Source organism: Balaenoptera acutorostrata, chromosome 9 (assembly GCF_949987535.1).
Source record: "Balaenoptera acutorostrata chromosome 9, mBalAcu1.1, whole genome shotgun sequence".
NCBI lineage: Eukaryota > Metazoa > Chordata > Mammalia > Artiodactyla > Balaenopteridae > Balaenoptera > Balaenoptera acutorostrata.
The window spans coordinates 93,541,543-93,770,991 of NC_080072.1; the positions used below are offsets into that span (position 1 = coordinate 93,541,543).

At 38.2% G+C, this 229,449-nt stretch overlaps 3 protein-coding genes and 1 pseudogene across 4 annotated transcripts; 1 reads left to right on the plus strand and 3 right to left on the minus strand.

Moving 5' to 3' along the window:
• Positions 1 to 1,125: 1,125 nt before the first annotated feature.
• ACAT1 (acetyl-CoA acetyltransferase 1) lies at positions 1,126 to 23,398 on the minus strand. Of its 2 annotated transcripts, none has more exons than XM_057552507.1 (12): positions 23,244 to 23,398; positions 13,970 to 14,017; positions 12,784 to 12,901; positions 12,408 to 12,503; positions 12,100 to 12,200; positions 8,620 to 8,763; positions 7,715 to 7,865; positions 6,712 to 6,819; positions 4,895 to 5,008; positions 3,967 to 4,031; positions 2,115 to 2,272; positions 1,126 to 1,575 (listed from the first exon to the last, which is right to left on the minus strand). In XM_057552507.1, exons 1-12 carry the CDS (start codon positions 23,313 to 23,315, stop codon positions 1,455 to 1,457), a joined length of 1,296 nt encoding a protein of 431 aa, XP_057408490.1. In that variant the 5' UTR covers positions 23,316 to 23,398; the 3' UTR covers positions 1,126 to 1,454. The 2 variants fall into 2 exon arrangements, with proteins under 2 accessions (XP_057408490.1, XP_007173054.1); XM_007172992.3 differs by having other exon boundaries at positions 6,712 to 6,807; positions 23,244 to 23,397.
• A 9,652-nt stretch (positions 23,399 to 33,050) lies between these two features.
• Positions 33,051 to 132,901, minus strand: CUL5 (cullin 5). Its single transcript, XM_057552908.1, has 19 exons — positions 132,442 to 132,901; positions 112,879 to 112,988; positions 96,535 to 96,634; positions 88,362 to 88,538; positions 85,972 to 86,113; positions 84,416 to 84,561; positions 84,253 to 84,333; positions 64,275 to 64,368; positions 62,748 to 62,878; positions 62,385 to 62,492; positions 59,380 to 59,444; positions 47,784 to 47,916; positions 46,605 to 46,736; positions 43,373 to 43,496; positions 42,892 to 43,067; positions 42,164 to 42,325; positions 41,286 to 41,404; positions 40,541 to 40,664; positions 33,051 to 36,657 (listed from the first exon to the last, which is right to left on the minus strand). Exons 1-19 carry the CDS (start codon positions 132,463 to 132,465, stop codon positions 36,463 to 36,465), a joined length of 2,343 nt encoding a protein of 780 aa, XP_057408891.1. The 5' UTR covers positions 132,466 to 132,901; the 3' UTR covers positions 33,051 to 36,462.
• On the minus strand, positions 103,065 to 104,620 carry LOC130708839 (mitofusin-1-like; annotated as a pseudogene).
• Positions 132,902 to 172,825: 39,924 nt separating the features above from the next.
• Positions 172,826 to 175,936, plus strand: LOC130708910 (centrosomal protein of 78 kDa-like). The gene is made up of 4 exons (XM_057553308.1): positions 172,826 to 172,942; positions 174,100 to 174,271; positions 175,539 to 175,871; positions 175,931 to 175,936. Exons 1-4 carry the CDS (start codon positions 172,854 to 172,856, stop codon positions 175,934 to 175,936), a joined length of 600 nt encoding a protein of 199 aa, XP_057409291.1. The 5' UTR covers positions 172,826 to 172,853.
• Positions 175,937 to 229,449: the final 53,513 nt, after the last annotated feature.

The window sequence follows — 229,449 nt, forward strand, 5'->3', positions numbered from 1 at the left end:
AATACCATTTACTTGTTGGTTCTATGTCTTTTCTTTTTCTCTCTTCATTTTCTCCCAGATTTGTTTTCCAGATGACTGACTTTTGGATTCATTGTTAATTCTGCTTATCTTCAATGAAGTATTCTAAATATTTTGGGTTGGATTTTTTTTTTCCCATGTATTTTACCCAGTTCCTATTACAGTTAGGGCAGATATTTATCTGAGACTGAGAAGCCAAACATGGTGAGTTAAGAACTTGGGCTCTGGAGTAAGACTGCCTGGAACTGAATCCATCTCAGCTACTCATGAGGTATTTGACCTTGAGAATTTATGTTATCACTCCATGCCTCAATTTCCTTATTTTTATAGGAGGGATAATAATGGTACCTACCCTATTGAGTTTTTGTGAGGATTAAAGGAGTTAATACAAATAAAGCCACTAGGACAGTACTTAGCACATAATGAGCTGCAAAAGGGAGCTGTAATTACTATACAGATATTTTTGAAAGTAATCTTTGCATCTTAAGAACAATTTTTTTCCATGTTATCTTTTTTTTTCCTTCAAAGATAAGGATTCACTGAATAATTCACTGAATTATTTGCCATGAGATACACGTAATACCACTTTTCTGTCCCCTCTACTCCCCAACTATTGTCAACATCAACTTGAACAGAACGTTTCCCTTCTCAGAGGTTGGTGTGCATAGTCCCTGCCTACAGTGTGTTTTTTTTCTAGATGAGATGCAACTCAAGATGCTTGTGCTGCATTTTCTTCTGCTTAAGAACAGGCATTGTGGCATAATGAAAGTGGCGATCCCTTCCCTTCAGAAATCCATTCAGTTGAGCAGTTTAGTTTCCACCTTCTTTCCCACTCTCTGTGCTACTGTAGAAATTCAGAGCAAAAATCCTAACCCCCACCCCCAAACAAATTCTGAATGATGAGGTTATGAGAAATTGCACCCACTTCAGACCTGAGCACATGGGTTCCTCCTGTTTCTAGCAACACTACAGTCTTTAGCTTCTTGACTAATGATTTGAGGCATTCCTAGTTTGCACAGAATAACTGCTCTTAACTTTGAAGGGTCTATTAAATCTAAATTAGTGATTGATTGATAGATAACATTCACTTAATCTTTAACAGTCCTCAAAAATGTAAATTAAGATTTATTCTCTAAAATGAAAGCTTCTAGCTACTTATAAGTCACTAATATTGCACAGTGGTATTTTAAACAGTACAGCCTTATAACAAAAAATGTGTTCAAGATTAGAAAAAATGTAAAGTAGAAGGAAAAATTACTGTGTAATCTCAAAAGGTTTGGGGATTTGATTTTTCATCTTATTTTTTAAAAAAGAGTTGAAAATAATAAAAAGTGAAACATTATTTTCATACAAGCTGACCCAGGGTAATCAGTCATCCTGATTACAGCAGGCCTTTCTGGCTACATAGGGTTGTAGCCTTAGACAACAGAAGTTGTCTACAGCTTTTGGATCAGCATGGCAGAAGCACCTCCTCCTCCGTTGCAAATACTGGCAAGACCATATTCTCCTTGCTTCAAGGCATGAGCCAAATGGACGACAATCCTGGCTCCAGACATCCTAGGATTAAGAAAGCATTTTGGTACTTTAATGGTTTATAGACTGTATGAATAACCAAATTAGCCATTACTTATAGCTGAATTTAACTACTTTACTTTAACTTGGGAGACTTGTTTCAAGAAGGGTTACAGCTTTTGTTTGTTTGTTTGTTTTTGGCCGCACTGAGCGGCACGCAGGACCTTAGTTTCCCGACCAGGGATCGAACCCATGCCCCCTGCAGTGGAAGCGTGGAGTCCTAACCACTGGCCCACCAGGGAAGCCCCAAGAATGGTTACAGCTTAAAAAGCCCAAGCATAGATTTTACTCTTAAATTATCTTCTTCAACATAAAACAATATTAGTTTTCAAGGAACAGATGTGATAGATCTGTGTTCAATGGGGATCCTATCAGAAATGGTATTTGCCTTATGAAGGATGGGTGGGAAGAAAAACTGTTACACCAATAGTAACAAGAATTATCATGAAGCAGATTAAGTTTTGATAGGAATATACAAAGGCAGCCATTAACCTAGGTATATTTTTCTTTATAATTTTACCTACCCAATCGGATGTCCAAGAGAAACAGCTCCTCCATTGACATTCACTTTTTGGGGATCAATCTCTAGCATTTTAATGTTTGCTAGTACGACCACACTAAAGGCTTCATTTATTTCCCACATTGTAATATCTTCTTTTTTCAATCCTGCATCTTTAAGAACCTAAATTTTTAAAAATATAGATTATGTTCAGATAATTAAGTCAAAACTTATTTTCATTATCTTCTTGAAATTCTGCAATTTTCATTTATATTATTTCCCTTTGATGTAATACATAAATATGGAGTTTCTTAGTTTCCAGGAGGAAGGGCCCTTTTATTTTCTGATTTTAATTTCTCATCTTTTTGTTTTTGTTTTTGTTTTTGTTTTGGGGGCTGCACGGCATGCAGGATCTTAGTTCCCTGACCAAGGATCGAACCCGTGCCCCCTGCAGTGGAAGTGTGGAATCCTAACCACTTGACTGCCAGGGAATGCCCTAATTTCTCATCTTATTGCATTGTAATCAAAGACTTGTTTGCATTATCGTATTTCTATTTTGGAGAGAGAAAACTTGATTTTCTTGAACATTCCATGGATAACTGAAAAAAACGTACTCTTTATTTAGGGGTACATAGTTGATACATATTCTTAAGATCTACTTTACTGATTATATGTTGCTTAGTTCTAGATTCTTTATCTATCAAATGAAAGAGGTATATTAGTCTCTACTAATTTTTCATTGCATCCCCTAGAGTTTCTGCTTTATAAAAGTTGCTGTGGGGTTATCTGGGGCACAGTTATTCAGAGCTATCGTATTTTCATTGTAAATGATTTATTAAAGTCTTATTATATGATCTTTTGTTTTGATAGTTCCTCAGCTATTGCAGGAGGGTGTTTATCTTTAGAAATTTTTTTGTTGTGAGCAACAATAAAATTAACATGAAACTTTTGTTCCTCCTTGCTCTCTTCCTCCAGCAGGCTCAGGTAGCTTTCTAAGCTGTACAGCTCAAACAGCTTCCTCTAGTTCCAACACCATGAGACAAAACATGGTACCTAACTATAGCCACTTTTCTAGCTCTCAGAATCTAGCTGAGAAATGTTTATCACCCTTCCTTTCCAATGTGATGCACATTCACTTTCAGAAGTTGTATAACTGTGTTGCTTTCTGAGATCTGCCACCTCTGGACAGATCATCACTCCCTGTTGTTTCTGATCCTTCTCTATCCTTATTCCCCACTGATTTTTTTTTTTTTTTTTTTTTTTTAATCTGGGTGCCACCCTCAGACATTCTCTCTCAGGGTGAGGCCCTCTACTTCTGAAAGGGAACATTTGCTGGAGTCTTCTGAGATCCCTTAACCCCTAAACCAACACAACACTGTCTCCCTTCCTGGGACCCCTTAGTAACTTCCCGCAAAGACTCAGACTGACAATTGGAGCAGATAGGTCCTCTCCATCTCCAGTTTTACTCTCAGACCAGCTCCCAGGAGTTCCCTTTCAGGATTGAAGACTGCTCCTTCTAGTAATGAATATTTGCTTTGAATTCTAGAACCCTGGACCCTCAGCATTCCCTTCTTTTCTCTGCTGCACCATCCTCCCACTTTGCGGTTGCCATTCCAGGTGTGTGAATTCCACACAAGGAATTCAATCATGTAGTTTTTTTCTGCTCCACTGAAAATACAGTTTGTGGGTTGCCCCTTTACTTTTGTTGTTGTTATCCTTGTTGCTCTCTAATTGTTATCAGGAGAAGTGAGAAGATTTGAAACTAAGCTACCTCTATGCTTTGGCAGATGAATAACATGTAAAATCTAAAACATGACTTGGTATAAGCAAAACCAGAAATTGGCACAATGAGTTATGGTCTGTTATTCTGTTCTCACCTTAGGTACAGCATATGCAGGTGCAACTGGAAAATCAACAGGTTCTACAGCAGCATCAGCAAATGCTTTATTAAAAAAAAAAGGTCATTAAAATCTTTTTACAAGCACCCAAAACTATATCTAACAACTTATACAATATGCAAAAATGCAAGTTTCCTACACCTTTTAGTGTATTTAAATGTATCTGTACCTTTTCTAAGATTCTGCACTTTACAAGATTATACCAGTCATCTAAGCCATTGACTTTCACAGATAGGGAGTTAGGGGGAACTGCCTCCAGGGACACTGACATTATCTAGAGATATTTTTGGTTGTTGCACAGGTGGAATGCCACTTATTGTAGTATCTAGTGGGTAGAAGCCAAGCTGCTAAACATCTTACAATGCATAGAATAGCCCCATACAACACAATTATTTGTTGTGAAATGTCAATGGTGCTGAGGTTAAGAAACCATGATCTAAACAAAATGGTATCTGTTCAACTATTTATGAAGAAGGCAAGGCAGATTTTACAGCTAAAAAGTCTTAAGGAGACTGAGGACATGCCAAGACCACACAGTTAATAATAAATGCCAGTACAATTAGATTTTTTGTATCTCTATACTCCCAAGCCCATATTCTTTTTATTCTACCTGGCTACCTTTCCCCACAGTGCCAGGGGAAAACATGTACCCTGTAGTCTCCCACACATCATCCAGGATAGGGAAAGATTTTTAAAAGCTTTCTCTTATACAAAGCAAATCCTAACGAAAATACTGAAGGAGGTTCTATCTCAATTAAAACATGTACTAGTTAAATTCTGTCACAAAGTACAACCTACAGACAGAAATAGCCAACTTCAATATTACGTATAATATTACCGACAAAGAACCTCAATTTCAGGAAGAATATAGGGGTTTAGGAATAAACAAGTTCAGAACATTTTCTACCTGCTATTCTTGCCAGTGGTTTAACACTGAGCCTCTTGGCTGCATCTGCAGTCATCAGAACCACAGCAGCTGCTCCATCATTCAGTGTGCTGGCATTGGCAGCTGTTACTGTACCTGAAAGTATCAATGAGCATGACGTCAGAACATTCTTTCACATTGAATTCGTTTGGATCAATTTAACAAATTTCTACAGAATACTGCCTGGGTTGCTAGATGCATGAAGATATGGATGGAGATAATTCCTGCCCTCAGGAAAATACACATAATTAAATGTGTATGTGTATAACACAATTAATGTCAGTATACCTTTTTATGTTAGATTTTTTTTTTAATATATTTTTATTTATTTGGCTTCGCCGGGTCTTAGTTCCTGCCCCGTGTGGGATCTTCGTTGTGGCATGTGGGATCTAGTTCCCAGACCAGGGATCGAACCCGGGCCCCCAGCATTGGGAGCGTGGAGTCTTAACCACTGGACCACCAGGGATGTCCCCTTATGTTAGTTTTTTGTAACAGTTACCTCAAAAGGCATGCGTGATGGCACTGGGTAAATGCTGGTTCATAATTCCTCAAAGATAAGGACCACTTCATATTTTTCCTAACACTAAGTCTTTGCTTATTCACAGTAGAGCAGGCACTCATTATATATTTTGCAAATCAGTGTCAAAATCAGATAGTTCTTCTTCTCTACAATCACTTGAAGTTAAATGAATACTAAAAGTCACTAAACTGTACATTTTAAATAGGAGAATTTTATGGTATGCAAATTATATGTCAATTAAGCTGTTTTCTTTTAAATACCAATGAAGACCCTAAAATAGACTGCTGCTAAAATTATAAAAATATACTTTTGCAATATAAATTTTTTTTTCTTTTTTTGGCTGAGCTGTGAGGCTTGTGGGATCTTAGTTCCCCGACCAGGGATCAAACCCGTGCCCCCGCTGCGGAAGCACGGAGTCCTAACCACTGGACCATCGGGGAATTCCCTGCAATATAAATTTTTATATGATGCTTTAATAAAAAAGATTGATCCACTCCTACAGTTAGTATTGAGAAATTCAATCAAAAAAAGGAAAAAAGTTATTTCAGATTATTATCGCAGCTGTATACAGCCAATTTTAAAAGCAGAACTGACCTTTTTTCCTCAAAGGATTTAGTAACCTGGGATCCCATTTACACTAACATTCAACATTTATTTGTTGAGAACCAGGCACTAGAGATATAACAATGAAAAACAGCTATCAGCTTAGTCCTCCAGAGGCTTACAGATATTTAACATAATATGTAAACTTGACTTTCATATCACGAAAAACTTTCAAGATGAAGTGCATATGAAAAACTGTTCTACATCATTCTACAACCTGTTCCAGAGGCTTTATATATTTAAAGTATTAACTGTTTATATGAAGTAAATAACTAATAAAAACCTACTGTATAGCACAGGGAACTCTACACCTCAATACTCTGTAATGACCTATACGGGAATAGAATCTAAAAATGAGTGGATATATGTATATGCATAACTGATTCACTTTGCTGTACTGCAGAAACTAACAACATTGTAAATCAACTACACTCCAATAAAAATTAATAATAAAAAATAAGTTCAGACACGCAAAGAAAATATTAACTGTTAAGCAATTTTAAATATACTTTGGATAAATATCATATGTTTTGTTAACTTCACTTGAGCCTGATATATTGAAAATGTTAAATACCATCTAGTTGTTTTCTAGAATTTTTAAAAATCCTTAGGCAGTTCTAAGACGAGACATAGTATACTGACTCTTTTTTCTTATGCTTCATTTCTTAATACTAACCATTTTCTTTCTGGAAAACCGTCTTCAGCTTTGGAACTCTGCTGAAATCAACACGTTTATATTCTTCATCTTCTTTCACCACTACATCTGGTTTACCTAAAACAAAATCTTTTAAATTAAGTAATCTTAGCAGTGAAGATAATAATTAGTTGCTCAGTAAGAAACGGTACACAAGGTGCCTGGTAGTCTGTGCTTCCCTGTATGCCCACATACCTTAAACCATCCCAAGTAAATTCCACTCAAGAATCTACCATCAATAATTTCTGTTAGTGTCTTAAAGAAGAGTTTATTAAGTAGCCTGATGCAATTTAAATCTTCTGTTCAGCCACATCCCATTCTCCTCTCTCAGCCTCCTTCTATGATCACAGACCTCATTCTTCTAACCCCAGGGGTAGATGTCCAACCTAGGCTGGATAAGTTTTGGTACACCATCATTCTCATCACAGTAACTATTTCTAGAATCGAAATGTAACCTAAACCAAATTAATTGAGTCTTTACTGTGGATTCATTTTGCTGCAATTGGTGAGGAGGTCTCTTTCCTTTGTGACTGAGAGCCCTACAGATGTGACCCTGGAGATGGAGGCAGCACCACAGGAAGGCTGAGACAATAAAGAACAAAAGCAGCATGGAAAAGCCGAGACAGCACGCCCTAATGGTACTGACTACCCACTCCCAATCCCTGAAGTTCCCAGAGCTGACTGGTTGCTGCTGTACATCTTTCAGTTCTGGGACGAATCCCCAAGTGGCCTTCTAATAAATCCCCCCTTTTCACTTAACTTAGTGTGTTCTCTGTTGCTATATTAGAAGGAATTATATTAGAAATTAAATTATTTTAGAAATTAAATATTACCTCTGAATTAGCAACATTTCCCTTTATTAACCATAAGCAGCAGTGTCAGTGTCCTCAGTTGAAATTAACAAAGATAAAAATGTACTAAAACTTAAACATAAAATATTTAGCAACACGTAAAATCTACTAAAAATTAAAATCTATCCTTCAACCTTTTACTGTAATTGTGACAGGAACAACTTCATTTCCAAATTTTCCAGCTTCCCATGCTGCTTTACTTCTGGTATAGGAGTTAATAGCATAAGTATCCTGTTCATCTCGTGCAATATTCAGCTTCTTTGCAGTATTTTCAGCACAGTTGCCCTGATAGAAGTTGGAAGTTTTAAAAAACTAATTAACTTTGCATAACATAAAATAGTGGTTAGCAGTTAAATTTATTTTCTTAAAATATACTTCTTTCTGTACCAGGTAATTTTTTTACTCATGTCTCATCGTCAAATACTTGAATTAGCCCAGAAGTTGCTATTTTGAAGACAAATAATTAAACACCTATGGAATCCATTATTTAAAGTTAGAAAATGCCCTATTTCAGTATGGGGCAATTTATTCAACAATTGAGCCAAGTTGATGCAATGAGCTTAGAAAAACATTTTCCTAAAATGAATGGCTCAATCAACATTTATATCCTTCAGTTCAGTTTCTGAGCTATATATATTGGGCTTTCCTGGTGGTGCAGTGGTTACGAATCCACCTGCCAATGCAGGGGACATGGGTTTGATCCCTGGTCCAGGAAGATCCCACATGCTGTGGAGCAACAAAGCCCGTGCACCACAACTACTGAGCCTGCGCCCTAGAGCCCGCGAGCCACAACTACTGAAGACCGCGGACCTAGAGCCTGTGCTCCACAACAAGAGAAGCCACCGCAATGAGAAGCACGCACACTGCAATGAAGAGTAGCCCCCGCTCGCCACAACTAGAGAAAGCCCACATGCAGCAACAAAGACCCAAAGCAGCCAAAAATAAATAAATTAAATAAAAATAAATTAAATATATATATATTTTAAATCAAGCAGTATTTTATATACATGGCATTTCTCCATTAAAAAGCAACAATTACCATATGAATTTTATTGTAGACATCAGTTAGCCCATCTTTTACAATCAAATCTTCAAGCTTTATACCACCATATGGTGTTGCTCCTCTGTTCATTACGTAGGGAACATTGGACATGCTCTCCATCCCACCTGCCACCATCACATCCTGCTCAGCAACACACAAAAACCCAATGTCAATTCAAGTAGTACTGTTGACTTCTGAACACCACCAGGATTAGGAACGTCAATGCTCCACACACTTGAAAATCTGTGTATAACTTCACAGTCGGCCCTCCCTATCCATGGTTCTACATCCACAGATTCAACTGTAGTACGTGTTTATTGAAAAAAATTTGCACATTAAGTGGACCCAGGCAGTTCAAATCCATGTTCAAGGGTCAACTGTAGTTGCAAACCCATTATACCCTTTACACAGCTACAACAAACAAGTATTCTACATGGACTTTATTAAACATTTGCTATACAGTCACTATAGGAAGTACCCTCTTGACACTGGTAAAAGGAAATGGTCTGAAACGTGTAATGATAATTAAGATCAGAATCAGACATTAATAAGAATGCCAGGAATCTTTAATGTAGAACCATCTTCTGAAATTCTTCTAACCTTTCATTTCACTGACACTGCCAAAAACGTAATCTCAGTTCTCGGAAATAATCCTACTTCCTTGATTGTGATCCTCCCAATCAACTCTTCCCAGATAGTTATAGTAATTTTCTACTTGATCATCTGATATGCAGCCTGTCCTTCCACCAAGTGTCATCTACACTCATCTGAGTCATTCTGGCTAGACTGTAAGTCTGGTCATTCCACTCCTTACAGGACTCACCAGCATAGCACATAAGGCCCTTTACAATCTGACTTCTCGTTCCCTTTCCAGTCTCATGCCTGGACCTACACCTGAGGTCATACTGAACTGTTTAAATATCTTCAAAGAGATTTCCCTGGCGGTCCAGTGGTTAAGACTCTGCACTTCCACTGCAGGGGGCACGGGTTCAATCCCTGGTCGGGGTACTAAGATCCCACATGCCGCGCAGTGCAGCCAAAAAGAAAAAAAGAAAATCAAGGTCTTCAAAGATACCGTGCTAATTCACACCACCTCTGCACTTCTGACCTATCCACCAACGTGTAAAACACCTACATTTCCTTTAAAACTAATCAAAACACAGCCACTTCATGCTTTCCCTGACCACGTATTTCTATCCCTTTTTGGAACAGTTTCCCTTCCTTCTTTTGTGTTCCTCAATTACTGTGCATTGCTTTTATTAATAATATTACACTGTACTGTAGCTATATTTATGTGTCAAATCTTCTCACCAAACTAAGCTCCTTTGAGGCCAGAAACCCTTGTCATATCTATTTTTATGTCATTAGTGCCTGGCATATATAGTAGAAGTTTAATAAGTATTAATCAACTAACCTGTAATTACAGATTAACAAAAGAAATTCATTTGCATTATAAGGGCTAATTTTTAAAAATAGTTTAATATAAAACATTAATGTAAATATAAAATTAAAGCCAATATTATATTCTCACAGTCTTTAATCAAGAATAAAGACAAACAGAAGTTCTATACCAAAGAAACCTAAATATCTTGCCTGTTTTCAAATATGGAGAGTCTCAAATAGCTCTCATATAAGTTTTATTCTGTTATCCTGAAATACTGAGTATTTTCTGGGGATGATGGCAATAATAAGTGGCAGAAATTAAGTTATCAATTATTCTATAGAATATAATAAAATTGACCATTTTCCAAAATCAGATAATATTCAAAATAAGGCAATTCCTAGTATTCCTCTAAGTCAAATAATTTTATACATGCACAAATGAATCAAAGAACACTAACTGAAAGCATTTGCTAGAGAACCACAAAAAAATCAACTGAGACAAAATTTTCCTTGTCATTCAAACCGTTCTGAAACATCTAAACAATCTCATGACCGTTTGACAAGGGTTTGGTAATACCTGATGTCAGTGTTACCTTGTGTATAGGCAAACAAGCTCTCACAAGCTTTGGAAAATGTGTAACTGGTATAACTTTCATGGAAAGCATTTGAAAATATCAAAATTTTTAAATCTCTGACTCCAAAAATCTCCTCTTAGGAATTTTTCCAAAAGACAGACTTGCACACAATGACATTTTTTAATGCTTTGTTCACCAATCTCCAGTGAACGTCCACATAGTAGATCCTCAACTAATGATGGGCAAAACTAGGATTTGAAATTAGTCTGGCTCCAGACTTTTTGTTCTTGACCACTACACTATACCGCGTAGTACAGTGAATTAACAAGAGTTGATTTAAGTATTTATAAGTACACAAAGATATATGCATAGGGGTACTGTCTGCAGCATTATTTAAAATAGTGAAGAACTGGAGACAATCTAGATGTCCATTCAATAAGGACCCATAAGTATATTATAGTTGTTCAGTTCAATAGAGTACTATCTTATGTGCTGATACAGAATAATCTCCAAGACATTACATGGGGCACAGAGTTTAAGAAACTTCCCCAAAGTTTCTCTGCTCTTAGGTGGCAGAATACACAAAAAAGTGATGAATAAGTCAGAGATTCAAAGTGGGGCAAGAAGAAAGAAGATTGTTCATTTTATACTTTTCTATATCATCTCAGTTTTTAGCATGTGTATCAGGTATCACTCTTTTTTTTCTCTTTGGCTTGCCTTACAACTGGAAACAAAGCAAGGGAGGAGTAACAGCAAGGGTATGCATAATTATGATTCTTGTACATGTAAGAAATAATCTGCAAACACCTCACAACTGATTTTTACCTTTTACCTTGGTGTGTTATAGGCTGGAATGCACTAGACAGGGATAGGGACACCTGTTTTCTAATTTTACCCCTGTAACTAACTGTGTTTGTAGTCCTCTCAACCTCTTTCCTCAACTGAAAAAATGGCTTGGATCTGATAAACTCTTAGGTCTACGAGTCCAGGTCTAGCCTCCTAACATCCAGCATATATTTGCTGAGCAGCCTATCTCTTGCTCAGTCTCAGGTAAAGACAAGATCACAATCATCAAGGCCAACAGAAAGCCTGCACAATTTTACAGCTGAACCTGAACATAAGGAACTATAAATTAGTCATCAATTCTGGGCTCAATCAACGATTTGATTCCCAGGGTCAGCACCTTATTCTCATTTATGATAAAAACCCTTCTCATTCTAGCACAGACAAAATTTACAGTGTCTTAAATCAACCAGAATCTCTAAGTAAAGGGGCACCCAAAGACTAAAACGTCCTGGCTGAAAACTACTTTTTAATACTAGACACTTGAGCTATCATTTTGACCTCGACTTCAAATGGAATTGGCAAATCCAGACACTCCTGAGTGTCTGAAACAACACAGCAACTGCACTTATGAGAAAGAATCTCACTTCTAGAGTACGAATATGCTTAGATTTTCAGTGTTTTTTAGCACTGCATATTATTTTAGTTATAAAAGGGAAAAGAAGGTACTTCTTACCTGATGTCCACACATAAGATTCTGAGAGGCCATCATGATGGCTTTCATTCCTGAGGCACAAACTTTGTTTACAGTGGTACACGGAGTAGAAATAGGTAAGCCTAAAACCAATATAAATCATACTTTTGAAAAACAAAGATATTCTTCAAATAAACTGTAATAAAATAGAGCATGTTAAACTATAACCTGCAACATCTCTTCTGCCAATATAAGTCTATTATGCATTTAACATTTTATTTAAGCTGAAATGACTTCCATTTTGCCACGTCAAACATTTAAGTGTAAAAGCAAAAATGTAGTCCTAATACCTGCACCCAGTACTGCTTGCCTTGTAGGGGCTTGTCCTTCACCTCCTTGTAGAACATTACCCATGTATGCTTCTTTCACTTCTTCTTTTGGAATCCCTTTTTTAAAAAATCAAAAAGACATTTCCATATTTCATTCAATTTAATAATTAGTAATTACCTAGTAAAGTACATGACATTATATAGCAGGAATGGTTTCTTTTTCTTGTCAGTTTTGAGCTTCATTCGTAACATTATAGTACAAGGACTTCTTTTCAAGGGAATTCAGAAATGTAGGCATTAATTCGTTTCTAAGTGTTACATATATAGTAAGTGCAAAATAAACATTTGTTCCATTGAATCACTGCCCCTCAACACAAAAAGTAAAGCAACTACTAACCTGCCTTTTCAATGGCTTCCTGAATTGCAATGGAACCAAGTTTAGTGGCTGGCAGAGAGGAAAGGCTGCCTAGAAAGGATCCAATGGGTGTTCTTGCAGCACTTACTATGACCACTTCCTGGCAAGACAGAAGATGGTAAAAATTATTATATTTAAATATTTTACCCACATCATCTTTCATAAATGAACAATTCATAGATATATTATCCAAGAAACAGACTTTTTATGAATGACTAATTACCCATCAAAGATGAAAATAATATTAGAACAGCACTAAAATCAGTTCAATGCTGGTACTTTATGATTTAAGACCTAATAGAAAACCTAAGAGAAACCAGTTCTAAAATAGGCATAGACCAGAAGCTTAAGGTTCAATTCTATCCCTTAGTCAAAATTTAAGAAATGATCAGTTTACCCTTGCTAACTGCATAAAAAGCCCTAATTAAAGGGCTTCCTTACTGAAGGGAAACTCTGGTCTAGGGTCAAGACCTGTATGTTAGTGGGGGCCATACCACTTAACTAGGACACAGCCAGAGCCATAATTTCTTAAACTATTAATAAGACAATATAAAATTTAAGAAAAAGTAAATAAAAGTTCTCTTAAATATTGCAAAACACTATTTTAACAATTCTCTCCTTACGCTTGCCTTCTACATGCTCTTAGATAAATACATACATACATACATACATAAATCCTCATAGATAATAAGAGAACCATTCCCTAGATTCTGGTCGAGGCTATTACTAAGTCTTTTTAGGAACCGTTATGAAACAAAAGGAGGACCCCTCAGGAAGCACTAGGTGACCAGGTGATGGTCCTTCCTGTCTAATCCCCAGTCTCCTTCAGCCCCTTTCTTCGAGTATCTTCCATGTGGCCTCTGCAATGTACCAACACAATATAATGGGGGTCCCCAAAAGTAAAGGAAGAACATTGCCTAGTTTTAGAGAAGGTTGTTTACCACAGACAATGATTGGGGAAGAAGCAGAAATTATGCAGGGCGCTAGACTGAAATTTTTTATGGTAATTTGGGAGTTTGACTTAATATTTCAATAATTAGCTATTCCTAACCACTGAATCATCCCAAGCTGACCCTCATCTATACATGCTTTAGAATATGCATTTTTAATAGACTACATTTCCTTTAAATTCTTGAAATTTTAAAGCACAATTTAAATTTATACTTACATTCAAAGTGGGTTTTGATACATAACTTCGTTCCACATATCTTATTTCCTGTAATATAAATATTTGTTATGATGTAAAAAATATTAATCTACATCACTTTATGCTTCTCAGTAACGGGATTATGGTAATTTCTTTTTGCTGCATTATACTTTAATTTCCAAATTTTCCTGTTTGCATATATCACTGTTACAATTTTTTAAATTACTACTTTTGTAATATTCTCGTCTGATTAACTGTTCATTGGAAATGTATGTTTTAACTTCTGATGAATTTATCATCTTAAAATTTCTAAGCCTTTTTAAGTATAAGCTTTATAAAATATAATTTTAAGTTAAATCTAAGTTCTAAATTAAGTAAGCCCAAATTGGGCTGCTGCTTATATAACCTACTTACACTGAAGGATTCTAGCATATTATCTGTGACCCAACTCCGAATTAAAATTTCCTACTTGTAGTAAACATGCCAGTCATTGCCTCTCCAGCTACACCCCTTTCTCCAAAGGGTCTGGAAGGGACAGCCCTAAGTACCTACAAGGTGATTCCCATCCTCCTCCCACTGGCCAGAGCTGACAGGACCAAAAATGGAATGGACTTTGAACCAAGCTAGCACTCTGAGAGACCCGATCAACTGGATGATGATGGGCACTTGAAGTGAAAGGCCCAAGGGGCTGGAGTTAGTCAGCAACACCATGTAAAAGCAGAGGTTACAGCAAAGAGAAAAGCCACAAGTAAGCAGAGAAGCAAAGGAATGGAACATATACACTCAGAAAAGGAAGAAAAGACCATGCCCCACTACAAGAGACAAAAGATAACATAGTTAGTGATTTTCTAGTTAGGGTTCCAGCAAGGCCAGCTTTACTTTATTTCCTAACCTTGGATGTCCAAGAGCTTGCCTATTGTATATCTTCAAAAAAGCCCCTTTCTACTTAGCTAGTGTGAAATGGGATGTTGTTCCTTGCAATCAAAGGGCCTTTTCTAAACCACTTTAAAGTCTCTGGTTCTGTTTAGTTGAAGGTTCCCTGGTTTCTCCACTTTGCCCTGGATCCCATTCCAGTTGCCTTTTCAAAGATGCCACATCTTCCGTTATCCCTTCCCTCGCCCCAACATCATTCATCCCCTTTACTCCTGGATTATGCCGTAAGCACAGTAATAGGCTTCCTCCCACCTGAAAGAATTAAAAACAAACTTCTCTTAACCCAGACTCCCATTGAGCTTTCGCCTCATTTCTTAGCTCCTCTGTACAAGAGAAGTTCTCCAACAAGTTACCTACTATTTGTTTCCTTGTCCTCACCGCCTACTTACTGTTCAACCCCACCAAATCTGGCTTTTATCTATCCTACTGTTGGCTCTGAGCAAGATCAACAATGTCTGGATAGCAAAATCCAATAAAGATTTCACTATACTCATCTCATCCTCTCAGCAACCTGGGACTCACTTTTCTTCTTGGGGAAACACGCACAGTGGTTAAGAGCCTGGGCTTACTAGCTGAGTATTCTTGAGCATTAAGTTTTCTAAAATACTCTCCACAAGTTGTTGTGAGAATGAAATGAGGTAATATGTGTAAACCACTACACAAACCCTCCCTTTTCTTGGCTTCCATTTTAACACAATCTTATAGTCTCCCTCTTATCTCTCTAGTTATTTTTCTCAGTCTTCTTTGCTGTTTCATCCTCCCCTTCCCAATCTCTAAGTGCTGGAATGTCCCAGGGCTTTGTTCCAGACCCCTTTTAATTTTCCATCTTCACTGTCTCCTTAATCATATCTAGCCCCACAGCTTTAAACAGCAATTATGTCCTGGTGATTTCCAAATTTCTATCTCCAGCCTTGACCTCCAGACTCATATATCCAAGTGCCAACTTGATAGCCTGAATTTAATGTCCAACTCATGTCTCTCAATTTCCACCCTAGAACACTAGTTTTTTTTTTTTTTAATGGTGGGAATGTGGTTTATTAAGCTGTGCCTTAGTACAGGCTCTGAGGTTTGCCCATGGTGCTTTTAATGTACAAAATGTTCTGCCAATTTTTCTTTTTTTCTTTTTTTTATAAATTTATTTATTTATTTTTGGCTGCATTGGGTTTTGGTTGCTGCATGCGGGTTTTCTCTAGTTGCGGCGAGCAGGGGCTACTCTTCGTTGCGGTGCGCGTGCTTCTCATTGCAGTGGCTTCTCTTGTTGTGGAGCATGGGCTCTAGGCGCGCAGGCTTCAGTAGTTGTGGCGCACGGGCTTAGCTGCTCTGCAGCATGTGGGATCTTCCAGGACCAGGGCTCAAACCAGTGTCCCCTGCATTGGCAGGCGGATTCTTAACCACTGTGCCACCAGGGAAGTCCCTCCCCTCTTGTTTTAAGACCCAGTGTGAGGGTCTGTCCAGCCACGCCTGCCTGGAGCAGGGGGTCTGAACTACCCGGGCACTTCAGTGCCGCAAGTGCCTGGCCATCTCAGGCTCAACCAGAGCCTGAAGGGAGGAGACGGACACAGGGACGCTGAGGGTTGGTGGGATGAGAATGGTGCCAACCTGGCAGTGTCCAAGAAGCATTTGTCCTTCTGAGGGTCACAGTTCTTCAGGCTGATCTGAAGCTCCACCATCTCCAAAAACTTCCGGGGCTTGCGCTGGCTCCCATGCAGGACTTCCCGTACCGCCTCGTAGAGGGTGTCACGGGAGACTTTGCTGCTCATGGTGCCTCACGCCGTGATAAACCGGAAAAGTAGAACACTAGTTTCTTTCCAGCATTTCCCTCAAGACATCACGTCACAATCTGCCCAGGTGCTAAGCCAAAATCTTAGGACTCACCCTCCATCTCTGCCTAATACCTAGAGATACTCTATCACAGGTACTGTCAATACTGAGTCTAAAATATACCTAAATTCTTCCACTTTGCTTCATCTGCACTACTGCCACCTAGTCCCAGCCACCATCTCTTGCTACTGTAACAGCCTTTTACTTCATTTCCTGCATCCCCAACTTCCCTTCTTCAGTCCATCCGGTTTTTAAAACGTAAATCAGGGAGTTCCCTGGTGGTCCGATGGTTAGGAGTTGGTGCTTTCACTGCAGTGGCCCAGGTTCAATCCTTGGTGGGGAACTGAGATCCCAGTGGGACTGAGATCCCACAAGCTGCATGGCGCGGCCAAAAAAAACACAAAAAAACAAAAACAACCCCCCCCCACACACACACAAATGTAAATCAGATCACATCGCTCCCCTGATTAAAATCCTTTGATGGCTTTCCATTGTTCTTTGAATGATATCCACAGTCTTTCCCTTATCCTACAAGTTCCTGGCTCCTGGAACTGGAGCTCCTGATGATCTGGATGGTATGATCTGGCTCCTAATGTTCTTTCCTTTTTTTGTCTTCTTTTCTAATGTTCTTTCCAAACTCATGCCACTCTTGCTCTGTGCCAGCCACACCAGCCTCCTCTTTGTTCTGAACCCATTCCCACCTCAAGCTCTTTGCAGTGTGCCTCTGCCAGTAACAGTCTTTCCCCAGCTTGCCTTGGCTGATTCATTTTTGTTCTTCAAGTCTCAGCTCAAATGATACAACCCCATAGTGCTTCTCCCTGCCTATTTAAAGTTGGCTTCTATTTCAACGTGATTATTTCCTTCAAAGCACCTCTCACACTGTGTAAATACAGAGTTCACATATTTAATCTCTCTCTCTCCATACAAAGCAAGCTTCTGAGAGCAGTCCTGTCTTTCCCCCTTCCCTTCCTCCTCCTTTCTCGTTCACTGCTACATCCTTGTCACTTGGCATAGTGCCTAGAGCTCATTAAATATCCCAGGAATGACAAAATTATAGTAGGATCAAGACACTGAACATAATGTGTGATAAATATGTGATAAATGAACACAACTAGTTAAGTTTTATTTGCATATCACAATCATCTTTCAAGGACAGCTCAGCTGCCCCAAGAACTCTAGAGACCACCCTTGACAATGCAGGCAGAGGTAGACACTCCAACCTTAGCTTCTGCAGCACACTGTGCACTCTATTTGTCCCAAACACATAATTCTGTAACCCTCACTGGCCTGTCTCCCCACTAGACTGTAAGTTTCAAGAAGAGACTGATTTTATTTATTTTTTATCCCAATGATGGCAAGAAACGCTAAACAAATGAACAAAGTATGGTGCTTACTAGCAGCTCTGAAAAACATTTCAGGTAGGGTAAATATATTCTGAAGCCAACAAAATGGGATAATGAGCTACAGAGTGAGGGCCTATTTTACATGGGATGTTCCACAGAGGGCTCTCTGGAGATGTCACTGGAGCTGAGAAACTGGATATTAAAGAGTCAGCCTGGGGGGACTTCCCTGGTGGCGCAGTGGTTAAGAATCCGCCTGCCAATGCAGGGGACATGGGTTCAATCCCTGGTCCAGGAAGATCCCACATGCCGCGTAGCTACTAAGCCCATGTGCCACAACTACTGAGCCTGCGCTCTAGAGCCCACAAGCCACAACTAACTGAACCTGCGTGCTGCAACTACTGAAGCCCACGCACCTAGAGCCCATGCTCCGCAACAAGAGAAACCACAGCAATAAGAAGCCCACGCACCGCAACGAAGAGAAGCCCCCGCTTGCTGCAACTAGAGAAAGCCCACGTGCAGCCACGAAGGCACAACACAGCCAAAATAAACAAATTAAAAAAAAAAAAAAAAAAGAGTCAGCCTGGGGAAGATCTAGGGAAAAGAGCATTTGATGCATTGGGAAGAACTAGGACAAAGGCCTTGAATTAGAAACAAACTTGGCACGTGCTAAGTATAGAAAGTGGAACCGTATAGCGGGAGCCACATACTCAGGAGAACACAGTCTGAGGTGAGACTAAAGAAGCAAGCAGGGACCAAAGAGGCCATGAGAAGGACTCTGGATTCTAGTCTGTGCAATGAGAAGCCACTGAAGGCTTTTCTATTATAAAAAGACCACTCTGGCTAAAGTATAGAGAACTGATTGTAGGAGCAGGAGTAGAAAAAGGGAAGGAGACCAGGCAAGAGCTCATGTGGCTAGTGCTAGGGAGGTCACAAGAGGGGTGGATACAAACAGATGTATATGGAATATGTTTTAGATATAGAACCAGCCAGTGGGTGGATATTAGTATTCTTATTTTACAGGTAAGGAAACTAAAGCACAGGCAGGTCAATTAACCTGCCCAGAGTCACAGAGCCAATATGGGGCAGAGCTGGGATTTCAAATCCAAGCAGTCTCACTCTATTATACATATATATAGTTTACATATTATACATATATATACATATTATATATTATGCATATTATATATTTGTTATACATATTATATATTTTATTTAAAATAGTAATAAAATTTAGGAAGCTGAGGCAACTGCTCTTTCCAAAGTACTGCATTATTTTTGAGTAACTAATGATTTGCTTATGGTATTCTTAACTAATCAAGCGTGTCATCAGTGATACTAATTTTTCATTAATTCTGTTCACAGGAGACAAATTCATGAGAACTATCCATATGCCAAAATAACTAAAAATCAGTAAAATGAATTAGAAATTGAGCCATTATCAAGGAAACATTTTGAGAAAACAGATTAATCATTTAAAAAATTCTTCAACTTCTTAGAGGATTTAGCAGTTAGTACTCAAAATACCTTGTGTTTATGCATATTATTGTCTGTATGAGGAAGCAAAGTTCCCTTACATAAAACTGATATCCCAAATCTGTATTTCTTCAGGTCTTTATAAAGTTCTCCAAGTATTAAACAGTTATGCTAATTTCAATCAACACTTTTCATTTTATGTATATGTTCATTTTATGTATTTCATTTATATAATTCCCTTGTTAAAATCTTATATAAACACTGTTATATTAAATTTTTACATTGTTGAATGCTCCCTCTGTTATGGGTTGAATTGTGTGCCCCACCCAAAAGAAGTCCTAACCCCCAGCACCTTAGAATGTAATTTTATTTGTAAATGTGGTCCTTACAGAAGTAATCAAGTCAAAACAAGTTCATTAGGGTGGGCCCTAATCCAATATGACTGATGTCCTTATAAGAAGGGGAAATTTGAACACAGAGACAGACACAGGGAAGGGAAGGGAAGACACAGGGAGATTGCCATGTGCAGATGGAGGACTGGAGTGATGCATCTACAAACCAAGGGACTCAGATTGCCAGCAAACCACAAGAAGCTCCGAAGAGGCAAGGAAGGATTTCCCTACAGGATTCAGCAGGGTCCTGCCAACACTTGATTTCGGACTTTCTAGCCTCCAGAACTGTGCAACATTTCTGTTGTTTTAAGGTGCCCGATATGTGGTATTTTCTTACAATGGCCCAAGGAAACTAATACACCCTCCTTCTTGGAAATCTCCCCTCCCTTGGCTTTCAGGTGACACTACATTCCTCTGGTTTTCTTCCACAACACCATCCTCTCTTTTCATTCACCTTCACGGGTTCCCACTCGTTCTGCCTGTCCTGAAATACTGTGTCTCCCAAAGGCCCTGTACAAAGCCCTCTTCTCTCCTCTGTCTACACACTTGCTGTAGCTGGGCTCATCAATGCCTTTGGAACTCCTCTCTCAGCCATTCACAGCCAATCAGTCATTAAGTTCAACAGATTCTATCTCCATGCTATCTCTTGAATCTATCCATTTCTCTCTGTGTTTACTGCCAATCAGATCACTGTCACCACTTACTTGCTTACCAAAACATTCTGTTCTTTTTTTCTGTATAAGAAAGGCCTGAGAACTGAGGTTCAAAACTCCGAAGGGTGAAAGGGAATGGGAAGGGAACGCAAAAACCATGAGTGTCCATGAGGATTCAACCAGGAAAATAAAAACCATTCTATGTGAAACAGAATTTAATGCAGAGAATTAAATGCACAGGTGAGGGACTTCCCTGGTGGCACAGTGGTTAAGAATCCACCTGCCAATGAAGGGGACACAGGCTGGATCCCTGGTCCACGAAGATCCCACATGCCGCGGAGCAACTAAGCCCGTGAGCCACAACTACTGACCCTGCGCTCTAAAGCCCGCACGCCTGGAGCCCGTGCTCCACAACAAGAGAAGCCATCGCAATGAGAAGCCCACGCACTGCAACAAAGAGTAGCCCCCGCTCGACACAACTAGAGAAAGCCCACGCGCAGCAACGAGGACCCAACACAGCCATAAATAAATAAATAAATAAATAAATAAATTTTAAAATAAATAAATAAATGTACAGGTGACAGAAGAGCTGAGAACAGGAGACAGCAGCACAGAGATTAGCAACAGGAAGCCACTAGCATGCTCAGGCTGTTAAGACAAAGGGAAGAAGCAGGGTTACCAAAGCCAAGGGGTCAGGGTCACCTGGCAGAAGCAAGAACCAAAGGACTGGCAGACATTGTCAGAAACACAATCTAAGGCAGAGAGAGGGAAAAAATAATTATCCTGACTTCTCCCTTCTTATCTCCCAATCTTCCACCAGTTTCTGAACCCAGCCAGAAGCCAGATGATGCCGGCACCTGCAAGGGTCGGCCTCACAGCAACATAGAAAGAGAAGAGGAGATGAATCTGGGAACAAACAGGCTCAGGACTGGCACAATGCAGGATTTTTTTTTTTTTTTTAATCTGAGTATTAAAGGAAAATTATCTTGGTTCAAAATAGCAAGACAGGACTTTAAAGGAGGGAATGGTCAAAAGTGTCAAATACAATATAAACAAAAGTCAAGAAGAAGAAGAAAAAATACAGGAAAAGAAAATCACTGGTATTCTTCTGTTGAGCAGTACAGAAATCTAACTGCAGAGGTTTAAAGAGAAATGGATGTAAACTAAGGTGACGAGGAGGACTACTCTTTTGACCATAAGAAAAAAGCAATTCCAGCTGGAAAGCAACAAGCTCTGATAAAGTCCATAAAGGTTTCTTGACCGTAAGGGAGACCTGTGTGTATCTGAAGGCAAAAGAGAAAAAGCCAGTTTAATGGGTTAGAGATCAAGTTCCATTCCACAAAATGGCACTGAATATTGAAAACCTGTTAAAACAAACAGATTTCCATGGTTCATTAAATGACCACTTAATTCAAGTAACAACCAATACGACTAATTCCTAGAGTTCAATTAAATGAACACCACAAATCATATGCTACATAACCTACAACTTCATTTTTCTCATCAGCAACAATTGTGTTTGACTTTAAGCTCCTAGTTAAACTATAAATTAAGAGGGTTCTGCACTTGGTTTATGTTTTGTTTTGTTTTTTACAAAATTAGAGTACTTATTTCACCTAATTCACTAGTAAATGTTGGTTGAAACTCAGGATGACCCAAGTACATTTTTGTGATTTCCGACACACTAACAAATATGCTAAGAACTCATGTTTCCTGGAAACCCACTCCTCCTGACTCTTCCTTTTCCCTTGGCCCCCACCCTCACTCTGCATTTGTCAAGTTCTACACTTATTCTTTCACAATCTCTTGCATAGCGCTCCTCCCTTTCAGCTCCTACTTGCCAGCACACCAGTCAAGTTACATCACACCTAACAGACAATAGTTTTTTCCCCACTTCAATGCTCCTATACCTGTAATTATGACAAGAGCAAAAATATCAACGGTCCTCACTGACTTAAGTCAAATCCAAACCCTTACAATATTACTGGATTTCAAACTTTATTACTCCAAGCAAACTGGAAAAGTCACGTTTCACCAACCACACCCTGAACTTCTCTACCTACTCCTTAGCTTTTGCCAGACCCTAAACATGTGGTGCAAGCTAGCTTGCTTTGACGTACGGAAAATAGTAGATTCCTTCAAGGCTGTCTCTCCTGTGTTCCCTAAACACAACAGCCAGAGAAGAAACACGGCTCTGGACGCCCTTAATACGTAAGCGTTACTCATCAAGAAAGTGAGTAGCCATTTATTTTCCCTGATAGGTTTGAAGTTGCTCCGAGTCGGTACATCTTTTTATTATCACCCTGTAAGCCCATAATGATTACCTATTGCATGGAATCAAAATCTCTTGACAATAACGCTCACAAACATGCTTTAAAGAAAAGCTCGGAAACAGTTTTACGGGTCTTCCCTACCCGTCGGGCAAGGTCAGAACCAAGCCCGCACCTTTCTGCCTGTCAAATTACCTGCCGCATTTGACACACTAGAAAGCAATTATCACGATCCGGGAGGGCCCCTGAGAACGGAAATGCCCTGTACGAGCCGGCAAGTCTGAGCGCGTGTCTTTCGGGGCGTGGGTCCCGCCGGGGGCTTCCTCAAGCCTGCACTTAGGGCTCCTTCCGGCCGCGAGGCCGCAGGCAGAAGACTTTCGAGGCGAGTCCCGAGTCCCAGTCCCTCTCACCTGCATCCGCCTCCGAAGCAGGGGGCTGCGCCCGCGGGCGCCAACGCGCAGAAGGGCCGCCAGCACAGCCATGGTGGCCGAGCGCGGAGCGGACAGTTACCAGCGGAGAGAAGGGATCGCCAAAGGCGGGTCCCTGACCCCGCTTCACCCGCCGACCCGGCCGCCTCCTCCAATAGCAGCCTCGGGCCGCGACGGCCGCCGGCCATTGGCCGGCAGAAGAGGAGGGGCGGGGCGGAGCCTGGCGCTGGGACGCCCGAGCGGCGCGTGGCAGGAGGCGCTGGCTTAGAAGCCAGCTGATAAGGTGCCAGGTCCCCTTTCCACTACTTCTGACCTTCTGAGACCAGTGGTTTATGTGTAACCTGGGCCTTTTCTGTTCACCGGGCCAGCTTCTCTCACTTAATACCCAGAAAGCACAAAGGAAATTCATGAAAATATTTTCAAGCAATCCAGTTAGCTTTTCATTTATGATGAGATAATTTTGCAATTGTTTCTTAGTAGGATGAAGAAGAGGAATAGGAAACATTAATGCCTAACTTTGAACAATTAATAAAATTATATTAACCTTCACAAAAACTCCATGAATTAGATGCTATTATTATCCACCCCTTAACTAATGAGATAACTGAGCTACAAAGAAGTTAACTTATTTTTCCATGATTGCATGGAAAGTGGTAGAGCTGGGGTCTGAACTGATAGCATTACATGGCATTGCTTTCCTGTACCTATTTCCAGAGAATGATGTGTTAGGTATGATTATTCTCACATTTTGGGAACCCATTGCTTAATTTAGGATCTTCAGCTGGAGACAGCAAATTTTTGTGACTTTGTAACATTGTTTTCGTTTATATTTATTTTATTTATTTATTTAATTTTTTTCTATTTCTTTAATTTTGCTTGTTGTTGTTGTTTTGGCTTTTTTTTGCCCAAATGGCTTGTGGGATTTTGTTCCCCAACAGATATTGAACCCAGGCCCACAGCAGTGAAAGTGCGGAGTCCTAACCGCTGGACCACCAGGGAATTCCCTATACTTACTTTATACAGAAGATAGGAGTGACAACATACAAAGTGAGCACTTTAACCCTACTTACTCCAAGCCAAACCCAGGTTTTTCCTAAAGTAAAATCCCCACCCTTAATTATGTTTTGTAACAAGTGGGAGATTGTATTTTTCAAAGTTGGCCACACCAAAAGTTAGTGTTGGGCTGCACCCCAGCAGGACTTCAAAGCTTGTAATTGCCCAGCCTCAAGATGGAAAGAATCCACAGTTAGCGACAGAGACATCAATGGTTCATTGGATAGGGGATCTTACTTACACCCAAGAGGGTCCTGGAGAGACACACCATGGTGGGCAGCAGGTGGCAAGCTGGCAGTGGCAACAGTCTTCCCTACCGGAAGAAGAGGGAATTGTTATGGGGGAATTGATATCAGGTTGGCTCATCAGTTACCAGGGAAACCAGCAGAGGAGCACAACCCTCACTGCCCCTTTGATAAACCATCTTTGTGGAGCTGTTCTGATTTAAAGATTACAACACTCACTAGCTGGGGCCAGGGCAAGTATGTAGGCATTTACTGATCAGGCTCTACGATTAAGAGGTAAGGTCAGTCAGGTGAGTAGGGTATAGGTGAAGCAGGGTCTGGTTGAGGGATGTACAGAGAGCAAGAGAACAGCCATCTTGGGTGGCCTAATCATACAATTAGCCTACCCTACAAGCTCTTCTTTCAATATGACTCATGCTCACTCCTCCAACCAGAGGTGGGGTTGGTGTTCCCTCCCCTTGAATCTGACTGCCCTGACCGTGGAGTATCACAGAAGTGAGGTATGTGACCTCCCAGGCTAGGTCTAGCTAGAAATATGGATTAAAAAAAGCTCTCTGGGGCTTCCCTGGTGGTGCAGTGGTTGAGAGTCTGCCTGCTAGTGCAGGGGACGTGGGTTCGCACCCTGGTCTGGGAGGATCCCACATGCCGTGGAGCAGCTAGGCCCCGTGAGCCACAACTGCTGAGCCTGTGCGTCTGGAGCCTGTGCTCCGCAACAAGAGAGGCCACAATAGTGAGAGGCCCGCGCACTGCGATGAAAAGTGGCCCCCGCTTGCCGCAACAACAGAAAGCCCTAGCACAGAAACGAAGACCCAACATAGCAATCAATCAATCAATCAATCAAATCTTTAAAAAAAAAAAAAAAAAAAGCTCTCTGATGATTTCCAGTCCCAGCCTTCAACCTTCCCAGCTGAGACCCCAGACATCATGGAGCAGAGACCAGCCATCCCTTCCTGTGCCCTGTCTGAATTCATGATCCACAGAAACAAGAGAAAATAAATGGCTATTGTTTTAAGCCACTATGTTTTGGGGTCATTTTTACACAGCAATAGATAAATACAGCACCCCTATCTTTACTTTCCCAATCACCGTAGGTTGGTCCCTTACAGTGGTGTGTAATACCTTCACCTACCAGATCCTCTATAATCAATAGGTCACCAAGTCCTGCCTCCTTCCTTTGAACGTCACACTCAAGCCTTCTCTCTTGCTGACCCTACTGTAGGCCAAGCACAAACCTTTTCGTACCTACTGCTTTAATGGCTGTGAAAGGAAATCATTACAATGTGTACCAGTGCTGAAATTGTGTTTGTGTGTGTGTGTGTGTTTGTGCATGTGTGTGAAATGTACAAGATACATCAGATCTTTATCTGAAAAATTTAAAGAAATAACTGAGAAAATTAAACAGCTAGTCTGGCCTAATAAACAGAGGCCAAGCAGAGGCCACCTAACTACACTAGGTGAACAAACAGCAAAAGATGACTGGTTATAATAATAGGTCCTTACATAGTTCTTAGTATGGGGCATTTCTTTCACTGTTTAATTCTTTTAATCCTCACAAAACCCCAATGAATTAGGGAGCTCTGTTACTCATATTTTATAGATGAGGAAACTTAGATTCCTTAAATTGTCTAAGGTCACAGAGCAAGTAATTAGTGACAGAGCTACAATTTGAACCCAGGCTGTCTGGTTGCCAGAACTAGGCTCTTAACCTCTACACTAGTTTTGCCTTAGGAGAGACTTGCCTTAGAAGCACAGGGGTCAGCTTTGGACAATTCTGCTGTCAAAAGCACTATCAGGAAATATTGTCACTATGTTGGACAGGATGACTTCTAGAGAAGTTGGGAGAGAAGGAGAGCAAATTTACTCCTGAGCTACAGCAGATAGCTTCCCTTCAAACTAAAATTCAGAAAAATAAGAAGGCCAAAATGTAGTTAATCATTTAAGAATCTAGGAATTTGAAAAGTCAAGGTTTTTTTTAAGAAAATAGGGAAATTCACTGCAACAAGAATAATTGTAGCACTTGAGTGGCTTACACTTAGACTCCTAAATAAATAAAATCTAACTCTGATCTTTATTTACATTTATCCAAAAAATTTAATTAGGAACCCATTCAGGATTAAAGCATAGAATTGGGAGTTAGGGCAAAGAGGTAATTGTTGACGGTATTAAATAGATGAAATTACCCAAAGAGTCTACAGAGAAAGAAACTTGGGGAACACCTGCATTTAGGTGGAGGAAGAGGCCTCACCAAAGTAGATGGAGCAAGAATTATAAAAAGAAAGGTAGCAGAGAATCAGATTATGCTGTGAGCTGTGTCATGCTGCACCCTCCGCCTCCACTTCTTTATACATCTGTGATAATCCCCATTCACACCCTGGATGTGAAGCCATAAGCACCCCGAGGGGAAGCAGAACCAAAGCAAACAGACAACAGGACACTGAACTTTTTATTCCAGAATTCTAAAGTCACAGTTCAGGTAAAAGACACCAAATATTTGAAGTCCATTTTTCCTACCCCTACCCAATACTAGTTAAGTAGAACTCAGGGGAGAAAGGCTAGAGCTGGAGGGGAAGCCAGAGGATCAGCCTCTGAGGAGTGTCCCTGATCTCTGTCTCCTCCTGCAGCCCAGCCACAGGGGAATGTGACATTAGAATCATCCCCTCTACACACACACACACACACACACACACAGGATAAATTCAGTGGTATGAGGGAGAGTAGATCTCAGTTCCCTGATTCAAACCAGCTTGTCTGAAAAGGTAGCCCACCTGAGCACTCGAGGATAAATGGAAGATTGCTTAGGGTGCTTGGATATGAGGAGCCTAAGGTAGCCTCACAGAAAGTCCCCATGACCCAAAGAGCCCCCCATGGGTGGGCTAAATGGGTGATTTTCCTGTTACACCTGTGAAGAGTACAGAAGTCAGCTGAACGGGAGCTGGTGATCCTCAAGAGGCTCCACTGTTGGGAAACTGGGCCTCACCATACAAGTCATACAGGCGTTACCATGCTGGATATGAGGCAGACCAGGACGATGTGATACCCAGAGTAGAAGGGGTGAGGGGAACAATCCTGAAAGGGACAAACATTTAACTTAAAATGTATGAAAAGATAACTGAATTTGACTGAGTTTAGGTGAAAATGACTAGATTAAAATTTCTTCCAGGAGATAGAAATGAAGTGCTTGAATAAAAAAAAAGATTAAGTCCAGTTTAGAGAGAATTTAAAGCTTCTTTTTTTTTTTTTTTTTGCATATCTGAATTTGTAGCTTCAAGTCATCATTCCTATCACATTAGGTAACATAGTGTCTGAACACAGAGTCATTAATGAAGACTACATCTTTCGAAATGTACCTCATCTTAGATTCTAAGTTAACTACATTTGTTAGAGACCTAGCCAATAAGTGTAAATGGAGTCTTATGTCTTGGAAAGTATACTATCAGTATTGACAAAATAAACTTTTTGGCCTCTTCCTCTTTATAAATGTCCATAACTATAGTCATAAGCCCCAGAGTGCTTTTCTAAAAGTATAAGTTAGTTTTAGGAACATTAGAATAATATTTTCATAGCAGGGAACAAAGTGGAAAATAAACAATTTCCTTAAGAGTTTAGAAAAAATGCATGTATTAGATTCACAATACAAGGATATTTGTTATTCACTTCTAATTAAATTCCTCTATAACAAGTAACTTCTATCATAGTTAGTCTGTTGGAATAACTCATTGTACTAGGTTGACTAGTGTCCCCCACAAATCCTGCCTGTGAATGACTCTATTTGGAAATAGGGTTTTTGCAGATGCAATCAAGTTAAGATGAGGTCATACTGAATTAGGGTGGGCCCTAAACTAAATACAATGACTGGTGTCCTTATAACAAGAAAGGACACACACAGTGAGAGGGCCATGTGGAGGAGGCAGAGACTGGAGAGATGCACCTACAAAAAATGAACCACCAAGGAATTCCAACAACCACCAGAAGCTAGGAGAGAAGCATGGAATAGATTCTCCCTTAGACCCTACAGAAGGTACCAACCCTGCCAACACCTGGATTTCAGACTTCTAGCCTCCAGAACTGTGAGAGAATAAATTTCTGTTTGTGGTACTTTGTTATGGCAGCCATAGGAAACTAATGTACACATCCTGAGTAAAATTACATACGTCATTTCCTTATGTTTTCTAATTATATACCCCACAAAACATCTCCTTTCTTGAAATCCTGGGAAGGACAGTGTCAAGAGCTTCTTTAGCAGACATTTAGAAATGTTTGTACCCCATTGTTGAAATAATTTTCCAAGCCCAGGGTGAAGCTCCTCCTGCGTCGGGTGCCATGTCAGCAAACTGAAACTCAGATAATTTTCATGTCCCCGTAAATGCTTCACTTGACCAGAAATAGAGTATATCAAACCAGCCAATTCCCAACTGCCAAGAATTTTTAATAACTTCTTTGTTCTAAGTAAGGTCAGATATGCAACCTTAGACAATTAACTTAAACCAAATACTCTTTCCTTATTCCCTGATTGACCTGCTAGCCTTATAAGGAAGTCCCTGACCTCCAAGCCAATTATGCTGTTTCCACTTTGCCACTTCTAAAGCTCTATAAAACTCGCTCTTGCCCCAAATCCCTCAGCAAGAGTGCTCCGCTGCTTGTAAGGCACTGTACTCCCCCAAATCCATGGGGAGTACAAGTTTTCCCTTGAATAAAGGATATCAAACTCGTTATTAAATTGTCCTGTTTTTGTCATCTGACAACATGTATTCAACAAGAAAATGATTACAGTAGGACGATGGCGCAACAGGAGAGTTCCTAAAAATAACTTTCATATGATTTATCTTGGGGTTTAGAACAAAAAGACACAAAAGAAGATATTTTAGGAAGTTCTTAATGAGTGTAAGACAGAAGTCCTACTTGTCCCACGAATGACTTTTGGGCTTGTTACATGTTCCTCCACCTTTAGGAGGTCTGCTCAACAGTGGCTCCCAAGCCTTTCAATTCAATTTTACAAGTAGTGGGCCCCTAACTGAGCAAGGAACTGCACTAAAAAATGTGGGAAATTTTTTAAATGATGAAAGTCCTTTTCCTGCTTTTATGTTTTAGATTTGGAGTGGCTCCTCAGCCACAGGCTAAAAGGAATGACCCAATTCACATCTGCTGCTGTCTTAGGCCTCAGACATTGAGGTATGAGCTCAATTAAGAGAAAAATTAGAGCTAGGCCAGTGGTCCAGAAATGCCACAGATTTAAAGCAAACATAATCTTACTGACCACTACTTATCACTCAGTACATTTAGTCTACTTCCAAACGTAGGCTAAGAAGCAACCCAACAGCTAGTCCCTACCTACTTCACCTGGTACAAGCATACTATGAAATGTTCTTATTCATTCAGTGAACACAGAAGTAAAGGCGAACAAAGGTCAGATTCTAGAGATAATACATACCTAGAATCAATAATGTGGTGTGGGGAGGGGTCAATAGACAGTCAAATGAAGGTTGCTAACCTGGAAGATGGAGATAGTTAAGTGGAGCAAGTCTGTGATGGATGATGAGATGTTCAAGAAATACCTGGAAATTCATGTTGATCTTGAGAGCAGTTGCAGACAGTCTGGAGCATCAACATGCAGATGGTGGTTGAAGCCACAGAGGGAGATAAAATTACCCAGGAAGAGTATGTAGCTCAGCAAGAGTAGAAATGGAGATGAAATCCTGGGATGTGCAGGCAGAGGAAGAGCCAGAGAATGAGACTGAGAAAACTAAGAGAGATAAGTGTGGGACCAGGAAAGAATGGTATCTTTGAAGCCAAGAGATGAACCAAATTCAATAACCAGGAGTGTTCAAGGTGCAAATGCTGTAAGGAGGTCAAGTAAGAGGAAGATTGAAAATGAGCCTTCTGATTAAGCAATAGGAGGTCACTGATGACCTTGGCAAGAGGACCAGTGGGGACATAAGCCAATGAGTACTAAGCAGAAGAAACAGAGACAGACTGTGGACTATTCTTTCAAGATGTTTAGCAGAAAATGGAGGAAGGAGGAAAACAAGGTCATAACTTGACCAAGGTAGGGGAAGGCATTTTTTTAAGGATGGCGGATACTTGAATATGGTTGTAAGCCAGTGGTTCTCAAACTTCGGTGCGTCAGCATCACCTGGAAGGCTTATTAAAATTCAGATCGCTGAACCCCCCCGAAGACTTTCTGAATCAGTAGGTCTGGGGTGGAGCTCAAGAACTTGCATTTCCAACAAGTTCTCGAGTGATGATAATGCTGCTGGTCTGTGGACCAAAACTTTGAGAACCCCCGTTGGAGGCTAAGGAGGAAATAACTAATAAAAGGATGTTTGGAAGATATAGGAAATGTAGGTATTTTGGAGCAAAACACAGAAGCAGAAGGAATTCAGTGAAAAGATTAAAAAAAACAGTTGGCCTCGAGTAAGAAGTGAGGCAGCCCTTCCTCTGAGATAGGTAGGCAGATGAAAATGGGCACTGTTAGAGGTAAAGTTTAGCGGTAGAGAAAGCAAGTTATGAAAGTGCATGCCTGAAAGCTTTATTTTATTTTCTCTGCTTATATTCCCAAAGTAAGGTCATCTGCTGAGAATGGAGGAGGTAAGGTAGAGTAGGGGGAAAGAAAATTACACACTTAGCAGCCATAGGAAAAGGGCCTTGTAAAGGTAGTCCCAAGCCCCACCCTTTCTTAGAGGTATGATAATTGTGGTCTCTTAACAGGAGTGTTAATTTTCAAACCTGGCTTGTTGCAAAGTTGGCTCTTTCCTCTCTGCCTTCCTGGTTCCCACTGCTACCCTTCAACCATCAACCACTGTCAAAGAAACATCTAAGTAGTATCAGTCTGCTTCAGCAACCACAATAATAATAAAATATTGCATTTATCATTAATGAAAATAGCAAACCCCAATAACACCCAGGGAAGTCTCCTGTCATTCTTTAGATAAAAACAGCCAAAAACTAGTATAGATCTAAGTTTGGATCAGCACTTGTGACATCAGGCTGCTACCAATTCAGAGAGCAGGCTGCTACGTACTCTCTTTACCCGCTGTGGGATCTCACTCTCAAAGGTTTTTAATCTTGAGTGTTGGAATACTTAAAATTTATACACAGAATTGTTCGTATGTTTATATGCATGTCTTTTTCTTTAATCAGATGCTCATAGAAGTCTGTAACTCCTCAACAGTCTAAGACCCCTGTTCCAGACTGTCCATTGGTTAAAACAGAAGTTTAGTGACATGCAAAGTCCGTATTTGATTTTACAGTCTAGAACAGGCAATTAGAAAATAAACTCTTCCCATTTAAAACAAAGTGTTAAACTCTACTCTGTTCTCAGGCACACACGCCTCATTCATTCGATCCACACTTGAATGCCTTCTGTGTGCCAGACACGTTTCTTTTTGCATTCAGTTTTAGCAGGACTGGATTCAACCTTGGATATTTAGGGGATTCTCTTTGAGAAAAATAATATAAATCACAAATACAAAACTCTAAGGGCCCCTCCCAGCGCCTTGGGAGACATGTGCAAGTAAGGGGCCCAGAAGCTTCTGCCTAAGTTTCTATGCCTAACCTGTTTCTAGGTTCTGGGGAATCTTAAACTGAGGCCACACTTTTCTCTGCCTTCATTTCCAAGTCAATTTCCCCCCACTCCCAAATCCCAGAAAGTCCAAGGTTGATTTTAGGGTCATTATGAAGTGCTAAAGACTGAATGTCTGTCTCTCTCCAAAAATCATATGTTGAAACCTAATCGCCAATGTGATGTTATTGGGAAGTGTGGCCTTTACTTGGGGAGGTAATTAGGTCACGAGAGTGGAGCCCTTGTGAATGGGATTAGTGCCTTTATAAAGGAGACCCAGAGCTCTCTAAACCCTCTTTCTGCCATGTGAGGACACAGTGAGAAGTCAGCAGTCTGCAAACTGAAAGAGGTTCCTCACCAGAACCAACCATGCTGGCACTCTGATCTCAGACTTTGAGCCTGCAGAACTATGAGAAATAAATTTCTGTTGGTTTATAAGTCATGCAGTCTATGGTACTGTGTTACAACCACCAAGACTAAGGCACAGTCCATCTTCATAACCTTATTACAACTATCTCTAGCTTTGAAATTTAAATATTCACAAACTTCCAAAAATATACAAAACATGAAATAATTTGTTTTATACTTTTTACTTTTGTCTGATATAAAATTTAAATTTTGGTTATGACATGACCTATCTAAATGGATGAATGAATGCATTAATCACTTTCAGGTTTGAAAATTCTGACCTCTTCCAGGCATGATAGCCCTATGCCATCATCAATGGAAAAGCTACATTCCTGTTAGCTTTCATTTTGAACTAGATTTTGAAATTTAAAAGAAGTAAGTGGGTTACTTTTTGTATTTCTGATTCCTAAGGCTGGCTAAGATTTACTATTTCACAATTAAATATATAAATATACCTATTATAAAAATTTTAACTAAACTCTTAGAAACTATTTTACAGTAGAACATCAACATTTTCTTGATAGGTGAAAGCTTTTATATTACATTTTTATTTTGCAAGAAAATAAATTATACAACTTAAAAAATAAAATCCAAAAATTAAGCAGTTCATCAAAATATTTCAGCCTACTGCATACAGAAACTGCTACCATTTAAAATTGTACAGCATTATCATCTCAGTATGTAGTGGCACACATTCAAAACTGTATATACGAGGATAGATTACAACTTAGGAACTCAAATTTGTTCAACACTCCAGACAACATATATAGTGTAGATGACAGGAAAGCTCTCATTGTAATGTTTATTTCACAAACATGACATTGGAAGAGTTTATAAGATAGCATCCCAGTCATTTACATGAAAATAGAAAAAACAAGCTTGAGTTTAAGATAGCAAATCTTTCTGGAAAACTAGCAAAACTTTCACCCAAATTGAATTTTTAAAATTTACCCTTTGAGCAGGGCCAATGACATCCTACTGCAAATAATACAAAATACTTTTAAACTGCTCCGGTCATAGTTTGTATTAAATTTAATAAAAGGTAAAAATAAGAAAGCTAACATTTCATTTTTGGAAATTTTAACATTTATGCACAAAATAAGAGAAAGAGACTTAAAGTTTGCCAGAATGCAGGGACCCCTCCAATAAATGTAAAAATTGGAAGACTTCAGAATTTATTTCAAGATACTCATTAAATCATTAGAACAGTAATACTCTAAATATTTAACTCATTGTAAGCATTAAAATTGTTCTGTATTTTCACTTTGTAAGTTTTGTTTCATATCTACTTACTCTGGCAATGAGATGGCAATAAAGGTTAACATTTTCAAGATGGCTCCACCTTTATATTAGAAGATGAATGTTCAAATCTTAACCTCTGAAGTGTCCTATTGCCATACTGCTCATGAAAAAAATATATGCATATATATGTATATATTTTTCCCCTTAACTATGTCAGAGTTCATCCCTGCTCAGATAGCACTAATTTTAAGTGCACATTAGAGAAAAGGGACTTAGTAATAAAGGATACTAACTGTGATTCTGTATCTTTAGCAAATTGCTGGTAGTTTTTTTCCAGATCCTTTTTTTTTTAAATTAGCAAATCTGTTGTCAAAATATATCTAAAGAAAATTCAACAATGGTATAGGCACCTTGTCAACTAAATGGTTTTCATAAACACCAAAAAGTAGTCAGATAAACTTTTCTATACATAATGAACAAAATGATGAAAAATGTAAGTCTACAGTATTTGTTGCTGTTCTATTCCCCAAAATACAACTAGGACATAATTAGCAATTTAAAAATTTATAAAATTTAATAGAAAACTTTGCTATGGATTTAGAGTTACCCACTTTTGCATTAAATTTGCCTTTATAAATCAAAACATCATGGCTCTCATTTTTAAATGACTAAAAAGATTAGAAATTCCAAAAAAAGTTCTGAGAACTATTCTGGTTTAAAACAACAATAAATCTTAAACTTTAAGAAATGGCCTGTAATTTTTCCTTCCATTGCTTCCTCCTTTGGCGCTCCTGTATCGGACAAGCAAATATGCCAATACCAAACTATTTGTTAAACGTAAGGGCCACAATTATTACCAAATTATCAGTTCTTAAAAATTTTGAATTTACCCATTGTTAACAGTCATCTAATTAGAGAAAACAGTGAGTGCTAATTTAGTTTAACCTTCACAATATGCTTGGTCTAATAACTCACATATGCTACCTTAGAGCTCAAATGTAAGATTTTAAATTAGAAACAAAATTCCAATTTCCTATGAGTTTCAGAATAGGCCTTTGACTACAGCCAGCAAAACCTTAAATGTTTTAAATTTGCTGTCCTTCAACAGGCAGCTCACAAAGTCTCTTGGGATTGGGGACAGATTCCATGAAATGCTCTTAAAAGCACTCTGTAATAATACTGTACGCCTTTCAACACTCTGGCACTCCATTTCCTACTATCATCAAAATAATTTAAAATATTACTTAATATCAAATAAAATATAAAATAATTTGCAAGAAAATTTGAAATGTGCACCACAATGAATAAAATCCATGTTGAGCCATTCTTTCCCAATGGGGAGTAAGTTTTTCTCTTTTAAGTTGTTCATGTCCTCAAGTCCTAAAATCTCCATTACTCTGGGTATTCAGTTGCCAGCAACTAGTAAGTTGCTACTTTGGATTGACTAAAAGGAACAAGGTAAGTGTTGACTTCTGAACATTTTTTAAATGTTTACTTTTAAAATATATAAATATATATGTACATATATTTGGCAAGTATACTGCTCATATTAAGATTGTAACAATTTTGCTTATGCTTTTCAGGTCTATGTTGTGGTTTTTCTCTTCCTCCTAGGTGACTGATACTTAATTATTACTTTTTAAAACAGAATGTGTTCCTTTCCAGAAACCTGAGGTTATAAATCCCTAATCATGAGACTTTAAAATGTCAAAATATTTCTATGCTACAGATTAAGAGGTCAGTTACATAACTGTATTATATTAAAGCAGGAGATTTGTCTTGTTTTTAATAAATTTGAATATGGCATAATAAATATTAAGTATATAAATATTAAGTGTCTTAGTAAACACTTAATATGCTTGTTTTGCTGTTTTGACTCTGCAATCGACCTACCTATCTCCATACATTTTTTAAAACAATTAAAATAATAATTAATATGAGCTTCACTTTTTCAAAACAAGCTCTCTTAGCCATGTAAGATTTGAAAAACTGTTCATCATTTAACAATAAACAACTAAGACAGTAGTCTCCTGCTTAAAAGAAAGCCAACATTTTTTAGTTGGAAAAATTTAATACCATTTTTAAGTCACCACTAAAATCCAGTTCCTATACTGAAGCAGTGTTTGAACATATAATTTGATACTATTATAAACTTATCTTTTCACCTATATCTGCCCTGTCCCAATGTTGTGTAGACCAGCTCACTCTTTTGCTCAAAAGAAACCAAGAGTGCTATTTCTAGTTTTAATTGCATTTTTTAAAACAAACGTTAACAGCATTTTTCAGCACACAAACATCTGAAGATCCTTCCTTGTGCAAGTACATTTTTGTAAGAGAGGAAAAAAAGAAAAAGAAAGAAAAAAAAAAGCAACAAGAACCCCACTTTCACCCTTCCCAACTGTATTTCTTCCGGTGGGTATAAATCAGATTTTTAAAAGTTCATAATGGGCTCTTCATGAATGCAAGTTTCTCCACAAAACGGCATGCTGTTAAAACAGAGTGTGCAACATGAAGGGAATGCCACCATGCTAACTAATGTGATTGGCAAAATATAGTTGTTTTGTTAGGTAAGGCAGAGATTTTAATATTTATGTAATCAAAGTCCAAATAAACCTTCCTCTAGCACAAACTGCAAGAACTTTCTGCCCAAGCACTCCAAAATTTGGGTTCTTAATATTGTCCATGATATTCAAAATTATGCCATATATATGAAAGTGTTGATATCAGATTCATCTCTTCTGATGTATTTGTGCTCTATTAGCCATTCTATTTGCTCTTTTATCATTTTCTTTTGTGGCAAGAACATGTTTTTCAAAATTTCTACTAATTCAGTCTGCAGCTGAGCATTACTAATTTTCTTTCTCATCTTCATTATTTGTATGATAGCTTCCTAAAAGAAAAAATAAAAATGAAAAATTATTTTAAGTAAAACAAAACAAAAAATGACTTTTAATGTATTTTATCTTCTATCCAATACCTATCCAAATGATTAGCAATCACTAGATTAATCTTGAGACCAGTATCTTTTTTTCACTCTGAAAAATAAAATCTGCATACTATGGAGATTTTAAAAAATGAGGAAAAACAAAATTACCCATAACTTCCCTGCTGAAAAGAAAATCACACTTAAGGTTTTGGTGTATTTCCTTTCATTCCTTCGTATCCACACTATGTACATTTAAAAAGTTTATTTTACCTGTGAACACAACATGTATATAACCTGGTATTGTGTTAAGAATCAACTATCAACTAAGATACAACAAACCCCTTACACATACTTTTTCCCTTGTATTCACAGTTACTTCTTTGTATAGCAGTAGAGGCCAGTTGCTGTCTGTTTCAAAAATTAATAATTACTATTCTTTAAAAATTTATCAGATTAATAAACTGTACTTGTTATAAGTATCTTCAGTTTGTACTGACTCAATTAAATGGTTTTAACTTTCTGTAGGAGTAAGCACTTTTCATCTAAATCAATTTTATCAATAGCTTCCTTGATGATTTCTTTAATTACTATTATTCTTTTAATAAGGAAAATTAGAAAATTACTACATATTTTCTCTTTTGCCTTTTCCAGTACAAGGTGTCTGCTTAGTCAACAAAAGGCATTCATCTGCCTTAGTGGAAGTTAGAATTCATTATAAAAGAAATGTGAAAACAAAAAAGGAATCAATATTTGCTTTTTAACATTGAAAATGGAGTTTGGCTACAAGGCAATAAGGCTTGGGAGTCAGGTACTACTCAGTATGAGAAAAGTATACCTTCAACTTCCCCTGTACAGATATGAGGATTCCTACACTGCCACTAGGAGGTCAGGTGAATTACTCCCAATGTCAGTATGTCCAGATCCAGGCTCTTGATCACAGGGGTTTATGTCAAGGGTCCAGAAAGAAAGAAGGAAGATGGAAAAAGTATGTCCCCCTACAGGCACTTGTACATTACAGAAACCAGTAAGTAGGAGAGAAACAACTGTAAATATTCCAATTTCTCCTATTCTAGCTTTGGTAGAGGTGAAGATGGCTGTGTTAGAGATGTTAAGAGAAAAACAGAGGAGTTCTGGCCCTGGCCCCAATTTAATAGGTTGGAGGTCACTTGAAAAGTGGCATGATATGATGGAAGTAATTTGCCCTCCTGAATTTCTCTCAGTTCCCATATGATGCAGATAGAGTTTAGAGCCAATGGACCTGCCACAGGGCCTTCAGTGTCAGGAGAGGGCGATCCTGTAACAGCAGATGACAACAGCGTGCCATGTAGGCCAAGGGCCACAAAGAAGACGTAGCAGAGGCTCAGAGGGCTCAAGAGCTCAGTAAGAGCCGAGGACAGGCAGCCAGAACAGGAAAGAGGCCACGTGGTCCTTACCCACTGGAAAAAGAAGAAACCATAGTTCATCTGCTACAGACATCAGCAATAGATAGCAATAGAAAGTCAAATTCCCATAGGTGACAGATAAAGCACTCTAGAGATGACAGATAAAGCACTCTAGAGCTGACAAGACCAAAAACCCAGAACACTGTTACAACTGTATAGATAGGACAATCCCTTCACTGTCACTATGAAGTCAAGTGAATTTCTCTCAACCTCAATACATGCAGATGCCATCTGTGAAAACAGCAAAGAACAGGGATGGGTGGAGTAGAATCAGGGAGAAATAAGAAAGTCTGAGCATTACCTAAAGGGATAGCTTGGATTAGCGGATTGAGCATAATTATGAATCAGTTTTAGACAAAACAAAAAAACTTCATTTTCTTTGCACATCTTATAGTATGACTATACCTGCCCATTCTACTTCATATCTCAACTCTAATCCATCTGTATTTATCCTGCTGTAGCCATAAACTAAGACTATATCATGCTTTTTCCTCCCAGAAGTAAAATTTTCCAAAATCTCTTATTGAATAATACATTCTCTTTTCATGGGCCATGGAAATTATTTCCTTTATTGCAAAGTTCATCTACACTTACATAGGAGGTTTAATTCTGAGCTATTTTCTTCTATTAATCTGTATGTTATGCTATTTTATTTTTGTAGATATTTTAATAAGTTTTAATATTTGGCAAGGCAAGTTCCACCACCATTAACACCTTATTTTTTTAAGGTTCTCAATCACTCTCATCTATTTGTTCTTTCTGATAAAACTGAGACTCAATTTTTAAAATTCCAAAAATATTCCTAGTTGAATTTTTATATGAAATTCAGTAGACTTGTTACTAGTATGGGAAGTTATTCAGCCTTATCATTAAAAAATATGGTATTTCGGACTTCCCTGGTGGCACAGTGGTTAAGAATCCATCTGCCAATGCAGGGGACACAGGTTTGATCCCTGGTCCGGGACGATCCCACATGCTACGGAGCAACTAAGCCTGTGCACCACAACTACTGAGCCTGCGCTCTAGAGCCTGTGAGCCACAATTACTGAGCCCACACGCCGCAACTACTGAAGCCCGTGCGCTCTAGGACCCACGTGCCGCAACTACTGAGCCCGTGTGCTGCAGCTACTGAAGCCCGTGCGCCTAAAGCCTGTGCTCCACAACAAGAGAAGCCACCACAATGAGAAGCCCGTGCCCTGCAACAAAGAGTAGCCCCCGCTCATCGCAACTAGAGAAAGCCCACACACAGCAACAAAGACCCAAAGCAGCCAAAAAAAAAAAAAACAACAAATGGTAATTCATGTTAAAAAGAAGCCAGATACAAAGAGTACACTGTCTGATTCCATGTATATGAAGACCGAGAACAGGCAAAACAAAGCAATGGTGATAGGAATCAGGTGGGTTGAAGAGGGAGATTGGCTGAATGGAGACATGGGGAAATTACTGGAGTGATAGAAATGTTCTGTATTTTAATTGAGGTGATGGTCACACAGGTATACACATTTAGCAAAACACACTGAAAACTATGAAATATGTATTCTATTTTATGTAAGTTATACCTCAATTAAAAAATTCAGTAAGAAAAAAAGGAACATGATCTTTCTATTTATTCAAATCTCCTTTTGAATCTCTCAGGCAAAGCCCCCTCTCTTCATACAGGTCTAACACACTGCTTTTTAAAGAAATGCCTGTGAATTCTATGGTTTTTTCTTTTATTTTCTTAAATTTATTTATTTATTTGTTTATTGCTAAATAGAAAAGCATTTGATTTTTATTTATCTTTTCTCTGTTCCTTTATCATATTATATGATCTACAAGTAGTGAAAAATTTTAATCTTTTCTTCTTTTTTGTTTCATGCTTGATTGCACTGGCCAATAGTTTCAAACAATATTAAATGAAAACAGTAAAAGTGGGACAACTTGCTTTTAATAAGACTATTTCTAAAGTTAAAACAGTCATACATTAGTTTGCAATAGGTATTCTTTATCATGTTCAGAAGGTATAATCCTAGTTTTAAAATATGTTTTTTAAAGTGTCCCTAATTTCCCATTACAATGGAATTAGAAGTGTTAAAATTAAATTTTAAATACTCAATCCTAGAATCGTACTTGTTGTTGATATACATTTATTCTCTTTGACATGCAGTCAGAGAAGTCTAACCTAAAACCAAGGTTTTGCCCAACCAACAGAACCTACCAGAGACCACCAAGTCATATAGACATCTCTTTGAGCAACTAAGAGAATGTTACTAATACAATTTTTAAATTTCAGTAAATTGAAAATTAGCTCTTCTGTATGAAAAGTCTGAGTACCTACATTCCTTTAATTTTAAAAAAAGATTTGAAGATTAAAAAAACAGCAACAGTTTTTCAAAATTTAGACATTCTGTCTTAATATTACAAACCTGGGTTCTCAGTATTCTTAGTTGAACTATTCCTTCATTCTCTTCTTCTCTCATCCTTTCTGTAGTGAGCTGCAAGCGTCCAATCAAGTTGATTTTACCCCTTTTCTGAACTTTTGCATTTTTTCTATAAAAAACATTAAATCAAATAGTTTACAGTGAAAGCCCTTTTAAACATCATATTATAGCAACAATGTCTAAGAGAAAATACTTAGAAATAGTCTAAAAATTAATATCCAACACTGTTTAAGGGAAAAGTAACAAATAACCAACATGGAGCTTTATTAAAATGAACCCTATGATTTCCCTCAAACATGATAAAAGCTCTGTTAATAAGTGTGACTATGCTCCCTGTAATAACAAAGTTAATATAATTTATATTGCCATGAAAGTGATTAGATAATTGAAGATATGTGGGTTGTAATTCAACATTATCTTCTAACTGGATCTAAAGGAAACAGTACTCTGTGTGGATAAAGCTGCTTTAGGGTGCAAAAGGATGTTTAGTTTAAAGATGAAAAGCAATATAGTATGTCAGACACCAAAATGTATCCATGAAAAATATGTAAAGAAATAATAAACATCTCTAGTTCATTAATATGTTCAATAAACTAAATGGCATAAATCTAAAGTGATGACAGCATACAGATGTTTTAAATATCATGTAAGGAAAATTATTTTGCTAAAAATAAAACATTAAAATTCAAACAAGGTATTTTTATTTTAGATCAATCAACATAAACCTTACATTAAACTGAACTCCTGGTTCACTGAGAAGAGGGTACCTTCTGTAAAGTCTTTGGGTGAGTTGACTTGAGGTTCATACAATAAAACTTGCCGTTTGAGCTTTGGAAAAGCTACTAAAGACTATGAAGAGTAAAGAGAAAACAATTAGCTTCTATAAACACTATGGAACACCAAGATCAATTCTACAACATGACCAATATAGGTGAGAAAAAATTATGAGCACAAATTCATAATTCAAAGTTTTATTTGGTACTTCCATGAATATACCAATGTAAATGCATAATGAGGAAAGAGAATGAGGAGAAAAGAGTTGGTTATGAGGAAGCAATAAATGCTCTCTTTACAATAAGACAACCAAAAAAACCAGAACAACAACAAACTAGAGGGATTGGTCATATATGACCACAGCAAACATCACTGCCGGTTATAAATCAGCTGTTTCTCTCTAGGTAATAATTTATTTTGGAACTTTTAACAGGCATATGGAGTAGGAGGTAAAATGTAGTTTTGAACAGGAGGCTAATAAGTACATTTTACAGGGCCTCAAAAGGACCAAAGTCTTCTTATTCTTAGAATTTTGGTTATCATAAAAATCTTTGAACACATTTTCAATATGAAATCTTTGGTCATGCTCTTCACAGGCAACATTTAAATACCAACTCAATCTCTTTCTTTCTCTCTCTCTTGCCATTCTCTGTCTTAGTAACTTGCTTATTTTCAATTTTTTTTTCCGTAAATACCTCACTAGTGTATTTTTCTTGCTTAAAAGTCATTTGAGTATTATGAATTCATAAATTTATTATAACACAAGCCAACACATGTTTCCTGCTATGTGAGAGGATGCAATGTTAAAAACAAAAAACATAAAAACAAACCAACCCATAAAGTCCTTCTAAGCTCAGCATCAGGGAGTTCAGTTGCAAGTTTTAGATTTTCAAAGCTGATTTTCTCTCTGGGTCTTTGGTTCCATGCAAACAATACAGCCAGCTGAAATGTTGTTACCTCCAAATCATATTGACCTACTTCATTCTTAAACGTTATCTATAATAGATAAAATAGTTAAAAAAATAAGAATCTCTTCGTGATGATTACCATCTATCTACTATAATATCTCTTATATGAGATTATATACAAAAAGACTGCGAGTTGTCTTTCAATATCCATTCTTCCTTTCTTACATGGTAATAAAAATTTTAGCAGACTTTAATGACTGTCCAGAATAAAGGCTCACCTCCCAGCTTTCCTGAGCAAAAATGTGGCCATGTGACTAAGTTCTGGCCAATGAGATTTGAGTGGAATTAATGGGGGAAACTTCTAGAAGTTGCTGTTCAAGGAAGCTATACCCTCACATCTTTCCCTTCCTGTTGGGCTGGAAGACAGACATAGTGAGAGGATCATATTGGATTCTGCAGGCAAGGGAATACCTTAAGGATGGTGCTGTAACCAGAAGTCTATGTCCCTAACAACTTCATGGAACAGATCTACTATACCTGCTCAAACTTTCACTTGTGAGAGAAGGAAAGATCTATCTTGTTTAAACAAATCTTATTTGGAGTCCTGCTACTTTCAGCCAAACCAATATCTGAACTAACACACCATCTACTTACAATTCCATTTGACATGAGATGATGCCAATGTAATTTTCTACCACTATGGTTTTTTTTGTAGAATTCTTCTACTTCGGGTATCAAATCCTCCAGTTCAGTAGGAAGTGAGACAAAGACTTTTTCAGAGCTTCTTGACCAGGCACCAGCATTCAGAATTTTTATATTAACTGAATCAGCTATAGGAAAGTATATCAGAAAATATAAAGCAAATAATCTTGACAATGGGTAAAATTCAAAATACATACACAGAGGATAAGCTTTGGTGAAAAATAAGACTCTAAAGATTTTGTTAAAAGTGTCTTTCTGTTTCAAAATAAGAATTAGTAAATCTAAATTCTGTTTTGTAGGATATTTTCAAGGAATGTGGACTTTGAAACATCTTTGTCTCTATTACTGCTTAGTTTTATTTTTAATTCACTAGAAAACAAAGATATTCTTTTGTAAAATGTTTAAAAAAATGTATGTAATTATAAAGTAATACCTGGTAAAGCCAATTTATTATTTTTGTGCATTTCCTTAAAAGCTTGGTTCAAATCTTCAGATACTTTAATGTCCTGAAACATTCTAGCAAGCTTGTTTACATAATCTGCTGGCATACCAACTTCCTATGAAAACCAAAGACAGAAGAAGTAATAAATAATATATAATCTGATATAGTATTAGGAAAAATTTTAATGGAAAACTAAGTTTTAGATGCTTTAATACAAAATTCTTCTTCTCTCTTATATTTATAGAATGTTTATATCTAATACCTATTAAATTTGATTCTTAGAACCTAAACAGAATATACAGGCAATCCTGGTTTTCTGTGCATGATTCCAATATCCATGAATTTCAGTTACCACAGTATAGTTAAAGAACACCAGTACCCCAACAACACTATTCAACTTTCAATTACCATTATATATTAAACGTGAGTTATGCATAAAGCACAAATTTCACTTCTAGCTCCTCAATCTACAAATCACAAACAAATAACAGAGCACATCATATCAGTGACCAATCACAATATTTCTTTCAAAATCTGTTAGTCATCTGTTTATTCAATTCACCCACAGACAGCAAAGCATGTAGCTTTGTTGCATCCATGTCTTCCACTGATAAATCCACATGACATTTTACAAAAACGGATAACTGAAAGAGGTAATTGGTCAAGAAAGATGATAAAAGTACACCAAAAAAAAAAAAAAAAAAGAAGAAAAGGAAAGGAAAGGAAAGAAAAGGAAGGGAGGGAGAGAGGCAGGCAGACAGGCAGGCAGGCAGGCAGGAAGGAAGGGAATAATGTTGGAAATGAAAATAAAATAGAACACAAATGGAGTTTCTGAAGAAAGAGCTAACTGTGGTTGTAATGTTTGTTGATAATGCCAATGCTGAAGAGTCTAAATATGCAGGTACAAGGAACTTAATGAAGGCAAATTATCAACATAAATGAGAAAAGTGGTAGTGACAAAAAAATTAAGAAGAGGAAGTGATGCCAGCAAAAACTTCCATGACTTTGAAAGACCAAAAGACAAAAGTTTGGAAGCTGATCCAAACTTACAGAGTATAACTCTTCTAAGTATACAAAAGGTGCTCACTAAGTAACTTGTAAGTTACATGACAAGAAGGCAAGTACTAGTCAAACTACTCTTCATTTTAGTAACAGCGTTACTGAGATATAAATCACATACCTCAAAATTTGCCCTTTTAAAGTGTACAATTAATCAGGTTTCAGTATATTTACAGAGTTATGCAACCATCACCACTAACTTTAGAACATTTTCATCATCCCCAAAAGAAACTCCATACTTACTAGCAGTCACTCCCCATGTTCCCCCACTCCTCCATTCCTGAAAACCATTAATTTATTTTTTGTCTCTACAGATTTGGCTACTGTGGACACTTTGTATTAGGGAATCATACAGTATGTGGTCTAACTGGCTTCTTTGCTTATTAGCATAATATTTTCAAAGTACATCTATATTGTTGCATATATCAGCACTTCATTTATTTTTATTACCAAAAATATTCCATTATATGAATAAACCATATTTTATCTATTTATCAGCTGACTGACCTTCTGGGTTCTTTTCACTATTCAGCTATTATGAATAATGCTGCTGTGAACATTCATGTACAGTTTTTTGTGTGCTCATATGTTTTCACTTCTCTTGAGTGGAATTACCTAGGAGTAGAATTGCCAGGTCAACTCTATGTTTAACTTTTTGAGGAACCGTCAGTTTTCCAAAGTGGCTGCACCATTTTATATTCCTACCAGCAATGCATGAGGGTTCCAATTTCTCCTCTTCCTCACCAACATCTGTTATTGTCTGAATTTTCAGCTATCCCAGTGGTTTTAATTTGCATTTCCCTAATAACTAATGATGTTGAGCATCTTTGCATACACTTATTGGACATTTATATATCTTTTGTGAAGAAATGTCTATTCTAATTCTTTGCCCATTTTTAACTGAGTTGTCTTTACTGTTGAGTTGTAAGAGTTCTTTAAATATTCTAGATACAATATCAGACATGTGAATTGCAATAGCAGTTTTTTCAAAGAAATACAACACTTTAAATCTGAAAGTTTATGTTTTAAATTACAGTGTACTAAATACATATTAATTTTACTAATTTTTTCTTTCTCCTATATACTTGTAACAGATAATAAGAGGTTTTTAATATTTTGACAAAAATTTCGAAGTCACAAAACAGTAATTTTCCCCAGTGACTGTTAATATTAAGATCACCTGCACAGTAATTTTTACTATCCCAACTACCAGACAAAACAGCACTATCTGCAAATCTTTAATTTGAAATACACATATAAATGAAAAAAATATATATAAAATACATATAAGGCTTCCCTGGTGGCGCAGTGGTTGGGGGGTCTGCCTGCCAGTGCAGGGGACACGGGTTCGAGCCCTGGTCCGGGAGGATCCCACATGCCGTGGAGCAACTGGGCCCGTGAGCCACAATTACTGAGCCTGCGCGTCTGGAGCCTGTGCTCCGCGGCAGGGGGGGGGGCCGCAATAGTGAGAGGCCCGCGCACCATGATGAAGAGTGGCCCCCACTTGCCGCAACTGGAGAGGGCCCTCGCGCAGAAACGAGGACCCAACACAGCCATAAATAAATAAATTAAACCTTATTTAAAAAAAAAAAAACATATAATTATACACATTATAATAGATGTTTTATCATATATTAATGTAATATTGTATATAATACCATATGTATAAATGAAAGACATATTCATTTGTTATACTAATATAACTCAAATTCCATTAAAATGGACTGAAAGGAACAGACTTAAAATATTTTAACATGGGAATTTAGCCATAATTAGCATTGATTAAACTAAATAAGCCATCACCTTTTACCTATGGGTTCTTTTTCCTTAATCGATGTACTTATTTACCAACATCTCTATGGCTAAATATTTAGTACTAAAAACATCTTAAAAATGAAACGATTTGTCCGTTAGTTAAGGTCAGTTCAAATGAGAGTGGAGATACAAAAGAGTGAAACAACAGAAGCAAAGCAAGAGCAAAGGTGCTTCACCAGAAGTCTTCATTAAGAAAATATACTTTATTTTATATAATTGATGCTATATTCTTCTAAAATGTTCCATATTTCTTCAATATTAACAGTATCACCAAAATGCATTACTTAAGCACACATATGAACCATGTGCTATTTTAAGAAAACCAAATATTTTTTAAAATTTTACTTACTCTTAGCCACTCTACCATATTCTCTTCAATTTCACTATCAGCAGAGATGTCTAATATAAGACGTCGTGTCAAATGAGCTTTGTGATATCTCATAAAAACGTCTTTGTTTTGTACATATTTAAGTACCAAGAGCTGTACAGAAAAAAAAGTTACTTTCAATTTACATACACTCTTAGCCATCCTTCTCATTTAGACCTTTCTACATCCCCAATTGTCAAAATTCAGAAATTTATATAAGCAAATACAGACAGAGGCTTACTAAATTGCCCATCTCTGAAAAATAACCAGTCCTGAAATACTACAATACTTTAATACTTTAGAAGTTAGCAAATTTGAGACTGTAACCAAATAACCTTTTAGTTCTTAAAAACATTAATTTTTGAGATTTTATATAAAATGTGATAAAACTTTACGTGAAAATCAGTGGTTCCTCCCCATTTTTTTCTTCTACATTTCTTCTTCACTTTATTCTGACACTAATCTTCTCTCTAACCACCCCCCACCCCACCCCCCACCCCACCCTCCGCTTCGCTGGCTGCACCATGCAGCTTATGGGATCTTAGTTCCCTGACCAGGGATTGAACCTGGGCCCAGCAGTGAAAGCAGTCTTAACCACTGGACTGCCATGGAATTCCCCCCTCTAACCCTCTTTGTCTATACTTTCTCTGTATCTTTACTTACTAATTTTTTCCTCTTTGATGTGATGTCTTTGGCTTATATCATATAATAACAAGCAGAGACAAATAAATATGAAAGCAACTAACTTTTTATCTACACTCATTTATCCCTGGCTATCTATTTTGGGCTCTCACAAAAAGAAAAAAGTGAAAAACTCCTGGTCTCTCTAGTATCATTCCAAATACCACCAGCTAGCTCCATTTTCCCTTTTTTTGTCCTTTAATACGAGCTAGAATTTAATTGACTTTTAAAAATAATCAAGAAAGGGGAAGAATTAAATACTATTTCCCTTCTGGCAGCTACAGAATAAAAATTTTCAGTAAGAAAAATAACTGCTCTATAGAGATCTTGCACTGGTGAAATTTCATAATATTAGCTGCTTAGAGATATACGTTAAAAAAAAAAAAAAAAAAACAACTGAGGCTATCACAGAAAGCCTTATAAGCAAAACACAAATTCAAAGATAATATAAAAATTTCAAGTTAAAAAAAATTTATGTACCACTTCTTTAAGCTTTGCTTCAATCTCTTCAGAGGTTAGTTTTTTGCTTAATGGCGTTTTTCTTAGCAACATGTCACAGTAATTGGCAAGCAGCTCAGGGCATTTTGATTCAGGCTGAGTTTTTAATCCCACCCTAAAAAACAAATTAAAAGCAGTTGATGAAAATGATTGAATCTGCAAGTATTTTTTCTAAAGCCAATTTTTCACAGATTTCTTATGTTGTATAGATCCAATGGGACTAGGGTAAGCAAGTCTACATCTAGGGTGCGTAGTTTAAGGAGGCACTCACTCTTAGGTTCCCATAAGTGCACTTGGAGAACACTGAGAGTGAGACCTCCTTGTATTTTGTAACCTACGTGCCACCTTGCCTCACTCTAGTGGCAGCTTTGCCAATGATCTTTAAAAGATTTTATTAAGATGCTTCTAAAATAGTTTTGAAAAACTGTGTACATCCTTGCATATTTATAAGTTAACATTTAAAACTTTTTTTTTAAAGCGCTCAGTGTTCGATTTATTTGCAAGATGCTACACAAGTAGCATTCTCCCCTGTTTTTGACGATCTGATTCAGAACATCAATCAATATATGTTAAAACTGTTACTTCACTCTGAGACATATCCAATGTAACCTAAATTTCACAGTGATATGATATATATCATCCTCCATTAAAAAAACTGTAAACAAACTTTCCTTAAACAATGAATTTACATCTCTATTTCACTTTCCTAACAAAATTTTAAAACGAGTGTATTGTATTTTATGTTTGAAAGTCTTTCATTTATTCTTTATCCTACTTTTCTAAACTATATATGTAAATAAATTTAAATTCAACATTTTAAAACTTCGTATGTATAGATAAAATTCAACTGTTATCAGAAATGAGTTGTCCAAATTATTATAAGTACATGACTTAACAAAACAACATAATTATATTGTGTGTGTATATAAAACATATGCATATGCAAAATTTTGTCTATGAGGTGGATGAAACTTTTTTTCCCCTCCCAATTATGAATTCAGGATATCATCAATTTTACTTCTACTTTTTGTATTTATAAATTTATGTCTTTTCCCTAAAAAAATCTTATTCACATTAAGTTAACAGACAGGACTAGAAGAAGCTTTTCTTATAATGTTACTCAATTCACTAAGCACCTCCTGAGTTATTTGCTAAAAAACACATACTGATCTAACAAAAAAGTTATTTTTTAATAATGGATCAAATTAGCTATCAATTGTGTTGAAAGCAAATAATTAGAAACCATTTTGCAAAAGGATATAATATCTAGTCATTAGAAATTCATTTTCTGTACAACAATACCAATTATTTCAAAATATTCCTTTCTTACACAACTTGGAGGCATTTTACAATTCAAGGCACATACCATAGTAAGAATGAAGAGAGATATGCCTTTCTTTACAAAATAGGGAAGAGTAATTCTGGAAAGGAGAAGTGAAAGGAGAAACTGCAATACTTCCACCAGAGGGCTCAATTTCAGAAAAAAGTAGATGTGGAAGTTGAGGATTTAGAAAGTGATTTCCTTAAAAGTATCTACACTGGCATTCTCTTGGGAATTCTTTCTGTGTATCTTGAGGTAGATATAGCAAGTATAAAGACCACTAACTTACTTCATAAGAATCTATCCATCTCCTCCAATCTATTCACATTGCCAATGCCTAGTTTCTGTATGAACTGCTGTAATAACTGCAGTGGTCTATCTCCCTTCCTCCAATTCAACAGGTTGAGAAGACAGTTTTCAGTCTTTTATTGTTGTTTCTTTGGTATTGTGTCATTCCCCCGATCTCTGGCTTTTTGTGTTTTGCTTTGTTTTTTTCCAGTTTTTAGCTGTTTTACTATGATGTACCTAGGAATGATTTAATTTGTAGTTATCATGCTTGAGATTCAAAGAATTGCTTGAATACAAAAGTTGGCATCTTTTGGCAATCTGAAAAAATTCTGGTCAATAGCTCATACCTCCTTTTCCTTTCTCTATGATTCCAATTACATATCGCTATAGATATATTACCTTTTCTCAGGTAACAATTTCTACCTATTTGTCTATTAATATGTATTATTTACTCATTATTATTCATGATCTATTTAAGATTCTTACTGAGATATAATTCACATACCATACAATTTATCCATTTGAAGTGTGCAATTCAATGTTTCTTTAAAGTATATTCACAAGGTTGTACAACTATCATCAAAATAAAATTTTAAACATTTTCATTACCCCAAAAACAAACCCCATACTCATTAGTAGTCAAATCTCATTTTCCAGCTATCCCTCCCTCCCAGCCCCTGGTTATAACTAATCTACTTTCTGTCTCTATGGATTTCCTTATTCTGGACATCTCATATAAATGGAAGCATACAATATGTGACCTTTTGTGACTGGTATCGTTTACTCAGCATAATGTTTTTATGATTCATCCGGATCATAGCACATATCCATTCATTCCTTCAAAAAATATTATCCTTTTATCATGGTCAAAAGATTTAGCATATTAGCCATTTTAAGTGTACAATTCAGTGGCCTTAAGTACATTCACAATGTTCTGCAAATATCATCACTATCTATGTCCAGAACTTTTTCATTATCCCAAACAGAAACCCTATACTCATTAAACAATAACCTTCCATTCCCTCCTATCCCCAGTTCCTGGTAACGTCTATCCTACTTTTCTGTATCAATAAATTTGCCTATCCTAGATACCTCATATAAGTGGAATCATAAAAAATTTGTCCTTTTGTGTCTGGCTTATTTCACGTCTCAAGGTTTCACTCATGTTGTAGCATGTATCAGAATTTCTTTCCTTTTATGACTAAATAAAATTCCATTGCATAGATATACCACATTTTGCTTACCCATTCATCAGATAATGGACATTTGGGTTGTTTCCATTTTTTGGCTATTAAGAATAATGCTGCTATGAACATTTATGTACAAGTTTTTGAGTAGATATATGTTTTCATTTCTTTTGGGTATATACCCAGGAGTGGAGCTGATGGGTCACATGTTAACTTTACGTTAAACTTCTTGAGGAACTACAAAATTGTTACCACAGTAGCTGTGTACCAAGTATAATGATCCCAATCTCTCTCCGCATCTTCACCAACACTTGTTAATGTCTTTTTAATTTTAGCCATCCTAGTGGGCGTGAGTGGTATATCACTGTGGTTAAGCTGTTAATCTTAATTATTTTAAAGTCCTTATCTGCTAACTCCAATAGTGGGATCACCTGAGAGTCTGCTTCTGAAATTATTTTTCTCTTAGTTGACCATAAATTTCTCTGCCATCACAGGACTAGTAATGTTGTACTGAATACTATGCACTGCATATAAAAGAATCATGAAGGGGGAGAGGGATAAATTAGGAGTTTGGGATTAACATATACACACTATTATATATAAGACAGATAACCAACAAGGATCTACTGTATAGCACAGGGAACTATACTCAATATTTTGTAATAATCTACAAGAAAAAACAATCTGAAAAAAAAATACATGTATAACTTAATCACTTTGCTGTACACCTGAAATTAACACAACATGCTAAATTAACTGTACTTCAATTAAAAAAAAAAAAAGAAGAATCACAGAGGCACCAGACAATGTTTATCTTCCATTAAGAATGTGTGTTCACCCTTTGTTCTGCTATGGCAGAGGCTGATCACTTTAATCCAATCAAACTATTTTGGTTTAAGGATGGGTTGTAGTTTTGTTAAGAATCAGTCTACCTCTGGTTACCCACTGAATCTAAGGAATGTCCCTCCTGGGCTTTCAATTGAGAGCCTAGTGAGTTTTGTCATTCCAGTCCTGTGTGACCACCAAAAGCTCTACTGTCCCCCAGCAGTACTGCTCAGCCTGAGCGAAACCTAGATTCTCAGTTACTTCTTTTCAGGGAAACACAGCTACAAAGCATCAGCTAACTTCTGAAAGGTTCTCTCTCATTTCTATAACTTTCAAATATTTTGTTCTAGTTGCTTCTGTAGCTCTTTGATAATATTAAAATGACTATTTCCTAAATTTACCTGATTTTCCTGATTGTTCTCAGTGGAAGCACTGGCTCACCATGAACTACTATATTCCTCCTCAGGAGTGAGTCTCCCAAATAACCTGGATGATACCAGCAGCTTTATTCTTCTAGAACATTACCTCTACCACCTCCAATAGCCACAACACTCATGTCTACTGCCTGAATCATCTAGTAATACTCATTTTATTCCACAGAAATTTTCTACTTAATCTGGAGCTAAAGACAGGACCTGGTCACCTTAGAATAAAAAAAATAAAGAGAAAGTAATCCCCACTTCTGGGAATTTAGACTGTAGAAACAGATATAAAATGGCAAATGTACAATATTATTCACTGGAGCACTATTATTAGTAATAGCAAAGTATCAGAAAATACTTAGTGTAGAAATAAAGGATCAATTAAATAAACTATGCTATATGTACCAGACATAACACCATGCTGCTATTAAGAATAACAAAGCTATGAAAAAAACTACAGCTAACATACTAATCAGGAACAAGACAAGGATGTCAACATTCACCACTGCTGTTCATCACTGTGCTAGAAGTTCTATCTAGAGCTAGAAGTTCTAGTTAGAGCAATTAGACAAGAAAAATAAAAACATCCAAATTGCAAAGAAGGAAGTAAAAGTGTCTCTATTCACAGATGTCATGACCTTCTATATACAAAGTATTAAAGAATCCACAGAAAAGCTACTAAAGCCAATGACTGAATTTATTAGCAAAGTTGCAGGGTACAAGATCAACACACAAGAATCAGTTGTGTTTTCATACGCCAGCAATGAACAATCCAAAAGGAAATTATATAAACAATTTCATTTATAATAACATCCAAAAGAAAAACATACCTAGAAATAAACTTAACCAAGGACATGAAAGCCCAAGCAGAGTAAAAGAGCCATCCTTGCAGGGTTGCAGCTTTGCATGGGGTGTCAAAGCCACTAGAAAGCCCTAGCATCCAGGCATCAAAGACCAAACAGGTAAGGGGTGTGCTGACATGAAGGAGTGGCCAGGTATGGAGTATGAGAGAAGAGACCAAATAGGTAAGGAGGGTGCCCATGCAAGGAGAAGGCACAATGGGAGGCATTAAGGCTCCAGTTGGATGAGGAAGGCATTCATGTAGGGGGTGGCCCAGTCTGGGGAGTCAGAGCCTCAGCAGGGTGAGGAATGCATTCACAAAGAAACAAGGCAAGGTATTGTAGTTGTAAATGCATATGTGTACCTTTAGTTTGTCCACTGAGAGGCTCTAGGACCAGTGACACCACAATAGCAATGAATACACCTAGCACCAGACTTTGTCCACTAAATACCAACGTCCACTAAAAGCAACGAGAGCTTTGTGAAAAAATGGCTGACCCTGAGGCTAGGCAAGGGAAAGTACAAAATGAATCTGTAAATCCTCACATCCCAAAAAGAAAGAAGAATTTACTGTAAAAAGGACCCAGAAACCAGCTCCCACTAGTGAAATCTAGGATAATCTAAAAATCAAAACAAAGAATAAAAGTAAATTATGGGAGTTCCCTGGTGGTCTAGTGGTTAGGATTTGGTGCTTTCACTGCTGTGGCCCGGGGTTCAATCCCTGGTCGGGGAACTGAGATCCTGTAATCCATGCAGCACAGCAACCCACACCCCCCCACCAAAAAGAAAAGTAAATTATAACCCATTGAATAAAAATAGTAAACTATGAGTTCATACTGAGATGATAAATCAATGTACGAATTGAAAATTTAATGAGCAATGATGGGATCTTTACATAGTTTTAAAGTACCTGTCAAAAAATACTTAATTACAAAAAGAAAAAGAATTGAGTGGAGAAGTCTGGCATACACCAACTTAATCAGGTGATCAACCTAAACAAAATCAGTACTGGCATAAATCAAAATCATGTACCCTCCCTCAGATAAGATGCAACGAGGGAAGTCCCTGGTGGTCCAGGGGTTATGACTCCACACTTTCACTGCTGAGGACCCAGGTTCAATCCCTGGTCGGAGAACTAGGATCCAGCAAGCCATGTGGCGCAGCCAAAAAAAAGATTCAATGAGAAAAATAAACTTTCACTTCTGCCAAAGATGCAAACCTGAATCTAATCATAAAAAACATCAGATTAACTCACACTAAGGGACATCCTACAAAATAATTGGACTGTAATCTTCAAAATGTCAAGGTAATGAGAGTCAAAGGAGAGATAGTTCCACACCAAAGAAAAAGGAATATAAGAACTAAATGCAAAAAAAAAAAAAAAAAAAAAAAAGAACTAAATGCAACACATGATTCTGCAATGGATCCTTCTGCTATAAAAAATACAACGTGGTCAATAAATTTAAAGGGATCTGCGGAGTAGATGGTTATTATGCATCAAAGACAATTTTCTGACTTTGATAGTTGTATTGTGATTATATTTGTAGAAAATATACACTAGTGTACTTGGAATAATGAGCAACTTACTCTCAAATGGTTCCAGAAAAAAAAGTTTTAATGTATTTCCAAAGAGAAAAGGATAATAAACTTACAACTATATGTACGTTATTTTGACAACTGAGAAGAAAAGATTCCTTGTAAAGCACCACTTAACCAAAACTACAACTAGATTAAATTTAAAAATTTGAAATGCCTGTGTCTATTAAAGGAATCAAACTTGTGATCAGTATCTGCCCATAGAGAAAACTCCCGACCCAAATGGTTTTACTAATGAATTCTACCAAACATTTAAGGAAGAAGTAATGTCAATTAAACTAATTCTTTTAAAACATACAAAAGGAGGGAATAACTCTCCATACTTTTTGAGGCCAGCATAATCCTGAAACCAGAAAAGGACAAAGATATCGAAAAAATGAAAACTGTACAAGGCACAAAGGCCAGAAAGAAAGTGGTAAATCCACAAATATAGACAAAAAATATTTAACAAAACACTGGCAAATTAAGTCCAGGAATATATAAAAAGAATAATACAGCACGACCAAGTAGAATTTATCCCAAGAATTCAACCTTGGTTAAATGTTTTCTTAAAAAAAATCTATGTATCCTGAAGAAGAAAAATGGAGCTGAAGGAATCAGGCTCCCTGACTTCAGACTATATTACAAAGCTACAGTCATCAAAACAGTCTGGTACTGGCACAAAAACAGAAATATAGATCCATTGAGCAGGATAGAAAGCCCAGAAATAAACCCATGCACCTATGGTCAATCAATCCATGACAAAGTAGGCAAGAATATACCATGGAGGAAAGAAAGTCTCTTCAATAAATGGTGCTGGGAAAACTGGACAGCTACATGTAAAAAAATGAAATTAGAACACTCTCTAACATCATACACAAAAATAAACTCCAAATGGATTAAAGACCTAAATGTAAGACTGGACACTATAAAACTCTTAGAGGAAAACACAGGCAGAACACTGTTTGACATAAATTGCAGCAGTATCTTTTTTGGATCTACCTTGTAGAGTAATGAAAATAAAAACAAAAATAAACAAATGGGACCTAATTAAACTTAAAAACTTTTGCATAGCAAAGGAAACCATAAACAAAATGAAAAGACAATCCACAGAATGGGAGAAAATATTTGCAAATGAAGTGACTTGACAAGGGATTAATCTCTAAAATATACAAACAGCTCAGGAAGCTCAATATCAAAAAAAACCCAAACAACCCAATCAAAGAATGGGCAGAAGATCTAACTAGACATTTCTCCAAAAAAGACATACAGATGGCCAAAAACACATGAAAAAATGCTCAACATCACTAATTTTTAGAGAAATGCAAATCAAAAATACAATGTCACCAGTTAGAATGGTCATCATCCAAAAGTCTACAATACAAAAATACAAAATACAAATACAAAAATACAATATACCAGTCAGAATGGCCATCATCAAAAAGTCTACAAACAATAAATACTGGAGAGGGTGTGGAGAAAAGGGAACCCTCTTGCACTGTTGGTGGGAATGTAAATTGATACAACCACTATGGAGAACAGTATTGGAGGTTCCTTAAAAAACTAAAAATAGAGCTACCACATGACCCAGCAATCCCACTCCTGGGCATATGTCCAGAGAAAACTATAATTTGAAAAGATACATGCACCCCAATGTTAATTGCAGCACTATTTACAATAGCCAGGACATGGAAGAAACCTAAATGTCCATCAAAAGGGGAATGGATAAAGAATATGTGGTACATATATACAATGGAATATTACTCAACCATAAAAAAGAATGAAATAATGCCATTTGCAGCAACATGGATGGACCTAGAAATTATATTAAGTGAAGTAAGTCAGACAAATATTATATGATATCACTTATATGTGAAATCTAAAAAAAATTAAACAAACATTTACAAAACAAAGAGACTCACAGACTTCAAAAACAAACTTATGGTTATGAACGGGGAAACGTGTGTGTGGGGGGGGATAAATCAGGTGTTTGGGATTAACATATACACACTACCATATATAAAAAAAATCATCAACAAAGACCAACTCTACAGCACAGGGAACTCTACTCAATATTCTGTAATAACCTAAATGGGAAAAAAGTCTGAAAAAGAATGGATATATGTATAACTTAATCACTTTGCTGTACACCTGAAACTAACACAACGTTGTAAATCAACTATACTCCAATATAAAATAAAAATTAAAAAGCAGAACTGAGGTTTCCCTCAGGTTTCTTTCTGAGAAGAAATTCTGCCCAAAGATGTATAATCAATTCTTGCCCAAGAATTTCCAGCCTGCTAGCCTGCCCTACAAACTTTGGATTTGCCAGCCCCCACAATTACATAAGCCAATTCCTTTAAATAAATCTCTCTTCTATCTCCCCACTCCCCTCCCCCAAATCAATGTATTTCACCACATCAAAAGAATAAGGAAGAAAAACCTTCTGGTCATTTCAACACAGAAAAAGCATTTAATAAGTCAACACCCATTCATTATCAAACTTTCAGCAAATTAGGAATAAAAAACAACCCAATTAAAGGCATCTATGAAAAACCCTCACCTAACTTTGTACTTAATGACAAAATATTAAGGCTTTTCCCCTAAGCTTGCCAAAAAAGGCAAGGATGCCCACTCTCACTTCTGTTCAACACTGTACTTATGATCCTAGCCAGTGCATCAATCCAGAAAAAGAAATAACTGGTATAAAGATGAGAAAGGAAGAAATAAAGCTGCCTTATTCAAAGATTACATGATTTTTTACATAGAAAATCTTAAGAAATCTAAAAAAGAACTACTAGAACTAATAACTTTAACAAGGTAACAGGGGGTAAGATCAATATACAAAAATCAACCATATTTTTATATACTAGTAAAATACCAGAATATCAAAAGCACTCAAGGGAAAAAAAGAACAAAGTTATACCAGCTGACTTAAAGACTTACTGCAGAACTATATTAATCATGGCTGTTTGTAACGGCCAAAGGATACCCATTTAATTCAATGGAATAGAATAGAAAGTCCAGAAAAACATACATATTTTTAAGTCACTTGATTTTTCACAAAAGACACCAAAGCAGCCCAGTGGGGAATGGGAAGTATTTCCAACAAATGGTGATGAAACCACTTGCTATCCATACAGAAAAGAAAAAAATGAAATTTAATCCCTAACTTACACTATATGCAAATATCAATTTAAGGTGGCTCTTAAATGTAAATATGAAAGCTAAAAATTATAAAGCTTCTAGAAGAAAACAGAAGGTTATCTTCTTGTCCTAGTGTCAGAGGTAGACAAAGGTTTCCTAGACAAAACATAGAAAGCAAAATCCACAAAAGAAAAGCATATATCTTACAAAGGACCTACATACAGAATATATAAGAACTCACAGCTCACTAATAAAAAGGAACAACCCAATAGAAAAAAAACAGGCAAAAAATCTGAACACTGTTTAAAGAAAAATATAAGAGTACCAAAAATACCAAAAAAGTGTTCAATATCAATAGACATGAGGGAAATGGGAATCAAAACTATACTGAGATACTACTACATACATCCAGAATGACTAAAATTAAAATGACAACACTAAACACTGGCAAGAACGAGGATTAAGTGGTATTCTCATACTTTGCTGGTGGGAGTGTAAAACAGTACAACCACTTTGGAAAGCAAACCACTGTGATACAAAAAACATGGATAAATCTTAAAAACACTATGCTGAGTTGAAAAAAGCTGTACACAAAAAGTACATATTGTATGAATTCCATTTATATGCAGTCCTAGATCAGGCAAAACTAACCTATGTTGAAATAATCAGAACAATAGTTGCCTTCTGGAAGGAGGTGGGACTGACTGGAAATAGACATGAGGTAATTAAATTCTCAAGGATGATGAAGATATTGTGTATCTTAATAGGGATGTAGGCATTTGTCAAATCTCACAGAATTATACACCTAAGATTTATGGATATGACTGTAGGTAAATTTTATCTCAAAACAAACACAAAATTCAATTAACGACTGCATGCTAAAGTGTTTAGGGAGCAAAGTTTACTGATTCTTGCAACTTCTTTTGAAATGCATTTAAAAGTTGACTGATGGATGTATAGGGAGATACATATAAATATACATATACATATAAATATACATATACATATAAAGATACATATACATATAAATAAAGCAACAGAGTGACTTTACTCTTCAGTTTGAAAATTTTCATTAAAAAATGCTGGGAGTAGAGGAGAATAAGTAAGACCTTTATGTATTCATATGAAGAGATCTCCAAGAGGTAGTGTTATATGTTTCATATTTATAAAGAGAACACAATAAATGCCCTTCTAAACAATGCCAATAAAACCGTATGACCCAAGTGTCTTCCACTGTGACGGCACTCAAATAACTTACACGGTTCAAAAAAGTACAAAATGAAAATGATTAAAAAAAGAAACAACAACAAAGCCCTGAACAATTACTTTTCCTTCTTGAGAAATGCTATTTTCGAATATTTTAGCTTTGTGTATAAAATTTATTTAAAATTAAGAAAGAAGATTTTTCCAATTAACCTTTAGCACTACTTAGTACAACTCTGAAGATACTATAACTAACTCAGATTAATATTTCATTAACTTTTCATTTTCAGATTTTCTGTAATAGTAGTAGCACAAATAAATCCATCTTACTTGAGATGAGATCTCACCAATGAGAGATCAACTAAAAAAATAAACACATAAAAATTTACATTAAAATTGATTTCCCTTAAAATCATTACAGTGAATAGAGTCATATTTAATGCTTTTGTAGGTTATAAAATAACTTTGGTGAATAACAAGGAGGGAAAAACAAGTAGAGATTCAAAAAGATTAAGAACAGAACGTTTTTTTACTGAAAAAAATAAGGTCAACATTCTTTGCTCATAAGAGGAGATAATATAAAATTTAAAATCAAGACAGAATTTTTAATAATCAAAGGCAGCAAAAATCATAAAAGTTAAAAAAATGAAAACAAACCTGATAGGATTAGGGAAACAGGGCACTTTGCATATCCAATAACATATAATACACTCCAAAAAATTTAAGAATTTTAATGTAAGCATTTTAAACATATGATTTAAAAAACTTACCCTTTCTGCTTCAAAGGTAATTCAAGTTTAAATATGGTAGCATCATTAACAACTGCTTTATATGCCTGAAAATAATATAAAATAAGATACGAACATTATTTTTAATACTTAAAATAGTTAATTATAATTCTAAAAATACATAAAATACAAATTAGTTTTTATTTTTAATGATGTATCTGGCCTGACAGAATTTTTCAAGTCAATGATTTCAACATACTCTTTCTCATGTTATGATTATCATTATTCTCAAGTGAGGTCTTAATGCTGCCTGACAACCATAACATTTTCTCTTGTCCACACATTCTCCTAGAAAACATTTTCATACCACCTCCTTTCTCTTCAAACCTCCAATATTTCCTCTCCCATGCATACTCTCAGCTGATGATGTGGTTTCCTATTTCATTGAGAAAACCGAAGTAATCAGAATTCCCTCCTTTTTCTCCTGTATCATCAATTTTCCCCCCCTCCATTATTTCTACAGCCTCAATATGCATACATATTATTCTTTAAATCTTAAAAATTCTCTTTTGGCTTTGTCCACCTTCAGCTACTGCCCCATATTTCTCTCTCTTTAAGCTAAACTCCTAGAAGAATTATCTAACTCACTGTCGCTAATTTCTCTACTACCATTCTTATTTGAAACTGTTCTAAACAGGCTTTCACACTACTACTCCAACAAATCATTCTTGTCAAAGTCACTCACAACCTTCATGTTGCTGAAGACAATGGTTAATCCCCATCTTATCTGACCTATCAGCAGCATTTTAAAACAGCAGATCATGCCCTCCTCCTGCAAAGTGCTTTTTCCACTTGTTTTCTAGCACAGCACTCTCCTGGTCATTCCACTCCTTCTCCTCTCTCCTCAGGAAAGATGGCTGGTTCCTCATCGTTCTGATAACTAACTTTTAAATGCCCCAGACCAGTCCTTGGATCTCCTCTCTTTGCTATCTTCACTCTTACTTTGGAGATCATAGCCACTGTCAGTGCTTTAAAAACCATCTATATGCTGAAGCTCCCAGATTTATTTTTGCAGGCCCATCCCCTCCCTTAAGCTCCAGATTTGATGTTGCCATATGGATGTTTAATAAGCATTTCAAAGTTAACTTGTTCAGAACTGAGTTCCTAATCTCTCTTCAACCATCTCCCCAAAACCTGCTTCTCCCAAAGTCTTCATCTTCCCTCATCTCAGCAAGCATATACTTCTAATTGATCAGAACAAAAATCTGAGTGTCATCCTTGACTGATCTCTTTCTATCACATTCCGCATCTGATTCCATTAGCAAGTCCTGTATAGCCTATTTTTACAATATAATCAAAATCCAACCACTTTTGACTACCTCCACCTACTATCGTTCTGAGCAGAGCTTCCATAATTACTTAACTGAATTACTTAAATAGATTCTTAACCCATTTCCTTGCTTCCTCTCTTGCCCCCTTCAGTCTATTCTTTTTGCAGCAGGCAGGTGATCCTGATAAAATGTAAGTCAGATCCTGTCATTTGATTCAAGATCTTTCTATGACTTTCTATCCTACTCAGAGTAGAAATGAAACTCCTTACCATGGCTCAGTCTTAACATGATCCAGCCTCCTGTTATCTCAGACTACTTATCTCTGATCTCCTACTATTCTCCCCCTCACTCAATCCACTCTGGCCACAATGATCTCTTTCTTCTCTGGTTCTGGAACATGACAGGTATAATCCTGCCTTAGAGCCTTTGCATTTGCTCTCCCCTCAGGCTAGAGTATTATTCCCTCAGAGAGCCACATGACTTATTCCTTATCAACTTCAATCTTGATTTGAATGTCACCTCATATAAAGCCTTTGCAGGCCACTCACTTTATTATTTCAAATGACCTCATTACCTCCATACTCCCTTAACCCTTTTCCTACTTTATCTACCTATGTACCTACCTACCTACCTTTCTTTCTATCCATTTATTTATCTAAAGGTAGACAGACAGTAATTTTTAAAAAATGCTACTGGAGAAAGTTCATTGTGTTTTTAGAGTCTAGAAAATAATTTCACTTGGGAAGTAAGGAAAGGTAGTTGAAGAGGGGGAAAAACTAATGGTAATTCTAGTGATAGGTTTATGATATTAAAAAAGATACGGGGCTTCCCTGGTGGTGAAGTGGTTAAGAATCTGCCTGCCAATGCAGGGGACACGGGTTCGAGCCCTGCTCCGGGAAGATCCCACATGCCGTGGAGCAACTAAGCCCGTGCACCACAACTACTGAGCCTGTGCTCTACAGCCCGTGAGCCACAACTACTGAGCCCTCACACCACAACTACTGAAGCCCGCACGCCTAGAGCCCATGCTCTGCAACAAGAGAAGCCACCTCAAGGAGAAGCCGGCACACCACAACGAAGAGTAGCCCCCGCTCACAGCAACTAGAGAAAGCCCACGTGCAGCAATGAAGACCCAATGCAGCCAAAATTAAATAAATAAATAAATAATAAAATAAAAAAATAAATTTATTTTTTAAAAACTAAAATAAAAAATAAAAAGATAATGACTCTAAGGATAATACTGTTTCATTATCATTATCCTAGACTATAATGATGGGAAAGAAGGTATGGAAAGCAAGGATAAATGTGATATAACTCTCACAAGAGCCCTATGAAAGGAAACAGGACAGAGAAATCAACTCTGCTTGGGATAGGATGTGGGGGGAGGCAGAGTATCAAGGAAATTCCAGGAGAAGTATACTTTGAGCTGAGTCTTAAAGGAAGGATGAATAAGAATTCAATAATCAATAATATTCAAAAACAGGAAAACATTCTTGAAAAATTAAGAGAGCAACTTTCTAGCTAAATTCTGGTTCACAAGCATACCCAATGCTTACAAAAGCATAGAAGAAACCAAATATAATATGGTTGCCCTCCACTGACGAAAAATCAGAGTTGCTAGGTTTTTTAGTTTGTAATTTAATAGCATAATGATGCAAGTTTCTTATTAAAATTAAATTATGACAACATACAGTGTTAACATACAGGAATATATACCTTGTCTCTTGCAGTAAGAAATCGTGGATCATCTTGAAAAGCTTCTTTGACAAGTCTACTAAATCTATTAAACAGTGTAAGTAACTGCTCAACATATTTCTCAGAGTCCTAAAAATAAAGTGTTTTATATTAAATTGAGTTTAAAAAAAAATACAAAAAATGAGAAAATATAAACATAATTTTTATAACACACTATAGCTTTAAAATTTGGGAACTTTTCTGAAATATTTTTTTCTTATTAAGAAAGGTGTTCCAACATTACTGTTTTGCCATCAATTTAAAATACCCAATTTTAAATACACTATCCTGCATTTACAAAATAACTTTGATATATATCTATCATTGTCATTGAGGAGAACTTACAGTAGTAATAGTTTCAGCAGCTGCTACCATATCTGCCAGGCCTGCACTGATGATATGTTCCTCCAAGTCTTTCAACATTGGCTCTATCCCATTAGGAACTTTGTCCATTAATGAAAACATCAAATGTAATTCTGAAATGACAGAACACACCCATGCAATCATTTCATCCATCAGAACAGACTTTCTCTTTGATTTGTATCATGGATCTAGAATGCCTATGATAATAAGAGTGTGGGGAAATATTAGCTGGAAGTTGATAGCTTTACTAGTATTCTGTGGGTGCAATTAGTTTAGGAGTTGTTATAGTAAGTACTATAACTTCCTGATCTACAATCTCAGTCTGACAAATATTATTTTTAAAAGAAACTCTAATTAAAGTGATCACACACTACAAAACCCAACTCCTCTTAAAAGGTGAGTCATTTGACCTTCAATGCAATAGAATATATTTATTCTAAGAAATACAAAAGTTTACACAGAAAATTAGTTACATTTCGTAAAGTATATGTAATATTAAATACACAATACACAGTCACATCACTAAGGGGTAAAATAATGTCCTCAGATTGTCCAGAGTAACAAGGTAATATACAACTGTATTCATAAAGAATTTTTCAGTTTACAAAAAGCACTTTCTTCTATTATCCCATTTAATTGACCTTCACAATAATCTTACCTCACAGAATGGTTACCACTAGATAAATCCTTTTGAAGGGAGTCCACCTTGGATCAGACATAACTCTACTTAGTTTGGCATACAGAAATTCAAATATTTCGTTTATGCCAAATGAGAAACTTGCTTTTACTCCAAAATACTTCTGAAGAGTGTATAGACTTAAGTGAACTGAAATACATACTTGAAAGACAACTAGAGATTAAATAGGACCTTGCAATTTTATGCAGTGAAATCTAGAGAGTAATACATCAAAATGTTAAAAGTGGTTGTCTCTGAGTAGTAAGGATATGGGTAATTTTTACTGTATTCTTTTTGGTATTAATGTACTTGCTACCTCCCAAAACAGAACTTTATCATATTTAAGTAATAAAAAAATAACATTTAAGTAATAAAAAATACACTTCAGAAATCTTAAATTATAAGATATTTGGGGGGAGAGGGATGAAGACTACCAACATAGAGTGTTTTATTACTTTTTAAAAATATTTGCCACAAGGTTCCACACAAAAGTCAAAATACCTAGTTCTATCCTATACCATATGTTTACCATTTAAATTAGCCTTTAAAAGCAGCATCCTACTTTTGAGAACAAACTGAAATTCGCATGTGAGCGCACACAAACATACTGATACCTAAGGGGGAGAAATGCTTAAAACATAAGTTTATAAAGAAGATTTTCTTTACAGTGTTTCTAAATATGCTAAATATTTTTATCATTTTCTTTACGCAGTTTGCCATAACAAAAATACCTATGTATAAAAGAATGATCTAACAGCAATTTATTAAAAGTGATGTGCTTCAAAGATATCCTCTTAAAAGAGTATGAGAACTTTATGTGATGTTTTACCTACTTTCAGTTTCATTTCGCTTGATCATGCCTTGGCACTCTGCTAAGATAGTCTCTTTAAAGGATGTCACCAGGGCATTTACACAGCATTCCATGAGCTGAAATACATCAAACATTGGTCAAGGCTATTATAAGCACAAATAAGGCACAAATCTATTCCACTCCATTTTGCTTCATAGTTCCATAAAACCACAATGTTCAACAACAGCAAAAAACTAAGAATACTGAAAGTAGATTTTACTTACCTTTACTAGAGGATTGTTGAAGATGGATACTCTTATTTTAGTTTACCAAAGCATACTTCCCCCTAAGGAAAAGGCTATAGAACTTAGGTTCTCTTTAGAAATTTTAATGAAAGTCCCCAACAAGGGGAGGAAAAAAACCTTTTTAATGTACAAAACAAACTGAAAAACTAAACTTCAATGAACTCTTATCTGGAGAGAACCTGTGTTGGAATTAGATTCTAAAATGCTAGAAGTATGAACATCCACTCAACACATAGTAGGTTTCATTGCTGTGAGCACCAAAGAAGTGTTAGGATACAAAGAAGAATAAGCTATAACCTCTGCTTTGGAGAAGATCACTGTCTTATTGAGGGTGGGGAGGGAAGCAAACTTTAATAAATACAACTCAGTTAAGTGGCAAAACACACACACACACGAACAGAAACAAACCAAGGAACTACTATTTTTTTCTGGGTAGTTAAAAAGGTCTCATCCACAAGATGAAATCTAAATTGGATCTTGAAAAGTAAGTACAAATCTTAAAATGGATTGGGTATTCTAAGAAAAAGAAGCTGAATATGAAGAGGCAGTGGGAGAGAAAGCTAGAAAGGTAGACTGGAGCCAGATTATGAATGAAAATCTATGGTTTGGGATTTTACTCTATAGGTAGGGAAGGTTTTAAACAGAAGATAAATGTAATGAGCTTCTATTCCCCCACCAAGTCATTTTTAAAAGGACAGTCTAACGTCAGCAAGGTAGGTGGTACTGAGTGGTGGTAGGGAGAATGGCAAACATGGCTGTTGAAAGATTCCAAGTAAGATGGTCAGGGTCTAATGTTCTGGCTGGCTCCATTCCATCACTGCTCCTTCGTGTCATATATTTACTCTCCTTGCAGGTATCAAAATGAACAGGTTGTGATTACTAACACAAGGTACACTAAGGCTGATATCTCTCTTCTGAAAAACAGATCATCTGTCTGTATTAAGGAAGGGAATTGTGTGTGCCTTAAAAGTTCTTTGCTAAAAATTCCTCTTGGAATTGACATAATGTTGTTAAATTACTAAAGTTAAATTTAGGTAATGGAGATTCATTATATCGCTGTTTCCACTTATTAAAATGTTAAAAAATTTTCCATAATAAAAGGGTTTTTTTCAGGTCCCTCCCTCTTTGAGAATTACACTAATGACTTTAAAGTCCATGTATGTCAATTTCTGTCCTAAGAAAAACAACATACATATGAAGTGGTTGAGAAATTTCTGCCAAGGTGGGAAGCTCTGCCCCAATTACTGAGTAATCTCATTCTATACCAGCTCTGGAATATGCACAATGGAACACTCCCACCTTTGACAGAGAATAGGTAAATCTAACTATATACAACTAATGAAGAAAAAAGAGGAAGTGCAATCAGATTACGCTCTGTTTTCTAAAATAAGCTCTATTTTCTGTTTTCTAAAAGAATCTCTGTTTTCTGTTTCACTGAAAATTTACACTTGAACATAATCTAGTTCAGGAGTAGTCCAAATTTTGCAGACTCCAAAAATCGTGTGTCTTGTGTTTCAAACTGTTGTGAAATGTTTTAATGGCTGTGACCAGCTTTTTTTTTTTTAATATAGAACAGAACAAAAAAAAAAATCAGAGTGCATCACATATAAAAACAATGAATATTATTTCATAACACTGTTTCAGCTATGAGCAAATAAACAAAGCATATACTAAGTCACAATAAAAAATGTATTTCTTATTGTGGGTTACAATGAGGATTTAAAGGAGAGACTAGGGAGGCTAGATGTCCAGTGGTTAGGACTCGGGCTCTCACTGCCATGGGTCTCGGTTCAATCCCTGGTCAGAGAACCAAGATCCTGCAAGCCACGTGGTGCGACCAAAAAAATAACATAACATAACATAACATAAACGAGAGGCTAAATTGACAAGATAGTTGAAGTAAACTGAGCAGAATTTGGTAACTGCTTAGATGAAAGGAGTTAGGGATATAAAGGTTACTGAAGCACTTTCTAGCTTGAAAGGTTAAACAAGTTATTATAATAACAAATATCTTTTAATGAGCACCTACTCTGTACGAAGCATTGTGCTAAATGCTTTACATACATTATCTGATTAACCCATATGTCATTTAACTCATGAAAACCTTATGAAGCAGATATATAACATATGAGGAAACAAGCTCAGAGAGGCTAAGTAACTTACAAATGTTACACAATTAGTTCATAAGGTCTTGAGCTGTAATGAGGCCAGGTATGTGACTCCAAGCCTACAACTTTTGATACTACATTAAGAGAGCAAGTATATACTTAGTAATGGCTATGTGCTCAGAAACGAGTTAAGTGTTGTAAGGAATAGAGAAGATAAAACATGGTTTATATACTCAATGCTCTTACAATCCAGTTGGGGATATTTAACTATAGTGTATCTAAAATGTGTGCATACTTCATACATAACAGAGGTATATGAAAAGTCCAATTTCACCAATAAAGCAAAGAGATGGAAATAAACACATTATTACGACACTATAAATAAACTTCACAAGGACACAGACTGTGTTCCATCCAGCTATATATTCATGCACTCAACACATTCGGTGCTTGATAAATAACACAACAAAGTAGCCTATAATCTGCTACTAAATCAAGTTGTAGAAACAATTGGTACAGTGGGAATTCAAATAACAGGAAATGGATGAAGGCTAGAGTATTTGGGGAGACTCGCAAGATGGGCTTTAAGAATTCTGAAGGATTTGAATAGGCAGAAAAGAAGAAAAGTAAAACATTACTTAAAAGAATGAATCCAAGAAAAAAACGAATAGATGAGGTAGATGAATAAGGAAATATTCCTTATTGGGTAGAATGACTCTTACTGGACAGTATTAAGTTAGAAAAATAAGTTATGGCCAAATTATGAAGGGCCTTGAAAATCAGAGATAGGAAATCAAGATACTATGGTTTTTTGAATAAAGAAGTAAAATAATGAAAGAGTAGCCTCAACTCACAAAAGAAGAAATACAAATGGTCCATAATAAGAATAAAGTAGTGGAAAATCCAATGTTCTTAATGATAGGAACTAGCAGATGGATATTCCCTTGAATTAAACTATTAATGTCAATCCTAAAAAAATAAAAAAATAAAAATAAATAAAGATGCCCAGCCTCATTAGCAATTTTTTTTTTTGGGGCTGCGCCATGCAGCATGTGGGATCTTAGTTCCCCAACGAGCGATCGAACCCACGCTCTTGCATTGGAAGCGCAGTCTTAACCACTGGACTGCCAGGGAAGTCCCCTAGTAATTTTTAAATGCACATTAAAAAATCTTTTAAAATCTATGATACTGGGAAATTGGCAAAATTAATAGACTGAAAAAACCCAGATCAGCAAAGATAAACAGGCATATTGTTAATGGGAATCAGAATTACAACATTTCTGAAAATCAGTTTGGTGTTATATAGCAATCTGTAAAAGGTGCATACCCTTTGCTTCAGCAATCTCATTTCCAGGAAATTCCATTCCAAGAGAATGCCACATGTAAGAAAGATGTATGCATAAAGATGTTAAAAATATATCAGGATATAAGATATAAAGATATAAGCATGTAAATACATTCCAGGAAGTACTATTTATTAAAAAAACCATAATAATAACAAATAATAATGAAAATTCCCATCATTAGAGAAGCAGTTAGGTATATTATAGTACATACATATGATGAAATATATACAGGCATTAAAAATAATGTTATAATATAGAAGTGTTTAGAGTAAAAATGTACATCATAACATCTTTAAATGCTAGAGGAAAGAAAGAAAGAGAGAAAAGAAAGAAGAGGTGGAATTCCCTGGCAGTCCAGTGGTTAGGACTTGGCATTTTCACTGCCAGGGCCTGGGTTCAATCCCTAATCAGGGAACTAAGACCCTGCAAGCTGCACAGCTCGGCCAAAAAAAAAAAATTTTTTTTTTTAATTTAAAAAAAATAAAGAAAGAAGAGAAGGAAAGGGAAGGGAAGGATAGGAGAGGAAGAAAGGGAAAAAAGGAAAGAAAAGAAAAAAAGGATCAACCAAGCAAGTATGACAAAATGATGATCACTTGAATCTGCTGGCTAGGTTTGGAGGGTGGGGTTCATTACACTATTTTCTCTACTTCTGAAAATATTTGAAAAGTTTCATAACAAATATTTTTTAAAAAAATAAAGAGAAGAATCATGGTATAGATCCCTGTGTACTGAAAATCCTTTAGAAAACTATTTTATGTAGGCAAAAAGAAGAAAGGGAGGTTGCTTGATAGAGTTCTCTCCTTATCTCCAAAGAGTCTTGTCTTAACAAGAGGGTCAGTTTCTTGAGGGCAGGGACCATGTTATTCCTCTTTTGTATTTTTCTCCCCATCATTTACCAAAGTTCTACATACAGAGTCAACCCTGAGTATATATATTTATTATTTGAAAAATACATCTTGAATGGAAAGGATAGTGATAAACCATCTCTCTCACCTTGTATTCCCTTTCTGTCTCCTTTTGCTAGCTTCCGTGAAGAAAAAAACTTTTTGCCATATGTCATCAACTCCTGTATTTTGCCTGAGATGAGCACAACTTCTAAATCCATAGCAATCTCCCCAGAGGTCTGCAAGGTGAAACACTTTAACTATCAATGTGCTTGATGTTTTACCTTCCTTTATAGCAAAACTCTTCAAGGATGATGCCTGCCATAAAACACAGCAGGCACTCAGTATTTGTTGAATGAATGAATGCATAGCTCTGTGAAGATGAGAAAGGTGGGATAACGCAGGCTAACTGATGTACTAGAGTCTTTTTTTAGTGGTATTCAATTTGCACAATTAATGCTACTTCACTGAAGTTTAATAAAAACAATAGGAACAGATCTGATTTTTGTTAGTTATGTAATTCCCTATAAGTAATAATTTGCTTTTCCCTTAGCTATAAAATAGAGGAGTTGAATTAAAAATCATCCTAGATTACTCCACCTTAAGATTCTACTTTATCATTATCAGGTCTTTAACCATACAAGGATATGTGTATGTATTCAAGGATTCATTCATTCCATGTGTGGTAGGCTATTCTCAAAATTAACTTTTGTTTTTTTTTTTTTAAAGGTTTTTTTAAACCTTTATAACCAGTGCTTCTTGCTTCATTTCTCAACTAGTTACACAAGTAACTCTACATAGACCAATGGAGTCAGTTAGACTCACCTTGACTTTTTAAATACCACCCTTAATATACTTAAATACTCAAGGTTAACAAGTACTTTACTTACTTTAATGTTAACAACTTATGACTTTTGACCTTGTTGCTAATTCCATTTTTTATCAATATTTTGCACAGGTAGTAAAATAGTGTCTATCTGAGAATCAGTAAGCAACTTCTGTGAACCACAGCCCTAACAGTAAAAACTACCATGCCAGGCACAGCATTTAAATGTTTTGATATAGTAGTTCATCAAACACAAGTGGGTATTACCCCACTTTACAGTTAGGAAAACAAGGATTACAAAGGTTGAAGAACTTGCCAAAGGGCACACAGCTGGTAAAATGACAATGGAATTCAAATCCTCATCTTCTTCCAACATGTATGTCCCTAACCAGTGTAATACACTGCCTCCCTATCAGAGCTCTGGTCAATGAGAAGAAATGAAGACTTGCCATCACCATTTCACTCTCTATTCCATTATTCCACTGTATAAACAATCCATTTTATTCTAGTGTTACTTTGAAGATAGGAACCCGTTCTATCTTCTTATCCCCACTAGCACAAGGCCTGACATAGTTTAGGTGCATAATAAATAATAAATGACTGCCTTCAGGTAAAACCAAGCTATACAGGACTATCACCTAAAATACTAATAGCCAGAGAAAAAAAATTTTAAGTAATTTTGTTTTATATTTTTTCTCATTCTTTTCTTACGGTTATGTGTCACTTTTCTGTCAATAATGCCTCTTCAAGCAGCACAGCACTGAAGCCTCTTACCCGGTTTTAATAAAATACAGTGCTCATCTGCTAGAGGCCCATCCAGTGATAACCAAGCTCATTAGAATTGTGTTGGGGCTAAGCTGGATCTGGGTGGGGCTAAGTTGTTCTCCTATAAGTAGAAGTTGAAGACTGGGCCTGTCAGACATCTAATGCAATGCAGCTGCTCAGAACTCTTGGCCTAACTTACTCTTTAAGTTCTCCACTGAACTGCAAGTAGCTAAAGTTGCTAAAAGGGTTATCTTCTGGATGAGTCAAGTATTACTATATCATACCTACTACAAACACATTGACAACTCAAGCATGCTTGCACATGTGTACAAAGACACACACACAAAGCATTTGATCCAAGTTTGGGCACTCAACCCAAGCTAGGCCAATTAGAGCTAGGCTAATTAAAACCGGTGGGACAAGACTCCTCTCAGGTCACAAACTGGAGGGACAAACTGGCAGCATTCATGGTCCTGACTTCAATTTAACACAGGTTCATTGGTGACTCAGATACCATGAGCAGTATCACTATAGATGATATAAATTTCCAAAAGTGAAAAAAATTTAAGATTCCAAACAAAAAATATATTTTCATTGCTCAATTTACACAATAATATACCTAGAAAATGAAGTGTATTACTAATATCATGCAAAACTGTTTTGGTTTAAAAGTAAAATGAAATTAAATTCTAGACTCAGATAACTAAGTGTAAACAAGATTTTCATTTACATGAGTGGCCAGTGGGACCACTGAATATTATTTTTGGGATATGGGCTAATTCTTATTTATGTGGGACAGTCTGAGCACTGTGAGACATGTAGCATTCCTGGATTACATTCACTAAAAATCAATCACTGTGACAACCAAAAAAAAAAAAAAAGCCTCCACAAATTTCTATAACACTCGCTGGAGGTAGATACTCTCTTCATTGAAAATCTCTGACCTAGAGATTTCAGTTCAAAATATCAATATATTAGCCTATCTAAACAACTCACAGCATAACTCACTTTTCTTCGATTCATCTCTATTAGAATCTGCTGTACTGACGACAAGCAAATTCACATGAAAGTTGAATTAGGATAAATCAATAAAAGGATCCTAAAAATATTGTGATTACAGGCTAAACCAAACATTTAAACATTTTACGTATAAAAAACAGAAACATCTTGAGAGTAACTTTTATTGGCTATATAGTATATGTCAAAATCCCTTTGGGGTATAAATTTTTATCCATTAAAAATGGGACTTTGGGACTTCCCTGGAGGTCCAGTTGTTAAGACTCCACACTTCCATTGCAGGGGGCACGGGTTCAATCCCTGGTTGGGGAACTAGGATCCCACATGCTGCACAGTGTGGCCAAAAAAAAAAGGCAGGGAGACTTTCTGTTCTATCCTAAAATGAAAGAATACTATTATGTTAGGAACTCTGTTAATGTGATTTCCTGAATTAGTTCAACGGAGGAAAATGCCACATGATCATCTCCATTGATGCTTCCCAAATAATAAAGGCATTCTTCACAATATTCTTTATTTTTTTACATTTTATTTTGATTTTAGCCTTACATAAAAGTTGTAAAAATAGAGTTCCTATATATCCATCACCCTATTTCCCATAATGGTAACTTTTTACGTAACTACAGCACAACTATCAAAACCATGAAAATAATATTCGTACGATATTAATTAACTACAGACCTTATTAGAAATTCACCAGTTTTTCCTATTCCAGGATGCTATCTACAAACCCAGATTACATTTTGTTGTTAGTTTTCCTAGTCTCCTCCAATCTGTGACAATTTCTTGGTCCATGTGTGTGTGTTATGATCTTGACACATTAATTTTTATTGGCATATAGCTGCTTTACAATGTTCTGTTAGTTTCTACTGTACAGCAAAATGAATCAGCTATACATATACATATATTCCCTCTTTTTTTGGATTTCCTTCCCATTTAGGTCACCACAGTGCATTAAGTAGAGTTCCCTGTGCTATACAATATGTTCTCATTAGTTATCTATTTTATACACAGTATCAATAGTGTATATGTCAATCCCAATCTCCCAGTTCCTCCCATCCTCCTCTTTCCCTCTTGGTATCCATGCATCAGTTCTCTACCTCTGTGTCTCTATTTCTGCTTTGCAAATAGATTTCATCTATACCATTTTTCTAGATTCCACATATGTGCGTTAATATACGATATTTGTTTTTCTGACTTAGTTCACTCTGTACGACAGTCTCTAGGTCCATTCACGTCTCTACAAATGACCCAATTTCATTCCTTTTTATGGCTGAGTAATAGTCCATTGTATACACGTACCACATCTTCTTTACCCGTTCCTCTGTTGATGGACATTTAGGTTGCTTCAATGTCTTGGCTATTGTAAATAGTGCTGCTGAGAACACAGGGGTGCATGTGTCTTTTTGAATTATGGTTTTCCCAGGGTATATGCCCAGTAGTGGGATTGCTGGGTCATATGATAATTCTATTTTTAGTTTTTTAAGGAACCCCCATACTGTTTTCCATTTACATGGCTGTATCAATTTACATTCCTACCAACAGTGCATGAGGGGTCCCTTTTCTCCACATGCTCTCCAGCATTTGTTTGTAGATTTTTTGATGATGGCCATTCTGACCTGTATGAGGTGATACCTCATCCTAGCTTTGATTTGCATTTCTCTACTAATTCGTGATGTTGAGCATCTTTCCACGTGCCATCTGTATGTTTTTTGGAGAAATTTCTATTTAGGTCTTCTGCCCATTTTTTGATTAGGTCGTTTTTTTGATATTGAGCTGCTTGTATATTTTGGAGATTAATCCTTTGTCAGTTGCTTTGTTTGCAAATATTTTCTCCCATTCTGAAGGTTGTCTCTTTGTCTTGTTTATGCTTTCCTTTGTTGTGCAAAAGCTTTTAATTAGGTCCCATTTGTTTATTTTTGTTTTTATTTCCTTTACTCTAGGAGGTGGGTCAAAAAAGATCTCACTGCGATTTATGTCAGTGTTCTGTCTATGTTTTCCTTTAAGAGTTTTATACTGTCTGGCTTTACATTTAGGTCTTTAATCCATTTTGAGTTTATTTTTGTGTGTGGTGTTAGGGAATGTTCTAATTTCATTCCTTTACATGTCCAGTTTTCCCAGTACCACTTACTGAAGAGGCTGTCTTTTCTCCATTGTATTATATATTTTTGCCTCCTTTGTCATAGATTAGGTGACCATAGGTGTGTGGGTTTGTATCTGGGCTTTATATCCTGCTCCATGGATCTATATTTCTGTTTTTGTGCCAGTAACATACTGTCTTGATTACTGTAGCTTTGTAGTATAGTCTGAGGTCAGGGAGCCTGATTCCTCCAGCTCCGTTTTTCTTTCTCAAGATTGCTTTGGGGGCTTCCCTGGTGGCGCAGTGGTTGAGAGTCTGCCTGCCAATGCAGGGGACACGGGTTCGAGCCCTGGTCTGGGAAGATCCCACGTACCGCGGAGCAACTGGGCCCGTGAGCCACAATTACTGAGCCTGCGCGTCTGGAGCCTGTGCTCCGCAACAAGAGAGGCCACGATAGTGAGAGGCCCGCGCACCGCGATGAAGAGTGGCCCCTGCTCCCCACAACTAGAGAAAGCCCTCGCACAGAAACGAAGACCCAACACAGCCATAAATAAATAAGTAAAATTTAAAAAAAAAAAATTAAAAAAAAAAAAAAAGATTGCTTTGGCTATTCGGGGTCTTTTGTGTTTCCACACAAATTGTAAAATTTTTTGTTCTAGTTCTGTGAAAAATGCCATTGGTAATTTGATAGGGATTGCACTGAATCTGTAGATTGCTTTGGGTAGTATAGTCATTTTCACAATATTAATTCTTCCAATCCAAGAACTTGGTGTATCTCGCCATCTGTTTGTGTCATTTTGGTTTCTTTCATCAGTATCCTACAGTTTTCTGTGTACAGGTCTTTTGCCTCCTTAGGTAGGATCTTGACACTTGTAAAGAAATGTAGCCAGTTATTTTGTAGACTGCCCCCAAAATAGGGATTGTCTAAAATTTTCTCATTAGAATAACAGTATTAATTTTTGACAAGAATACAACAGAAATGATTTTGTACTCTTCTTAGTGTATCATATCAAGGGGTACATAATATCAATACATCCTATTACTGGTTATGTTAACCTTGATCACTTGATTAAGAGAAGTGTTTTTTGGGTTTCTCCATCATAGTAACTATTTTTCCCTTACCAAATATCTTGAGGAAGATACTCTGAAACTGTCAATTCTACCTCAAACCTTTGGCCACTGATTTTAGTATCTATTAGTGGAGCTTGTCTGCAACAACTATTAGTGTGATTGTATCTAATAGTGATCGTCAATTTCCCTCCACATTTTTAGAGAATTCTTCTCTAAAAATCTGAACATTTTTCATGTTTGATGGCCAGTATTAAGTATATATCTGTATCTTTATTCCAACTTTTTTCTACCAGATATTTATCATTTTTTGTTCCTCAATTTTTAAAAGTTCTTTATATAGTAGAACTTTATATAGTAGGGATATTAGGCTTTTGTCTGTGACATATATTTCAAATACTTTTTCCCAGGTTGTGAGCTGATTTTTAACTTTGCTGATTGTGCTTTTTGCAACTACATTTTTTTTAATTTTTAAATTTTAATTTATTTTTTATTAAGGTATAATTGCCATATAACATTAGTTTAAGGTGTGCAACATAATAGATAATTGTATACATTGTGAATTAAGTCACCACAATTAAGTCCAGTTAACATACATACATAATTACATACATAGTTAAAAATTTTATTTTCTTATGATGAGAACTTCTAAGATTGCAATTTTTTTAGTGTATAGTCACATTTGTCAGTCTTTTCTTTTACTGACTCTGAACTTTGAGTCATAACAAAAAACCTCTCTCTACGCCAAAGTTAAAGAGAAATTCTTCTAGTACTTGTATGATTCCATTTTTAACACTTAGATCCCTGATCTATTTGGGGTTTATTTTTCTGAATAGTGTAAAATACAGATCGAAAGATCTTTTTCCAAGTATCTGCTGAGTCGTCCCATCACCATCTTTACTGCCACTGATTTGACATCCAACCTTTGTCATATATAATTCTGGACTTGCTATTCCATTCCACTAGTCCACTATCTATTCATGTGTCAATATCACACTATTTTTTTTTAAATTTATGTATTTTTTATTAAAATCAATTCATAGTTGATTTAAAACATTGTATTACTTTCAGATAGGTGTACAGTTAGTTAGGTATACAGCATAGTGATTCAGTATTTTTGCAGATTATACTCCATTATAGTTATTATAAGGTAATAGGTATAATTCCCTGCACTATACAGTATATCCTTGTTGCTTATCTATTTTATATACAGTAGTTTGTATCTGTTAATCCCATACCCCTAATTTATCTCTCCCCTCTTCCCTTACCCCTTTGGTAACCACAAGTTTGCTTCCTATATCTGTGACTGTTTCTGTTTTATATATTTGTATCATTTAGATTCCACATGTAAGTGATACCATACTGTGCATGTCTTTCTCTGATTCATTTCATTAAGCATAATAATCTCTAGGTCCATCCATGTTGCTGCAAATGGCAATATTTCATTCTTTTTTTATGGCTGAGTAATATTCCATTGTGTGTGTGTTTGTGTGTGTGTGAACACATACACCCCACATCTTAATCCAATCATCTGTTGATGGGTACATGGGTGGCTTCCATGTCTTGGCTATTGCAAATAGCACTGCTATGAACATTGGGGTGCATGTACCCTTTTGAATGAAGAGTTTTCGTCTTTTCCAGATCTATAACCAGGAGTGGGATTGCTGGATAGTATAGTAACTCTATTTTCAGTTTTTTAAGGAACCTCCATACTGTTCTCCATTGTGGCTGCACTAACTTGCATTCCCAACAACAGTGTACGAGAGTACCCTTTTCTCCACATCCTCTCCAACAGTTGTTATTTGTGAACTTTTTGATTATAGCCATTCTGACAGGTGTGAGGTGGTTCATCAGTGTAATTTTGATTTGCATTTCTCTAATAATTAGCAATGTTGAACATCTTTTCATATGCCTTTTAGCCATCTCTATGTCTTCTTTGGAGAAATGTCTATTCAGGTCTTCTGCCCATTTTTTGATTGGGTTTTTTTTTTCTGATATTGAGTTTTATGAGCTGTTACATTTTGTATATTAACAAATCCTTGTTAATCCCTGTCGGCTGCATCATTTGCAAATATTTTCTCCCAGATTGTTTTCATTTTCTTGATGGTTTCCTTTGCTGTGCAAAAGCTTTTAAGTTTAATTAGGCCCCATTTGTTTATTTTTGCTTTCATTTCTTTTGCCTTGGGAGACTCATCCAAGAAAATATTGCTACAATTTATGACAAAGTGTCCTGAATATATTCTCTTCTAGGAGTTTTATGGTTTCAGGTCTTACATTTATGATTTTGAATTACTTTGAACTTATTTTTGTGTATGTGTGAGGGAATGTTCTAATCTCATTGTTTTACACATGGCTATATAGTTTCCCCAGACACCACTTGTTGAAGAGAGTGTCGGATTGCTTTGGCAATTCAGGGTCTTTTGTGGTTCCATATAAATTTTAGGATTATTTGTTCTAGTTCTGTGAAAAATGTCACGGGTATTTTGAATAGGGATTGCAGTAAATCTGTAGATTGCTTTGGGTAGTATGGCCATTTTCAAAATATTAATTCTTCCAATCCAAGCAAGCATGGGATATCATTCCGCTTCTTTGAATCATGTTCAATTTCCTTCATCAATGGTTTATAGTTTTCAGAGTATATGTCTTTAATCTCCTTGGTTAAGTTTATTCCTAGGTATTTACATTTTTTGATGTAATTTTAAATGAGATTGGTTTTTACATTCTCTGGTATTTCATTATTAGTGTATAGAAACTGAACAGAAATAGAAGTACATTAATCTTGTATTCTGCAACTCTGCTGAATTCATTTCTTAGTTCTAATAGTTTTGGGGCGAAGACATTATGGTTCTCTGTTACAGAGTATCATGCCATCTGCAAATAGTGACAATTTTACCTCTTCCCTTTAAATTTGGATACCTTTTCTTTTTCTTGTCTTACTGCTCTGGCTAGGACTTCCAATACTAGGTTAAATAGAAGCAGCTAGAATGGGCATCCTTATCTTGTTCCTGAATTTAGTGGGTAACCTTTCAGCTTTTCACCATGGAGTACTATGCTGACTGTGGGTCTGCTGTAAGTGGCCTTTGTTATGTTCCCTCTATACCCACTTTGATAAGAGTTTTTACTATGAACAGATGTTGAATTTTTTCAAATGCTTTTTCTGCATCTATTGAGATGATACCGTGATTTTTATCTTTCCTTTCTTTAATGTGGTGTATTACACTGATTTGCATATGCTGAATCATCCTTGTGACCCTGAAATAAATCCAATTTGATCACGGTGTATGATCCTTTTTACATATTGTTGTATGCGATTTGCTAATATTTTGTTGAGGATTTTTGCATTTGTATTCATGAAAGATATTAGCCTCAAATTTTCTTTTCTTGTAGTGTCTTTGTTTGCTATTGGTATTAGGCCTCATAGAATGAATCTGAGAGTGTTCCCTCCACTTCAATTGATTTATTTTTTTATCTCTGTGGTATCAGTTGTTCTTTCTCCTCTTTCATTTCTTATTTTGTTTATTCGGATCCTATCGGTTTCTTCTTTGTGAGCCTGGCTAAAGATTTATCAATTTTGCTTATCTTTTCAAAAAAACCAGCTCTTGGTTTTAATAATCTTTTCTTTTGGTTTTTTTTAATCTTTATTTTTTTGCTCTATGATCTTTATATTTCTTTCCTTCTCCTGACTTTAGGCTTTGTTTGCTCTTCTTTTTCTATTTCTCTTAGGTGGTAGGTTAGGTTGAGATTTTTCTTGTTTTCTTGAGGAAGGCCTGAAGTTGCTATGAATGTCCCTCTTAGAACTGCTTTTGCTGCATCCCATAGATTTTGGAAAGCGATGTTTCCATTTTCATTTGTCCAGAGGTATTTTCTGATTTCCTCTTTGAGTTTCATCATTGACTCACTGGATTTTTAGCAGCATGTTGTTTAGTCTCCACATGTTTGTTATTTATCCACTTTTCTTTCTATGATTGATTTCTAGTTTCACATTGTTGTGATTAGAAAAAACTCTTGATGTAATTTCTATCCTCTTAAATTTGGTAAGTCTTGTTTTGTGACCTAGTATGTGACCTATCCTGGAAAGTGTTCCATGTGCACTTGAAAAGAATGTTTATTCTGCCCTTTTTTTTGGATGGAATGTCCCGTTGATAACAATTAAATCCAACTCATCTATTCTGCCATTCAGGATCTCTGCTGCCTTACTGTCTGTCTGGATGACATGTCCACTGATGTCAGTGGGGTCCTACTATTACTGTATTAACTGTCAATTTCTCCCTTTATATCTGTATTTACTTTATACTTAGGTGTTCCTGGATTGGGTGTACATATGTTAACAAGTATAATATCCTCTTCTTGTATCAATTCCTTTATCATAATATACTGCCCTTCTTTGTCATTCATCACGGCCTTTAATTTTTTCTGAAATGAGTATTGCTACCCCTGCTTTCTTGTCGTTTCTGTTTGCATGAAATAACTTATCCCATACCTACTTTCAGTCTGTGTGTCCTTCATCCTAAAGGGAGTCTCTTGTAGCCAGCATACTTAAGGGTCTTGTTTTTTTATCCAATTAGCCTCCCTATGTCTTTTTTTTTTTTTTAATTTATTTATGGCTGTGTTGGGTCTTCGTTGCTGCGCACGGGGTTTCTCTAGTTGCAGTGAGCAGGGGCTACTCTTCGTTGCGGTGTGAGGGCTTCTCATTGCAGTGGCTTCTCTTGTTGCAGAGCATGGGCTCTAGGCACACAGGCTTCAGTAGTTGTGGCACATGGGCTTAGCTGCTCCACAGCATGTGGGATCCTACTGGACCAGAGCTCAAACCCATGTCCCCTGCACCAGCAGGCAGATTATTAACCACTGCGCCACCAGGGAAATCCCATCCCTCCCTATGTCTTTTATGTCTTTTGATCAGTGCATTTAGTCCACTGACATATAAAGTAATTATTGGTATGTGTTTACTTATGGCCCTTTTATTACCTGTTTTACAGTTGTTCTTGTAGTTCTTCTCTGTTCATTTCATCTTCTTTTTGTTTCTTCTATTGTAATACCACACCACTTAATTACAGAGAATTTATATAGTATGTTTTAATGTCTGGTAGGGCTAGTTCTCTTCAAAGTTTTTATTTTCCAGTGCTTTCCTGGCCATTCTTACATGTTTATTTTTCCACATGAACTTATTTTCAACTTGTCTAATTTCAATAAACAGTTGTTGGTATTTTTATTGGAATTACAGGGAATATATAAATTAATTTAGAGAAGAACTGGTATCTGTATCTTTCAAGTCATAGAATTTAAGAATAAGAGATATCTTTCCATTTTTTCAAGTCTACATCTGTGTCTTTGGAGTGCCTAAAACTTTTCCTCTTACAGGTTTCACACATTTCTTACTAGATTTTTCCCAAGTATTTAATTTTCTTTGTTGCTACTATAAGTAAGGTTTACCCTAACTTTATATCCTCTGTTTATTATTTGTGTATATGAAGACTGATATTTGTATGTTAATTTTATATCCTGCCACTTTCCTGAATTACTTTACTGTTTGAGTTTTATCATCGACTGTGGAGTTTTCCAGACAAAGTACTATCATATCACCTCTAAAATGAGACAGTTTTCCTTTCAGCTTACCCATTCTATGCCTCTACTTGATTTCTGTAGTTTAACTGCATGGGCTAATACTTCTAATGTGCTGTTCAACAGAAGTAGAAATAGTGGGTGTCCTTGCCTTGTTTATGATCTTCATGGAAATGCCTCTAATGATTCTCCATAAAATAAGATGGCTTTAGGGCTAAGGTAGATAATTCCTGATAATATTCTTAATAAAAGAAAAATAAGTGAGTACTTTCTTAGCATCATAAAATGCATACATCATGCCAGAAAGAAGCATCATGCTTAATGGTGCTTTAGAAGCACCATTTAGAAGCACTCCTATCAAACATTGAAAGAAGACAAGGATCCCCAATATTATTAACATTTTTCTAAAATAAACCATTAACAGATTTAATCAACTGAAGGAAATAAGAGATATTAATATTAGAAAGAAAGATATAATCAGATGTTTAGAATACCCAAAAGAACAAAATAAAACTCATAAACAAGGAAGGAATTCAGTAAGCTGCTAAGCACTATATGAACATTACTTGAAATGTATATTTCGCCTTTATTAGGCCTGGCCTCACAACTGGGTACTACTTAGGTGAGACTTGCTCTATTATACAGAACACTGGCCCAGAAATTTGTTTTCCTACGATACTGAAAAGTAATCAGGTTTAGAAGATTAAGATCAAGACTTACAACATTCAAAAAAGGTAAGTGATAAATCGTAATAATTTCCTAATTTTCAGAGAAAACACAAATGTCGAAAATGTACATAATTTAAGATTAAATTCTGGTGTGCATCATTGTGTAGCCCCATATGAGCTGATAGGTAACTGTCTTCCACTAGTAATAGCCTAATAGGTAAGTACAGATGAAAACTAGTATCAATAAAGCATTAAGATATAGCATAGCATGTTCTGATGGCTGATAATTCCTGTAAGACAGAATTTAGGGCAGTAAGTCTGCTCTGAATAATTTTCAATTATGGAAGTGACTTTTCTTAGTAACTATTCAAATAATACTGTTCATACTTTATGCATATTAAATTAGAACCCCAGACTTGGTGATTTTTTGGTTTACTGTTCCTTCCATTACAACATACTTCACTTTAACACACCATTTCTCTTTGGAAACAGAAACTGTAAATTAACAAATATATAACAAATATTATGTACATAGTATAATGGCCTTAGCTCAGTAAGGTATATAATACAGTAATGTATCTGCATTAAGCCTTAAATTACCAATGTTACAGTTAATTCTATAGTTTTCATACTTAATGTCTTCTCTGCACCAAATTTTGCTGTACAAACTATATAGTGGTCACTGATTAATATTAATCTATATTCTTAAGAGATAGTAAAGTGATAACCTTTGCAAAAAAATATGGTAATAATACTTTGGAGGGAGCATGATGGAAGGTTTCTTACTTGCTGATAATTCTTTTTCTGGTAATTTCACAGGTATGTTCACTTTGTGATAACTCACTTATACTTGAGATTTTTGTACACTTTTCTGTATATATGTTATACTTCAATCAAAATAGTTGATTTAAGAAAAATAAGCAGACAATCAAAACCAACCATACAAACAGACCTCTTACTTCCCCAATAAAGCACAATTTCTTTGCAAGCACATTATATTGCACTTAGGGTCTTTGTTGAAACAAAACAAAAACTTATCTTTAAACTCTAGAATCATTCAGCTTGGTAAGATGTTCACACTTGGTATCCATGGAAGAGCAAATTCACATCTTCTATTTCAAGTTTTTCCCAAAATGTGTGTGTGTATTTTAAAGGAGAAAGGGAGACTTAACTGTTCTATACAAGTTTTCATGTGTATTTGTTTATCTCTACCTTTCTCATTCTTTTTCTTGCTCTCTCCTATTCACTGTATTAGTTGGACCTCTATAGTTGAATTTCTTTAAGTTTACTAAAAATATGACACAACTAAGATGTATAAAATAGAGTATAAGAATAGAAGAACAGGGGCTTCCCTGGTGGCGCAGTGGTTGAGAATCTGCCTGCCAATGCAGGGGACACGGGTTCGAGCCCTGGTCTGGGAAGATCCCACATGCCACGGAGCAACTGGGCCCGTGAGCCACAATTACTGAGCCTGCGCATCTGGAGCCTGTGCTCCACAACAAGAGAAGCCGCGATGGTGAGAGGCCCGCGCACCGCGATGAAGAGTGGTCCCCACTTGCCGCAACTAGAGAAAGCCCTCGCACCGAAACGAAGACTCAACACAGTCATAAATAAATAAATAAATAAATAAATAAAAGAACGTGAATTTCTTAAAAAAAAAAAAAAAGAATAGAAGAACAACTCTATCTTACAAACTTACAACATCCCCATCCAGGTGGTACAGGCACACCAATCAACTCAAAATATTCAAATCCCTCTAACTAAACTCATCTTTCTCCCTCACTACAAAGATTTATTCTTATACCTGATCTTCCCGCAGCAGCACAATTCTCCCAAGCCAAAACCTTAGAAACTCTGTTGACTCAATTCTCTCCAATATCAGCCCCATGCATATTACAATGTTCCACCTCTGGGAAGTCTGTCTCTACCCTCTCTTTCCATTCCCACTGCTATAACCCTATCTGGCACTCCTAATACCTTGCTTGAATTATTGCAAAAGCCTCCCACTTCCTATTCCAAGCTATTCCCCACTCCAATTTTTAAAAATTTATTTATTTGGCTGTGCTGGTCTTAGTTGCGGCACGCAGGATCTTCAGTTGTGGCATGAGTGATCTAGTTCCCTGACCAGGGATCGAACCCAGGCCCCATGCATTGGGAGCACAGAGTCTTAGCCACTGGACCACCAGGGAAGTCCCCCCAATTCCAATTAATCTTTCATACTGACACTAGATTAATTTTTCTGATGGATAAGTTTGAGCGTAGCATTATTTGTTTAAAAAATATTCAATGGCCTCCCTACCTTCTGAATGAAGTTCAAGTCTGGCTTTAAATCTCTATAGAGAACTTCTATAAGCAACCACTAAATTTGCCCCCTTCTCTGGCCAATATCAGAGTTATTTGAAAGAGGATATATACTGCACATAATAAAAAGCAAAACAAACAAAAAAGGGAAAAAAGACCCAACTCAGTCCAATTTCTGAACAGATAAACATGACTATCACTCACGATGGAAGAAGCCAAAGAAAAATCAGAAGTAAGAAAAAAAGAAATCCCATCCATAGTTGAAAAATGTCTGGTTGTAAGCAAACTGGAATGTTACTTCTTTGAATGTGAATCTAAATCTAGTTTGTATGTTCCAAAGATTGAAAGGAACTGGAAGAAATATTATTGCTATATTTGAGCAATTTCTAACACTCTATCTAAACTTGATTCTTAAATTCCTTAACAAAGCACACTAAGGTCGTCATCCATGTAAAAGAAAACACCAGAATAGACACTGTAGCATGGCTACTACCTCTGATCATTTCTTTCTTTTAATGAGGAACTTACAACATAAAATAAATAAAAACTATTTAAAAGACTGATGCTCTCTTATCAAGTAATTAATATTTTATCTCACGACAAGAAAAGTTTGAAAACACCCTCCCATAACAAGAAGAAATATCCCCTAGTAGTAATGGTTTGGTGCTCATTCATTCAGTGTTTGCAGCCACTATTTTACAGAATGTAATTCCCATCAATATTGAGAATCAACTGTATCTCTCAGGAGCATACTTTACTTGATACCTGAAAATCCCTAATATGGTTAACTTTAGGTAGGCACAAAACATAATAGGAGATTGATTAAAAATTAAGTACATTAAATATAGAAAAGTCTAGAGCAGGGATGGCAAACAGATTTTATCTTGCACATTAGCTCTGAAGAACAAGGAGTTCCGAGTAAGATGCCTTCTGAAGTTGTGCTTTGGTTCACTGGGAACGAGTACTAAAATCAGTTAGTAATATTGGTCACAGAAGTGAGAAAGGATAAATAATGTTACTTGCTTCATGAATATACCACCCCTGGGCCACTGTACTTCAAATAATCTCAAAGAATAAACAATTACAAAATTACTTACTGCTTCAACAGAGTTACATTCTCGCCTTGTTTCTAAATAACGTAGGGCTCGTTTTTCTTCTTCTTTTAATTTAGCATCTGCCTGTCCAGAAGCAAAATAGCAATCATTTTAAGAAAATCAAGAAAATAGCTCAAATTACCACATATACTAAGTTCTCACTTACATATTTCATATAATTCTGTACACCATTTTGTTGTAAATACGAGGGTGCCTGTGTTCTATAAAATCTCTCTGTTGAATCCAAGTATGCCTTCTCAAAATTGTCCCTATAAATTTGAAGCTTATCCTCTGGATTAGAACAAAGGTTAACTGAAAAACAGAAAATAAAATTTTACTCTAATTATGATTCAAATCAGTATTTTGAGTACAATAAATAAAATAACAAATATTGAGGAGTTATGTTCAAGGAACTGTGACAATGCTCAAGAGAACATAAAGCCATAAACGACAAAATCCTTCTCTGTAAGAAACTTAAAAAGATAACAATACAGAGTAGTAAAGTGACAAATAGTATAGATAACATGAACTATTTTATTTTTGAATAGGAAAGGGACTGACTTCAAACTGGATGACCAAGAAACCATTCACAGAAAAGATGGGATTTGAACTGAGTCTTTAGGAACAAAGTAGGATTTACACTGATTAGTAAAGGAAGTAAATATTCAGAAGTAGAACAACACAAGATCAAATTGAGGTATAACAATGCGGTTGTCTGCGTGGATTGTAAGGTTAATAGAAGATAAGGTAGAATAGTAAGTTAGGAATGGTTATGGAGTACCTCAAATCTCTGGCTAAGTAACCTGAATTTAGCATGGCCTACCACTAAATGGGTAAGAAAAACACCAATAAAATTATACTTAAAAATTAATCTTGTGAAAGTATAAGGGCTAAATGATAGCAATAACATCACTATAAGAAGACTGTTTCAAAAGTCTAGAAGTGGAATTCAAAGAAGTCTTAACTGGTGGCAGCTGAAATAAAAAGGAATAAATTTCAGGGACATGGCTAATGAGAATCTAGACTTGATACCTAAAGAAACATAACGGCAATGGAGAAAGCAAGTCAAAGATAAATAAAGGTTCATTTATATAAAACTTTCTTATCGGCAACTATTTTGTGTCAGGCATTCTATGTCCAGTAAAGATACAGTGTCAAGTACACAGTTAAATACACTGAAGTATTATGACAGGGAAGCACAGGTACTATGAAGCACCTAACCTACTCTGGGAATTAGGAAAGGCCTCCACGAGGACACAGAGGATGAGGATGAGTTAGCAAATAAAAGAGGAGGAAAAGTATTCTGGTCAGAGGAAACAGCACATTTGATTGAATGAAAAATGAGAGTATCACTATCAGACACTGAAAAGTTTAGAAATTCCAGAATGTACACATGGAATTAACTGATGTCCTAAAAATATAAGTACAAAACCAGTTACCTTTCATAAGCTAGAGACTCAAATCTACATTTCTCTAATATAGGTTGCTAAAAAGATTCACTAGCCAAGCAATGAGTGAAATGGAGAAAATAAATATTAACCACACGAATATGAACTTTTGTAGTTTTCATTAAAACAGAGTATCTTTTGTGTACTCTTAATTTCATGTGGCACTAAAAGTAGATGTGACTATATTCTAATAAACATAACTTTGATACTACTATTCTATAACTGTCTTAATTTCCATGAAAAGGAAATTTGATCATAAAGGTTCAGAACATACCATAGGATTCTCTTACTCCAATGACAAGCTGAGAATCAAAAGCTTCTCCTAATCTTTCAGCATGTACCAGCTTCATTGCACTATCTTGAAGTCTGTTCTTTATATTTGAAAAGATTGACTCATTCCATGTATCAAGCATGAGCTAGGAAAAAAAGAAGAAAATATACCATCATTTCAATTATTAATATACCAAGTACCATAAATATACATAAAAACTTTTAAGTACAAATGCTAAAAAAGGAAATTCTTAGACCTACATTCACTTGAATACTACAGGAAAGCAACATATTTATTTATTTATTTATGTATTTTTATTTTTGGCTGCTTTGGGTCTTCATTGTTGCACGCAGGCTTTCTCTAGTTGTGGTGAGCGGGGGTTACTCTTCATTGCGGTGTGTGGGCTTCTCATTGCGGTGGCTTCTCTTGTTGCAGAGCACGGGCCGGGCGCACTGGGCCTCAGTAGTTGCAGCATGCGGGCTCAGTAGTTGCAGCACTCAGGCCCTAGAGCACAAGGGCTTCAGCAGTTGCGGTGCATGGGCTCAGCAGTTGCGGCACGTGAGCTCTAGGGTGCGCAGGCTTCAGTAGTTGTGGGACGCAGACTCAGTAGTTATGGCTTGTGGGCTCTAGAGTGCAGTCTCAGTAGTTGTGGTGCAAGGGCTTAGTTGCTCTGTGGCAGGTGGGATTTTCCCGGACCAGGGATCAACCCGTGTCCCCTGCACTGGCAGGTGGATTCTTAAGCACCGTGCCACCAAGGAAGTCCCAGGAAAGCAGTATATTTAAATTTGGTAACTATCATGTGGTATAAATACTGACAAAAGAACAAGTGTTTCAGAATCAAACACAAATGGATTTGAATTCCAGCTGTTACTTATTTGCCTGCTTTCTCATCTGTAAAATAGTGAAAGTAACAGTACAAATTTCAAGTGGTTGTTGTAAAAATTAAATATGGTAATACATGGAAAATGTTGCTTTCCCTATAGTTCCAAGGTTGTATTTCAGAGATACTGATGTGTGTTTCGGATGGTCATATGCATGTTTGTACAAATATGATAAATGTGAAAAGGACCAAATAAAAATATGTTTGATAATGAATCTCAAGAAGAAAAGAATATACAAATCCACCCTATGGATGTTCTGTTTAAATGATGAAAATGGCATATACATATTCATGAATATGCTGTCAGCATTAGTACAAATTTTAAGGCTGGGAAGGGGCAACAAGGTCCAGGCCACTATTTATTTATTTTTTTAATTTTAATTAATTTATTTATTTATTTATTTTTGGCTGTGTTGGGTCTTCGTTTCTGTGCGAGGGCTTTCTCCAGTTGCGGCGAGCGGGGGCCACTCTTCATTGCGGTGCGCGGGCCTCTCACTGTCGTGGCCTCTCCCATTGCGGAGCACAGGCTCCAGACGCGCAGGCTCAGTAGTTGTGGCTCACGGGCCTAGTTGCTCCGTGGCATGTGGGATCTTCCCAGACCAGGGCTCGAACCCATGTCCCCTGCATTGGCAGGCAGATTCTCAACCACTGCGCCACCAGGGAAGTCCCAGGCCACTATTTAAATGCCTGAGCTGACTGCTAGAACCATCACAGCAAGCAGCGAGCTGTTCAAAGTTCAAACAGCATTTTTTACTTTTCAAATCTGTGGTTCCATTTGATTCTCACAAGTAGAAATACATTTGTGTGTATGTATGTGTGTGTGTGTGTGTGTGTATATATATATATATATATACATATATATATATACACATATTTATGAATATGAAAAATGAGGACAGCAAGGTTAGGGCATTATTGACTGAAGAACTGAAAGGGAAACCTGGGACTCTTCAATTTCAGAGCTGAGTTCTTTCCATTAATTCATGAGTTGTTACTGGGCACAGAGCTTTTAACTAGAAACTATGCAAAATATGAAAATAAACATGGTACATACTGAGTTTATAATAACTAGAATTAAGTAAAAAAAATGATAAAGATGACAGCAGTTTAGCCACAATTAAACACAAAGATACCAGAAGGTAACCTAATAAGGAAAGACTTTTTGAACAGAAAAAAAGTAATTGAATTTACAGAAAGGTAAAAGTACAGAGAAAGAATAATGAAATAAAATTATGAAGATAAAACTAGGAAAAGGAGAAAGTGAAAAGGAAAAGCAAACGAGGCAGTGTTTGAAGACACAGATTTACAGCTTAAGACCACATAAAAGATGAAAGAGAACTGAAGCTACAAAAAGACGAAAGAAAACTAATATTATTCAATAAAACCCGGCAAAAGCTGAAAAGGAATTTATATGTGAAGTAGAAAAACCCATTTCAGTGTAAATTTCTTTCGAAAGTCTTCAACTCACCCTATTTCTGAAGAACATTAAGGAAAAATGGGAAAACTGACTTACCTTTCGAACAATACTGTCTTCTACATTTGATTTTTTATTGCTGCCCTGTTTACCCATTAAAGTAATCTCTAGCTGACAGAAAGGCTTCGGTAAAATATCACACTGCGTAAAGAATTTTCGCCATTCAACAATATAAGCTTTTAGCAAAGCTGTATCATCTTGATGGCTCAGTACTCGCTGAAAAAAAAAAAAGAATCATACCAATTTTAAATAAATACAGGTGCTTTAAAGAATAATGGAACATATTCATGCCATAAATTTAAAATATTTTATTTACTGTATAACCTATATTATACCCAAAAGAAATTAAAACATATATAATCAAAGAGAAATTAAAACTTGTTCACACAGCCTTACTGTAATGAACATTTCACAATATATACATATATCGAATCACCATGTTGTACACCTGAAACCAATAAAATGTTATATGTCAACTATACTTCAATTTTAAAAAACCCTATATCCTTTAGCTGTTACTCTCCTACCCTCCTCCCTTCCTAGTTCTCCCCTCCCTGCTCAGACCTAAGCAACCACTAATCTATTTTCTGTGTCTATGTATCTGCCTATTCTGGACTTTCATATGAATGAGATTACATAATATGTAGACTTTTATGACTGACTCCTTTTATATGGCACAGTTTTTCAGGGCTCGTCCAAGTTGTAGTATATGTCAGTACTTTATTCTGTTTTATTGCTAAATACTATTCCATTTTATGGACATACCACACTTTTTTAATCTGTTTGTCCACTGATGAACATTTGGGTCATTTCCACCTTTGGCTATCATGAATAATGCTGCTATAAACATCTGTGTAAACATGTGCACACTCACCAAGAAGGGGACACAAATAACTAAAATCAAAGATAAAAGAGGAGACATTACAACTGATACCACAGATATACAAAGGATCATGAGAGACTACTACAAACAATTAAACACCAACAAATCTGACAATCTATAAGAAATGGATAAACTCCTGGAAACATATAATCAACCAAAACTCAATGGTGAAGGAAAAAAAAATCTGATAGACAGATTACTGGTAAGTTATCAAGACTGAATTCATAATCAAAAAATTCCCAACAAATGAAAGTCCAGGATCAGATGGCTTCACTGGTGAATCTTACCAAACATTTAAAGCAGAACTAATACCAATCCTTCTTAAACTCTTCCAAAAAACAGGGAACACTTCCAAACTCATTTTATAAGGTTAGCATTACCCTGATACCAAAATCAGACAAGGATGCCACAAAAAAAGAAAATTACAAGCCAGAATCCCTAATGAATGCAGCTGCAAAAATTCTGAAAAAAAAAAATACTAGCAAGCCAAATTCTACAGCACATTAAAAGGATCATACACCATGATCAAGAGGGATTTACTCCAGGGATGCAAGGATGGGTCAACATTCACTAATTAATCAGTGTGATACACCACATTAACAGAATGACTAAAAATCATATGATCATCTCCATAGATGCAGAAAAAGGATTTGACAAAATGCAATATCTATTTATGATTAAGAACTCTCAAAAATGTAGGTATAGAGGGAATGTATCCCAATGTAATAAAGGCCATATATGACAAGCTCACAGCTAACATCATATTCAATGGTGAAAAGCTGAAAGCTTTTCTTCTAAGATCTGGATTAAGACAAGGATGCCTACTCTCACCACTCCTATTCAAAACAGTACTTGAAATCTTGTCCAGAGCAATTAGGCAAGAAAAAGAAATAAAAGGCACCCAAATTGGAAAGAAAGGAATAAAACTGTCACTATTTGCAGATGACATGATATTATATACAGAAAAACACTAAAGACTCCACCAAAAAATAACAAATGAATTAAGTAAAGTTGCAGGATAGAAAAATCAATATACAAAAATCTGTTGAGATTCTATACACTAATAACAAACTACCAAAAAGAGAAATTAGGGGGAAAAAATCTTGTTTAAAATCACATCAAAAAGAATAAAATACCTAAGAATAAATTTAACTATGGAGGTGAAAGACCTACACTGAAACACTGATGAAAGAAACTGAATAAGACACAAACAAATGAAAAGATACTCTGTGCTCACAGACTGTTACAATGCTATTGTTAAAATGTCCACACTGGGACTTCCCTGGTGGTCCAGTGGGTAAGACTCCACGCTCCCAATGCAGGGGGCCCAGGTTCGATCCCTGGTCGGGGAACTAGATCCCGCATGTATGCCACAACTAAGAGTTTGCATGCCACAACTAAGAAGTCCACACGTCACAACGAAGATCCCGCATGCCGAAACTAAGATCCAGGGCAGCCAAAATAAATATAAATAAATAAATAAATAAATAAATAAAATGTCCCCACTACTCAAAGTAGTACAGATTCAGTGCAATCCCTATCAAAATTCCAATGACATTTTTCACAGAAATAGAACCAAGAATCCTAAAATTTGTATGGAACCATAAAAGACCCCGCATAGCCAAAGCAGTCTTGAGAAATAAGAACAAAGCTGGAGGCATCATGCTTCCTGATTTCAAATTATATTACAAAGCTAGTAATCAAAACAGTATGGTATTGGCATAAAAACAGACCACACGGGCTTCCCTGGTGGCGCAGTGGTTGGCAGTCTGCCTGCCAACGCAGGGGACACGGGTTCGAGCCCTGGTCTGGGAAGATCCCACATGCCGTGGAGCAACTAAGCCCGTGAGCCACAACTACTGAGCCTGCGCGTCTGGAGCCTGTGCTCCACAACAAGAGAGGCCGCGATAGTGAGAGGCCCGTGCACCGCGATGAAGACTGGCCCCCGCTTGCCGCAACTAGAGGAAGCCCTCGCACAGAAACGAAGACCCAACACAGACAAATAAATAAATAAATAAATAATAATTAAAGGTGCTAATAATTAAAAAAAAAAAAAAAAAGCCAGACCCTTAGCTGTTTAAAAAAAAAAAAAAAAACAGACCACACAAATCAACGGAACAAAACAGAAAGCTCAGAAATAAACCCACGCATATTTGGTCAATTAGTTTATGACACAGGAGTCAAAATATATGTGGGGAAAGAATAGTCTCTTCAATAAATGGTGTTAGGAAAACTGGACAGCCACATGCAAAAGAATGAAACTAGACCCCTATCTTACAAAAACTAACTCAAAATGAATTAAAGACTTGAACATAAGACCTGAAACCATAAAACTTCTAAAAGAAAACATAGGTAGTAAATTCCTTGACACCAGTCTTGGTGATGATCTTTTGGATTTGACACCAAATGCAAAGGTACAAAAGCAAAAATAAACAAATGGGACTACATCAAACTCAAAAGCTTCTGCACATCAAAGGAACCATTAACAAAACAAAAGGCAACCTATGGGAGAAAATATTTGCAAATCATATATCTGATGTGGAGTTAATATGCAAAGTATATATAAAGAACTCACACAACTCAATAGCAAAAAAAAAAAATCTGATTAAAAATGAACAGAGGGGGGCTTCCCTGGTGGCGCAGTGGTTGAGAATCTGCCTGCCAATGCAGGGGACATGGGTTCGAGCACTGGTCTGGGAAGATCCCACATGCCGCGGAGCCACTAGGCCTGTGAGCCACAACTACTGAGCCTGCGCGTCTGGCGCCTGAGCTCTGCAACAAGAGAGGCCACGATAGTGAGAGGCCTGCGCACCGTGATGAAAAGTGGCCCCCGCTTGCCGCAACTAGAGAAAGCCCTCGCACAGAAACGAAGACCCAACACAGCCAAAAATAAAATATAAAAATAAATAAATTAATTAAATTTTTAAAAAAATGAACAGAGGGACTTCCCTGGTGGCACAGTGGTTAAGAACCCACCTGCTGATGCAGGGGACATGGGTTTGATCCCTGGTCTGGGAAGAACCCACATGCCATGGAGCAACTAAGACCCTGTGCCACAACTACTGAGCCTGTGCTCTAGAGCCCGTGAGCCACGACTACGGAGCCCGCATGCCACAACTACTGAAGTCCGCACGCCTAGAGGTGATGCTCCACAACAAGAGAAGCCACTGCAATGAGAAGCCTGAGCACCACAACAAAAAGTAGCCCCTGCTCGTCACATCTAGAGAAAGCCCACGCTCAGCAACGAAGACACAATGCAGCCAAAAGTAAATAAATAAATAAAATAATTTTTAAAAAAAAGAGCAGAGGATCTGAATAGACATTTTCCCAAAGACACAGAGATGGCCAACAGGTACATGAAAAGATGCTCAACATCACTAATCACCAGAAAAATACAAGTCAAAACCACAAGGAGATATCACCCCATCCCTGTTAGAATGGCTATTATCAAAAAGACAACAAATAAGTGTTGTTGAGGATGTGGAGAAAGGAAACCCTTGTACACTGTTGGTGGGAATGTAAATTGGTGCAGCCACTACGGAAAACCGCATGGGGTTCCTCAAAAAATTAAAAATAGAATTACCATATTTTCCACCAATTCCACTTTTTGGTATCTATCCAAAGAAAACAAAAACACTAATTCAAAATGATATATGTACCCCCATGTTCACTTCAGCATTACCTACAACAGCCAAGACATGGAAACAACCTAAATGTCCAACAATGGATGAATTGATAAAGAAAATGTGGTATATAGACACAATAGAATATCATTTAGCCATCCAAAAGAATGAAATCTTGCCATCTGTGACAACATGGTTGGATACCTTGAGAGCATTACGCTTAGTGAAATAAGTCAGACAGAGAAAGACAAATAAATACCTTATGATCTCACTTACATGTGGAATCAAAAACCAAACCCCAAAAAACCCAACCAAAAAAAACCCCAAGCTCACAGATACAGAGAACAGATTGGTGATTGCCAGGCAGGGGGATGGGGAGGAGAGGGATCAAAATGGGTGAAGGGGGTCAAAAGGTACAAACTTCCAGTTATAAAAATAAATTAGGGGGACTTCCCTGGTGGCACAGTGGTTAAGAATCCACCTGCCAATGCAGGGGACATGGGTTCGAGCCCTGGTCTGGGAAGATCCCACATGCCGCGGAGCAACTAAGCCCATGCGACACAACTACTGAGCCTGCGCTCTAGAGCCCACAAGCCACAACTACTGAGCCTGCATGCCACAACTACTGAAGCCCGTGTGCCTAGAGTCCATGCTCTACAACAAGAGAAGCTACCATGCACAATGAGAATGAGAAGCCCATGCACCACAACAAAGAGTAGCCCCTGCTCTCCACAACTAGAGAAAAGTCCACACGCAGCAATGAAGACCTGATGCAGCCAAAAATAAATAAATAAATAAATTTAAAAAATTAAAAAGTCACAGAGGTGTAATGTACAGCATGGTGACTACAGTTAATATTATTGTAGTACACATTTGAAAGCTGCTTAGAAGAGTAAATCTTAAAAGTTCTCATCACAAGAAAAAAAATTTGTAACTACGTATGGTGACGGATGTGAAAGTAGACTTACTGTGGTGATCATTTTGCAGTATATACAAATATTGAATCATTATGTCGTACACCTGAAACTAGTATAATGTTATGTGTCAATTATACCTAAAACAAAACTTGTGCACAAATGTTCATAGTAGCATTATTCAAAACAGACAAAAAGTAGTGAGAACCCAATGTCTACCAATGACAAATAGGTAAACAAAATACAGCATAGTCATACAATGGAATATTATTCTGCCATAAGAAGGATTGAAATAGTGCTAAATGCTACAATATAGATGAACCTTGAAAACATTATCCCAAGTGAAAGAAGTCAGTCATAAAAGGCCACATATAGTAGGATTCCATTTATAGGAAATGTCCAGAATAAACAAATCCATAGGGAAAGTAGATTAGTGTTTGCCAAAGTGGGGGGAGGGGGGGTCATGTGGAAGTAACTGCGAATGGGTACAGAGTTTCTATCTGGGCTGATGAAAATGTTCTAAAATTAGTGGGCGATGGTTGTACAACTTTATGAATATACTAAAACACACAGAATTATACACTTTTTAAAAGCGTGAATGCTTTGGTATGTAAATTATATCTCAATTTTTTTTTTTTTTAAAGATCCTGGTCTATTTCTCCACCACTGGACTTTAGCTGATCCTGTGACTAATTCTGACCAACAAAATGCTGTAGATGTGACATTATGAGACTACTGAGCCAAGACCTGAAGAGATTTGCAAGATTACACTATCACCTCAAAGACTGGTTTCCTTGAGAACAAGAAACCATGTGAGGGGGAAAAAGCCCCAGAGGGAAGCCAGGACAGTACCCAACACCAGGAATACGAGAAAAGCTCTCTTAGACCATCCAGTCCCTGCAGAGCCTTCCTGCTGCCATATTAATAAGCCAGGCAAAATCAGGTGAGCCTAGCCCAAATTGCTAAGCCACAGAATTATGTATTGGGTTGGCCAAAAAGTTTGTTCAGGTTTTTCCATATGCTGTTACGGGAAACCTGAATGAACTTTTTGGCCAACCCAATACAAATAGAAGGGTTACGTTAATCTTAAAATCAAAACAAAACAAAAAAAAAAACAAGAAAAAAATTCAATATCCTAATAACTTTCCAAGCATTGCATATTTATTTTTATTTCTCCTTTTTGTCATTTTAAATAATGCTACAATAAACATTTTAATGCTCACTGTCCTATTTGGGAGATTTGGTCCTTCCTAACAGGATAAACTCAATTAGTCTAGTAATTGACTAGTAAACTCACGGAAGCTGGATCTTCTTAAAAGTTTTAAAATATTTTAAAATTATACACCCATGTCTGGCACTGCCAGTCCTGCAATTTAACTGCTCTGAATTAGTGGCACTAAATCCCATCCTCGAGTTCTTGCTAAGGTCTACATTCCAAACTTTCCTGGATCGTTCCAAACATCATTCCAAACCCTGAACATACTTTGTTTTCTAGTGTGAAGTATATTTCTAAATATTTCAAAGATGATTCTTTATGAGCCCATTTCCAGAAACTAAAGAATAATGCTCTATCAATTTGAAATAAACATAATTTATCTTCACCAAAAGTCATAAACAGATAAGCTGATATGCTTTCCAATACAAGCAGAAACTGTTTTCCTAAATCAGTTCTAGAAAAATGTATGTTTTGATTAAACTGTGATATTGAAACATTTAATTTTTCTAAGCAAACCTGATGATTTATTTTCATTAAAAGATAATTTCCTAAAAAAAAAAAAGATAATTTCCTTATAAAACTCTAATTTTTAAAAAATCATTGATCAAGACAGCAGAATTAATGGTGTCATCAATAAAACATTTCATTTTGTAAGTAATATCCAATGCGACATCATTCTTATTTTATCATGGTAGTGGCTACTAACAGAATTAAATATATACCAATCACATATTCAATTTCAGTATCTTCCTTTAAGTTATATATTCATTTTTAATTTCCAACTGCTAACACATTAATATTCAACAAGATTTCTAACAGACTTTTACTAATGTTGTACAAGACAATGATGTAAAAATTCAAATAAAGAATAAATTCTAGCTCTCTAGTTTTCAAACTTCATTTTATAGAAAGGAAAATAATCTCATGTCTTTAGGCCCTTCTTCAAAGTGGTAAAGGATGCATTAGTAATGCCAGAGTTGATCTGAAATAATACTTTACCTCTGCATTAATTTTTCCCAAAAGACAAAGGTGTTAATAAAGACAAAAACAAAACTAGCTCTTGCATAACTGACCTAATCCCTAAATGAGCTCTATCTTCATTTCAGTATTAAACAGTTATACATATCATCAACTCAAGAGTGCTGAATTTCAGCTCAGCAGCAGCAATGCAAAGGACAGTCCAAGAATTATACAGTCGGAGAAGTATTTAGAACTGAAGAAAATTGCTGTCAGCTTGAAAAGAGGTATTAATTGTGAGGAAAAAAAAGATTTACGTGAACTGATGTGTGGCCAAAAAATAATGGTGGTGGGGATTTCTAAAGAATGTATTAAAAATGAAATTCTTTTTATAGCACCTTTTAATTGAGGATAATAATATATTCTTTTGAAAGAAATGTCAGTGAGGTAGGGGGGGAAAACAACAAATGACAATCATTTCATTAAAAAATTTATTTAGCAAGTGTGTCAAAAGTTAATGTGATATTTTAAAATTACTTCAGGAAGTCCTACATTCAAAATCAGAAAATATGATATTCTCTGAGTAAAGTCTTAAACAATATATAGATGCAAAACTTACTGCCTGTGCTTGCTTAATAAACTCAAGAATATCTTCTTTTAAAGCCTGATGAATTTTTGCTGGGCCTTTATCATCCCAGAGACAGACTGCATGTACATCCCTGTAAAAATAAAGCAGGTAAACAAACATTAACACTGGAAAAAGAACAAAGACAGAACTCTGTTCTGTTTCAATACAGTTTCCATGGACCATGCTAAGGGTGCTTGAATCCATTCACATGAACCAAGCATTCTTTGTAAGCTGTCTCATATACAAACATTTGTTTCATTTTCTTTGTCACTGCTTTCCTTAAATCTTTGCCACTTACTGATTAAATTTTTAAATTATAAAAGGATCTCCCAATCAGACTCCCAAAGTTAAATACTATCAATATTTTCTTGTGCAAAGACAAGTATAAATCCTTTAATATATAACACAATATATATAAACTATCCTTTTTTAGAAAATTTGTAATTTAAATACCATTACAGCAAAATTCCTAGTTTTCCCCATACATTCATCACATTTACACATCAATTACCACTGTGCCTCCTTTATTTAAAATAAACAGAAACAAAAGCTCTTTAAACTATAAAGCTGACATATTTTACCCAAAGGTCATTCATTATAGAAATATATTTAATATTAATACATGTTCACAGAGTGAATTTTTTGATTAATATATTGTAGAGCAAGGAAACATAACAAAAGGATAGAGTCTTATACTGGGGATTCTTTTATTCAAAAAATGTTCCCCAGTACTTTATAGAGCCCCTACCATAAAAAATGTCAAAAAAACCAAAAAATATCTCTAGAATTGTAACATTATAACAATGGCCAAATAGTCTGTTTTACATTCAGATTCTTAGGGACATAATTATAATCCAAAGTTCTGTCTGCATATTAATTTGAACTTACTTTCATCATTTGTTAAATTCAGCTTAATAGTGGTATCTGGCCCAAAGCAGATGTAGTAAGCACACAAATATTTGTTAAATAACAAGATAATAGGTAACAGCTAACTGCTTACTATATGCCAAATACTATTCTAAGCTGTTTTAACTCACTTAACCTTCACAGCAACCCTGAAGTAGTACTATTTTATTGCCATTTTACAGATGGGGAAACTGAGGCAAAGAAACGTTAAGTAACATTCCCAAGATTACCCAGCTAGTATATGGCAATTACACAGGCAATTGGGCTCTAGAGCCCACATCAAACCATTTCCCTTAATTTACTCTTGCACCCCTCTAATCCATCCAACAATAGCTAACGTGATCATCATAAAACTCAAATTTACATCTTACTGCCTCTATATTTAAAATCCTCCAACGGTTTCCCATTGCTCTTTGAATAAAGTACAAAATGGTTAATTGACCCCTGTAATACCTCTGCAATCTCACCTCATGGCTACAGAAATCTAGAGTCTAAAAGAAGAAACTGACACAAAAATAGATTGATTATATTTCAATATGTTTACGACTACTAAGCCTATAAACATAAGATGGTTTAGGAACCCAAGGAGGAGGAAAGGATGGAAGTGACAGGTAAAGAGAAAAAGGGAAGACTCCCTGGAAGAGTTGATTCTTAAGCTTATCTCAAAGATCAAGTAGGATTTTGCCAGGCTAAAGAGGGTAGGGGAAGGATATTTTATGAAGTCACAATGTGAGTAAAGAACTGTAGATCACTAGGGTGTATGCAGTGAACTATTAACAAATCAATGTGGCTTGGCTGACAAGTGTGAAGTGGGGAGTGATAAGCAAGAAACTGGGCAAACTAACCCTTTTATAATTCAATCACAGTCCTATTGTATCCATCAGCTAAATGTCTCTCCAATTTGGACATTTCCATCCATCACCACTACCACAGTCAAAATTACCAACATCTCTTACTTAATTTACTATAACACAAACTAGCATGTATTGAATGCTTACGATGTACCAAGCACTTCATACATATTGACCCATGCAGTGGTTTAGGTTTTCCAAAAAAGAGATGGGATCAGACATGCAAGAGATTTATTGAGGGTAATGCCTGTGAGGGACAATGGGAAGTGAGCTACAGGAAGCTGGGCAAAAGATAAGCCCATAATGCTGGTCTGATCCCTGTAGGGAAGAGTAGGAAGGATGAAGGTTGGGTAGCAAGAGTCTTAGACTACACAGCAGTTCTAAGAAAGTTTGGTAAAGCTATTTAAGAGTTTTAGAGCAAAAGTCACCCAGCAGAGGAGTTCCATACCTCCCCAAAATAGGACTACCTTAGTATCCCTGCCTACTCAAACCCACTGCAGGTACATGTCAGAAGGGCTCAAACGTGACTTGAGTCTCATAAGGCAAGAGGGAATGGTGTTGAGTTGGGTACCCAGCAAAGAGTCAAACTTGTGATCAATACATCTTCTCCAGCTCCCTTTCCTCAACCTCCAGGTGCTCCTATATGCTGTTACATCATGGAAGAATATCCTCAATACACTCTTATTTGAAACACAACACTTCTCACCACCACACAATAGAACATGTCAAGTCTCCTGGTCAACTTTCATATACATTTTGAGGAATATATTATAATACACTTGAGGACTGTATGATGATAATACCCTTAAAGACCTCTATGTTCCTCTCCCTAATCCTACTCTCTCATCCATCCCCAGAAGTAACGAAGCCTGAATCTGTCATTTTATTTTCAAGTTTTACAACATACTATGAGGGTTTCTGAACGTTACAGAAATTATATCAAATAATAATTTTTTCAAATAATTTTTTTACTCAACACGTTTCTACTATTTACTCATATAGGTGGATGTAGTTCTCGTTCATGCACTTTACCTTTTATATAAAATGGCACTTCAACATAAAAGGGAAGGAGTAATGGATGAGCAACGAATATCTGAAATTAAATCTGGATAAGAACACAGTCTCTTGGAATACATAACTAAGTGTTTTGAAAAAGAGACATGCTGTTAAGGGAAATTCTTTTTATTTATTAATTTTTAAATATTTATTTATGTATTTATTTATTTGGCTGCGCCAGGTCTTAGTTGCAGCACACTGGATCTTCGTTGCCATGTGCAGGATCTTCGATGTGGCACACGGGATCTAGTTCCCTGACCAGGGTTCAAACCCGGGCCCCCTGAATTGGGAGCGTGGAATCTTAACCACTGGACCACCAGGGAAGTCCCAGGGAATTCTTTTTACTTTTTATTTTATTTATTTATGTTTTTAATATTCTGTTTATTTATTTATTTATTTATTTAGGCTGTGTTGGGTCTTCATTGCTGCGCACAGGCTTCTCATTGCGGTGGCTTCTCTTGTTGTGGAGCACAGGCTCTAGGCGCACAGCTTCAGTAGTTGTGGCTCACGGGCTCTAGAGTGCATGCTCAGTAGTTGTGGCACATGGGCTTAGTTGCTCCACGGCATGTGGGATCTTCCCGGACCAGGGCTCAAATCCATGTACCCCTGCGTTGGCAGGCAGATTCTTAACAACTGTGCCACCAGGGAAGTCCCCCAGGGAATTCTTTTTAAATACTTAACTATATTAGAAAAATCAAGGGGTTGGGGAGTGGAAGAATGATGAAGTAAAAACTTTTTAAAGGTTTCAAGAGGACAGACAGAAGGGATGAGAGAAGAAGAGGTAAGAAGTATTCCAAAGGTTTCAACTTCCTCAAGTTAAACAGGAAGTAAAAGAGAAATAGTGTGACCCTGGTACAAAAAATAGGTATTCTGGGGACTTCCCTGGTGGTCCAGTGGTAAAGAATCTGCCTTCCAGCACAGGAGACGCAGGTTCAATCCCTGGTCGGGGAACTTAGATCCCACAAGCCGTATGGCACAGCCAAAAAAAAAAAAAAAAAATACAATTAATGGCTATGATTTATTAGGTAGAGATTCTTGCAACTCACAAAAAGATAATTTTTTCCTAAGAGCACATGCATACATACAAAATTTTAAAAAGATAATTTTATAGGCTATTTCTCTGATTATAATCCATAAATAAATAATTAAAATTTTCACGATCTAGAAATTTAAGCTCCTAGATAATGCATGGATCAAAGGAAAACAAAAAACAAAAAGAAAAATTACTAACAATCAAGAAAGAAATAAAGGGACTTCCCTAGTGGCGCAGTAGTTAAGAATCCACCTGCCAATGCAGGGGACGCGGGTTCGAGCCCTGGTCCAGGAAGATCCCACATTCCACAGAGTAACTAAGCCCGTGCGCCACAACTACTGAGCCTGTGCTCTAAAGCCCAAGAGCCATAACTACTGAGCCCACGCAATACAACTACTGAAGCCCACGCGCCCTAGAGCCCATGTGCCGCAACTACTGAGCCCGCATGCTCTGGGGCCTGCATGCTGCAACTACTGAGCCCGCATGCCTAGAGCTATGCTCCACAACAAGAGAAGCCACTGCAACAAGAGAAGCCACGCCAATGAGAAGCCCACGCACCACAACGAAGAGTAGCCCCTGCTCGCCACAACTAGAGATAACCCATGCACAGCAACAAAGACCCAACACAGCCAAAAACTAAATTAAAAATTTTTTAAAAATAGAATCTGTAAGAAAGAAATAAAAAGGAAAACCCTGAATACCACAGAAACTATGGTGACAATTTAAGCAATATTAAGAAAAAAATGTGTAGCTTGAAAGCTTTCATTGTAAAGAAAAATATTAAAAAGAATTTTAAAATTAAGAATTCAATAAAAGAACTAAGAAACCAGACAAAGGATAAAATAAATCAAAGAGATCAGGAAGAAAACACTGATAAGGAAGCAAATTATAAACATAATAATAAACAAAAATGGAATAAATATTCTTCTTTCCAAATAACTAATTTTTACCTTTTTTCTTTTCTCTATTCACAATTATTTTGTATTTCATTAATTTTGTCTTTTGTCTTTCCTTCCTTCTACTTTCTTCAGGTTTACTTAGACCATGCACTTTTAGCTTTTTTTGTCTAATATATGCATCGAAGGCTATGAACTCCTTAGCATTTAAGCACTGCACAGTTGGATCCAATACGTTTTGATGTATCATATCAAAGTAATTTTTATAGCTTGATTATGTCAAAAGACCTACAAAATGATCAGCTCCTTAATATGGATATTAAAGAAAATATGTAGGATTAGGGATAAAAAAATGAGATATGACCACATATAAAATATAAGTATACTACTTACAATTCTAGGGCAACAAATTTCTAAACCTAGAGGAAATTAAAATGAAGTGTGCAGATACTTTGTCTTATTCCCTATTTTATTTTATTTTTTTTTTACGGTTTTACATCAGTTTTAATGGGAATAAAAGAGGGAGTAAAAACAGTATTATTTATTAGTGGTTTACACACCTGCCAGGATGGCAAAAGTGATTGTAACCTGCATAAATAATACACTCAAGAACATTTCCACACTCCTTTGTGGTTAGAACAATGCAGTTTATAAAACAAAAATGTGACTATTCCCGTTGAAGTAGGCATCAAAAATTCAAAGTTTTGAGAAAGAAGATGAAAGAAGCATTCTCTAACTCCTGGATGCCAGGAAGCAGAGTTTTTCAGAATCAAAAACAAAGAGAGCCCTAATTAAGAGAAAGGCCCCACCCCTCAGGGGTCACAGAGTTGGTTCTTTTGCTTTAAACTAATTCATCATTTTCACGTATCAAAGGATTTTTCTTTACCCAAAATTAAAACTAAAAGAGACATCACAACACTTTTCAGAAATGCAAACACCCTGAGATAGATCAATACCAGGATCTACTCAAGGATTTGTTATTTAGGTACAGTTAGTAGAATTCATATTTAAAGTCACTTCATAAAAATAACGGTCCCAATCTCACAAGTTCCATTTTCTCCTATCATGATCACCAAAGCAATCTCTATCGTTAAGATTCTTCTTCATTGCTTCAATGTAGAAACTGCTTAGTAAAATTCTCCTGCTTGTTTTCAAGTTGAACAGCTTTATTTCTTAAGCACTTTGAATTGTTTTATATTTTCTCCAATTGATCTATTTCTTTGGATAATCTAACAATTTCCTCTTCTAGATGTCTTTGTGTAGTATCAACTTGTTGGCACAGGCGAGCAAAAGTGGTTGCCATTTCCTGTTGTACTTGATGGCTGCAGCTGGCGCTTGTGAAGTTAACAATCATTTGCAGTTTTTCAGTTTCATAATTCACAAATTGCTGTTTAAAGGCTCTCTCCTTGGCACGGGTGGTCCAAGTCAGCCTTTCATAAAGATGCAAAGCTCCACACATACTTAATGAAACAGATATGGGCTTCCAGACTACAGTTTTCCAAATCACTCCTCCAACAACGATGCCCATAGAAGTTCTAGACGTAAGAGAAGCTAATGCCGTTATTAAGGTAACCATGAGTTCTTCCTGTGACTCTCGATTGGTAGGAGCAGTAGGAGTAGAAGCTAAAGATCTGGGAAGCTGAGAGATAGGCTCCGATAATCCTAGAAGCACCCGCTAAGCATTTGTTTGGCCCAAGAAACGATGGACAAGGGAAGACCAGCCCAAGGAAAAATGAAATACAATATCGTCTTGAAAATTTGAACATAACTTGTGGCAATTTAGGTCATAACTGAGATCAAATTTATTGCAAGGAATCAGTGTATATAGTTTATTCTGCATACCAGCTGGAAGTAATGGCTTCAAATTTTCAATATTTCTTGCTGGGATTGAAGCATTGAAGCATTGACTTCATTGGTGCACTGATCAGCCAAATTTCTTCCCATTCCATCTTCTATGTGCTTATTTAACTCATTTTTATATACTTTCAATACACTTGGAGTAGGATGAAACTCAGAACAAAATTCATCAACCAAAACAGAGTCAACAAATTTCATCTGTCATTGCACATGAAACTTTATTTGCAACCTCCTCTGAAACCTCCCTGATTATTTTCTTAGCATCCAGTGTTAAAAGATTCATCTGGTTTCGGATAAAGTCCAGTCTATCAATTTGGTCTTTCCTCTCTTCTACTGAGTAAACCCTTTTCTCTGCTGCTGCCATGTTTACTGAATCCATTATGTTTTTCACAGTTTCTAGTATCTGTTTAGCTCTGATAGTGTGCTGTTCAAACTTTGTTTTCACTGCTGACTGCGAGATACACTCCTCAAAGATTTGTTCAAAATTCTGAAACTCCTGTAATCTTGCCTGAAATCCTTCTGCAAGTGCCCATCACATTCTGGCATCCCCTGGGCTTTGTGCTTTCTAGCACTAAGAACTTGCTTTGCAGAAACAAAAAAGATACGATTCCATGCTTCTAAAGGATCCACAACTTTGAGCTCCTCCACCAAGAAATGTAGGCATCTTTCCATGAGCTGTCTGCATACATCTTCCATATATTCCGGCTCTGATGCAGAGGCATCCCAACGACTATTCAGAATAAAAATATTATGCTTGGAAAGTCGCTCATTTACCTTGTGAAAAAACTGTTTTTCCATGTTCATTAAAGTTGATTTGGAGTTTACAACCAAAACGAAGACATCAGCATCTAAGCAAAACTTATCAATCCAGCTATCCAGCTCTCCAGTGACATCTGTACCTGGACTATCCACTAAAACCAGGTCATCTCTCAAGAGGGCACATTTTGCCTTTGGCCAAAACACATGTACAAGACAGCCAGCTTTCAAGTCTTTGTCCATATGAAGGGCGTGGGCCAGCTGATTAACTGTCTTCACATTATTTTTTTCATGTGACCCTTCTGTCATGAGACAGGCTTTATCTCCATCCGTTTCTTCAACACTCAGGAAGCAATCAGTTATATCGCCAATTCCACTAGGGAGGACTTTATCCCACAGCATGGCAATGATAACAGAGCTCTTCCCACTGCTTGTCCTGCCAAAAAATGCCACTTCCATGTGTCTCCGAGACAGCACCTCACCAATGATGGAAAGCTTATTTTTATACCTCTGTATTTCTATCAGATCATCCTCAGTAGCTACTTGGCCAAGTTCTGGATTCTTGTACGTTGCTTCAACAAAATGTGATCATTCTGTAACAAACTCCAGTAACTGGTCAAAGATTGCTGTAATTGTCTTCTTAGCCAGCACAAAGTGCTTCAGTGGAGAAGCAGTTTCTGCCATTACGCCTGTCCTGGCTCCGACTTGTCACCCAGCAACCGCAACTCAGCCACAGCACTCAAGCTGCCTCATTCTCCCAAGAGAGGCTGGGAGACTGGGCTCTTATTCCCAATTTAAATGGAATGCTTCCAACATACTATTACTGGGATATTGCTGCTAGATTACTTACAGATGATCTTTATCAGTTTAAAGAATAATATTTTCATTTTTCTGTTTTATTTTGGAAAGATTATCTCTCTTTTTTCTTCATCTACTGAGATGATCAATTTCTGATATGATTTTGTCTTGTTCTATTTGTTTTCCGAGTTCAATTTTCATTTCATTATTTCCTCCACTTCTGTTGATTTCTCTCCTTAGCTTTTGAATTTTCAGTTCAAGTTTGTTTTATAACCCCACATGGTTGTGTGGGGATACTGAACTCAGTTCGGAGTGCTGTATTTGTGTTCTACTTCATAGTTGGTTTCTGTGGGACAATTTTTATATGCTAAAATGTTTCAATTTGTACTTTTTTATAATTTTGGATAGATAGTGTCTGCTTTTTTCTATTCATATTCATTTCATGGTCAGGATTCCTAGTTCAAGAGTACCTCCTTCAGTTTAGTTCAGTAAAGTTCAATTTCTTTAATGGTCAGTGTTGGAAATAGTGGAGGAAAGGGTATCTGTTTCATCATTGGATGCAGGATCCTTAAATCTTCTAAATACTTACTTGTCTGAAAATATGTTCATCTCACCTTAAACATGACTGAAAACTTGACTAGGTAGAAAATACTAAGTTCAAAATAATTTCCCTTTAAATATTTAAAGAAAACTGCGTCAGCCTCCTGCATCCAATTTGGCCAATGAAAAGAGTGCAGACAGTCTGTTTCGCTTGAAAGGTAACTTTCCCTCCAACAATTAGATTATTTTCTTTATCCTTGGAATTCTGAAATTAAGGACATGTGTAGGCATGGTTTTTAGCACTTTCAATATGAAGATCTGGAGGGTTGGGTGGAGAGATACAAGATTTCAGCCCCGGGAAATTTTATTCTTATCCTTTGGGGCTATATCCTCTCCTCTACTTTCTGTCCTCTCCTTCTGGAACCCCTTTTAAGTATAAGTTAGCCTAATTCTAGAGCTGTCCTCAATATGTCTTCATTTTTATTTAATTTTCCATACTTTGCTCTACATTCAGGGAGAACTCTTTGGTTTTATTTTTTGTATTACTAATTCAATCTTTTTTTATTTAGCTCTTTTATTTTTTATTTCAAAGGTCTTTATTTTGACTATTTCATTTTCAAAGTAGTCTCTTTCATTTTATTCCTCTCTAATGATATAAACTAGAATGCTTTTTGAGCTATCTTCTAAACCTTGCATCGTCTATTTCCTCTGAAGGTACAGTCTCTAGGATGGCCCCCAATGATCCCCGTCTCCTGGATGGTATTCATACCCATGTATAGTTCCCTCCTACAGTGTACAAAGCATTTGTCTGTGTGATCAACAGCATACAGAAGAAATGAAGGTCTATATATAAGATAGATAACTAATAAGAACCTGCTGTATAGTACAGGGAACTCTACTCAGTACTCTAAAATGGTCTATATGGGAAAAGAATCTTAAAAAAAAAAAAAGGATATATGTATATGTATAACTGATTCACTTTGCTGTACACCTGAAACTAACACAACATTGTAAATCAACTATACTCCAATTAAAAAAAAAAAAAAGAAAAGAAATAATGGTTTGTAACTTCCAAAATTATGTTATAAAACACCATGACTTCTGTCTTGGGAACACTCTCTCTTGCTCTGGGGAAAGCAAGCTGCCACACAGTAAACAGCTTTATGGAGGGTTCTACACAGTGAGGAATTGAGCAGCTAGTGAAGAACTGAGGCCTGCCAACAATCACATGAGTAAGCTTCGAAGATCATTCACTCCTAGTTGAATATAGGCTTAGTTCTTTTGCCTAGAGCTTGATTGCAACTTCGTAAGAGATCCTGAGCTAGAAAGACCCAATTAAGCTGCAACCAGATTTTGGACCTTCAGAAACTGTGAGAAAATAAATGTTTGTTGTTTTAAGCTGCTAATTTTCAGGGTAATTTGTTGTGTGGCAATAGATAACTAGAAATACAACAAAGTAGGTACGGGACTACTGTAATCATTCAGGCAAGAGAGTGGGGGGGAAAGACAGATGGGATGGAAAGAAATTCAAGAGGTACTTAAGTCTGTGAAATCTAGTAATCAAGTGGATATGAAGGAGTAAAAAAAACAGGAGGTTGATGGTAGCCTCCAGATTTTTGGTTTTAGACTATAAATAACAGATTTTCATCACTCTAAATTTGGAGTACTTATGGAACTTAAGTATGCAAGAAACAATAGGTCACATGGGTATGGAAGTTTGGAGAATAATCTGGATTGCTTAAATAGATGAGAACTCAGGTAAAAGAATAAGAAAAAAATAACTCTGAAGGAAACCAACATTTAACGGGCACAAAAGGGATGAATTAGCTTAGATGACTGAGATGAGGTAGACAAGAGATAGGAGAAAAAACAGGAGAAAGTGGTATCATAAAAACCAGCTTAGGAACAAGAAAAACATTTAAAAAATTATTTGTAGTAAAGATGAATTTTCTTAAAAATAAAGTCTCACAAGTTGAAAATAATTTATTTTTAAATTTTAGCCTCAATTTCACAAACCAGAGTCAAACCAAACAACATGTATCTAAAGCAGCAGTTCTCAACTGAGGGAAGTACTGCCTCAGACATTTGGAAGTGAGAGCTTTTTCTTCTTTCAATAATGAGGGGTAGGGAGAGGAGTACATAGAAAGTATCCACTACTAGAGTTTATGACGGTGAAGGCCAGAGGTGATAAACAGGCCACAGTATGCAGAACAATCTTATAACCACCCAAAACACCAACAGTACCCCTGTTGAAAAATAATGATACAGGTTATGAGAAAAGGGCAACAAATAGTAAATGTAGTTTAATACCAAAACATTATTTTAGTACCTTAGATTTAGAAGGCTATAACTAACCTAAAGGTTATTAATTAATATGGCTAAATAGGCTAAAATTTGGAAAGGTTTTAATTAATGTAGGTCTTATAATTTTGGTGTGGCATTGTAAGACATACAGGAATCCTTTAACTTAAAAGGATTACATATTGAGCAGCCTTGGGTAACTCCAAGGAGATCAAGGATTTTTAAAAACGATGGGCTGAGGCCACTAACTGTAGCAAGTACTAGTTCTGTTTAGAAGTATACTTTAAGCAGGAAACACCATCACACTATGCTCCTTTTTCCAGTCAGGAATGCACAGAGAACAAGCATTACTCAACATGATAAATCATATTATTAACACAAGCTGGCAAAAACAAAACAAAAAAACCCACCACATTCAACACATTGTTCATAAAATACATTTAATTAAATAATTTAAGAAAAATATACGTATACATGAATGCTATGAAATTTTAAAAGGTCTCAGCTGTTTCTTATTGAATTCTAATTTCTCAAAAGGCAGAATCATGGCTATAAGTTAATATTATGCAACAAATTCTATGTTATTTAGGATTTGACTATTTTCTTCTGTGATAAAGAGAAAAAATGAGCACAGCAGCTTAATGGGTATAGATTATTCAGTCATACATCTTCAACTCATTGATACAGTATTTTACTAGTGCACACACACACACACACACAGTAATTATACCAAGTCTGAAACTACTATCCTTAGGAAGACATGGTTGCAAGGTTGGCCCTTGGCTGACATATAGGAACTTGGGTTTTGTGAGAGTTCTCACCATTTCCTGATAAGAACAGCTCACTGTGCCCCAATTGTTATGTAAAAAATCTGACTTATGTTCAACACTTGCTTTTTGTCTAGGATCTGGAATTCTAGTTCATGTCAGGCAGAAGCTGCCTTTGTGACCAGCTCTCTCAGTAAAAACCCTGGGCACTGAGTCTTTAAGAAGCTTCCCTGACGACTTCCCTGGTGGCACAGTGAATAAGACTCTACGCTCCCAATGCAGGGGGCCCAGGTTCGATCCCTGGTCAGGGAACTAGATCCCACATGCATGCCGCAACTAAGAGTTGCATGCCACAACTAAGGAGCCAGCGTGCCACAACTAAGGAGCCTGCCTGCCGCAACTAAGGAGCCTGCGAGCCGCAACTAAGACTGGGTGTAACCAAATAAACAAATAAATATTAACAAAAAAAAAAAAAAAAAAGAAGCTTCCCTGGTAGACAGCATTTCACATGTGTTGTCCCAATTAGTTGTTGGAGGAATTAAGTGGATACGTTCCACTGGGAGAAGATGCTTGGAAACTTGTACCTGGTTTCCCCTGGACTTTACCATATGCACCTTTGTTGCATTTTGCTTTGTATCCTTCACTGTAATAAATGATAGCCATGAATACAACTATATGCTGAGTCCTATGAGTCTTCCTAACAATCACTGAACCTGGGGGTGGTCTTAGGACCACTGACATGGTTGGTGTCAGAAGTGGGATTCATTAAACACGGTGAAAGCACTGTTTGAGAAAAGGAAGGATTAAATGGTAGTATGATGAACCTCTGCTACTTGCATGGCTATGAAATCAACCGTGGTATGAATCAGCAGCTGAGTTGCTATCTGCTGTGAGAAAGGTAAAAGTTACCTATGAAATTTGAAAATGATAGATCTAACCCCAAGAGAGTTGGCTCATTAAATCTTCTAGCTGCTTTGGCCATGCTGACCCAAGTGAGGAGAGAAAAAGCCCAGTATGGATGATGACTCTGGTTTTTGTTCTTGCCTCCAAATAAGAGGAGAAAAGGCCCAGAAGTTCTCAAACGTAAGCTTCCGGGTGGACCAAAAATGTTAAATGTTTGTGCTGGTCTCTCCTCCAAGCAGGAGGAATTAATAGTTACATTAGGTCTCAGGGCTGGAGAAAATTTTAGATAACCAAGGGAGAGGAAACTATTCCAGCTGTTTCTTCAGCCTGACTACTGCTGCTTCAGCAACCTCTCCATGCCTCCTACATTCCAGTCAGGATCTCCCAGCAACTGTAATGTTAATATTGTAAATGCTAAATTTATGGCTAGGAGTTTGAATAAATCTGTAATAAGAAAAAAGAGACAAGGAAAGTTTTAAAGATGGCTTTTATTCTTTGGCTATTGCATCTGGATGTATGATAAAGATACAAAATATTACATGCTTGTACTTTCATAAATGCTAGAGGGATCACATCAATCAGGAAAAGTTGCAAAATAAAAAGTTAGTGACAGACTTCCCTGGTGCGCAGTGGTTAAGAATCCACCTGCCAATGCAGGGGACACGGGTTTCAGCCCGGATTTGGGAAGATCCCACATGCCGCAGAGCAACTAAGCCCATGCGCCACAACTACTGAGCCTGTGCTCTAGAGCCCGCGAGCCACAACTACTGAAGCCTACACGCCTAGAGCCCGAGCTCTGCAACAACAGAAGCCACTGCAAGGAGAAGCCCGCACACCACAATGAAGAGTAGCCCCTGCTCGCCTCAATGAAGACCCAACGCAGTCAAAAATAAAATGTAAATAAATTAATTAATTAATTTAAAAAAGTTAGTGAGACACAATTTCCTTGCTTTTTACTGCTGGTGAAAGGATTAGAATTTGAACTGTTTGAGTATTGGAAACAGAATAAATACATCTCCATAATGGATACTATTACTTTCACTTATTGCCATCTCAGAGAAAAGGGAGACAACATGAAAACATAAGAAATTTCCAAATAGAAATACACTTCTGGAGTTTTAAAAAGCAGTTTTTAGTTGCTACTGAGCTCTTGTGAAATCAGATGTCTGACCCTGAAAGGCTGATGATTTTCCAGCATGATGTGCATATTACTGAGTGGATTAATCTGAACTCTAAGACTGACAAAATAAAAAGGGATTAGAAAAGTCTTGCTTGTCACTTGGACTTAGAACATGACTGTCTGGTCTGCAGCATCTTGGCTTTGCCACTGCTCGAGAAAAGTCACTGGCTTTTTTGGAATCCTGAATTCACAAATCCTAATTGCTTGGATCTAACTCTAAGCTGAAACCTGATATTGTCTGACATTGGGCTATTTAAACCTCAACACAAGCTGTGCTGAACTAAAGCAGGCATATGCTCAGTGAACAGGACTTTGACTTGTGGACTGTTGAAGATTTAAGACACCCTCTGTGAAGCCATAAATTGAAAACATCATGGATTCTGGCTGGAAGATCTAAATCACTTGCAGATGCCCACAGAAAAGGGCTCATTCTCTGATGGGGCCACCTGAAATCAAGTTGCTGATAGCCTCTGTATCAGATATACAGACTTAAAGTGCATTCCTAACTTGTGGTTACTGCTAAAAGCTGCAAGTTGGGAGAAAGCATACTCCCTCCTTACAGACTGGATTCATGATCCCCTCTCAGGGATGTTTCACTGCTGTGGACTTGTGTCCAGCTTTCTGGATTAGTTGCAGTTTTCAACAATGAATTAATAACCTGATTTTATTTCCCTCACTTTCGCATCACCCTTCCTTGCACACACACCTTAGTAAGGCAACTTCATTATTAAACACAGCTATCTCCAGAAAGGAACTGATCTTTTCCAGGCTGCTCACTAGGTAAATGGTCAGGACAAAAGGGGTGGGGGGTGACGTAAACTTATTATGAAAATTTTTGAAAATTTGGGATTTCATCCAGACCAATTCCTAAACATATGTCTTTCTAGTTAAGTTGTATAAAAATGTTTTTCTGTAAAAATGTTTTTGTTCCTCCTCCAGGTCTGGGTGATTGGGAAAAAAGTGAAAAGCTTTCATTACTGAATGGGACACACTGATTTAGTAAGGGAGAAAAAATAAATCTCAGCACCTGGTGAGGCACCAGGGAGAAGGACATGAATGATTTTTGTTTTTCATAAGTATTCTTGAAAGCTTTCCCAGCTCCTGGTGTTGGCTTTCCATGCTGTTGTGAGTGCTTTGAATTCAAACTGAATGCTGCGCTTCAATCACACCTAGCAGTACTCTGAGACGGCTGCGAGCAGCCCCAATTCCTACACCTTCCACAAAGAACACCTCTAAATGTCATCCACACTATGAAGCAAATGAAATGGTGTCATGGATAAACAAACTGTTTGGAACTAATTGCCTTCAGGTAGTCTGTCTGAAAACAAGGCCTGAACTGAATTAACTAAACTAGATTGAGAACTCTAAAGTAGAAGGCCCCATGGGAGGACACATTGAGGGCCCTGTTAACCCATACTATCTAATTTACGTCTTGCTTGGAGTACCCTAAAAAAGTGGAAACTCTTTGTTTCCAAGGGTACCATGTGGGTCCTCCGAAATTATACTTCTTTTTGTATGTACCCTATCATGACACTGCTTCAACCCTGGAAAATTTTCAGGTCAAATTCAACTTTACGGCCATAGTTGTGCTTTGCCTGAATTGATGCCTCAGGCCATGTAAAAGGTCCATACAGAAACTGAACGAGAAAGCCACCTGCTTTTCTAAGAGAAACCTCATGGTTGGCGGGATTTATTTTAACTAACTAAATTTAGGCCCTCTAAAAGGCATAACTGAGATCAATACTACAAGTTGGTCTTACCTTGCTGCACACGGGGGTGGGGATGGGGGCAGGGGTGGTGTCCTACTGGTAATAGTTTTGCTGTGAAGACATTCTGGCCGAAGGCTAAGAGTTAACGTACAGATCTGAGACTGTATTCCTTAGAAAAGCCTGTCTGGCTGGGATCTGAGAACTTGAATGTTTGACAGTTTCCTACACTGATAGAAAATTTTCCTGAAATGATGAGAATGGCTCACTGTGCCTAACCTGTTTGTACAGACAACATGGTTTACACTGAACACCTGCTCCTTCTGAGAGTCTAGAATTTTGGTACATGCCAGGCATGTAAGCAGCCCCCAATAAAAACCCTGGGTACTGAGTCTCCAAAGAGCTTCTTGGTGACAGCATATCACATATGCTGTCAATCTTGTTGCTGGGGAAATTAAATGCGTCCTGTGTGACTCGACTGGGAGAGTACTCTTGGAAGTTTGTGCCTGTTCCCCAGACTTGACCCCATGTACCTTTCCCTTTGCTAATTTTGCTTTGTATCCTTTAGCTGTAATAAATCATAGCTGTGAGTATGACTTTATGTTCAGTCCTATGAGTCCTCCAAGCAAATCACTGAACCTAGGGGTGGTCTTGGGGACCCCCAACACAATCAGTAATAACTTCAAACAGGTAAACAGCCCAATCTGGAGCCAATATTCCATTTGAACATAGCCACCAAATTTTCCTTTATGTTAGCAAAAAGGTAGAATGAATGGATTACTTACGAAAACAGATCAAACCACTGCTGTTTTGTAACAGATTCCTGGCGTAAAAGCTTCAAAACAATTGGACGCATGAAGTCCCATTTGTCTTCAAACTGAAGAGAACCTTTATTCTTAAAAAAAAAAAAAAAAAAAAAAAGTAATTTAAGTGCAGTTAAATCAGAAGTGTCTGTTATTTTTATCTCCTAAGAGACAACTAAAGAAATTTAAAAGAACCAATTTTCCATAATGGAATCCCTATAACTTAATCTGGTATCAAAGAATCACAGGAAGACAACCATAAAAGAAAAAAACCAGTTATGTGAAAGTGTGTAGCAAAGAATTTGGCCTTGTCCAAAGAGCCGGTCTGGCCTTTGCTCTTGGCTTCCAGTAGGTAATATCCTTGGGCCCTGAGAATGTTGTATCTGATAAGAGAGTCTTTGTTAGCCTGAGGCCTTGGGTCATACTGGATAACCTAACAATGTGATTCAGGGAGGGGACTGGCAAACCCATATAGTCTTAGGGAGCAGGCCAATCCAGAAATACCAACAGTATGACTCAGGGTAGGGGGTTTGGGTCAATCAACCCAGAGACTGAGATTATCCACATGAGCAACGCCTACATGATGAAGCCTTAATAAAAATTCTGGACACCAAAGGTTGTGTGAGCTTCCCTGACTGGCAGTACTTATATGCCCTGTCATTTAATGAGGGAAGGAGAGAAATGTGACCTGACAACCAGAGAGGACACGGGAAGCTCTGTGTTTGACCCTCCTGGACACTGTTTCTTCCTTTAGCTGATCTTAATCTGTATCCTTTCCCTTAATAAACCATAACCATGAGCAAAGCAGTTTTCAGTAAGATCTATGAATATTTCTAACAAATTATTGAACCTCAGGGTTTTGGGAACCTCCCAAATTTGCAGCTGATGTCAGAAGTGAGTGTGGTCTTGTGTGTAGAGACTGTGCCCTAAACTCCTCACAGAAAGTATATCGAAAATCCATATAAACTCTGAAAGTTGAGGAAGAAAAAAAACCAGAAAGATACTCATCTCATTTTATAATGCTAACAAAACCCTGATACCAAACTGGTGAGGCGAGAACAAGAAATGGTAACTGTAGACCAATCTAATTAGAACATATAGATGCAAAAGTCTTAAAAAATATTAGTAAATTAAACAATTAAATAATACCTCATAATCATGCATGTTTATTCCAGTGATGTGAAAGTGGTTCGATATTAAGGGGAAAAAAATCAATTCATTACTAAAAAGAGAGAGAAGAGAGGGTGTGGGGGGCACCCCACATGTGTTACTCATGAGTATTGTTCCTTTTCAAGTTAGGTATGGCCATGTGACTTGCTTTGATCAATAAATTTCAAAAAAAAAATCATTAATTTTCTAATACAGCAGCACCAAACACCCCTATGAATCTCATTATTGTTTTCACCATACAACTGTTGAGAATGTTGTTCACTTGTATGAGATAAGATCCATGTATTGAATGTAATCTTTGAACTCCCTGAAATTATATTCCAGAAGCAGTTTCTAAACATATGGTCTAACAAGAACCTACGTCAGGATCACCTAGGATGGTGCTTACACATACATTTATAAAACCTACCACAGACCGGCTGGATCAGAATTTCTTGAGATGAGTTCAGAATTTACATGTTTAGCAAATTCACAGTAAAACTACATAAAAATGTTATAGGGTCTATGACCCCAAAAAAGTTAAGAACCACTGACTAACATTAAACTCTTGCGAAAGCAAATGATACTTCTTACATCTACAAACACAGCTGATCCTAAAAGTTACTGTACTTTCTTGCCCCAGGTACCTACTTTTATCACAAAGTATTCTTATTATAGGGACCCATGGGAGATACTCAAAATTTAGTACTGGGATTAACTGTGCTTCTCCCCTGAACAACTAGTTTGTTTTTACCTTATGAACCTAAGTGAATCATGTAGGTAACTTTGCTTTCCTTAGTGTTGGCTAATGAGAAATTCAGTCAGATTTGAGATCCTATGGTATATACTTCATGTACTAATCTTATGGCTGGCTACACTTTTTCTGTTAATATCTTCCTATAACCATAATTTCTTCGTTTACTCTTACCTCTAAGAAAAGAGTGTGCAAATAAACAAATATGGAAGAACCACAGAAAGGACATGCAAATCTTTTCTTGACTATGACATGGAGAAACATAATACCCTCTTAATAAGAGAATATTTTATGTCAACTAGGTCTACTTCCATAAGCGATTCTGGCAACTTACAAAATTAAACCTAGTGTAAATCCTGCAATTAAAAATCAAAAAGGGGGCTTCCCTGGTGGCACAGTGGTTAAGAATCCGCCTGCCAATGCAAGGGACACGGGTTCGAGCCCTGGTCCGGGAAGATCTCACATGCTGCGGAGCAACTAAGCCCGTGCGCCACAACTACTGAGCCTGCGCTCTAGAGCCTGTGAGCCACAACTACTGCAGCAAGCCTGCGCGCCTAGACCCCGTCCTCCGCAGCAAGAGAGGTCACCACAATGAGAAGCCCGCATGCCACAAAGAAGAGTAGCCCCCACTCGCTGCAACTAGAGAAAGCCCTTGCACAGCAACAAAGACCCAACACAGCCAAAAATAAATAAATAAATTTATTTAAATAAATAAATAAATAAATTTATTATTTTTTAAATAAATAAAAAATCAAAATCAAAAAGGTACATTAGACTAAACAGGTATGAGATAAATACTGGTTAGGCTCTGAAATCTATCAGCTATGGTAAAATGACAGGAAACACTGTCTCTTATTTGATGAAACATATAAGATTAACTACAGAAACATTTTCCTCTAATACTCAGTTAAAGGAGAAATTAAATAACTGAATTTTCCTATTAAGCTTTTATAATAGATTCCAAAAACGATGTTCAAGCAGTTCTTTGACCTATTCTCTGTTAAACTGAAAAGCACATAATTAAATTAAAACTAAGCAGCAGGACACCAAACCTACTATCTACAAAAGATATTAATAAGCGAAGACACCTTCCAATTACGAACCCTGATTTATGAATTTTTCCGATGGCGAACTAAAGGCTGCCTCATCTTTATTGATGTGCTACAAGTCTCTTCTGCTTAAGTCTTTCATTACCACTCAGAATAGCTAGTAAGTCTAGGATTATCTCACCCACTGGCTCTCTTTCACCAATAGGATTTCAATATTTGCCATATCCTTGTCCCTCTATCCTTCACTTTTTACAGCACAACTAATTCCCTCAGAGGCACTCTTCTTCTCAAACACACAGATGGACCATGGGGAAGCTGATGGGAGATTGACCATGGGGGATAACTGGGAGAAGAATATTCCAGGCAGAGGAAGCAGCCATTGCAAAGACCCTACAGTAGAAGCATGCCTGATGTATTCAAGGTAGAGCAAAATAAGGACAGAGGAGAGAGTGGATGAGGTCAGGGAAGCAACATAGGACTGGACCTTGTAGGGCCTTGAAGGCCATTGTAAAAAGTTTGGCTTCTATTATAAGTGAGATGAGGGAACCATTAAAAGATTCTGAGCAAGAAATGACACGATCTGACTTATATTTTTAAAAAATCTTCCTGATTGCTATGCTGAGAATACATTAAAGGGGCAAATGTTAAACCTGAGTGTAAGAGGCAAGGTTAGAAATAATAGTGACATGGACCAGGGTGTTAGCAGTGCAGGTAGTAAGTAGTAATTAGATTTTATATGTTTTAAAGGTAATGCTAACAAGATTTCCTGACAGCAGGCATCTGGGATGAGAGAAAGGAATAAAGCCTGACTCTAAGGTTTTTGTCTGGTAAAGTTAATTTGTATATTGGAACAGCAAAACGGAGGCCACCCCATTGGCCCAGCCCACGTCAAAAATCTAAACTTAAATCAGCCTGCACAGATGGGAAATACCTCACTGTCAAGGAAACATAACACCAATCACAATCCTCTAACTCAGTTTTAGCTAGCTAACCTTACCTAAAAAAATAGGACCTGCTTACCTTATAAGGAAATCCCTGACCTCCTAGCCAATCATGCTTTATTTCTGTATTGCCTCTTCTAACATTCTATAAAATTCGCTCTTCCCCAAAATCCTTCAGGAAGAGTGCTCCACTGCTTGTTAGGCATTGCACTATTCCAATCCATGGATTATTTTCCCTTGAATAAAGGGAAACTCGTTACTAAATTATTTTAGTTTTGTGATTTGACATGTCCAGGAAGTATGGCATTGCCATCAACTGAAATGGAAAAGACTGTAGATGTAACAGATGTAGATGTAACTGTAGATGTAATGTAAAAGACTGTAGATGTAAAGACTGTAGATGTAGACTGTAGATGTACTGTAGATGTAACAGGTTTAAGAAGGAAAGCTCAGGAGTACAGTTGCAGAGATGTTACATTTGACACATCTATCAAACAGCCATTTGAAGACGTTGAACAGGCAGTTCAATAAGCAAATCTAGAATTTAAAAGAAAGGTCTGACCAGGAAATAAAAATTTGGAAGTCATCAGAGTACAGATGGGTTTTAAAACTTGTTATCGAATGTGATCAATAAGGGAGTAAATATAAATAGAGAAGAGCCAGGCCAGAGTCCTTAGGTATCTAACATTAAGAGTAGGGGGAAAAAAAAAAAAAAGAGTAGGGGAGAATAGTAAGAACTAGGAAAGGAAAGAGAAAGCAACCAAAGAGGTGGCAAGAAAACCAAGAGTGTGGTATTCTGGAAACCAACTAAACAAAGCTGATCAGGAAAGGAGGAGTAATCAACTTTAGCAAATATTACTGATAGATCATGTAAGACAGTGGTCCCCAACCTTTTTGGCACGAGGGACAGGTTTCGTGGAAGACAATTTATCCACGGGGGGAGGGGGGCTGGTTCAGGCAGTAATGCGAGCGATGGGAAGCGATGCGGAGCGGCAGATGAAGCTTCGCTCGCTCGCCCGCCCACCACTCACCTCCTGCTATGCAGCCCGGTTCCTAACAGGCCAAGGTCCGCTAACAGTCTGCAGCCAGGGGGTTGGGGACCCCTGATGTGAGACAACCACTGAAATAGCAATATGAGGGTCACTGAGATTTTGTCAATGGCAGGTTTTGTAGGGTGTAAGGACAAAAGCCAGACTGGAGTAGAATTAAGTGGGGTGGGGGGGAAGTGGGGACTGGAAAAGGTATGCACAACTCTTGACAGTTTTTGCTATAAAAGGGAACACAGAAACAGCATGATAACTGATAGGGTGAGAGGGAATCAAAAAAAAATTTTTTTTTATTGGAGTATAATTCCTTTACAATGTTGTGTTATTTTCTGCTGTACAGTGAAGTGAATCAGCTATATGTATACATATATCCCCTCCCTCTTGGACCTCCCTCGCCCCCATCCCACCCATCTAGATGGAATACAGTATGTTTGTATACTGATAAGTATGTTCCAAGATATAATACTGATGATGTAGGAGAAAAGAAGGAAACTGTTGGAGAATTTTAAATGCCCTGGACAGGCAAAAGGGAATGGAATCTAACGCACAGATGGAGAAACTGACTATATGCTAAGAGGAGAAGGCAAAGTACGTGCAAAGTATGGTATGTGCAGATGTGGGTAGGAGGGTAGATGTAGAACCACTGTGAGAAGTTCCTTTTTGATTGCTTCAGCTTCTCACTGATATGGAAATAACGAAAATGCCGTGGAAGATGGGGGAGGAGGTGTCAAAATTTTGAGAGAAAAGATGTGAAACAGACATCTAGGAAAGTGGGAGAATAAATGACTATGGAAGTACAGTGTGACTGGGCTCAATTACAGTTTGTGGTCATGAATTTAAAGTGAAAATAGCATGTGTGTATCTTTTTCTCCTGCAACATTCAACTGCGTAGATGGCACTAAAAGGTGAAGAGGTGGATCCAGGGTTGTGGTTTTCCCCAGTGAAACAAGAGAGGAGCAAAGGAGTCCAAAGTGTATTCCAGGGAGAGACTATAATGATTGAACAGAGAATTTATGCTGGGTAAGGGGAAGAGAAAGGACAACAGGATGATGAAAGACAGAGACCTCTGCTTCCAACCAGGATAGAATAACAGGTGCCAGATTTCTCCTCCTGCTTGAACAACTGGAAAACCAAAGGGGAGTACAGGACAGTGTTTCCTGAGACAAGATAAACAAATGAGGTGAGCCCTACAAATGCCCAAGCATACTGCCTAGAGTTTCCAGGACTGAGCATAAGCAGAGGGACCCCAAACAGCCTGGTGGTTTCACTAAGTTTAGCAGACAAGAGTTCAGAGTTTGGGGAGGCCAAGGTGATGAAAATGCATGGCACAGAGTATCAGAAAAATGGGAATTGCACACACAGGCAGCTCTGGAGATATGTAGAGGACTCCCCTCAAGCCTTTGACTATTAAATATTGACCTGTACATGTGAGTGAGAAAACTATCAGAGACTGGGGAACTAACCATTTGAAAGGAGTAGACAAAACAATCACCAGAGTCCACACAGGGCTAGTAATAGTTCACGTTCTGCCAGCCAGAGTGGAAACACTCCTTAATATGCTAGACATCTGGCAGTCTTCAGAAAGGTATTGCATCTATAATGACAACAAAGTAGCCGTACCTTCGGTGCTGTATGGACCCACTCTAACTTTAAAAGCAAGCTTCAGAAGGATCAAACTGATTCCAAGTAACTTAACTGTGTCACAGCCAAAATAAATATTTAAAGGAAATTTTAAAAATCCAGCCCCTAAAACATAAAACACACATCTGACATCCAATCAAAAATTATCAAGCAGGCAAAGAAGCAGGAAAATATAAACTCACCATCAAGAGAAAAACCAAACAATGGAAACTGACCCAGAAATGACGTAGATGATAGTTTTAGTAGACAATGATGTTAAACTAGCTATTATGAATACATTCCACACATTTAAGAAAATAGCAGAAAGCATGAACATCATAGAAACAAAAGTTGTTTAAAAACAAGTATCAGGGAGGGATAAATTAGGAGTTTGGGATTAGCACATACACATTACTATAAATAAAATAGATAACCAACAAGGACCTACTTTATAGTACAGGGAACTATACTCAATATTTTGTAATAACCTATAAGGGAAAAGAATCTGGAAAAGAATATATATATATATATATATATATATATATATATATATATATATATATATATATATGTAAGTAAAACTGAATCACTGTGCTGTACACCTGAAACTAAAGCAACACTGCAAATCAACTATATGTCAATAAATAAAATTAAAAATAAGAAGAATATCAGTGAGCTGTAAGACAACATCAAATGATCTCATCTACATATAACCGGAATCTTGGGATTCAGAGAATATTTGAAGAAATAAAGGCTAAAATGTTTCCTGATTCGGTGAAAACTATAAACCCACAGATTTAAGACATTAAACAATGAGGCAGAATCAATGAGTTGGAGACCATAGTGGAGCTGGATGATCAGAATGAGAGCACTAGAATGAGTTAGAAAAACAGGAGAGGGTAATCAGAGTAGGATGCTTGAAATTGCAATGATAAAAAATTTCTGATTATATTTTTGCTTAATCATTCCACTGCAAGACTTTCTACTATTTCTTTCATTACAAATATACGGCATTTGGCTAATTCGGGGTTATAGAAACCAATAAATTTTGTACATGTGATAAATGTGGTACAAAAGAGCATTTACTTTTATCTTCAAATAGTTTCCTTTACATTTCCAAGGGTAGTTCAAACATTTGAGATCTGTGAAAAAATATGAGTTCAGCTATTTATACCCTCTATTATTTAACTTCAGTATAGATCACTCCATCACTTTGATCATTTTACCTTATAACATCTGATTGCCAATTATGTGTCAGGTTCTATTCTAAATATATACCTACAAATATTAACTTATTTAATCTTTACAATTACCCTATGTGTTAGGTGACTTTATTATCATTTTAGAGGTGAAAAAACTGTACACTGTAATTAGGTTAGGTTACTTCCCTAAGGTTACAAGCAGTAAGTGGCAGAGCAAGGGGTCAAATCCAAGCAGTTTAGTTCTGTTAGAGCCACATTCTTAAATACTCCCTGGACCTTTCCTGGAAGAGGAATGGTAGGACTTCTAACCTATGGGCCAGATCCAACCCTTGGCTTCACCTCATCAGGCTTATAAACTGAAGGAAAAAAAAAATCTATGATTATAAAAATTTAGTGGCAATTATCTAGAAGCCATAAGGTGGAAGCATCACTACATAAAAGATGTATTTCTCTTTAAACATAGTGGGGGAGTGGGAGGACACATTTTTCCACTGAAATGAAAAATTTCACATTCCACTTCCCTTTAAAACTTTTAGTTTCTTTTGACCCATAAATGGGGAGTCAAAAAAAAAAAGCTGGGCTTCCTTGGTGGCGCAGTGGTTGAGAGTCTGCCTGCTAATGCAGGGGACACGGGTTCGCGCCCTGGCCTGGGAAGATCCCACATGCCACGGAGCAACTAGGCCCGTGAGCCACAACTACTGAGCCTGCGCGTCTGGAGCCTGTGCTCCGCAACAAGAGAAGCCACAACAGTGAGAGGCCCGCGCACCGCGATGAAGAGTAGCCCCCGCTTGCCACAACTACAGGAAGCCCTAGCACAGAAACGAAGACCCAACATAGTAATCAATCAATCAATCAATAAATCTTTAAAAAAAAAAAAAAAAAAAGCTTTTAGGTTTCTTTTATAGAGGTAAAAAAAATTTTTTTAACAAATTCTGACAATGCTTGTACTTTTAAAAACCCAAACAACTAATTTTAAGGAGAAAAAAATAACTACTAATGAAAGAGTTTGAACTTATTTTGGGGGGGGGATTCTTAATCATTCATTACTACACTTATTCATTCAACAAACATCTGACTACCTGCTGTACATGAAGAATTATGCTAGTCATTGGGACACATAAATGAAAGGTCCTCAAGTAATTCACTTTCCAGTATAGTATTTCTTAAATTGTGGATAATGGACATGTGCTTGTTCTGCCTGTTGGCTAATACAACATGGCTCTCAGATTTCTTTTTTTTTTTTTTTTTTTAATTTTTGGTTGTGTTGGGTCTTCGTTTTTCTGTGCAAGGGCTTTCTCCAGCTGCAGCAAGCGGGGGCCACTCTTCATCACAGTGCACGGGCTTCCCACTATCACGGACTCTCTTGTTGCGGAGCACAGGCTCCAGACGCGCAGGCTCAGTAACTGTGGCTCACAGGCCTAGTTGCTCCGCGGCATGTGGGATCTTCCCAGACCAGGGCCCAAACCCGTGTCCCCTGCATTGGCAGGCAGACTCTCAACCACTGCGCCACCAGGGAAACCCGGCTCTCAGATTTCTGACTTGAATGAATGGCTGGTGGAATCACTGACCACAGAAAAAAACGCCAGGGGAATAATGCATTTGAGTTGGATGGTTTATAAGAGGTGATGCATTTTGGATGTATTGTCCAATAAAAGCAAATGTTCAAGTTATAACTCTTGGGGTTCATTTCTTTTTCCCTGCGTTCTCCCTTCTTCTTTATTTTAAATAAGATAAAAGCTTATCTACTAATGAATTGTTTTTCACTTAATGTAAAACCCCGAGGGCTGAGAGGAAAAAAAAAATCAGTGTAGGAACTTCCCTGGTGGTCCAGTGGTTAAGACTCTAAGCTCCCCATGCAGGGGGCCTGGGCTCGATCCCTGGTCAGGGAACTAGATCCCACATGCATGCTGCAACTAAGAGTCCACATGCCACAACTAAAAAGATCCCGCATGCCACAACGAAGATCCCACGAGACGCAACTAAGACCCAGCACAGCCAAAATAAATATTAAAAAAAAAAAAAAATCAGTGTAAAGTTTCTCACAAACAATTAGGAGAGGATAAAAACAGTAAAGAAAAATGAAAAGAAAAACAGGGGAACAAAGGTTCAGCTCCCTTTCCCTGCTCTAATCAGTACAAATAAATCAGAATCTCTTAATGTAACATGTTGGTTGCCCAGACCCAAATAAAATACATTCAGCTTTACCTGAAAAATATTCCCTAGTAGAAAAATCAGTTCTAAAACAGTTTTGACAGTAAAGTCCCACAATCTCTTATTTATAGCCCTAGTGGTTGTTTCAAAGAAAAACAAATGTGCTCTAGGAAGAAGGTAAATTACAGAAAAAAATTAATTTTTTGTAATGTATTAGAGTGGAGGGAGGTGTTATAGGCCAGTAATGAAAGATGCTATATAGGGCTTCCCTGGTGGCACAGTGGTTGAGAATCTGCCTGCTAACGCAGGGGACACAGGTTCGAGCCCTGGTCTGGGAAGACCCCACATGCCGCGGAGCAACTAGGCCCGTGAGCCACAACTACTGAGCCTGCGTGTCTGGAACCTGTGCTCCGCAACAAGAAAGGCCACGATAGTGAGAGGCCCGCGCACCGCGATGAAGAGTGGCCCCCGCTTGCTGCAACTAGAGAAAGCCCTCGCACAGAAACGAAGACCCAACACAGCCAAAAATAAATTAATTAATCAATTAATTTAAAAAAAAGATGCTATATAGATCCTTCTAGAATATATCATTGCTTTAAAAATCTGCACACCTCCCACTGAAATTCAAAAGTGCTTTTTCAAGCAATGAATTCATCTACAACAATTCCATGTTACTTGATCCCAAGAAAGAGTAGATGTATAATTGCTTATGTGTAAATATAAAATTTGGCACTATGTTAAAAAATAAGAGTGCTTATGGGCTTCCCTGGTGGTGCAGTGGTTGAGAGTCTGCCTGCCAATGCAGCGGACACGGGTTCGAGCCCTGGGCTGGGAGGATCCCGCATGCCGCGGAGCAACTGGGCCCGTGAGCCACAGCTGCTGAGCCTGCGCGTCTGGAGCCCGTGCTCCGCAACAGGAGAGGCCGCGACACTGAGAGGCCCGCGCACCGCGGTGAAGAGTGGCCCCCACTTGCCGCAACTAGAGAGAGCCCTCGCACAGAAACGAAGACCCAACACAGCTAAAAATAAATAAATAAATAAAAAATTAAAAAAAAAAAAAAAATAGGAGTGCTTAAATAAACACATGAGAAACAGAAAACCCTACTGGCTTGCAAAATGTTTTAAAAGTAATAGAGTCATTTTTAAATTACTCACTTACTTTGCAACAATATAATACAAATATTGACATATTAGTTTGCCCTGAAAATGTCCAGAAATCCCTATACTACAGGACAAAACACACCCCATCAAATTGTGGGAACAATATTACTACAATATTTTATAATGATGTCAAATGTTGCATATTTAAAAGGAAACAAAGAATGTAGTTATTACTGCTGTAGGTCTTCTTGCTACGTCTTCTTCATGATGACAAAAGTACAAAAAAGTTAAAGGACAAGTTGTAAGCAAGACAAGAAATAATAATACTCACAATTGATAGCAATTATTTTTTGTCACCTGTATTCTTTCATGCCCATAATATTTTACCACGACACAAGGAGTTTAGTTGTTTAAGATTTGTATTTGTTCCTTCTTTGAAGTTCCCAGTCAGGAATTCCCTGGCGGTCCAGTGGTTAGGACTCTGAGCTTCCACTGCAAGGGGCACAGGTTCAATCCCTGGTCAGGGAACTAAGATCCCGCATACCGCTGCACAGTTCCTAGTCTACTGATTATGGATTATATCCAATGATGGCATTCTAATAACTTTCAAAGGGAAACCAATTTGTATATTTTAGATCTTTGGTGTAAATTATGAGGTTGGCTCTTTGAATGTGTGGGTTCCCATAATCTCTACGAGCCACTAGTGCTCCAAGTTATGTGATTTAAAACCACATTTGCAATCCCCATTAACGAAAAGAACCACAAAACTATAGTATATATTTGAATACTGGCAATTCTCAATATGTTCCAGCCACACCACCCTTTTAAAGGTGTTACTCAAATATGCCAAGCTCACCACTGCACCTCAGACCTTTGCCTAGAAAGCAGATCATTTGGGTCTCACTGTCACTGTCACTTCAGAGAGGCCTTCCCAAGCCAACCTAAGAAGAATGTCATTCCCTTTTCCTTTCTGCAGATCCAGAGCCAAGGTCTTGAGCAGGTAGGACAGTTACTTTGATTGCCTAGGAGAATGAAATTTTAATTCAGACTAAACAGTAATTTTTTTTATTTTTGGCTGCACCGCTCGGCTTGCAGGATCTTAGTTCCCCAGCCAGGAATCGAACCCGAGCCCCCCGCAGTGGAAGCATGGAGTCCTAACCACTGGACCTCCAGGGAATTCCCTAAACAGTACTTTTAAAAAAAAAAAAAAAACAGAAAGCTACGGGATCTGGCTGAAATGTCATCAAATAGCAGGGAAGGAAAATTCAACAGAACATAATTGAAAGCTGTATTTAGGGGAAAAAATTATTTTCTGCTGTAAATAAGTAAGTAAAATAGTGGCACCATCTTCTGAGCACTCCTGATTATACTGTTTTCATCACAGACCTCATTACTATAAAAACTTCCCAATGTGTTAACTTATTTCTTTGGTGTTAGTATTTATGCATTAGAATATAAGCTCCAAACACTAGGGACCTTGTCTGTCTTATTCACTGCTGTATCACTGACACTTAGAATAGGATTCAGCAGAGTGGATACTAATGTATCTGTGGAATGAACAAGCCCAGTTATACAGATCAAATATCCTTGATGTTACTTACCTCTATGTACTCCATGTATAATGACCAACGATTTAACCTGAGCTGTAACTTGTTTACTTGTTTACAGAGCCTATCAGCCACCAATTTACTCTATTACTATACCAAGGCAAGAGCCATGACTTTCTGTGATACAACTTAGGTTCACTAGGACCCTAACAAAATACCTAATAAGAAACACCTGTCTGTCTCTCTTTTCCACCCTCCTTCTCTGTCCACCAGATGGATGCCTAGTGTCCTCTTGAAACCCTATTGCAGTCTGAAATTCCTCTCTTCTAATCCATTGATAAATGACTGATCTCTAAAGTGTATCTTAAACTGCCACTTCCTGTTAGTAGCTTTAATTAACATATATCACCTCCAGATTATGGTAACTGCTCACTCATTTATATTTTCACAGAACATGAAAGATTTTCACATTTATATTTATCACAGTTTTATAGTAAGTGATGATTTAGTCCTCTATTCCCACTCCCACCTCTAGTGATGGCCAATACACACACCCTTGAATTGGTTTTCTCCCTCGGCTGTGAGTGTCAAATGTAACCAGGTCTCTAGGACAGGCCAGTGGAGTGAAGGAAGGTGGCCTTAAGGATCACAGGATATGTTTCCATATATATCTAACTCCCTTTCTAGATTGTAAGCACTATTAGTTTAGGGACTTTATAATCCGTTGATGCTTTGATGGACATCTTAGTTGTCCATTCAAAAGGGCAATTTCCATCAACCCAATGAAAAGTTAGGTTCTAAATAAGGCTCTCATTTATGTTTAAATAGACATTAAAAAGAATTATCCAGTTGTGTATCTTAACCACATTCACTGACACCATTCAAATCTTGGTATCACATCCATATTCTTTGCCAAGCATGTTCTACCAAATTTTCCCCTAATCATCACCTACAAAAATTCTACCCATTCTTCAAAATCCAGCTCCAATGCTTTCTCCATAAAACTTTCCTTGATCATCCCACCAGAAGTGATCTCCTATGTCGATGAGGGACCAATACAACACATGGTAGCACTCCTAAAATTCTTGCCTTAAAACAAATCATTAGTACTTTTTTATCTCCTTTAGTATCTGGTTAATTCCCAAAGAGCATGGACATTGTTCTGCATTATCTTTGCATCCCGGTGCCTTGCTCATGTGTCTATAAAATTATTTAAATAAAAAATAAATTCTACACACACTTTGAACCACTCCTTTGTATTTCCATTTTCTTTCCTCTCAAAGGGTAAAAAAGTTTCCACTGAAAAAAGTAGTGTCCTTCATATTTCAGTTTTAAGTTTGGATTGCCTTGTGGGTTGTATACCTCTACTCCCCTCTCTCTCTCCCTCTCTAGATCTAATTAGAAGGGAATAAAGGCAGAAAATTCCTCCCTTTAACCAATCAACACTCATTTACTGAGCATCTACAATGCATGCACTAGACTTCTCTTTTCAATCAACTATCACTCATTTATGGAGCACCTACCATGAGTAATCACTGCGCTAAATGGTTAAAGCATCAACGGATTATAAAGTCCCTAAACTAATAGTGCTTACAATCTAGAAAGGGAGTTAGATATATATGGAAACATATCCTGTAACTAATACAGAAGGCAAAATGTTAAGTGCTAGAAGAGATTGATGCAGTGCTATGCCTGTGCAGAGTAAGCAACAATTAAATTCCAAATGAGAGCACTAAAAAGAAAGGAGGGGGACTTCCCTGGTGGTTCAGCAGTTAAGACTCTGCGCTCCCCATGCAGGATGCCCAGGTTCGATCCCTGCTCAGGGAACTAGATCCCGTATGCTGAAACTAAAGATCCCGCACACGGCAACGGAGATTCTGCATGCCGCAACTAAGATCCTGCACAGCCAAATAAATAAATACATATTAAAAAAAAAAAAAAGACGACGAAAGGAGGTATCTAGGCTGGGTCTTGATGACTAAATAGGATTTTGACAGGCTAATACTGAGGGGGGGATTCCTGACAGGAGAAACAGCAAACAGGGACTTCCCTGGTGGTCCAGTGATAAAGAATCCGCCTTCTAATGCAGGGGACACAGATTTGATACCTGGTCAGGGAACTAAGATCCCACATGCCACAGGGCGACTAAGCCCGCACACCACAACTACTGAGCTCGCACAAGAGAGCTCGAGTGCCACAACTACAGAGCCTACATGCCCTGGAGCCCGTGCACCACAACTAGAGAGAGAAAACCAACACACCGCAACTAGAGAAAAGCCCGCGTGCCCATAAATAAATATTAAAAAAAAAAAAGAAAACAGCAAACATAAAAAGTCTTGAAGACTCTGGTATGCAGTAAATCAAGAAGTAACCAGCCAGGTACAGGGAGGGGTAGGGGTGTGTATGTGTGTGTGCGCGTGCATATGTGTGTGTGTGTGTGTGTGAGAGTGAGAGAGACAGAGAGAGGAGGAGGGGAGAGGGAGCAGAGAGGTATTAGGGAGAAGACCCAGCTAGAAAGATCTCAAAGAACTTGAACTATCAAAGGTATATGAGCGGGACTTCCCTGGTGGCACAGTGGATAAGACTCCACTCCCAATGCAGGAGGCCCAGGTTCGATCCCTGGTCAGGGAACTAGATCCCACATGCATGCCGCAACTAAGGAGCCCACGTGCTGCAACTAAAGAGCCGGCAAGCTGCAACAAAGGAGCCCTGGAGACGCAACTAAGGAGCGAGCCTGCCTGCCGCAACTTAGACCCGGTGCAACCAAATAAATAAATAAATATTTTTTTTTAAAATGAGCTGAAAAGTGATATGGTCAGCACTGTGTTTTGGTCTAGTCCTCAAATCAGAGTTAAGAGATAAAAATAGTGAAATCATGGGAGTTAAGACTGACCCAGAAAAAAAAAAGTACAAAGACAGAAAAAGGATGACGATTAAATCCTGAGAAATAATTATACTGGGGAGGAGAGGTGAAAAACACATGAGATTTGAGAGATAGGAAACCAAGGAGAGAATGGCATAAAACCAAAAGGAAGCATGAAGTAGCAAGCAAGCAACAATATCAGAATAGAGGATGAATGTATCAGGGGAGAATCTCCTTTGGCAATCAGGAGGTTGCTAGTGATCCTGAGACTGACAGTTTTAATATAATTGGGTGGGGGTACGGGGAGAGCCAAGTCATAATAAATTAAGGAAAAAGGTGAAGAATTATAAAAGAAGCAATTGGGGGCTGCTTTTCTAAGAACTATGACAGTGAACGGAAAGAGAGAAAAGGGCAGAGGTTTGAAGCCAAAGCAGAGTACAGGTTAAGTTTATATGAGGGGGATAGGTGAACTTTCTTATCCTCACAGAAGTGAGAATAAAGGAGACTGAAACAAAATAACAGGGGACATGCTGCTAAGTCCTGGGGGGAAAAAGAAGGCTCAACAAGAACAAGTGGAAGGAGGCAATGTAGCAGGTGCCTTGGAAAAGAGGAGAATATAGGGGAAACTAGAAAAGGTTGTGGTATTATTGACCAAGAAAGTTAAGGGCATTCAAACAGCTGGATAAAGTAATGTGCTAAGAATTAAACAGGGTTAGGCTTAACAAAATAAGATTTCAACAACAGTTATTTGGAATAGGATAATCACTTGGAAACGAAGAAAATGTGCACTGAAGGCCTAGATGGTAACGGCAAAAGTAAAGGAACAAGGAGAATTATATGTTAAAACAGCAAAGTTAAAGTAGTAACACTGAAAGGTTTTTGGAGATATAAATCCCCAAGCAACTGATAATTGTATATGTCAAACTGTACAACACAAATATTTGTATATCCAAAAGATTTCCAAAACCCAGCAATAGCCCACTTACTTTAGTAAATATAATTATTATTACAATCAAATTCCAATATGAAATAAGTAGGTGGTTTTTATCGCATTGTGTTCTGACTTTCAAGTTTCATAGCAAAGTTCTGAACCTTGTTATCTTTCATAAACATATTAGCTATCCCTTCGAACTCTTCATCAACAAATTCAATAAACTTAACTCCAACCAGGTTACTGGTACACAGGAAGAGGACATATTTTTTCAGCAGGACACTAAAGGCCTCCCTTCAGAGAGGGAAAGATCCACCCCTCCATCATTCTTCAGGTACAGCTGTTTACCTGATAATCAAATTCTAACTGTATTCTCATCTAGCCCACATTCCTCCATTTTGACCATAAGACATGATAATTCTGTCAAATATGCTCTGATGAAATCTAACCGCGCAATGTCTAAGGCATTTGTCTAATGAACTAACCTATTAATCCTGTCAAAAAAGGAAATGAGGCTAATTTGGCCACTCCCCAGCCAGCTCTATCTCTATTCAAGGTACTACCAGACTTGAATTTATTTATTTATTTATTTATTTAAATTGAAGTACAGTTGATTTACAATGCTGCATTCATTTCTACTGTACAGCAAACTGATTCAGTTATATATATATATATATATATATATATATATATATATACACACACACACATTCTTTTTCATATTCTTTTCCATTATGGTTTATCACAGGATATTGAATACAGTTTCCTGTGCTATATAGTAGCACCTTGTTGTTTATCCATTCTCTATATACTAGTTTGCATCTGCTAACCCCAAACTCCCACTCCATTCCTCTCCCATGCCCTCCTCCAGACTTGAATTTAAATGATCCTATGAATTCTGTTAGGCTCTCACTGCATTTCTCCAAGAAGACAAACTACCCCACTGTTTAATTAACTACTTCTAAATGTATAAACACAAGGCAATTCCCCCCCAGCCTCCCACCCCTGCAATGAGGAGAGAAAAAAGAAAAAAAAAAAAAAGGTTTTCTGGCCACTTTGAATACGTAAACTTTTGGTGATACAGATAAAAGAATCAAATGTCTATTTATAATATCCATTTTATTATGTTAGTTGTACATATTTAAAATCACATACTATATAAAATATTTAGAAATTCTTTTTCCCCCTTTTCAACATTTCATTAAATAATTTTGTTGAAAATTTTCCAGTGTATCTTTGGCATCTCTTCACGTTCACTAAAGAGACTGAGTCTTTTACCAGTTTGTCAAAGCATTACCACTTTCCTTTCATTTATAAAAGTTATTTGAGTTACAGGACTGTTTGAATTACGATCTTTTTAACCTAAGTCCTAAGTGCCGATTTCTAGACATTCAGGCAGTTTTTTCATTCTATAGGTAGGTGTGTGCTATAGATGTCGATTCACAATCTCTACAAGGTAACCACTTACTAGTATTGACTGAAGTAGCTTCAGACTTATATCTCCTCCAAACAATCCTTTGTAAGGCTTTGTATGGAGTAGAATAAAGTGACTCACTCTTTTCTGAGAGAGAAATCTGGGAGGAAAAAAGACCTTGCTTTATATCCAGGTAATCAACAAGTCAAAAATTCACAAAGAATAAGGAATTCAATTACTTCTTAAACACATTTCAATTAATAACATACATTACTGCTTATGTAAATACACGGATGCATTAACAGGAGACTTTCTGAATTAACAAGTTAAAGTTTTCTTTCTGAATTAACACATTAGAGCTTTGTTATACTGTTATAAAAGAAGAGTAGAGAATGGGTTACTCAATTCCCATGAATTTGTTTTCTTAGAGAAGCAGCAGAAATAGTTAACTCTAGCAATTTATGTGTATTGGGTACTAATTAAGTTCCAGTCACTGTTTTAAGATTTTATATATATTAACTCAACCTTCATAATGCTCCTATGAAATAGGTGCTATTGATAATTCCACTGTATTGATGAAGAAGGTCAGGCACGGAGAGGTTTAGAAACTTGCCCAAAGTCATACAGCTTCTAAGTGGCAGAAATTCAGTCTAGTTCGAGGTCCCTCCCCCTTTTAATATATTGCCTCCTAAATTAGTAAAATTAGGTCTACATTTTATGAGACAGTCCCATGTATTAAACAGTTAACAGTGTAGCTACCAGTGTAGTAGTCTAAAGAAAACATGAGTGAGGTTACAGTAAATTTTAATATATTTTCTATTCTATTATTTTCTATTATCGATCCACACTGTCTGAAGGCCTAATGATGGGTTTGAGGGAGGAGTAGTTCATCCTTTGTATTTATGTTCCCTGAGCTAATCACCACCCCCATTTCAGTCAATACTTTTAAGGCAAAAGGTTCCTATTACAAAAACAGCATAGCAGAAACTAGTGCCATGTCTTCCTCTTTCTCCTCCAAACTTTGTAACTGATGGTAGAGAATCTGCCTCTCTGGGCCTACATCTCCCCTGCTTTCCCAAATACATAAAACTAAGTTTAACCGTTTTCTTTGATAAGGCAACTATCCTAAGCCATAAAACGATGGTAGTGCTTCCACAGTAATCATCTGGTTGTGTGCTCTAATGGGGTTGAGGAACAGTTTCCTAAGGAAAAAAGGGTAAAATATGAACTTAAGAAAGGAAGAATAGGAAGGAAGGAGTAGCATGCAGATACGGGAGGGAGTGGGGCGACAGGCACTGCTGTCTGACTTGTAATTTCATGCAGGCAGAATGAGAACAGAAATTGAGGAGGTCGGGGTCCAGTCATTAAAACCCGTTAGGGAACATTTTCTTGGATTTTCCTTTTACGCGCCTTAGGCTCTCGTTTCAGAATAAACTGAGACCCCCAAGAATACTAACTGCCCTGTCCTTCAGGACCCGGCACCACCCTTCTTCTGCGGCCCCAGGCCAGAGCTGGTCCCTTTAAAGCACTGCTCCCCTCCAGCCCTCGGCAGGGCCTTTCACACACCGGTCAACCGGCAAGAGGGACGACCCAGGGCCTCTCCACCCCAAGGCCGGAGACCCGCGTTCCGGTCCCCGGCGGCAGCCTCCCTGGCTTCCCTTCCGGTAGGCAACCGCTGAACACTCCCACATTTTGCCGCTGAACCTGGGCCGAGCCATTCCCTAAGTGCTGAACCCACCACCCCCGGGGTAAAAGCCAAGCTGGACTGACGGTCTTACCTTTAACAGATTAGACGTCGCCATGTTCCTTCAACTTAGACTCTCGCGAGACGGCGCGAGATTTCGTGGCGCTCCTTGCCAGGCCACAACTGCAGGCCGGAGTTTCCACCTGGGCTGACTGGGCCACCGGCCCGCAGTGGAGATGTGGTGGGGGAGCCGGAGCGGCGTGCCAACAGCGGTGACCTCGTCCCAGGTACCTGGAGCTTCCTCACTTTTTCCCCCTACATGGTCACCGGAGCCTCCCCACACGAAAGAGCTCATGCAAACGCTCAGGAAGATAGCAGCGGCGAATGGTGAGAAGGTAACGGGAGCCGACCTGAATTGGAAGAGGAAGCATCGACTACGCGAGCCTCCCCACTCCTTCGGATTAGCCTTTGTGGTTGCACCCGCAGAGGCCACCGGCAACGAACTTAGCCCGGCTTGGGCCCTGCAGCTCTGGTTCGGTGGCCGAGTCACGTGATGCGGCAGGCGGGGCCGCGCTGGGGAGCGAGCGTGGGAGCCTGAAAGCCTCGTGGGCCGGGAGGCTGCAGCGAGTGCGAAAGCACGCCCTCTGCTGGCGGGACTAGACGTATTCACTCATCCCCCGCCTCGGGGGATTCCCGAATGAAATGCTTGTAATAGCTGTCTTCAAGAAGAAAGGGCACATAGAAGGCACCCAGTAAATATTTGTTTGCATGAATGAATGTATGCACGAAAGTGTTAACTATTAATATTTCTACTCAAGAGTGCCTGGCACTGAAATAACCTATAAGAGGTTGTTCAGGTAATGAATATAAATCTTGGATTACCTGAAAGCGCATTATCCTAGAATATCCTAAGCCATAAACCCCTAAGCTTTATCCCTTCAGACCTCAAACCACTGGGAGAAGAAAGAGAATATACTCTATATATAGAACCTACAATATATCTAGTATTGTATTATACACGTTTCCAAACTGTGTTCATTGACACATAATATGTTAGAAATAAATAAGAGAAGTACAGAAATAAGAGCTGTAGGGTAAAATAAAGCAGGGAAAGGTAATGAAGTTTGCAGGTTTTTTTTTTTTTTTTTTTTTTCTGCATTGGGTCTTCGTTGCTGCGCGCGGGCTTTCTCTAGTTGCGGCGAGCGGGGACTACTTTTCATTGCGGTGCGCAGGCTTCTCATTGCAGTGGCTCCTCTTGTTGCACAGCATGGGATCTAGGCACGTGGGCTTCAGTAGTTGTGGCTCGAGGGCTCTAGAGCGCAGGCTCAGTAGTTGTGGCACACGGGCTTAGTTGCTCCAAGGCATGTGGGATCTTCCCGGACCAGGGATCGAACCATGTCTGTTGCAATGGCAGGCGGATTCTTAACCACTGCACCACTAGGGAAGTCCCTAGTTTGCAGTTTTAAATAGAGGGATCCAAGTAGGTCTCACTGAGAAGATGGCATTTGAGCAAAAAGACTTGAAAGAGATGAGGGAGAAGGCCAGGACATATGCAGGAGAAGAGCATTCCAAATAGGGGGAAACACAGGTTGCAAGTTGCCCAGAGTGTCAGAGGAACAGTAAGAAGGTTGGTATGTTCAGAGCAGAGAGAGTAAGAAGAGCATAAGGGCGTATAGGGCCTCGTGGACCGCAGTAAAGACAGGCTTTTATTCTGAGTGAGATGGGCAGTCATTGCAGGCTTGTGAAGAGGAGAGTGGTATGATCAAACTCCCATTCCAACATGATCATTCTGACTACTGTGTAGTGAATAGAAGGAGAAGGGTAATTTAGAAAGCTTTTGTACTATCTCACTAAATCAGCACAATCATGCCACCTAGTTACCCCACATTTTACAGTGATTTATTAGAGAGTAATCTAGGCATGATTAAACAATGACGTGGTAGAACAAGGATTCAGAGCCACTAGGCCTGTAATGTCCTGCCAGAATGTCAATATAGGGATGACTCTTAGAGGTCATCTTTGTTCTACAGATGGGAAAATGGAGGCTTCTCTCTGGTCAAGGTCACAGCTGGGTCAGAGAAAAGGCCTAGTCCAGAATAAATTTATATAATTATGGTTCCCTTTTCCAGTGAAACTGGGTTGTCTTCAACCCTAGTCCAACTCTATTGCTTAAAGTGTAAGTTGATTGAATTACAACCAACTTTATGTACCACAAAAAAAAAGTTAGGTGACAAACTGTGATATAACAGTTGAATTAATTCATAAATTAATGACCCTGCTTAAAGAATCCAATTAAGTATTTAATACTTGTTTGAGTACCTATTATGTACTAGGCACTGGAAATATAGGACTAAATGAGACAGACAAGACCTCTGCCCTCTTGGAGTTTATAGTCTAATAAGGGAGCTAGATATTAAGCATAGTTATACAAACCAAATGTTGCTTAATTGAAGTTGTGGTAAATACTGCAAGGGTGAAATACAACGTGCAGTTCAGAACATATGGTTTGGAGGGGACTACTATCCTATGATAGTACTATTCCTATGATCACGCTCTGAACTTATGACTACTTTTGAAAACAGTTTCAAATATCCCACTGTCTAACAAGACATTACTTTCTCCCAACTCACTTGTTCTGGAAACACCACGGCTACAAAAGTCTGATCTCAAATGAGTTCTTCTTTCCATTTACCCCACCACTTCCTTGTTACCTATCATCCCCTCCTGTTTTCACTTTCTTCCTCATCCAGTTTAGACTCTATAAACCATCATTATTAAAATGTTTAAATATTTTAAATGCTTGAATATTTATTTAAAGATAGAGAACAGAAGCACATAATATAAAATTCAGAAGGTGCTAAAAGGAATACAGTTAAAAGTAAGCCTCCTTCCTCTTCCTGGGGTAATTTAATGTTCTGTATTGTGGTAGGTATTTGGGTTATTCAGGTGTATGTGTTTGTCAAAACTCAGCCAGTGTACCCTTAAGATTCTTGCATCTCATTCAAAAGAAAAAGAGTAAACAAAATTTGAGTTTAGTTAATGATATTCATGCTGAAGAATTTAGGGATAACTTATGTTTACTATTTGCTTTGAAATGTATCCAAAAAAAAGATGGATTTTAAAAAATATTTATTTAATTATTTTATTTATTTGGCTGAGCTGGGTCTTAGTTGCAGCACGCAGGATCTTTAGTTGTGGCATGCAGGCTACAGCTTTAGTTGTGGCATGCAGGATCTTTAGATGCGGCATGCAGGCTAGTTCCCTGACCAGGGATCCAACCTGAGCCCCCTGCATTGGGAGCGTGGAGTCTTAACGGCTGGACCACCAGGGAGGTCCTAATAAGATGGATTGATGGTTGCATAGAAAGAGGACAAAGCAAATATAGCAAAAATGTTAATGACAGAATCTGGGGGTGGGTTTACTAGTGTTCTCTATGTAAAATCTTTCAGCTTGTCTATATGTTTGAAATTTTTCATAATGAAGTGTTGTGGGAAATTTATTTTAATAGGCCCCCTTCCTCCACAGTCCCTCAGGTATCCATTCTCCCTTACTCAGAGACAACCACAATTATAATAAATTTCTTGTGAATTAAATTTAAAAATTACAAAAAAAAAAATACTCTCTAACATCTTTTTTCCCCCACTCAGATGTATGATATAAATCTCTGAAAAATATGTTTGTGCTTATTTTTTCCACACTTCATTATAGAAATCCAAACAAGACTGACAGACCCTAAAGCACCTGTTGCTTCCAGGATGTTTGGGATTGTTACTTCCAAAATAGGCTCTTGAAGTCCATTTTTGACACAATAGCTATAAAGTCAAAGCTTTTCATTTGTAAAAAGCAAAAAACAAAGCTTTGTGCATATAAAGGTAGTATGTAAAGTTTAATCAATAAACAAAGAACTGGTGAAAAACTAGATGGGGCATCAAGGGTTTTCAAGATTTTGGAGTGGGAGAGGGAGGAAGATGGCTATTGGGGCTTCCTAGACCTTTGGGTACTACCTGGAGAAAAAGAAGAGTTCACCTCAAAAGACTGTACCATTGCCTGGCACCAGGAAGACCCACAAATCCAGCCCTAAACCCAACCCTAAGCCTAACTGTAACTGGAATTGAACTGTATCCCTATATCAATTTCTATCCTTATTCCTAATCCAGAAGATCCTTCTTTGCTGTGACAGAGGATGCAACACCTTGCCAGTGGTGACGGGTGTATTACTTGCCTTTCTTGGAAGAGGGTATCTCAGAGGCAGCTGCCTTCTCCATATTGCATAAAAGCAATCACCTTAAGTCTGCTCAGCCCATAGGACTATATTTGTATGACTTCCTCTTCCATGGCCCCAAACACTCCTAAGCTCCACTTCCATCTCCAGAAAGTGGGACCCTGGACAAGATGGGTGACTGGGGGATGGGGAGATAAGGAAGTGAAATCCCCACTAGCAACTTATGAAACTGAAGAGAACCATCCTAAGGTTTCCACCCATAGGACAAGGTCAGGAGTGAAATTCCCTCAATCTAATTTATACATGTTATGTAATCACTTTCTTGAAAATATCTACAACAACCTAGCCCCTTTTCTCCTCTGTTGTACTTAAGTAACAAAATCACAACCTTCAATAAACCCTCTCTGTCTTCTTCATGCCTACACCCAAGTAGCTGAACATTGCTGGACAAAAGCCCAAAACCAGGTTGAGTGGATTCTCTTTAAACTCAAACTCAGACCTCAAATGGGAACTTAACACTACCCAACAATCCTGTCCTATTTTTCTCTGGTGGGCTTGCTCTTCCACGCCATTCCCTTGTACATCTATTTCATTTCATAACCTCTTACTCCCCTTCCTCCTCCATAGTGGATTACCTCCATCCGTACTTCATTGCAAAAATAAATGGCATCTTTCTTTTCTTCTCCCATGAAATCTTCAAACTTCTGTCCTTCCATCTTTTAATCCTTTCTCTTACTGTATTATTGGCCAGGCCCCTCCTCCAGCCCAGTACTTCTACTTGTATTCTGGATCCCATCTCAAGAACTAGCCATCACCCACCTCTTTTGTATCATCAGTTTTTTTACCCTCTCTGCTATTTTATTCCCATCAGTATAAAAACATGTTCAGAAGCATCTTTCATCTTAAAAGAAAAGAATCCTTCCTTTAATTTCCTCATCAGTTTTAATGGTCACTGCCCTGATTTTAATTCTCCGCATCTTTCAGTGCACTTCTCCACTTTCCCTTTCCTGAGAGGCTCTCCTCTCTTGGCCTCCATGACACCAAACTCTCCTGTTTCCCACATCATGGTTATATCTCTCTCATATTGTGCCCTTCTCCTCTACTTAATGTTTATGATTATAGTTCCTTGGAGCTCTATCTTAGACCCTCTTTTCTCTATATACAATTTCTCCTTTAGTGATCATACCAAGTCCCATAGTGTTAAATATCACCTACAATGCTGAGAACTTTCAAATATATATTTCCAGCCTTGAACCTCTCTCCCAGATTCCTGACTCATATATCCAGCCACCTGCTTGCCATCTCTACTTGGGATCTCACAAATATCTCAAGTATAACACACTGACAGTGTTGAACTTTACATGAGCCCTGTGCTCCTAGAAAACAGTGACAGGTAATCCCCCCTACAAAACTTTGTTTTCCAGAAACAGCTTACTACAAAGAAAGACCCTTCTCCATATGACTTAGATTGTCCATTCTTTCTCATGACTCCCTGAAGACTCACTCACAAGTGACTCTCTCATTTACCTGTGATAAGGCCAAACACAGACCCTCCAAATTCACATGCTTGGTCTCATAAATGATTAGCTGAACTAATCTCTAGACATAGAGATTCCCTGATTATAAAAACAACCCCAATAGTAAAATTGTTACTGAACCAAACTTGGGTCTGCTCACCTGCCGCAGTAAAACCAATCTACTAACACCGGGTTGTGATGAAAGAAATTGCAACATTTATTTCAGGGCACCAAGCAAGGAGTTAGGGACAGCTAGTGCTCAAAAAGCCCGAACTCCTGGGTGAGTTTCAGCAAAGCATTTTAGAGTGTTTCTCCTTGGATTTATCCTGTATGGGACTCTCTGTGCTTCCAGGACTTGATTAACTATTTCCTTTCCCATATTAGGGAAGTTTTCAACTATAATCTCTTCAAATATTTTCTCAGTCCCTTTCTTTTTCTCTTCTTCTTCTGGGACCCCTATAATTCGAATGTTGGTGCATTTAATGTTGTCCCAGAGGTCTCTGAGACTGTCCTCAGTTCTTTTCATTCTTTTTTCTTTATTCTGCTCTGCAGTAGTTATTTCCACCATTTTATCTTCCAGGTCACTTATCCGTTCTTCTGCCTCAGTTATTCTGCTATTGCAGCAAAGCATTTTAAAGGCAAGGTGAGGGAGGGGTGTCCCAGGGTATGTGATCAGCTCAGGCACAATTCTCCGATTGGTTGATGGTAACAGGGTGGTGTCACAAGGGTTAATATTATCAATCGGTAGCCGCCAGTAGGCCTGGGGGCTACATGCTCATGTCATCAAGTAGTTAACTCTATCCATTTGGTGAGGGTTTTAGCATCTGTAAAACAACTCAGGAAATGTACATCAGATACTATTATCTAGACACTTCAGAGAAGAGTTAAAGCAGAGGATATGAGGGAGGGGTCTCTTCTGGGAAGGCCTCATAGGGTTCTGTTCAGTTACAAAATCACCCTGTAACAGGGAAGAGCCAATTCTGACTCCATGTTGGATCTGTGTTTTGACTTTAACCTTTGCTTTCCGTTGCTTTTGTTGTTATAATCATACATAATGGTCTGCCTCAGGAAACCCTGCGCCTCTGCCTAAATGTTAAAGTGCCTTTGTTTAGCTCACATGGAGACAATCTGACCCTGCCCACCTGTGAATGGCTGCAGAAAAGAAGAAATTAACATATCCCCTCCCCAATGTAGGCCATGCAAAGGAGATGTTTTGCAAGATAAATGGCCTTTTCACTTTACTTCCTCACGTCCTCCCCATCTCTGCTCTGTAAAAGAAACTGGCATCCGGACCCTGATAAGATGGTTTTTTGGGGACCCTAGTCTGCCATCTTCTCGGTCGGCCGGCTTTCTGAATAAAGTCATGTTTCTTGCCTCAACACCTCGTCTCCTGATTTACTGGCCTGTCGTGCAGCGAGCAGAGCAAGCTTGGACTCGATAACAACCCCGCCTATAACTTGGCTATTCTTCCAGGCAAAATCACCCTACGGACTTACCTCTAATCTTTGGATTTGGGGTGCTCTCCCCATTGCAATAGCCCGAGTAAAATCAACTTCCTTACTTGGTGTTTTTGTATCAGGGAAGAGCCAATCCCGACGCCATGTTGGATCTGTTTCTCTTTCTTTAAACTTTGCATTCCGCTGCTTTTGTTCACTGAAAGGATACTGTCTATACATAATGGCCTGCCTCAAGGAACCCTGCCCCTCTGCTTGAATGTTAAACCAAAGTGCCTTTGTTCAGGGAAGTATCCTGACCCTGTCCACCTGTGGATGGCTGCAAGAAAGAAGAAATTAACACATCCCCTCCCCGAGGCTGGCCATTCCAAGAGATATTTGCAAGAGTTGTGGCCTTTTTACTTCAGTTCCCCACCTCCTCCCCCTCTCTGTTCTATAAAAGAAACTGGCATCCAAACCCTGATAAGGTGGTTTTTTAGAGACATTACTCTGCCATCTTCTCGGTCTTCCAACTTTCTGAATAAAGTCGTATTCTTTGCCTCAACACCTCGTCTCCTGATTTATTGGCCTGTCGTGCGGCAAGCAGAGCGAGCGTGGACTCAGTAACATTTTTACCTTTGACAATATGCAAAACTTCTGATCTTCTCTCTTCTTTAACAGCCATTTCCATGCCTTTTCCTCGTCCAAACGTGTTTCTCTCTCAATTCCCCAAGGCGTCCTCATCTCAGTTTAAACAACCACCCTCCACCCAGTTGTTCAGGCCAAAACCTTGGCATCATCATTCCTCCTTTTCCCTATCCCCTACAACCAATGCATCAGCAAATCCTCTTGATTCTGTTTCCAAAACATAATTTGAATCTGTCCATTTTCACTCTATAACCACTGCCATCACCTTATTACAAGCCAGGATAACTTCAACAGATCCCTAAATACGCTTCTCTAATTCATTCTCTATGTAGTAGATCTGGATCGGAGCAGATGGAAGAATTAGTGACCATCTGATATGTTGTAAGGCTACCAAATGATACTTAATTTGGGGTACTAAAAGATTATTCTTTCCAATAATTACTTTATTATTTTAAAATAAAATTCTATATATTCCCTGTGAGAAAAATGTTTATCTCCATTATCCTGTCTCCTTTGTAAAGCATATAAATCAGTTAGCACTTTGCTAATTTGCTTTTTTTTTTTTTAATCATTATTGAATCTCATTTTTATTCAGCAGAGAGAAGAAGTTCACAAATATCTTTTTGGGGTGTCTAAAGTACTGGCCAATCCTTTTGATCAGTGAGGAGTTAGTTTTAAGTTTCAGAGAAAGGATAATTCACAACCTTGTTGAAATTTTTTTCTTTCCAGTTTTATTGAGATATAATTGACATACAGCACTGTGTAAGTTTAAGGTGTGCAGCATAATGATTTGACTTACATACACCATGAAATGCTTATCACAATACGTTTAGTGAATGAACATCTATCATCTCACATAGATACAAAATTAAAGAAATAGAAAAAAAATGTTTTTCTTGTGATGAGAACTCTTAGGATTTACTCTCAACAGCTTTCATATACAACATACAGCAGGGTTAATTATATTTATCATGTTGTACTTTACATCCCTAGAACTTATTCACCTATTAACTGGAAGCTTGTGCCTTTTGACCACCTTCATCCAATTCCCACTACCTCAACACCTTGCCTCTGGTAAACACAAATCTAATATATTTTTCTTATTTATTTATTTATTTATTTTTGGCTGAGTTGGGTCTTCATTGCTGCACGCAGGCTTTCTCTAGTTGCAGCGAATGGGGGCTACTCTTCGGTGTGGTGCGTGGGCTTCTCACTGCAGTGGCTTCTCTTGTTGTGGAACATGGGCTCCAGGCGTGCGGGCTTCAGTAGTTGTGGAATGTGGGCTCAGTAGTTGTGGCTCGTGGGCTCTAGAGTGCAGGCTCAGTAGTTGTGGCGCATGGGCTTAGTTGCTCCACCACATGTGGGATCTTCCCGGACCAGGGCTCAAACCCGTGTCCCCTGCATTGGTAGGTGGATTCTTAACTACTGCACCACCAGGGAAGTCCCCTTTCCTAATTTTTATGTTTCTATTTGTAGCCTTTTCTTTTTTGCTTAGAGAACTCTAGCACTTCGTGTGAAGCTGGTTTGATGGTGCTGAACACTTTTAGCTTTTGCTTGTCTGTAAAACTTTTGATCTCTCTGTCAAATCTGAATGAAAGCATTGCCAGGTAGAGTATTCTTGGTTGTAGGTTTTTCCCTTTCATCACTTTAAGTATATTGTGCCCCTCCCTTCTGGCCTGCAGAGTTTCTGCTGAAAAGTGAGCTGATAGCCTTATGGGAGTTCCCTTGAAGGTAACTTGTTGCTTTTCCCTTGCTGCTTTTAATATTCTCTTTACCTTTAATTGTTGCCACTTTAATTACAATGTGTCTTGGTGTGGTCCTCTTTTGGTTGATCCTGTTTGAAACTCTTTATGCTACCTGGACCTGGATATCTGTTTCCTTCCCCAGGTTAGGGAAGTTTTTAGCTCTGAAATCTTCAAATATGCTCTCTGTCCCTGTTCTCTCTTTCTCTTCTTCTAGGACCCCTATAATGTGAATGTAAATACACTTGATGTTCTCTCAGAGGTCTTTTAAACTGTCCTCATTTCTTTTTTATTCTTTTGTCTGTTCCGTGTCAGTGATTTCCATTACTTCTGTCTTCCAGCTCAATGATCCGTTCCTGTTCCTCTGTGTTATTTAATCTACTGGCTGCTACAGCCAGCTATATGATTTTTTTTTGAATTTTTGAATTTTATTTTATGTATTTTTTTATACAGCAGGCTCTTATTAGTTATCTCGTTTATACATATTAGTGTATATACGTCAATCCCAATTCATCCCACCACCACCACCCCCCTTCCACTTTCCCCCCTTGGTGTCATACGTTTGTTCTCTACATCTGTATCTCTATTTCTGCCCTGCAAACTGGTTCATCTGTACCATTTTTCTAGGTTCCACATGTATGCATTAATATATGATATTTGTTTATCTCTTTCTGACTTACTTCACTCTGTATGACAGTCTCTAGATCCATCCACGTCTCTACAAATGACCCAATTTCATTCCTTTTTATGGCTGAGAAATATTCCACTGTATATATGTACCACATCTTCTTTATCCATTCATCTGTCAATGGGCATTTAGGTTGCTTCCATGACCTGGCTATTGTAAATAGTGCTGCAATGAACATTGGGGTGCATGTGTCTTTTTGAATTATGGTTTTCTCTGGGTATATGCCCAGTAGTGGGATTGCTGGGTCATATGGTAATTCTATTTTTAATTTTTTAAGGAACCTGCATACTGTTCTCCATAGTGGCTGTATCAATTTACAGTCCCACCAGCAGTGCAAGAGGGTTCCCTTTTCTCCACCCTCTCCAGCATTTGTTGTTTGTAGATTTTCTGATGATGCCCATTCTAACTGGTGTGAGGTGATACCTCATTGTAGTTTTGATTTACATTTCTCTAATAATTAGTGATGTTGAGCAACTTTTCATGTGCTTCTTGGCCATCTGTATGTCTTCAGCTATATGATTTTTAAAAATTGAATGAGGACTTACCTGGTGGCACAGTGGTTAAGAATCCACCTGCCAACTCAGGGGACACGGGTACGATCCCTGGTCTGGGAAGATCCCACATGCCGGGGAGCAACTAAGCTCGTGCACCACAACTACTGAGCCTGCACTCTACAGCCTGTGAGCCACAACTACTGAGCCCGAGTGCCACAACTACTGAAGCCCATGTGCCTAGAGCCTGTGCTCTGCAACAAGAGAAGCTACTGCAATGAGAAGCCCATGCACTGCAACGAAGAGCAGCCCCCGCTCACTGCAAGTAGAGAAAGCCCGTGTGTAGCAACGAAGACCCAACGCGGCCAAAAATAAATAAATACATAAATAAAATTATAAATAAAAATAAAAATTGAATGAAAAACATTAAAATACTTTCAAAGTTGGGAAAATATTCAAAATATAGTGTAAAGGAATAAAAGCTACTGAAAATTAAAAAACAAACAAACAAACAAAACTTCTAACTTCTCATTCTGTTCATCCATTCTTCTCCTGAGTTACAATCATTACCTTGAACTCCCTATAGGGTAGGTTGCTTATCTCCACTTCACAATTCTTCTGGGTTTTTTTCTTTTTCCTTTGTTTGGAAGATATTCCTCTGTCGCCTCAATTTGCCTATTTGTTGTTTTTATTTCCAGTAGGTTGGTTACATTTCCTTACCTTGGAGAAGTGGCCTTTGAGTCCTTGGAGATGTCCTATGGTCCCAGCAATGCACTCTCTCTGGTCACCAGAGCTATATACTATAGGGGTGCCCCATATTTGGGCTCCATGGGTCCTTCTGTTGTGGTGGGCTGACTACTGTGGGCAGTCTGGTAATTGTGGCTGGCCCTGGTCCAGTTGGTTGCCAGGTCCTGCTTTGTACAGAGGCTGCTGGCCACTGGTTGGAGGGCCCGAGTCACAAGGCTGCTGGCTAAGGGGACTTGAGGGGTCCAAGAGCTAGAGCTGTTTTCTGCAGTGGGTGGTAGTCGGGTAGGGGTCCAGGATCTAGTCCAGGGTCCAGGATCGGCCTGGTCCAGGATCCAGGATCGGCCTGCTGATAGATGGGGCAAGTTCCTGACTGGCTGCAGGGTCCAAGGTGCCCCAAAGCTGGTTCTTGGCAGGTTTTGGTGAGTGGGGCTGCATCCTGGGGCAGCTGGCTGAGGGGGCCAAAGTTCGTCAGAGCTGATACTGGCCTGCTGGTAGGTGGAGCCAGGTTCCTGGGTATCTGGCTGGAGGGCCTTGAGAGTCCTGGACCTGGTGGTGGCCTGCTGGTGGGCAAGGCTGGAGCCCAGGGGATTCTGGGACTGTTGTCTGCCCACTGGTTAGTGAGGTCGAGTCCTGGGGCTAGTGCTGGTCTACTGGTGGGTGGAGCTGGGACCTGAGGTCTCTGGCTGTAGGACCCTGGCATCCTGGAGTTGGTGCTTTGGTCTGTTGGTGGATGGAACCAGGGTCCAGGGACTCCTGTGGCTGGTGTCTACCTATTGGTGCATGAGGCTGGTCCTGGGGCTAGTGCTGGCCCACTGGCAGGTGGAGCTGGGCCCAGGGTCTCTGGCTGCATGGCCTGAGGGACCCCACTGCTAGTGCCGGTGCCCTGGTGTGTGGGACCAGGTCCTGAGCCTTCTGGTGGACAGGGCTGGTCTGAGGTGGCTGTGGTCTCAGGGGGTCTTAAGGTAGTAGTCCTGTTGGTAGGTGAGGCTGTGTTACTGCCCAGCTAGTTCCTTGGCCTGAGGCCTCCCAGTACTGGTACTGACACGCTGGTGGGTTGGGTCAGGTCTCAGCGCTAATAAGCTCCAGGGAGGATTCCAAAATGGCCCTTGCCAGCACTAGTGTCCTTGTGGTAGAACGAGCTCCCAAAAATTGGCTGCCACCAGTGTCTGTGGCCCCAGGTTGAGCTCCAGTTGCCTCCTGCCCCTTCAGGAGACTCTCCATGATCAGCAAGTGGGTCTGACCTAGGCTCCTTTCAAATAACTGCTTCTGCCCTGGTTCCCAAAGCAGTGAGATTTTGTGTGCACCCTTTAAGAGTAGAGTCTCATTTCCCACAGCCCTCTAGCTCTCCTGAAAGTAAGTCCTGCTGCCCTTCAAACACAAACGTTCTGAGGACTCATCTTCTTGGTGCAGGACTCCCAGGCTGAGGAGCCCAATGTGGGGTTTAGACCCCTCACTCCTTGGGGAGAACCTCTGCAGTTGTAATTTTCTTCCCATTTGTGGATCGCCTACCCAGGGGTATAGGTTTTGACTATAACGCCTCTCCGTCCTCCTACCCATCTTGTGGTTCCTTCTTTATATCTTTAGTTATAGAAGATATTTTCTGATAGCCTTCCAGTTTTTCTCATCATTAGCTGCTTGGTAAATAGTTGTAATTTTCTTGTGCCTATGGGTGGAGGTGAGCGCTGGGACTTCTTATTCTGCCATCTTCAAATCTCAGGAACCACAACCTTGTTGAAAAATTTTATGACCTATTTACTAAGAGTAAATGTACTAGCACTTTATTACTATAATATTAAGATTCTATGAAATATATATAGGGGAAAAATAAAATAATTATTCTCTGCTTTAGGTATGGAAAGTGTTTTCCAGCATGCTGAATATTAAGGAAAAAAGTAGAATTTTCTTTTCCTTTTTTTAAAAAAAATATTTATTTATTTGGTTGCTCTCCGTCTTAGTTGCAGCAGGCGGGCTCCTTAGTTGCGGCATGCAAACTCTTAGTTGCGGCATGCATGTGGGATCTAGTTCCCTGATCAGGGATTGAACCCGGGGCCCCTGCATTGGGAGCACGGAGTCTTAACCGCTGCACCACCAGGGAAGTCCCAAAAGTAGAATTTTCTACGAACATTTTCTGTTAAACATAATGCATGTCCAATCAATGTCAGTCTGATTGCGGTCTCATTTAGGAGTTGGGACTCCACTCTTTTTTGAATTTCTGTTCATATATTAACTTCCAGATGATATGAAGCTGGTAAAGATATCTAATATGTCTGAAGAAAAGAATCAGAATCCAAAATATCTCACCTGGCTGTAATAATGAGCTAATGTGGCAATGTCTAGTAAGGAAAGAAAATAAAATCTAGTGCTCAGGTTCAAAGTCACACAAGTATGAACAGGTAGGATAGGAGCAAAGGAACATTCATGTCAGTAAAAAGCGTTTTAATCTGTGGGTTCAAGATTCTTAAAAATGTTCATAACCATTTATCTTAATAAATCCTCAAATTTTGGTATGAGCACTTTCATCCTAGCATTATCAATAAGAGCAGAAAGTATAAACAACATAAAATTATAACAGCACAGGAATCGTCAAATAATTCTTACAGATATATGACAATTTTTAAGTTATTAAAACTCATATAAGGCTAATTACGCGGGAAAATGCTCAGAATGTAATACATGAAAATAGAAGATGCAAAATTCCACATATGTACTAAAATTCTAACTTTGAAAAAAACCCTATAATTTTATCTCCTACTCTGAATAGGGGAAAAAACTGGAAGAAAATCTTCAAAATGTTATCAGCGCTTGAATGTGTTCGGTAGAAAATGGGATAATTTTTACTTTTTATTCATTTAAAATATTTTAAAACTCACCTGCTCATTGAAGAAAATCTAAACATCATGTTAAATCATACATCAGAAAATGAAAGTTCTTTATATTCTCCTCTCTGCCACCTCCTAGAAATCCACTGTTCACCGTTTGCTTTATTCTCCTCTGTTTTCTGCGTATACATTAAAGGATATATGAAGGAGTTTCTCAAATGTGGTGGATATATCAGTTACATCAAAATAACCTAGAGTGTTTATTAAAAAGGCAGACTTCCAGGCTCCAACCTGTGAAGATTCTGATTTCAGAGGTCAGGAATTATGTCCCAAATCTGCCTATTCCAAGTATCCCAGGTGATTTTTATATGTATTAGTGATTGAGAACTCTTAGGAGCATGTGCTTTAGAACCCAACAAGTCCTGCCATATACGAGCTGTGAGAGACTTTGGGTGCATTACTAACCCTGCTGGGTCTTAGTTTCCTTATCTGTAAAATTAGGATAGAAATAGTAGCATCTGCATCATAGTTATTGTAGGGATTAAATACGATAATACATGTAAAATATAGTATAAAGTATTACACAGAAAGCACTCAGTAAATGTAATAAGACCTAATACTTATATAACGCTTACTGTATGTCAGGCACTGTTCTATGCACTTTACATAGATGTATACATTTAATGCTGGAATTAAATCCCTCCTTGTGGAGATCTTAAGTATCATTTAAACTTTACATCTTAGAAAAGGAGGAGTCAAAAGTGGCCAATAGGAGTGAAACACTAAAAGGAAAAAAACGACGATGCAGAAGATAGAAGGGGGAAAATTTCCAGAATCATTTTCTTGATAAAGAGAGGGGATGGCCCCTAGTGCACAAATGGAGAGGGGTTGGCCTTTGCTAGCAGCATGGGCAATCACACATAGAAGTGGAATGGATACAGTGCAGCAGATGGGCTGTTGGAAGCGAAAGTTCTCTTCTGATTGCTCCTCCTCTCTGGCTGAAGTTGGAAGCTAGCTGATAGTTAGGATGTTGTGAGGTTTAAGAAGAAAGGAAAAAAGAAGAAGATATTTTTGATGGAGGGAGAGTGAAGGGACTAAGGAAATGTATTATGATTCTTAGGCAGCCCAAGGACCCACTTGAGGCTAGTGAACCTGAATTTTTTTTGAGACTACTCAGCATAGCTAAGGAAACTAAGATTCAGCAGAGTTAAGTAATGTGCCTAAGGTCTCACAGCTCATGAGTGGCAAGACCTATTTGGTTCTAAAACCACATTCAGCTGCTCAGGCACAAACACTGAATAGGTATAGAATAGAATGTAACCTAGGTTGCAGTTTTGCTGAGGGAGGTGAGCATAGATGTAAAAGAGTGAGTATGATGATTGACCATAGGATTAAAGCTGAATTTGGAGGGTGAAGAGCAGCGTAAGATAATAGGATCAAAGTACTGTATGTCTGGGTAAGAGTCTAAGGATTGTTGGAGTCAAATACAAGAGGGGGGACTTCCCTAGTGGCGCAGTGGTTAAGAATTCGCCTGCCAATGCAGGGGACACAGGTTTGAGCCCTGGTCTGGGAAGATCCCACATGCCGCGGAGCAACTAAGCCTGTGCGCCACAACTACTGAGCCTGCGCTCTAGAGCCCTTGAGCCACAACTACTGTGCTCTAGAGCTCTAGAGCCACAACTGTAGCCCGCATGCCTACAGCCCGTGCCCATGCACCGCAATGAAGAGTAGCCCCCGCTCACCGCAACTAGAGAAAGCCATGCGCAGCAACGAAGACCCAATGCAGACAAAAATAAATAAATAAATAGATAAATAAATTCATAAAAAAATAAAAATAAAATATTTTAAAAATACCAAAAAAAAAAAAAAGATACAAGAGGGACCAAGTTGAGAGATAGAAGGAAGCGTCTGGAGGGTGAAATTGGTAATGACAATGGCTAAATTATGATCAAGGGGGAGAATAGTTGAGGTAGGGCAGAGGACAGGATCACTGGAAAAGAAGAGGTAAGAGAACTGAGAAGCCAGGCATTCCAGATGCTTTTGATGTCCTAGTCATATCTCCTTGACCTACTTCTGGTTTCAGCAACAGCTATGGTAGAAGACATTTCAGACTCCCTCTGACATCTTCCCACCTGAAAAGGGCACCTCTTCTGCTTTCACCTCAAGGTCTTCTCTGAAAGCTCAGGAGCCTGCTAGGTTCACGGGCAAGAACAAAGTACAGCAAGTATGAGGAAGATATGCTTCAGGGAACAACCCTCAACCAGTAGGGTTAGAAGTCAGTGAATAAGTGCCCCAGCCTCTGGTCCTTTGACAGACAATTTTGTGAGACACTCAGGATGCTTCCTGGAGTTCTCACTGGACTTGAATACCCTCTCCCCTTTTTTTTTCATAGTGGTGACCTTGATGCCACACCTTTACAGAGGCTTTTCCTCTTTCCCTCTATCTTACTCTCCTTGCTCCCTGGTTCCTGCTTCCTGGGTTACCTCCCAAATAAACCACTTGTATCCAAAGGCCTTGTTTCAGGGTCTACTTTCAGGAGAAACCTTACTAAAACATCAGGGTACTCACAATCTTCTGTGAATATTGAAATCATTAAGAATTATGACAGGAGTCATGTTGGAGAGAATGATAGAGAGTCAGGACCTAAATTAAGGAATGAGGGAGTATGACCTGGGGGCGGGGTTCAGTGCATGACTGTGACAAAGAGAGTTAATGGATGGATAGTCCATTGACACCAGACTCAAAGGTGAGTGCTTTTAGGGAGGAGGGGAGGAGGATGATTTGGAAGTGGCAGTGGCTAGAAAAGAAGACCAGCACACAAACTCAGGCTCAGTGGTACGTCAGCCATAACTTGAGAGAGATGCAGGAGAAGCACTGACTTCAGAGGAGAATCAAGTTTCACTTAGAATAAGAAAGTAAAAGACTATTAAGAGAAGAGTTTGAGGCTACGGAGGATTTTACTGCCTGTCCAGAGGCTTGCAGGTTGGGCAAAGGGGAGATAGAATCAGAAGGGTAAGTGCTGAGGTGTATCTGGATAAGGGGTAATACTAGATGTTGGGGTTCCTTGTGGAGACTGACATAACAAAGCTAAAGGCATAATGAGATTGGTTTTAATGGTGGAAGGGCAGATAATAGGGGTGTGTCAGGCAGTAGGGAAGGGTAGGGACCTTGCCAGAAACACACAGAGCTCTAGGGTCCCCTTCTCTGCTGCAGTTGAAAGTGCGGAAGCTGGGAAGGGCCGCTTCTACTTCACTCAAATCCACAGGGTTCTTGGGAATTCTCTTGACCTTTACTAGAGGGGGCAGGGAACCCGGTGAGAGACATGGACTTATCTGAGGTACTGAGAATTCTGGAGAACAAAAATTTTTTGGGGGTCGTGCCACAAGGCTTGTGGGATCTTAGTTCCCTGACCAGGGATCAAACCCATGCCCCCCGCCTGCTTTGGAAGTGCGATGTCTTAACCACTGGACTGCCAGGGAATTCCCTGGAGAACAAATGTTAATAACTAGTTTGGGGCTAGTCTTCTCAAAGCAACTGGTGAATAGTCACCTGTTCTTTTAAGATCTTTCATTAACAATTGTTAACTAATGCCTGAAGCTTATGCCTCAATTATATTTTCTAGACAAGGATGAATTAAATAATATGGGCTTATGATATTCTATTTATATTACAGAAAATCCCCCAAAAGCCAAAAAATAGCAAAAGTGTCCAAAGGTTAAAAATATTGCAAAACAATACTGTAAGTCCCCACGATTATTAATTCTTGAAAAACCAGTGATTAGGTATGTGATTTCTGGAACAAATAGATATTTTAACCAACGTGTGGGGTTGACCAACTTCTTTCCTGTGAACTTGCTTGGGGTCAAATTATATTCCACCATATCAGCTAGTTTTGTTGATTGACAGAACTGAGACTAGATTCAAGTCTTCAGATTTGTGATTTAATGTTTTTCTTGTCTTAAGGATGGTTTCAGAAAAAAACAAAACAGACAAATACTCAAGGCACGTTTTGCTTGTTCTGTGAGGCTGAACTTTCACTCCTGGACCTGATTCTTATCTCCTCTGAGGCTGCCTCACTGAAAACTCAAACTCTAGTTCCTCTTTGCCCCCTGTCCACAGCAGTGAATCTCCCCTGCCTTACTCTCATGATGTACCCTAACTCTCTTCACATAGGAGAGGAGGGATTAAACCATAGATGACTGCAGATTTTTGGACTTTTTTGCTGGACCCATTTGCATATCCTCTGGACCTCTTTCCTCCAGTGCCCAAATCAAGCTCATCCTTTCTCTCTTACTCTCCCAGTAAGTAGAGTCGCCAGCAGTTGGAAACACTTCTCCATGAAGAGAGAAGACAAGTCAGAGGTTTTAACTCCGGGATCCTTAACCTTGCATTCTGGAGCCCTCCAGCGACCACTGTTGGTCTTGCGGCAACTGTGATGGAAAGTGTTCAAAACAGCATCTCACTAGCTCCCCCTATGTGGCATGTCAGTTAGCTACAGTGGCAGGAGCTGCCATCTGAGGTCACATTGACTTTTTGGCTTAAGGGGGATGTAAAAGGCCCTGAAAGAAACACTTACAGGCACGAGATCACTTCTAATACTTGTTTCATTATCTATCATTACACAATTATTCACTTTCCCAATACCAGGAAAAAACTTTACCTTGCCTAATCAAGTGCTAAGTAGAACAAAAATTAGCAGTTTTTGGCCAGTTATAACGCTTTATTCATGCTATCACTTGGAGACTTCATCTAATTAGAATTTTTTTTATTGGAGTATAATTGCTTTACAATGTTCTGTTAGTTTCTACTGTACACCGAAATGAATCAGCTATATGTACACATATACCCCCTACCTCTTGGACATCCCTCCCACTCCCCTCCCCCAATCCCACCCATCTAGGTCATTACAGAGCACCGAGCTGAGCTCCTTGTGCTGTACAGCAGCTTCCCACTAGTTACCTATTTTACTTCTGGTAGTGTATATATGTCAGTGCTAATCTCCCAATTCATCCCACCCTCCCCTTCCCCACCCTGTGTCCGCATGTCCATTCTCTACATCTGTGTCTCTATTTCTGCCCTACAAATAGGCCCATCTGTACCACTTTTTGATTCCACATACATGTGTTAATATACGATATTTGTTTTTCTCTTTCTGACTTACTTCACCTTGTATGACAGACTCTAGGGCCATCCACAACTCTACAAATGACCCAATTTTGTTCCTTTTTTATGGCTGAATAATATTCCATTGTATATATGTACCACATCTTATTTATACATTGCTCTGTTGATGGACATTAGGTTGCTTCCATGTCCTGGCTATTGTAAATAGTGCTACAATGAACATTGGGGTACATGTAACTTTTTGAGTTATGGTTTTCTCGGGGTATATGCCCAGTAGCAGGATTGCTGGGTCATATGGTAGTTCTATCTTTAGTTTTTTAAGGAACCTCCATACTGTTCTCCATAGTGGCTTTATCAATTTACATTCCCACCAGCAGTGCAAGAGGGTTCCCTTTTCTCCACACCCTCTCTAGCATTTATTGTTTGTAGATCTTTTGATGATGGCCATTCTGACTGTTGTGAGGTGGTACCTCATTGTAGTTTTGATTTGCATTCTCTAATAATTAGTGATGTTGAATATCTTTTCATGTGCCTCTTGGCCATCTGTATGTCTTCTTGGGAGAAATGTCTATTTAAGTCTTCTGTTCATTTTTTGATTGGGTTGTTTGTTGTTTTGATATTGAGCTGCATGAGCTGCTTGTATATTTTGGAGATTAATTCTTTGTCAGTTGCTTCATTTACAAATATTTTCTCTCATTCTGAGGGTTGTCTTTTTGTCTTGTTTATGGTTTCCTTTGAGGTGCAGAAGCTTTTACATTTAATTAGGTCCCATTTGTTTATTTTTGTTTTTATTTTCATTACTCTAGGAGGTGTGTCAAAAAAAATCTTGCTGTGATTTATGTCAAAGAGTGATTTTCCCTATGTTTTCCTCTAAGACTTTTATAGTGTCTGGTGTTACATTTAGGTCTTTAATCCATTTTGAGTTTATTTTTGTGTATGGTGTTGGGGAGTGTTCTAATTTCATTCTTTTACATGTAGCTGTCCAGTTTTCCCAGCACCACTTATTGAAGAGGCTGTTTTTTCTCCATTGTATATTCTTGCCCCCTTTGTCATAGATTAGGTTACCATAGGTATGTGGGTTTATCTCTGGGCTTTCTATCCCATACCATTGATCTATATTTCTGTTTTTGTGCCAGTACCATACTGTCTTGATTAGTGTAGCTTTGTAGTATCTCCTGAAGTTGAGGAGCCTAATTCCCCCAACTCCATTTTTCTTTCTCAAGATTGCTTTGGCTATTCGGGGTCTTTTGTGTTTCCATATAAATAGCAAAATTTTTTGTTCTAGTTCTGTGAAAAATGCCATTGGTAATTTGATAGGGATTGCACTGAATCTAGATTGCTTTGGGTAGTATAGTCATTTTCACAGTATTAATTCTTCCAATCTGAGAACATTATGTATCTCTCCATCTGTTTGTGTAATCTTTGATTTCTTTCATCAGTGTTTTATAGTTTTCTGAGTACAGATCTTTTGCCTCCTTAGGTAGGTTTATTCCTAGGTATTTTATTCTTTTTGTTGCAATGGTAAATGGAAGTGTTTCCTTAATTTCCCTTTCTGATTTTTCATTGTTAGTGTATAGGAATGCAAGAGATTTCTGTGCATTAATTTTGTATCCTGCAACTTTGCCAAATTCATTGATTAGCTCTAGTAGTTTTTTGGTGGCATATTTAGGAATTTCTATGTATAGTATGATGTCATCTGCAAACAGTGACAATTTTATTTCTTCTTATCCACTTTGTATTTCTTTTATTTCTTTTCTTCTCTGATTGCTGTGGCTAGGACTTCCAAAACTATTTTGAATAATAGTGGTGAGAGTGGACATCCTAGTCTTGTTCCTGACCTTGGAGGAAATGGTTTCAGTTTTTCACCATTGAGAATGATGTTTGCTGTGGGTTTGTCATATATGCCCTTTATTATGTTGAGGTAGGTCCCCTCTATGCCCACTTTCTGGAGAGTTTTTATCATAAATGGGTGTTGAATTTTGTCAAAAGCTTTTCTGCATCTATTGAGATGATCATATGGTTTTTACTCTTCAATTTGTTAATATGGTGTATCACATTGATTGATTTGCATATATTGAAGAATCCTTGCATCCCTGGGATAAATCCCACGTGATCATACTGTATGACCCTTTTGATGTGTTGTTGTATTCTGTTTGCTAGTATTTTGTTGAGGTTTTTTGCATCTATGTTCATCAGTGATACTGGTCTGTAATTTTCTTTTTTTGTGATATCTTTGTCTGGTTTTGGTATCAGGGTGATTGTGGCCTTGTAGAACAAGCTTGGGAGTATTCCTCCCTCTGCAATTTTTTGGAAGAGTTTGAGAAGGACAGGTGTTAACTCTTCTCTAAATGTTTGATAGAATTTGCCCGTGAAGCCATCTGGTCCTGGAGTTTTGTTGGTTGCAAGATTTTTAATTACAGTTTCAGTTTTATTACCTGTGATTGGTCTGTTCATATTTTCTATTTCTTCCTGGTTCAGTCTTAGAAGGTTATACCTTTCTAAGAATTTGTCCATTTCTTCCAGGTTGTCCGTGTAATTGGCATATAGTTGCCTATAATAGTCTCTTATGATCCTTTGTATTTCTGCAGTGTCAGTTGTAATTTCTCCTTTTTCATTTCTAATTTTATTGATTTGAATCCTCTCCCTTTTTTCTTAATGAGTCTGGCTAAAGGTTTATCAATTTTATTTATCTTCTCACAGCACCAACTTTTAGTTTTATGCTATTGTTTTCTTTGTTTCTATTTCATTTATTTCTGGTCTGATCTTTATGATTTCTTTCCTTCTACTGACTTTGGGTTTTCTTTGTTCTTCTTTCTCTAGTTGCTTTAGGTGCAAGGTTAGATTGTTTATTTGAGATTTTTCTTGTTTCTTGAGGTGAGATTGAATTGCTATAAACTTCCCTCTTAGAACTGCTTTTGCTGCATCGCATAGGTTTTGGGTCATTGTGTTTTCATTGTCATTTGTTTCTATGTATTTTTTGATTTCCTCTTTGATTTCTTCAGTGATGTCTAGTTATTTAGTAGCGTATTGTTTAGCCTCCATGTGTTTGTGTATTTTATAGTTTTTCCTGTGACTGATTTCTAATCTCATAGCATTGTGGTAGTAAAAGATGCTTGATACATTTTGTATTTTCTTAACTTTACTGAGGCTTGATTTGTGACCCAAGATGTGATCTATCCTGGAGAATATTCCGTGTGCACTTGAGAAGAACGTGTATTCTGCCACTTTCAGGTGGAATGTCCTATAAATATCAGTTAAGTCTATCTGGTATATTGTGTCATTTAAAGCTTGTGTTTCCTTATTTACTTTTTTTTTTTTTTTTTTTTTTTGGCTGCATTGGGTCTTTGTTGCTGCTCACACAGGCTTTCTCTAGTTGAGGCAAGCAGGGGCTACTCTTCGTTTCGGTGTGCGGGCTTCTTTCTCATTGCAGTGGCTTCTCTTGTTGTGGAGCATGGGCTCTAGGCATGCAGGCTTCAGTAGTTGCAGCACACGGGCTCAGTAGTTGTGGCTTGCGGGCTCTAGAGTGGCACAGGGTCCGTAGTTGTTGTACATGGGCTTAGTTGCTCCGTGGCATGTGGGATCTTCCCAAACCAGGGATTGAACCCGTGTCCCCTGCATTGGCAGGCAAATTCTTAACTACTGTGCCACCAGGGAAGTCCCTCCTTATTTACTTTCTGTCTGGATGATCTGTCCATTGCTGTAAGTGGGGTGTTAAAGTCCTCCACTATTATGGTGTTACTGTTGATTTCCCCTTTTAGCATTTGCCTTATGTACTGAGGTGCTCCTATGTTGGGTGCATAAATATTTATAATCTTCTTGGATTGATCCCTTGATCATTATGTAGTGACCTTCCTTGTCTCTTGTAACAGTCTTTATTTTAAAGACTTTAGACTTTTTAAAATCTGATATGAGTATTGCTACTCCAGCTTTCTTTTGATTTCCATTTGCATGGAATATCTTTTTACATCCCCTCACTTTCAGTCTGTATGTGTCCCTAGGTCTGAAGTCGGTCTCTTGTAGACAGCATATATATAGGTCTTGTTTTTGTATCCATTCAGGAAGCCTGTGTCTTTTGGTTGGAGCATTTAATCAATTCACATTTAAGGTAATTATCGATATGTATGTTCCTATGACCATTTTCTTAATTGTTTTGGGTTTGTTTTTGTAGGTTCTTTTCTTCTCTTGTGTTTCCCACTTAGAGAAGTTCCTTTAGCATTTGTTGTACAGCTGGTTTGGTGGTGCTGAATTCTCTTAGCTTTTGCTTGTCTGTAAAGCTTTTGATTTCTCCATTGAATCCAAATGAGATCCTTGCCGGGTAGAGTAATGTTGGTTGTAGGTTCTTCCCTTTCATCACTAAGTATATCATGCCACTCCCTTCTGCCTTGTAGAGTTTCTGCTAAGAAATCAGCTGTTAACCTTATGGGAGTTCCCTTGTATGTTATTTGTCGTTTTTCCCTTGCTACTTTCAATAATTTTTCTATCTTTAATTTTTGCCAATTTGATTACTATGTGTCTTGGTGTGTTCTCCTTGGGTTTATCCTGTATGGAACTTGCTGTACTTCCTGGACTTGGGTGGCTATTTTCTTTCCCATGTTAGGGAAGTTTTCAACTATAATCTCTTCAAATATTTTCTCTGGTCCTTTCTCTCTCTCTTCTCCTTCTGGGACCCCTGTAATGCGAATGTTGTTGCGTTTAATGTTTTCCCAGAGGTCTCTTAGGCTGTCTTCATTTCTTTTCATTCTTTTTTCTTTATTCTGTTCCGCAGCAGTGAGTTCCACCATTCTGTCTTCCAGGTCACTTATCCATTCTTCTGCCTCAGTTATTCTGCTATTGATTCCTTCTAGTGTAGTTTTCATTTCAGTTATTGTATTGTTCATCTCTGTTTGTTTGTTGCTTAATTCTTCTAGGTCTTTGTTAAACATTTCTTGCGTCTTCTTGATCTTTGCCTCCATTCTTTTGCAAGGTCCTGGATCATCCTCACTATCATTATTCTGAATTCTTTATCTGGAAGGTTGCCTATCTCTGCCTCGTTTAGTTGTTTTTCTGTGGTTTTGTCTTGTTCCTTCATCTGGTACATAGCCCTCTGACTTTTCATCTTGTCTATCTTTCTGTGAAAGACAATAGTGTATTAAATAGAAGTTGTTATGAGTGTTTATGAAGTCAAAAAAAAGCTTATGATTGTCTGCCAATTGTTATTTCAAGAGAGTGATATTTTAATAATCAAATAGTGTATACAAAGAAGTTAAGATTTGTGATATCACACTAATTAGACATTATTATTAAAAATTTATATCATATGTAAAGCATTCTTAAAATAGCTAAGTTGACTTTTGCTATGATATTAGAAATGGAAATATATATAAATAAAACATGTATATGTAAAACATATTAGGAATTCTGTAAAATTAGTACCTGGTGGTATATAATAGGGCATCATGGAATCAGAAGAAAACAATTAAACTTCTTTTTTATTTAGCATGATTAAACAAAGTGGAAATGTAACTGAAGTATACAAGCTCATTGAGCTATTTTAAGAGTAATTTTGTTTCTTGGGCTTTTTTTTGTATTTGCCTCAGTTATTTGGAGACATAGAGGTAAGCCAAATCAGTATCTGGGTATATACCTAGATCCAGGTGAGTATAGGGGTGAAATAATGGTGTGAATTGTGTCACATTTATATTGTAATTATGTATGCCTAGAAAAAGATGGGAACTTTTATTAGAAATTTTTTTTATCTCCTAACAAGAAAAGTGTAATTAAAAAAATTTTTAATACAAATGTATTTGCTTTAGTTTCTGAAAGTAAAGGAAGGGTATACACAGACTAACCACATGCATACAAACATTTTTTTTTGATGGTAATTAAGTTAAAAAACACAATAAAATAGCACAAAATGAACTGAGCTCCTATATATTTTTAAGAGGCATGTAAGTCACCCAGGATCGTGTGGTGATTATCAATAAGCTACACTCTATGAAATATTTGTCCTATATTACCACATACACTCCATTTTACCCTGCATCCTAATGCTGCTAAAATATAGTAGAAAGCAGCAGCATAGTACAGGGAGATCAGCTCGGTGCTTTGCGATGACCTACAGGGGTGGGATAGGGAGGGTGGGAGGGAGGCTCAAGAGGGAGGGGATATGGGGACATGTGTATGCATATGGCTGATTGGCTTTGCTTTGTAACAGAAACTAACAGAATTGTGAAGCAATTATACTCCAATAAATATCTATTAAAATAAATAAAATAACATAAATATCATAACATAAAATACAGTAGATTTGAAGGTTAAATATAACCATTTTAACCTATGATGTTTGTTTTCAGTAAATTCAAATTAAATATTTAAATGTGAATTTTAATATGTGGCTTGTTCTAAATAAAATATTAACACGTAGGTCTAGTTTTTGCAACCAAATATTTCATATAAAGATACTTGCCTCTTTACTACTGAAATATAGGGTAAGTCTCCACATTTCACTCTTTTATCCAGTGGGTTTCATTTGTTTTTTTGTGTTTTCTATATGAAATCAAAGGAGCAGTGAAGGTTGACAGGCTTATAGGAGATAATATTGACTCACCAACCACCCAGCAACTTGCAGCGTTATAACTTTTATTGTTTTTACGTAGAAAAATTCATCTTAAATTGAAATTTTGGTCTAATTCTGAAGATTCTGTTTGGCAGAAGTCATGGGTGTATCTGTGTTTCTCTGTCCTTGAGATTCAGAAATGCCAAAGGTGTTCTAAGATTCAGTAAACTTGAGTGTTTCTGCATGATACATAAAATGTATCATACTTTGGGATTATTTTAAAAATTTATTTTTGCATTTCTGCACATCTCAATACTTTTGTTTTAGTTAAAATAACTTGTTACTGTAGAGAACTTATATTTTTTTAAAATGCTGGCTTATGTAAAACCTTTGTACAAAACAATCCTCTTTTTTTTTTTAATTTTTATTTATTTATTTATTTATTTGCGCGGGCCTCTCACTATCGCGGCCTCTCTTGCTGTGGAGCACAGGCTCCAGATGCGCAGGCTCAGTAGTTGTGGCTCACGGGCCCATTTGCTCCGCGGCATGTGGGATCTTCCCAGACCAGGGCTCGAACCCGTGTCCCCTGCATTGGCAGGCAGATTCTCAACCACTGCACCACTAGGGAAGCCCAAACAATCCTCTTTTTAATGGCCTTGGCATCATTGTCAAGTGCCTGTTTGATTCCTTTCAAAGTGTAACCGTGTGACAGTTGCTCTGTAGACCTTTGGTGCATCTTGATTCCTTCTTTTCATGCTTTGTCAAACACAGGCTTGGCCGCAAAGAAACCTGTAAGTAATGGAAGGAAACACTCTGCTGGTAAAGAATGTTATGCTCCTGAACCTCTACCACCTGGTGTGTCTGGTTTCCTGCCGCGGCGTACTGCAGAACGTGCAAAAAGGAACAGGTAACGTGCTTGCATTCCCTGTCTTTTTCAGTCGTTCAGAATTCTTTATTTTGGAACTTCTATTATGTGGGCGGTCTCTGGTGCTTTCTATAGAGGAAAAAAGATAACTCACACATGGCTTCTGCCTAATGAGCCCTCTCAGGAAGAAAAACAAAAAGTAACTGGGAGTTTCAAGTTGCTTCTCAAGTGTCACAACAGAGGTAACCCCGTGGGAGTCTTGAGGAGACTAAAATTATCACCAATTGTGCAGGTGAGAAAAGTTTCACTAAAGGCAGGTGTAGTTGAGCCAAGCCCTACAGCACAGAAGTAGGAATTTGGATATGTACGAATGGGAAAAAAGACATTTTAGTCATGGGAAATAGTTTAATGCAGAGTGGATGAGAAATCTGCATTAGACCTATTCTAAATCAACTGGCTTATTTACTCAATAAATCAGATTTAGTGAGTCAAAGTAGCTTTACCTGACTACTTATCCAGGGGATAGCTGTTCATAGTAATTTTTGTCACAGAACAGTAAATAAAATTGTTGAACTATAGCTTTAGGCTTGCTAAGTGAAATAGATTGCTCTAGATGATTTTCAAGTGACTTACTTGGTAGTATTCACGAAATTGGGGATTAACAATTGCTTAAGAAAACAAAGAGAATTGATTTTAAATAGTACTTGAAGTAGTTACTGTGTAAAGTATCTGTTCAGTAGCTCATGTTAAATGGATGTTTATAATCCCCATTGGACAACCAACTACTTTTTGGCAGATGGTAATGTGAATTGCTGTTGCATAAACTATAGTGTTGAATCCCCAGTCTTTGCACTTGAGTTTAACAACTCTGTGGTTTCCTATCTTCTTCTTGAGACACTTAATCTCAGGTCCATCCTCGTCACAAAGAATGGTAAATTAGAGAATGATTAATATCACCATTTAAAGAAGTGAGACTGAAATCTCAACCATCCTGAACATAGGAACTGAAGGGCCCTCTCAGCAGTTCAGAGAGTTATCACCAAGCCTGTCGGCTGAATACTATTCAGTTTTCTCTGTAGCAGAGCCCTCCAGGTCCTTGTTTTGAGCTTATTTATTTTTATACACAATTCTGTATGGATACTGTACATAATACTAAATAGTTGTATGAACTGGGTTTAACTGGTGATGTACTTACATCAAGATCTAACTTCATTTTGTTGATATCTTTTTAGGGGCTTTCAATTCATCAAAGCTCGTGATGTGTGTAATCAGTTGCTGGTGTGTAGCTATCATATTTATGATACATAGGGCATGAATTGGGAAAGGTGGATGGTCATTCTTCTTGCTTTTTAAACTGACAGAGCCTTACAAGAAGCATTTCCCTCTCTGAAATAAATCCATGTAAAACATGTCTGGTCGCTCTCCCAATGCAACTGTGTAGTTGTGTGGATTTGGCACACAACTGGCAGCCTTGTGGTTGTCTGTAAACAAGGAAACCTGTTCTCCAGTCCACAAATCAGCTGTTACCCAGTGAAACGAACTTGACTGCCATTTCTGACCCCTCACATGGAGCTGTCGTAGTCAAGAATGTTCATATGTTTTCAAGAAACGTTGTTTGCGGGCTATATGTACAAATTCCTGATCTTAAAGCCAATATAAGGCAACATCTCCCAAACCTCTGCTCTCTCACCAAGGCCACACACATTCCCTCGCTTATGGCCTCATGGCAAGCTAATACTGTCAGTACCAGATTCTCCTTCCCAGTTGTCTTGGGAGACTGCATAGTTGCTCTGTGAAAGGCACCATTGCTGAGATTGAGAGAAGAGCATCTTGGGTGTCAGTCCTGCCCTTGCATGCCCAGAGAGTGTGGTGTGCGCCTCGTTCTCCTGTTGGGATTTTCCTATGCTGCAGGTTTGCTGCTTGTTGTCAAAATGATGTCCTAGTGACTTGTCTTCTGCGTAGTTACATAATCCCAGCACACTTCTTTATGATCTGTAGACTTTTATGGGGTTGTGGCCAGGTCAGGTTTTAAATGTTTGGAAATGTCCAATTGAACAACATTGCAGTGGCAGTGAAGCTTGACAGGAGAATTATATTACTGTTACCCTACTTTTGGCTTAAGGGTGATGAGAAGGTGAAATTTCTGATGGGTCATTTTTAGTTATGTATGCGTATGTGATTTATTTTTTAAATTCTAACATCTATTATACACAGCTTAGATATTTTGACTTTCTGATTATTCTTCTGATTCTTTATCAGTCCCTTTACTGATGTATTTTCCTCCAAAAAACTACATTTTCTTCCAGACTGTTTTTGTCTGATAGTGAAAAATAAAATTTTCATTTGCAGTATAAAGTTGATCTGAGAAAAAATGTTTACCTTGGATCTCACTTGGCTTCTGTGAAAGAAACTTAATAAAATAATATGGGCAATTCCCATTACTAATCCTAACCATGTACAACAGAGGTCTGTACAGTAACATAGCAAAAGTAAGTTACTGTAATTTTACTTAGTCATTGCCTGTTTTAGACTAAGGAGCAGTGAGAGACATTTATAAATAATGATACCTCAGATCACTTTTGTTAAATGTCCTCTAATATTTGGATATTTGGTATCTGGCTTGTGTTGTCTTTTATACAATCTTGTCTTCTTTCTTTGCACTTTAGTGTAACAACTCTGTGATTTCCTATCTTCTTCTTCAGACACTCAGGTCCATCAGAATTTCCTGTGACTGTGACAGTAGAAATTCCTTCCTCCTCAGAAATCGAAGAGGTCGATGATTCCTCAGAAAGTGTTCAGGAAGAGCCAGAGAAAATCAGTTTGAAACAAGAAGCATTGCCGGTACAAAGTTATCACTTTAAAGCTATAGAGAAGATTATTTTTCAAACGGAAGCCTGATTGCAACACGGCACAGCTTGTGTGAGGGTTCTGTTTTCCCCTCCCATCTGCATTGTATCCCCTTGAATGCTTCCTTAAAGCTTAGACCAAGGTGAATGGTGGACATTTGAACTCTAAGAAATAAAAATCAAAACATGTCGTTAGTAATATATTTTCCTTTCCTTAGAACCTTAGTATATTAGATTTAGGGAGAACCTTAGTGATCATAAGATAAAGAAATTGAGTTCTGAATGAATATAGTCAGCTGATTCAGTGCTCTTGTTTTACAGATGAGAAATTTGACAGTTCTAGTTGAACTCTCTTTTTATAAGAGGAAAAGATGGCCTCATTTTAAATAAAAGTAAAGTTGAAAAACGTTTTGATGTTGATATTCTCCTTTCCTAAAATAAATATCAAGAAGCTACCTTCTATTACCAAATAAACCTGACCCCTAATGTCATTCCATACTTTTGTTTGTATGGACAGAAAAGAAAAATTGATTTTCATAAGAAATTTTTGCACCTCAAAAATAATATATTTATTTTATTTCAACTTTAATGCAGAGCTGAACATTTCTAGTAAATAAAGGAACACCATTTGGGGGGACCTTGTCTTTGTGCTACAAAGTCCACGTTTAATTTTTAAAAATTATTTAATATGATTTTCTTTTCGTATGAAACATGAAACTTGACAGGTTTCAGAACTAATTATCCCATTATTGTAGGACTATGGGAATTACTCTTTGATTTTCAAAAGAGAAAGTTAGATTTTTATTTATTTATTTTTATTTTATTTTATTTTTTAAAATTTTATATAAGGTTTTTCTTTTTTTTAATTAATTTATTTATTTATTTTTGGCTGTGTTGGGTCTTCGTTTCTGTGCGAGGGCTTTCTCTAGTGACGGCAAGCGGGGGCCACTCTTCATCGCGGTGCGCGGGCCTCTCACTGTCGCGGCCTCTCCCGTTGCAGGGCACAGGCTCCAGACGCGCAGGCTCAGTAGCTGTGGCTCACGGGCCCAGTTGCTCTGCGGCATGTGGGATCTTCCCAGACCAGGGCTCGAACCCGTGTCCCCTGCATTGGCAGGCAGAGTCTCAACCACTGCGCCACCAGGGAAGCCCTAGATTTTTATTTTTTTAATTAAAATTAATGATAATATAGAGAAATTTTAAGAAAAAAACTTAGAAAATTATGAAATGTTAGAGTAGGAGAAATCTATAGTTCATGTAGTTACCCCCTTTCATTTTATAAATGAGCACCTACAATTTGTAGCACGTAAGTGGTTTATTAGTAAATGGCAGAGTACGACAAGACCCTAGAGCATCTAACCCACATTCCTTGTCATTTTAGATGTGTTGTATTCATTTCCTTCACAAGTAGACCAGGAGATTGTATGTGTAAAAGCAGTGATAGACACTGGGGAAGACCAAGAAGTTTAAACACTGGGACCACAGAATAGCAGATTCAGAATGCACTGAGAACCCTTTCAGCTCTTCTCCGTTTTGACAAGACACTACAAGGATGGTATCAGAGTGTTTAAGTATATAAGCCCACAACAATCAAGAGATTTCAACATAGTTTTGAAAGACGGAAGACAAGTGGAAGAGTGTGAAACTGAAGCAGTAGAACAGAGGAAAAGCATCACCTAGAAATGCACAGGGACCACCTGCAACTGAGGAGGATTCTGACCCCACCTGCAGAAGTAGCCCCATGCTCAGATGCGCAGGTAGGAGAGAGGGTGGAGTTAGTTAAACGTGTGACTGAAATAGGGGAGCTCATTGAAGGGTTGTGTTTGGAGGAGTGGACTCCCAGCCCCGCCCTCAGGAGCCTCAGTGGCTCCTCAAATGAGATGATTTCATTTTGAAAACAGTGAAACTGGCAAGAACTAGGGCAGCTAGTATGAGTTTTTACACCCTAGAAAATTGTGTTTGGGGGGGATCCTATTACAGTTACTCCCTGCTTCTTCCTGCATATGAAACCAATCAATCGTTGACTTCAGGGAGCTTTCTGCACTCATTCTTAAATAGAAAATAACTGTCATTTGCCTGATAGTTGAGTAAAGCTTACAACATGAGAGAGGGGGAAAAAGAGTGAAAACATATCCTGGTAGGACCGGGGACAATTTAGGGAACAAAATAATTTAAGAAACAACCCTAATTAGTATCCTGAGAGAGGTTTAAAAAGAGCTAGCAACTATAAAATAAGACTAGGGTGTTAATTAAGAAGAGAATGGTCAGAAAGCAAGAGAGGTCTCTTGGAAATGAAAATATGGTTGCTGAAATAAATTCAGTAGGAATTAAAAAAATTTCTCAGTATATAAAAAAGAAAGACACAATGGAAAATGTGATAGAAATATGTTAGAGAAGCTGCATATGGGAGATCCAACATGTTACTATTAGAAACTCCAGACCCAGAAAAAAAATGGAGGGAAGCTGTCAAAGGGCAACAAAATTCCCCACAGCTGAAAGTAGACATCAGGCCTCAGACTGAAAATACTTACTCAAGTTTTGAGCAAGATGAACAAGAATAGACTCATACCTAGGCACCCTTCATTGTGAAACTTTAAAATACTGAAAAAATAAATTAAAATAGAATAAAATATTGAGAGGATACATCCATTCCAGAGAGAAAAATACTGGTCACCTAAAAAAAAAAGTTAAAATCTTACTTTATCATACTTGTCATCAGCACCATGGATCCTGGAAGGCATTAGAAAGATACCTCCAAAGTTTTTCAGGCACATAATTTTCACCCTAGGGGTTTGTATCCAGCCAAACTATCAGTCATAAGTGGAGGCTGAATAAGATATTTTGTACACAAAGAAATTTGAAAAATTTACCTCCTGTGCTACACCTTAAGCTATTTATAGAAATAATCCAGCAAAATGAGGCAATAAACCAAGAAGGAAGGTAATAGGGGATTCAGTGCAGAGCAGCTAGTCTAGATTGGAGAGGCTTCTATTGATTGTGTGATTGAGAGTTTAGAAACACCTTGAGGCATGTTGTACTTACTAGGTATTAGGCACTGTTGGAAGGGAGGAGGGAGAGGAAGAGGAGAAGGAACTTGAACTCCAGAGGAGAAAATGCTATACTGACATAAACATGAAGCAAACTAAACTGTGGTTGATTTTTAACCTACTATTGGTGAGGAAGAGAAGAATCCACTTAAACTTGACACTATAGATGTCCCCCTTTTCAGTGACACACAGGGGTAATGACCATCTGTCTAATTTGTTATCCAAACCAGAACTTGTCCAAACTCCTTACACTTCAATAGTGTAAGGAGGTGCTCTAATGCTGTAACATCAGGACAACAGGTATAAACTGGAACAGCCCAAGGCGTCTTGGGGTATGTGGTCACCCTGCACAAGGGCAGTGACACTGACACAGTATGGAACGAGGTGTAGTCTACACACAGAGACACAGTACATCTGCAGTGGGCAATATTAATTCAATTGTAATAATGGAAATACTGTCTTGGTTTGCAGCTTTTATTGTCAACTTGCATGTAATAACAAATAACTAACCTAAACTATACTTAGTATGTATTAGTATTAACTTGGTATGTACTGAAATGTATTGTGTACTAGTATGTACTTAGTATATATTAGGCTCTAAGTGTTTTTGCATATATTAACTCATTTAATCCTCTGAATAGCCTTATGAGGTTGGTGCTAATATCATTCCCACTTTTGAGAACAGGAAGCTAAGACAGGGAAGGAACTTGCCCAGGCTGTACCTAATTTAAGGTTGGATCGAGGCTTTGAGTTTAGGCTCTCTGCCTGTTCTCTTAAACCTTACTCCGTACTGACTCTCAAATAACAGAAGACTTAACTGCACATAGAACAGAATATAAATTTCAACTTTGACAACGTAAAAGCTAGGTTTGGAAGGTAGACAGGAGGTAGAAAAAAGGGAAGATGGTATGAATGTCCTCATTTTACAAAGCGTGACATTGAGAGAGTTTATAGTTGATCAACAATGTAGGTTTTTAAGTATATCACTACAAGTTAAAGAGATCATGAGCAGTGGAATAACTAATGATGACATAACTTTACTGAGCAGTGTGGACAAAGGAAAGAGTGCAAAGGAACTAAACCCTTACTTAGTAAGTTAGAAAGTGAACAGATAATGCCTCAAATTTAATGAGAAAATAGTCATGTAAGAGTATTACTTGGAAATGGAGAAGAATTCAAAATAACAATAGTTGGACCTCCTTGGTGGTGCAGTGGTTAAGAATCTGCCTGCCAAGGCAGGGGACACGGGTTCGAGCCCTGGTCCAGGAAGATCCCACATGCCGCGGAGCAACGAAGTCCGTGCGCCACAACTACGGAGCCAGCACTCTAGAGCCTGCGAGCCACAACTATGGAAGCCCGCGTGCCTAGATCCTGTGCTCCATAACAAGAGAAGCCACCACAATGAAGGGTAGCCCCCGCTCGCTGCAACTAGAGAAAGCCTGCACGCAGCAACGAAGACCCAACACAGCCAAAAATAAATAAATAAGAATAAAAATAATAATAAAAAATAACAACAGTTGACGTAAACCTCATAAAAAAGGAAATCCAAACAGCCAGTAAACACAGAAAAGTGTACGACTTCATTAAGTAATAAGAGAAAAGTGAGTCAAAACCAAGGAAACTACATGCCAATCAGATTGACAAATACATAAATAAAGTCTGGTAGTATCAGGTATTGTAGACCTGGAGTACTATGGGAATCTTCCACCCTGCTTATACTGGAGTATAAATCAACACAACTACTTTGGAAAGCATTTAGCACTCTCCATCAACTGAAGGTATATAAATAGCCTGTGACCCAGCAGCCCTCGCCCCTGCCCTGTGTAAATGCACCAGAATAACCGGTACAGCAGGATTCGTGTGCATGATTTGCATTAGCACAAACTGAAAACAAACCAAATGTCCATTAAGAGTGAAAAATTAAATAAATTATGTGTATTCGTACAGTGGGAAAACTATCAAGCAATAAAATTGAATGAACTAGAGCTACAGGCAGCAATGTGGATGAATTTTTTAAATCAATGTTGAGAGAAAGAAATAAGATAGAAAAGACTTCATATACTATGATCCTCTGCATAAAGTTAGGTGTTGACAAAACTAAACTCTTTTGTTAGGGATGCATGCACGTTAAAGGAAATGATTGTCGAGAAATGAGGATGGTGTTTAACCAGGAAGAGGGAAGGAGCTTGTGATGAGAAAAGGATATGGGGGTTTTTTGAGATGCTGACAAGTATCAATACTTTCAGATTAGAGTAGTGGTTATGTAAGTATTCTCTTTTTATTTGTCACATTGACAGTTTTGTTCTGTGCACTTCTCAGTACGCATATCGTATTTTACAATTAAAAACTTGCATAAAGAATCGGTCGCTTCTTGAGTGCTGGATGTGGGAGTAGGATGAGACCATTTCATTTTAAGCCCTTCACTACTGTTTGCATTCGCATGTTCATTCATTCAGCATTAATTGAACATATTCTATGTACCAAGCACTCTTCTAATTTTATATGTGTTTTAACTCACGTAATCCTCACAAGAGCTCTGTGATATGGGAGCTTATCTCCATTATATAGATGAGGAAGTTGAGGCCTAGAGTTATAGAACTTGTCCAAGGTTATATAGCTAATGGGTAGTGCCAGGCCCATTTGCCTCAGAGAATCTGAATTTTTACAATATAATCTAAAAGAGAAATTTAATTACTAATTATAAGCAAAAAAATTGCACATTAAAGAAGATGACAAGTTTTCATCTATCCAGTTAGAGAAAAACACACAGTCTGTCTTTCACACATGTACATCTTGTATTGGCAGGGATTTTTCTTATTAAGCAATTATTTATTGACCGTCTACTTTGTGCTAGGCACAGGTGCTGGGGATAAACACTTAATAAAATACACCCCCTATCTTCAAATAACTTGCACTCTAAGTGAGGAAGTAAGCCAACAGTTATAGTAGAGGTTATATACCAAGTGATACATCGCTGATGGCAGTATAAGATCTCAGAAATCTTTTGGAAAGAAGTTTGGAGATAGGTACCGCAGAGCCTTAGAAATGTTCATTTGCTTTGATCTGAAACTCATTTTTATGGATTTATTGCAAGAACGTTATTCTCAATATGGAAAAAAGCATTCATGCATAAAAATGGTCATTTTGTCTTATAATATTGAAAAGTTGGAAAGAATTTAAATGTGTAAAATGGTTAAGCAGTAAACCCACTCAGTGCAATATTTTGTAGCCCACACAAAAAAATCAAGGTTATGAATTCCCTGATTATATGAGAAATGATTGATTTCAATGTTAAATGGAGAAAAGTTGAACATAAAATTTGATATCCAATATGATGGGAGCTTTGTCCCAGAAAAATCACCCTAGCCAGTGTACAGAAGGGAGGAAGGAGAGCAGATGACAGGAAGGAAAATTATTCCAAAGCCTTATCATTAGTCTTATTTAAGTAATGGAATATCAAACAATTTTACTAACTTTTTTGGTTCCATATTTCCATGTAAGGGACATGAATTATGAATACTTTGTAGGAGGAGGGTATCCTTTTTCACAAAAATTTAACACTGTGTTCTAATTCCCTCCATTAGAGGGAGAAACTATTTCATGTAATTGCACTTTGATGTGCTATTTAGAACCTGTCAGGAATTTTAGTCTACTTTCCTCTGACTGTGGTGAGGGTTTTTTGTTTGTTTGCTTATTTGTTTAGAATTTCTTTGCAATCAGTTTTAGAAGATTGATTAAACCATTATATTAAAAGTAGAGGAATTTTGCAATTTTTTCCCCTTTATCCCCATTGAAAACTTGACTGGCTTTAGCAATGAAACATTAAAGAATTTGAAGTTCTTAGACTCTCAATTTTTTAAACATGTTCTGAATATAAAAATATATGTTCATTGAGCAAATGTTTGAAAACAATGAACAACTTATTGAAGGAAATAAAAGCCACCTCTGCATGTACACACACCTAATCTACTCTTTTGTCTTAAAAAAGTATCAAAAATATTTTGCCATGTCACTAAATACTCTTCTACATCAGAGAATTTGATTAAGCTTATGCATCATCTCCCAGGAAAAACGCACAGATATATTTTGAATGTAGAACTCCTGAAGCCCATTCATTAACTCTGGTGGAGACCTCTTGTCATTCTTTTCTTAGTGGCTTCATAGCGCATTCCTTCAGACGGTGAGCTGTTTTTATTGAAACCAATCCCAATTTGGAGGCTCTTAGCTTTCTTCTAGGGTTTGGTTATAAACAATCTTATGACATGATGTTGGTAGATAAATCTTTGCCCACATCTTTGATTTCCTTAGGGTAAACTCCTGATGTAGGATTGTTGTTAGGTACCAAAAACTACTCTCCAGAAAGCGATACCAGTTCCTCTCCCAGTGATGGGAACTCAAGAGTTCCTCATTCTTTAAGTGATTCTTCAAAGCAGTTAAAATGTATAAATATACCTTACTGTTCTCATAAGTATAAGTATTCTGATTGTTTATCGCTGCATAAGAAACCACCCCGAAACAGTGGCCTAAAACAATGACAATCATTTATTTTGTTCACGAACCTGGAGGTTGAGTAGAATATTAATTCTTTTATTACACTCTCACTGACTGAAAACAATACCTATTTGACTAGCTCACAGTTCTGCAGGTCAGAAGTCCAGGCACAGCGTGACTGGGTTTCCTGCTCAGATACACACGGGAACATGTGGGTTCCCTCCTGAGAGTGTTAAAGCACGTGAAATTTAAGTGTAACACACTGAGCCCCAAATGTTGGATGTTCACCACAGTTTGTGTGGGTCACAGAGATGAAATCGAGATGTCAGTCTGGCTGTGTTAGCATCCAGAGGCTCTGGGAAAGAATGCCTCCAAGCTTCTTTGGCTTGTTGGCATAATTCAGATTCTGCAGTTGCAGGACAGAGGTCCTCATTTCCTTGCTGGCTGTCAGTCGGGGGACAGTCTCAGCTCCTAGACGCCTCTCGCTTGCCTTCCCTGCCACAGCATTGGACTTCTTCAGAGCCAGCAATGGAGAGTCTCCCTCTTGTCTCTTTTGAACTTCAATTCAGGAAGAGTTCAAGTCCTTTTCATGGGGTGCCTGAGTAGGTCACATCCACCTAGAATAATCTCCCTATCTTAAAAAAATCAACTGATTTTGAACCTTAATTCCGTCTGCAAAATCCCTTCACTGCCGCACCTAGATTTAGAGTTTGATTGGATAAGTGGAAGGTTTGTGTACTTCAGTAAGTAGGAGTCTTAGGGGCTCTGTTAGAATTCTGCCTATTGCAAGCAGTGTCCCCACTTCAAGGACCGAAGTGTCTTAGTTTCTAAAACTCCTAAGAGAGTTTCAGTGTTCATTTTATTTTAGTGACCTTGGTGAATGGGAAGACTACCACCTCTGTGAACAGGAACGGCACCCAGCTTCCTGAGTCCACAGTGTGGCTCTGCTACTTAGTGGTGTGACCTTGGCTGTGCTGCTCTACTTACTCTACTTCTCTGCCTGTTTCCCTCATCTATAAAATAACATGGAGTTAGTGATTGTTCTTTCCTCGTAGGGTTTGTTTTTTTTAAAAAATAAATTTATTTTATTTATCTATTTTTGGCTGCGCTGGGTGTTTGATACTGCTCACGGGCTTTCTCTAGTTGCGTCGAGCAGGGGCTACTCTTCCTAGTGGTGTGCGGGCTTCTCATTGCGGTGGTTTCTCTTGTTGCGGAGCACGGGCTCTAGGTGCCTGGGCTTCAGTAGTTGTGGCACGTGGGCTCAGTAGTTGTGACACAGGGGCTCTAGAGCGTAGGCTCAGTAGTCGTGGCGCACGGGCTTAGTTGCTCTGAGGCACGTGGGATCTTCCCGGATCAGGGCTCGAACCCGTGTCCCCTGCACTGGCAGGCGGATTCTTAACCACTGTGCCACCAGGGAAGCCAAGCCCCCTCTCATGGTTTTGATGATTAGATTATTTAATGCCCAGGGAACTCCAGGAAGAGTGCTTGACTGTAAATTGCTTTAAAAGTGATTACTTTTTAAAAATATGCTTTTGAATCTGCAATTATGCAATTCAGGTATGTTAAGCATGTTCATTAATAGGACTTCCTACTATAGAGAGACTCACAAATAAAAATAGAATCTTTCTTGGTCTTAACTATTTATTTCTGACTTGCTATGTTATACACATATGCCTTTTATGGTGGGCTGCCACAAATTTATGTTGGAAAAAGTGGAATTTAAATAAATCTTTACTATGCTAATTTGATAGATTTTGATAATTCATTTCACTAGCATGGTATGATATTACCAGTAGCAGACTAAAATCTGAATTCACTTCTGGCTCTGCCCCTAAATCCTGATGAGTCCTATAGCTGGAAAGGCTTTTGGATATTATACTACGAATTAGTTATAACATTTACTCTGTTTGTTTAGGAAAAACTGGAGGAGTGCCTAAAGCAGTTAAAGGAGGAAAGAGTAATAAGACTTAAGGCTGATAAATGAGTCAATGAAGTAAACAATTTCTTATACTTTTGAGAGTGTTTCGGTTTTATTTTGATTTGATTTTAAGCCATATACACATAGTTTGTAAACTTTAAAACTGTAATATGTTGCAGATTGGTTGTATCGTATGGACTTTTGCATTTACTGATATTTAGTGATCATATGATCTATATTCCAGAAAGCATGTTTTTAAAGATGTGAAAATCTCATTTTGTGTGTGTGTGTGTGTGTGTGTGTGTGCTTTCTTATGACATTAGCTTATTTTCTGTTCATGATTCTTTGATTCAAGAAAGCACTTTTTGTGCATATACTGTATATACAGTAGCATAAAAGACATGATGAGATTCTCCTGGCAATGAATTAGGAAAGTGAATCATTTAAATAAATTTAAGATATTGGAAAACTTCTAAGAATGCAATGAAAGATAAAAATATATACTATAAGAATTACATTAGGTAATGTGCATGAAAGTGGGCATAATCTAAAAAGTTCTGTATAAATATACTTTATCATAGGTTGAGTGTAGGGAGGAATTTTTCAAAGTGCATCCACTGGATTGGCGGACACTCATTCAATAAATGTTGAGCACCTGCTTATATAAGGCAAAAGGGGCATCATGAACATAACAGCCTTTCTGAGAAATACTAGAGTTGAGCTTATAGGGGGGTTTAAGTGCATAGGTGATGAGCGGAAGGGGAAGAGTGCATGGGAGTGAATATTTTGAAGAAGCCAAAGAAAATATTGGTGATCGTACATTTAATAAATTGGGTTGGGTATGATTTAGGACTTTTAAACGTAAGCATTAGATATTTTGCTCACTAAAGTTAATTCTTAACATTCAGCAGAGTTGTAATATGTTTTGTTCAAATCAGATTCTATAATTCACTTTCTAATTTAAGGGAAACTTGAAGCAGGTAATTTTCTAATGTGGAATGAGGCTCCATTATGAATTTAACCAGTTAGAAATGTGATCTTTTGTGAAAGATCATTAATAAAATGATAGCTTTGGTTTATTTATATACCACCTAAGTGTTATATAGGAAACTTTGTTGGGTTCCTGGGGGTTTTGGTTATTATGTGATATGGTCTCTGTCTTTACTGGTGGAGAGTTAGGTTAATTACAGATTAACTACATTTTGAGTGTTTTAGTTTTGTTCCTTGAAACTAGACAAGACTACTTTTGATGACAATGAGAAAAAATCATGTCAGTCATTTTCAGTCTTCTTTTATAGCAGGAACATGAAAATGCCCAGTTAAGAAATATAAATTTCTCTTTGTCTGAAGCCCTTCATGCCCACTCATTGACAAGCATGATCCTGGATGATGAAGGTGTTTTGGGCAGCATTGAGAATTCTTTCCAGAAGTTCCATGCTTCCTTGGATCTCCTTAAAGATGCTGGGTTAGTTCATTTCTCTTCATGGCGTTCTTCTCTTTGCGACTATAATGGTAGTTTGCTGAGGAACTGGAGCAATTTTCATCACTTACGTGGCCATATTTAGCCAAATTTAGTGCAATTATAGGTAATATAATAGACGTTTTAAAATGAGGAATTAAATTTTTTAAGAAATGCAGATAGGGGAGCCTGCTTTGGTAGAGTGGGGAGCCCATTATAAAGCAGTAACCTGTAGACAGAGTAATTAGTAGGTATAGTTTTTTGTAAAGACTAAATTGAGGGCAGTTTTCATTGAAAATATTCGGGAATGGATAAGAATTTTCCTATCTTTCATTTTATTTTGCTTGTTTTTTTTTTTTTTTAAACTTTGGGTTTATTTATTTATTTATTTATTTATTTATTTATGGCTGTGTTGGGTCTTCGTTTCTGTGCGAGGGCTTTCTCTAGTTGCAGCAAGTGGGGGCCACTCTTCATCGCGGTGCGCGGGCCTCTCATTATTGCAGCCTCTCTTGTTGCGGAGCACAGACTCCAGATGCGCAGGCTCAGTAATTGTGGCTCACGGACCTAGTTGCTCCGTGGCATGTGGGATCTTCCCAGACCAGGGCTCGAACTCGTGTCCCCTGCATTGGCAGGCAGATTCTCAATCACTGCGCCACCAGGGAAGCCCCTTATTTTGCTTGTTTGATAAGTTTGAATTAAAGTTATTTTTGTCTTAGACATAAAAATTATGATTAATCTGCAGGGAAGATATAGGTCTGTGGTTCTCAACCGGGAGCAATTTTGCTGAAAGAGGGAAGTGGAGATTGATAGTTGATGGAGTGGTGTTTTATCAGTGAATGAATTGGTGTTGGGAAGGAAGGAACAAACACATTCTTGGAAACGGGAGGAAAGGTGGTAAAGAAGTGTGGGAATGGAGGTGTGGCAGGCAGTGGACGGCGTGCATGGTACATGTTGAAGCTGCTAGTGAGACAGTGGGATGTCTCCTAGAGGATGAATCTGGAAAGGGCTGAGAATTTGGGGGAGAGAGAGGCTTGTAGACTGGAGTAGGATGTTGGCTTTTAAGATTTTAGAAGTATTTCATGATTGTAGGTCTGGGGAAATCTAAACTGCTCTTATGTGATTATAATAACCTTCGTCTTTTCTCCTTTCCTCCTCTGGTCCAGGCTTGGGCAGCTGGCCACAATGGCTGGTATAGATCAGTCAGATTTTCATTTACTAGGTCGTCCCCAGATGAATTCCACTGTTAGTAGTCCACCTAAAGAAGAAAAGAAGGCACTTGAAGAAGAAAAATCAGAATCAAAGCAGAGTGCCCCAGTACAAATGCAAAATCTCCAAGTAAGTGGACAGGACAGCACTTAATGATTCTAAGAGTGATTAGCAAAAAGGAAATGACCAAGTCAGAGAGAGAATAATAATGGTCAGTCTCTAATAGTTCATATGCTCGGGAGCTAGCAGACTCTGGGGTCCTCTCCAAATCTGAGATTAGTAAATGTGGGCCCATTTCATGATACTGTATTGTTGTACATAAGAAAACTGGAAGTTCTTTAGAAAATTTATGAGTTAAAGCAAACTCTCCTTAATGAAGAAAGAAAACATTAAAAAAAAATTCCAAATTTTACATTGTATAAATGTCTATTCTATTCATATTTTATCTAGGTTTCTATTTGTATGCAGTCAGCTTACAATGAAGGAACACTAATGAAGGTACATGTACTGATATAATTTTTAAAATAAGTAATCTTGACATAGCTAATATGTAAGATATTATAGTGACTCACCTGGTCATGGGAATGGGAGGGGAAACCTGTCAGCTTTTCCTCTAGCCTTACTTGGAGCCCCCTTCGCCCACCTCAGCCAATCTCAGACTGGTCTTGGGAACTGACAGCTTGAGAACACAGTCTGGTCACAAACTATATACTGTTTACATGTGCCTGGAGGATAGAAAAGAAATTAATTTTCTTACAGAGTAGGGTTTCATTTTTAGTGAGGGAAAGGAAATGGGTAATAACTACCCCAATCACCAAAGTCTGAAAATGTAGCGGACATAGCCTTGGATATAGCTAGGTTAAGCTGAGAATCACTTGGCAAGATATAATTAGAAAAAACTGGCTCTGAAATCTTCTGAATAATCAATTGACTGTGTTAATAATAAGATCACAGAGTAACACTGAAGTTTTGAACTCTACTTTTTTTTTTTTTTTTTTAAATTTTATTTATTTATTTATTTATTTATTTATTTATTTTTGGCTGTGCTGGGTCTTCGGTTCGTGCGAGGGCTTTCTCTAGTTGCGGCAAGTGGGGGCCACTCTTCATCGCGGTGCGGGGACCGCTCTTCATCGCGGTGCGCGGGCCTTTCACTATCGCGGCCCCTCCCGTTGCGGGGCACAGGCTCCAGACGCGCAGGCTCAGCAGCTGTGGCTCACGGGCCCAGCTGCTCCGTGGCATGTGGGATCTTCCCAGACCAGGGCTCGAACCCGTGTCTCCTGCATTAGCAGGCAGATTCTCAACCACTGCGCCACCAGGGAAGCCCTGAACTCTACTTTTTAATGGTTGGCTTTGTTCATCACTGAATTTTTGTCTTGTCTTTTGTCTTTCCCTCCAGTTTCAAAAAATTACAGGTGATGCTGGGATTCCTTTGCCTCTCGACTCCTTCCATGTCCCAGTCTCTAGTCAGAAAGCCTTAGAAACTTCCAAAGACAACCTGGGGGTCCCAGTCACAGAGCAGCGGCACGAGTCTTTTGAAGATTTCATTGCTAGAACATGTTCTCCTTCAGCAGACATCATTTCTGGAACTGGAAGTCAAAGAAAAGAAGAGGAATTATCTAGAAATAGCAGGTCTTCTTCAGAGAAAATGAGCAAAGCAGGTGAATATACCAAAAAATACTCTGCTAAGAAACAACCTGGGAAGGACCTGCATTCCTGCACTGACTCACCTGTAAAGCAGAAAAGCAAAGGAATTGGGCAAAATAATTCTTTGCTTAATGAACCAATTAGAAGTGAGTCTTCGAAAAAACACATTTCTGTTAAGAAAGAGAGTAGAATAGTGACTGTTTCATCAAAGACAACTAAAAGTAAACTCAGTCTACTAGAACATTCTGAAAGTGATACTCTTGGATCTGATTGTGAATTTCCAGAAACCATCCATACTCCATCATGCCTAACATAGGTCTAAATCTTTTACAATCTTTTTGCCTTCAAATTTTAATAAATTACTTATGTTTTTATTATAGCATATGGTGTTTTAAAATACTTGACTGGAAGCCATTAGAGAAAGATCTATACTTTTTTATTATAATGAAAGTTTTGGTGTATTTTTCCTCGTGACACTTTGCACCATTCATTCAGCTAGTGTTTACTGAGGGCTTCATATGTACAGTACTTTTCTGGGTGCTATTGCTTTCAGCAGTGAACAAAATAAAGCCTTTACTCTCCTGGAACTAACACTCTGTGGTGGGAGAAAACATAAACAACAAAACAGGGTAAGGGGTAAAAAGAGATGGGAATAATAAATGGAATAGTTTTACCATTTGGTTAAATGTCAAACTATTATAAATCATATGGCCAGAAGCCATTGACATATTTTAATTCACAATAACCAGAGAGCACCAAACATTTACCAAGGTACTTAACTGTGTTTATGGATTACAGCAACACTATGAGGTAGGGAACTATTACCACCCCCATTTTATAGATGAGGAGTCTGAGGAGACATTATGTGAGTTACCCAAAATTACACAGCTATAAGTAAGTGGTAAGCTGGGATGTGACCAGAACCCATGCTTTTTTTTAATGTATGGACTTTATTATGTTTCATTTGTTTCTGATTTATGTGATTTGTTTTAAAAGATTTTTTTTGATGTCGACTATTTTTAAAGACTTTATCGAATTTGTTACAGTATTGCTTCTGTTTTATGTTTTGGTTTTTTGGCCACAAGGCATGTGGGATCTTAGCTCCCCAACCAGGGATCGAACCCTCACCCCCTCCACTGGAAGGCGAAGTCTTAACCACTGGACCACCAGGGAAGTCCCCCTTATGTGATGATTTTTATGGCAGTTTTTTTAAATTTTATTTTTTATTGATGTATAGTAGAATTACAGTGTTGTGTTAATTACTGCTGTACAGGAAAGTGACTCAGTTATACATTTATATACATCCTTTTACATATTCTTTTCCATTACGGTTTATCACAGGATATTGAACATAGTTCCCTGTGCTATACAGTAGTACCTTTTTGGGGTTTTTTAAATACATCCACTTTTTTTTCAATAAATGTATTTATTTATTTTTTTATTTTTGACTGCGTTGGGTCTTCATTGCTACACGTGGGCTTTCTCTAGTTGCGGTGAGTGGAGGCTTTTTTGAGGTGCGTGGGCTTCTTATTGTGGTGGCTTCTCTTGTTGCGGAGCACGGGCTCTAGGTGCATGGACTTCAGTAGTTGTGGCACACGGGCTTCAGTAGTTGTAACTCGCAGGCTCTACAGAGCAGGCTCAGTAGTTGTGGCGCACGGGCTTAGTTGCTCCGCGGCATGTGGGATCTTCCCAGACCAGGGCTCGAACCCATGTCCCATGCATTGGCAGGCATATTCTTAACCACTGCGTCACCAGGGAAGTCCCATGTAGGACCTTTTTGTTTATCCATCCTGTATATACACCAGTTTGAATCTGCTAATCCTAAACTCCCAATCCAACCTTCTCCCACCGCCCCCCGCCTTGGCAACCACCAGTCTATTCTCTATGTCCTTGGTTATGTTTCTCTTTCACAGATAGGCAGAACCCAGGCTCTTAATTACTTTGTTATCCTGTTTCCTTGTTAAGAGAGGAAGGGTTTAAGGAAGGCACTGAGAGAGAAGCCAGTGAGTACTAGAAGTGCAAAACAGTGGGGCTGTCAGAAAGCACACCTGTCTCCTTCCCCCATCGTGAGACGAATTGTTAAACGGCAGAGTATGTAAGAGTATGTGATGACACATCTCTGGATTAAATTATGTCTCCTGGTAAAACATGCACAGATAAGTCTTTAGTTCAATCAGACTGAAAGGTGAGATCAGAGAAAAGCTGGAGTGTCAGATTTCTTCTAAAAGGTCCTGCCTGATTGTTACTAAGAGGACTACTAGAGTACTAGTTAGTTCATTCGTCATGGATTGAGTGTTAGAGGAGTGAAACAATGAGCAAGATGTAGCGTTGGCCCTTTAGCAGTGGAGTGAGAGGGGAAGACACACAGCAGATGTCTCATCCTGCACGTGACATGCTGTGACGGGCATATTCAGGGCGTTTAGTCAGTGTTTGTGGAAGAAGAGGGGGAGCTGTCAGGCAAAGAAAAGTCATCGAAAGAGGCAGTCCCTAAGCTAAGTCTTAAAGGACTCGTGAAAAACTGGTGAGTCAGCCGGTGAAGGGCAAGGACACTCAAGGCAGAGAGGACAGCGGAAGTCCAGAGCCGTGAGTGTGCGAGGCGTGTGTTACGGCGCCACAGGCACAGGCTCTGGAGCATCAGTGCAGTGTCATCAGGCAGTGGCAAGCGCCCCTAAAGGAGGCAGCGAGGAGGAGGAGAGCGGGTCTTAGCTATCCATGTGCATGGAGCTGCTTTCCTCAGAAAATAGCTAAGGATGGAAAGGACAAGTTCAGGTGGCATTTTAGACCACTGACGTCAGTATGGATGAGGAATCTGAAGAAGCCTGGAGACAATTATGCCCCATTCTTCTGAGGAGCAGCGTTTTTTATTTTCGAGTGGGACTTTCACGCTGCCACCTCCTCTCCTGTCCCTACTGAAAGGTTTATAGGCCGGCAGAAGGGAGAACCTGGCTTAAGTAAAGTTAATCAGGTTTGCTTACTGTACAGCTTCTCCGGGCTGCTGTAGGCTAATGTTCATTCTGGATCGTCACAGCAGGCGTATGGTACACAGCCATCCTCAAAGCTATTTGACTCTAGAGTCCTTTTTTAATAGAACTGCCTAACAACTGGTTCCACCAAACAGCAATTTGGTAACTTCTAGACCAGGTAACAGCAAGAAGAAAGGGGTCTGAAATAAGGTATAGATGAAGGGAGGAAATAAGTTCTAATTGTATTTAGGAAATTACAAGCAAGACTTGATCTTGGGAAGTAAGGAAGAAGTAGGAGGCGGAGGCTGAACCCCCATCTGTGTGACTAAGGTTGGGTGGTGGTATCATTGAGTTTGGAAATAGGGGATAAAGAACTGAATTGGGGAAAAGACTTTAGTTCTGGACACGTTGAATTTTAAAGCACCTGTAGAATTCAGGAGACAAACTGGTAGATAACTGGACCTGCATGTGAAGACATGGAAAGATAAAAATTTGAATGTCATCAGCACATATCAGCAGTCATTAAAATCATGAAAATGGATGAGATTTCAGAAAATTGTGAGTACTGACAACGTTTAAGTAATAAGCAGAGAAAGAATTCTGGGAAGGAGAGAGGTGATAGAGTTTCAAGAAGGAGGAAGTAGATGACAGCATCATCCTTCAGAGAATGTAAGTGTCCATTGGATTTAGGTCCCCAGTGACCTTAGAGCAGTTCAGTGAAGTGGTGGACAAGAAAGCCAGATGGCAATAAATTGAGGGCATAGGGCTGCCTGTCGGGGCCAGGCGGGGCTAGTGAAGACAGTGGGAATAGGCTGCTCTGAAGGAGTTTGGATGAAAAGAGAAAATAATTAGCAAAAAAGAATTTTTTAGAATGAGAAGGACTTATATTTTATATGTTGAAATGAAGGAACCGATAAAGGAGATCCTGAAGATGTAGATAATAATTTAGAGAATTGGGGAAACAGGGACATATGAATAAGAAAAAAACCTTGCACAGTATATAAAAATCACTTGTATCCTTCGAGTTGGATGGATACTGGTAAGTTTGGGAGGAAATAAAGGTAAGAAGAGATAGAGGTAAATGAGTTCATACTGATAGCCTCAGTTTTCTTTGACACAGATTTTTCAGAGACACATATATACATATACATAATTACAGTTTTAAAATTCTTTCATAGTTACATGTTTTATTAACCACGTCTGAGAAAAGTCATTGATTTTCATTTTGTACAGCATTATCTTGTAAGGACAAGATACAGTGACAACTTCCAAGCTTTTTGCATATCAGAGCTGAAACTGAAAGTATCTCCATAATTGAATTTTCACTTCTTATTTGTAATAAGTTTATCCTTAGGAGGATACTTTCATAGTGTTTGATCACAGATGAGTTTGGGCATTGCTATCACTCAATAATGTTAAGCATCTGTCAGGTTCTCTCCTATACTATATATTAATTTTTTCTCCGTTAAGCAAATATTTATTGGCGGCCTGTGGGAATAAGATACACCTAGGTCCTCTTTCCTTGGTATATTCACAAAAGCCTCTGAAACTAAATTTCCAAGTCAGGCCATACTAAGGCCTGGCATAATAAGTTTTCATCATTAACAGTTTTTTTGTGTTTGTGGGGTTTTTTTGTTTTTATTTTTTTGAAGCAAGGATAAGACACTGTCTTAACTCAGTAGTTGTCCATTGATGAATAAGTCAGAGAAGACATTGATGAAGCATGGTATTTTGAATATCCTTTCCAAAGAATAGGTAATGGGTCATCCTGAAACTCTGGTGAGATGCTTATCATTTTCAGATTTTGGAGTGGCAGAGAAAACCCTATTACACCTTGAATTATCACTAGAAACAGGAATTCAGCCAAATAAAAACAGTGCCTCTGCCTACTGAGGTTGTCAATTTCCATCTTAACAAAAGTGAACATTTCTCCTTTAGATTAAAATCAAGAAAATTCCCTCTGTCCAGGATGCAATAATGGGGTACAAGAAAGAGGAAAACTGAAGGTATTCCCTCTTTACACCTGAACAGTGAATTCATTCTGATATCAAATATTTGTTATGATTCTGCTATGACCAGGTGCTTTATTGTGTTTAGAGATCAAGTTACTGTTCATTCTTGGTAAGTAAGAAAAATCCATGTTTTAGGACTCTGAATAGTAACTTTTAATAGTATTTTATATATATATTAAAAATAAATACATATATTATATATAATATATATTCCACCTATTCAACAAAATTATAATTTTCATCATCTCTTATGAATGATCAACTGTATTTACTCTTTGGAAAGGGCTTATAGGGACTTAAAGTCTCCATATACTTTTTATATAAGACCATGGAAACCAAATTCTCAACTGGGAGCAAACTTAGGTTTTACTATGAAGGTTTATGCTTGCCTGGCCTTAGAGTGGTAGGCCAGGAACTCAAGGTCTAGTTTCTTTCCTCTAAGTTACTTTCATTGATGCCACCCTGAAAAAATTTGGAGGGAGTATTTTTTGAAATAGCTTTATCTCAGTAACCCTTTAAAAATGCTTCAGGGTATGGGGCACATAATTGTCAAAATGTTCAAGCAACTCTTGTTGATTTAAGTGTAATTGATCAGGAGCAATACAGGAAAGAGCTGGGTACAAAAGACAAAAGGCCCGAGGCTATTTCATGTATAGTTTTTGGCTTATTGTACAAAACAGAGAAAGTCTCATACGCTCACACAGCCAAGGTCCCCTACTGTTCACTCCTTTTAGTAGAAATAAAAGAGAGCTAGTTTCTCAGTAGCAGCATTCTATCCTTAAGTGGGTACACAGTGATATTCTAATGGTCTCTGGAGCAGAGAATAATTCCGTGGCAGCTCTGACCTCCAGTCACCGGGTTCTCTGTAACTTAGTCTTTCATGGCCAAGGACTATAATCATTATTTCGATTTCTATTTAGCATCTCAAAATTGAAAGGATTCCATGGACAACAAAACAGTAAGTGATTTCATGAAGTGTTTTAGTATGGATAAAATAATAAACTATAAAAATACAAATCATCAATAAAGCTTTTTCTTTCCGGAGAACTATATTCAGAAATTAATGTAAGCATCTAAGGTGTGCATGTGTGTTTTTTCACCCATGATCACGTTTGTGTGTGTGTGTGTGTGTGTGTGCATTCCACTGCTACAGGAGACATGCAAAATAATATCAGATTTGCTACTATATGAAGTACTGGTTTCTCCCAAGAACTGTGTGCTCGCAGGGTTCGTTCAGGAAGGTGAGTGCCCTACCACCACATCGCAGTCATATCTCATCACCTTTGGCAGGAATAATTTACACTTTAACCATACATGCAGGCGTATTAAATTAGTATTACTCATCAGAACTTGCTTATTAATAAAACAAGCTGAATTAGCCACTGGAGAATCATATTTGGAAATTCAATGATAATTTTACATTTTTAATACAGGCTCAGAAATATTATTGCAGAGCAGGTGGTACAGAAAACTGGTCAAATTTGACATTCATTAATAATTGAAGTGTGGAACGTGACAGGTGAAAATTGATATTGATTTCTTTCCTCTAATATTTGGAAGAGTTCTAAAAGGTAAATAAAATGAGATAACAAGACATATCAAGTCTCACTGATCTCTTTGATCACCTCCTCCCCACATATCATTCCTTCGCCTACCATGTTTTGAATAATTCAATGCCCATAGTCTTTCCAGTTCAGTGCATTATAAAACACACTCAAGCTGGGTTTCAATCATATTAGACTGAAAGCTGAACTTTTTATGAAGGATTATTTAAAACAAAATGCGTCTTGAGCCCAACAGCCTTTGAAACCAAACAGTCCTGGGAGTTCAGTAAGGAAATGTCAACACTGTGGATAACTTTTGGATTCAGAAAATTCAGTAATCCTAGTTGATGTATGTTAACCGTATCAATATTAACAACCTTCTGCTTGATTTCAGCACTGATTTGAGAGCTGAGTTACTACTGGTCTTGTATTTTAACTAGTTGTGAAAGCACTGAGAGAGTTGTTCTTGGGTTGAACTTGACCTGCCTCTGGGAATGCTCTCTGTTCTATCCATCTTGAAAAGCTTTATTCAAATGCATTTCTCTGCCTTCCTTCTTCTCATCTGCACCCCCTGGGAAAACGAAAGATGCTCAAATATATATGTTAACACTGCAGATGCTCTGTTTGGCAATGGTGTCTTTCAGTTTCCCAATAAAAAATTATATTGCTGACCATCCATTTGACTGAAAAGTGACTCATTTTACTGACAGATATCTGGATTGAGATGCCAAAAGAAATAGGTCATTTCAAATTTCCTTTTTAATTTGAAGTCATAGCTCTATGTTGCAACACTACTTGTTCAAAAGTTAGATCATGAAGGTTCCTTCCTATGACCTCCAATTAATTAATCAAAATGTTCTTCATTCGGCTGTATAAAAAGCAAGCAGAATATTCCTAATTATCAATCTTTCTCTTGAGTCATATAGTTCTTGTAATTCCAAGGAAGAGAAACTCAAATGGAAAGTGTTACAATAGCCAAGCATATCAGCACTGTTATCTAACCATTCAGCAATTTTCTCTGCCAAGTCACTCTGAACCTTAGACTACTGAGAATGTCTTTTTAATTAATTTTTAAGGTTCTCCTCTTTTGAGTTAAAAAATGGTCACAATTTTATAAGTAAAATTAAAGAAAAAACACAAAATAGACCATCTGAGATATTTCCATTAGGCATTATATATATATATAAATATATATATATATACATAATTTTAATATATATACATATATAAATGCACTGGGATAAATTTCCATCTTCTGTGTCAGTCGGACATAGGTCCATTTTCTTAGGAATAGGGAACTCCTTTCACAATGGAAGTGAGGAAATTGGCTGAACCATCCTTCTTGAATATAATTCCATGAAGCCGCCATTTAAGGTTGTCTGGATCTTGGTTCCTTCTAGCAATCTACTACTCCAACAGTGTGTAGTTCATCAAATTCAGGTCTTTCTGAAGCCAGGCTAGAAATACAAAGTGAGGTTGACGACTGAGGTAACTGACCAAAAGGGAGGAGGAAGAGAGCAAAACAATTTCCCAATTTCATTTTTTCCCATATTCTCTGTGCTTTACAAGGGAAAAAATATTTGGGTCTGAGTTCCTTTCATTCTTAGCGATTGTTGGTTCTGAGAAAAAAAAAAAAAAAAGGTAAAAACGAAAATATGGAGTCCAGAATTCCATTAGCTCTCCTGCATCACAATATCACAATATCACAATATCCCCAAAATGAAGGGATAAAGTTTTAAAAATATAGCCCAATCTTTTCAATCTAAACAAGTAAACACTAAAATATATATTTTAGAAATCCAGCAAACACACTAACCACAGTCAAAGCAAAGGAAGGCTTATGGCTTACCAAATGATAGTGGCTGTATACAAGAGAGAGAAAGAGAATACTCCAAAATTCTATCTGACCTGGCAGAGCTCAGCACAGCTACTATTCTTCTTTCCTAAGATCAAGGCATAAAGAAATTGAATAAAACTTGCCAAAATGTCACCCGCTGCCTCCAAAAGCAGATTAAAGAAGGGAATGTCCAGAAATCAGGATGAAGAAAACTACTTAGAGAAGCCCCTTCTCCTATCAGTGGACCACCAGGGTTTATCTGGGTAATAAAATGATAATAGGCCTTTTTGTCATCTTCTTTTTATAATTTATACATTTAAATTTCAGTTAACATTTAAAAAATATCCAATCAGAATGACAGGCATTTCCAGAAGTATCAGTTTTTTTAATCCTCACCCTTTTACAAATGTGAAAACTGAGGTTCAGTATAGCTGTCAAGGAATTTTCCTAAATCATTGAAGCTGTAAATTTGGGACCTAAGTCTAAATCAGATTCTCATTTTATCTTGGCTATCTTCTTAAAATTCTGTTTAGGGACATGGGGAGGGGGAAGGGATAGCTGGGACGAAGTGAGAGAGTGGCATGGACATATATACACTACCAAATGTAAAATAGCTAGTGGGAAGCAGCCGCATAGCACAGGGAGATCAGCTCGGGGCTTTGTGACCACCTAGAGGGGTGGGATAGGGAGGGTGGGAGGGAGACACAAAAAGGAGGGGATATGGGGATATATATATACGTATAGCTGAGGCACTGTTATACAGCAGAAACTAACACAACATTGTAAAGCAATTATACTCCAATAAAGATGTTAAAAATATATATATGAAAGCTATACTATAAAATAGATACAGTGATAATATATCTGAGAGGTAGAATTATGGCTGCTTTTTAATCTATTTTTGGATTATTTGATTACTTGATTTCTCTATAAAGAATATGAATCCCTTGTGTAATAAAAGTTACTCAAAACCAAAAAAACAAAACAAAACAAAAAAACAATTCTGTTTAGGAAGAGAGGATAGAATGAAGGTTTGAGCATAGAAATCATCTAGAAATCACTGAAGATACATGGCCTGTAGTGCAGTTTCATTTGTAGTGGGTTTGGCTTACATTCTTATATTTAGTTTTATTTCTATACAACTATCAAAGAAGGAGAAAGAAGTTGGGTAATATTTGCATTTGCAACTAATCAAAGCAGAATTGCTTTTAGCTTTAACAAAAAGATCGTTTTGTGATCTCAGATTAACATCTTTATTCTTAAATGGAGCATAAATAACATTTATTGGCTAAGATTATTTGCAATAAACAAGACTGGTTACTGTTTACCACCTAGCAGATGACTATTTGTAAGTCTCACTGAGTATGCTAAAAGCTTATACTGAGCTCTCATTTTACCAGAGTGAATTTAAATTAACTTCAGCAGCCAAAATTAATGAAACCGGGTAAATGATGCAAAGATATTCCATAGGGTATTCTGTTTTAATTAGAGATACAAAATGTGAGTCATTAGAGGTTTTTTAAAATGTTGCATTCTATTACTTTCTCATATTTTAAATCTAGGAATATAGATGAAAACTAAAACATGTTAGCCACCTTAGTTCAGTTTTTAATGTATATCAGCTCTGAATTTATATTGAGTGAATAGTAAAGAGTCTGAATGAAGAACATAATCTGGAGGCATTCAGGTACAAGTCATAAATTTTATTAGAAGTTGAGTATCTGTTAATTAGCAGGCAGCTATATAACTTAACTATAAAGCCACTACAATTCAAACATTGTAGCATTACTACATGAATGAACACATATACAAATTAAACAGAAAAAAATATCCACAAATAGTTCTAAGTATGTCTGGGAAGTTTGATTGTGATAAAGTCAAGTCATAATCTTTAAAACTGATGCCTAGAAAACTACACACCCATTGAAAACTAAAGTCTGTACCTCACACTACATACCAAAACAAATTACACCAGTTGCACATGTAAGAAGCTTGCAAGTTGCCACTTTATCCTAACAAGATGCGTCTTTTACAAATGTCTTCTCCCACTCTGTGGCTTGTCTTTTCATTATCTTGATAGTGATTTTCACAGAGCAGAAATTTTCTATTTTAATGAAGTCTAGGTTATCAATTCTTTCTTTCATGGATTGTGCCTTTGGTGTTATATTTTAAAAGTCATTGCCATACCCAAGGTCATCTAGGTTTTCTCCTATGTTATCTTCTGGGAGTTTTACAGTTTTGTGTTTTACATTTAGGTCTGTGGTTCATTTTGAGTTAATTTTTATGAAGGATATAAAGTCTGTGTCTAGATTTTTTTTTTTTTTAACTATGGACATCCAGTTGTTTCAGCACTATTTGATGAAAAGACTATCTTTGCTCCATTGTATTGACTTTGTTATTTTGCCAAAGATCAGTTGACTGTATTTATGTGGGTCTATTTTGGGGCTCTTTATTCTGTTCCATTGATCTATTTGTTCTTTCACCAATACCACCCTGTCTTGATTACTGCACCTTCATAATAAGTCTTCAAGCTGGGTAGTGTCATCCCTTCAACTTTGTCCTTCTTCAATGAGATGATAGCTATTCTGGGTCTCTTGCCTCTTCATATGGACTTTAGAATCAGTTTGCCAATATCCATAAAATAACTTGCTGGGATTTTGATTGAGATCACACTGAATTTCTATAGATTAAGTCAGAAAGAACTGACATTTTGATAATACCGAGTCTTCCTATTCATGAACATGCAATATCTCTCCATTTAGTTATTCTTTGACTTCATTCATCACGGTTTTGTAGTTTTCCTCCTATAGAGGTTGTACTTATTTTATTAGATTTATACTGAAGTATTACATTTTTGGCAATGCTAATGTAAATAGTGTGGGTTTTTTTTTAAACCTATTCCACTTGTTCATTATTGGTATATAGGAAAGCAATTGCCTTTTGTATATTAACCTTGGATCCTGCAACCTTGCTATAATCACTTATTAGTTACAGGAGTTTTGGGTCAACTCTTTAAGATTTTCTACATAGATGATCATGTCACCTGTGAACAAAGACAGCTTTATGTCTTCCTTCTCAATCTGTACACCTTTTATTTCCTTTTCTTGCCTTATTGCATTAGCAAGGACTTGCAGCGCAATACTGAAAAGTTATAATAAAGGAGGACATCCTTGCCTTGTGCTTAATCTTAGTGGGAAAGCATTGAGTTTCTCTCCAGTAAGTATGATGTTAGCTATTAGTTTTTTTGTAGATCGTATTTATCAAGTTAAGAAAGTCCCTCTCTATTCCTAGTTTACTGAGAGTTTTTCTCATGAGCGCATGCTGGATTTTGTCAAATGCTTCTTCTGCATGTATTTATATGGTTTTTTCCCCTTTTTTTGTCTTGGATGGATTATATTAATTAATTTTCAAATGTTGAACCAGCCTTACATATCTGACACAAATCCCATTTGTTCATGGTATATAATTGTTTTTATACTTTATTGGCTTCAATTTGCTAACATTTTGTTGAGAATCTCTGAAATAATTTTTATCACATTTCTACTATAAAAGGTTTGGGAGTCTAACGAATTTAAGCTATTAATTAGTCTTATCAAATTGTGCTTTTTATTCAAAGATACACCATAGCAGAACCCTGAAGGAATGGATGATGAATGGTAAGGCCTGAATTTACACTTCTTTTATTCTTTATACCCTGAACCCGTCTCTCCACAAGTGTTTACGGCTGATGTTTATGTTTTTGGAAATTAGACATAGCTCACTCCATTCATTCATTCAACAGATTCTACAGCAGAAGGGAGGCTTCTAAGGAGGTAGGGTGTATTAGTGGGGTTGCAGGTTATTACAGGGAATTCAAGCAAGGCCTCATAATGGAGACAGTGATATTTGAGAAAAGACCTAAAAAAGTGAGTGGATGAGTACTGTAGATAGTAAAGAGAACAGCAATTCAGGTAAAGGGAACAGCAAGTGAAAATGTCTGCCTACTATACTTGTTGAACATCAAGGACTAAAGAGTATAAGTTGTTTGGAAAAGAGTGAGCAAGGAGTAGAGGTGGAGGAGATGAGATCAAATATATAATGTGGAGGGTAATCATGTAGCAACTTTCCAGCATTTTAAGAACTTCAGCTTCAACTATGATGAAGGGGAAGACACTGAAGTCACATAATTCTTCTGACTTAGATTCTCAAAGGGTTCTCCGGCCACTGTGTTAAGGACACATTTCAGAGGGATAATAATTAAGATGACAGACAACGAAATCTTAATCCTGAGTGGTAATAGTGGAAAAATCGAGAAACTGTCAAATTCTGGTTCTATCTCAAAGATAGGGCTGACACATTTTGCTTCTGTATTGGCTGTGAAAGGAGAGAGAAAGAAAAAAGTCAAAGATGAATCACATTTTGTAACTGAGCACCAGGAAGAATGGAGCTGCCCTTTTCTGTTTTGGAAAGTCTACAGGAAAAGTACGAGTGACTATGTGTGTATTTGATTGCAAGGTATATTAAGTTTGGGATGTCTATTAAATGACAAAACAGAGATATTCTGTAAGTAACCAGTCTTGTTAGGTGGACCCAGTCCATAAAGGACAACCATCAACCTACCTAATCTGCTCAATTTGAAGACCCATAAAGGACTTTGGGGCATTAGTGTGAAGAGGGCTTCTTTTTGCGTTTGTGTGTATGTGTGTGATTCACTTTGACACTGTGGTTAGGCTAAAGTAGCACTATTCTGGGCTTTCATCTTTGGCAACTTTTTTCTCACCAAGAAGCTTTTTTATGGGGTTGACGCCAAATGAGTATTTGCCTGATTCCTCACGTCCTGATTCTTTAACTATTTTCCTAGTTTGGACAGCCACAAATTTGGTTAGTATTTGTTAATTTCACCCTTCAACGTGGACACACTTGAAGCCAAGTGAACTCCCACCACACTGATGGTAGACTCCATCTGAGCATGCTCAAAAGAGCACAGAAGGTTGTCCACGGGGAGGGTACTATCAGAGGCTGATTGACAGTATCTGTGTTGTAGACCAACTTAAGGGCAAACACATACTGTTCTTACGCTTTCCTGCTCCTGATAATAGGCAATGGCAGGCTCTGGATCACAATGTTTGAACCCAGCAGGAATAGTTTTGCACTCTATGTGGCATGACTATGATAAGGGGTATATATATCTTATCTAGCATGTATCTTCTTTTTTATGATACACAAATACAAGGCTGTCACTTTCTGAGACAATAAACTTTCTCTGGCTGTGACAGATTCAAAGCAGATGCCAAGTTAGAAACATTTCTGAATTAGGTGATTTGGGTTCCTTGACCAGGTTAAAAAACAAAACAAAACTGTTTTTCTTCTTGGTTTCACATTTAAACAATATGAGTTAGTCTAAACTATATGACCAAAAAATAGAACTACTAAAATAACAGGTCCTTATCATTATTATTTTGATATAATAAATAATAGAGGGATATTGTTTTACTAATAATTACCAGCATTTAGTAACGGCAAGCCAAACATTAAGCCTTTAGGAAATTTGTGAACTCCTTCATTTCTTACAATAACTCTGTCAGATTGGTACCAGTATTTATCCCCATTGATGAAGAAACTCAGTTTCAGAGGAAGACACTGAGGCACAGAGAGGTTAACTGTAACTTGTCCATAATTGCCCTAGCTGCTATGCTAGTCTCCTTCATCAACCACTATCACCACTATCACATTTCTTTAATTGGACTTTAGATTCAGATAAACAATTTTTCCTGGTTGCAAGGAAATCATCTAACAAGCCCAGATTGCAATGCTTGAGATGCAAGTCTGAGCCCAAATCTGAGAACCCTAAACCATGTGATCACTAAAAATACTGAGTATCAATTCTGAGCCTTATAATATGAGTTTGCATTTAAAATAACAGGTCCTATTAGGAATAAGCATACAAACGGCATTCTAGGAGGGACTATATCCAACAGGTGTTTTAAATTCCTTTAGTGGCAATGAAAAAGTATGAAGGCATTTCCTGCAATACTAAATGAGCTGATTTGCTTTTGGTGGGTAAACACTGAACTTTGTTTACAAAACTTAACCTGAAAGTATTTTCTAAGTATCCTGCTATTACTCTACTCAAAGTTAGCCTTGTTATCTCCTTTAACAAACAAGAATGGTAAGCCACAGTCTCAGTTAGTATAGTATGGATAAATCATTTGCAGTCTTGGGGAAACTTGTACCTTGAGTGTCTTCAATTTGGGGAAGACATGAATTCACAATTGCCATTCTCTATGCATATTATTGCCATATAAACTAATTCCAGCAAAAGAAAGCTATAGTTAGGTAGATCCTTTCATAAAGTGATGCAGTCACTAAGGAATACTTTATAACCAAAAACGACTGGACAGTCAGTAACCAATGAATTATCCTAATGCTGATTCATCTGAGAGGTCCTTTATACCAATGACTTTCGCTGCTATCCTTCTCTTTTCCTTTTGGGATTAAGAACTATGCATAAAGTCTTACTTACTCTAAGGTTCACCTTGTACCTCTCCTGTCCTACAACTCGTCACTTTCCCCATCATATGCCACCAAATGCCAAAAAGAAATCTGAGTACTCTGCAGTCATGGCACAGGTATTTCTAAAGAGATGAACACCTGTTCAAAAATCACTAATCTGAGAATAAATATATGGGGAAATGAACTGGGGACATGACTGGAATCAACTGAAACTGTGAGAGGCCAGCAGGGCAGATATGTGTGTCTGTATGTGCCTTAAAGAATAATGTTCTCTATGAGAAAAAATGCTTTATTGCCCCAAACTTTAATCCAATTAATATCTGGGAATACATTTCAAGACCACTTGTATATACGTGTATGTACATAATGTTAGCATTGTATATTATTTGTGTTATGTTCTCCCTTCTATTCATGGGAATATGTTGCCTTTAAAGTTTAACCTTTCTTGTTGATTTTGTACATGGATGAAGGTTCACACAGTAAGATAAGTTCAAGGATTTCTTTCTCCAATACCAATGATATGAATTCCTATTACTTAATTTCTTTTTGATAGATTTTCAGATGACAGTCCAAGATAGTTCTGCCAATGGAAATCACAGGACTACCAAATATGGAAAAGACTTTGGAACACTTACAGTGTGTTTTTATGGTCTGCATCAGAATTCTACAGAAGGCTTTTGGCTGAATTGGCAGTGAAATGAGAATGGGAAGTTAGTGTATCAGTTACTTTTCAGTGTGGTATTTTTTCTTTTCTACTATTCTACAATGTATTAGAAATCACGTAAAAATCAGGAGAAGAGAAATGGTTAAGAAAAAATATAATCTGTCATGTTAAAGACATTCGGCACTTACCTAGACTCACAGGTAACATGAGAGAACATGAGAGCTGGCTTGTGAGAGCTAACCTTTTTCCAATTCCCTCACTGTATTGATGAAAAGCTTTGAGGCTCAAAGAAGGAAGTGACCCTGCCAGAAGCATACCATGAATCAGTGATGAAAGGGAGACTCCTTGGCTTCTGTAGAGCCATGCCTCTGTGCACAAGGTCTTAAAGAAGCATTAATTAAATGCCCCTTTACCTAACAACATGGAGCTTAATCACAGGGTTTGGGCTTCTTGTCTCTTCTTTTCTTTTGCTTTCTCCTTTACATCCTTGGGGCCTTAGTTTTTAGTTGCTCTCTTGAACTGGATTTACAAGACATTTATTTTCACTAGCCCTTATTTTTTTGGATTGTAGGCTGAATTTTTAAGAAGTTGGGGAAGGATACTGAACTGCCAAAAGTTAACAGATTATTGGCAAAGATATAAAAATAATTATAATGCCAATTTCCCTGGGTATTCCCTGTGTACTTTAGGGGTAAAAAGAGTATTTGTAAAGTGATTTCAAAATGTGCAAATATTACCTGTGGGACATAACCTACTGGTTAAGAGCACTAACTTTGAAATTAATTTGCCTGGATCTTTTTTCCCCAGCTCCACCACTTATTAGTGGTGGGACTTCAGGAGTGTTACTTCTTTGTGTTTCACTTCCTCTTTGAAAAACAAGGGCTTAATAACCTCACCCATTTTACAGAGCTGTGGCGTGGAGTTAATACAGGTAGAGTGCTTAGGAATCCATGCCACTCTTAAGTCTTTTAAAATCAATCTTACTATTGTTGTTACTACTATTGTTATTTTGTTAGCTGTCCTTGAAAAAGTTTGCCAGCAGTACTCACTTGCTTTTCTTTTTGTTGTATATTCTCTACATCCCACTTAAGCGTTCTACCAAACCCTAAGAGGCTCTTTTCAGATATTTTACACCTCTTTACTTGTTTGTCACAGCAAAAGTAAAAGGAGTGTGGCTCCCCTTGATCGAACAAACCAGAACTTTGGTTTTCTCCCATTCACACACATTGGTGAACAGATGTGAAAAAACGACTCCATGGGGCTTTCAGTCTGGAGTCAAACATCCAGGCTCTGTGTAACTCGACACTATTATGCACACATGTTGTTCCCTTAGGACCCAAAAGAATCTCAACTAAGCCCATCATTATTTCAGGAATATGAAGAATGCTTTTTATGAAGTAGCTGAACATAACAGAAACACAAGAAAAGGCAGAGGTGTTTCGTATCACAACTTTTTGAGAAATGCTCAGAGCTCTAAGATGTAGCTGACAATTCCCCCATCAGCTAATGCTTTCAAAGTTACCATAAATTTCACCATAAATACATCTTTTCAGCAATGGCAATAACGCGGTGACTATACTGCTCAATTCCTCACAGTGTCAGCATTAAATGCATTAAAAGCGTAAGTTAAAATATCTGTCTGATTGCTTCTGACATAACCCCGAGATCTCTTTTATTTCTATACTCCATCAATTATAATGTGGAACATTAAGACAAATTATTTCTAAACACTAACAAGGAATGTAGCAACAAGTGGCAGACAATCAAGGGGAACTTTGCCATAGCATGGTGCTTATTTTGTTACAAGCGGGAATGCAAACCCAAAGGATGTAATTTAGAGGAAACTCTGTCCTGTCTATTCTCTAGGAACTAGAACAAGGAGACTGAGAGAAGATGGTTCTGGGTAAATCAAACCATTTCCTCCTAATTACAGCTGAATAATAGGGAGCAAACTCCCATGGAAGGTTGTGATCTGCTTGAAGAAAACTAGGAGGTTGCCTTGGTTAGGGTCTTTCATATACAGTTATTCAAGCTCAGACTTGATCATCTGTCAGGGATGCTACAGTAGGGAGAGTTTTGCCGTAGCTGTGAGACTCAGCAAGATCACTTCCAACTCTAAAACCTACAATTTTAATTTAATCACCAACACCAGCCATCATTAAGAGTGACCTCAAATAACTCCAAATCTGTTCATCTACTCACATATTCTTTACACAGTCAACAGGCCTCGAGTGATTACTACATGCCAGCCACAGTTCTAAGACACAGAATAAGGGATAAGAAAGGTAACAACCTCTGTCACTGTGGGGCTTGAGTTCTTTGGGAAGAAGTTCATCTAAATACAAAGAGACACCAAAGAAAATATTTGTTTTTATTATTAGTCTGTGAAAGAAGTAAGGTAATCTGATAAATTGGGAACAAGTTAGGCTAGTAGGACCATCAAGGAAAAAATATCTTTAAGAGATGAGTGCCAAAGAATAGAAAGGAATCATTTATGGACAATTTTTCTGGAAATAATATTTCCAAAACATGGGAACAGCAAATACAAAGGCCCTGAGGCGAGATGAAGCTTAACTACAATCAAGGAACAAAGAGAAGCCAAAAGGTTAGGTCAGGAGATAACCACACAAATTTACACCAGCTGGTCCCTAACTTCAAGTCTATGTGGATATATTCTTGAGGTGAGTTAGACATATATATCATCCAAAAAGCAACAACAAAAAATTGACTCCAGAGTTACCCTGGAAATTCTGAGTGAGACTCTTTACAAAGGCACAACCATATTAAAGATCACAGACATCATTCTCCAAACTCCACTCTGGCCATCACTTGCAGGCATTTAACGGGGGTGTTTAATATCCTCTCTAAAATATTGGGCAGGAAGAACAAACATCCTAGCATGTCTGCACTGTGCACCTAGTGTCTCACAATTGAAAGTTGGCTGGAGCTCACCCTGCTGATGGCTTTGCCGGTTTTTTTTACCTTTTATTAAGAGTCCCATCTCTTTTAAGAACTGGGATATATTTTTTGAGGGAAATAAACTATAGGAAAGTTCAACTGACAGAGATCATACTGTACTTGACTTTTCTGTTCTTTGCTACATTTATTTGTTGAGACAAACGTCTGTTCTTAGCCTTTTTTTAGTGGCTCTGTTAAATAGAATGGACACACAGTACACTGCACATACTTGAAGAACACAATTTAAGTTCTGAAATATGCATATACCCATGGAACTGCCAACACAATCAAGAAAAGGAACATATCCATCACTTGCAAGTGTTTTTATGCCTCATTCATAAAGCCCCTTTTTTTCCCTCACATTCCACCCCTCCACATCCCCAAGTGACCACTGATATGCTTTCTATCGTTAGAGATGGGTTTGCATTTTTCTAGAAATTTATATAAATGGATTCACATAGTGAGGACTCTTTTATCTGGCTTCTTTCACTCAATGTAATTATTTTGAGAGTAATTCATATTTTTGTGGGTATCAATAGTTTATCACTTTGCTTTGCAGAGTAGTGTTTCACTGTATGAGTATACCACAGTATGTTTATTCATTCGCCTGTTGATGGGTGCTCGAGGTTGTTACAATTCTGTCTATTAAAAATAAACATGCGGGGCTTCCCTGGTGGCGCAGTGGTTGAGAATCTGCCTGCCAATGCAGGGGACACGGGTTCGAGCCCTGGTCTGGGAAGATCCCACATGCCGCGGAGCAACTGGGCCCGTGAACCACAATTACTGAGCCTGCGCGTCTGGAGCCTGTGCTCCGCAACGGGAGAGGCCGCGATAGTGAGAGGCCCGCGCACCGCGATGAAGAGTGGCCCCCGCTTGCCACAACTAGAGAAAGCCCTCGCACAGAAACAAAGACCCAACACAGCCATAAATAAATAAATTAAAAAAAAAAAAGAGAACATTTCTTTAAAAATAAATAAATAAATAAACATGCTATGATGATCCATGTACAAGTCTTTGTATGAACATATGCTTTCATTTTTCTTGCATAAATATCTAGGTGCAGAAAGGCTGGATCATTTGGTAGGTGTATGTTCAACTTATAAAGAAACAGCCAAACTGTTGACTGACGTGACTGTACCATTTTCCTTCCCACTAGCAGTGTAAAAGACTTCCAGTTCCTACACTGCCTCACCAATACTTGGTGTGGTTGGACTTTTCTAATTTTAGCCATTCAATAGGTGTGTAGTGGCATCTCCTGGGGCTTTCATTTTCATTTAGATAATAATTCATTACATTGAGCAACTTCATGTGCTTATTTGCATCCGTACACCTCCTTGGCAGGATCTCTTTTTAAATATTTTTACCCATATTGTTAATTAAAAAAAAATTTTCTAATTACTGAGTTTTGAGAGTTCTATACGTGTTAGAGACACAAGTCTTTTCAGGTATATAATTTATAAATATTTTCTTCCAACCTGTGGCTTTTCTTTTATTAATAATGGCTTCCAAAGATGAAACCCAATTTATCACTTTTTTTCTTTTATGGATCTTGTTTTTGGTGTTATCTCTAGGAAATCTTTGCTTAACCCAAGATCAAAAAGATTTTGTCCAAGTTTTAGAGATTTATGTTTTGATCTACATTTAGTTAATTCTTTATATGGTGTGAAGTAGGGATCAAAGGTCATACTTTTGCATATGGCTATCTATGCACAATATCCGTGTGCCATATGCTTCCAGCACCATTTTTCAAGAAGACTATCCTTTCTCCTCAAAATTGGCTTTGCAGCTCTGTTGAAAAATCAATTGTCCTTATATGTGTGGATATGTTTCTGGGATCTACATTCTATTTGACTGACGTATTATATCTGGCTCTTGGTTATAATATATTCTTTCACTGATGTCTTTTCACTTGCTCATGTAAATAGTCTCCCAGTAATATAGTCTTACCATTTTACTGGACATACCTAGGTATACCTGAAATGCATTTGATAAATCGATGGATCTTGCACTCAAACTAGGGTTACTTTCCAAAAACACTTAAAATGTTGAGGTGTAAAAACTATGTATTCTACAGCCTTCCTGCCTCAACCAAGTGTATGTTAACACATCCCCACAAGCTATTTTGCATGTGTATGGGGCTGTAGAGTCTGGGGAGTATGAGAGTGGTATGTGCTGTCTATCCCAAAAGATCATCATAGGACGCAAAGGAAACATTAAGAAAATAGATAGGAATAGTCAAATGCCAAATGTTAAACTATTTCTCATGCGTTTTTAATATTTACATTGAGATAAATAAGCAAATTATTATAAAATAAAATACAAAACTTTAGAGAATATTTCAAAATGCTCTTTTTTGCCAGATGCAACAAGATACTAGGAATAAATAGAGGAATTTTCTGGACCCAGCTTGTCTTTCCTTTTTTTTATCACCATCGAGTGATGGGGTTGTATTTTATTCAGTCTATTGTACATGTGGATGTGAATAAGATGGAACTTGCCTCAAAAAGAGAAATGAGCAAAGAATATATGTTGTCAACTTGTCTAAAACATTTTTTCATGTTCTGACTCATTTTTCTTTGTATTGGCATTTCAAGGGATTTTGTTTTTTAATTTGACTATTAAAAAACCTTGATAACTTCAGTGAAATCCCATGAAGATAATATAAACAACTGTAATGGAAAATGAAAAGATGACAATAGCAACCAGCACTGTGATATTTCTTGTCAGTGCTCTTTACTATTTAGAAAAGTAACAAATCCCATATTAATTTGACTTTTTGAACTTTGGCCTTTACTTTGGTGGAAGAAGTTCCTTTCACTTTGCTTATTATCTGTTTGCAATGAAAAACAATTAATGATGACCATACTTTGATATGATCATCTTAGAGTTGTATAGAGGGGGGATAGTTATGCAAGTATTTATATATCTATGGGTTCAAGGAAGTTTAAAGGCTTGATATTTGAATCCTGTGTAATGTAGCCTCCTTTCCCAGAGGGAAATGAAAATATACATGTACTTAATGTAGTTTAAAATAAAGCAACACCTGTTCGTAGAGGCACCTTCTATTCCAGGCATGTTTAGGTAGAGGGAAGGGGAACAAGAGCTATAAAACATAATTCTTTTTTTTTTTTTTTTTTATTATTTATTTATTTATTTATTTATTTTTGGCTGTGTTGGGTCTTCGGTTCGTGCGAGGGCTTTCTCCAGTTGCGGCAAGCGGGGGCCACTCTTCATCGCGGTGCGGGGACCGCTCTTCATCGCGGTGCGCGGGCCTTTCTCTATCGCGGCCCCTCCCGTCGCGGGGCACAGGCTCCAGACGCGCAGGCTCAGCAATTGTGGCTCACGGGCCCAGCTGCTCCGTGGCATGTGGGATCTTCCCAGACCAGGGCTCGAACCCGTGTCCCCTGCATTAGCAGGCAGATTCTCAACCACTGCGCCACCAGGGAAGCCCAAAACATAATTCTTGTCTATAAGGAGTTTACAGTTTAGGGGGGTTGAGGGCACTCAAAGACTCAACGAGGATGAGCCTGATGCAGGTGGCTACAAGGTCACCCTTGGATAAACTCTGCTTTAGGAAAGACCAGCCTACTCTTATTCTGTTAAACTCTTTAACGTGGTGTCCAATAAACCTGAATATCAAGCTTAAACGCCACTTTAAAAATGTTTCCAGGGGTGCTAACAGCCAACAAGTTAATATGATTCCTACACACTTGACACAACTCACCAGAGGTCTTGAATTTGGTGAGCATATTGACCTCCTTTAAGAAAGATCACCATTTAAGCTTCAAATGCTATGTTCTAAGAGAATGAAGTGAGTAATAAGTGATTTTCAGGTTCAGAGGTGGAAGAGAAAAGAGGTCTCACCTTGAGTAGAACATTTTGTTGGATTCTCCAAAGTGGCAAACAATAAGGAGAACACTAACCAACTAAGACTCTGAATAAGTTGAGAATTAAGATGAAAGCCTAAGATGGAAGTCAAAATGTCCCCTAGATTTAAGGATACACTTAGGCTGAAAGGGAAACTATTGAAAAAGATGTAGAAAATGCTAAATATTTCACAAAAAATTTATTAGAACTAATAAAACAACTTAGCAAAGTTTGTTTGCAGAATATGAAATCAACATATACGCATCACTTGCATTTCTGCACATTAACAATGAACAATCCGAAAAAGAAATTAGAACAATTCCATTTACAATAGCATCAACAAGAATAAAATACTTAGGAATAAGCTTAACCAAAGACATGAAAGACTTGTACACTGAAAACTACAGGGTTATTGAAAGAAATTAAGGAAGACATAAATAAATGGAAAGACATCCCATGTTCATGAACTATTGTTAAAATGTCCATATTACACAAAGCTACCTACAGATTTAATGCAATGCCTATCAAAATCCCCTATTTTTGCAGAAATAGAAGAAATGACTCCAAAATTGATATGTAACTACAAAGGACCCTCAATAACCAAAGCAAACTTGAAGACCTCACACTTTCTTTTGAAATGAAGTTTTCTTGTTATTGTGGGTTAAAAATCCAAAGTCCTAAATGTCCATAAATTATCCTCCTAAATTTACATTTTGGTTCATTCTCAGTGACAGGGCTTTCAGTGCCTGAGTGGCATTGGGGGCTCCTTCAATATCTCTAGCTTGGACTCCTGTCACTGACATGGTGTGGGTATCTCAGAGCCTTGGCTCTTTTACCAGTTGATCAAGTCCCGCATGAACCATGCTCAGAAGGGCCCCACGCTTGCTTGCTTTCATGCTCTGCTATTGCTGTCTTGAAATTCTTAATGATTTTATCTTTGAACTTACGTTTTGTAAGTAAAGTTTATGGGACAATAAAATATACGCATGAGCAGAGGAGACATGTGCAATATGTGTGACTGCCACCATTCCTGCTGCCCCATTCACATCTAGTTTTCACCCTGCTTATGGTGTGCTTTCCATGACATGCTTATTTGGTACCCATTTGGAGTCTTACTGAGTTCCACCAGAATTCTGTGCTACTGGTCACATCCAAGACTAAGTGAAGGTGTTAACAGCTCCGGGAGGCCATGCTTTCCATTTGAATCTGAACTTACTTCTAACACAGAAAGAAAGCAGTTGTTTTTTAAGAAACAAGAATGTCCAAGGAATCTTATCATATTCTTTCTTACTCTTGTCACTTCCCAATATTAGCCAAACACTTCTGCTGAAAAAGATGACATATATGAAAAAGAGAAGAGAGAACAACCCATAGAACCCATTTAGGGCTCACCCTAATCTAGTATGATGTCATCTTATCTCGATTCTATCTGAAAAAAGAATTTACTTGGGCACATTCACAGGTTCCAGGTGAACATGAATTTGGGGAGGACACTATGCACCCCAGTGCAAATACTTTCAACAACACTTTTTCTTTGCAGTTTGAACAAGAGGCACTATATTTTCATTTTGCACTGGAGCCCACACATTATGTCACTTTTTACTGTTAGAGCCCATGTTGGAAAAAGGGGCTTTATGAGACAGCCAAGTGAGTCTGTCAACTGAATTCTAGAATTATCCAGACTTACCCACTTTGTTGCAGCAAGTTGGTTCCAGGCAAACCCATGTGAAAGGGGCATGTCCACAGTGGAGCAGAGAACTTTTGTCTCTCTATCACCAGACTCACTCCCAAGATGAAGGAAAGAAGACCTTAGCAAAGCATGGCCAGTTACTCTTCCTAACTTTGCCAGTCAAGTAGGTCACCTCACCCAGCCAGTGTCAGTGAATATAAGAGCAGGGAGGTTATAAGTTATACTAATCAAATTCCCTTCACATGCTGGTACCATTAGGAACAAGAAGGGAAATTGTCACTAATGCTTCCCTGTTCTTTTCAATCTCTTAACCCACTCAACTATGCCTTTAAGCCTGTAATTAACGGAATATCGCTCTCCCTTCAGGAAAAATAATAGACCTTTATCAGGACAGTCCCGCTCACACTTTTATGGGGCTACTCATTTGAGTGGCTTCCGGGAACTGCTGGTGGATGACTTAGAGTTTCATCCCAGAAGTCTCTGATATGGGTGAGAAATTGCATTAATTTAAATTAACTCCAGGGCTACTCACATCCAATGATCAGAAACAACTTTTTGTTCTACCAGCCATCCACAGCACAGCTAACCATAGAAAATTGATGAGGTTAAATGATACACTAAGATTAAATACATAAAAGCATCCAGTAATACAATTCAGAAATCATAGAAATGTTGCAAACTTGGAAGTACACCTTTGCCAGTATCAAATTCTTCACAGAGAAATTAAAAGGGCACACATTAAACGCTCTTATGAATTAAGGTCCCAAAGTATTAAAGTCCAATTTTGAAATCAAGTTTCCTTGTTACTGTGGGTTAAAAATCCAAAGTCCTAAATGTCCATAAACAATCCTCCCAAATGTACATTTGGTTCATTCTCAGTGACAGGGCTTTCATTGCCTGAATGGGACTGAGGGCTCCTTCAGTATCTGTAGCTTGGACTTCTGTCACTGACACGGGTGTGGGTCTCTTAGGGCCTTGGCTGTTTTATCAGTTTATCAAGTCTCTCATGAACCATGCTTTTAAAGAGTCTAAAGAGTTACTAAGATACAATTTGATTTTACAGCACTATCCCCAAAATTTAAAAACAATCTCAAAAGCAAGCCAATCCCCCACTCCTAGAAGAGTGAAACTAGGCACATTTTTGTTCCCAGAATCCAGTACAGAATTTGACCAAAGAACATAGCAGAAACTCAATGGCATTTGGGAGAAAGATAAAGTCTCTTTCGTTTTAGCCTCACTAGGATGTCCATTAGTCTATGCCATTTATTTGAAATTTCTGACCTGCGAACTTCGAACCAGGAGGAATCTTCGAAGCCTGACGTTGATTTGTCACTATGAATTTGCCAGGTGCAGTGCACAGCCCTGAGCATCTGTCACACATGGACTCTTGAGTTATCTTTCCTCTTTGACGACCCTGTGGTTCACACTGCAGTACTGAACTGATTATGGCTTCTGTCGAGTGACATTACACCTCCAGTTCTGATGCGTAGATTTGACAGTCTTATGCCGCCATGGCCATTTTCACTGCCTCCTGCTATGGAACTGCATAGACCAAAGGCGGCTGCCTTTAAGAGAACATTTCTTTCTCCAACATAATGGACAAATCCAGTGTCAGCTTGGGTCCACATGTAAAGGGAGTCACTTGAGCCTACGGTAGACCATATGTGTCAATGCCGACAAGTTCTACAAAACATGTTTTCCTTACAACTGAGTCTTTGTCTCAGTCAAGCCTGCTTGGGAAAAACTGTACCTGAAGAGTAAGGCAAGGTGGACGGCAGCCTGAGACTTTCCTGCCCTGTAAACTCCTGCACACTCTTAAGTCAAGTGCCAGGTAAAGGTCTCTGTATACTAAAGACCCTCCAGGTGCCTTATTCATTCCGCTCCAGGTATTGCTCAGTCACCTACAACTCCCTAATGCCCCTTTTCTTTATGTCAGACTTTTACTTAAGTGGCTCTAAAGAAACAGCCACTCTCCCACGCCATAAGCTGCAACCATCAGCCAAAATCAAAGTATCTTACGGCTGGTATAGTGGGTTGGATGGTGGCCCCCAAAAGGATATATCCATGTCCTAATCCTTGACTGTTACCTCGTTTGACAAAAAAGGTTTTGCAAATTTCATCAAAGATCTTGAGATGGGATTTCCATCCTATATTATCCGGATGGATCCTAAATAGAATGACAATTGTCCTTATTATACAAGAAGGGCAGAGGGACATTTGAGACAGACAAAAGAGAAGATACAGACACAGAAAGGGGGTGATGTGAAGACAGAGACAAAAACTGAGTGATGTGGCCTCAAGCCAAGGAAGCTGGTCACCACCAGAAGCTGAAAGAGGCAGGGATAGACTCTCCCCTAGAGCATCTGTAGGGAGAGCAGCCTTGCTGACACCTTGATATCACACTTCCGGCCTCTACAACTGTGAGATAGTAAATTTCTATTGTGTTAAGCCTCCAAGTTAATTAGTCTCCCAGCAAGCACGGAGGACACTTATACAGCATGCATTAAACCTTTTCTAGGCTTCAGCAGTTTACTGCACAAACCTAAATATTTTCAAACAGTCAAAGGTCTCAACTTCCCACCATACATTAAAGACCAAGGCACTAGACTACCTTCCTTGGCAGTACCAAAATATTTTCCACATGGACATTTTCCTCTCCAAAATGTCTGCTCCTTTCTTTTTATTTCTCAGTGTTCCCAGGTAATGCACCAAATGTTAGGGTGTTTTAATTACCTTTCAGCAAGTACAATGCCTTAATTCCATTTGGTTTGGAATAAATTAGGAAATAAGATAAAAGAGAAAAGATGGAGGGCCGAATATTCCTGTTACTGTTGAGAACCCTGGCTTGAGAGTCCAGTTTCAGTGAAATGATCACATAACAGAACCCCAGAATTGGGGAGATTTACTAACTAGTAATACGCAGAATGAGAGAAACAGAAGACACTCACTCACACTCTCAAGGGAGAGAACAGAATTAGTCAAGGCAAGCATGCTCACTTAATTCTTTTCAAGCTTTCTATATAAGTCACTTGATCACCCTGGGGCAGAGTCAGTAAAGAAGCAGGGCTGAAATGACCCTAAGAGCTCTCTTGACAGTACTGAAACATCAGGAGCAGGAAAGGAACATTCCCTCACTCCCCACCACCACCACCCCCAGCAGTAAAAAATGATCATCCACATTGACAATGTAAAAGAAATCAGAAACTACGCTAACTCTGATTCACTCTCAGTATACCAACAGCTAATCAGGAGCCTTGTGCAAAAGCATCTTGATTAGTTGCTAATAAAACTCTTTAGAAGCAGACCCCTCCACATGCCTCAAAGGGAAGATGCAGACCTGTATGCTTCAGGATTTTCTCACCAAAACCCCACACAATTTCTTTACTATTCCAGCCAAGTATGGCCTAGCCCTACCCTCTCATACCTGTTTTTCTTGGTTTAGCAATAAAGAAACATAGATGGAAATAAAGAAGAGCTATCAGGTAGAAAGATATAAAATAGAGGGGAAAATATTATAAGTAGAGTCAAGTACCACCACCATTTACTAGAAGTGAACTTTCAGCACCAACATTAATATTTTTTCCTGTTATATCTGTAAAGTGATAATAAGTAATATGTACATAACAATTTTTAATTTATTCAAATCTCATTTTTATAACTAACTACTTCACAACAAGTAACATGCTAAGGCAGCATCAATAGATGAGAAAAGGTAGTCCCTGGCCCCAAGGAATGTTGCCCAGAACATTCATTGAACACAGAGATATGTGAAAAATACTGTCACAATACAGTGTAGCGAGTGCAACAATCAGGCATGCAGAAGTGCAAGGGTAGCAAAAAGGAGCGTGTGATCACAACACTAAAAAGAAGAGTGCACAAAAGACATAATATGTAAATTGAGTTTTGAAAAATGAAGTGGGTTTCCCAGGTGTCCCATAGGGAGAAAGGAATTCTTGGAGGAGGGAAAAGCATAAATAAAGACAGTGAATTGTTCATATAATCCAGAAGTGAAGTAGGCAATGGCAGGAGAAATGATTGGACACAGGTGTCATGAATACTTGCATGTCTGCATTTTAGCAAGTCCATTCTAAAGGAACCTTTGAGGATCAACTCGGGGGTGGGGGGCCGCGGGGGGACAGAACTAGTCATTCCTGCAAGAAACACCGTACAGTTGTGCAAAACACTGGAACCAGTTTCTACCAACCCACCAAAAAAAACGACTTCAAAGGCAACGTGGTTCTCACAGGAAGGGCTTGTTTTTGTGTTTGTTTTTAGTTCATTAGGCCTCACTTAAAATTCTGATTCCACAATGCACTTGTGCTGGGATCCTGAACAACACTCATAACCTCTGCAAGTTTCAGTATAGTAAGTTTATGTGATTACCTTCATCTGTAATATCCCTGTGTTGCAATCTTAATTAATTAAGATTAATTCATCTTAATCTTAATCTCAAGTTCAGGTCAAAGACTAGTTCCTCTGTGACTTCTCCTCTGAACTGATTCAAAAGCCATCTCTCCCGTCCTCATTTGTCTTCTCTTATGGAATCTCATAAGAACTTCTAAGACCTCTTTGGTTTTTTTTTGTTGTTGTTGTCTGTTTGTTTTTTAATTGAAGTATAGTTGATTTACAATGTTGTGTTACTTTCAGGTGTAGAGCACAGTGATTCCTTTTTCACATTCTTTTCCCTTATAAGTTATTACAAAATATTGAGTAGAGTTCCCTGTGCCATAGAGGAGATCCTTGTTGTATCTATTCTATGCCTTCTTTGAATGACCGTAGCACTTGTTGTCTGTATAATTTTCATGTCTGTTGTGGCTTTGTGACTGAAAATGAAAATTTTCTATTGTTCATGTCCTGGCCCTTCCTTAGAAATGTGTTCATTTATCTATTTCATATTTATTGACTACATCTTAGACACTATGTTAACTGCTGGTTCTAGATGTTAGTAAAATACAGACCTTCCTGCTCAAAAGGTCACAGTATTTGTGGGAAAACAAAAAAATGAACAACCTATGTCTCAAAGAGCTTTGTACGTCCCAAAGAGAACACACCTAGTAGGTACAATAAGTACATGTATCATACGTAAATGTATAAATAGTTAATGGGATTAAAAACTAGAGATAACTGCTTTTCGATTCTGAGGAAATGATGATTGTATTTCACCAGGAGCTCAATGACAGTCTGAGAATGAGGGCTTAACCCCCGTCCTGACTCACTGCATCGCTTTCCTATATAAAAATACACAAGTCTGTACATACACTCTAGAAAAAGGCTTATCTGGCATGAATTTCAGATAGCAAGAAGAAAACTTCAAGAGGTTCAGAGAAGCATCCAGAAGCTCACATGATTATCTGGCACTAATACAACTTGCTTGACAGGAAAATAGAGCTGTAAATCTCACAAAATTAGAAGATCTTTGAAGAATTTCAAAACCTCTTGCTATTAATTAGAAATCCTAGAAGAACAGCTTCTTTTAAACTATACTGATAATACGCTTTACAGCTTAATATTCAGCAGCCTATGTTTTGGCTAAGTGAGCTTCAGAAAAGAAGGAAACTTGTGGTTTAGTTCCATTTACTCCGGAACCTCTGGTCAAAACATCTACTTCTGTGCTCAGCCATCTCATCATCTGTAAAATGGAGGCAACTCTAAGAAAACATAGTGACAGAGCTGTTGCACAGCTTCATGTGTCATTGTCTTCATTTGTTTCAGAAAACCAATCACATCTAAGCTACGACTGAAAGAGTGCAATGTTATTTGGGGTCATCTAGTGCAGCTCTGTCAAAGTAAAGAAAAGGAAAGGGGCCTAGAATAACTATAATTTTCCCAAGAGGACACAATTATTTTATGGTAAATCTGGGTCAAGAACCCTGATCTCTTTGATGCCATTCCATTGTTCTTTCGTTGGGTTCTGAACAACCCAGAGAAAGAAAGAGAAATAAAATTCCGGTGTGCTGTGTCACTGGTACAGGACGTGGCAAGATTGAAATTGGAGAACTACATATTAACAGGTATCTGGGAAATTCTTCAAACTAATTGAGATATATACCAGGTACATAAAAAACAGTATGTATTCTCAAGATGATTCTGTGGAATGAACAGAACTGGTAACTGAAGGTGTGTGTGTGCTGCAGTTCCAAACAGGATGGGTGAATTCTTGTTTTCTGGCACCTTGAAGACTCCACCCCAACACACACATTAAAATAAAATTAACATTTCAACTGGGTCATATTTAATTCTGCATGCTCTTGTAAGTCAGCAAAATATTCCATATATCACTTAAGTTGTCACTTACTTTTTTTTTTTAAACATCTTTATTGAAGTATAATTGCTTTACAATAGTGTGTTAGTTTCTGCTTTATAACAAAGTGAATCAGTTATACATATACATATGTTCCCATATCTCTTCCTTCTTGCATCTCCCTCCCTCCCACCCTCCCTATCCCACCCCTCTAGGTGGTCACAAAGCACCGAGCTGATCTCCCTGTGCTATGCGGCTGCTTCCCACTAGCTATCTATTTTACATTTGGTAGTGTATATATGTCCATGACACTCTCTCACCATGTCACATATCACCCCTCCCCCTCCCCATATCCTCAAGTCCATTCTCTAGTAGGTCTGTGTCTTTATTCCTGTCTTGCCACTAGGTTCTTCATGACCTTTTTTTTTTCTTTAGATTCCATATATATGTGTTAGCATACTGTGTTTGTTTTTCTCTTTCTGACTTACTTCACTCTGTATGACAGACTCTAACTCCATCCACCTCATTACAAATACCTCCATTTCATTTCTTTTTATGGCTGAGTAATATTCCATTGTATATATGTGCCACATCTTCTTTATCCATTCATCCGATGATGGACACTTAGGTTGCTTCCATGTCCTGGCTATTGTAAATAGAGCTGCAATGAACATTTTGGTACATGACTCTTTTTGAATTATGGTTTTCTCAGGGTATATGCCCAGTAGTGGGATTGCTGGGTCGTATGGTAGTTCTATTTTTAGTTTTTTAAGGAACCTCCATACTGTTCTCCCTAGTGGCTGTATCAATTTACATTCCCACCAACAGTGCAAGAGGGTTCCCTTTTCTCCACACCCTCTCCAGCATTTATTGTTTCTAGATTTTTTGATGATGGCCATTCTGATCGGTGTGAGATGATACCTCATTGTAGTTTTCATTTGCATTTCTCTAATGATTAATGATGTTGAGCATTCTTTCATGTGTCTGTTGGCAATCTGTATATCTTCTTTGGAGAAATGTCTATTTAGGTCTTCTGCCCATTTTTGGATTGGGTTGTTTGTTTTTTTGTTATTGAGCTGCATGAGCTGCTTGTAAATCTTGAAGATTAATCCTTTGTCAGTTGCTTCATTTGCAAATATTTTCTCCCATTCTGAGGGTTGTCTTTTGGTCTTGTTTATGCTTTCCTTTGCTGTGTCACTTACTTTTTAACTTGATTTTTAATTTCTAAAAGTCTTTCTAAACACAAAACAGAGGTTGGAAAATGGTATATGGGAAGCTGCAGAGATGAAATAAGCGTATTTCATTCAGCATAAAGATGAATATCCAAACAACTTCTTCAGAGCCGAAAGTGTCCAAATCCACTGTCTTCATTTTGTAGTCAAGGCTTCCGGAAAAATATGTTAATGGATTCCTATTTACCCAAATGCCCCACATCTGTTTCAGTAAGTATCATTATATATTATGGAAATTTTTCTCAGTGACAGAGAAAGACATCCTGGCTGAACATCCCCCTGCCCGTGACACAGAGATGATGGTCTCAAGCTACCCACTTGAGACCCACTTTATCCGTTACTAATATTAATGGAGGACAAAACTTAATATTCTGTTTGCTCTGTATTTGTTAAATCACTTCTTCCCTTCATTAAAATGGATGGCCCATAATTGAGTCTGTAGTGTGTGTATCATTGGAAACTGAACAAATTTTTGTTGGTTTTATTAATGTCATAGGTTTCTAGGGAGGGTCTACTCAATAACTAAGTCTAGTTTCTCAGTTACCAATAAATTATGATGTAACTTTGAATAAATTAAGCTCATCATAAAGGAAGGATGCTGATAGTTGCTACTACCCCTTCACTGAGGGGCTCTTGTAAAGCACTAAATAAAGTAACAGAGGTGTATATGCATGCATATATTTTCAATGATATTTGTACACACTTAAAAAGAACTCTACAGAATGCATTATAAAACTCTTGATGCTGTGTGTCCCTAGTTCCCAGCTCTCTCATTAAAACTACTTAAATGAACAAAATCGTTATCTATTAGGATAGCTATCAGAGTACTCCAAATACTACTTCTTGCAGTACCCTGTCCCAACCCTTTGCCTTCCTCTTCCCATTAGTCCTCAATTCAGAAACCCCAGAGATTTGTTCATTAATTTATGAACATATTTCTTCATTCAGCCAAGAAAATTGATTGATCCCTTACCAAATTTCAGGCACTCTTCTTCAGTATGTTTTATAGGCATGTTCAGGAAACACAGCAGTGATCAACACAGATGAATATAGCCTCTCTCGAGCTGAGGGGAGAGACAAAAGTAAAGAAGCAAATATAAAATCATAAGTTTAAATATGTAAATAAAAATTAAATAAATGGGTAGAATAACTAGTATATCAGGTAAGTGCTGGAGAAAAACAGCAAGCAGGGAAGGGAGATGGAGATTGTTAGCTGGTAGGAGGAGGCTGCGATCTGAAAGTAAGTGATCAATGAGGGCTTTCTGGGGAAGATAAAATTTAAGAGGGAACTTAAGGCTGTGAGAGGGAGCAAGGTGCATATCTGGGAAGTGAATAGTACAAGCATAGGGAACAGTCAGATGGAAGGGCAATGAGGCAAGAGTGGGTTTGGAGTATCCAAGGAGCAGAAAGGATGTCAGTGTGTGGAAAACAGAGGGAGCAAAGTGGAGAGGAGAAGGAAACAGTCAGAGAGGAAACAGAGGCCCAGATTTCTAGGGTTGTGGAGGCACTTTGAGGACTTTGCTTTTCCTGTGAAGAAGCCATTGAAGAGACTTGGGTGACATGATCTGACCTGTTTTAATAGGATCTCTCTGGATGCCATGTTGATTAGAGACTGTAGGAGAATAAGGACAAGCCCCAGAAGACCAACAGTTGATTCAAAGAAGTGATTTACTCAAAAATGAGCCTCCTCCTCAGTGAGGACGCAGAGCCGGGATCGGCAAATACTGGCCACAAATCAAATCAGGCGCTCAGCCTGGATCTGTGTGACTGTGAGCTAATAATGGTTCTCACGTTTCGAAAGGTTGTTGAAGAAAAAAGGGGAGGAGAAGCTACAGAAACTGTATATGGCCCACAAAGCCTAAGACATTTAAAATCCAGAAAATGCTTTCCAACACCTGATGGAAGGCATCTGGCTGGTAGGAGGTCCTCAGCAAAATTTGGAAGAGGAATACATGAGTCAATTAGTTCCTGAAAACATTGTAAAGTGATAGGTGTCAAGAAACATTTATGCCTTCACCCTTAACCTTCACAAATGATGCCACTTCCATTCAGCTATTGAAAAATATATTCTGGCTTTCAACACAATAAACCAGAAGGCATTTTCTCACATAAGCAAGGTCATAAACAACTGTCAGCTAAAGTTGAAATAGCAACAAATCAAATAATAACACAAAACATTTTTATAGATTTTTAAACCTTACAAAGCATTTTCATGTTCATTATCTAATTTAATCCTCAAATCAACTCCATGAGATAGTTATTATTTTCCCATTAGAAATGACCACATATTAAATCCTTAGTGATTGCTCAAGAAAAGCTGAAATCTTGAGTGTTACATCTATTAATGCCAAGGTTGGGTGTTTTCCGATGGGAACACTGGATGCTAAAATCAACAGGGATTTTCAGCTCAAGATGGCAGACTAGGAAACCTTTACTTTCTGTTCCTCCTGAAACCATATTTAAATAAAACTGTAGAAATACCAAAATTAAGCAACCAATAAAAGCCAAGACATTGTGGAAGTCATCAACCACAGAAAGATTTCAACACATTTCGAGAAGGCAAACAATGAAATAGAGGAGCGATGAATAAAATCATTAAGAAAAGACTACCCTAAGTAGGGTCTGCACAAAGCCAGTCAGCTTTTGCTGAGCTCTGGTTATAGTCAAGGGCAGAGGAAAGAAGAGGGGCTGAAAACAAGGAGACAAAAATCATTTTACGAACAAAAGTTCATTTAATGAGCTCCAGGGAATACTCAGCCTGCTGCCATACAAACTCATGAATTACAATGGATTGTTGGTAAGCAAGACAAGAAAACAGGGAACAAACAAAACAAACAAAAATCAGGACATTGTTTCTTACTGAACTCTTCTCAAATGAGATCAAGGAATTATGGTTCAATGCCACAGCTGTAAATCATTTCTGCTCCTGGAGAGGTTAGAAAGGGCTTATAATATTTACCCCTTTTTTTCCAGACAGAATTTAGGTCTGAGCAAAACCTTTTGTGTCCTCAAACCTCAAAGTTTATTGGGGATGGAAGTCCAAATTAGCTGTCACATATCATAAAAAGAATCTCATGGGCAGAGGGTCAAACTAATTTTGGAATATATGAATTATGCCCAGTGTTATTTTCAATAGATTTTAAACTAAAATATATAAATAAATTTTTACTCATCTATATTACTCTGGGTTCTGAAACTTCTACATGTCACATGTGTGATACAGAACACACAATGTCAGCCCCAGGAGAGAGAAAACACTCCAATGAAGCAAGCCAAAGAAACAAGTTTCAAACAAGGTAAAGTGATGTGTAGACCAGGATTTTTCAATTCTTTCCTGTCATGCTGAAGCTTCCAGCTCCTGAATAACAACACATGTTTCCCTTGCCCTAGACACCCAAGAGTATGTCTCCTCTCTTGGGCATAAGAATCGCTAGAGTTACATATGTGTAGTAAACAGTGGACCCAGCTGGCATACTCACAATGACCAAATTGTGTTGATCGTACTTTAAACCAATACGTCGCTCCACGATGAAGTTGCAATAAATGATGTATTTGCTTTCCAGACATGAATGAGATGCCTTACTGGATATACTCCAGGAAGGCCAGAGAAACTGGAATAACTTACTGGTGAATTGCTTTCCGGATAGCCCATGATTTATCTAGAATATAAGCTTTACATATCTGGATCCTTCAAACTAGACCAGAGGGAAAATCTGGGCTGCAAGCCTCAATTAGAAATGTGGGGTGCTGTTATGCTGACAACTGGTGCTCCCTGACCTGTATCTTCTGAGACTAGAACCCAGTGTGGTGGATGAGCAATTCATGCGTTGAACAAAAGAAGACCTCCTACAGGGCAGTGTATGTGTTCATCACACGTATGGCACTTAGGGCTAAGTACCATAAGGGCCACAAGAAAAAAAAAAAAAAAAGTAACACATGAAGCATATATGATAAGGAGGCGCCACAGTCCAGAGCACGAGCTCTGGAATCACACAGGCTTGCTTCGAATCCCGGCTAAGCCACTACCATCTGTATACCCTGAAGAACAGTCGAAGGTTTAAATGTTGTTTTACCAAATTTCGAAAAAGAAGTGAAGAAAGAACCTATCTGCCAGGAAGGGACGTCGTGGGGTGCAGCACCCAGTCGGGTCAGGGCTCTGAATCCCCTGCTCAGAAACCTTCGCCACCTGGCTCATGCTGATGCTGGCAGCTGAGCAGCCCTGGAGAAGGTGCTCCCGTCATCAGGCCTCGCAGAGAAGCTGGGGAGGTCCCTGGAGGAGGCTGGCCACAGCCTGGCAAGCTCTGGGTGCCTCCTGCACTCAGCTCTGAACAGGCTCTGGCCCCTGGGCCCCTTGTGGGGGAAGGGCTGGCCGATACATACGCAGGGCTGAGGGGCCTGCAGAGCCGGTGCCCAGGCAGGGTGAGCTCTGCAGGAGAAGGCTTCCACAGTCCCCAAAAGTCTCCGCATGGTGGCCCATCTGGTGCCAAACACCTGGCACCCACAGCGAGAAGTCCCAGCCACTAGAAAGTCCAGAAGGGGTCGGGCTCTGGGGCCCCGCCCTTTGCCCTTGGGCCGGGGTTTCTCCACGGGCTGGGCTTGCATGCGCCCCCCCGCCCCGCCCACCCTTTCTCTGTGACGGGTACAATGGACATGTCAAAAGCGCCAGGCTGAGCCATCCAGTGTCCAGTGCGTGCTAGACCTTGAGAGGAGGTGAAGCTAAGGAGAAGCTCTCCCAGTTTCACTCTGTTCTTGGATCGCTTGGCGCACAACCGGTCCTACATGGGCAATGTACTATGCAAATTTCGTACCTGGCTCCGCCACCGCCGCCAGCCCTGCCGCCCGCCCCGCCGTGGGGCCCCGGTGGGCTGTCACCCGCTGGTTTTGCCCTCCTGGGAGGCTGCCACATCTGACCGGGTCCACCCTGCTGCTCCAGCGCCTGCCATCTGCCCTGAGCAGGGAGTCAATGTCAGGAAGCCGGTACCATCCAGTCACCTCCCACTGAGGAGACGGGGGCTGGGGAAAACAGGGGCAGAATGGAAAATGACAGCCTGGGAAGGAGGTGAGAAGAGAGAGGTGAAGGTCCCATCCCATGCCGTGGTGTCCTCTGCCCCAACCGCATGCTGCTCCCTGCTGCTGGAGAGGCCAACAAAAAAAGTGCTGGGTGAAGACCACCGGCCCAAATCACCAGGCTCACTGACGTCTGGGAAGGAGCTGCAGCGTGAAGAGTCTTCACACATCCCAACAAGAAGCTCCTCTTCCCTGCTATCTACCAGCAGTAGGCCCTGGAAGCAGAAGATTCCCCTGCCGCTTTTTCTGCCGCTGCCAAGGCTGAGGTCGCCCCTGTCGGGGAACGAGGCACTGACATGGGATCGAGGTGAGCTGCCCCCTCCTCCTAAGCTTCTGTGCTTAGCTGCTGCCAAAAACCCAGGCACCTTGGAGAAGAACATTCAGTGTCGCTGGAAAAAGATCCCCAAGAATATAAGGAAGGTCCAGCCACCGTCCCATGAAAAAGAACCCCCAACACCCATCTGTGTAGATTCTACCCCTCCTTTATACTTACCTACCCCTCTTCCAGTCCCTACCATCAATCCCCCTATTTTAACTGGGCAGCCCATGACTTCTGTGGCAATCCCTTCCACCAGCATGGTCACGGCATCTGGAAGTTTGACCTTGCAGCCCAGTGTCTACACGGACACTACTGCCCCTTCCCAAGCTGTCATTGTTAGGTCTCCCCCAGGTTTCAGGGTGGAGCAGAGGTACCCTGCAGGGGTACCAGTGTCCATCACCCCACCTGTGCCGATGGTCCCCTGCGCCACCCCAATTTTTAACCATCCCTCTGGCCCCCAAACCAACCCTCAGCCCATATTTGGGACCTCTGATGGGCAGCAGAGCGCCTCTCTCCCTGGTGCTCCTGTTTTCTCCAGACGCCCATTTACGGCTTCAGCTCCTGTTTTCCCCAGCCCCCCATTTATGGCTTCAGGTCCTGTTTTCCCCAGCCCCCCATTTACAGCTTCGGCTCCTGTTTTCCCCAGACCCCCAGTTACGGCTTCGGCCGTCACCAATGCTTCAGCAGGCAGCAGCTCTGACACTGTACCTATGGACACCACACCTCCTTCCCAGGCTGTCATTTTCCAGTCTGCCCCTGTCTCCAGGCAGAAGCAATAGGCATTTCACAGGGCTGTTCCTAGTTCTGGGAACACACTACCCAGTGGTAGCAATGCCTCAGCCCATGCCTCGACTCATTTACCTGCAACGCCGGCCAACAGATAGACCAACACTTCAAGCTTCCTTAGACCCAGGTCTCCCGTCTCAGGCCACATTGGGGGCCAACGATGGGCAGAGGCCTAACAATAATTTTCTATTGGGAAACCCAGCAGCCTCAGCACAAGATAAAGTCCTAGTCGCTCCTGCAGCCTAGCCACCGCGAGTCAGCATCATGCCGTCAGCTTTGCCAGCTTCCCTATTCGCCACCACCAGCAACACGCAGCCGGCCTTTGGCGACAACCCAGGCATTCTCCCCAGGGCTGTGTCCGTTGCTACTGGCTTTGGAGTTGCCACCAGGATGCCCAGTACTGGGGACAGTAGCTCGCTCTTTGCCAATACCACACCGGGCCCACTGTTCAGGGGACCTGCAGCCCCTTCGGCCGGTGGGAGCCTTGGAGTCGGTGTGTCAGCCCCAGGCCTCACTCATTCAGAGGCATCCAGACCACTTAACTTCAGGGCAGGACTAAGTGGGGCACTCAGCACCGCTTCTGTTCCTACTTTGGGCCAGACAACCTGCCATCTACCTGACCACGGCAAGGCTGCTGCAGTAGGAGGGGCAGGCACCATCCCAGCATTTGGGAACATACCTGATTCCACCTTAAATCCAAATACCTGGGGCCTACCTGGGCTGAATACAGGTGGTCTGGTGATGGCAGGGGACAACACCATCCCCACGATGGGAGGCCCTCGTGTTTCCACTTTCTGTCACTGCACACAGGGCCCATCTGGACATAGAAAATCTACGTTTAAAAGTTCCATCACCAAGGAGAAGAAATCTGTGTCAACGGACATGTCAGTTTCCACCTTCCATCAGAGCACACCACATCTGTTGGAGTTGCAAGTGTGCTTACCACCTGTGGGTTTCAACACACTTCTAGTTCTGCCTTATTTCCAAACACAAGGGGCCCACCTGCCCACAATCCAGGTGGTGGCCATCTAGGAGGGAACAATATCATGCCCATGACTGGAGGACCTGGTATTCCCGCTTACAACTGGGACCCACCTGGCCAATACACAGGTGGTGCGGATGGAGGGCACAACATCTCACCGGTGCTGGGAGGCCCTGTGTCAATAACTGCCATCAGACTTGGAACCCATCTGTGCTGAGAACCGGGGGGGGGGGCATGGGGGACAGCACCACACCTGCTGTGACTGGATACACTTCTGGTGCCACATTCATACAAAGCACCTGGCCCCCCCCCCTCCCCGGTCAAAACCCAGGTGGTACCATGGGGGATAGCAGCATCCATACTTAGAGAGGAACCTCCACTCTCAGGAAGAACACTGGGGTCCCCGAGTCAGGACACCCCTCTGACTTAGACGAGCCAGCATTGTGTTTGGAGGCTCCTGGTCAGGGCAGCTGTGCCTGTGCTCATAGGAGTCTGGCAGCCTCATAACCTGCCCAGGGCTTCATAGGAGCCATCAGCTAATTCCTTTCTTCTATGAAGAAACTCAACAAATGAAGAGCAGATCTTATTCTGCAAACTGTGTGTCACCATGAATGGACTTTGCCTCACTGGAAAGCGGCTCAGCCCCTTGAAGTGAAACTTAACCTCCTCTCTTCCTACAGTAAGCCGGAGGACCACACCTCAGGGGTGTGAAAGAGTGTGTGTGTGTGTGTGTGTGTGTGTGTGTGTGTGTCTGTGTGTTGGAGGGTGAGGAGCATATGAGCTCACTTCAGAACTACACCAGACTTGAGAAGCTCCAGTTAGGAGAATGGAAGACAGCTGGCTGTATCACCCGCTGTGCCATCCCTGGCTTGACTGTTAACTTGGCGGACCCAAGTTTTCCCTAGACTTGGAACTGGCAGGATGCCCACTGCTGTTTTCAGATGCTTCCCCTCCCCCTATGCATTTGCCTGAATGGGCCCTTCTCTTTCCCAGCTTTATGTACATATATATATGTCAATAAAACCTTGTTCATATTAATCTGCTTCTGTTTATGTGTCTTTACTCACTGACTCAGCTGTAGAGGAAGAACTGACATATGTGAGTGGTGATGTGTGAGCCAGACTTAAGACACCAAAATTTTGTGTCCCAGTGACTGGGATGTGGAATTAGGCACACATTATGGCTGCATGTGCTGACTCCTGAAATCTGTTTTCAGTGTAACGAGTGACAATCAGGAGGAACTAAGGTCCAGAGGAGGGTGAGATGGGGTGACTCACCCTGGCTTCTCTATATGTCTCTCTGTCCCCTCACCACTCTGACCACACTTGAGGCTAGAGAATCCCTGATGTGTGATAAGGAACCACACTTAATGATTGTACTTTTCAAATATGTTGAAATGTCTTTTGGGGCATCTTTTTATTCAATTGAGACTTAAGCCAGTCAACTTCATATATTCTCTTTACACCCAGAAAGGACAGATTTGGCATCCAGGTCCATGTGTCTAGAGAAACAAAGGAAGAGTTCATACCTGCTCTGTAATTATTGAAAATTTAAGTTGACCTCAAATGTACCATGTTGCTTAAAATTAAAGATCCTCTTTAATAACTGGCTTGGCTCTGAGCTAACCCACTAAAATATCAAATCACAAGAGTGACAATTGTGCCCAGTTCTGGCTGGCCCTAGAGTTCTACTGGGCCTCAACCAGGTTTAATAATGGCAAAATTCCTGAGTCTGTGCAGCCTATCTTCCAGTTGGAAGGGAGAACAGAAACCCATGTACATTATCTGGTAGGTTCGCCAGGAATAAATGCTATGGAGATTAAGCAGTATATGGTGAGGTGAGATTGTGGGCAGAGAGGAGCAAGGCTTTCAACATAAACGGTAGACAGGATAAGTCTTACTGGGAAGGTGGAATTTGAACAGTCTAGAGGGAGGCAGATGAGTCAGACATCTGAGGGAAAAGCATTCCAGATCATGGGAATAACCTCTGCAAGGCCCAGAGGAAGGATGCCAGTGTCCTCAGGGAAGAATTAGTAAATAATGTGGCTGGAATAGAGTCAGCAAGTAGGAGGGAGGGAAGGAGGAAAGGAGGACAGAGGAGATGTGTGTAGAATTCCCTGCATCACCATTTATTGACTGAGTGATCACAGTTAATTCAACCTTCAAGTGTTTCAGTGAACTCAGTGCTTTTCCTATGGCCTATTGACCTCTCAAGAGTTTTGGAAGGATAAAATAATGTAGGGAAGTGACTTATAAGCCACTGTTACTGTTCTATACATAAGGATAGATGGATAGACAGGTAGATATAGATAGACAGATACATAGATAGATAGATACATAGACAGATAGAGAGATAGAGAGATAGACAGAGAGAGAGATAGAGATAGATAGATAGAGAGATAGACAGATGGAGAGATAGATAGATAGATGGAGAGATAGACAGATAGATAGATAGACACACAGATAGATAGATACACAGATAGATAGATAGATAGACAGATAGATAGATAGGTAGATATAGATAGAGAGATAGATAGAGAGAGAGATAGACAGAGACATAGATAGAGAGATAGATATAGATAGATACATAGACATACAGATAGATACAGAGATAGAGAGAGAGAGAGGGAGATAGATACATAGATAGATAGATAGATAGATAGATAGATAGATAGATAGATAGAGTTAAGGACTGAATTTCTGTGCCCCTCCCCAACCAAATTCATATGTTGAAACCCTATCCTCTTATGTATGATGAAATTAGGAGGTGGAGCCTTCAGGAGGTAATTAGGTTTAGAAGAGGTCATGAGGGTGAAGCTGCCATGATGTGATTAGCTCTTATAAGAAGAGGAAGATCCACCAGAGCTTTCCCTCTCCACCATGTGAAGAGACAGCAAGAAGGTGGCCCTCTACAAGCCAAAAAAGCAGGACTCACCAGGAACTGGATTTGCCTTGATCTTGGACTTCCCAGACTCCAGAACTGTGTGAAACGTCTGTTGTTCAAGACACTCAGTCTATGATATTTTGTTATAGCAGCCTAAGCAGACTGATACAGATAGGTAAACAGGGAGATAATGATTGATAGATGATAGATAGATAGATAGATAGATAGATAGATATACATACATTCATACTCACTTCAGTGACAGATGGAGATACTGCACATATATGTATGCTTAATGAATTCCTTCTAAAGCTTTCACTTGGCAATTCAAATGGGAGATCCCCTTTTTAAAGGGAGCATAAAAGTGCTTACTTTTATGAAGTACACAGGTGGAAAAATATAACAGCCTAAAAATGCACAGCACTGAGCCTAGTGCAACATTTATGAGATTAGACCTGTAAAAACAAAGAACACCATCACAGAGAGGCTTCCAGACTCCTCCAGGCACCCAGGCGCCTGATTCATTTACTCTAAGTTGTTTGTTACGGTTCCAGAGGATCAAAACTCCCGCTCCCGAACCTTTTCTGTTTTGTTCTTTTTTAGATTCCATATATACGTGTTAGCATATGGTATTTGTTTTTCTCCTTCTGACTTACTTCACTCTGTATGACAGACTCTAGGTCCATCCACCTCACTACAAATAACTCAATTTCATTTCTTTTTATGGTTGAGTAATATTCCATTGTATATATGTGCCACATCTTCTTTATCCATTCATCTGTCGATGGACACTTAGATTGCTTCCATGTCCTGGCTATTATAAATAGAGCTGCAATGAACACTGTGGTACATGACCCTTTTTGAATTATGGTTCTCTCAGGGTATATGCCCAGTAGTGAGATTGCTGGGGCAGGACAGGAATAAAGACGCAGACGTAGAGAATGGACTTGAGGGCACGGGGAGGGGGAAGGGGAAGCTGGGACAAAGTGAGAGAGTGGCATGGACATATATACACTCCCAAATGTAAAATAGATAGCTAGTGGGAAGCAGCCGCATAGCACAGGGAGATCAGCTTAGGGCTTTCTGACCACCTAGAGGGGTGGGATAGGGAGGGTGGGAGGGAGACACAAGAGGGAGGGGATATGGGGATATATGTATATGTGTAGCTGATTCACTTTGTTATAAAGGAGAAACTAACACACCATTGTAAAGCAACTATACTCCAATAAAATGTTAAAATAAAAAACAAACTCCTGCTACCTGGCTTCAGAGAATCTCCTGCCCTTGTAGTCAGAACTGCCTCCCAGAAGCAGGGTTGATATCCAGGTTGCTTCTAATAGTTCCACACCTTCTCTCTGGGGTGCCTGGCAATATTATCAGGGACAATTTTTAATTTTAAAAACTCATACTTCTTGGCTTTTTATTTTTAAAAAATGGCCTTCAAAGCTGATAAGAACGATCCTGATAAGGAAAGCATTTAACAAATGTATGAGAGATTTAAAGATAATTTTGAATTTCATGTTTTGATGCATTTACACAGTTGAAGCTATTTCTAAATAAAGTATTTTTAATGAAAATAATACATGAACATGATAGCAACTCAAATAATACCGAAATTCAACCCGTCTAACCCCAGTTCCCCTCTCCAGAGACAGGTTTTCGCTACTTCAGTGTCACCCCCATAATTCTAAACATTATGTTTATCCTGCTATATCCATTTTAGATCCATTTTAACACCCTAACATGAAGGAGGAAGATAAATCCCTACCCCCACTACTACTTATCACTCTTCTTTTCCAGTACATCATATTCATGTCATTACTCATGCTGCTTCTCTTTTGTAACTTCATGGAGTTTTGCTAGCTTTATTGAAGGGAGAAGTGGTAGCATAGTAGCTAAAAGCACTGGATCTGGACATGGACCACATGGCTTGGAAGCTTTCTTCCTCAGTTAATTAGCTCTGCAATCCTGAGTAATTCATATAACCTTCCTGGGCCTCTGTTTCCTCACCTGTAAACCGAGGAAATGGATGATACCCATCACACGGAGTTGCTCATGACGACGCAGATAATAATAAGGCATTTGCAGCCTTTAGTATCCAACACCCAGAAGCTCTCAAGAAATATTAGCTCTAGTATATAGCTATACTCTCAACTTTCTTATGGTATCAACTTTCCCCCTAATCTCATCATTTTCTTTCTGCCTGAGACTATTTGTGTCCCCACAGCTCTCTGTCTTTCCTCTCCCCTTGTACAGCTCACCTTCTGTCAATACCATGTTTGTTTCATTTGTCTGTGCTGATCACATTTACATTTTCTTATGCAATCACAGCAAAGGGTCCTGTGTTTTATCTACAGGTTGACAATAAGGGTTGAAAACCAAGAAGTTATATTAACTATTTAAGTTTTGCTCAGTCCTGGGGACAAGAGTATGGTAGGACTGTATTTTCTTCTCTCTAGGTATGACGCCCCTACTTCTGTCGTTACTATCAATTATTTAAACTCATGCTATATTTTCGTTTGCTTTTGACTTCAACTATTATCTTCTCCCAAGATTTCATTACTTTTCCTAAAATTTGACCCACCTTCTTCTTTTTTTCTCCCTGAACTATTTCCCCATAATAAATTATTTTTTAAATTTTCAAATTCAATATTGTTTCCTTGGCTGGGTCCCATCCTGTGCCAGAACGCTTGTCCCTCCCCTACTCAGTTTGGAAGCTGTAAGACCAAAGTAAGGATAAGATCTTAAAAGAAAGGGGACCAACTTGCTTTTAGGCTAGGCCGGATGGTGGCCTCAAAGAACGAGTTTGGGAGTGTTCCTTCCTCTGCAATTTTTTGGAAGAGTTTGAGAAGGATAGGTGTTAGCTCTTCTCTAAATGTTTGATAGAATTCACCTGTGAAGCCATCTGGTCCTGCACTTTTGTTTGTTGGAAGATTTTTAATCACAGTTTCAATTTCATTACCTGTGATTGGTCTGTTCATATTTTCTGTTTCTTCCTGGTTCAGTCTTGGAAGGTTATACCTTTCTAAGAATTTGTCCATTTCTTCCAGGTTGTCCATTTTCTTGGCAAAAAGTTGCTTGTAGTAGTCTCTTAGGATGCTTTGTATTTCTGAGGTGTCTTTTGTAACTTCTCCTTTTTCATTTCTGATTTTATTGATTTGAGTCCTCTCCCTCTTTTTCTTGATGAGTCTGGCTAATGGCTTATCAATTTTGTTTATCTTCTCAAAGAACCAGCTTTTACTTTTATTGATCTTTGCTATTGTTTTCTTTGTTTCTATTTCATTTATTTCTGCTCTGATCTTTATGATTTCTTTCCTTCTGCTAACTTTGGGTTTTGTTTGTTCTTCTTTCTCTAGTTTCTTTAGGTGTAAGGTTAGATTGTTTACTTGAGATGTTTCTTGTTTCTTGAGGTAGGCTTGTATAGCTATAAACTTCCCTCTTAGAACTGCTTTTGCTGCATCCCGTAGGTTTTGGATCATCGTATTTTCACTGTCATTTGTCTCTAGGTATTTTTTGATTTCCTCTTTGATTTCTTCAGTGATCTCTTGGTTATTTAGTAACGTTTTGTTTAGCCTCCATGTGTTTGTGTTTTTTACGTTTTTCCCCCTGTAATTCATTTCTAATCTCATAACGTTGTGGTCAGAAAGGATGCTTGATATGATTTCAATTTTCTTAAATTTACTGAGGCTTGATTTGTGACCCAAGATGTGATCTATCCTGGAGGATGTTCTGTGCGCACTTGAGAAGAAAGTGTAATCTGCTGTTTTTGGATGGAATGTCCTATAAATATCAATTAAATCTATCTGGTCTATTGTGTCATTTAAAGCTTCTGTTTCCTTATTTATTTTCATTTTGGATGATCTGTCCATTGGTGTAAGTGAGGTGTTAAAGTCCCCCACTATTATTGTGTTACTGTCGATTTCCTCTGTTATAGCTGTTAGCAGTTGCATTATGTATTGAGGTGCTCCTATGTTGGGTGCATATATATTTATAATTGTTATATCTTCTTCTTGGATTGATTCCTGGATCATTATGTAGTGTCCTTCCTTGTCTCTTGTAACAGTCTTTATTTTAAAGTCTATTTTATCTGATATGAGTATAGCTACTCCAGCTTTCTATTGATTTCCATTTGCATGGAATATCTTTTTCCATCCCCTCACTTTCAGTCTGTATGTGTCCCTAGGTCTGAAGTCAGTCTCTTGTAGACAGCATATATATGGGTCTTGTTTTTGTATCCATTCAGCAAGCCTGTGTCTTTTGGTTGGAGTATTTAATCCATTCATGTTTAAGGTAATTATCGATATGTATGTTCCTATGACCATTTTCTTAATTGTTTTGGGTTTGTTTTTGTAGGTCCTTTTCTTCTCTTGTGTTTCCCACTTAGAGAAGTTCCTTTAGCATTTGTTGTAGAGCTGGTTTGGTGGTGCTGAATTCTCTTAGCTTTTGCTTGTCTGTAAAGCTTTTGATTTCTCCATCGAATGTGAATCAGATCCTTGCCGGGTAGAATAATCTTGGTTGTAGGTTCCTCCCTTTCATCACTTTAAGTATATCATGCCACTCCCTTCTGGCTTGTAGAGTTTCTGCTGAGAAATCAGCTGTTAACCTTATGGGAGTTCCCTTGTATGTCATTTGTCGTTTTTCCCTTGCTACTTTCAATAATTTTTCTATCTTTAATTTTTGCCGATTTGATTACTATGTGTCTCGGCGTGTTTCTCCTTGGGTTTATCCTGTATAGGACTCGCTGCGCTTCCTGGACTTGGGTGGCTATTTCCTTTCCCACGTTAGGGAAGTTTTCGACTATAATCTCTTCAAATATTTTCTCTGGTCCTTTCTCTCTCTCTTCTCTTTCTGGGACCCCTATAATGCAGAATGTTGGTGCATTGAATGTTGTCCCAGAGGTCTCTTAGGCTGTTTGCATTTCTTTTCATTCTTTTTTCTTTAGTCTGTTCCGCAGCAGTGAATTCCACCATTCTGTCTTCCAGGTCACTTATCCATTCTTCTGCCTCAGTTATTCTGCTATTGATTCCTTCTAGTGTAGTTTTCATTTCAGTTATTCTATTGTTCATCTCTGTTTGTTTGTTCTTTATTTTTTTTTAATTAATTATTTATTTTTGGCTGTGTTGGGTCTTCGTTTCTGTGCGAGGGTTTTCTCTAGCTGTGGAAAGTGGGGGCCACTCTTCATCGCGGTGCGCGGGCCTCTCATTATCGTGGCCTCTCTTGTTGCGGAGCACAGGCTCCAGACGCGCAGGCTCAGTAGTTGTGGCTCAAGGGCCCAGTTGCTCCGCGGCATGTGGGATCTTCCCAAACCAGGGCTCGAACCCATGTCCCCTGCATTGGCAGGCAGATTCTCAACCACTGCGCCACCAGGGAAGCCCCCTTGTTTGTTCTTTAATTCTTCTAGGTCTTTGTGAAACATTTCTTGCATCTTCTCGATCTTTGCCTCCATTCTTATTCCGAGGTCCTGGATCATCTTCACTATCATTATTCTGAATTCTTTTTCTGGAAGGTTGCCTATCTCCACTTCGTTTAGTTGTTTTTCTGGGGTTTTATCTTGTTCCTTCATCTGGTATATAGCCCGCTGCCTTTTCATCTTGTCTCTCTTTCTGTGAATGTGGTTTTTGTTCCATAGGCTGCAGGATTATCTCAAAGGTCAGCTTTAAACATTTTGCATCTAAAGTGGCTTTGGATACCTTTGGATAGAAAGTACAGTCTGAGCACTGTCCAGACACTTAGATACCTAAAGGGCATCTAAGATATCAAACCAAAGTCCTGATATTCCCTCAAAAGCTGCTCCTCCCATCAGCCCCCTTCTTCTAAGTGATACCACCCAGTTGCACACATAATCATCAACGACTTGTCTCCTTGTTACTATTTCCTTCATACCTCACATCTAATCTATCTGCAGGTCTTGCTAGCTACACCCTCAAAACACAACCTGAATTCAACCACTTTTCACTTGCTGCAAACTTCCAACCTAACCTAGGCCATAAACATCTCTTATTTGGACCACTGTGATAGTCTCCTAACTGGTCTCCCTGTTTCTCTTCTTTATCCCCCCAAGTCTATTCTCTATACCAGGTCATCTTATTGAGATACTATTTGGATCATGCCATTTCCACTTCAAAACCCTCTACTCGTTTAGAATAATCCACATCTTTATGCTGGCCTTCAAGACCTTACAAGAGCAGAGCCTTGGCTAGCTCCTTGACCTCACGTCATACCACACTCTTCTTCACTCAGTACTCTGCCCAGATTGGCCTCCTTGCTTTTCCTTAAATACTCCACCCACCTACATGCCTGCATACTCATTGCCTCCTTGTCCTGGAATGTGCTTACCCCAGATCTTCCATGGCTTGCTCCTCTCTTCATTCAGGTCTCCGTTCAAATGCCACCTCTCCAGTGAAGCTGTCCCCTAACAAACCTATCCAATGGAGTCCTACCTGCCTCCGCTCACTCTCCTTACATTATGATATTTCTGCACTTCCTACTATCTAAAATTATATTACTTATCTGTTTACTCATTTCTATCTGAACCCCTTCACTAGAATGTAAGCTCCACGAGGGCAAGACTTTTGTCTGTCTGGTCCACTGCTTTATCCCTAGTGCCTAAACCCATATCTGGCACACAGAAGATATTAAAAAAATTACTTGTGAATCTGACAAATGAATAAAGTACTCCTTGCTAGAATTCAGAGGTTGCACAAGAAAGAAAGAATGCTCTTGGTGGAAGCAGGCTTAGTATCTAGGGTCACCTCTATTCAGAGTAGAGATAAGAACAATTTAAAGGTATAACTCACTTTAATTAGTACATTATCTGCTAAAAACATAAGGGAAGTGCAACATTACAAAAGTACAGTTGACACTTGAACAACATGGGTTTGAACCTCGCGGGTCCATTGACACACGGATAGTTTTCTATAAATATGTACTATCGTCCTACACAAGCCAAGGTTGGTTGAATCCACAGATGCGGAACCACTGACTATAAACTTATACCCAGATTTTCAACTGTGTAGGGGTCGGCACCCCTAACCCCACGTTGTTCAAGGGTCAACTGTATATGATGAGGAAAGTGAAACATATTAAGTCTTAAAAACTGTCAACACGTGAACAAATTCTTTTTGTTTTGCTATGTGTTAATGAATTTTTAAAAAGTGACCACATACCAACAAGTGGATTTTTTCTTATATCCAGAACGAGCAGAGTTCTGTTGGTTTCAAGGGCCTTTAGTAAAGCCTTTGCTCCTTCACTGGTGAGGCCGCACTGCTGCAGGTCAAGTGCTTTTGATGAAAGACAAAAGGTCACTTGCTAACTCTACAGATTTAATGTATAGACAACTCTCATTTTCTCATGTGTGGAAGAGTCCTGCACAAGACAAGTCATGGCAGGTTTGTAATTTTGGGTATGGAAAAAAACAGAAACATATACGCACAGACATAATGCATAATCCAATTGAAAAACCTCTTCTTGGATGTGCAATGATAACCCTGGCTTTAGTACCAATAAATCATACAACATATTTTACAATTACAGAACTGAAGAATAACTGTATATAACCTATGAGCAAAAAACATCACAAAATGAATCTCAGTTCATTATTAGCAAGGGTGGCAGTGGCAGTGTAAACCTCACAAGCAAAAACTGGTGGAGCTCAGAAATGCGCTGCATTCTTTTGATCACGATCTTGAGCTCCAAATCACACTTGAAACTAGTTAAAAGGGGAAAACAAAATAGAAGAAATGTAATAACTGTTAGTTTTAGAGCAAAAAAGACGTCTAAGAGGATACAAATAATAACAAATTCAAACAATGTGTGAATAGAGAATACATACTAAAAACCTATCATGAAAGTATGATGGTCAAGAACTCTCTCCATGGGGCTTCCCTGGTGGCTCAGTGGTTGAGAGTCTGCCTGCCAATGCAGGGGACGTGGGTTCGCGCCTTGGTCTGGGAGGATCCCATATGCCGCGGAGCAACTGGGCCCGTGAGCCACAACTACTGAGCCTGCGCGTCTGGAGCCGGTGCCCCGCAGCAAGAGAGGCCGCGACGGCGAAAGGCCCGCGCACTGCAATGAAGAGTGGCCCTGCTTGACGCAACTAGAGAAAGCCCTCGCACAGAAACGAAGACCCAACACAGCCAAAAATAAATAAATAAATAAAATGCTGGCTTAACTCTTAGAGAGTTTCATTATTAAAAAAAAAAAAAAGAACTCTCTCCATAAAAAGTCAGACAAAAACCAGAAAAACTGATCATGAATTCTAGGACTTCTGGGGTTGAACAACCTACTCATTTAAACCAAAGGGATCATCACCAAAGCACAGGTATTAAAAAATATTACATGAAAGGAAACTATCATGAGTCTTTTTTTTAAGTGTTGTGTGGACCATCACATTGAAATAACTGGAGGCTTTCAACACCCCCATGACACACAGAAATAGCAAGTCAGACATACGGATCTGACAGGATATGATACAACCCTTACAAACTCTCACTACAGAAGAATGGACACAGGGTATAATTAACCAAATAGCCAAATTAATACAAACAGCCAGTAAACCTCACCAGTAACTCAATGAATACAAAATAAAACAAAATGTGGTTATTCTCCTATCAGATTAAGCCAAGATTCTGTAAGAAAAGCCTTTAAAATGTGTATACCCTTTTGATCCAACAACACTCTTTCTAAGAATTTAACCAAAAGAAATAGTCAGAGATATAGGTAAGGATATATATCAGAGTACTATTTGTAACTGAAAAACTGGACAAAGCTTATATACAAGAATGGATAAGCTATGTGCACTGTGGCATATTCATATAATGGAACACTGAACAGTCACAAAAAATGATGCAGGAGATGCAAATTGACTGACTTGCTAAAATGCTCATACTAAATTAACTGAAAAAAGTTATAAAATTTGGAGTAATCCTACTTGCATAGAAAATGGAGAGGTACTCATTTTTGTAGTTTTACAGTTTTTTACAAGTGCTACAAGCCAGTGTTTGTGAGAGGTAGGCTTCACATCCACTGTTGGCGTGGACTACAAATTGGCATAGCATTTCTGGATGGTAATTTGGCAATGTGTATCAACAGTCTTAAAAATATGTCACACTCAGGTCATTCCAATTCTTAGTTCCTTATTCTACAGAAGTAATCCCGATGGACACAGAGATGTATACACAACGTATTCACAATGTTTCTGACAGGGAAAAACAAACTGTCTAAATCTAATGGCAAAGAATTGATTACACTATGGGACATCAGTATGATGGAATACTACATGATATATAATTAAATGAAAAAAGCAGGACTATGAAATACCAAGTATACTACAATTTTATTTTTGTTATCCCTAAGTGTACAGAATATATTCATAGAAAAAAAAAAAGACTGAAAGTATATACACCAAAATGAACAGTGATTATGTCTGGGTATTAAGATTACAGGTAATTGTTCTCTTGTAACTCTGCATTTTCTATAAAGAATATATGCAACTCATAGAGGAAGTTTACAAGCAAAATAAAACCTATCAGAAAAATGAGGCTTTAAAAAAAATCCTATCACAACACTATCATGCCAAAAGCTAAGCATATATCATATTAAAAATTCCATATTTTCAATTTTAGAATTTACCTCTAAGCCACAAATCCTCACTAAGAGATTCTGCCAAAGCACTTGCACCCAGGTCACCAATGAGCGTGTGGCCGTTCAGAGTGATGCGCCTCAAGCCAGCCATACAGTCAAGATCAGGTCTCCTGGAGCGAAGACTCTCAGCCCAGGTTTCTTCATGCCTTCCGGTAGTCTGATACTTCAAAGATTTAAAGGGATGAAATTACGATGCTTGAAGAAGGAAACAGGGTGTGCCTACTGAGTATGGCTTACTGTGTCAGACATTTACACACACACATATCAAGCATATATGCCAGGAGAATCAACCTGAGAAATTAAACAGTCACTGCTGCTTTACGAGTCCAGTGACCCAGATTCTACTTGGTCAGTGATTAGATTCCAGCCACTGGATGACCTGCTCTTGAACAGTTATGTCAAGTTGGACAACTCAATTACAGTCTATGAATTATTTTCCTTATCTTCTAAGTCAGGGAATTGGTTCTAAATTCTATCATTGCTGAGGCTCTAAATGTCATCATTCTGTCCTCCAATGGTCTCCAAACACCTGACTGGGCAACCCATAAGAAAACTTTTTAATATGCATCTTATTTTTTAACAAATTATATACATGAAGTTCTCTATACATATAATGTATGTACATTATAAACTACACAGATAGTGTTTAAATGATACAAAGCTAAACAGGTTCTAATATGTTCTTTTCCTAACTCCTAAGGCATCATTTTATTTATGTTTTAAAACTATTTATTTGTTTGTTTGTTTGTTTGTTTGGCTGTGCCGGGTCTTTAGTTGCAGCATGCCGGATATTTTAGTTGTGGCATGTGGGCTCTTAGTTACGACAGGCACGTGGGATCTAGTTCCTTGAGCAGGGATCGAACCCAGGCCCCCTGCATTGGGAGCGCAGAGCCTTAACTGCTGGACCACCAAGGAAGTCCCAGGCATTATTTTAAAAACTATATTTACAAAATGGATCTCACATGCTCCCTACGGTACGCACACAAACTTTAGAGGCCTGGACTAGGCACAGCCAGTTGGATGCGCCTTGGGAAAATAGTGGTTTGACATTTAACCACAAGTATTGTCTTAAAGACATTCAATTCTTTATATTCATAAAATAAAGTTTGGTAACAGGGAACACTGACTTTAAATGAAAAAAGTCTTATTACATTCTTGAAAAAAATAAAAGACTCAAAGTGCCTTTGACACTCTAAAACGAAAATCATTAGGGTCATTTTTCTATTAACAATACCTTATAAAAGCTCCAAGCAGAAATAACAGCAATCACTTACACAGTGCTTAGTATGCGCCAGGCACTATTTATACAGATGAGTTCATTTAAACCTCATAATGAGGCACAGAGGTTAAGTGATTTGTCCATGGTCACTTGCTATGAAATGGGAGAAAGGGAATTTGAACCTAGGCCATTTGGCTTAGGCACCCAAGTTCTTGACTGTTTTCAACCACAGGGGTCAATGGACTTGCCCTGTAGAGGCTCAAAGAATTTTTCAATTTTTCAAATCTAAACTTAAACATTTCCAGCTTTGTGGGCTATACAGTTTCTGTTGCAACTACTCAACCCCACTGGCGTAGGGTGAAAGTAGCCATAGCTATCAGGTAAACAATGGGTGCGACTATGTTCCAAAGTAACTTTCTTTACCAGGCGACGGGCTGGATCTGGCCCACCAGCCATAGTTTACCTACCCTTGATCTGCACCATCAAACTATTCAGAAGGCTTCATGTCAAATTATTAAATAACTTTAGGCCTAAATACAGGAATTATAACCACTGTAAAGTTGTTCAGGCATTATTTTTAAAACTGTATTTACAAATTGCTGATGTAGTGATTTTTATTAGTTTATAAACTACAGCAGCTAGTAAACACTTGATTCAGTTAAGTCTTGAAGACCATAATGGCATAGTTTTTTCACAGTATCACAATCAATGTGTTCAGTAACTAAAAATACATTAAAATATTATTATATATTAAATCTCTTATTTCTAAAATTAAGTGGACTATCTTTACTACATGGCAGAATCCCAAACTGAAAACTGGTCATATTCTTTCAACAAAACGAAAGCTGCACTCACACGTATCAAAAGACAAAAATTAAATGCCATCTGTATCAATATATTAATGTGCTTCAATCACATATGTTTTCATGAAAGTTCAAACATAAAAAAATCACCTTTAAGATCTTGGCCATGTGATCTGCTCCCTGCCATGTCAGATGACACCCCGTGAAGTTTACTGTCTTAAGAGTGGTAGAGTTCCTAACACCTTGACAAATAACTGAAAGAAAGAAAAAAAACCACACACACAATAAGATGAAGAGCCTATACATTTGTTAATCTTGACTTATTTGCTTTTCTTGAGTCAAGTGGAGGTTTATAGCCACATTCTTAAAATCATTAACTACAATCTTCCCAAACAGGTAATTGACGAACAGATGCATTCGAAAACTTGTCAGTAACAATGTGTTATTCCAGTTTACAGCAGC

Coding starts and splice junctions, on each gene's coding strand:
- ACAT1 (XM_057552507.1), bottom strand. CDS start 23,315: ATGGCTGTGCTGGCGGCCCTTCTGCGCGTTGGCGCCCGCGGGCGCAGC. Junction 14,018..23,243: donor TGCTTCGGAGGCGGATGCAG/GTGAGAGGGACT, acceptor TTTATATTACAG/GAAATAAGATATGTGGAACG. Junction 6,820..7,714: donor TGTCACAATTACAGTAAAAG/GTTGAAGGATAG, acceptor TTAATTTAAAAG/ATTTTGTTTTAGGTAAACCA.
- CUL5 (XM_057552908.1), bottom strand. CDS start 132,465: ATGGCGACGTCTAATCTGTTAAAG. Junction 43,068..43,372: donor TAATAAATTGGCTTTACCAG/GTATTACTTTAT, acceptor ACTTTCCTATAG/CTGATTCAGTTAATATAAAA. Junction 36,658..40,540: donor TAAGAATACTGAGAACCCAG/GTTTGTAATATT, acceptor TTTTTCTTTTAG/GAAGCTATCATACAAATAAT.
- LOC130708910 (XM_057553308.1), top strand. CDS start 172,854: ATGATCCTGGATGATGAAGGTGTTTTGGGCAGCATTGAGAATTCTTTC. Junction 172,943..174,099: donor GATCTCCTTAAAGATGCTGG/GTTAGTTCATTT, acceptor CCTCTGGTCCAG/GCTTGGGCAGCTGGCCACAA. Junction 174,272..175,538: donor TACAAATGCAAAATCTCCAA/GTAAGTGGACAG, acceptor CTTTCCCTCCAG/TTTCAAAAAATTACAGGTGA.